The 288,358-nt window shown below is 41.5% G+C and overlaps 3 protein-coding genes and 1 long non-coding RNA gene across 8 annotated transcripts; 3 read left to right on the forward strand and 1 right to left on the reverse strand.

The window, feature by feature from the left end:
• The first annotated feature begins 10,610 nt into the window (after positions 1-10,610).
• On the forward strand, positions 10,611-212,196 carry LOC119653475 (LIM domain-binding protein 2). Of its 5 annotated transcripts, none has more exons than XM_038058093.1 (10): positions 10,611-10,746; positions 21,363-22,044; positions 73,151-73,171; positions 174,536-174,617; positions 174,701-174,803; positions 191,434-191,606; positions 191,718-191,930; positions 203,046-203,178; positions 203,406-203,536; positions 210,947-212,196. In XM_038058093.1, exons 1-10 carry the CDS (start codon positions 10,740-10,742, stop codon positions 211,241-211,243), a joined length of 1,842 nt encoding a protein of 613 aa, XP_037914021.1. In that variant the 5' UTR covers positions 10,611-10,739; the 3' UTR covers positions 211,244-212,196. The 5 variants fall into 5 exon arrangements, with proteins under 5 accessions (XP_037914021.1, XP_037914022.1, XP_037914023.1 ...); XM_038058094.1 differs by having other exon boundaries at positions 203,406-203,533; XM_038058095.1 differs by having other exon boundaries at positions 203,046-203,169.
• Positions 212,197-218,004: 5,808 nt separating this feature from the next.
• On the forward strand, positions 218,005-219,398 carry LOC119653476. Its single transcript, XR_005249702.1, has 2 exons — positions 218,005-218,409; positions 218,479-219,398. It is a non-coding gene; the product is annotated as an uncharacterized LOC119653476 (long non-coding RNA).
• Positions 219,399-223,942: 4,544 nt separating this feature from the next.
• Positions 223,943-236,359, forward strand: LOC119654816 (probable ATP-dependent RNA helicase DDX56). Its single transcript, XM_038060375.1, has 7 exons — positions 223,943-224,102; positions 224,158-224,667; positions 232,198-232,436; positions 232,672-232,771; positions 235,463-235,681; positions 235,770-235,870; positions 235,932-236,359. The coding sequence occupies exons 1-7, from the start codon at positions 224,031-224,033 to the stop codon at positions 236,332-236,334; spliced, it is 1,644 nt and encodes a 547-aa protein (XP_037916303.1). The 5' UTR covers positions 223,943-224,030; the 3' UTR covers positions 236,335-236,359.
• A 6,768-nt stretch (positions 236,360-243,127) lies between these two features.
• Positions 243,128-244,107, reverse strand: LOC119654367 (protein DPCD). Its single transcript, XM_038059712.1, has 2 exons — positions 243,330-244,107; positions 243,128-243,271 (listed from the first exon to the last, which is right to left on the reverse strand). Exons 1-2 carry the CDS (start codon positions 243,831-243,833, stop codon positions 243,158-243,160), a joined length of 618 nt encoding a protein of 205 aa, XP_037915640.1. The 5' UTR covers positions 243,834-244,107; the 3' UTR covers positions 243,128-243,157.
• Positions 244,108-288,358: the final 44,251 nt, after the last annotated feature.

Raw genomic sequence — 288,358 nt, forward strand, 5'->3', positions numbered from 1 at the left:
GGATATTCCCTCTCTCCTTGATTAACTCACAGTTCATTTATGCGTTCTCCTCGTGAAAGAAACGCTATTTCAGTTTGTTACGTTTTTATAAGGGCAGCATTAACCTCGATCCGGGGACTATCCGAATTCCTTTTCGATTTCCGCGACGAATCTCGACTGCCAAGAGGTAACATTGCCCTTGCCAGTGACCTTTCAAGCTTCGACCTCTTACGAAAAGGATCCGGTGTGGACCTCATTTCCATTTCACTATTATCTGCTATAGTATTATAGGTCAAAGTAGTCAAGTTTGGAACTACTGAGATACTGCGGTCACTGGATATCGATGACGCTCGCTTGCCTACTCCCAAAAACCGTCAGTATTGGATTTCCGAAGCGCTACACGGGTAAAAAAATCCTTCCATATTCGGTTTGATTTCGGGTATCCTTCCCATCATCATCAACGGCGCGACAATCGGTATCCGGTCTAGGCCTACCTTAGTAAGGAACTCCAAACACCTCGGTTTTGTACCGAGGTCCACCGGCTACGGAATCGTCCATCGAACACGGCAAGAGTTCGCAATTTTTCTTGCTAAGAATCCAGGTCTCCGAAGAATACATAAGGACTAGCAAGATCATAGTCTCGTACATTACAGCTTTGACCCTTTGGTGAGACGTTTCGAATAAAACAGTTTTTGTAAGCTGAAATAGCCTGTGTTGGCAGACAGCAACCGTACACGGATTTCATCGTTATAACTGTTATCGGCTGTGATTTTGGACCCTAGAGAGGAGAAATTTTCAACGATCTCAAAGTTGTGGTCTACTGTCTTGATTGTTTTAGTTGGACCAGTGCGATTCGATGTTGTTCGTTCTTTGTTCTTTGGTGCTGACGTTGCCACCATGTACTTCGTCTTGTCTTCATTAATGTGCAGCCCAAGATCTCGCGCCTCTTGCTCGATCTGGATGAAGGTAGACTGTACATTTCAGGTTCTTCCTATGATGTCAATTTCGTCAGCGTAGGCATTGACATCTGCATCGTGGATCACTTTCTTCAGGGCCAGGCTAAAGAGGACACATGATAGGACATTCCCTTGTCTTGGACCGTTGTTGTTGTTGAATGGTCTCGAGAATGATCCTACTGCTTTTATCTGGCCTCGAACGTGTTATCAATTTCGTGAGGATAACGGATTCTTTCATGTCGTGTACAGTTTTACCCTGGCTATGCTGTCATAGGCGGCCTTGAAGTCGATGAAAAGATGGTGTAACTGATGTCCATATTTCAACAGTTTTTCCATCGTTTGTTGCAGGCATTGATTCGCTGTCCCACACCTTGAGCATCAGTTGATGAACCAATTGGTGTAGTTGATCGCATCCATATTTAATTCCATCGGTTCCTGGCGACTTATGATTTTTAAGCCGATGAATTGCACGAACTGTTTCTTCCATGCTTGGTGGTAGCAGTATTTACATGTCATCTTGTCAGTTGGTGGGACCTCCAACTCGCCTATATTTTGGTTGTTGAGCAGTTCATCTAAATACTCAACCCATCGATCCAATATGCCCATTCTGTCAGAAATCAGATTTCCCTCTTTGTCTCGGCAGGATGAGCACCGATGTATATAAGGCTTCATCTTACTGACTTGTTCGTAAAACTTCCGTGCATGAGGTGGTTGCTCCCTGTACTTTTCGAGTTTACAGATCTATTGGTTCTCCCAGGCTTCTTTTTTAAGTCTGTGAAGTCGCTTCTTCGCTCGACGGAGTTCGTGATAAGTCTCTACGCGTGCCCCCGTTTTCTGAGAATGCAACATTACTCGGCATGCAACATTCGTCTGTTGCGTTGCTAGCTTACATTCATTGTCAAACCAGCTGTTCCGACTTTTCTTGCGGCTGGGGCCAAGTATGTTCGTGGCCGTATGAATGATAAAGTTCTTCAGTGAAGATCATTTGTTGATGCTTAATCTCTAAAACATCTGTTAGCTGTGATTATTGCGGGATCCATTTTCCCCTTATAGTTATTGCGGAGGGCTGTGTTGTGAATGGCTCTCACCTGATTTTCAGAGGGGATTGTAGGCGGTGTTGTAATTCAAGCCCGGAGCACTGTGCCAACGAGATAGTGGTCCGAGTCTATATTGACCCCCCTATATAATCTGACATTCATCACATCAAGGCTGAGAGGTGGCGGCGTTCAATCAGCACGTGGTTGAAGGTGGTCCCGTCTCGAAAGGCCCACGTATGTTTGTGGATCGCTCTCCACACAAACCAGGTACTTCCAACAACCGTTTCCTGTGACACTGCTAATTGAATAATCCACATTCCGTTATCATTGGTATCCTTATGTAAGCTATGGGAGCTGACGTATCGCCTGAATAAGGGCTCCGTCCATACTTGACTGTTAAAATTTCCAAGTATAATTTTGATATCATACTTGGGACAGACTGCAAGGGTCCACTCAACTGCGTAGTAGAAGGTATCCTTCTCCGACGCCCCTACAAAGGAGACGTAGGGGCGTGAATGTTAATGAGGCTTATATTTCTAAATTTGGCTCGCAAACGCAGAGTGCATAGGCTTCCGCGTAGGTTTTCAAAGCCGATAACAGCAGGTTTCATTTTTTGGTTAACTAGGAAACCTACTCTGAGCACATGGTTTAGTGGATGGTCGCTATAATATATGGTGTACTGGCTCTTCTCCAGGAAACCGGTTCTTGTCCAGCGCATCTTTTGCGGCGTAGGGTATCGGCTAGCTGTTGAATAGCAGTCGGTCTGTACAGGGAGCGCATGTTCCATGAGAGAATGCGCAAATCGTTGTTCTGTTTTCGTCGTTGTAAAATCCATCCTGTCCGAGGCTCCTTCTGTGGCTTCGTAACGTTGGTTTCCCGTGTAGGATTGCCCTACTCCTATGTAAAGCTTGACCCTTAAAAATCGGTCAACAAATGCAACTCAGGCCATGTTCCTGGTGCTTACGTAACGTAGTGCTAAAGCTTCAGCCTTCAGATAGTCAACGATTTCTACACTGGAACCAGGATTCGAACCTGAGTCACGAAGTCAAGCCTGCAAAGCTGTCGCTCCAACTATCTCGCCCATTTGACTGGCTTTAATTTTAGCGACGTAATGCCAACATTTACCCTTTGCAAATCAACGAAAATTTAAATTGAGTCGTTTCTTTGTGAAACGGTACAGCACAGAGAAGGCTTCTTGAAAATTTCAATAAGTTTGTCTCGAGACGTTGCCGACTTCTTTGGTAGTGCCCCGTCTACGCTGCGACTCCCGAGACATGCAACCGTGCCATCACCCGAAGATAAATCGTTGAAATCATTCCGGTACGTTCCTCATATAAATCTCGACTCACCCTTCCCGTTCACGTGAAATTCCTCAATTTTCGCCAAACTATATCTCAACGTTCGCAGCGACTAGGCAATTTCCCGATCGCACATTGAACGGAAAATATGAGCCCCGTCCGGCCGAAAGCTACAGGTGTGCAAGTGCACGAAGCGACGCCAGGCAGCGTAGCTGGCAGGGTTCCGAGAAAGCTCCCCCAGCCCAGCGGACCCGCTTCCAGGACTCTCGCACATTCTGCCGCGTCGACATAATTTAATGATGGCCAGCTCGCAGTCTGGAGCCTCTCGCCGCTTCCAGCCTTGAGATGCAGTCGCACTGCGTAAATACCTTTTGCACCTTGCCCGAATTCCAAGGTGGCCGCGTGGAGCCCGATCCCGCACCGAGCCGGGCGGCTAGCGCGCTCCCGTCGCCGAATGCCAGCCTGAAATTCCCAGCAATCAGGCAACACTTAATTTTAATGTTTTCCCATATCTCCTTGTCGCACATAAAAAATCGGTTTCGGTTTTTTTCTGCCTTTTCTCGTCTTTTTTCTTCGCCGTGTGATTCTTTTTTGCTGCTTCGTTATGTGCTCTCGAGCTGTACATAAGATGAACGTATTTTTTATGCCCGTCGCTCGTTTTGCTTTTATTTCAGTCTGCCCGCTCGCCTCCGCGTCCCGTTCCCCACAAGCGGCCATGTACGAATTTATTGCTCTACGCTGATCGCTATGTACTCGCAGCTCCTATTTACCTACGTAGTAGGGAGCTTATCTACATAAGGGAGAATTCGAGTAAATCCGTGACGCACACATGCACCGCGGCTATATACGACCAGTGGTTGTCACCCCGGCCTAGTTCTACAGTCGACATGAATAGTTGCGGAACACTAGTTTTGTGCCGTCAAAGTTGACCTTCCAATTAGGAGCGTAAATCACAGGTTGCAATAGGTTTTTCTGTGCAACCTCGTTATATTGCCTTTGACATTGTTTTTAGATGTTTCCTATTGCAATTACGAGTATGCAAGCAATCAACAGTAGAAGGATTACAGCCGTGTTTCAATATACAAGCCAAAATCAAAATTATGAAACATAAGAAAATTTCAATAAGAATTGTTTCTTATTCTATGGAATTTTTACTTCTACTTTTCTTCACATAGCATAATACAAGTCGAATTATGGTGTCGTAGAATAAAGCTCCACCACTTGGACATTTGGTAAGCTAATTGTTCTATCCTGTCCCCGTTGGTCAATCGTACACATCCATGACCGTAATCGGAATCCAAACCTGTGTATCTGCAGAGATAAAAATCTTGACCCAAAAGGGGAACTTTTCCCTGAGAGTGGAAGATGATCGTTAGGATTCCAAAGAAAGGCGTTTTGAATGTGCGTGTTCTCTGGCGTTGTAAAGATAATAGCTAAAATAATCCTGGAACACACCATAGAACATCTCGAAAGCTTGATCGACAGCTGGTTTGCTCTTCGGATTTTCCTCCATTGACCACATTAACATCCTGTGGATCATTTTCGAAGAGTGCGCCGACTTTCGCTGCATCTGCTCTATCCAGGAGGGTCATTCCAGAGAAACTAGTAGCCATTATCAGAGCGACATAGAGTGCTGTGAAAAATTATACTCAAACACATATTTTCATATTTCTAGTAGAAAAAAAACACTTTTTTATTGGGTTTGTCCAGAAATATTATCTACCCATATTAACTCAAGGAAAAGGTTTTTTCCCGAATTGTTTTTATTGGAGATATGTGAGATGTGTTGTTGAAAAAGTTATTTTTGTTCGCGGATTAAAGGAGTCCTAAGTCCGAATCAAATTGATCTCGGATCGGATCAATTGGGAAGAAATTTTCTTCCACATTTTTGGTCGAGTTAAACACCCAAAAATTCGAAAAAGTGGCTGACGGTCTCGTCCAGGGTCGAAGCAATTCATCCGTCGCTGCCTCACCTTTCCCCTGGGAACGGCGTGATTAAGAGTGGCTACGGGTGGTAATTCAGATGCAAACTAGGCCGAAGCGAAATCATTTTTGTTTGAGGATTGAAGGAGTCCTATGTGCGTATCCAGTTTATTTCGGACCCGACCAATTGGGATGAAACTTTCTTCCATCTTCTGCCTTGGACGAAACCGAATTTTTGGGGTATTTAGCTCAAAAAAGGGGTCCGCGGATTTTCTTTTTAATTTTCCTGTGAAAAAGGTATAAACTCAAATATTTTTCCCAGAAGCTATTTATTTAGTAGAAAACGCTTTTTCCGTTATTTTTTATAATTTCGAGTAATCTTCACGGTAAACTTTAAAATCATGTTTAGTGAAATCTCTGGTGTGTTTCTCCATGCTTCTATGATTCTTTCCCTAAGTTCATTTACATTTTCAATTTCTGCCTATTCTCTATCATAACTGTGCGGCTAAAATGCTCTATATATTGTCAAAGGAGTTTTATTCCGCATTCTTCAAACCATGCAATTGTTATTCAAGATTTATGAACATGAGTTTTATTTTGTTGAAAAATAATATGCGGGTCCTCTTTTATTGTAATAAATGGAAAAAGATCTTCGTCTAACATATTCTAACACTGTAGTGCATCGATTCTATCAGAAATCAAGGCTGTATCCGTTTCAAGTGTTCGGTAAAAGCTGCTCAAACGATAACTACACCGCATTATTCTCCATTCTTGTCTCAAACCATGCCAGTGGTACTCGAGTCCATCCGCGTTGAATTTCTTTTCGTTACTTTAAATTACATGGGACCATACTTGGACTTGCACGGCTCTAAGTCACTTTTTGAGAGTTTTTTGGTTATGGATTTTCAGTATTTCAAGTATTCGGAGGATACAGCGCACTTCCTGACAAGACTGAATCGTAATCCCAATTAAAATGACACATTATTTGTGATGAACAGGCGCCCATTCTCAGTTCGTTTCACTATCGGAGAAATTTTTACCACACCTTACGAACGGCTTATCACTCTTTCTCTTCTTTGTCTCTGTGTTATTCACTTAATTTCTCTTATGATCTGTTTTCCAATATCCGTTGTTTTCCACGGGGCATAATAGAAACTTTCAATAAACCCAATGTATAATTGTATTATCACTGCACCACGCTTTGCTGGTTTCTTCACTTGACAGCATTATCGAACAGGGCCCCGAACAGCAATATGGTAAATAAACCCTTCCTTTAAAATGGCGTAAGGTGGAAATATATCTGAGAAGAACGGTAACATCTTTCCTCAAACGTCTAGACTACGCTAATAACATCCGTCTGCTTTCTCACCAGGTCATAGACCTTAGCCAAATGACTTTGGATTTGGAAAGAGACGCCAATAGAGTTGTACTGAAGATAAACACCAATAAAACTAAGGTTCTCAGTCTGACGGATCATCGCACTCTTCCTATCTGTATTAGTAGGCTGAGCATCAAAGGCGTCGATCAATTCATATAGCTTGGAAGCGAGGTTCTGCGGGTGAACTGAATGTTTCCAGACGCTTTAATAGCGCTAGATTCGTTTTCGGCCTTGTCTAAAATTTGAAAATGCAATTACCCAAACACCAGGATCAAGTTGAGACTATTCCGCGCCCGTGTTCGTTCTGTGTTGCTATATGGGAGTAAAACGTGGAAGGTGAACCCTACTGTTAGTCAAAAGCTGTCAAAAAAGTCTTCGTGGGTACTTGTCTGTGACGTACCTTTGGAGTACGCTGCTCTGATAGTGTTTTGAACGAAGAACTTAGTCGACTTAGTCGAGACCAGTTACCCGTGGGGGACTGTAGGTCATTTCAGGTAACTGCGGATAATGGTATGTAGGTATTTTTGACGGCCTACACCCTACCAAGGGGTAAATGGCAACTATATATTTTATTTATGCTAAAATGTTGAAAATTAGCTAAGATAATTCACTTCATATGTGTTTCGGACCCCACCTCCGTTTTCCCTAGTTGTATATTTTGCATATATGGTGTGATTGTATCTTTAGGAATTTCGCGTCACGTCCACAGAAAAATCGATGCCTGGATATATAAATTATTCGATTTTTTCGGTGGTCCCACCACTAATACAGATGGACTGGGATTGCACGTTAGACTAAAAACCTCGGTTTTATTGGAATTTTTTTTTTTCTTGTCCTTATGCTTCCTTCAAGTCCAGTTCCAATAAAGGAAATCGTATCCCCTCTGCCTCGCTCCTCAGAATTTTTTGATGGTAACTCTAACTTGCTTACAATTTTTATGATAGTTTGGCCAGTTACACGCTTACATTTGATTACAGTTCCGTAGCCTGTTACCGTTCTTATTTATGGACTTTGTCAATTTGCGGTGTCCCTGAAAATATATCCGTAACAGTTCTCCGAGACCTACTTTTTTTTTAAAAAATAAAAACTAGGGATCGATCACTGAAATTCGACAAGGTAGTGCGTTATGAATGTAGCGATTCGTCGTGAGATTATTTGAGGTTGGGAAGCCTCAAATAAACGGATGCTCTATTCATTTAAATAGTCCTTAAAAATAGAATTGAACCACTTCATTTCAGAAAACAAGTACATCATAACGCATGTCAAAAGCCTCACCTCTACCGCAATCATCTTATACAGTTGAAATTGTAGTACTTCATGAAAGATTCGCCTCCACACGACGAGAAAACAATCCGCAAGTAACTATAGATCACCAACTTTTTTTTCTTAAAGTTGCTTACCCATGAGATAACTGATTGTCGACAAAGGACCCCGGCCATAGGGTGTGATAGTCAAATGAGAAGACAATAATTGCAAATAATTACATGGGAATGTGATCGTAAGAGAACGGTAAATTGGATAATGAAATGTGAAACGTGTATGGAATTTGCCTGATTATGATTTCTGATACAAGTGATCCTTCCAATCATTGATGAAAGTTCAATTTTTTTGTGCATAATACCCTCATATTTACCATCGAGTCAATTGTTTCGCTTCTCTTGGGTCTCAGTTGCTATTTGTATGGCTACAATCTTTTTCCATTGTATTGTGTTAAACTTTCATGGACGAAATGGCGGATCAATATTTCGAGACGTCTAACATTAATATGTACTCGACTTGTTTAAAGTTTAATCCAATTGCCTGACCTGTTTGTATTAATGTATCCAATGTGTTTTGCAACATGTTTGCTGTGTATTGTAGCATTGAATTGGGGATGGGCTATAAGCATCGTGTTCGATTGATGTAGAACATCTTCTGCAAGAATTAGGTTTTTTTTTAAACAACAAATGAAATGATGTCATGTTTAAAGTCGGCCCATTTTCCAATCTATCTAAATAGTAACTCAGGAATCGGCGGTAATTTTACGATTTTCATCGTAAAAGCGTAAATTCGACAGTTAAACTAACCCTGCCACGTTATATTCTCACAGCTTCTCGGCCTTTCTAGTCAGTCGAATACAAACTTGAAACAATTAACGTCAGGAAATATATGGTGGCGAAAAATCTGGCAAAGAAAATCGGAAAATTCGCAGATCGATGAACGACAGAGATACAAATTAGCAAATTTATAGAAAGAGACTTCTCTCCCACATCGTTTTCGAAGAGAAAGGCCATTTAGCCCTTCCGCTTTGGTTCAAATTAAAAATATTTACTGAGGAATGTTAGAATGAATTTTGCCGATTTTTTCTCTTCCGAGTGCCAGCCAAATTTGCAACTTTTTTTAATTGACCTGGACTTCCTATTTTGAACTAGTCCCGTTTCCAGTACGCATCACTGTTCACATTATTGCCCTCTCTACATTGCAGTCCGGTCCCCGTCATCGTCTTCTATGTGGCATCGTTTCCACTCATCACTGTGTGCGTGCACTCACCGCTCATTATATACTAGCGGCGTGTGCGTATATGCAATAGCAACCACTACAGCCTTTCATCACGTCCGCACACCAGCTCAAGTCGTCAAGCATCAGCCAAACTCGCTGCCGTCGTATGGCAGCGCCACCACACACAACACAATTTGACATGGCGTCGAGTTCGTGTCAGCTTTCGTTCGAGTTCGAGTCCGATTGCGAGTCGATGGCAACGGCGTTTTTGCATTTTTCCGAGCGTTTTTATCGCGTCTAATCCGAGGGAAATTATCTGCAGATCGAGCTGCGACGATTAATTACTCGCGATCTGTCGTGCTCGCGTCGCTTTTTGTTGTGTCCGCGCGCTCGTTTGTAAACGAAACGAAAACGCCGCGCGACTTTTTTCTCGCTGTTTGTCGCGCCAGCGGCGAAAGTGTCCGAAACGACGGCTGTCGGCAAGAGTTGGCTACGCTGCGTTTGACGTTTGTATCCTTTTCGGGTGCGTGGTCCTGGCGGTGTTCCTCTGGCGCATTTGACCGAGACGGGCCGTCAATTTGCTGCGACTGAGGTGGGCAAGAGTGAATTGTGACATCGCCGCCTGTGCCGCGGTCGGCCGTAAACAAAATCCAACCCCGCAAAGTGTTTGACAGTGTCCCGTGTGCGCCCGCAAGAGTGCTCGAGTGTGTGACCAATCGTCCTGTTTCTGGACAGGAGGTTCCGTGGTTCGCAGGAGGCTACTGAGAAGCTTCAAACCCAAGTGGCCCGCGAGTGGGCTTCCGTGCGGAGTGTGTCCACGACCCAGTCGCCGACCAGATCCTCGAGACGCGAAACAGTTTTGAAAACGCATTTCCCGCAGCAGTGAAACATGTGATTCCCCCACCACGTAGCTCGTCTGTGAAAGTGCGGTGCAAAGTGTCACGAGTGAGTTCACGCGGTTGCGCATCCTCTGACATAAAGGTGTCCCGACAGTTCCTTGCGACACGGTCGCTCGCGAGATTTGAAGATTTCCCAAGTGAAACAGAAACTGGCAGTCGCGAACGGCCCCAGTGCAGTACCCCGAGTGCCGTGACGGAACCCTCGACATGCGACCCTGCTACGAGTCCTTGCCTGCACCCCTCATACGCGCCTACCTGCGACATTCTCCTCAAACGCCACGAAAATGCAGGGATTAGAGGGTTGACTGCTCATCGTACATTTCCAGCCTCGAGTCCTAGACGGCAGTTCTCCGATTTTGACGTCGCCACCGCACCGTGCAATGAGAAAATCGCATGTAAACTGTCGCTACTCCTTGATCCGAGGGGGAAATCCGGAAAATCGATAAGGACGACCAAAACTTATGGAACAACACGCGAACTCGGAAATTTTGAAACTGTTGGAAAATTGATTCCGCTCCGTGACGAGCTCAGTTCGTGGAGATCCATCTCGTGCGCGCCATAGCATTCGAAACGCAGAAAAGGAGACAAGACCCCGACGACGAGCGCCCGGTGACTCGTGCTATCCTTGCTGGCAGGTGGTTTCCACAGATCCGACCTGAGAGCGCTAATTAGCTGGGCTAGTGGTACTCAAGGAAAAGCCAGTATAGAACGCGGGCTGTGAGCCGGTATCGGGAAAACTTGGGAGCGAGGCAGATAAAACGTTTTACTCAGTTTCAGGAAATATTGTCGGAATGCTAGGTGGGTCCCAGTACAATTTGTGGCGTGTCCACTTCAGTTTTTATTTATTATGTTTGGCTGCGAGCTACAGGTGTCGGTAGCGGTGGTGTTATTACTCTCGTGATGTATTTTTAGGTTCAACGCGAAGGTATTTGAATGGGCAATTGTTTGTTTCACTTCACGCGTCCTTAGAGTTTGTGAACTGGGTAAAGTTTGGCATTCTCTGAGATCTAATCAGCCTTAAAATTTTTATAAACAAATATTGGAAATGTTGATTGCCTTGAACTAAAAATCACAATAATACAGAATACTGATTAAGATATATGTTGTTGATAACTGTTCCGAGTTGTGCTTTCGCGAAAGGTCCATGCTCCCTCTGTCCTCGTTAATATTTACGATTGGGTCGCACTGCACCTTTCAATTCTGGTTCTGGAGTGCACGATACTCATAGATCCGACTCATTCTCACGCAACGATTGCTCGTTAGCTTCTCCAATGTCTTTCATTCGGAATTGTCTATATTTTGACAGTAGAGTGTGTTGGAAGTCTGCGTGTACCAATTTTTGTTTTGTCTTTATCGACCGCCAAGTCAATCTCGAGATCCCTGAAAATATGGCTCTGTTATTTCCAGATGGAAAAATTTCAATTTTCCAATAACTTGCCAATAAGATTTTATTTTTTTATTTATTTATGTTTGTGATCGACATATCAACGAACATCTTAAATCTAAAATTTACGGCAATATCGTCCGTCCTGTCGCTCTCTATGGTTCTGAGTGTTGGCCAACTATAAAAGACAATGAACGACGTCTTGCGGTAGTGGAGACGAAGATGTTGCATTGGACTGGTGGCGTGACACGTTTTGATCACATCCGAAATGAGGATATCCACGATCGTTACGGGGCTGCACCGATCATGGAAAAGTTGCGAGAGAGGCGTCTTCGATAGTATGGTCATGTAATTCGTGCTAACGACAATTCACTTGTCAAGATTGGTCTGAACATCGAAGTCGATGGTAAACGACTAAAAGGCAGGCTGAAACAACGATGGCTTGATACGCTGCATGGGGAGGCTTTTAGGCCTCAAGATTGCACCCAGATCAGGCATTCAATCGAGCCAAATGGCGAAACCGATCACAACGAGCCGACCCCGCTTGTGAACGGGAAAAAGGCTGAAGAAAAAGAAGAAGACTTATATCAGAGCAACATTCTGCCTGAAATTTATTGTTGATGTTTGATTCATTGGCCTAAACTCGAAGAACAAATTTTATTAACCTTCTTCTAAGCTGCCTACATATCTTCATCACCATTCGGTCTAGGCCTTACTAAAGAACTCTAGATATCCCGGTTTTGTACCGTGGTTCACCAATTTCACCGCTGTCTGGTGTCTTGGCCTACGCCATCATAGATTTGCCCTTATAGACTTTCCGGGCTGGATCATCCATACGGATTAAGTGACCCTCCCACCGGTACCTGTTGAGCCGGATTTTATCTTCATGTAGGGGTAATTTTCCGGCTAAGAGTTCGCAGTTTTTCTTGCTAAGAGCCTATGTTTCCGAGAAATACACGAGGACTGGCAAGATCACAGTCTTGGACAGTAAGAGCTTTGACCCTATGGTTAGACGTTTCGAGCGGAACAGCTTTTGTAACCTGAAATAGGCTCTGTTGGCTGGCAACAACCATGCGCGGATTTCATCGTCATATCTGTTATCAGTCTCAAAGTTGTAGTCTCCTATCTTTATAGTTCTCATTTGATTCGTGCTGACGTTGCAACCATCTATTTCGTCTTGCCTCCATTAATGTGCAGCCCAAGTTTTCGCGCCTACTCAGCCTAGATGATGGTAGATAGTACTCCCAACATTTTGTGACAATTTTAAGTACATATGATTTCGTTAAAAATTGTATGCTGTCAGATTTTCACAGTTAGGCTTATGTCAGTCACGTCCAGTAATATTTGCACTAGTGCATCGTTTTTCCGGTTTCTGCTGTTTCTGAATGGAATGGATCGATAAAGAAGGACACGATTGGCCATCAAAGCGATCAATGTTCGAATTCGACGAAACTGGCAGTATAAACAAACAAGACGGAAAACCGGAAGCTGGATGTCTCAGGCATAAAGGTTTTGTGTGAGAAATTCCCCATTTGCATATATCTCCAATATTTCTTGATACATCTATGTATTTACAAACTCCAACTCCGCCGATCATATGAGTTTTGGATTACGATAAATTCACGTGAAAACACAATTGTGACCTTCTATAACTTTGTTAATAACAGTTGGATTTTTATCAAACTTTCCAAAATTATGCATTACGTTATTATTTATAATAATAATAATCGTTGTCGCAACAATTTATATTCGAGCAGGGCTTTGAAGTACTGTAGAACACTTCATTCAATACCGTAATGGTACACCACGCATCTAATTATTCTCTTTTTCGACAAAAAAAATTCGCCCTAGAGGAGTCATTTAATAAGCAGAATGAAAAAGTTTTTTCGTGATCGTCCTACTAGCACCAAGAGTTCAACGCTATTCGCTATCGTACCACAGTTATGGTTTGGTCATGTGTTTGCTATGACGGTATCACCAACATCCATTTCGGCGAAAAAGGAGTGAATACATCGGCGGCTGCTAAACCTTAGGCATTTCAACAGGATAATGCGCCGCCGCACAAAGCTCGCTCAACTCAAACCTGGCTCGGAAACAATTCTGTAGACAATTGGCCTTCTGATAGTCCAGATCTCAATCGGGCTACAAATTATGATCAGGTCTAGAGGGAATGTTGTTCCCAAAGAGATACATAAATATCGAGTCGCTAAAAAAAGCACTAAAACGAGCAGTGGAAAATTTTCCTATGTACATAGTGCGTACCGATAAGCAAATGGCCAATCACCTCCTACCCAATTTGAGTAATGTTCTTCATCGTTTTATTTTTTAGTATATTGACAATAAATACTATTATTAAAGTTTTAAAACATTCTGTCGTTCCGCTTTTATACTAGTACTAGGCTTATCTCGGGTAGTTCTTCCCATGTCAATATCGTCAGCGTAGGCCAGTAGTTGGGTGGACTTGAAAAGGAAAGTGCTTTTCGCATTGATCTCAGTATGGCGAATCACTTTTTCCAGGGCCAGGTTAGAGAGGATGTATGGTGTCGAGAGTGATCCTGCTGCTTTTATTTGGCATCGCACATTGGTCAGGGTCTGATTAGGCTAGTCAGTTTTATCAATTTGGTCGGAATATCGAATTCTTTCATGGCTGTTTTTCATCGCCTGCCGCAGGAAGAAAATCTGACCTGTTGTCCATTTGTTTGGAGTGAGGCCCTTTTGTTATGAACCGATGATGCTCCTGGCAGCGTTTGGTTTTAAGTCGATGAATTGCACGGACTGTTTCTTCCATGGTTCCCCGGGGGCAGCATTTGGCCGTCGTCTTTAATTGGTGGAACCTCCAAGTCGCCGATATTTTTGAGCATGAGGTGTATAAGGCTTCTTTTAATAAAATTTATGCGGCTGGTCTGGTTACACTCTGTATTTCTCGAGTTCACAGACTTGTTGGTTCGTCTAGGCTTTTTTTTTTCTACACAGCTTGGTGGAAAATATAGTCAGAAAACCTTTTTAAAATTTACTTGAATGAAGCAGGCTTAATTACAATCGGCAGGAATGACTTGCCGAGAACTGAGTGATTTGAATTTCTCGGATGCTCTTCCGCCTTCTATAGGCTTGACAACTGCCTGACTCTCAAGGATAATGAGCGGTACCTCGTGGTGGAGGACATCAATTGTGGAAAAATTGTGAGGACATGTAATACGCTCGCTCATTTATCAAGATTGTTCAGAATATCGAAGTCGATGGAAAATTATGGAAAGGTCGACCGAAACAACGATAGTTTGATACGCTAGGTAGTCGTTGGAGAGCCTCTTGATTCCATTCAGCTTCATGACCGACCGAAATAGTGCAATCGATCAAACGAGCCGCCTCCGTTTTTGAACGGACCAAAGGCTAAAGGAGAAGAAGATATCTATATAAAATGGGTACAATGGGGCTGCTAAAGGCCTGGATTGATTCTTATTAGTAGCGGAGCCAAGTTGTCTCTGAGCTTACGATTTGATTCCTTTCGTTTTTGATATTCCACATAGATAGTATATTTTATGTAATATGAAAGAAGGCGGGACCATTAGTATAGCGAAGTGAAGAGTTTCTCTGTACTGAATTAATTTGGTATGGATGGTACCTTGTCATCGAAGTAGGAACCAATAGTCAACATGAACGCATCTTTCTTATGCAGAGTTAATTTTTAAAGTGCTTACTATAAGGAACCATGAATATCCTTAAAAATTTTGTGGTTGAAATATTTCTGTTTTTTTAAAGACTGAGGACTCTTAAGTCCGCATCTATTTGATGCTGGACCGGACTATATGGAGAGCACAACCAGGGAAGAGGTAACTTATTAGACGTTGCATCATCTCGGGGCAGCGTACTAAATCAGAAAAAGGATCGTTTAACACCTGCGAAATCCTTCTGACTCGCTGCTAGGGCACAGGTGAGGCAGTGTATGATGAATTGACTCTGTCCTGAACGAAACCGTTAGCCGCTTAGCCTTTTATTTTTGTAGTTGTTTTTACTATACCCTGCTTCTCTCAGACCTTTACCGCCCTCTTCAAAAGTGTCTTTATCTGTGGCATGGATCACGTCATATGTCATATGATCTGGTTGGCTACGGAAACGGTGAATTTAATAAACTAATCGCTGGGTGTGGGGATGAACCTTATCACTTGCGCAACATTAAAATTCATTGAAAATGCAGCACAGTCTTACTGAAAATGAAACGGGGAAAAATATTAGATATACCGGAAAATTCTGTTCTTATCATTAGGCGCATATTAGGATCTTTTTTAAGGATTTGTGTAACACAAAACCTTATTAAAATCGGTTTACTTACTGTCTGTCACACGTATTTTTCTCGGAAACCGTTGTAGCGATTGTCAGTAAAGTAAAGGAGAGAACTGTGGATGCTCACGCATACAGTGTATTACATCATTTTAGGTCGAACTTAAGGGGGGCCTCCATATATGCACAAGCGGTTGTAAATTTTTTTTCATCAAATATAGTCAGGTGGGGTATCAAATGAAAGGCCTCGATTAGTACTTTTCGATGCCGATCTTAGTCTTGCCATCTGGTGGAAAAGTGGGGAATGTGGGGGCCGAAATTGATCATTCCTTTCACGGACCCATTCTCAGAAACTGCCCTACCAAAAAATCTACCTATATTTTTCAAGAACGGTTACTCTTATTGAAATTTTGTGGAAAGGTGGAGACTGTAACTTGCATGCAGAAAGGGGGTGTAAAATTCTTTTTCACGGCATATAGCCATCTTGAGTATTAAATGAAAGTTCTTGATTAGTACTTTTCTAAGCTGGCCTCCTTTTTATACATGTGATTCAACATAGAGAAGTGCGGGACTGGAAAGAGATAATTTTTGTCACGGATCCGATCTCACTCTGAAAAAATTACAAAACTGCCACTATACGGTGACTAGGCCTCCAAATACGCTCCATGACGATATCTGTTGAAAGTTAATAATAGTATCTTACTATATTTATTATTATCAAAATTTTCAGAAATTGCTCGGAAACCCTCTTTAAGTTTATCCTATAATCATTGAGTTTCGCAGTAGTATAGGTTATACTATAGAACATGATACCCGGAGTTTGGTGGAAATCGCACTATTACTAACAAAGTTATACTAGCTTAAGGTCATCTCGTTCTCGTGTAAGTTAATCGGAATCTAAGACTTTGAATGTCGGTAATATACTAAAGCGAATAGTCTGCCAAACTAAGTGCATAAACGTTACGAGTTGGAAACAAATGGGGCAAATATACAATCAAATATTTTTACATAGAAACTACACAAAACCGAATGCATCGAGGTTCTGTTTTTCGACTTATTTTATAAATAGTTGACATCAATATTTATAATATTTAAGAGAACCTAAACAATTAACTGAATCTATGATTTACTGCACCTAATCAGTTTGGTATCAGCCAATTGACATGTGGTCAAATTGATAAATTTTTAAAAAAAAATTTTGTCACTTTGGTTCATTAGTCCACCATTAATTGCCAAATCTCTGTAGCTCCTGAAGATATTCAAAAGACAGCAATTTACACACCTTTCGGACTTTTCGATGCGGATGCCCTTCGACCTTCGCAATGCGGCGCAAACCTTCCACAGATTCATCCACTCTGTATTACGAAACTGGGACTTCTTTTTCGCCTAATTAGATGGCATTCTGGTCGCCACCGTGTCCGAGCATTTGGCACATCTTGATTCCGTTTTCCAACACCTCCTTGACGGTGGCCTAATTCTTAACGTTGAGAAGTGCAGACTTCGCCAGCAGTAATTTCTAGACTATTACATCACCTCTGACGATATACAATCCAACACAGACAAGGTGCAAGCGATCACGAGCTCCCCGATGCTATAGACGGGCAAAAACCTTAGATTATTCTTAGGTATGCTGAGGTAATTTGTGCAAAAACAGGAACAATTTTTGTGATTTTTTTTGACGACGAAATTAAAATCGATGAAAATCCATGGCATTCGAAGAATATTCTATAAAATTTTCATGACAAAGTATTAAAAAATAAGACAATGGCAGCAATTATTCAGAAGTGTCTTGGAAAACGTAGAATTGCGGTGCTCCTTATAACTTGGTGCTGGATCATCTGAAATCAAAAAGTCAAAGTTTTTCCAATTTTTCGCTTTTTGGGAACAGTTTAAAGTCAAAAACGGAATTTTAAGCAAAAAAATGTACTAACTTATTATTGCAAAATAAAAGAAAATTTACAAATTCGAAAAAAACTCCGCAGTGTTACCTTGTAAATTACGTACAGAAATAGTGTTCAAAATTTTAAAAGATTCGGTGAACTAATTTTGAATTTATGAGGGACACCGACTTTGAAGTTTTGAACACTAAAAAAATTGGAATAAATCGTACATAAGCTTATGGTCTTATCTCACACTGAATCATCGATGCCGTGATGTCTAAAGCACCGTCTTGCGCCTGTCTACGAGAAACCTGCCTTATTTAGTCTCTTTTTCAGCTCCCGCCCTTGCTCGGTTTATCACGCCCATTCATGGGCGCTTGGTATCCTACTGATTCTCACGTCTTGCATGAAGGTTAGTAAAACAAAGAATCTTCATTGAAGATACATGTCACATAAGCTGCAATCTCAATGATGACAGAGGTTCCATTTAAGTACTTTGGTCAGATTTTCCCAATATGTTGGTTTGAACTTTCATTGTTATTCTGCGTAAAACCTCAGACACCACGCTCCAGCAGGGTATCTTTCCTCAGATCTTCATAGATAGGCTTGATGGCATCCAAAATATTCTTTGGAAGAGCAGTATACGTGTGTTTGGACGAATCCAATGTATTATCAGCTGCAACATTTGCCATTCAAATCAGGAGCCCGCGCTGGGCCACGTATGAGGCTTTGCTTAAATCGCTGTATCTTCGTTACTTTTAGTCCGATTCATCTCAAAATTTTCTCACAATATTCTTGAAAGGTTCTCTATAAAACGCAAAAAGAAGTTTATAAACTTTGGGATTGGGCGACCTAATGTTTTGTTGAGAGTTTATGGACCCAGTACAGTACTAGTGCAACAGCTAAGCGCTGATTCCAACGAATCCTTTCTGGTTATATGAACGTCGAAGATAAGGCCACTCGTCGAAAATGTAGATAAAATAATGGGCATCGTCTAGTCGGAATGCCATGTATATTGCATTGCCCAGGGATTAAAGATTTGCCAGGAAACCGTTTGAAATCATTTACATCAGGCTGGTCTCAAGAAGCTCGATGCACAAGAAAGTTTTTCTGTGTGTTTGGTTTAATCACCACTATGAGCTGCTTCCACCTGCCCAATCCACACAAATGTGATCTCTGGTGTCGACAACTGATTACACTGAAGGGCGGCCAGAATGGGAAGGCTTTCCCGTCATATAGGCCAGACAGTATTTGAAAAACCCTTAAGCGCTTAAGGAGCTGAAACTTGTAAAAATTAACTGGTCAAAGCTTTTTATTAATAGGGGCGAACACTTCTGAATGGGGACATGGAGTAAACGTCTATAAAGCATTTGAGGGACAAACGTAAAGGGTCTGTCCCAGAAGTTCCCGGTATTATTTCTACAAAAATCGTTTATTCAATATAAGTTTACAAATTAATCAGAGCTTTTCAAAGCAATGTCCTTCTGATTCGATACACCAATTGCCAACACATCATCCAATCGTTGAAGGCGTCAACTGAAATCTTCAGTATGGTGGTTACAACTAATTTACCGCCCCGGTGTCCCATGCCGACTTTCTTTCAAACTTCTTTTAATCCTTGGAAACAAGAAGAAGATCGGGGCTGTATGGCGGCGTAGCGTTGTATCCATTTTGGCCAACAACTCGGAGACATTAAGCGCAGTGTGGTTATTGTAAATTTCTCTAGTTGTATCACATGAAAGTTTGCTCATTTTCGTCGCTCCGTCGACATAGGCTTTTCCAAGTAATTCGAGCTTCTCTGGCCCGTTATTTCCTGTTTCACAAAAAAATTGATCCATATTTTCCTTGACGAGAGAGCAGTAGGTACCTCTTTGCGAGGCGTAACTCTGCCTCAATAACTGCTCGCAGACGACTGGCACCGTTCTTATTTCGAAGCTTAGATCTCTCATCAACTTTTCCGCCATTATTTACAACAGTTTCACCCCGCTTGAGTACGTGATAAACCAAGCATTGCAAACTACAAAGAAAATTCCGAGAAGTTTTGAGACAGACCCTGTTTTTACAGTGTATTATCACAGCATTGTCTTTGACCAGACGAAACACTAGTTACTTGCTCGTTAAGGTATTTAGCAACCTTCATTTCAGGTGATCAGCTACATATTCCAACTTTCAACGGGGACTGCAGTGAAGCAGTGAAACGAATTCCTTCCTACAAGGTACAAAATTATACTTGAAAATTGCAACAAAAAGGTAAAGAAAGGGAAGGAGCTCGCATTCAGTTCAAACGTAGGTAGATTGGTAGATTTTATCTTGGTGCAGCACGTGATATTTTGCATCAGCATATATCGCTCTGATAATACATAGTTATTGGTTTCCCCGGAATGCCCCTCCACCGTAAAGTAAGCCAGATACACTCCCTGTTTATATTATCGAGACCTTTCTCAAAATCGATGAAGAGCAGGTGAAGCGAAGATCTAAATTCCGAAACTGTTCCAAAATGATCCAAAATGTGGTTAATGCAGGAGGATGGGGAGCGGAGAACATCCGACTCTCTGTTAATCAAGATTTCGAGGTGTTGTTTGATGCGTTTTAGAATTACTTTAGCTATTATCTTTGCGACGCCAGAGTGTACGCAAATATTCCTCTAACGATCATCCTATTCTTCCACTCTCTGGGAAAGGTCTCGAACTTCTGAGATACGAGTGTAGGTACCAGATCTGTAACTACAAATACAGCGATTAATAACTCTGCGGGGAGACCGTCGAGCCCAGCTTTACTCTGTTTGAGTGCATTGATGCGCGAAATGATTTCTCTTCTGGTTGGAGGAAGAGTTCGTATTCGAATGTGACACTGACTAGCCATTTGATCCATAAGAGGCGGAACCTCGTTGTATGTGATGCGATTAAGAACCATGGTGTACTCCGCTGTCTTTTCCCGTCTGACTAGCATTGTAACAGATTCCTTTCTGTCAGAACGTACACTACGTTAAATTGCCTGGGGTTTCATTCGAGCGCGTCACGCTCATTATCGCTCGCAGCGGCCAATAGAGCCTTCAATCCCTTCCATGATTGATTGATTCGTAGGATTTCGCAGCCGGCCAGACCTGGCGCCTCTTACTCGATCAGTAAGGGGGGTGGGGGGTGGTCGCAGCTCCTAAATCTACTGCTGATCGCATCTGATCTGATTGCTCGTGCGGTGTCGGTCGATTGAAACCCAACTTATGGCAAACTATGTGCTCGAACAATGTGCCACCAATGAGGAGGCAGTGGAATCGAGAAACTTCCCACCATTATCGTTACGGTCGTCAAGACCGTATTTCCCCATCACATTACATCAGAAACCGGCTTCCAGGTTAAGAAAACGCGCCTTACGGTAGCTATCAGAAACAATCCGAATTCGCGTCTGCTAACACTTGGCTTTCCAGAGTGCGAAAGGACATTGCCATTAGTGTAGCAAGAGGAAGAGGAGTATTATTGTGTATTCTTAAGCCCCAATTCTTACAGGGCAAAAAAGAATCAACATCTCGCCAAAAAATGAAGGAGTTCTTGATAACACAACAATTGATGGCGATACCTTTACAGAAATTCTGCGATTTTCTTAAGTACACCCATGGCAGGCAGAAGGTACACTCTCGAACTTATCGCTGCTTGAGTGCTATCAAGTGGATCCTGTTAACATGTTTTATTATATAACCAAATAAGGGACGTCCAAATGTCATTCATAATATGGCTTAATTCAGTTAGTGAGAAGGGAAACCTTTGTATTGTTTGCGATTCTACTATTTTTCGATTGGTAGGGCAGTGCTGACGTTAATTAATTTGAAATAATTCATATGAATAAAAAATAACTAATTTTAATTTATTTATTTTTTGCAGGTGTAGGGCGTCGTGCTGCAGGGCCGCCATTGAGTCTACCATCCACACTGGAGGACACAACGGCCGGGTGGAAAGGTGGACCAACAGGTGGTCCCGATAATCAATCAGTAGGTGGCGGAGGTGGGAGTGGACCGGGTAACGGACCAGGAGGTGGAGGAGGAAATGGCGGCTTTACACCATCCGGACCCGGTTCATTTGGCAATTCAGTACCGGTTTTTCAACAAGCGGGGCAAGGTTCACCAGCTAGTGGTAATCAATCGGTAGGATATCAAGGAGGGCCCACACCTGGGTCCAACACACCTCAATATACAGCATCACCCGCCCCATCAGGTTCATCGACGCCAGGACCTGGGCCACCGCAAAATGTCAGTGGAGCCGGCTTCCCACCGCCACCTAATTCAGCGGGTCCGCCATATAATGGACCAGGACCAGGACCCGGTGGGCCATTTGGATCACCATCTGCCGGCAATGCACCGTTTGGCCGCCCGGGTAGTTCGGGACCTGCGTTTCCTGGTGGACCACATTTTGCATCGCCCGGTGGACCGGGCGGTTTTGGTGGCCCACAGTTCGGTATGCCACCTGGTTCACCGTTTGGTCATGGACCCGGTGGACATCCTATGGGCCCTATGGGTCCCGCACATATGATGGGAGGACCACAACCTGTGGACCGAATGGATCAAGGGTGAGTAAATTTTATTTTTTTTTCTAATAATTGTGAGTAAACACTTAGGTAGGCTTTAAGATCTCTCAACTTTCTTCAACCAGTTTCTTAATCTAGTCAGGATACCTTGGTATCTTTGTCCACTACTTCAAGAATACTTGCATGATCGTTATTATTTTCCGTCTCAAAAAATTATCTACGATTTTCGTCTACATCAAATATTGAAAACTCATATCTTCTATATTTTTAGATTTTACATTTGGCAATCGCACAAAATCTCATTCATTCAGAAAAAAGTTAATAAATCGTCATTGAAACTATTTGTTTCTTCCTATTTAGCGGTGGATTTGCAATAAACTCGCAACTCTGCCGATTTTCAATCTGAATTCTGGGTGTAAGCAGGAATAGGCGAGTTTCGTGAAAACGTGCGTTTATTTCTATGTCTGACGGTTATTTTTATGGTTCCTATCTTCTGTCTATGAAATATCGAAGCCATACGAGATGATCGCCATCACCATCGCAGGCGATATTTGATTGGAGAATTTTCATTTGCCTTTTCTCGAAGATTTCACTTGGAAAATTTGCTTTATAGAGATCATATGCCTGGCATTAAAAATTATTTTTAGTGTTAAATATTCGATTTGGAATGAGAATCTGATTATTGGGTATTTTGCAACTATAACTGAATTAGATTGGCTTGGCAACAATCATTTCTATTCTATTTGTGAATATTTTATTTAAAATTCTTAAAACGGTGGAGGTGGTTATATAATGAAGAATCAATCTTGAAACATTTTACGCGATGCCGTGATAAGTTCGATCCTGTGACATTTGCCGTTTCTCAAAATGGAATGGGGCCATGTTACAAATTAAGGTCCTGTTGCTTTTTCGTTAGTACGAGGAGCATTCCGGTTTTGAATGCTTAAAAAAGGGCTCAGAGCAATCTGCCTGCAATGACACTTGGGTTTTAGGCAGTAACTAAAGCTTAGATTATGGGTAGATACTGTACAGCCTGCGATCAGGCAAAGTGACTTCTTTGCTCTAATTTACTTCAGGACCCTTAAAGGACATGTATACAATATGTTATGGTCCTGGAAGCCTATTAGAATAAAATATTTCGCTATCACAGAGGAGGGAAAGATCACCATATTCTGCTATTCCACTTCACTCAAATCGCAAATGTACAAGTCCCGAAAGTTTTGCGGTAAATTGATAACTCAAAGCTGCAACTAAATATTTTTCCGCTATCGGAATCGAAGTTAAGAATCGAATCGTACAAATACAACAAATTTGTATCCCTTTTTATCACAAACAGTGGGTTAGTTGGTGTGTTTTACTTAATAGTAGTCATACGGCTTCTAAATTGTTCTCCATTTACTCCCTGAGTTGACGGAGTTCCTCGAATATTTAGACTAATAGTGACGGCGTAATTAACATAAGGGCTACGTTTGTGTGTCGTGAGACTTGTCGATCCTAAGCACTCTGCCGCGAAGCGCGAAGGGCTAGTGTATTGGCAACTGATATTGATTGATGTTTTCAACATTTTCGAAACATAACATGGGTTTCAATCCCACAACACTCAGATAGAAGTGTAGTGCTCTACCGGTTGAGCTAGCATTAGAGGACAGGAGGTACTCATGCGGTACTCATCCGCTCCTCCTCCGTTGGTATGTTTCGAGCTTTGCTAAACTAAAATTGGCGCAAGAATTCCCAAAACTGTTCTCCTTTCCCACTGGTGAAAGAAATTCTTTGACTAGAATGCCACCTAGAATGTGTAAAATGGTTCCAAACTACTTTTCTGAGGATAGGGAATGGTTGAAGTGCCCAACGGCTTTCCTTTGCATCTTCTACGTAAAAAAAAACCATGTGGGAATGCGGGAACAACATATCAAGGGTTACAACAGCAGCATTTATGCAACAGGGACATGGTAGGAGACTTGATTATGTTTTTGAAGACAGTTATGATTATGACACCGCTTACAGGATGATCAGTATAACAGGGATTATCCGCCACCAGAATGTTTGCCACAACCCTCCAATTGCATTACAAGGATCGCGCATAACGTATGCATGCATGGGGAAGCAGGGCTAGATGCTGATGCTTGAATTGGAGTCCGATATTTCTGGCGTGGAAAGTTTGATGAATTTAACTCAACAGGTTGTTATGCACTCATGCACATAACTTAGACATCTATCAATGGAGTGGTACTCAGGTTCCACAAATAGAAATGTCTTCTTTTGGTAATGCCCTTAATCATCCGTTCAATGCCCTTTTAGACAATTGGCATTTCCTTGAGCTGAATAGTACGGAGGATAGTTACCACGTCTTTCGATAGTTACCACATTATCTAGCCAATTGGCTAAGACATTCCTTAACACGTTCTTTGTGAGTACCGTGTATGATATGACGAACTTTTGTGGATACAGGACTCTTTCTTCTGAGTAGGCATTTGTATTTTATCCTCACGTGGTAGGGACTTGGAACAAGGCAGCTATCCGTGAGTTTTTTTTATTTAATCTAAAGTAATAGATGGTAGGTAGGTAGGTATCAGTGGTCGCTCCGAGGAGCCCAATTAGCGCTTTGGTGCGCCGTTTTGATGCCACAAACTCCTAAGACCGTGACTGTTGTTATAGGAACAGGGAAGCGGAGTCCAGCTGGCTCGGATCCTCAGAGCCAGCCCGTAGCATTCACGAAGGAAAGCAGCTCTCCGACCCTGTAACTAGAAATCTCACTGAGGTCCCCAAAGAATGGTTTACCCAGTGTCCGCAGCCTGACTCGAGCCAGAGCCGGGCAATCGCAGAGAAAGTGCATGAGGGTTTCCCTTCCTTCTCCGCAGCTTCGGCAATGCGAGTTGTAGGGTAAGCCGAGCCTAGCGGCATGGTCCCCTATGGGCCAGTGCCCCGTGCAGACCGCCGTAATCTTGAATGCATTTACACGCGTCTGGCACAGGAGCTCTCGTGATCGGGCTATGTTATAAGCGGGCCAAATTCTCCTTGATTTGGCACAGCTTGTAAGCCTTCGCCATCTCAGGCCCGCGGCTGCTAGGTAGTGCGAGTAGACTCGGCCCCCGACAGCCGCCAGCGGAACACCGACTGTGTTCCCCGAGGGACTGCCAAGAGCAGAGCCTTGCCTGGCCAATCCGTCAGCCCGCTCATTCCCTTCTATGTTCCTATGCCCGGGAACCCAGAGGAGAGTGATCTTGAGCGTGCCGCCCAGATGGTTGAGCGTGTCTCTGCACTGCCCCACCAACCGGGAAGATGTCGTGGTTGAGTACAAGGCCTTGATGGCCGCTTGGTTGTCGGTCAGAATGACTATGTTACGCTTGGGACTCGAATCACGCTCCAGCCATCGACAGACTTCCAATATCGCCAGTACTTCCGCCTGGAATACACTGGCGAAACCTGGGAGACCATACGACTTGGATACACCGTGTGTATTCGAGAAAACCCCCGCGCCGACTCCATAGGCCATCTTTGATCCGTCTGTAAAGAATACCGTGTCATAGTCTTGCAACACGCCGCCGGTCTTCCACTTTGCCCTGGTTGGAAGGTCCACAGCAAAGTTTCTCGTGAAGTTCAGCTTGCGTGTGACATAGTCCGTGGGGGATGCCCAGATTTCTCGAGGTATTTCATCTAGAATGTTGCTGTGGCCATAGGACTTCGCTGCCCAGCATCCGGACTCACGCAGTCTTACGGCACTGCACGCTGCAACATATTTGATGTGGAGGTCAAGGGGGAGGAGATGCAGGAGTACATTGAGAGCATCTGCCGGGCAAGACTGCAGAGCCCCCGTAGCACCTGCACACGCGGTTCTTTGAATCCTATTAAGCTTCGTTCTATTGTATTTCTTCTTCAAAGCCTGCCACCATACAATAGATCCGTACGTCAGGATCGGACGCACTACAGCGGTGTACATCCAGAGAACCATCCTCGGCTGGAGACCCCATTTCCTGGCAAAGGTTCTCTTACAGGCATAGAAGGCTATACAGGCCTTCTTAACCCTCAGTTCTATGTTCAACCTCCAATTTAGCTTAGGATCCAGGATTACACCCAAATACTTCACATTAGAGGAAAGAACCAATCTTTGTTCATTCAGCCGTGGTAGATGGAATTCAGGTATCCTTGTCTTGGTGGTGAATAGCATCAGTTGCGTTTTGGTTGGGTTTATGCTGAGTCCGCATCTTGCGGCCCACAGGCACACCTTTCGCAACGCTCCTTCCATAATGTCGCTCATAATGGACAGAAACATCCCAGATACTAGTATCACCAAGTCGTCGGCATACGCCACCACCTTCACCCCGCTGCTGTCTAATGTACGTAAAATTTTGTCCATTACTATTAACCAGAGCACCGGTGAGATAGCACCACCCTGGGGCGTGCCTCTGTTCACAGCTCTGGTCAAGTGGTTGCCTCCCAGATCGGATTGGATTATCCTGGTACTCAGCATGGATATAATCCAATGCGTGAGATACCCCTCCAATCCAATACCGTCAAGGCTTCCTTGATGGCGTTGGTACTGACGTTGTTGAAGGCTCCTTCTATATCCAAGAAGGCAGCAAGGGTATACTGCTTGTACTGCAGCGACCGCTCAACCGTGCCAATTACCTCGTGGAGGGCGGTTTCTGTGGATTTTCCTTTGAGGTAGGCATGCTGGGACTTAGAGAAAGGCGTTCTCTCCATAATCGTCCTTAAGTGAATGTCCAGGACGCGTTCTAGGGTCTTCAGCACGAAAGAGGTCAGGCTGATTGGTCGAAAGTCCTTCGCGGACTCATGACCGCGCCTGCCCGCTTTCGGTATGAAAACCACCCGTGCGCGCCTCCAGGACTGCGGTACGTATCCTAAAGTGATGCAGCTCCGGTAAATCTCAGCAAGCCACGGCACAACCCTTTCCTGCTGCTTCTGTAGCATGACTGGCATTATGCCATCTGGGCCCGGAGATTTGTATGCGGAGAAGCTGTTTATAGCCCAGCCGATCCTATCCCCGGTAATTACCGATTTGATAGTCTCGCACAGCTGGGGTTGCCGCAAACCCTCCAAGCGAGATTCTGACTCACAGTCCTCCTCGCTGGAGGGAAAGTGCGTTTGCACCAGCAGCTCCAAGGTTTCACTAGAAGATTCCGTCCAGGAGCCTTCCGACTTTTTAAGGAAGGATGGACTCTTATGTTCCTTGGACAGAATCTTATTGAGCCTCGCGGATTCACTAGTGCTTTCAATGTTCTGACAATAGTCTAGCCAAGACCGCCTCTTGGCGGTCCTGATGGCCGACTTGTACTTCTTTAGGCAGTCCTTGTATGGCTGCCAGTATTTTTGCCTGTAGCAGATGTTGAAGATTTCTCTGGTCAACTTCCTGAGACTAGAGAGATCTTCGTTCCACCACGGTGGCAGGGTCTTTTTGCTGTACTTAGCAGGGCACGAGACTTTGAAGGCGGTATCAAAAGCCTTCTCCAGAGCCCCGACCTTTGACTCCAGTTCGTCTGTCGTGCCAATCCTACCAATTTGCGCACCGGAGAGTTTGTTCTTAATTACCTGACCAAACTTTCTCCAGTCGATCCTCCTGGGGTCTCTAAAGGGCTTGGAGACCTCTGCGGCGAGTTCTAGACTGAAGAGTATCCAACTGTGGTCAGAGAAGGATCTCTGGTCAGACACTCTCCAGTCCTCCACCCTAAGAATCCCGTTGTCGGTTATTAGGGTGATATCAAGGACCTCTTCCCAACCGTGACAGTTCTCCGAGCAGGGGAAATGAAAGGTTGGTGTACTGCCCCTGTTACACACCGATAAATTTGAAGTAATAATAAAATCAAAGAATGACTCACCCCTTTCGTTGATTTCAGAGCTGCCCCAAAGCGTATGCCTTGCATTTGCGTCGCAGCCTATCAGCAGGTTGGCTTTCTTTGGTGTTATGGTGTTCATCAGATGTTGTAGTTCTTGTGGCGGAGCTGATCGGTCGTGAGCCATGTACGCCGAGGAAATATACACGTTCTCTGCCCCCACCTGCTCCAGCTTGACCACAACTAGGTCACTGGAACTCAGGTCCGGGCACAGAAAAGCGTGCAGACTCTTCCTCGCAAGAATACATGCTCTAGGTTTAGCCTGATCAGCATCTCCTGTGCTGTGGAATAGATTAAAATATTTGTTTTGGAGCCCTTTGATGGTTCGGTCGCTTCCGACCCAGGGCTCCTGTATTAATGCGATGTCGATGTCTTCCTCTAAGAGGAAGACGAGCAGATTAGCCGAGGCACACTTCGAGTGCTGCAGATTTATCTGCGTTACCCTCAGCATGATCTGCTTGCGTGGGGGGTTCGACAGCCCCCGTCGGACCGTCGATCGTCATCTCCTCCAACAGCTCGTTGGCGGCGTCGATTGGGTCAAGGTCGTCGTCCGGTTTTGCAGAGCGGAACACTTTTACTTTGGCATTCCTGACTCCGAACCACACTTTGTAATCGGCCTTTTTCAGTGCCTCCAGGCACTCCTCGTTTATGCGGAGTAGTACGGGCTGGATGTTTATCTGAGGTTCCTCCTCCTTTATAACAACCCAGTCGTCCATGGGAATCCCGGGGTTGTGAAGGCGCAGGAAATGGACCAGCTTGTCCTTCTCCATGCGGATCTTCGGCAACCAAATGCGAGCGACCGGTCTCCTGGGAATCTCGTCGTAAGGGATAGTCTTGAGTTTAACCCCCTCCCAAGCGTCGCTGATCTTAGCGACGCACGAGCCGAGAAAGTCCTTAGAGAACTGGTCCATGCAAGCTATTACGTGGAACCCACGGACCACATGAGATGAATCAAAGTGGGGAGTGAGTCCCGGGTGTTTGCCTCCGATTTCCACGAGATGTTCATAGACCATGCCCGACAGCCTAGCCTCAACACTGGTCCACACCTCCAGCGTTAGTTTGCCGCTAGCAGAATTGCCATCCGCCAGCGCCACCCATAAGTGACTCCTGGCCACATCGCTGAAGGTCTTCGCAGTACGTGGCCCGCCGGCTGACGGTTGCTGAACAGTTTCCTTCGTATGTTGCTTGGCGTCTGCGCTCTTGCCCACTCTACTCCGCTTTTTATCTTGTTCGACCTCGTCTTGAGATCGGTTGCGTTTTAGAGCGATGGGCTTCGCCTTCTGTTCGTCAGCCCGGCGTTTGCTGTTGTATTCATCAACAATCGCCTGGTATTTAGCGAGGTCTTTTTCATCCCGCTCGTCGACAGTACCGGCCTCCTTATTCTTGGCAATCTTGCCGAGAATATGCATGGCCTTCTGGTACTGACTCTTGAGCAGGACACCCGTGGACCTTCGCTTCTTAGCCGGTTTCCGGCGATTCTTGTCGGTTTTCGTTTTCGAGGGATCCCCCGACGCTGAGGGCTTCGGGTCAGGAGTACTATGTCTGGTATTCGCTATACCCAGCCTGACGGCAGTGGATTCCAGGCTAGAAGCCACTAGTCCGTCTGACGCCTCGCTCCGGGAGGTCCCTGCGGTTGGTTTCAGCATAACGGTGCTACGGCTGGCACCGAGTGTACTGCTCTCGACGGCCACTGTCTCCTGGCTGGAGGCCAGCAGCTCGTCCTCCGATGATGCGCCTGGCATCATCGCCTCCTCTTCTATCGTCGTTTTGGTTTTTTTATTATTAATTGAGTCCATGTCTTGGTCCCACGAGTAGTCCGGGAAGAATGTCCACCCTGGCTGGCCCGGCCACCAGGGTAAGGGTCTTATTTGAAACTGAAGGTGCCCAAGTTATTCAGAGTTCGCATACTAAAGACCAAGCTCCCCATTGGCCACGCAGCCCTCGGCCTATGCTGTTCCACCTTGGCTTGGGGTCCTATTAGCACCTTCTCCGATGCAGGGAGGACGATCCCCGGGCTGTTACTTCAGTCCATCCCCCCGCCAGATCTACTTGCCCCTAACACATGACCAGCAGACAAGCAGATCCTCGTCAGTTGGATGAGCCTACTCCCAGCCCGGCCCTACACACTCTTAGCCCGCCCGAAGACGGTTTCCAGCGGCCACCACGCGGAGGTCGTGTGAGGACTTGCCTAATTACGCAACTTTAACCCGAAGCATAATCAGACCAGGCCGCCAAAGTAATAGATATTTGATAATACATTCATATCAACAGAAAACGAAGCCGCTACAAAGAAGGGGTACGCCTATCTTCGCCAGCAGTCAGCGTGTTAATAAAACAAAAGAGAGCGCGATTGCTGCTTCGTGGGCTGAAACCAGTCTAGTACGACTTGATATCGAAGGAGGATTATCCGCGCAACTTATCTCTGCAAGTCTGCAATTTAAGGGTCTAAATTTCAGATTTGTTATGGCTGGTAAACTGGGATTGTATAGTTGGAACATACTTGAAAATACGAAAACAGTTTGGATAAGCACTGAGTTTGCTGTCACGGTTGCGGCCTACCCAAGGCATATAATCACTAGAGCCAAAAAATCGCATTCCAGAGCATATGACCCTGGGGATATTACGGGTACATCTTTTGCGGTAATTTCGTAAGTTACTGTAGTGAAACCTTGGGCTTAACCTCATTATTATTAGGGAAGCTGGCGGCCTTCGCTTCGACTGCGACGTTATGAGGTTGCAAGAGAATGAGTCTTTGGGATTGCAAAAAACGCGGGGCGAAAACCAAACTGTTTGACACTTCAATATTACTTGGTGGGTAGAGTGTCAGCTGACATCAAGTTTTGTGATCGGAATCAAGTTCCCTATCTTTCCATCACTAATTCAAAACTCGTGCTTTAGTGGTAATTTTTTTGCAACCCCTATTGAATTTTATTTATATTAATGGAAAATGGTGAAAATATGACATTGTTATTATAGACTGCATAGTCAATAATCATTGGCAGTTTGTGCCTACCGAGGCTCTCACACTTTGTCAAGAAGTCTAACCTCCGGGATTCACCAACTTTTGGATTTTGGCTTTTGGATTTTTCTTGAAGATGCAAATAGTCCACTATTATTTAACAGAGTTCGCTGTATCCTATCAAATTATTATGGATTACCTTACAATTTAGGTAAACACTGGAACGTTATGATAGCTGGTCTATCTGTTGGTTCCACACTGTTGTCTATCCTTCATAAAAAGTGAACTCCGAGCATACCTCATTTTTGTCACTTAATTGTTATAAAGGGGTTGCAACCTCTAAATTTTCCTTGGTGTCCCGTTCAGTTCTTATAATGGCAAGTTATGTTAAGCAGTTTTCATTATCAGTAAGTGATGTTTATCTCGTGGCCTGGGTGATTGTCTAAAGAGGATGGTACAATGGACTGGCTAAAGTATTGCGCACTGGAGTTATGGTTCCGTTAAAAAAAAACATTGAGAGTGACGACACACTAGTTTTTCCATTTTGTATGGTTGACCATTCGATGGTCAGGGAGAATCAATACTGCTGTGTGTCACTTGATCGCTATAGTATTGCCCTGGTTTAATTTTGCGGTGCGTTAATAAGAAGTATCTAAATGCTTTGTTAGATCAGTCCCAAAGATAATAGTGATCATTCCCTTTTGCGTTGGATTTGTGATCTTACATTTGGTCTCTGAGTTTAGTTGGGTTTAACAAGGCAATGGCTACAGTTCTGCACATAGTCCCCTATGTGTGGCGTAGTTCTTTAGTAGCAACCGTTGTTGCCAGCTTTTGGTAATATATTTCAGCTCCTTCCAAGACTTCCCACGAAATTTTCACTTTTCCCTTCTATTTTCCACTACCCAGCGCCATGTAGTTCTAAACCGTCTCACTTTAGACAATTTGCGATGAGGAGTTCCGCTACATTAAATAGTCATCCGTGGAATTATGACTCCCTCATAAAATATATGGTGCTTTTTCTTTCCAATAAATACATTGAGAGGTGTTTGTTCAATAGATTAGAAAGTGGAAACCATTGTGGTTGGCTATGAAGAAATAAGGTCCAGTGATCTTACCAACGTGTAAACCGCACCAAAGGGTGGTGACAGTGGTCCAATTCCTGTGACTGACAACGAATTGATAAATTTGGATTTTCTGCGACACTTTTGTCTACAGCAGCGATATTCTCCTCAGTATGCACATTTCTTCGACGTGTTGAGGTCATTCCATTCTCTAGAGAGTATGTCGTATGAAATCTATCAACAATTTGACGGATTGCTTACTCAAATTGGCGATCAAATCTTTATAATTTGGTAGTGTTGTTCAAGCGTTAACCTGGTGATATACCAGAGTATACTGATCAGTAAAGTCAAAAAGTGAGCACAATATGACAGTTAGTTTGAAAGTTAATCCTTTCGTAATTTCTATCGGGCTTTAAAAAAACACCTTATACAATTATGCTCTTCTATCATTTTTGGGAACTGTCCCCTGCCTTTCGGCATAACGTGTTTAAAAACGCCATTAGTCCACTTCATCGTTGATATTTACCAGATTGTCCATTTTTGTCGGCCGTACGGTCACGGTTCACTATCCCCTTAATCGAGCTTTATCGAACTTCATTATAATGAGCTGCTTCAACAGCCATGACAGACTTTTTCTATCTCATGTTATGAAGGCTTTTTTAGGGTTTTGCGTAAAACATCCCGAGGTATTTAAATCGCTCAGTTCTGGGCATTGCCGCTGACAGTGATTGTGTCTGTTTCATAGGGATCGGTCGTCAAAAATTTAGTTTTATTCAGATTCAATCTGAGACCGTGTTGCATGAGGCAATCATTCCATTTTTGGACAAGTTGCTCGACATCATTTTTGCTATTAGATGCTAGGAAAACGTCATCTACATAAAGCATTGTATAGGGCGCTGGACGTTGGATCCTTGGTGAACACCAACAGAGACACGAAACGGTTTTGATACACCGACCACACTTCGAACTTTACTTTTCGGGTCGTGGTAGAGCAATTGAACTCAGCGCACGAGTTCTTCTGTCACTAAGTGTTGTCGTAGAGCGTACCAGATGACTTCGTGTGGCACACGGTCAAAAGGTTTCTCCAGGTCCAGAAATGCAATGTAAAAGAGGGTGATGCTTCTCACGGTGTTCTCCATGAGTAACCGCGCAGCATGTATTGCGTCAGTAGCTTCACAGTTCTTGACAAATCCGGCTTGATTCAAGGTTATTTCAAAGATTTTGCGACACGGTTGTTAAGAATACGTTCAAAAATCTTTGTGGTATAGGAAAGTAACCGGATCGGACGGTAATTTCAACATTCTGCTGGACTACCTTTCTTTTTCCATATTAGAACTGTGGTACTCTCTTGCCAGTCAGATGGTCTTCCTTCCTGAATAACCCGATTAAAGAATTTACTGAGCCGCAGTGTTGGGGCCCAGCTCTTTGCTTTCCAGAGCTCAGATGCAATGTCGTCAGGTCCTGTTGCTTTCTCCGATTTCATTCGTTTTATTGCCTCCTCGACTTCAATTGCGCTGACAGGTGGAACTGCGGGAAATGTCGGCAATGATTGTGGAAGTGGAGGATGAGCAAACTCTTCAGTTGAAATCTCGAAGTATTCTCGTTATCTATTCGTCACGGCTCGACGGTTGATAAGCAAAGTACCGTTCTTGTCGTTAACGCAACAGAAGTGTTCGATATCCTGTGTACGTTCGTTACGGCTTTTGCGAAGTCGATACAGATCTTTCTCGCCATCCCGAGTATCCAGATTTTTGTAATGGCCCGCTCGGGTGACAGCGACTGCTTTCTTTGCTTCCCGGTTGGCATTCTTATAAATTTGCTAATTGGCCAGCGTTTTATTGCCGAGAAATTTGTGGTAGGTGGCTTTATTCGTAGGACGGCCATCAACGGTCGATGTTGCGGTGCGATGGTCTTATAGGGAACGGCTTTGCAATCAGTGGCGGTGGCAAAATGTCGGCGTCTTATGAGAATATAGTCGATTTGCGTTTAAATGTTCCCACTATAAAATGTAGGAAGATAAGACAATCATTTGATGAGCCATGTATTCATAAGTACAAGGTCTTGGGTGTCCGCAAAATCGATTATATGCTCGCCACCCGCATGACCATGAAGGTCGTCGGCAATGATGAAGTAGTTGTCAGCAGGCACGTGACATGTTTTTCATAGAGAAGTTGCCAGAAGGCATCTTTCTCGGCATCAGGTCGACTTGTCTGTGGTGCGTAGGCGGTGAAGAAGTGAATAGTGTGCTCAGCTGATATAATGGTGAGCTTCATCAGTCGATCATCAAATCGTTCGACTTCTTTAATGGCATCACGGAAACCCTCCGAGATGGCAATGCCACCACTGTAATGAGTGTGTGGGCTACCAAAATAGAGAAGTTTATAGCCATTTTTACCGCGTTCGCAGCTTTTGGCACCAGATTATCGGGTTTCTTGCAGAGCGTAGATATCAATGCGCCTGTTCCGAAGGGTTCTTGCGAGTTCCTCGATCTTTCCCGTTAGGGTGTCAACATTTAGCGTGAAGACACGTATTTGTTTTGTTCGGAAAAGCTTACTTACGTCCTGACGCCGTCTATGCGTCAAGAACCCTTGCTCATTTCTCGACAGGACCGGGGCTCTTCCTGCCACGGCGACTGAGGTCGACGCCCTAGCATTTTTCTGAGGTCTTTTACTCGATCCGATCAGCTTGTTTCTAACGATAGCTTGTTTCTAACGATAGCTTGTTTCTAACGATATTGGATGCATTTTCTTGGTCGGCCTGTCGCGGGACCTGTAACCAAGAGAGATCAGGTAGGATTTGGCATAGTGAAATAACTCCCAACTATACTTTATTTATCTCTTTCACTGATCTTAGCATTTTATTTCTGTTTTTTTTTTACTGAGGATAGTACAAAATACGTTGCCTCAAACTCTTCTCCTATGACTGGGTTTGGGACCAGCATACTATGGCACGCATGGCGGAATTCAACTGATAACAACTATAATGATGAAATCCGCGTACGGTTGTTGGCTGCCAACAGATCCTTTTTCGGTTTAGAAAAACTGTTCCGCTTCAAACGTCTCACCATAGGGCCAAAGCTCTTACTGTACAAGACCATAATCTTGCCAGTCTTTATGTATTCCTCGGAGACCTGGGTTTTTAGAGGATAAAATCTATGAACGATACCGCGGTTGTCTGGTTGTGGATCAAATCTGGCTTTTGGGGATATCGAATTTGTGGTCCTTGGCACAAAACCGGGATGTCTGAATTTCCTTACTAAGGCAGGGCTAGGTTCCTTACTAAGGCGTCATTGATGATGATGATGGGAGATTATAATAAGATCCGTTTAAGGATTTCCACGGCTATCATATAGTACGTCGTCTAGCCAACTCGTTGGAACATCTCTTAACGGGAGTCAAGATTTTAGGATCAGCAGGTCCTTCATTTTGCGGCTGGCGGAGGTGAGCAAGGAGCTTATTTAGAAAGTCCTCAATCTTAAGATTCTGTTTTTAGATTAATTTTGGTATTCTGGCGTTGTCCACAAGTAGAGTTTATGTGAAGACGGTTTGGTTCTGCTTTGACTGCGGTCTACCTAACATACGTAGAGTTTAGTATTTAAAAATGTTGATTTCCAAAGCTCAGGTCCAATCATCGGAGTGGTTCTGTTTCAGACGCAAAAAATTACTTTTATCTTCTAAAGAGAAGTAAACGACAATGAGGTTTTGATTTGCCACGAGTCACATGTCGTAGTCTGTGTTGGCATGGTGTGCATTTGCTAGGGCAAAATACCATATGATCGACAACTTGCGTGGATTGCAAACTGGGGTAATTGGAGGTGTTCCTGCGCATAAGCAGAGAGTGAAGGGCAGGGCCGTTGAGGAATGCCATATAATCCTAAAATGGAATAGTAAAAATAAAGTAATAGCACACTTAGAGTTCGTTTCTAAGAGTTACAAAAGGATTAAAGCCGCAATATTCGGATAGCAATTCTCCAAATCATGATCGTTCTATTGAAAAATTCATCCTGATGAAAGCCCACACAAACCATTGTGCGGCACATTTACCAAGTTTTAGCTTCTGACTCATAGTTTCTTCGTTGTCCTGGCTTTCTGACTACAAAATATCTCTATTTCGTTTTCAATACCACATTTTTGTTGCTTACCTATAGAAACCTTTTCAATTCCTACCTCCATTCAGGTACTTCATGAGTTCTAAGAAAAAGAAATTTCGAAAATCCTTATTACCGCAAAGAAACAGGTCATCAGAAACGAGTCAATGATTTCGCCGCTGATTATCTTTTCTTGGAAAGGAAGTTGGAATGGTATTGTATCTTGGACCCATTATTCCCAGCTCATCAGTAGGAAAGCGTAAAATTCTTTTATTGACTTCGATATAAAACTGACCCCATCGATTGCAAAAATCACCGCGCTCCTGTCGAGTTTGCTACTAAAGTGCCCTTTTCGGCTCCTCTGGCAAGTACACCTTACTTGCTGCCGTTTTTTCATCGTTTTCCGGTCCCTTTGTATTTTTCTGTTGAAACGTTCGTTATTTTCATTCATCTCAAACTACATCTTGTTCTCACTTTGTTCGCATTCGCTGCCGCCATTTTCCTTGGTATGTTTTAAGCCAGGAATTTTATTGATCCTTTCAAGTACGGGAACCAGTAGAATCTAATGTTGGCGTACACTACGCCAAAGAAATGTTTTGATGTTCATTTGCCATTGTTTCTGGATGAATTAACGATGCATTGATTTATCTCTACATTAGCCTGAAATAAATTGCCAAACATTTTCACTTAGTGCATCTTGCCGTACTACTGCCGGCTTGTCCCACGTTACCGTACCTGCCCTGCACTGACCTAAACTGCGTAAAATTGACTCCAGGTAGAAATTTACTTGTGACACATATTGTAAATACAAAAAGGATAAAGGACGAGGGTGAGCGGAGTGGATATATAATAAAAGTGAACATGAAAAATAGAACGAATACCAGGAAGAAAAAATTCACCCCAGGGTTATGATGAAGAGGAAAATCGACTGGAATATACTCGTATTCCTAGGCATGTATGTACCTATTGTCGTCCTTGGGGTAATATATCGTATATGTACACGCCAAGTATTTATGGCATGCTTCCTATTTCATGCAATTGTGTTCGAAATGATAGATATGACATGTAGTAACGTTTCATGACTTATTACCACCGTCGTCACTATCTACATACGAACCTTCTTGATAAACCGATAATAATATCCATATGGCAAGAAAATTGACTATTTGGATGGAAAAGTGTTAATAACATTTGAAGGCGTCCAGCATTTTTTTGGTATGAAGTTGGGCCAGTTCAGCGAGTTTCGATCAATAGTAATTAAATAAATGGTTATGAGTAACTGAGATAGTCAAATTGAGTCAAACCAACCCAAAACTACGCCGCCTAATGTGGAAGAATTTCAGTTATGCGATTCAGGTATCCAAGCAACAATATCAGTAGATTCAACTGCTATCAGAACTGATAAAGGGGTATTTCGATAGCCTGCTGGTTGCGGTGCTTCTACCGAATAATGTTTGGAAGGTATGTTCCCAGCAAACTACTTAAGTGGGTATTTGGTTTCGCGATAATAAGGTCTCTTACCAAGCGCAACACAAAGAACTGAATAATATTTTTTGTAACTACAAAATATACAAAAATTCAAGCAAATATTGCGAAGAATACTGTAGTTGAGGTAGTTTTCGCCCAACAACACCGGAAGTTTCATGCCATAATATGTCTTCTGATGAGGACCCTGGACTATTTCCTTCCTGGGAAGTTTTCCCAGTAAAGTTCCCTCCTTTATTTTCCTTTCTTTTTTAGTGTAATGGTCATGAACTCCCTCCCGATTTGACAAAAGGTTTTTGGTCTGTGGGGCGGAGTTTCGGCTGCGCCTCTGGTCAGTTCGTCGCTACTTCATCCAGAGTATCCAAGTTTTATAGTGTGAGTCGGGCTAATTTAATTTATCAAGCCACACTAATCTAGAGTTCACCTGGTTGGACCTAACTGCCTTTATCCTAATACTCTGACCCCTTTGGTTTCTTTGGAGGTAAAGTAGGCACACCTATCTATAATGTATATTTCAACCGGATAGGTAGTGGTATACTTACCAATTGGTTCGCGATACATTTTCCTTGAATTAATGAGCCCTGCGCCCAGTTCCTCTGCTGAGAAGGATCTGTTAGTGTATCATGTAATGATTTGTTGGTCTAAGCTGTAGCTCTTCCACTATGCTCTATTGCTCCATCGTATTTCAAGTTTGTTGTCGAAATGAAACCTCATTGTCATGATATCAGTAATTCGGGATATCGATTAGAAAGAAGATCCTTTTTCGATTTAGGCAACTCTCCGCTTCATTATTACCCGCGGACTTTTTGAAGATCACGCTCCTTGCATGATGAAGACGAGACAATTCTAGAAAAACCTCAAAAGATATGTTTGGAGATGTCTACCCAGATCAGATCATCATTGCTTTCCGACATTTGCACCCGAAGTGCCTCTATCAGTAGTTTTTAGTCTAGTGTAATTTTTAAATATTTGACCTTTGGCTCCAATGTGACTTCCGTCCCACGAAGTAAATGACTCCCAAGTGATCAAGCTTCTGCTTCCTAATGAATGGTACAATGAGGGCCTTGTATGGACTGATGCGCAGCGCCGCCCTATTGCATCAGCTATTTGTAAGTCACAATCCTAAATGGATTCAGTTATCAGTTACCTAGGATGTCCCTATATTTTCACTACAAATTAATACATACGATATCATCAGCGTAGCCCTGAACCCTTATCCCATTATTTGTTAGCCTTCACAGAATGTCGTAAACTACTATACTCCATATTAATGATGGCACCCTATAGGTAGCCTAGCGTTGTGTTCATGACAATAGAATTGGTACCTATTGGTTTTTCCACTTTCTTGTTCAAGACTTCCTTGCGGTTTAAAGCACGATAGAACTCCCGAAAAAGAGTTCTAAAGAGCAGGTGCATCTCTTCTCCCCCATTCTTGGCAGATGTTCCATTTTGCTTTTTAAGACAGCCATAGGATATTGCCTTATCCTTGTATGGACTAGATGTTTATTTGGTTTGTTCAATCTATTAATAATATCTCCTGAAGCTGTTTTGTTTTTGTTGTTTGATCGCGATGCTGTATCTCGGCCAATCCTCGGCTTATCTCGACTGGCTGAAGAGTTTTCGGAACTCCATTCTCATTCTGGCTAGGTTCTGACTCCATCAAAGTACGCCCCGGGCAGTTGGCTTTATATGTGCCAATGATGACGCGGTTGAAGTCTACACCACCGTCACAGTTCATTCCTGATATCATCGCGTACGTCTAGATGAGCCATGTTGTTGTCCAGCTGTCTTATTTTGAGAACACCCATAGAATTACTTCCTTGGACGTCGAAACTTATTATTTCGGTGAGCACACATAAAGAGCTCCTCCGACACCCTCCAATTCTTCACTGTGTTCGTAAGAGTATTCCCTAAGTTAAATTATATTTAGGAATTCTTTCTTGGTGTTAATAATCGTTAGCGCAACAATCCATGTTGGATCAGGGCCTTGAAGTGTGTTAGAGCACTTCATTCAAGACCGTAACGGTGCACTATGAGGCAATGTGGTCAGCATTGCGCTCGCCCGAGATTATTACCCTGATTTGACTCAGGTACTCATTCACAGCTGAGTCGACTGGTATCCGACGTCAAATCACGATACAAATTCCACTGCCACCAGTGAGATTTGAACCGCGACCTTCCGTACGACAGCCTTGCGCTCTAACCACTCAGCTATCCGGTGTTGGTCACGAATATTGTCATTGTATACTTCTAACCTATTGCTAAGGATAAATTCAGAAATGTACTTTGATTGGTGTTCCTGTTTCCCCAGATCTTCTTGTGTGCGTTAGTATCACAGCCCAGGGGAGTGGTAGTGCATCCCTTTAGCAATAGATCACCAGACGACTTGTTTCGGTGCGATCCGGTTGTCGTTTCCTGGAAAGTAATCGGATTCCATGGTTGTCTCTTGAGTTTTTCCAATGGAATTTGGCCGACGACGATGTCTCCAATCAGAAACTTTTTGATTTGAATTTAATATTGATACAATAATTATAATAATCGTTGGCATGATATTCCTAGCATTATGGACGCCCGTGATTATTACCTTGATTTGACTCGGTGTTTTTTCATCTTCCTTCGGTACATCGAGGGTTCTTGGACCAACGCTATTCCAATGTCATTCCTGAAAGTTGCCTTGCAATTATTGCAGATTTAGCTTTTGCATGGTAGAAGTTTACCGGGGTTATCTTAGTACTGTTCGTTGGCTCTATTAATGCTTGGAGCTGTCATCTTGCTCAGATAATACACTTCCCTGTGGCTCGTTGATCGCATTGAGTCTTACGAGGTCTGGCTCTACATCTTCCAGCCTTTTTTCTTTTTGTTTGGTTCTGCTTCTATAACCTCCGCCTGATGTGTCCTTGGAAGCATCCTTCTTTGGTTTCTACTTTTGCACATACAGCCAGGTATTATCGAATTTATAGTCAATACGGGGCTTATTGATTTCGATTGTGCATAATCGTGAGAAGTTTGCCCTTACGCTCAGTTTTGCTTTTGAATACTATTCATTACCATGTGTGTAGACTCTCACTCAGGGCGACTAAGAGGCTATGAAGCTGCTCCTTCTTCGTCACCGCAGTTTTAGAAAGGTAGACTGTCCCCATATGTGCTGTTGGTATATCGATATATCGACACATCTGCTTCTTTCCAGTCTGGTAATTTATGGGATCTTAACCCATTCCGTCGTGTATTCCATCACGGAGTCTACCAGTATCAGGCCGGGTCGAACACGTATGCCGGTGAACACATGCTTGGCATTCTATCTCTTACATATCTGCCGACAATAACGTCTTTATTGATTCCCTGCTCGTTCGAAGTATTTGTTCTCGAAAATGATTTAGGTAGAATGATCAGGTGAATGCTCGTTACCGTGCTAGCATAACTAAAGCTGGGTCTCCTGGCTCCTTCCTTCGTCACTGAACTATCCAAAGTTTCCTTTTTCTTGAATTAGGATTTGTGTTCATTGAGACCATTCCCCTCTTGTGAGCTGATGCCTTATATTGACGACAGGTATCAGGCCCCATTTCTCCTCTAGCATTTGTCTCATTTGTTTTCGGGGTTGACTCACTTGGATTGAGTTTCCCGGTCTTTCGGAATGGAGTCAAGATCATTTTATCCCGGCCCCGATCGTACCATTGTGAAACCAGACCCTTCGGGAGCCAATGCGTGGCATTTAGCTGGTTTGATATGTGAGAGATACGAGTTTTGTGATCGCAAATAGTAGGACGTTTTCTATCTCAACCGAGACTGTAGTCATATTTCACCTGTTCATAATCCTAAAAGTTCTGGGACCTATAATACTTCATTGCTTATAAGTACCACACTGTTTCTATTTCATGATATCACTGTGCAAGTGATATGCCTAAAATAGCGAGGCAATCGCCAGGGCTTCAACGAGAACGGGCAATTAGAAGGCTCATGCATTTGCCATAGCTATTGCACCGCAGTTCAACTTATATTTCATTGGTCATCTCTTTCAATGAGGTAGAGAGACTCTCGAAAAGTCGACACTAACAATATCATATTAAACACTGAAAATGATATGAATGCAAGGTTTACTATCTGTAGATGTAGAAAGTTATCCCAAAGAATAAATCACGTGTTGCGCTTATTCGTCCGACATTTGCTTTCCTTTCTTGACTTTAATCAGGATGGACCCAGCAGCTTATTGAGGTCATTTATCTTTTCAATCATTTGCATGCTCCTACACATACTGCATCATTTTTCTTCATTGATTATTCAGCGCATGTTTCTACCCTTTATCTTTGAAATTGTTTCAATAGATTGGGGTATGTTTCGATTTCAAGGTTTATTACTTCATAAAGTATCAATCATTAATGAGCAAATATTCGGCTTAAGTGTCAGCTGGTCTTCCCAGTACTCCTGGATATCCAACTAACCTAGCAACGATTTCAAGAACTCATGCGTTTTTCCCACTGTTTGGCTGAGAAGCACATGTTATACTTCGATAATTTTACTTTCAATTGTTCTCTGTAATCAGAATTGGTAGAATTGGTTTTCCCGGTCTAACGACCACATCCTTCAGAAAATTTTAACACTTGCCTACTTTCTGTCTACTTCGATCGAGCCATTCCACCGTTTATGAAGTGTCTCTGTTGTTTGCCGTGTGTTTCATAGTGCTCCTAGGAATTTTATCTTCTGTCATTCGGTTCCCATCGCCACTCCAATTCAGCTTCCATAATTTGATCCAAATCTGCAGAGCTAGTCCGTCGCATACTTTGTATAACTTATGATTGTACCTATTCTCTAGTATGTGTTTTCCTTAATTTAATTTGATTATTCCTCGGGTGCCCTTAGATATTTCTCTGATGGCTTGATCCAGGCCCTTGTTGAAGAGCATGGGGCGAGATCATCTCTCCATTTCGGATGTAAGTCTGAGTTCTGATTGTCTTTAAAATTCGAACACTATTTGATAAAAAGAGACTTTGGCACAAAGTCGGGTTGTATGTAGTTCCTTCCCATCATTTTTCACACTACTTCGTCATCCTCTCTTTGAATTGCGACCATGATCTTCTAGCGTCATTTGGGAGCTTTTAAGGATTTGTTTCACAGGCGATATATAGTACTTAGGAGTATGAAGTAGTAGTCTGAACCGTAGTTTTGCCTGGGGATGGTCCGTTAAAAATGTTTATTGGTATGGCCATTCGATCATATATGTTAGGACTTGTAGTGTTTGGAGTGAATGTAGAGTCAACTAACTGTTGGCAGTTGCGTAGATATCGACCGTGCTGCACGAAGTGCAATATTGGTCAGATATTTATCGGCATCTCGGTAGTATGCCTGCTTTTGGAACACTCAATCTTCAAAACAGGACTGATGATGATGAAGCTCATTGGTAGAAACTGAAACTTTTTGAAGGTCTGTTGACTATACTTCTTTTACACAGAGAGTGGAAATTCTGATAAATTGACCTATGATCGGTATAATTTTATGCGCAGGGTAGGAATCCAATTTATAAGTAGGCATGGTACTAGCCGTGAAAATGGTAGAACTCATATGTTTGGCGTCGCCCTTCTAGGAAGGCTACATTTGTGGACAACATAAGTACGCTTTGTAGCGTTTTGCAATGGTCTGCGGTTGAAATTATAATTTAGGCCGGCTTTTTTATAGCTGTGATGATAACGAAGGTCATACCAAACGGCAATCACAATGATTTGCCCGTAGTTAGGGAAGCGACTTCTTGGATATAAACTGTATAACATCGATTCTACGACGCACTTTTTTCAATTTTCGAGCTTCAAAAAGTGGGGTGCGTCTTAGATTCGATGGCGTCTTAGAATCGAAGTTATACGGTAATAATTCATGTTCCTAAATGGATTGTAGTTGTGAGATCCAACAGGAATCCTCGAATTGGATAGAGTATTATTTGTATAAATTTGCTCAGAGCTCACTTAGGGTTTGATGTGAAAGCTAGAAATCGGGACGGAATTCTAAGCCAACTGTCACTGTTGACAACCGGACCGGGTCTGCGAGATTATTCCATCTCATCAACGACTGTTTAGCAGTATTCTACGCAGTAAATCGCCACTAAAACAATGTGAGATACTTTTTGACCCGCAAAAAAATAAGTGATGCACTTTCGAGCGTAAAAAAAACAAAATGCTTTATTAAAACGACTGCCGATCGTTACGACCGTCGAAGAAACCTGGAACCGAACCAAGAACACGGTCGACAAAGCAGTTTGCGCAACTCTCGACATCATCAAGCTTGATGGGTGTTTCAGTGACCATTGGCATTTGGCCCTAAAAGGCAATATTTTAATGAAGAAAGAGTGCCTGCATCACAAATTCGGCGACCGACAAGCCGGACCAATAGACAAATCTATAAAATTGTCTAAGGTAAAGTTAAGAAAGTGATCGTTTTAACCCGAGTATCTAATTCTAAGCAGCTCTTCCATTTGTAACAGAAGTTGATGCCAGCACACGCAGAATTTGGGACACTTCTGCTGGGTTAATGACCAGAATCCGAACTTGCTTATCTATTGGTAACCCTATACAGCAATTCCACAGAAGTTGAGTTGATTACAAAAGAATGAAGTCAGGAAACGGAGCATTGATCGCTTGTCATTTGGTAGGAACTGTGGTCTTAATGATAATTTGAATGATCTACACTCCGTAGGAAATATTTGTATCAAAACATGCGCAGCTTCCTTGACGTTCAAGGCCCTTTGTCACTCCATCCACCATTCTATGCGAATCGTACTTTCCTAGTCTCTTATAATAAAGTCGATCAAGAAGACGGACTTGAAATAACTGCCTCATACAGCACCGTTTTGTCTGGATCGGAAGAAAACAGAGGTTTTTGACGGCCGACTTCAGGCGGGAGCGCTGTTAGCGATAGTAACCTACCTACAAATACGGCCTCTTAGTGGCTTGGATTGACGTTTTCAGAAGTAGACGAAGTAACATTCCACAAATGTCGTCTTTTGCGATCGATGCACGAACGAAGGTTTTAAAATTAAAACTTTCTGTACCGTTGTTTGCCTTGTCGCTTACCATGGTAGACTCATGTTATAACCTCCCTTCGGGACGTGGTCGATGATCTGAGTTGCGCCGGATCATTTTTAATGGCGGCTCAATGCTCATGAATATTTTCAGAGGGATTATTAAAGGCAGTTCTGTCCAGCAGAATAGCTCTCCTACTGCTGAACGACAGTTGAGCAATATAAGTGGTTGGTGTTGAACTTGAGGGAGTAGCATCTCTCCGACCCTAGCAGAAGCAGCGAACGCAACACAAAGCGAAAGCTATCATTAGATCATAGTCTTTCATGGCAAACTTTAATGCTCGATCAGTGTACTATCAATGATGAAACAATGGAAGCTCAGATCTCTTGCTATTATCGTTACGATCGTCACCAATTTTGGTGTTCAGCTTACCGATCAAAATCACAATGTGGCTTCTAGGAAACATCTCGTGGTGTTACTCATAGACAGTCTCCTCCTCTATATCGGAAGTATTTGTTGCGGCGTAACACTAATTTTGAAATGTTCCTCATTTGGGACTGGAATCTTAGAGTTATTATCCTGTCCGCAACCAGCTCCAAGTGATGAGGGCGTCGACTTTACACTAGCTTCTGCTTGCTGCACGAGGGAGAGTCTCCAAAGTCCTACCACCTATTCACACTTAGCCCCCGAATATTCAGCTTGTAACAGTGGACCGTTTGTTCAAGTTGAAGATAAAGATCAGTCTGAGAGCCTTCGACACCGTTATCCAAAGTACAACCATCAAAATTCCATTCGTGTACTAGACGATAGCTAAAGGTCGTTACCGGTAGGCACGTCCATATCCGAATCATAGATAACGTTTTTAAAGGAAAAAAAATTCGAAATCTGCAGTTTGCCTACAAATTGGTATCCGTTTTAGTCGCAAATAGGGAATACTTTGAGTGAATTCTTAATCCCCACCTCAAAGAAGAACCACTATCTCAAATGGGTAAAGATGCAGTTGTCCACCTCCATTCTCAAGCAGGCGTGGGACCGTTCTGGGAGGTGTAGGTCCAAAGGATGCCTAGGGTGAGACGGGATGAAATAAAGTTCTGCCTACTAGGAGAACTTGGAAGTGATAAATTCTCTGACAGAACATATAGAACATAAGTTGATGAAAGGAAAAGATCAAAAAGGCAATTGGCCGAACTTTTATTGAAAAAATATTGGGTACGGTATTCACAAATGTTCTAGTAATTTTTCAAAGATCTACATTTTCTGGACAAAACTCTGATAAAGATATCAAGATCTGTCGAAGTACGCCATATAATAACTTCCATGTAACAATACTAACAACCAAAAAGTCACAGTATCACATCCAATCTGTATCCACCAGAAAAATCTAAATTCAAATCAAAATTCATAAATATATCATAAATTATGCACTATATTATTTGAGTGTCACACAAGCAAATTTGATATGGAGTGCCAACAGGCCATAAATCTTGGCTCTCAATCTTCCTCAGGCGGAGGCAGTCCCGGTGGCCACGCTATTCTGCATAAAAGATAAGCTGCCTCCAAACGACCAAGAATAAAATTACAACGTCACGTCGGAAAGCCATTCAATCATTCGGAAGCTTTCCAAACATACCAAATTGACCATTGCCACGCCTCCAAGTTTCTTATGGTTCCCACGGGGCCGGATGGAATGTCACTTGATTCAGGCGAGCGTAGAAAAAAACGAATTAGCCGCAACTGTTAATTTTTTAATCGGTTGATATACGACACCGAAAGTACCAGACCTACTAATGACGACAGCGAAACCTGCGCTGCAGCATGGATTCAGTATTGGATTCCGATCAATTGGCAGGTCCGAATTAGCAATTAAATTTGCATTTTTGATTTCAAAACAAGAAGAGATTAAGTGTGGGAAAAAAGAGTGGATAGGAAATGGGAGTCATAAATAGTGAATAAATTGTCTTATTTGATGACTTGTTTGTAAACATCTACGCTATAATTAGAGAAGGAACAGTTGGTTTAGAGGTGCGAAGTGAGATTTTACCATGGGTCGGAATTAGTGTCCAGATTGGAATGAGGTAATTGATATTGTGTTCCAATCTGCAATTTTAATAAGGCCATCATTCTTCTGGAAAGTGGACGTCAAAGGAATAGTGGCTCAAATTGTAGACAGTGAGACTATTATGGATTCAACTTTTTGTAACCTTATTGAAGCGAGTTTGGATGCCTTGCCTTAATCACACATGGAGTGTTGAATTGATCTGAAATTAGTAAAAAAGTGCAGATTATTAAAGGTCACGAAGAAAACGTTGAGGACCTCAATACATAATTGTTTGAGATGAGATTTCTATGCCTGTGAAAATCCAGTGATCGTTCCCAATTCCCATTTATTTTTCGTAACAAAAATGGCGACCTACGATGAAGTAGCTCCCAGATTATGACGACGCCAATTCTCCATAAGTACCGGGTTCGAAATGACCTACGAAGAGCTTGAGGCAAAGCGAACGTAAGTGCGGAGGTTTGTACTGGGCTTCTCCTAATGAACTTGGATTCTCCTTTCGGTTGAAACATTGTAACATTCCATTGATCATGATTAGGGTCAATAGAATGTGGATTCCTGCCTGGGATTGGCTGGAAAACAAATTTTTGATCCTACCTCGGTAAGTAGAAGTTGAGATTGGGTTTTACTCATATGGATTGCCTTGTTGAAAAGGCACAGTTTTGTGTTCGGCTCATTTTTTCCAAAGCAGCTCCACATTTTCGTAGATTTCATTGGTATCCAGTTGGCGCCATTTTGGAGTAACTCGTTAAGGATATACTACAAAATGACACCAAATATTACCAATGACAGTATTTGGGAGTGTTTCAGATAGGAATTCCTCTTCATTAGCTCATCGATCCTATAATACTCCTACTATGTTATTTGATATCTTGAAGCCAAGGGAGGTTTATCCTTTGCAGTACGCATAATTTCATTTCGTTCATCAGAGTCCTGCCAGCCTAGTGATCGTAGCAGCAGATTTGAGGGCCTTGATAATCTTTTGAATGTCAGTTAAAACGTTTTTATATACATACCAAATGGTCTTCCAGACTACTGGTGTTTCTATTTCAGGGTCACTGTACTGAGGTGACCTAATGCTTTGACCTTGCTAGCGTTTTAAGGTTATCAAATCTATTTATAATTTAGATGAATGTCCTAGCAGATTGAGTATACTCCGCATTTATTCCAACTCCGTACAATACGTTCACATTAGTCTGCCACTCCCCATTCTTTTTGATATTGGATCCAAGATATTGATATAAATATAAGCATTATCTGTCTCACATTTTGATTACCACAATCTAGTAGCGTTGTGGGATACGAAGCATATAATAAGACACACTAAAAGGAAAGACAGGGCTTATGCTTGGCTACATGCCCGTTGCTCCAAGAAAAGGGATCATCCTGTGGTATCTTGCTTTTCGTAATGAAAAATAATTTAATTTAAACTCGGATTCTACCTGGAAAACTAAAATACTTATAGGCTCCGAGCATGAGGTGTTCACTTGACTATTAAAGACTTGGGATGTGACTGACACCTTTCGATTCACACTTGTGAAGATTGGTAAAGAATCAGTAAATTCCGTCCAAATATGAATTCAGACGAGGTTGCCCGCATACAATGTCCTTCGTTGAGGGTGTAAACTATGAGGTCATCGATATATTGGAGACTCCTAGAGAGTTTATGGTTAGGAACCGTTTTGGAAATGTCCGCTGTGAAGAACGAGAAAAGGGTTGTTGAACTCTCACTTACATTGCCAGACGGAGTCAAAAGCTTTCCCAATGCCCAATGTCTTCCGATGAACCTCGAGAAAGGTATCGGTTTTGAGGACCAAGAGGACGTGTTGAAGCGAATGACCTGTTCATTATCACCAGTGCTCGACGATAAGTTCGATGGCCCGTCGGAAGATTTTGGCTGAAATTGAGAGGATGGAGATAGGTTTGTTCCTATCAAAAAGAAAATCATTTTCTTTTTTTTTTTTTTTTTTTTTTTGGAATAGAAGTAATTTGAACACACTTCAAGGGAAGGAGGCGTTCAGCATGTAATAATTAAAGAGGACAAGAAGGGATTGGTTTCCATGCATTTTGGACTGGTCGATTTTTTGTTTTTAATCTATTAATGAACCTTTCGATCGTTCGGAGCTTGATGGAGTTAGTTGGTGAGATAGAGCTTGTAAACCTGGTTGGGAAAAGTGAGTGCTAGAACAGGCTGGATAAGTAGGTTATTTGGGAATATGATGGTATGGATTTAAGGGAGGGGATTGATACATTGACTTCGGCTCCGAAGATTTGGCCACACTTGTGGAGTGGTGGTCTTTGAGAAAGTGGTTAGCAAATACATTCCTTTTTCAGGAGGAGAATTGTACTGATGCAAGATGTATATGCGGTTACCAGCTTTGCCAAGACGCGTGGAGTTTACGCAGTTCTCTATAGGTATATGGGTTGACTTCTATATTGGACAATAGGTTGCGGAGGTGGTTAGCATACAAGTTGGGGATTCTATCATAAAGAGAAGTATCGAGGTCAGGGACACTAGTTATCACTATGAAATATGTAAATTTTTTTCATAGGTGGCAGGTTAATGCAAAAATCTATCACAAAATGCAATATCGAGCATGTTTGCCAGATGGTATACTTTTACGTGGTTTGAATCAGACTGTGCGAGAGTCCCAAGATATCTGGGGATGTTGTGACGTACTAAGGTATAATACTGGTAGCTGACAATGTTATTGGAACCACAAACACGCTTTCGACATGCCCAATTTCTTTGATATCCCGAACCTGTGGCTCATATTTTACTTCCTTCTTCGCGTATTCCCGCTCAATAATAATAAAAATCGTTGGCGCAACAATCCATATTGGATCAAGGCCTTGAAATGTCTTAGAGCACTTCACTCAAGACGGTAATCGTACACTACAGTATAATATAGAAGGCATTGTGGTCAGCATTGCGTTCGCCCGAGATTCGCTCAATATTGCTAACATATCTCGAGAAATGGTAACATGAACAACATACGCGGGTGATAGTGGGTCAAACGCACATACACGCCATCGTTCGTTGAGAGACACTTGCGCTCCTCTTGCGTTGTTCTGCGCTATGCTTTCATGCTTCATGCTTTCATTTTTAGTGTCCTTTATTGTGTGACCACCACTGTATATGGACTTTTCGGCTGACAATTATACCTTCATCTTCACCGATACCCTTTAACATTCTTGTTTCACTTTATACTCGATTCAGCCGGGCAATGGGACACCCAAGCTTGATAACAGGTTACAGATCATTAAATTAAAAATAATTTGTCTTATTGCTGGTATTTATTTGACGTCGTTGGGAAACTTCCAATCAACGTCTCTTTCGATCCTTGGGGGACAAACATACCTAATGAATGAATGATATCCCAAGTCCTGCATTTTATGTTGAGTTTTTCAGCAAACTTCCAGGGAGTTATGAGAGTTAGCTAGTGTTCCTACCTGAGATTTCTGACTGCCTCGGTGTTAGCATTGATCATTCTCATTTGTGGACGATATGGATTCATGGCATTAGCCAGTTGTAAGGAGCTCGTCCGACGGCCACGACGCATATTGTCTTAGTTGACTGGTGGACCAGCTCATTGCTCGTCCTGGCTAGGGTTGTGAAGTGGGTGTCAAATATCGCTCCGCCACATATTCACAACGGAGCATTGTTCTCTCATTGTGTTCTTCAACGATTCTATCTATCGGTCAATACAGCTGTCACGCAAATATCGTCATATGTAATGTCCAAGTTCGTCCACGTTTTTAACCTCGAGCTGGTACAGCTCCTCCAATGGCTCATTCCTTTACAAAGGCACAGCTTTACAATGTAAGCTGAACATTGTAGTGCTCTATCGAATTACTTTGGCCGAAGAATAATGTTTACAATTTTTTTTCTTCCATAGAGGAAGACGTTTAGTGATTGATGGATCGATGCTAAGGCTTGACTTTCAGCTATTTTTCGATGCGCTCGGTGCAGATTTGCAGATGCTGTGACATTTTTCGTACACTTTTGTCGTGGGACGCTTTCGTGACGTCGCGCAGACAGCACTTACTTCAACTCAGTGTGGAAATTAGTTCCGCACAATTATAACTTCAACCAAAGGAACGAGTGGCCATCACTTTGCTTTACATTTGAATTTTTTCAACTTTGGCGTGTTCCAGTGCCACCGAGAAATTCTGGGTGCTCGTTTGTGTAACAAAGTTTCGCCGTTAAAGACAATTACGAAAATTCCTCGCCTTTTTTCTGGGTAGTCTTCAAAGCATCCGCGGGTAAATGTTCCGGCAAAATCTTGTCAATCATAAGTCTTACTAACGTTATGCCGAATTTTCGCCTGAAGTTAAAAACTGACTGAAACGCTATTTGTCGAAGGCGTCTGTGCACCCGTCCTTGAACTCTCTGGCTCATTTTCGCATATTTTTTAGACCCATATATTATGGCCCGTAGACTTCGCGTAACTGACAATAAAATAAAGTGGAAGTAGTTCTCTTGGCACTCGGGTACTACTGGTAGGAGAAATGAGCCGGAGTTCCATCGTCAAGACCGCGAATTGCAGCAAGTTCTGGTTGACGAAGGGGTATCAAATTGCACAACAGTTCGTACGAAAAGACAGAGACATTTTACGGACACGTATCGTACATGACATCCCTGAGCTGAAATTCAAGAGCTCAGGTAAATTGCAGTCCTTTCCCGTCGTCCTTGCCTGTTGAATGCTGCTCTGAATATTACCCCTGCGAAATGCAAGTTTGTTTTTAGTGACCACATCTAAGTTTGCATCGTGCGAACCGTCCACCAGCCATCAAAGAGCTTAGGTTCTCACGTTCTGCAAAGAGATTTTACAATTTCTTTTGATAGAAACTTGAATGAGGTGATTTGGAAGCTTTACTTCGTGAAGACTTATATATGTCATAATTACGCATTGTGTTGCAACTATTTCGAAACGTTGAAAGCTATTAGAAATGATTTAAAAGCCGGGCACTGGGAACTATACGAGTTGAATTCGAGAGCTGTCAAGAGCTGGCCAATCTGTTCTGTCTTCATATCCTCTGTACTGACCCACACAGAGGGAACAGAGCGGTTCGATCTTTGAATAAACACTGCATCCGGAATTCATTAGGTCAACCGAAGTATCGGTTGCCGAGGTTGTAAAACCTAAGGCTTCCCATTTGTGGCCTGATGAAGTATAATATTTGAAAATATTCCAGGTTTGATCAGCAACAATATTATCTATGATTGTATGGAATAAAAATAAAACTAGATAGCTTTCTCCTACTACAATAGGTAATAAGGTAAGCTTAAGTACTGAGGACGAGAGTAAGTAGCTCTCGAAATACGTATTTACTAACTATTAAAATATGTTGTAGTAGGAGAAAGCTACCTAGTTTTATTTTCATTTAGAAGAACTACAAGCATCGGAACGATAACTATTGTATGGAATTTATTGAACATTGCGATTAATTCGTTACAGGCAATATGAATGCTTTTGCTGAGAAAGTAGAAAAAAGGGGTGAAGGCTTTGGCATTTAGAATTCCGCAAACAGGGTATTTCTGGAAGAGCAGAGCTAGAGCAAAAACGACGTGAGTTGAGGTGAGATCAAGACATGGCCTCGGGAAGACGGCGGTGAAGGATTCTATCTTCTTCTTGAGGTATTTAGGCATAAAAATCGTTGGGAAAGCATAGTTCAGAACAGGTTTTACTGTCCCTCTATATGGTTTGAGGGGCTCTCTCAGCTGGTAACCGCAGTTTTCATTTTCGTCGCGTTGTTTTGACTTTGTTAGTTTTGAAGTCAACATGGCCTTTTACTGCTGGTGAAGCCCAAATCGTTCTCCCTAAGAAAGTAATGCATTTTTTTGTTCAAGAAGGACGCTGTTTTTGTTTAGTCTAAATACATCTGTGTAACCCTGGAGAAGGCGATGGTGCAATATTTTTCAAGATTAAGTTACAGTCTGGATCTGCTATATTGGTTAGTGAAGAGACATGCCTATTGGTGCAGGATGTCTTGAGCTTCCTCCTTAGAAAGTTTTACTTTGTTGGAACATTTTTCATGGAGGGCGGATGTGCAGATGTTGAAAAGCAGGACTCAGAACATACGCTTGAGGCAGGCCATTGTTTGTCGAACTCTGATGATCGCACATAGATAGTTTCCTGTTACACATGATCCTCCAATATCATGGGATGATGTCAGGGAGGAGATTCATGTCGGATATCATGTTCATCAAGAGAGACAGATTCACCCGCTTATAAACCTTACCGAGGAGGACTTGATTCTTCCCGATGGAGATTTGTAGAAAAAGCTGGGTAAGGCAGGAGGTGATAGACCTGTGCTTCCGTTCGAAAGTGGTCATTTATTTTAAGGAACCTTTGTCATTTAAACATTTCAAAGACTTCTTCACAAACCCGAATTTTGGGTTTTTTTAATCCGTGAATCATGAGCCTCAGGATCACCTTTACCACCATTCAGTGCGTGCATAGTTGAACTAAGTTTTGATTCAGTCTTTTTTAAATGATGCATTAGTTTTGACAAAAAATACAACTAGAATTCATTTTCTTTTGAAATTTATCGTTTAAATTTCATTACCGTTTACCGTTTAAATTTCATATTGATTTTAAATATGTAAAGAAGTGCTAATCAAAAATGTCCACCCTAAAAAATGAACAGTTATTAAGTCTTCTGTGACCCCGAATTCAAACAACCAAAGAGAACACTTTTAGTTCGAAGTGAGAAAGCATATGACCGAGGCTCAGAAATAACTTCAAAAAAAGTTAGATAGTAGGGGTTCATGTGGCTACGCCACTTGCTTCAATCTAACTTTCAGTTGTTACTAGCTCAGTCTGATAACTCCGACCAGTTATTTAGGTCAGTCTTTCATTTCTTTAAAGTACTTAATGTATTTTATGCCAAAATCTCACTTAGTGGGTGGCGAAACTCTGAAACGGTCAAAAATTCAAACGAAATATTTGCCAGCAGTTAGGGTTCAAGTAACTAGTATTGCTTTATGCTGGTATTATTTATATTTTATAATTTGCGGGATTTCTAATATGTCTATCTTTTCTTTTCAGGTAAGTTCATCAGGGTTATTTATATAACCGAGAGCTATTGGTCATTGTGAGTCGTTCTTTTCTTTCTCTTTACCATATAAGACTAAATAAGCTGATCAGTTGTCACTCATTTCTTTACGTACGTAATTACAAATGTTAAAAGGAATCAACAATCAATCCATTTCCGTCATTCTCCAGAATTTAAACAGCGGAAAAATTATGATTGTTAACATTCTACGCAAATTCAATATTTTCTGAATCACTTTCTCTCTTTTTTCTCCAGAAAATTAAATTTGAAAGTGAAAAAGTTACGGGAAAGCGCTGGGTGGACAAAATTTGTTTGAGCTCCAGTAATAAGACATTTATTTCACCATATACAGTGACTCACAATTCCGATCCAATGTTCCCATTTATGAAATAAATGAACAAAATTTCTTTTTTTTCGTTTCAATTCGGTTTGGTATGGTGTGAACTAAGTTTCTACAAATATCTAGGTCAATTTATTCCACTCTGTGACAGCACGAGCATAAATTCCCTGGATGGTCAGAATAGAGTGCTATTTTCGGTTTTAGCTGTTGCCAAAGGTTAGGCAGTTGAGTAACTCAAAGGACTGATTTTGTATCTACGTTTCCGTCGCCCTAGCGGAATGCTTCAGATCATTCTCGTGTTCGAATATAATGTGCGAAGCACTTTTTCTCCATTTTCAAAGACTCTTCAAAGACACCTTAATTTAAAATAGCAATGTAGCTCTGCGCTGTTATTCTTCCCCATTGTCACATTATTCCCACCGAACGTAACAGTTTCCTTAATTATGTGTGGTCTCAATTTTTCTAGCGCACTGCCCCGTGTCCGATCCCAACCTATTTGTTTTTGAAAACACCACCCTATCCCAATATTTCCGATGGCGTTCGGTCAACATCGTCTTTTAAGATTTTGTGTGAAACAAAACCTTATTAGAATCGAGACGGTGTCTATCTGTCCGTCTGTCTGTCTGTCACACCCGATTTATTCGGAAACCGCTAGACCGATTGTCATGAAAATTGGTGGGAGTGTGTAATCTGCTGTTCCCTTGGGGCCACTTTGTGTTAAGTTTAAGGGGGAAGGGTGCAATTTTTTTTTTACAGAATGTAGCCATGTGGGGTATCAAATGAAAGATCTCAATTACTACATTTGGAAACTGGTTCAATATCTGATTTCGGGTAAAATATAGGGGAGTGAGGGCCCAAAATATGGCCCTCAAAAAGTGTAACAGGTTTCGTTCTCAGAACCTATCCAACCGAAAAATCTGGAAAAAATCACAGTGGTGCATCTCTACGAAATCTAGGCCTCAAAATATATCCGGTTGCGATATCTGCACAAATAAAGCTAATAATAGTATATTTCCACATTTTAGACAATTGCCAAGAATGTTGCGCCGTTTTGGTTGCACCAAGCTTCCTATAAAACATCATTCGCTCAGTGATTCCATTAAGATCCATTATCATTAATCCGAAATGAAGCTCTGCCTTTGGTTCCCGCTGAGGTGTGCGAAGCCATAAGAAGCTGTGCGATATCTATTGTTACGATAAGATACTGCCACATGCTCGCGGCAACTCGCAACCATATACTCGAAAACACTTGGGCGCACACCAATGTACTGCATAACATAGACGACAATAACACCAGCCTTTATGCGTGGAATTTGACTCGCGCAACTGCTGTCGCAGTCGAACGTTTGTAAGACTTTTCCATCTCCATAAAATTTCAAAGAATGTGCTGGGAGTTGAGTCTCCTATGATAGTCTTCTTGGTGTGACCTATCTATTGCCACTTCCGCCCTCTGATCACATTACCAACGGTAATTGGTCCGTACGCCAACCGAGTCCTTTATTCGAAATTGGATCAGATGATACGTCACAGACAAGTGTTGATGAAAGCTTGCAGGTTTTAAAAAGCAGTGGAGGTCACTTTCCATGCACTAATCTCTTCTAGTTACACAAAAGGAACATTAACACAAAACAGTCTTAACTTGGTCTTGAGATTACTGCATTTCCAGATTTTAGACTTGGTAGCCAAGTTTGATCTAGCGCTGTTAATTCGTCGAGTGACATACAGCCGGAAGCCAAAGCCATTTGGCCGAGGTCCATGTCCCGGAGAGAGAATAAACAAATGCGATGAAGGTCGTCGAGGTGCTTGAGGAAAGATCCCTCGGCCCATTAAATTTGTCCTATCTCATATGGACAAGGCAACATGAAAATGTGACCGATAACAAGAAAAAATATTAGGACCTTAACTTAATTTTAAATTGATGCGGCACCAATATCAGCTGCTGCTTATGTCAATTTTAACCTGAGACATTTTCCATCCGCCCCTTCAGAATCAACATGTAAATATTGGCTCTGACGTTTTAGAGGTGTAAATTTTGACCTGGATGACAAATGACGGCGGTTTAAAGTCGACCAATTGGAAGCATGGTTGAAGGAGAGTTCAGCTCAAACGCAGGAGCACTCGATGTTACCGAGGGAGCTATCAACAAACGTTTACATGCCATAGGAAAGATTCGATAGGGAGGAAAATGGCTGCCATATGAATTGACCGAAATTGTCGTTACAAGCTGTTTCAGCATCGCACTTTCTCTCAAGGCAGAAAAAAGAGACCAATCGTCACTGGGTTTATTACGACAATCGTAAGCGTGAAAAATCGTGGGTAAATCCCGAATAGCCGTCAACATCGGCATCGAAACCCAACATTCATGGGCATAAGATACTGCACTATATTTTTTGGGGCAAGGAAGGGCCTTGATCTATGAGCCTCTGAAACCGAATGAAACAGTCACTGCCGACCGTTACAAACAATTGGAAGTATTTGAACCAGAATCTGATGCAAAACGTCCAACAATAGTATTCCATCGGCGAGAAGTGATTTTGCTGTATAATAATGCTCGGCTAGATGTTGCGAAAGCTGCTAAGGAAACCCTATTATAGTTTAAGTGGGAAGTTCTCCCTCATCCAGCGGTCCTCTTTTGACTACCATCCGGTCGTTGCAACACACACTTCCGCAAAGTAGAAGAAGTGCAAAAAAAGATCGATGATACAATCGCTGCGAAATCGCAGCCTTTCTATCGCGAGGGTATAAGTAAATTGTCAAACAAATTGGAAAATGTGCCATTAGCGAGGGAAAATATTTTGTTTTTTATAACCATTTAATCAATCTTTCAAATACATATATTTTTGCAGACAAATCGTTTAAAATTAAGTTATAGTCCTAATAACAACGGTGACAAGATGCAACCCTCGCGGACTTCGCTCTGGACCTCACATTCATCTAAGCTCCTATCACTATACAGCACGGACATTTCGCGGCATTATATCGCTCAGATATGTAATAGCTATTCGTTTCTCCGAAATGCCAATGCTGCGTAGAGCACGCCAGATAAAGTCCCTGTTCACGCTGTCGAAAGCCTTCTCGAAATCAATGAAGAGCAGTTGAAGCGAATATCTAACCTCCACTCACCGTTCTAAAGTGATCCGGAGAGTGTTGTGCAGAAAGATTCTGACGGAAACTAGGCTACTCTTTGTCGATCAAGCTTTTTTGGTGTTCCTTGATGCGTTTCAGGATGAATTTAGCTATTATCTTTACGACGGGAGGGAGCACGCAAATATCAATCCAATTGTCGTACACAAAACTCTTTACTGCATTGCTGTCCCAGATGATTTCTCTTTTACTTGGGGGAACAGTTCGTATTCGCATGTTACGGTGATAAATCATTTCATCTACAAGAGGCAGAACTTCACTGGATGTGATACGGTTAAGAACAGTGATGAAGTATTGGTTCCGCCCCTTTAGTTGCTCTTCATTGTGAATAATGAGTCGATCGTTAGCGTCCTTCATAGGACTATCGAAAAATTTGCGACCACATCCATGATGTGGTATACTTCTGAAATCATTGAATTCTGTGGCATTTTTCGCTGTCTTGACCTCGGTTGGTGCATCACACTTTTATAGTGTTAATTAGTTTATGTTAACCTGGACCGGAATCTTGCAGTCAGAAGTCTGTCGAAAACCGGTCTCAAGATCAAGATGGCACGCCTTGCGGTGGTTATCAGCTATCACTTGCTTTCCAGAGTACAAAATCACATTGCCTTAAATGGAAGAATAGTACTCTTTAGAGTTCCACCATCATACTTCACTTAAACCCAGAATGTTATTCAGTTTGTATCCTTGCTGGCCCATATAATTCGTTCCCTTTTAGTCGCTTTTTATGACAAGCAGGGAAGACTTTGAGTGTGTTTTTAAGTCCAAATGTACAGGGCGCGATTCTATATTTGGATCTAGCCGGTTGAAATACTTCGTCTTTTTGGACGATGGCGTAAATGTCATCCATATATCTCTTCCAAAATTGTTGTATCAGGCCAGTTGAAGTAACCTCCGCTTCCAATTTGACCATGAGGATTTCACAGATGATCGAAGACAGGGTCTTGGTCATCGGGGCTGGTTTTACCTGCTTATAATATTGGCCACCAAAAATGAAGTAATTTTTTAACCAGCTTCATATATTGTTTGATGTAATCAATACTCCTCTAAAGCGGTCGCTTCTCGGACTGGGATACTTGGAAAAGTCTTGACGTCAAAAGATACCGAGACTTCGTTTTTCTCGAAAATGCCAATCAACTGAAGAGCCTGTGAGAACTGGCTTGAGTTCTTGACTTTAGTCTTAAACTGTTTTTCTATAATCTGGAATTCCTTCACCAACCATTTTGTTATTTGATGCGTTGGTGTCATTTTCGCAGAAACGATTTCCATCATCTTGTCTAGTTTAAGTATCTTGGAGAGGCGTCTGTTGTTTCGTAAAATTGATTGGCATTTCTAGATACAAAACTTCCGTCCATCGTCTTCGTCAATTATGTTGGAGGATGGTCTTGAGTTTTCTGTAAGGTCCGCTCCCCAGCTTCTGCTTCATCCTGTTTCCCTAGTCCTCTTTTTCCAATATAACTAGTGCATTCCCTTATTATAGTTTGATGTAGTAAACTGATTTCTCTCTGAGCTTCTTAATTATTTTCCTCTTCCGTGTGTTCTTGGTGTTCCTGGTCTAGTCAATGTTATTTTCTTTGATGGCGTTCCAATGGTGCGTTTTTTTCTGTAATGGTTCGCAATGTCGGAGAGTATGCGTTAATTAATAATAACAATCGTTGGTGCAACAATCCATATTGGATCAGGGCTTTGAAGTGTGTCAGAGCACTTCATTCAAGATCGTCACGGTACACTACAGTACACTGTAGGAGGCAATGTGGTCAGCATTGCGCTCGCCCGAGATTATTACCCTGATTTGACTCAGGTACTCATTCACAGCTGAGTCGACTGGTATCCGACATCCAGTCACGATAATAATTCCCTCTTGCTACCAGTAAGATCTGAGCCGCGACCTTCCGCTAAGATAGCCTAGCGCTCTAACCACTTGGGCCACATGCGTTAATTCCCGCTTCTAAATTGATAATGAGTAGTGGAAAGTTTGCTCGCCCTCGGATGGCAAAGCACAGTCCGTTGTTTAGGAGTTTCATTTATTGCTCTATGGAATAGAGCTCTATGACCCTGATCTCTTACCACCTCCATATATGATATATTTTGTTAATAGTTCCTTACCCCTTAGGTGTCGATTCAACTGTTTCCTTATGGGAGATGAGTCTGTGAATTTTTGGTTTATCTTCAAACAGAATCTGCTCCCCTCCTTCCTTTCCGCTGCAAAACTGGTTTATTATTTCCAAAAGTTTGTACAACATGACATTGCAAAAATGGTTGTTTTCATTACTCATTCTCAACTAACTTTGCGATGTCGCTAATAAAGTGTAAATTAACGCTCGTGACACTCACAAGACAGCTGAGATTACCTCTTCCAAACGACAGGTAGCATGAATGCATTTGAATCGTGATTGGCCTCTATGAAGAAACTCTGCACTTATCCAGTATCTTCGAATCAACACCATTTTTTCAAGTTCAGACGAACGCCCACGATTTACTTGATATTGCAAGATGCCATTAACATAATTATCATTCATTTTCACCTGGGCAACATCAAAACATCAATTCAGATTCATATCCATCTAAAACGATTGCGAGTATCAATATTTCCTCCTGAGAAAATCAATTCTGACACAAACAAATAATTTATTTGGTTGATTATCGTCTTAATACCTTTTGTTGAAGTGATTGATTATGAAACGGAATCGATTATGTTCTCCATATCTAGTAGTAACTGTTTTTCTTTTCAATCGCGCTCCTGTAATATATTCAACAGGAGTGTGTTCCCAGATTAGCGATAAGATACGTTTTCAGTCATCACCGTCATACGAATCGTTTGGAAAATTATGATTTTTTCTCACAGTAATAATTTGTACCGTTCATATCTTATCGGAACATTTTACATTTTTGATTGGGCTCCAAACAGGTTTTTTTATTTATCAGAGAATGTGCATTTCGGGTTATCGGGGGGATCTACAGGATGGAATTTTTATTTAATTGTTTTGTGACGAATTTCCAGAAGATTTTTAGGTCGATGAGTAAATGTTGATGGTTTTTTAATCAAATAAAGTTTTCGCTGTATAGGTTTTCGGTAAATATAGCCGAACTTTCAAGTTGTAATTAATCTGAAGTGGAAATATCTCTCCGAAATTATTTTTAGGGTAGTTGATGTCAACTGTCGGTTATTGGAAAAATACGAGAGTCTTTTCACTATTGTCGGTAGTGAATGTGGACATTTCAAGTGTCTAGTTCTGATAATGTTGCGATGGTAACTTTGTTAAGAGTAGTACGATTTCCAATAAACTTGGTAGTATCATGCTATATATTATTCTTGCAACTTCATGATCCTAAGGTGAATTTAAGGGGTTCTCAGCCAATTTCTACAAAATATAGTAATATTTTATTATAATTTTTGTAAGTTGAAAAATGAGAACTAGGTTTTTTCCTTATTCTGTAAATATTTTTATTTTTTCCTCGCATACGATCGTTTCGGAGACCACGTGCCTCCTTCTTCAGTACTAGTACCTAATTAGGTAGGATAAAGAAAAAACCTAGTTCTCATTTTTCAACTTATATACCAACTGTAAAAAAAAACATGGACACTAATTTCAACTTATAATTTTTATTTAAATAGATTTCGGTATTGACGGTATTTTGAGAGCTAGAGACCGCAACTTTTTTCACGGTTTTCGGTTAGGTTGTTTCTGAGAATGAGTTCGTAAAAGAAATGTTATTTTTCCAGTCCCTGCAATCTCTCCATTTATGTGTCAGAACTCATTGGACTGGTTTTTCTCCTCCATGGGTACATCGCACTTAAGGGGGTCATCCCGTGTGAAGGCCGTTTTTTTTTTGTCTTTTTTTGAAAAAATATTTTGAAGGACTGGATAAAGATAGAAACGTGATTTTTTCATGATTTTATGTGATTTTATGTTTATTGATATCTCTAGTATATCTGATTTTCCGCTTGATATCGTAGCTAGTTTTCGGAATACGTCTCAATTTATGCACCCAGAGAAAAAAAACCTAAATAATAATAATAATCGTTGGCGCAACAATCCATGTTGGATCAGGGCCTTGAAGGGTGTTAGAGCACTTCTTTCAAGACCGTAACGGTACACTAGGAGGCAATGTGATCAGCATTGCGCTCGCCCGAGATTATTACCCTGATTTGACTCAGGTACTCATTCACAGCTGAGTCGACTGGTGTCCGACGTCAAATCACGATACAAATTCCACTGCCACCAGCGAGATTTGAACCGCGACCTTCCGTACGACAGCCTTGCGCTCTAACCACTCAGCTATCCGGACACGCAAAAAAAAAACCTAAACGGCATTTTAATGTGGACAATATTCTACGGTCCGCAAACTAGGATAATTAGAAAATATTAAAAGGTAAATTTTTGGTTTATAAACTTAATTTTTTGGATTTTGATGTTTTTTACGACTTTTTTTATGAATAAAAAAAAAACGACCCGTCCGATTGCAATTATCCTAGTTTGCGGACCGTAGAAATATGTATTAAAGAAGTCGTGAAAATTTCAAAGAATTTAGTTGGATAGATTTTGAGCTATGGTGGCAGCCGATTTTCAAGATGCAGTTTCGAGAAAAACGCATTTGAAAATTTAAATATGATTATCAATAGTAAAATTTTAACTCACCATTAATCTGCTATACCTGGTCCATAGAGAGCACCCTCCGTTTCTTCAAAAAAATCTTGTAAGGCCGATTGCTGCTCTCTGGTTTCAATTCTGGCTATTTAAGCGAGGTCAGTCAATCGTCGTTCGGACCGCCAAATTCGCGCTTCATTACGGCGGTCGGCATAAACCTGACATATGTGACCAACTTGACATCCCATTGTTACTAGGATTTTGAGGATGCCATTGAATCCTTCATTGAAAATATTACAGCCAGAAAAGTGGCTACTTCTACGGCCTTGACCCCAGAATGAAGGTGTTTAGGAGCGAAAGTCCAGATCAATGCATTTAATGATTCATTGTTATTCCGGGTCTCTGCTCCTAAACATCTGTTCAACAGATCATCTCGTGGCAAATCTTCGTAGATTGGTTTGATGACTGTTTGAACTTCTTCAGTCAAATGTGCCTTCTCGTGGTGGAAACTATCCAGTTCTCCTTTAGCTTCTGCTTTGCGCCATTTTCACCAACTGCCCTCGCCTGCTGGACAATTTTAATACTGAGGATTTTCGTCTGTAGAACATGAAAGTTGCCCAAATTTCTTGCTTCATTCCTTCTATCGAATTTGCGTGTCGACGAATAGCTAGCCCAAAAAATGTAGTGAGGTCGTTAATAACCTCATCAGTAAGTTTCCCAGCCCCTTTCCCACCAATGTGATTCTTCTTTGCAATTCTAAGCCGCGTTCCCATTCTTTTCTCGACATGTCCTACACATTCCTTTCTTACCACTACGTATATTTTATTATTTGCAGAAATTTGCAGAAATACCGGAGAAAACTCCAGCAAAATCCAATATACAATATACAAAACTTGTCGCAATAGGAACATCCATGTTCATGCTTGTTAAAAGTTTCTTTGCTGATGTTGATGCGAAGTCCTTTTTCTTCTCTGATAAGTATCGATTCCCATGAAATACTCGTTTTCTAGTGAGGGCATGACGTTGAACGTTAAAGCGATCTCCCTTCGTACGATCCATTTAAAAAAATCACTGAACACATAAACAGCACAATACTTACAACAAAATATAACTGAGTATAGCTTGAAAGCCTTTCAGTGCTCACTCTAGACTGGATTATCCTTTTTATTTCAAACAGCAAATAAGTTTAGACAATTGATTGGTTTTCCATATTTTACCTATGATCGAATTTATAAGGCTCAGGTAAAAAACTAACAGGTAAAAAAAAGATTCGATGCTCTTTCTCATCGAGTATTCTAGTCGATTTCTCCAATCCGACACGCGGGATGACCCCCTTAATGTACCAGACGTTAAAGAATTCCATTCTGATAAGGGTATGATGGCCGAAATGATTGGAAATCAGTTTCTCAATCTCGTGCTCTGGGTCAGAATTCTGGTTTTATATCCTTTTTTCACTCCTTTGTGAAGTGTAGGGCATCCACATAGTTTCAGTCTTCAATGAGTCTGTGCAAGTGATAAGCCTCCAGCAGCGAGGCAGTGTAAAGGTGAACATCCATGATCAACAGGACTCAAGGTAACGGCGCACTCGTCGAATTTTGGTTGCATCTTTGTTATTGACTTCAATTAGCTTTACACCCTATACAAGAACGACATAAGACAGCTGAATATAATATTTTACTCGGTCCAAAAACTTAAATTTTCCAGCTTATTCGTAGAGCCCAATTAGGTTAGGGTACACCAAGACTACAAGGGTACCTAATATTTAAAGAGCAATAAGTCTTAAACCGTTGCACTTATATCGTTTCTTTTATTTTAAGATTTTTAAAGTTTCTGAATGATCAAAATCTCGGTGGTTTTCTATTAATTCAGAAATATTTAAAGAATGGTACGTATCATTCGTGAGGTGCGGAAGTAAAAAAAAGTCGCACCACACCGTCTAGTCCCTGATGTGGGTAAGATGGGGTACCCCCAAAGGGGCAATTCTTCTACTGTTGTTTTTAGTATTCACGAGTGAAGGTTACTTCGTTATTCTCATCATCAACACCAATCACATTAGAATACAAATAAAAATCACTGTAGTACAAGTAGAGGGTATTTCAGTGTCAGTTTCGCTGTCATTATTTAATGGTCTGAAATTGTCAGCATTTTCATCTTTTTTATGACTTTTAATTTTTAAGGTTTTGTGTTTTTCGGAGACTGTTACAGCTATTGACACCAAATTTGATGGAAAGGTGGGAACTGTGAACACTCACGCATACAGTGAGTTACATCCTTTTACGTCGAATTTATACATGCAAAAGGATGGTGTAAATTTTTTTTAACCAAATATAGTCGTGTGGGGTATCAAATGAAAGGTCTCGATTAGTACTCTCCGAAGCTGGACTTGGTCTTGAAATTTGCTGGAAAGGTGGGAAGTGCGGGGGCGAAAGTGATCATCAACGAACCCATTCTCAGAAACTACGAGACCGAAAAATCTGCCACTATCTGGCGCTTAGGCTCCGAAATAAACTTCATACCGATATCCTTTCAAATAAAGTTAATAGTATTTTACTATAGGTTTCAATAATTGGCTGCAAGCGCCCCCTTAACTTCATCCTAGTACCACGCAGTAATGTAAGCTATAACATAGAGCATGATCCTAGCAAGTTTGGTAGAAATCGCACTATTACCAACAAAGTCATAATTGAAGACTTTGAATATCAATATCACCCGAAAGTGGATACTCTCACATGATATATGAATGTATTACATGCTACGTATTAATGGATCAAATGCAAGAAGTACACAAAACCTTTCATACCTGAAGCGTCCAACTTCCGGTTTCCCGCCTTGTTTATCGTTTATTTCATTTATTTTTTGTAGGATGACCCAACAGCTGCTTTTCCTCCTCCTCCTTAGAACTAGGAATTTGAGGCAAAAGGAATGAATAAGCGAAATAAGTTTTAGAGAGGAGGGTGTGTGGGCCGTGAGAAAAATGGACACTATACATTGTCGATTAGTTCTGCTGAGGTATTCATATGGTTGTCAGCTTTCTATATTCCTGTGGTCAGGAGTATTGTTAGTTATTTTCTACAGAATGGTTATGACGATAGCATTTAATATGTGAAGCAAGCTGCTGTACACTGCCATACATTGTATTGCTTGGTGAGGGACTATAATCGCGGATAATCCGTGGCTGTCAATTGGTTCAGCTCCTCTCACAAACTGAAGCAATATTTTGTCTCATTCCTCCTGTAATAGTATATGGTATCTGATAAAGGAGAGAAACAATTTTGTCCTTAAGGTTGAGTGTGAAACACTCAATTTCCTTAGGTCCTAGGTGAATAAAATGGCGGAAGACGACAAAGAGAACTACCTTGAGGGGGTCATTGCGTGTGAAGGTCCTTTTTTCGCTCTTTTAGATTTTTTTTTATGAAGAACTGGATAAAGGTATAAATACGAATTTTTCACTTTATATTTATTATTATGCACATGAGTATGCGTACTAATTTTTCCAGCCTGTAGCAAAGTTCATTATTGAAATACAGAGCAACTTATACACCTATCTCCAAAAAAGGTGCATTTTAACGTGCGGACTTAATCACGGTCCGCAAACTAGGATTATTAAAAAATATTGAAAGCTGAATTTTTGGTTGTTAAACTTTTTTTTTGTAAATTTTGGTTTTTTTTCAAGGCTTCTCTAATTAATAAAAAAAAATATATCGTATGAATCGTAATTATCCTAGTTTGCAAGACCCTATTATGTTCTGAATAAGTCATGAAAATTCCAAAGAATTTCGTTGGATATATTTGGGCTATGGTGGCAGCAAATTTACAACACAGTTTCGACAAAAACCCATTTAAAAAGTAGAATACGATTTTTAACCATAAAATCTTAACCGACCATTAATCTGCTATACCTAGTTCATAAACCTTAGGTTTCTTCAAGAAACACATGTAAAGTCTTGGCTTCAATTCTTATGGTTTTAGCAAAGTCATTCTAACGTCCTTCGGACCGATATATACGCACTTTATTACGACGATCGACATAAATCTGGAATGTAACGTTTTACCTATTTAACACTCTAATTTCCGAACGACTCCGAATATAAAATCAGTTTGCCCATATATTCTACACTATATCTAGATACAATTGTTGCAAAAAAATCAATTCCTCAGATTCGACACGTGGGATGACCCCCTTAAACACAAACTTTATCCTAGGATGTTTGCAACTGAGTAATGTTTGATCATCTTAGGAAGAGGGCGAGAAATATGCTGCTGCCCTTTGATTGATTGAAAAACTGTTAAGTGGAAAGACGAAGGCGGTCGAACTGTGCCTAAACACAAAATTTGTTGCTTCCTGCTAACTAATTTGTATTGCCAGTTTCGGCCAAGTTAATGTAATTTTTTGTCGAAATTCCGATTTTAGATAATAATGTTGGTCACTATTTGGGGTTTGTAAGCATATAAATTGAGCTAAGATTAAAAAATAGTTATTCCTTTTTAACATCAACATATTCGATGACGTCGATCAGACCTGAATCTGCAAGAGACTCATCTGAAGTGGCCTTTGTCAAAAAGCCTCACCGAAGGTTATCTGGTTGGTATCAGATAATCTCTGGGAGATGGTCCTTTGAGAGCATATGTTCCAGGAGAATTTCCGGGGGATATTTTCTTGGCTCGATTATTTGCGTTTGGCCCCTTTGTGGGTGTTTCATGATGATTGCGGCTCTGCCCATATTGCGGGCAGAGTTCTTTGTGGGTACAAGCGTGAACTTGCGCTGTGCAACTCGACCACATAGTTGCGGTAGAGGTGTTAAATAGGCCTCACATCCACTGGTATGAATAATGAGAACCTGTATTCAGTACAAACCACAATGTACTGTTGTGCCAATCGCGATGGGGCTTTGATTGTGGTCTACAAATCAACCCGTGTCCAGGACACTTATCATCGACCCCATCTTTGAAAGCCTATTTCAGCTTACAAAAACTGTTTCGCTCGAAACGTCACACCATAGGGTCAAAGCCCTTACTGCACAAGACTATGATCCGGAGCCTACATAACGACGAAATCTATGAGCGATACCACGACCGTCAGGTTGTGGATAAAATCCGGCTCAACAGGTTGAGGTGGACGGGTCATTTAATCCGTATGGATGAGGATCATTCAGCCCGGAAAGTCTATTCGGAAAATATCTATTGTAGAAAAAGAAGACGAAACAGAACCTGCCTGAAATGGAGCGATGGCGTAGGTCAGGACGCCAGACAGCTTCTAGGGATATCGAATTGGTGGACCTCGGCACAAAACCGGGATGTCTGAACTTCCTTATTAAGGCAGGCTTAGACCGGATACCCTCGTATTATCTGTATGAGGAGTCCTCCTTTCAATTGTTCTGTCAGAATTAGGAGGGCTCACAATTTCGTACAGCGTTCATTAGTTGACTTATGACTGCAATCGTAGTTTTTGCAGCAATAATATCGATCGATATCGTAGTGTTAAAATGTATATCGGCTCAATGTCCTCTTTAATAAAAACTATTAATGTTTATTTTAAATTGAAGTTGCTAAATTTGATAAATATTTGGAGGATAATCGTTCCTACTAATAGGACTTTTGTTAGTATCACTTGATAGGAAATTGCATATTAAGGTAGTATATAAATAAACAATCGAATTAAAAAAAGAGAAACAAGAATACAATTTTTTCCAAATAAATAATTTCTGTGCAAACTCCGGAAGCGGGAAAAAATAAATTTTAATTGTTTAGGATAAGTGAGGGATCCTAAGTCCACAACCACTTGTTGTTGGACCGGACCAAATGGAGAGCAACTTACTCCCACGTCTCTTTGGTCCCCGGATCCCTCGTTTGGGGCATGACACCCCAGCATTACAAAATTATAGGACAAACAGTTTCGTCCAGGGCAAAGGCAACTCGTCAGACGCTGAGACCGTGAGTGGCATTAGATGGAAAACGCTCCTTTATATATTTGGAAAAACACGCCAAGGGTCCAATAGAAACCAATAGTTTGAGCCTGAGTTAGGCTAAAGCTAAATTAATTGTTTAGGATAAGTGAGGGGCAGCGTCTGACGAGTTGCCTCTGCCCTGGACGAAGCCGCTGTCCTATAATTTTTTAATAAATTTTAATTTAGTTGCTCACACCATAAAAAAGGTAGATGCTACCCTAAAAGTTACCGATGAAAAAGCGCAGTTTGTTTCCTGAAGCATTCTGAACCCGCACAGCAACCTGTTGTTAGTGAAAATTTAAGAATCAATCTTCAAAAAGTGCATATCACATCATTGTCTTAATGTCTCTTAAGTTAAAAAAGTGATGGAAAGAAAAACAAACGAAATCAAAAAGCGAATTTAGTTAGCTAGTAAGAGTGTGTGCTAATATGTATAGACTTGTGATGTTATATCGCCAACATCACATATTGGATTTGGCAACCGATATTACCAAACACTATCTATCAATAGAGTGATATTCTCAACGTTTATGACATTCGTAGCGTAAAATTCATGGCATCGTCAAACAGGTAATACTTAACGAGGAATGGACTTCACACAAGAGAAGGAAAAAGCGAACGATTTCCAAATGCTATTGTAAGATATTTTCAAATATAAAGAACAGGGAATCATGATTCTTGCGAACGGGGGTGTTTTGTAAATTGCATTAAATCACAGTGATGTTAACGTGGTGTTTTCTGATTACCACACAAAAACCCAAAACCATTGAAGTCAGCCAAGAGAACGGGAGCCATACCACTAACAGATTCGCAAGCGAAATCGGTATCGGCCCTCGACAACCACCACTTGTACTAGAATAAACCGTGAGGTGCATTGAACGATACATTACAATATCACTCGTTAATATTTGGTGATGGCTTGTGATTTGATATCACAGGCACGGACATCATAAAGCACTTCATATCACAAGAGTAACATCTTCATTACTTCTCTCTCGGGTGATAATACAAAGAGGCTGTAATGTCACCTGATATTTGATGTTTGCATCTCGCTCGGTGATGATAATGTGATATTACATTTCGTTATTATATCAATTAGTTCAAACTCCACTAATCTGGTCGATTATTTCAAATGGACGACTATCGGCTAATCCGACATCGTAAGACCACTTTCTTTTTGGGTTTGATTTGTACTTGCACCTTAATATACCTAAATCATTATTAAACACAAATTATGTAAAACATTAAGGTGTTGCAATATAAAGATAATGTCATTTGCATTCTGCTTTCATTGGATATTTTTACCTATGTTTCTACTAAATGGGGCGCATTTTTTGGTGATTACTCGCAGAAACATCATTGCAATGGAAAGCATCATCGCAAAGTCCGAAATTCTATGTTTTTAACTCCTAGGATGATCATTATAGTGGAAAGCATCAATCCAATGTGAATGAGGCGATAATTGGCTACGAAATGCTAAGCTCACCAAGAGTGGAAATGTGTATGGTATATGTGATTGCATCGCCCATAATTTCAAATCTGATAAAAGAAATCCATGACCCTTTCCCCTTCGTTTCAACTTCACACTAGAACAATTGTAAACGATAAATTATCAACCCCCCGGCGACATTGACCTACCACAAAATTTCGTCTTATTTTCGCAGAAGAGACCGCCAGGTCCATTATATACACATATCAGAAAGTTAAAACTTTTTCTCCCTGCGCCATTTAATCGATACGACCCGGAATATATCGAAATTGGGTGCGAAAAGTTGTTTGTCACGAGCTATCGACCGCCTGTATACTAATATATGAATGAGCACACATGTGTATATCCTTGTCGATTTCGGGAGAAAAACTCCAAAAAATCTTTAGCCAGGAAACTTGCTCGTGGAGAAGATTCAACAACAAGTTGTATCAGCAATATGTCAATAAACGATTATAATCCTGCTGATTTTTACTTTAAAGTACTTTGCAGATGGCTCTTTCGGGATAGGGTTCAACTGACGGCATTGATATGCTTTGAATATGTGCAACTGCGGTGGAGGATTGTGGGATCATAAGTTGGTAAATTGGTGACTGGAAAGTTGTGAAAGAAAGAGCAATTTCAACTTTAGCCTTTTCATGGAAGGATCGACTGTAGGGATGTATCTCAATTAGATGGCTTCGTCTGTTCGCGCTTTTGTATACAAATGGACTTGAGTTGCGGATTATGTATGGCTTATTCTGGGGACTTTGGTGGTCAAGAGTAATATTCTACGAACAAACTTTTAATATAGAACTTAACAATGAATTCAAACATAGACATGGTAGGACTGATCATCTTTGTGATTTTATTAGGAAAATTTATGTGAGTATGTGGGAGTGATCTCAATCGTTACAGCTTCAATTTGAACCACTTTTTGACATATGCAACTGTTGCCATGTTGCCTATCGTCTTCAAATAGGTGAAACTAGTAATTTCAATTTTAAATACCTAACCGAATAGGTGCTAACTCATATAATTATTTAGGTGAATATAACACCATTATCATTGAATGTTTCCTTCAATAGATTGCGGTGTGCTACGTACGTTGCTCCTTGAAAATAAAGATTTTGCCTCTGGCCGACATGTTTGAAGAAGTATGGAACAATTATCCTAGAATCTATAAAGTACTCTTGGTAGGGACTCTGTACATGTCACGGGATGTCAATAATTTTTTTTTTTATATATTAAAAAAGTTTCAATTTTGCTTGCTTATACGGCCATTCAACCAAATATCGCCTAAATCATTGAATAACATTTTGCGCTGTGGCCATTCCATTTTGAATTCTGGCAGTCCCATTTTCGGCTCATTTACTTAATCAATAGCACTTATAGTGCAATGGCAAAATAATCTGAGCACAAATCGCTTGGTATTGCCAGTTTGAAAAACAAACCAGAAATATATCGTACGAGGTGGTCTGTCAACAAAGTTGCGATGCGATGACTTCGCACGTCTTTAACAGAATCCTTATTTTTCCGTCTCAGAGGGCAACGATACACCGGCTTCCTTTTTTTGGATCACACGGATTTGGCGTTGATGGTTTTAATGACGCATGATGCCTTTGATATTGTCGTTCAATCGAGAAATCCATAGGAGCTAAATCTGAGGAATAGATCGATTATTCCAGCATAATGATTTGATTTTTCGACAAAAACTGTTCAATTCCGTAATTGTTGTGATGAACAATCCAACCTTTGCTCATCCGCTCTTCCCTTCTCCTACTCCTACTACTCCCAGGAATGAAGTTAATAAAGGAAACCCCCAACCAATTGAAGTGATACCATCGACATTTAACTTAAGTTTTTCTTCAAAGCTGTGTGAACTCTTTCGCAGTTTAAGCTAATGCTGCTGGTGATATCTAGCAACGTTTGTCTCGCGTTTTAATCTTCGTCGCACCAGTGGCTAAGGACACCGTTTTTGGTCGATCGCTTTGTACGAGATGGATTTATAGACATGGCAGATTGTGTGGCGTATCTCTCGAATTATCACTTGACAAAGTAAAAAATTCTCCGGAACGTTTTTGGTGACTTTATGTAGCTGGTTTTCATCACTTCTTCATTCTGCTTTATTTTTATCCTTTCATGAATAAGTTCTTTTTGAGACATCGTGTACGGGCTCACATTATTTCCAGGTAACTAAGCCCGCTTCTTCCACTTTGTCTAGGTAATAGTTTAGAGACCAACGCGGCCTGCCAGTAAGATACATACATATCTCCTGAGCTGAAATGTAGTGACTGTACCAATTCCATTTCTGAGTTTTCCGTAAAGACTCCTGAATCCGATTCTTCTTTTTTGATCCGTTGGTGAATATCATTATTATGCCCCTAATTCCATCTCGCCTTTCCCCTCTTGTGGCGATTACCGCAGAGAATGTAATCTCAGAGACTAACCGAAGCATCATATGATCTGCAGTCATAAGAGCCACGGTACCAAATGAACTTATGACGTATGATTGCTTCACTTTACAAGCGCCAATAGTGTTTGCGTCGTTAATTTCTTTCAGGTTGATCCCTAATTGAATGGGGCGTAGATTTGAAATAACTGTGAGTGCCTCGGATATCGTATATTTCATTACTACACCTAGTCTCAGCAACTATAGAAAAGTTCCCATTACATGGAGCACCAACAAGGGAGAACGAACCCCTCCATTCCCTTGCTTCAATAGATTTCTCTTCGGCCATAATATGGATGCTTCTTCATCTTTCACTCTTTGAAGGACCCATCTGTTATACCGCCTTGCCGCATTATCCATCAATGTTCCGAAAGCAAATTTTTCCTCATCGCTATAAGCTACGATAGCGACGGGGTTATTTTCATGGATATACTTTTTGAAGGTTTTTTTTTTTAAAAAAAAAACCCTATTAAAATCGGTTGATTGTTTGTATATCTGTCACACATACTGTTCTCAGAAACGGTTGTACCGGGTGACGCGAAATTTGGTGCAAAACTTGGAACTGTGAACGTTCACGCATGTAGTAACACCGTTCTATATCGAGTTTAAGGGAGGGTCGCCGTATATGCAAAGGAGGGTGTAATTTTTTTTCCGCCAAGTGTGGGGTATCACAAGAAAGGCCTCCATTAATGCTTTCCGAAGTTAGTATCAGTTTTGACATTGCGGGGATTAGAAAGTGATCATTCACTGATTTATTCTCAGAAACTACTTAACTGGCAAATTTGAAAAAAAAACCATGAAGTGCATCCTGTACGGTGTTTAGGCGTATAATATATATCTCTATATCAATATACCTATGCTCAAATAAAGTTAATAGTATAATAAAATGTTTTTGGGAAGTTGACTGGAAACCCTCTTATCTTTATCCAAAAGTCAAAAAACCAAGCTTGGTTAAAATCTTACTATTACTGAGTTATAGGAGCCCAAAATTGTCTCTTTTGTGTAAATCTACTGTAATCCAAAACATTGAATAACACTGAATACTTTTCCATGTCAGATGTTTCGAAAGTCTTTTTCAATAGTGGAGTGTTTATGGGTAGGAGCTATGCTCTGCTATTATACCTTTAAGTTGCCGGTAGGATTTTACTCCTCCGTCATCTCGACCATTGTAATTTAGTATACATTCGTATGGGCCTGTTGCTAAAGCATTTTTTCAAATCAGTTTACTGCCAGAGTCAGAAGTTCAGTTAGTAGTTTGCGCCAGCTTCTTGTTATCAAGATCCCTTCCAAAATTTGTATTTCAGGGGCAATTCAAATAATTTGTTCTTCCCTCTTGTTTGCGCTCTTTAGTAGACTAAGGATATATTTGATATATAATTCCTGATAGTGCTACGCATGGTGAACTGTGTTTAACAGAGTTGATAACTAGAAAAAATGTTTCTCATTTTGAGAAGACATTTGTTACGATCAAACATAACGCGCAGATTGTAATCCATATCTTGGAATTCTAGTCAACTCAATTTTGGTAAATCAAATCTAGTCCATTCGTCATCCAAATATTAGACCATAAGTCACTTATAGTTCAATTAGACAACTAAGTAAATACTTCTCTACCTTTTCAAATCAAATTAACACTGTTTCAACGTATTTCAGCGAAAGCAACTGGACGACAAGGTAAATAGAAATTTTTCTGAGATATTCTTTTCTACTTTCCATAAATGCTTTTCTAATCTATCCAGGTAAAAGAATGAGAGGTCACAAAACCCTGAAAAAGAAAATTTGCGGCCTGCTATTCTCCTCCTAAGTCGTCAGTGTGTTTTCCGTTTTTTATCCATGCATAATTGTCAGGATAGCCAGGACATACGTAAACTAAATGGATACTCACTTTCTGAAAGTTAAGTGGCTATTCCTTTGTTTATTGTGGAATGGTCCAATGAGACTTAACGCTCTGTCGTCTTTGGTAAGAGATCCCTTGGTTATTTGAGGTTTTACAAATTTAGATGCAGAGACGCAAGCTTTTAAACCGGCCCGATATAGTCAATCAATATAAACCTTCAGAGACATCTGCAGAAGTTGTTCAGCTTAACACGTACTGTAGAAATTTGGTTAAATATGGTTCAGGTTATTTCCAAAAGATGTCTAAAGCTCATCCTTGAAGCAGTATATCACTCAGGTATTTATCGTGGCTGCTTTTATACATACTGCTCCATTGACATCAACTATAGTGACTGGTTTGATGTCCTCAAGCTAATCAAGGAACTTAGTGTCTTCTACGATAAGCTTTTTGAAGAATTAATGTAATTTTTTACAAGCTGATCGCCACCTTGATTTTAAGAAGGCTTTACTTCTAAAAGCTTGGGTTCTTCGATTCCACCATCTAATTCGCAGAATTTGTACAGGTGTAGATATTTTTATCGATCGAATCTTCTTATTGCTTTTAGGATTTCCTACTGTGCTTTATTATTTGGTTCTTAGCTTGTTAGGTGTACCAGAACAGTCAATGCGTGATCAACCCACTCTGATTTTTACAGCTTCATACGCCTGGAGACATCAAATTTGCTGAATATTTCGTAAAACTCATGTTGACGCTAATGTCACCTTTCCATTGCACTTCTTTCCGGAGAATTTTCTTTCTTAAGGCTTTGCTTAAAGGCGCTCATTATTGTCTCAGTCAAATTCCGCTTGAATAGACTAATATTCGATGGATTTGAGTATTCAACTTCCAATATATTCCCAGCTCTAGTTTGACTAGAAAGCCAGTCAATTGTCAGTCCCTAAGGCCCAAAGATCTTCACCAACTGTATTGCTGGTAAGACACTAATTGTTTGTTTTAATATTTAAAAGCATAACTTCCGCTTGATAATCTATTGGGAGTTTGCATAAGTTTTTTCGTTTTTTTTTAAGTCAAACTTCGTTTCCTTCGTGATCTATTACATACTGCTAAGGAACTGGTAGCAATCAAATCCCCTTTTTGTAAAACGTAGATAACTTGAATGAGAATGAATCCGTAGGCTCGGTTTTTAGAGCACCTTTGTTAGAAAACTTTTTTCCTTTCAAATTATTAATTAGGTACGGGGTTGGACTAACCTGCTGCTAGAATAACTCTGCAATTTTTCTTTGGGGGAGAGCAGCAATGTAAAGCTTGTCATTTTCAGGTGTGAAACACAGCTGTTTATGCGGGCTATGTTACCTGTTTCTTGACAGATAACTTGTTGGATCCTAGAAATCAAATTTCAATCACATAATCTAGGGATTGGATTCTTCTTCCTATAGTGGTATGGTGTACGTTGAACCTCTCTGCTAGTTCGGCAAATTATTTTATTTTTCTTCTCAAATACCACTGACAATTCGTCGTTTTCAAGACTTGGGGAAAACCAATAACATTGTGACTAGTAGTTCCATTCTGTTGAGATCATGATCCCGAATAGGCTATTCCTGAATCTTCAACTTCAGAAGTAAAAAAAAACCTTCTAAGTTGGCTTTTGATGCTTCAACTCCAGCAACAACAGTTTTGTTGATCTACAAAGCCATGAAAATAGGCTCTGCTCAATAAAAGCATATTTTTGAAATTGGAAAATCAAACATTTCTTGAGCAAATGCCAATTTTGCTCTGAAATCTTGCTCTTTTAATTCCTACATTAATTGTATCTTAAACATAGTAGTTTAAAATTCAAATTTAGAATTCTTTGTAAGTGGATGATTTTTTCGCTGTGCACATTGTCTTCAGTCCTTGATGTTCTGTTTCTTTAAAAGGTTTGGTAAAAATTTTAATCACATTTGTAATCGTAGGTTTACGAATTCATTGTAATCCGTATTTTGAGCAAAACAGTGATTGTTGTAATGTGAGAACGATCGCTTTCAAAAAACGTAGGTGTGTCCATGAGATGGAAAAGGGACGTAATTCCTAAGCACCCACTCGACCAGCCAGAAATAATATCACCGTATTAAATATGGCTCAAGTTGGATGATTTTTTCATCTATCGAAGGCTCCTTGTTGCAAATAATAGCATCCTTTTTTGTTTTACTTTAATTTACTGAAAACCCGTGCTTGAGGCACCAACTGTCAATAAAATTAACGATGGCGAGATTTTGATTAACAAGTAGCACATAAACGTCATCTACATAAGCTTAGGCTTGTATTAGTAAGATTTTGCAGTTCACTAAACCATGAGTCGATCAGCATACTCCACAGAAATGCCAATGAATATGGTCTTTGGGGACAGCCTTTCGTTACTACTATGATTAAGTAGCGATTAACACTTACTTCATCATACAGTAAGCTTTGCATTAGCACAGCGATGATCCACTTAGCTAAGGTATCAACTACACAATGCTCTCTGGCAGCATGACACAATTTTTAGGATGTCAGAATGTCCATGTCTTTCGGAGCTGCGTCCTCCATCTTGGAAAGCAAGTTAAGAAGGTTAGGTCACTGGTCAGGTCACTGAACACTTCAAACGATGTTAGCACTTTTTCCCGAATGTAACGGTTAGCGGGTCTCCCAATACAGTTAGTCATCTTTCCTAGGCTACCCTAATCTTCTACCAATAGACAGGAGATGTTTCCTAGAAGTCCGTCTAGATTCTCTATACCTTCCTTTATCATCGTTGGATGCTGTATAACCTCTTTCAGCATCGCTTAGCAGATGCCCTCAATGCCAGATGCTTCGACATTCTCAAAGGATATTATAGAAGCTCTTGTCTTTTACGGGTAATTAATTAATTTCGCAGTGTTCCAGTTTCTTTTGCAAGAGTTTCAACAGAGCCTGTACTGTCTCAACTTTGGAGTTTTAGAAAATATAATACGGGTTTCTGAGAAAGTCCTACTTGGCCGACTCCCTTCCCCGTTTAAGATCCCTGCTCACTGAAGTCTCTCTCTCGCCTTTCAGCTCTCGATTCTACCGTTGCGGGTAATAGGCAAGCCTCTTCAAAACACTCCTATAGTGTGCGATTCAGAGCTTAAAAATGAGCTTTAATCGCCATGGGAGGCTATAGTCACTTAAGAAACTGCACTTTGTATCGAAGAAGCCCATTGAATTTTGCTCAATCCATTTATCTTAAATTCTATCTTTGTGTTAGAGTCTGTTCGCCCGTAACAGTCAAACTAATTTCCAAGTACAGTGGTCTAACAGTAACAATTCGTTTGGTTTCCGCCACGTCTTTGGTGTGCAAATATTTTTTTGTGATTTGTGGAATGTTTATTCCATTAACGAAATGGGCGGGCACGTTTTCCGATTCAGAGTAAACGTAACGAGGTAGCTTTTGCTCTTATTCGCCCGAATTCTCCAAGCCATTAGGCACTGTTCAACTTTTTGTAAATATAATTTAATTTGGAGAGGAGGCATACTTAGGGTTTTTATGAGAGCTAAGGATCGTCTTGTCGTCTGCGGATGTAGATATAATCAGATTATCGTCAACCAGCAGATCGGAAACATACATCAGATACAATAATGGTCCTAGTACGGTTCCTTGGAACACCTGATGATGATCTTTGGACGTAAAGCTTTTGTATTTTAATGGGAGCGACCAACCCTTGAGATAGGACTTCAAGATGGCATACATATTTGCTGGGAGAATTTTTTTGTAAAATAGCCCGTTGTACCGCACTCTGCCGCAAGCATTGGCAATTGAGAAAGGGGGCGGAACAAGATTTTTTCTACTGAGAGCTTGTTTTATTGCCGAAACGATATGGTGAAACTGTTCTGTTGTGCCATGGTTTTCTCGGAATTCGAATTGTTCGTGGAGATTATATTCGCGATGGAGATGGCAATACAAGAGGCACCATCCTTTTCAAGTCCACCCAACTACTGGCCTATGCTGACGATATTGAAATTATGGGAAGAACAACCCGAGATGTACAGTCTACCTTCATCCAGATCGGCGCGAGATCTCGGACTGGACATTAATGAAAGCAAGACGAAGTTTTTGACTGGGTTGGGTGTAAAAGCACTTCGGGCTCAGCCATCATTTCCTAGGCGCAAGGCTGGTGAATGTTGTTTCGTTCATTTCAGACTTCTACAAGTTTTCAAAAGAGAATAACAATGATCAGTGTTTGCTGCCGAAGTTAGACTTCTGAGGTTATTTTGCATACTCTGTTGGTTTTTATCGCGCAAAGCTTTTTGTAGGCCTTTTGTTACCTCTGATAGTTTTTAACTTTGGACGACGATGTGTATCCTATGCACGTCTCAAATTTCGATCATCTCTAGGATACGCGCTGACAACTTGTATCGGTTGACTACGCTTCAATTTAGTGTTGTGAAAAGTCATGCAGTTAGGTACAGGGCGCTGGTGAAATGGGTAATTCATTGTCTTGCTTCATATTCAGAGCTATTTCGTTGGCTAAGTGGGAACATAGTTTTCCAAATATTTCAACCAGGCAGTCGATTTTTTTGTCAGAGCTTCCGCTTTCCCTGAAACGCTGTCCGAACATGTTTACGATAACACGAGGGTGATCGGATGAGAGTATTGTAAGATGACGGCAAATAGGCTTTGAGTATAGATTTATTTCAGGATAGTTGCTTCTAACAATTTCGACGTCAGGTGACAGGTCTTCATTGTAGAAGAGCTTAGCTCCATTAACTGATTTGATATCAAAGATTTTGTTAGATCGAATTCATTGTTCTTCCAACGGAGAGATAGGGCAATTCTGCAGCTTTTTTAGCCTTGTTGCCAGGAGCAAGGAAAAGGATTTGATAAACTGTAAGTTGATTTGATCAACCGCGACGAGTTTGAAGCCTGCGGTTTTGGTAGTGCAGCAGAGTGCATGTCCTCATTCACAATGGGTCTCGTTTTTTACGCAAAGCTGTGTTCAGTTTAACGTCTTCTCTGGTTCGCGATCGGTGGTCATCACAGATTTGATTCCACTAAATTACGTTGAACGAGTTCTTTTCACGTCGCTAGCTTGTCTAATTCCCGTCTCTTCTAGTGAAGTTTTGGGAGAAAATTGTAACAGCTAGGATTTGGCCTGCATTCTCGTCACAGTGTGAATCCTCATACGAGGTTTTGCCAATGTATGCTCTATACCCCACGCGTAGATGCATTGTGGAAAATCGCACTAATATTTTAATTTGCTCTAATCTGTTTGAGTCAATGGTTATTACCGTTCTTTATTATCCAAATAAAAATATATCTCCTTTCCTGATATGATTGCCAGGGCCAGGTTAAAGAGGACGCATAATAGGGCATCCCCTTGTCGTAGACCGTTGTTGATGTCGAATGGCGTTGAGAATGATCCTGCTGCTTTTATCTGGCCTCGCACATTGGTCGGGGTCAGTCTAGTCAGTCCTATCAATTTCGTCGGGATACAGAATTCTCCCATGGTCGTGTACAGTTTTACCCTGGCTATGCTATCATAGGCGGCTTTAAATTCGATGAATAGATGGTGCAACTGGTGTTCTATTCCAACAGTTTTTCCATCGCTTGCCGCAGAGAGAAAATCTGATCTGTTGCTGATTTGCCTGGAGTGAAGCCTCTTTGGTATGGGCCAATGATGTTCTGGGCGTGATCCGGCCTAGCAAGATAGCGGAGAATATCTTATAGATGGTACTCAGCAACGTGATACCTCTATAATTGCTGCACTGCGTGGTATCTTCGATTTTATGTATGAGACAGATAATGCCTTGTTGTCAATCGTCAGGCATTGATTCCGCTGTCCCATACCTTGAACACAAGTTGATGAATCACTTGGTGTAACTGGTCGCCTCCATATTTAACCAATTCGGCTGTAATTCCATCGGTTCCTGACGACTCGTGATTTTTAAGCTGATGAACTGCATGAAATGTTTCTTCTATACTTGGTGGTGGCAGTATTTGTCCGTCGTCTTCTGTTGACGGGACCTCCAACTCGCCGATGTTCTGGTTGTTCAGTAGCTCATCAAAGTACTCAACCCATCGCTCCAATATGCCGATTCTGTCGGAAATCAGATTTCCCTTTTTGTCTCGGCAGGATGAGCATCGAGGTGTATAAGGCTTCATTCTGTTGACTTGTTGATAAAACTTGCGCGTCTGGTACAGTTGCTCCCTGTACTTTTCTAGTTCACAGACTTGGTTGGTTGGTTCTCCCAGGCTTCCTTTTTCCATCTGTGAAGTCGCTTCTCCGGTCGACAGAGTTCGTGATAAATCTCTGCGCGTGCCCGCGTTCTTTTAGAATGCAACATTACTTGGTATGCGGCATTGTTCCGTTCCGTTGTTAGCTTACATTCATCGCCAAACTAGCCGTTCCGACTCCTTTTGCGGCTAGGGCCAAGTACGTTTGTGGCCGCATTTATGATAACGTTCTTCAGGTGGGTGTGAAGATCATTTGTTGATGCTTCATCTCCAGGACCTCTGTTGACTGCGGCTATTACGGCATCTGTTTCCCTCTTATAGGTATCGTGGAGGGCTGTGTTGTGGATGGCTTCAGTGTTAACTCTCACCTGATTATCAGAGGGGATTCTGGGTGGTATTGTTATTCGAGCTCGGAGCACCATGCCTATATGTTCTGACATTCATCAAGGCTGAGAAGGGTGGCGTTCGATCAACACGTGGTCGATTTGGTTGGAAGTGGTCCCGTCTGGAGAGGGCCATGTATGTTTGTGAACCGCTTTCCGTTCAAACCAGGTATTTCCAACAACCATTTCATGTGACACTGCTAATTGAATAATCCGCAACGTTATAATTTGTATTTTGGTGTGAGCTATTGGGGCCATTATAATATATGGTGTAGCGGCTCTTCTCCAGGAAACCGGTCCTTGTCCAACGCATCTCCTGTAATGCTGTTACATCAGCCCTATATTGGGGACAGGGTATCGGCTAACTGGTCAGCAGCTTCATTTCTGTACAGGGAGCGCACGTTCCATGAGAAAATGCGCAAATCGTTATTCCTTTGTCGTTGCCGGGTTCGTCGTTGTGTAATCCGTCCAGTCCGAGGCTTCTATTGTGGCTTCGTAACAATTTGTTTTCCATGTAGGGTTGTCAGCCCTACCCAACCCTCAACCTGGAGGACCAGTTGGTACAATTTGTCCCATTTTTAGGCACGGGAGACTCGCTCTCATCCTTCTCCGTTTGCAGCTTTTCGTTAAGAAAGAGCTCCCAGCGGTCACCACGTGGAGGTGGAGGTAGGGTTTGGTAGTAGAGCTGTTGGTGTTGGTTGAGTGGGCATTTCCCGGGTTTTATGCTCCATCGTGGGTACCAATCCACGTTTCGCCCTGGGACCTATACTAACCTTTGACCACCCTCACTCAGTGAGATCTTACACTAAAAAAATGAACAAATGGTTCCCGAAATGCGGTATATGTTATTAAAATAAAAATTTTAGTCTAATACAGAATAACTTTCTATTATAATTTGATTTTTTTTTCTCTATTCCGCTTCGATTCTTCTTCGCTACATCATTCCAGGGCGGCCCATTGTCAACCACTCTGGATAGGTGGTACCGCTCGTATAGGCAGCCAATAATGGAATTATCTTCTTTTCTTAATATGTGACTTAACCATGACTTAACCATGACCTCTCACAATTTCTAGGTAGGTGAAAACTTTTCTATTTTCAACATGCGTTACAACGTTGTGACGTTCATTTTGGTGATGCTCGATGCCTCCTTTTACTCCGTCTTTTTTCCTAGTGTCTTTCAGTTCTAAGAGCGTACTAATCCGTTATTGTTTCCAACCAAATAACTTCAAGGTGCTGTATTTCCTATATTCATTTTTCCTTTTTCGGTTATACTTCAAAAGCTGTCATCTGATTTTGGGTGGTATTCATTCATCTGATTTTGGGTGGTATTGTTTCTAGTATTCTGCCAACAAATTTAAATTTAAGACCAGAAGAAAGTGGAATCAGTAACACTCATGTCTAAATCCATAGATTCCACTTGTATTCCCTGAAAAACAGGTTTGAATTGTTTTTAATTTCTACCAGAAAACCCGATTCCCTGCTAACTAGAATCCCATGGCCATCCATATTTCAATGTTTTCATTTTCTCCAAGTTTATAACGTTTTGTCAAGATGATATCTATCTGCTGACACACTCTTAATTTACAACTCAAAATTTGAATTTGAAAAGATCACTTTTGCTACACTTTGCGGCCATCAGTAAACTGGAGTCTCCTCTTCTTTCACGCGCCGAAGATTCGGTAGCACGTCATCAAGTTTTCGCACTTTCAAAGAGTTTTGAATAGAAAACACGTTTTCTACTTGGACGAAATCACCGATGTTCAGTGACAATGACTTCTTGCCTTACATGCGCGCAGCAGCCAATTTCTTTGGGGCATTTTCTTATTTCTTATTTTTCTTCTGAATGGTAGATCGATGGAGCGGCGACCGGATGGATAGATAGTTGGATGAATTGTTTAGGTTGCCGCCAAATTGAAATTTTTCTGGTCAAAGCAGAGGAGAGTTCGTGTACCACAGTCAAGTAATGTTGGACCTCTCGCGTATATTGGTTTTCTCCTATTTTCGCTGGGACTATGTAATAAGCTGCACATACTCGTAGCTTGGCATCTACATATCTATATATTATGTATGGGATACATATGAGTAAGTGGCAACTCACGAAGATGGATGGACAATCTAGCTATAATTTTTGATTATGCTGCTTGGTAGCGTTTAAGCGAAGAGTCTTGGGTATGACGAGCTACACCAAGAAAAGTATCGAACCTGACCACAAGAAAGAATAGAGGAGGCTGCTGTATCTAGCGATAACATTGCATTGAGGAAGGCTCTTCTTAAGGCATAATAATGGTCATCGCAGGGATTAAGAAAAGGATGATGCAAATGTGGAAACAGCCCCGAAGAAACATACTCTAAAGTGGTTTCCTCTTTAGAAGATAGTTCTCCATACTATAGTAGTAAATTACTTGGGCATTTTGAAATTCAGGAAGATGCGAAAGTGATGAGATTAGTCCGTCTTTTGTCTTTTACAGACAAAGAAAAAATAGATAAAAAACAATGAATGTCCTTATAACTCTCTTTTGCGCTCCACATAATACATAGCGGTTTGTTATGACTCGCCATGTCCAATGGTGAAACGTTTCCTCAAGAGTAAAGCATAAGATGGAAACTAGTAAATAGAGTGGTGTAAGCTACAATTCAGGTGTATACCATCATTGATCATGTACCGTTCCATTTAGTTTGGATAGAAGCCAGTGTACAGTCCACTGCTGACGTCTCCTATTCTAAGAAGAATGTATATATTGAAAGTAGATATGATGCAATAGTTATTGTATTTTCCTAGCCAAATGACGTTGCGAAACATATAACAATACAAATTATAAGAAAAGTAATGGAAAAGGTGGTATAGATGTAATTCGATAAAGTAAATTTTCGAAATTCGGCGCTTTCTTAATTTAAAAGAACCTTAAATGCTTAAATTCGAGTAACCATCGTTCACAGTTACCTGAAATGCCCTTCAGTACCCTCCAAAACTTCCCAAGACGTTTGCACTCCTCCTCAAGTTTTCTGCACCAAGTTCTGTTGGGGGCGACTTACCCGTCGGCCATCTTGGGAGAGTGAGTTCTACTGCAAGGCGTATCCAGCAATGAAATTATCGCTCTCCTTAATGTGTGACTTATCCACTGCCACTTCCGCCTTCCGATTGCATCGCCTACGGCTGCCAGGCTTCTACGCCGACAAGTCGTTTGTTTGAAATAGTAACAGCCCAGATCTTTGCTTTGGACTTTCCATGTGCTACTCCCATATAGCAACACAGAAACTAGCACAAACCAGTCTCAACTTGATCTTGGTGTAACTGCATTTCAAAATTCCAGAAAAGGCAACGAAAGCGGTATTTGTCTTCAATTCAATTCTACTTGTCTCTCTTTCCAAATCTAGAGCCATTTGTCCAAGGTTCACGACCCGATGAGAGAGCAAACAAAAGTCGTCAGCGTAGCCAAGGTATTTGAGGGAAGATTTCCTGGTCCCTTAATCTCCTCCGAATAGGGTAGTATGAAGAACATCATCGATAACAACAAGAAATAATATCGATGATAAGATGCAACCCTGATGAAGTTCGCTTTGGACATCAAATTGACGTCCCTCACACAAAAAGCTTTAAAACCATATGCAACTCCTTTCGTGATGCGAAATCATTGCAATCTGTGGCAGCTTCCGTTTCTCTGGCCATTGCAATAATCAATTCCATTTTGTTATGGCACTATGGCGCTACACACACACGTCCCAGATTCCACACGGTATCGGATCCCGAGCGTACCCTTTTTAGTTCTCTAGTGATGCGGATATTTTAATTATTATGTGCGGCACCTTGTGCTTCCTTGAGCAGCTCAATAATAAATTTATTTCTGTTACGCGCACGCTGTAGATTTCACACGCTATCGGAGTTCGAGCTCATCACGCTCGCCCACACTCACAGCGGTCAATAATCCTTCAATTCCTTCCAAAATTGCTCATTGCTCATCGATGGATTACTGGGCATCTACCGCCCGATCAACATGATGGGGTACTAGCTCTTGACGCCTGTGAGAAATGGAGGAAGCAACGCCCAGCGAAGGCAAGCGACCAATAGATGGTGACCCTTTTCGAGACCAATGTTAGTGCCTCTCTTGCTATACACATCCAAAAGACAACTCCTAAATCTTGGTCGCAAGGTGATCAATCTGATTGCTCTCCTTCCTGAAAGGGAGAAAGCCCGTCGAGAATGATAAACACGCTGGTCACCCGTCAACATCTAGAGTTGACGAAAATGTGCCGGAAGTCAAAGAAATTCTGGGCTTCGTTTGATTAGTGCAGAAATCATCACGTAAGTTATTTCCAAACTTCAATAGACATTAGAAAAAAAACTCAAATATTTTTTCTCTCTGACAAGATTACCGGAGTTACCTGTCGTTGCCAACCCGACCTAGAAACGCAACATTCCGAATGACACGCAATCCATTCTTGTTCGAAAAATTCCCGGATGAGCACGCCCAGTTCATTTGGCTTTTTTTGATTATCGTTCATAAGGTTTTTTCACTTCCTAGTACAGTTTTTCATGAAAGTGCGCGGTCTGTTGACACACGGCGTCTGATCAGACACCGTTATTTGGCAGAAACTCTATTAAAACAATGGGCCACCGCCATGTTGTACAGGAAGGCTCAATATAGCGTTGTTGCATTGCCTCACCCCCTACAGTTCAGGGTCTACATAATATTATTATTTTTATGAAGAGGCAGCGATTCGACACCGTGGAAGGCGCCCAAGCTATAGCAAGAGTGCTCGATAGCATTTCGGCAAATGATTTCCAGAAGCCGTCTGACACCTGTCAAACATGTTGTACCCGGTGTGTCAAAGCGCAAGAATTCTATTTTGAAAGTAATAAGGTAAGGTGTAACTAATTTTTTATACAATCAGTTCTACTGCTACTATCTATCGCATCGTGTATTTAGATGCATTTGTGCATGGACCAATGGAGTCCGTGCTGTGAAAAGGATCATTACGGAATTAGAAGGAAATTTTCAAGTTCTTGTTGAAGAAGGTGTTAAAGTCGTTTAGATATTTGTTGATCATAGCCTATGTACTAAAGCTCCTCAGGTAGTGTAAGCATCTCTGATAGGTATAAGCTTAATAGGTTCGACAGTTTCAGTCTTTCAGAGCGGCAATATGGGTTTCGGCGAGCCCGTTCTACGGTCGATGCAGTAGCAAAGGTCGTGGAATTGGCTCGAAATGCAATGGCCAAGGGCAAATGCTGTGCTCTGGTGACGCTGGACGTCAAAAATGCTTTTAACTCAGCCAACTGGGGCTGGATTAAGGGCGCTTTGGCCAAACTGGGTGTTCCTAGCTACTTGGCTCGGCTCATCGAGAGTTACTTTTTGGACAGACTTCTTTGGTACGAGACGGACGACGGGTCGAAGAAGTACATTGTGACAGCAGGTGTGCCTCAAGGTTCTGTATTGGGACCGCTGCTGTGGAACATAATGTACGACGGAGTGCTTGGCCTTCGCGTGCCGGAGGAGACAACGCTGATTGGTTTTGCGGACGACTTGGCGGTAGTTGCAATTGCAAAGCATCCCGAGGACGTGGAGCTTTATGCAAATGAAGCCATTCATACCATCAAGTCATGGTTACGAATGGCCAAGCTGGATCTGGCGGACGAAAAGACGGAGGCGGTCCTCATTACCAACCGTAGGAAGAACAACACGGTTACCATCCAGGTTGGTAATCGTGAGGTCGTCTCAAAATCGGTTGTCAAATACCTGGGGGTGATGATCGATGCCAAGCTGAGTTTCGAGGGACACTTGGATTATGCGCGAGAGAAGGCAGCAAATGCCAGCTCATCCCTTGCAAGGATGATGCCTAACGTGGGAGGGCCGAAGTATAGTCGCAGGCTACTCATCGCGGGAGTGGTGAGGTCGATCCTGCTATACGCGGCCCCTGTCTGGGCGGGAGCGTTGAACCACGCTGTCAACCGGAGGAAGATACGTTCGGCATACCGGCCAATTGCGCTAAGGGTGTGCAGCGCATTTAGGACGGCGTCGACGGAGGCAGTGTGTGTTATCGCAGGAATGATCCCTATAGATCTTCTAGCGAGCGAGGCACACTGGCTCTACGAAAAACGGAAGGCAAATCTAGCCGAGGTGAATGCGGATTTCCGAAAAGCCGTCAGGAGAGAGTTGTGTGGCAAGTGGCAACAACGATGGGATAACTCCGACAAGGGCAGGTGGACCCATACATTGATCCCGTGTATCGAGAAATGGGTCAACCGAAAGCACGGAGAATTGAATTACCACCTAACACAGTTCCTTACGGGACACGGTGGCTATAGGAAGTACTTGCATCGCTTCGAGTTGGACGAGTCTCCCAACTGTCCTGAATGCGGTGCTACACTCGAGAACCCGGAGCATAACGATGTTCCATTGTCTCAGATTTCTGCAGCAGAAAAGGAGGTTGAACAGCATCTTAGGGGCGGACATCGAGCCCTCCAACCTGGTGGAGGAGATGTTGAAGTCGGAGGAAAACTGGATGGCGGTAAATGAGGCAGTAGCCGTGGTGCAGACAAAACTCCTGGAGTTGGATCGAGCTCGGAAGGCGGCGCGACGGAGACGTGACATGGACGAGCTGGTATAGCGAACCAGAGCCTCCCCCGCGAAGTAATTCTTCACGGTGGTCCCGCGGGGAGGGGCGGAAGAGTGGGGGTGGTTTTAGTGGGTGTGAATCCCACACACTGCTGCAACCTGGCGCAGCAGCGTCTTTCTAAGATTTCCACCTCCATCCATAAAGAAAAAAAATAGGTTCGACAGTAACGCTCGCTCTTGAGGGACATCCTGTTTAATCTGATGAAGCTTGTAAGGACTGTTGGCCATTTCATTATTTGCTTAGGGACCAAGCTGACCAGCTGATAAAATCAAGAAGTTATTTGTGATTATCTGTATCAAAAGCTGTTAACACATCATGCACTATCAAAATTCTTCATAGGCAAAGGTAAGATTGGTTGGTTGGCCATTGGGAATTTGGGATGTTATACCACCCAAAGTATCCGGTGGAGTAGCCCTTGTTAGATACTCATAGCTGATGTTTCGAATTTTTTGGGCAATCTCCTTCTAGATTCCATCAGAATGAATTGAAGCGCCTGGTCTGCTGTTAAGTTGCGAATCTTTCTCTATATTTTGTGCTTGCGTTTGTCAAGTGTCAGGCGTTAATTGAACTGATTTTAAATAACAGTTGCATTTTTTGGAACCCGTGGATTGATACGTGATTGTAGTTGCGCAGGTGTGCATGCCATTTGGATCTTCAATGTTTAAACGGTTAAAGCCCATTATTCTTAGGTTGTCTAAAATGCAGATGTTCTGCACTCTCCAAACTGGTGGAAATTTGTGCTTATAAAATGTATTTTGCAACTAGCTTTAATGTGATGACGGCATGACGCACTTCAGTGGATATTGGTCATATTTCGAAATTGATTAGATACAGGCTATGTTGTATTCGGATAGCTCAGTGGTTAGAGCAACAAGCTGTCATACGCAAGGTCGCGGTTCAAATCTCACTGATGGCAGTAAGATTTATATCGTGACTTGACGTCGGATACCAGTTGACTCACCTGTGAATGAGTACTTGAGTTAAATCAGGGTAATAATCACGGGCGAGCGCAATGGTTGACCATATTGTCTCCTAAAGGGTACTGTAATAATTTAGTGTACCGTTACGATGTTGGATGAAGTGCTCTAACACACTTTAAGGCCCTCATCCAATTGGGTAGTCGCGCCAACGATTATTATTATTATGTTTGTATGACGCTGGCCTGGGTTTCACGCTATAGCCCACAGTGCTGTTCTGTTATCAACGTAGGATCTCTATTAGCGTTAAAAATTCGGTGTTTTCGGAGTACGTGGTGTTACCAAAAAGCTAAAATAACGGCGAAAAGATATCTCGTATGGCTGCAATCAGGACCCTATGTCCGTCCAGTAAAGTCTCAATTGATGCTACATCGAAGGTTTATATTGGGTATATTAGTATCATTGAACTTGTTTGAGACACTTCCGAGCTTGTAGGCGGGGTAGAGGGCAACACAGGTTTTTGCACGGTAGCTGAAGTGACCGTTCGTTGCCCACCATTTTTACCAAAGCCTATGTTGATTGAGGTCGAAACAATTTCTAAGAGGGTATCATTTGTCATAGCAATTGCACTCACTAACATGGCGGAATTTATCAGTAAGTTGCAGCGCAAACACACAAAATTGATAGCAATTGTATTTAAAAATATTACTTCGACATATTTGCCCTGGCATTGAAAGAGGGGGTTTGTCAGCACTTAGCCCTTTGGTACGATTGCCAGCAGGAACATACACATCAAAGGACTACGTTTTTCTGTTTTGAATAACAATAATGATATTGTAATATTATATTTTATTATTTTACAATGTATAATTCTGTTATTCTAATCATATTTTTTCCTTTTCTTTTCAGGTGAGTTCCCTAGAACTGTTTTTGTATTACAGACTAGAAAATGGTATTAAGTAGTTCGGAATCTCGTGAGTATACTTTTATAAATTTTCTAGTCTTAATGATCTTTTTAGCTTCGAAAGATAATCTGGATGCATCCGATCATTATTAAAGACTTATTTAACCAGATTATAAAGCGTAGATCAAAGATGTATAAGTTTTACGCAACCTATTATACCGCAAGAGTTGTAAAAGGCACTCTATGATAGTCGAAGTGTCAGTTTCACAATCTCGACCATGGTCGTGACTGACACGATGATAAACACAATGCTGAACTCACTAAAAGATCGGGTGGTGATTACGGTTGCTCTTTTCAAAAAAGTACCCAGAGCTAGCTTGTTTTGCTTTGAATTGGCTCCACAGGTAGTTTTCTCTTGAGGTTTTTATTCTAATTAGACCCGCCGTCTGACATCACCCTTCTTTTACCCATTTGATTCTAAAGACAAATTGTTGGTTTGAGCTCGTTCATCCTTGCAATAACTAGAGTACCTGCAAGGACTAAATCTTAGGTACTGTTTCTTCTGAAGAGTAGTTTTTTGGTGGTTTTGTTAGATTATTTAAGTGAAAAAATAAATCGGTAGACGCTGTCTGGCCAGGCATTGCCTATTGAGCAAAAGGGCCCTGGTTTTGTATGATATAATGCTGTCATGATTCCAAAAATCACAATGGTTGAGGGATTACAGACCAGTCTCTCGATCTTGTTGCCCTGGGTTCGAACCCCAGTCGTCACGAAAGTTTTCTGTCGTCTTGTCTTCCTGCCGTGAGTTTACCAGTTAAACAGCGTTAAATATGATAATTATACCCACGGATAGTCTCATTGCAAATAGAGGGGAAGAACAAAAACAACAAGAAAGAGGGTGAATTGGCGCCCTATACTCCACGAAAGTCTGGATGGTAGAGGAACCTATTATTGCAGGCAGACCTTCATCTTCGAATAATGTAACGGAGCATTTAACAAAAAATAGTGTAACTGATTACGTCAATATTCCCTTTTACCCACTTGAATTGGCCTGTGACAAAGTGGTGTCCTTTGACTTAGTGCTCAGATCCTTGTAATGACTTTAGTGAGTTGGTAGTGGTCAAAAGATCATCCTGGTTGGCTGGAGACGACCAAAAGAGGGCAGCCATCTCAAAAAACCTAAAAAAAGCGAAACCGAAGTGTTCCGTCGATATGTGCACGTTCGCCTCTTTGCTAGCCAGGGAGGAATTTAAAGCACATATTATTCTACAAAACTTCACGTGTTCTTATACCGATGCTTTGATACACAAAGGGAACCCAAATAATGATCGGAATATCAGTTAAAACCGAGTGCTGCGAGAGAGAAGATCTACTACGGATTGTATCCTCAAACGTATCCAGATGGTATGCGCTGCAATGAATTGAGTTTTACCCGTGATCCTGTCCAAAGGCTATTCTTGTTTTCAGATAGAGGTCGCCAACGTTTCAAAATCTTCCTGAAAATTCTGTGGCACTATTCACATTTGGTCGTGGATTTTGGTTGACTCTATTAAAATTCTTGCGGCTTCTTCTAATTGATCATGTTTTGAAGGCCATTGTGGACGCCTGATATCCAAAGGTAAAGTACTTTTCACTCTGCGGCCATACATGCAATTGCTAAGTAGCAAGCAATGATCACGGCAAATATTCTTAATTATTAAATGCTTGTTTCGGCCTTAAAGCACTAAAATAGTTGCAAAACAATTTTCAAGAACTCTTTGAACTGAATTAGCCATTTCGGAACAACAGTCTCCAATCTATATCCAACAATGCCACCCAAACACGCACCAACCTTCAGCGGCCGATCGATCTCAAACGGGTTTCCGACTGGACAGCGATTCAGCTAGATCACAGCATACGCATGCGCAATGTTTCGCTTTAGTCAAAAACAAGCGTTAGGATTGCACCTCTTAATAAGCAGAATTATTTAAAACTATTTCGAAATGTCAGAAAGTTTTTATACTACTCTTGAAATATTGGAATTTAGAGTTTTATGGGAAGTTAAAAGGTGGCTTTTGTAGAAAAAAAAACTGTTAAAATGAAGAATAAATTTAATCGTTTTGGTATTATTATTTTAAAATGAATAAATGTCGGGATGGCGAATAGGGAATTGGAAGGAAGGTTAATGGAAGTGCTGATGGGAGTTAAGCAGGCAAAATGAAAATATATTTCGTACAAGGAAATGAATCTCGCATCAGCTCGTGACCAAACACAGGAAATGATACGGGTGCTGAAAAGCCACGGACACTAAATTCAATAAGCCGAATCGTAAAATGAAGAACTGCGATTTTAAGATTTTGTGTAAAATCGACTCACTGTCTGTCCGTCTGTTTGCTGTCACACGCACTTTTCTCCAAAACGGCTAAACCGATCCGAATGAAATTTAGTGGACATATGGGAACTATGAAATCCCACGCATACTGTGAGTGACATAAATTTACGCGCAGTTCAAAGGGCGGCTGCATGTAAAGGGGGATGTCAAAATTTTTTCATCAAATATACTCATGTGAGGTGTCAAATGAAAGGACTCAATTAGTAATTTCCAAATCCGATATTAGTTTTGACGTGAATTACAAAGTGCGCGAGTAAGAAGTCAAAATGTACATATTTAAAGTGAGTCAAGACTCATTTTCGGAAACTACCCAACCCAAAAATTTGAAAAAATCAGGCTGATGAACTTTCATGAAATTTAGACCTGAAAATATATCCCATTCCAATATCTACTCAAATAAACTTATTAATAGTATATTACCGACATTTAGAAATTGGCTGGAAAACCCCCCTTAAATTTATCCTAGGACTACGCGCACCAGCATAGAGTACAATATTTCGTATACACCTGCCAAATTTCATGGAAATGTGGTCATGAACGCCAAAGTTATAGTAGTTCAAACTTAGCAATTTCGCGAGGCTGAAGTCATAATTAACGAGAATAATTGACATTCGAGTGAAATATCAAAATTATATTCATTCCTCAGCCCTTCCTAAGGTTTTGTGTAAAACAAAACCTTATTAAAATCGGTTTACTGTCTGTCACGCTCATTTTTCTCGGAGACGGTTGTAGCGGTCCACACAAAATTTGGTGGAAGGGTGGGAAGTGTGAACGCTCACGCATACAGTGAGTTACATAATTCTACGTTGAATTAAAGGAGCAAAAGCGGGTGTAAATTTTTTTTTCATTAAATATAGTAGTGTGTGCTATCAAATGAAAGGTTAGTACTTTACAATGCCGAGCTTAGTTTTGACATTTGTTCGAAAAGTCGAGAGTGCGAGTGTCGAAAGTGATCATTTTTGTAACGGACCCATTCTTAGAAACTATCCAACTGAAAAAAATCAGCAGGCTCCTTTTTAACTGTGTACACAAGAAACTGTTATGCAATCATCGCTCCTCACATAGGGAAACACAAAACCTTTTATATCTGAAGCGTCAAATTTCCTTCTTCCCGCCTTGTTTTTTTTTTTAAAAGTTTCTTTTTTAACAGCAAAAGTAACACTTGATCCTATTCTCAAAATTTTTATGTATGCAGGTAGCTGTGATTTGAAACGTTTGCCTAAATCAAACTTTATTCAAATCGGTTTATTTTCTGCTTGCTTGTCACCCGCACATTTCTCAGAAATTCGAATTCTCCGCACCACATTTAGCCATAAACGTAAGTCATGTTGATATTGGAAAGTTTAGTGCAAATCCTACTATATCTAACAAACTTACAGCGGGAAACCGTGCCTTTCGTTTAAATTTGATGTAAATTGATTGACTAAAGATTGTCAGTATGCTGAAATAGCACAGTCGGAGACTCATAGTTAAACATATAAAAACCACAAAATCTCTTCTACCTGAGCACTTAGCTTCTGACTTCCCAACTTATTCAGTTCATTGTTTTGTCCATTGGGACATCCTTTTTATTCTGTCCATCCTTGCCTATTATTTCCCATAGTTAAGCCACATCTATCCCGCATTTCACATCCTAGGAGTGAAGTTCCGTTTTCAGCAGAATTGAAAAACACTTTTCATTCAAATCTGCTGAAAGATCGCACGCAAGCTTTATATCGAGGAAGGATGCATTTCTTAAAGTTAATTATCTCAAGAAACTGTCAAGATAATTTCGCTTCTTCCGTGATGACTTCTTAGAATGGATCATTCTGAACGTTCTCAAAAAGCAAGCATCCACGCTTGCTTCATTTTTCCCCTCTAAATATTCTACTTTCGAACATTTTCCATGAAATTCTGTTTTGCAATCTCTGCTTCATGTGACCCCAATAGTGTTCCCGGGTCTGAATCAGAGGGAAAATTGTTGAATTTTTGATAAGCAGTGCACTGTCACAAGGGAAACTATTACAGCTTATCATTAGGTAGATGAACGCATCGTCTGAGGCCCAAAACCCACCTGTTGATAAATCTAACTCGTTCGAGCCACATACAGGCCTACATACATGAACCGTCTCTTCCGGTGCGAATCTATCGCTTTTTCTTCTCCAAACAAGCGATTAGAAGACACACATTCACCGAGTGTACCGTCGAATCGCCCACTATCTTATCTGCATTTGTTGTGTGTCATAAAGCGAAAAATCGTTGATTCTCAGAAAGCGCTCTAATAGCCGATCTGAGTGCGATAAGACCTCGGTGCCGTGGCTAAATTTAGCATCTATTGCGGTCGAGTAATGTACATACATTATCATAAAGGTAGAAAAAAATCACTTCAGTCTATGGTGTATTTGCTTTTTCTACAGTTTTTATTGGGGTGCACTTGGGAATGTATGTGCTCGGTGCCAGGTTTTGATTCAATCACGGCCCACGTTTGCATAAATTAGTGCCATTTTATCATGGCCGGGAAAGCTCTACAAAACGTTTTTTCAGATAAAACTAGGCCTAAATTGGGCCCAATTTTACGCAATGGGCAAGTGATTTTCTATTGATCTAAGCAAATTCCACTGCCTCCAATGGAGCTGCCCCGACCTGTGTAGACTACGTTGTTCATCCTTAGAAAAATTTCCATATGAACGTTTTTCAGGTAGATCGTTATTTCTCTTCAGAATTCCGAGGTCCAAAAACATTTCAATGACCTACCTTTCACACAATCCTACTCCTCTGGACCGCATCCTCGGCGGAGATGATGCAGGAAAAAAGGTAAAAGGCGGACTAATCTAACGTCTCAGATTTTTCTTAAATGTGTACATAACCCGCGGAGAATGGACCAGCATCCCCCCGCGTGCTACTATCATCCGCGCACTCTACATGAGTTGACCGCCAAAAAATCTATATGACCCCAAAAATTTTGTTGTTATACCTTTAGGTTCAAAATGAAGTTGCTTCCATCACAAGACCATCCACGATTCTCTTCATTATGTTTTCAGCTTCTATTCAGCGTATGTGAAGGCATTACTCGGTTTCATAGAACCTGATCTCATGTAGGAGAGGTGACGAAAGGAGTGGAGAGATTGGGTTCTGTAACTATCATCAATCGTACTGTTTTTTCTTGTTTTCTTTTTTTTGTTATGCGATGACCGGAATGAAGGTAACGCAAGACTGCTTCAACACATAGAGGAGAAGTGCTCAATTTAGAACGGACCAAATCTTGAGGCTTTCTGAAGACTCTAGGGCATGATCGCTTGTACCGTTCAATGACATCGTGTCCATTATTTTGGGCACTCTAGTTTTTTGGGTAGTTACCGAATCCATGCCCAGCCACGTTTCAGTAGCGCATTGTATTTATGGACCGCTAATTTGTAGACTAGGAATTATCTCGTTCAGTCTTTGTACTGCAGAAAGAGTAAGACGTCTCTTACGATTAGAAATTCCTTTTTGTACTCGTCGATGAGTAAGAAGGGGACCTGCTTGCTTTTTTTGTAATGAAGGTAACCTTTTTAGCCAAGTATATTGTATATGTACTCGATAGCGCGAATTTCTATTTTTAGATTGCCGAAAACCTGCAAAATTACCATCAGATATTGCCTTCAGATTCATTCAAAAGGAAATAGTGAAATAATGAACTCAAATTTGTATTCATCATTTGAATCTTTCTGTTCTTTCTTCAATTTTTTATCATCTCCCAGGCAATTCTTGCATAAACAGAAATATTTCATAGTTTTGAAATCCGTCGGCGGGACTTACTCAGTAGCAGTGATCTATCTATTCTGGTAGTTTGACACGATTAATCGATTGTTTTGATGTCAAAGGGGATGTTCAACTTGTTGTGGAAATCTTTCAGATGCTAACAGTGTAAATTCCTTAGGATATTTCCATAATCAGAAGTGTCAGAAACGGAGTCAACTCATATGGGTACGTAGTTTCTATCAATGGCGAAAAATGACCAGATTATGATCATCATCTGTAAGTTTTGATTGACTCTTGGGAAATGCGAACGCGGTCTATTTAGGCCTTCTTTTTTGAAGTTTTCTGTCTGTCTCAAGTAAGTTTTATTCGAACATGAAAATACTTTTGCCGAAGGTCAAACTGAGACATGATGCAGGAAACATAGTCAAAGCCCCAGAATCATTTTATATTTGCAAAGAATAACAAACTTTGATAGCAGCCGTACCTGTTGTTGAAATTCTAATTGGTGTTCACTAGATGTCTCTGTGTTCCAAACTTCGAAATAAAATATTTCCATTCAAATGTGGCACCAACACAAATGGAACGACAAAATATCGAAGACTCTTGTTGCTAATCTGTTATTGACAACCACCTGGTTTTGGACTTGTAACATGTTGGAAATGTATATCCGCATACATCATCATCATCATCAACGGCGCAACAATCGGTATCCGGTCTAGGCCTGCCTTAATAAGGAACTCCAGACATCCCGGTTTTGCGCCGAGGTCCACCAATTCGATATCCCTAAAAGCTGTCTGGCGTCCTGGCCTACGCCATCGCTCCATCTTAGGCAGGGTCTGCCTCGTCTTCTTTTTCTACCATAGATATTGCCCTTATAGACTTTCCGGGTGGGATCATCCTCATCCATACGGATTAAGTGACACGCCCACCGTAACCTACTTAGCCGCATTTTATCCACAACTTGACCGTCATGGTATCCCTCATCGTCCATCCTCATGTAGGAGGCCAAAAATTCTTCGGAGGATTCTTCTCTCGAACGTGGCCAAGAGTTCGCAATTTTTCTTGCTAAGAACCCAAGTTTCCGAGGAATACATGAGTACTGGCAAGATCATTGTCTTGTACAGTAAGACCTTTGACTCTATGGTGAGACGTTTCGAGCGGAACAGTTTTTGTAAGCTGAAATAGGCTCTATTGGTTGCCAACAACCGTGCGCGGATTTCATCATCGTAGTTGTTATCGGTTGTGATTTTCGACCCTAGATAGGAGAAATTGTCAACGGTCTTAAAGTTGTATTCTCCTATCTTTATTCTTCATGTTAGACATGTTAGATGTTGGTTGGTTTTCGGTGCTGACGTTGCGACCATATATTTTGTTTTGCCTTCATTGATGTGCAGCCCAAGATCTCGCGCCGCCTGCTCGATCTGGATGAAGGCAGTTTGTACGTCTCGGGTGGTTCTTAACATGATGTCGATATCGTCAGCATAGGCCAGTAGTTGGGTGGACTTGAAGAGGATCGTACCTCTTGGATTTACCTCAGCATCACGGATCACTTTCTCGAGGGCCAGGTTAAAGAGGACGCATGATAGGGCATCCCCTTGTTGTAGACCGTTGTTGATGTCGAATGGTCTTGAGAGTGATCTTGCTGCTTTTATCTGGCGTCGCACATTGGTCAGGGTCAGCCTAGTCAGTCTTATCAATTTCGTCGGTATACCGAATTCTCTCATGGCCGTGTACAGTTTTGTCCTGGCTATGCTATCATATGCGGCTTTGAAGTCAATGAATAGATGGTGCAACTGTTGTCCATATTCCGACAGTTTTTCCATCGCTTGCCGCAGAGAGAATATCTGATCTGTTGCAGATATGCCTGGAGTGAAGCTTCTTTGGTATGGGCCAATGATGTTCTGAGCGTATGGGGCTATCCAGCCTAGCAAGATAGAGGAGAATGTCTTATATATGGTACTCAGCAACGTAATACCTCTATAATTGCTGCACTGCGTCCATCGATCCAATATGGTCATTCTGTCGGAAATCAGAACCCTTTGTGTAAGCAGGATGGGCATCGAGGTGTATAAGGCATCATCCTGCTGACTTGTTGGTCAAACTTCCACGCCTGGTGCGGTTGCTCCATGTACTTTTCTAGTTCACAGACTTGTTGGTTTTCCCTGGCTTCCTTTTTCCGTCTGTGGAGTCGCTTCTCCGCCGGAGTTCGTGATAAATCTCTGCGCATGCCCGCGTTCTTTGAAAATGCAATATTACTCGGTATGATGCATTCTTCCGTTCCGTAGCTAGCTTACATTCATCGTCAAACCAACCGTTCTGACTTTTTTGCGGCTGGGGCCAAGTATCTTTGTGGCCGTATCAATGATAACGTTCCTCAGGTGGTTGTGGAAATCACTTATTGATGCTTCATCTCCAGGACCTCTTTTAACTGCGGTTATTGCGGCATCCATTTCCCTCTTATAGGTGTTGCGGAGGGCTGTCTTGTGGATGACTTCAGTATTCACTCTCACCTAATGGTATGTATGATTTTGATATCATACTTGGGACAGGCTTCGAGGGTCCGCTCAATTGCCTCGTAGAAGGTATCCTTCTCTGAATCTGCAGTCTCCTCTGTAGGGGCGTGAACGTTTCTGAGGCTTATAGAGAGTGCATAGCCTTTCGCTTATATTTTCAAAGCAGGTAACAGCAGGTTTCATTTTTTGGCTGACTAAGAAACCTACTCCGAGCACATGGTTTACTGGATGGCCGCTATAATATATGGTGTAGCGACTCTTCTCAAGGAAACCGGTCCCTGTCTATCGCATCTCTTGCAACGCTGTTACATCAGCCTTATATTTGGACAGGGTATTGGCTAGCTGCTCAGCAGTATTCGACCTGTACCGGGAGCGAACGTTTCATGAGAAAATGCGCAAATCGTTAATCCGTTCTCGTTGCCGGAATCGTCGTTGTAAGATCAGATGTTTGCAGCCCTACCCAACCCCCAACCTGGGGAACCAGTTGGTACATTTTGTCCTGTTTTTAGGCGTGGGAGACTCGCCTTCATTCTTCTCCGCCTGCAGTTTTTCATAAAGAAAGAACTCCCAGCGATCACCCGTGGAGGTGGATGTAGGGTTTGGTAGTAGAGCTGTTGGTGTTGGTTCAGCAGGTGTTTCCCAGGTTTTATGCTCCATCGTGGATACCAATCAACGTTTCGTATTGGGACCTATGCTATCCTTTGACCGTCATCTAGTTCGGACTTAAAATCATACTCTGGTTTTACAACATTACACAGCTAGCGATTGGTCTAAGTGTGTTCTGCGTAGTTTCTAGGAATTAAATTAGTTGAAATGATTAGACGGTCCTTCTTTTTCGCTACTATTTATTTTAACATGCATATACCGATATTTCGAGAATCACTTATTCCCTTCTTTGGTGCTACACGTCTCACCGATTTGTGCTCCACCCGAGCTGCACCAACAGCTGTTGAGGTTCATACCTTTGCATAATCTCTAGTTTCATACTTCCTCTCTAACCCATGATTGACACTGATATGATGTTATATTAAGCGTGATGTCAGCCATTCTCTCATAGATCGATAGAAGAACAAAAGAAACCCTAATCTTGGTGAAAGAATTTTCCAAGGCTTTGGTATCTTCAGTAGGGACAGAGAGGATTTGAAGACATTTGAGAAAGACAAGAAGCTGTAAGCTATAAGTTACTTTGAACAAGCAGTCACTGACAACAAAAGGTGTTTCAAGAAAATCTTATCTCCACAAATTCAAAATTGATATGTTATACAACCAGACACAAGCACTCGACACTAAACAATTAATAGAGATATTTCGAATCAAACTTGGGGCTATCACCTCGATGGCAACTATATAAAACCATGATTCAGAAAATGTGTAATGAACAAAGGAATTTGTACTCGATTTGTATGTGGTGCTACCCGTTACAGTTGGAGCACATCAGCATAAAAAATCTGATGTTTGGTGCTTCCATATGTGAGGCACTCACGTAGAAAATGGATGCACACCTGTAATCTCTATTCTGAACATAGGTCCAGCTAGCGAATTATGTCCGTTAAGAACGCCCAATGCAAGTCTCCCTGCTTTTCGATAGGATAAACTTTGTCAATATGGAAGCTTGCTCCTAATTTTTTCTAGTAACATTAGCCAATGTTATTGACACGTCAATTGCTGGTTTCTGTTTGGACATGGGGAAATTGAACCCTCTTTTGCTAAGCGTCTGAGATTTCATTTCCCTCTACAACAAAGTCATCATATGCCGTGGGTAGTGTTCAATCAGCTTCTACATTCCTGAATGATTTTTGAAGTGACCATAGGACTGCTGAACGCCCTCAATGCAGCTTGACTATCGCTAAAGATTGCGATGCGCCTGCCTTTTAATCGCTCGTCAATCACCCAGGTCATCTGAAAGTTCACTTCTGAATCAGTTGAGTTTTTGAACCATCGGTGTAGCAAATCTCAGTATATCCTGCCACGAATTCTTCTGGTTCATCCCAGTTTTTTTCTTTTCTATCTATTTTCTATCAAACAGATTTATGGTATCCGAGAATCAAAAGGTATTGCGAAAACTGAGGGAATTAGACGCAAGTCTCCAGTTGTGTATTGTAAACTAAAAGGGCACAGGCCGTAGCTCACTTTGGATCGTTCACCATTCAGGTCCGGCCTGGATCAATGTAGAGTTTTATCTACAACTAAGTACACGGAAGTTCCCAGCGACGCATGCTACGGTGCTATTTAGATCGATCATGTAGGCAGGGTTAACACTTTTCTTCCTCACACGTCATTTACTAGAGATGGGTTACAATCGAAAATTTGTAGGATCGTTAGGTACACGTAAAATGGAGAAAAACGGCTCGGATAACACTCCTGTGTATGAGGCAGCTTTTGGGAGTATCCCTGAAATTGCACACTACAAATATGGAAAATCGAAGCCCATATTTTCGGTATTTTTGGCTCTCTTGAAATCATCCATCTCAGCTGCCTATGCTGAAGATGACGATGATGTGAACTTTTTGAAATTACTATAAACCTCTATGTGAGCCATAATGCGTTATTGTCAGTTTCCAGAAAAACGCTTCAGCTTCGTAAATATACAAGCTCAGAACAGAAGAACAGGAAAAGTGCGATAACTGATTTGAAAAGAGCCTGGGTTGGTTAATGTTTATTTTCAGTCTGACTCTACCTCCTCCTCCAAATCTAAAGCCAGTTGGCCAAAATTCATGACTCGAAACGATGCGGTCTACCCCTCCACATCCTCCAGCCAAGATAACATGAAGAAAGTCATCGATAACCAGAAGAAAAAGTATCAATGACAAAATGCAATTCTGGTGCACTTCGCTCGATACAAGAAGTGATATTTTTACCATTTCTGATAATAGGTATCAATTTGCCTGAGGAGAGTATACCAAATACACTTCCCATTGTCGAAGGCTATCTCAAAATCAATGAAGAGCAGAGTCCTGAGGTAGAAAATGTGACGATGAAGGCTGCAGAAATCTGTAAAAGTTCCACCGTAATTACAACGGTCACCAAGACAAGTTCTTCCTGAACTGTGTGCAATTGCTCATATCATCTTCCTTAGTATCGGACATTTTTGTTGGTATGTAGCACTGGGTAGTTGCGCTGTTTTTCAATCTTGAGGGGAGTCAAAATCCGGTTTGTTCGACATTCGATTCGTCTATCGACACTAGGCTTTTCAGAAATACAAATCCAAAGTGCCGCAAGACATTTCGCTTATGCGCAGAATGTCCAGCCGATATCGCCAGACTTCTCGCTCAAGTTGCAGAAAGTGAGCATTCTGGTGGCTCTCGATGCCGTTGGCTCGGTGCATATGGGCATTTCAAAAACCATTTTTATGCTCTTCCGTTTTGCGGCAAGCCATTTCGACTTATGAGCGGCAATCAATCGACGCTTTGTTTGCGTTATTTTTCGCTCCTTTTCTTCTTTGCATTTCTACATCTGTCTAAACAATTTTCTGCTGATCTCGCTCCAAATAGACCTGCCTTGGGGCTGGGGATGTAAATCAAATTTATGTTTCTACCTATGAAATGAATCTATGAAAAATACAGTTCGCACTTCGATTGAAATCCGCCTGCGCAGAGTCAACTAAAAAGGATAGTACGGGTACCCCCTGAAGGATACTACGGCAAATCTTCTAAATAGAAAAGAGAAGAAAGGGAAAATCGTTATCCATACTCCGCTGTTAAAAAATATAATACCAAGCCGACAGTTGAGCAACATCAGGATCTGTTTCTATCCCTTCCATAAGGCTTAGGACCAGAATTTTGGGAAGTGGTCGCAACTGAGGTTGAGAAGTGGGAAGTAATCGCAACAGAGATCTCAATGAAGGTTAACGTGGCTGTAGTAGACAATATTCCTTAGGATAGATCCGCAGATAAGGAGCATTTCAGCTTGATGTTCAAACTGAATCATAAAGAGTCCCACAGTGCTCAGTCACAGTACTCTTTCCTGAAAAAAATTGAATTTTCGAAACCAAACCTTTAATGGTCTTTTCTACCACGAGTCTGTGCGCGAAGGATGAAGCATACATTAGCAGGCATTTTGCTCGTATCGGCAGACGAGCTACAAGTGAAATCCTAGTTGTTAGAACTTTCTCCAGGGCCTTCAACTAAACAAGCGGAAGACTGGAGGCTTGAATGGAGTTTGATATTTACTTCTTCTTCAGCCTCCTGTTCAGATAAGGGTTTGGCCCGTTTTGATCGATTGCAATATGCTCCCTCATATGCCTGAACTAGATGGAGTCGAGAGGCTCTCAAGTACACACTACACTATCTTGCGCATTAAGCCAACGTTGTTTCGACCGGCCTTTTGGTAATTTTCTTTCGACTTCGATGTTCAAACCAATCTTGGTGAGTGAGCGTTAATCAGTCCGAATTATACAAGTACATACCATCGAAGCTGCCTCTTTCGCAATATCTCTATGATCCCTGCAATCCCATATCGATCGGGGTTTTTCTGATTGCGGATGTATAGCGTGTTAAGCCATCGATCCAACGCAACATTTTCGTATCCATTACCGCGCAGCGTCATTCATTGTCCTTGTTAATTTACCAACACTCAACCTTAGAGGGCAAGCGACGTTGCGATATATTTTCGATTTGAGACGTTCCTTAATGCGCCATTTCAACCAGGTTCCGCTAATGCACAAACAGGAAATAGACTGTATATATATGCAAGCAATTGAAGGACAGAGAAATCGTAATCTTTCGCCATAGTTAAGGGCGTCAGTCACTCCCTTGATTAGAACTCACAATCGGTAGCACATTGGCAAATGTTTGTTTCAATAATTGGAAACGGGCTTCGCATAAAGAAAAGTGGGTGAATTCGTTAATTTGTTACAGAATGATACAAGTTCATTCTGAAACTAGGCAATGGAATCGGTGGAATAGTCCCTATGGATGCGCCCGCCAACAAACTAAATCATATAAGGATACCCGCCCCCAACGGAGTCCTACCGAGATTTCTGATATTCCGCTGGGTACAATGGTTCACTTTGGTCTCAGTGTTCAGGAGTCAGGTCTCTCCTGCTTTCGAAGCTTTTCAATTAAACATGGAAACAAGTGAAAGTCGCCAGACGCCAGATCTAGAGTGATCTATCAGAGAATAAGAATTTGCTTCGTCTTTTTTTTTTCTTATCTGCTCTTCGTAGTAGGTGCTGATTAAAGCTGCTTTCCTTTTTAGTTTATCAGTCATGATGATCCTTTGCGGATGTCATAACTTTCTCTAGAGAGCTCAATTTCTCGATGTTGGTATGCTTGTTGCTTCCAAGTTATCAACGGTTACTTCATCATCAACGGCGCAACAATCGGTATCCGGTCTAGGACTGCCTTAATAAGGAACTCCAGACATCAAGGTTTTGCGCCGAGGTCCACCAATTCGATACCCCTACGCCATCGCTCCATCTCAGGCAGGGTCTGTCTTGTCTTCTTTTTCTACCATAGATATTGCCCTTATATACTTTCCGGGCTGGATCATCCTCATCCATACGGATTAAGTGACCCGTCTACCGTAACCTATTGAGCCGGATTTTATCCACAACCAGACGGTCATGTTATCGCTCATAGATTTCGTCGTTATGTAGGCTACGAAATCGTCCATCCTCATGTAGGGCGCCAAAAATTCTTCGGAGGATTCCTCTCTGCAACGCGGGAAAGAGTTCGCAATTTCCCAAGTCTACGAGGAATACATGAGGACTGGCAAGATCATTGTCTTGTACAGTAAGAGCTTACTTGGTGGATCCAATTGTCATTCATACTCACAATCCGCGGAAATATTAGTCTAGGTTAGGCTAGAACATCTCAAAATTTGCTTTTGAAAGTCAAGTTTTTTCTTTTGTTCGTACTTCTTCATGCGAAGTTCATATCAGACCGCTGTGATTTCGACTAAATGCCTGATGGTTTTGGTGTTCTCTGTAGGGGACGTAAATGAACGATTTTCGCGGTTTGCGACGTTTGTGAATATTCTGATCAACTTAAACTATGGGGACCAGCGTGACAACTGTGATATTAGAAGGAACGCAGTCGTTTCATGTTTCCACCAAGCGCACGTGTGTTTCTTGGCCAGATTTTTTTCAGCGCCTTTCTTTCTATTATTATGTTTTCTCTCTGATTACTGGTGTTTTAATCAGTGTAGCTGATAGAAATGATGATCGATTTTCAATTTTGAGTTTCATCTCTTTTAAGGAAGTGTGGGTAAATTTTTTTTTGTATTTTTAGGGGCTCCTCTTGTATTTATTTACCATAGCTTTTGAATCTATAAAAATCTGGAGCCATCGGAAGAAGGTAAGCTTTCATTTGAAGACTTCGTAATCTTCCAGAAGACACTGACATAACCATTGATTGGAATATCCCTGAGAGAAATATGCGAACATTAGAACAGAATTCAAATTTCATGAGAATGGGTCCTGCCAACAATGATATAGGTGCCCAGCATAATTTTTGCAACCTTTCCATCTTTTCGACCTCTGTCAGGCTTTGCTACAATTCCTACCCACATCTTGTAAGTGCATTCAAGGCTTCATCTTCGTCTATTTGTCTACGTTTCCTCCAAGTTCATTGGTATACAATAACTCAGGAGTTTGCCCTGTATACTCTGTACATACTCGGTAAATAGATGGCTAAGTATATTTAATTAAACACAGTCGTATATTTTCAACATTGCCGCTCAAGATTCATCGTGATATTTGACAAAATCAGAATAGCAAACAGTATAACGAATATATATTTGATTCAGTGGTGGAGGATGGGTTGGCAACTGGCTTTTCAGGAAGTAGAGACTGAGGGAAATTCTTCGATATTTCTGTACGGGGGGAGCAGAGATAGCTAGGAATGCCAAATAGGCACACCATCGTTCCCAGCTCTGGTACTGTTTTCGTTGTCATTGATTTTCCATTTTCATTTGTGTATGACTGTATTTTGTCCTCCGTGGGTTTGCTTCGTAGAACATCGGTACTCGGTGACTATGTCGTACACCGCATCTCTCCCACATCCCTCACGCGGCTTTTCCGCAAAGCTCAGAAACCAGTCAGGCCGTCATTCGCCCTCCTGCTGCCGTCGTGTTGCCTCAGCTATTGTTAAGTTGTGATGAGAGCCAGGGCCGAACTATGCGGTGTTGTATAGATAGCGCTACAGTGCCATCCATCCACTATTATCCACCACACCCGTTCGTCCTTTCGTCCATTCAAAACGTCGGTCGCGTCACCTTCCTGTTCCCCGTTTCTGTTGTTGCCTCGTCCTATTCATTCCGGCGCTGTACCGCAACAGAAGAATTTTGTGTCCTTATGAAACAACGCGATGACGCCCGGGAGAATGACGGCACAAGGAAGGGTAGGGTACATTCTTTTCGCTGAGAAGGGAATTATAGGGGTGGAAAAATCTTCCATACTTCCGATGATGTTTCTTTTTCTATTTGCTCCTTGCAACCACCAGCCACCTTGGCAAATAACAGTCACCCCACTGCCCACATATAAAATTATTTACACACGAAAGAATCGCTAGCGAACGAGAGGAAGGAAGGTGATAATGGTGGCAGGACGGGGGTATGTTGAGAACGTTACATTTCACTCTGGCCTTGGGCTTGTTAAGGACGAAGGAGGATATCTTGCATTGGCTTGGGATTTTTTTTGTGTATAGTGACGTTTCGATGATTTTTTCTACAACATCTTATAATAATTGAACTAATTTCATGGCAGGTACATTGGATGAGAGGCTTTTGTCGCGAGAGTATAATCAATACAGCTTGAAACTTTTTTCAGGGATTCTTGAGTGGATTTCTCAAAATATTTTTCTTAAACTAGTGCCAAATTTCTTGGGACCTATAAATCAGCGCTTAGGTAGGGATTATGCAAGGATGTGAAGGATGGTATCTATAACCTAAACATTCATCCATATCTTCCGCCTATATTGATTCAGAAATTACCCAAAAATAAATATTTTCTCATGGAATTTCCCCCTGTTCTTTATAATTCTGACTCTGCTCTCAAAATTTTCCTATGAGGCGGAGAGTTCGGCAATATACGTTTAAATTGAAAAACGTACTTCATTAAATTATACCTTTTATTAATATTGTATTTGTCATTCAGTATATTCTTTCTCACTCGCAATATTTCTGTCTGCTTGTCCCACGTAATTTCTTTAGAAATGTCAATGAACTTGTTGAGAGCACTCGTATAGAAGCATGTAGTACCTGGAATTATTTTTACGCTTCCTTTGAGATGGTTCCTCACGCATACTGAGGTTGATATCTTGCCCTAATATAGTCATGCATGGTACCGAATGGAAGGTCGCGAATCATACTTTCTTAAATTTGTTTGAAGCAGGAGGATGAGCGGTCGATGAATATCTCTGATAATCTTGTAGCTTTCTGTCCAAAAATTATCAAACTCAAATTGGATGATAATAAGTCTACATCACATCGGGTGAGGTGAAGTTATTGACAGTGTATGTTGAGACTGTGAAAGTCAATTTCCTAAAGTGTTTATTTTTTGTTTATTGAGGGAGTTCTAAATTCGTATCCAATTAATAATGGGCCGCATTAGTTAAGGAGAAAGTGTCCTCGGAACTTAGGTACATGGTCTACGGATTTATCCAGGTCATAGGCAAATTAACAGACGCTGATTCACCTTTGTTCTGGGAGTAGCGTGATAGCTACTTATTGCCAGTTTATGGTTGCTTCCAGAGAAGATATGGTTATAATAATAATTCATCTTTACTTCCCTTTAACTTTAGAAGCAAGTAGTAACCTAGGTTAGGTTAGCTTCAACTACTTAAGCCTTTTATTATGCCAGTTGTATTACCGCATAAAACTGCCTATATAAAAGCCTCCTGCCTGCGGCGTTCGCCGGTGTGTGATCCCGGCACTTTTGTCGTAAATATTGTTGTGCTGTCAATAAAAAGGCATTGATTTCTGCCTGGCTTCACCGCTATCTGTATATATCCCGTCCCATATATGTTGGTTTTAATCTGCAGTTTAATTTCTTTGACAAGAATCTACGTCAGTTTTGAATTCGCCTCAAGTTCGTTAATCTCTTCGCAAAAACGTTTCCATGATGATCATTTAGCCGGTCATACTATATCCACTTTTCCAGAACCTTTTTGTATAGATTCCAAACCAACACCGAACTGAGATTTTAGAGTTTGCTATTGTCGTTTTCCTTTGTTTTTCCAAATCTGAATTCCACCATACCTTCCAAAAAAGCCGCTTTGTCAAGGGCCACCGTAGGCTGTATTGAAGGAAATGGCCTCATTGCCAAAGTTGAGGGTCAGGTCAGCATTCTATTTTCGTGTTGATATTAGATCTTTCACAATAAATATATTTTGCGTTAACATCGCAGCCTATCATTACTCCTACGCTCTCTTATGAATGTTCAACTGGGAACTTCGTCCTCGTTTTAGGCGAGGTAGGTAGAGAACCTTAGAATCTTCTTATTTCTCTTCTTGATTCTTCAGTCTCTTTCCTGTCCCGAAGCGAGGTCAGCTCGTCTTCATCAGTTGCGCCATTTTGCTCTGTTAAAGGCCTAATCGCGACTGCATGCCTTTCAAATCATCATCCAGTGCATCAAGCCACCATCGACTTGGATTTTCAGACCAATCTTGGCAAGTGAATTCTCGTTAGCACGAATCGCAACCCCATACCATTGGAGAAGCCTCTCTCGCAATTTCATCACGATCTGTGGGGTTGCATACGATCGCAGATAACCTTATTTCGAACGTGATCGTAGAGTGTTACGGCACTAGTCAAACGTAACATCTTCATCTCAGTTACCACGAGACGCCGTTCATTGTCTTCTATAGTCAGCCAATATTCAGATCCATAGAAGGGCGACACTGCGGTAAATTTTAGATTCGAAACATGCGATACGTCGATTATAAAGTTGTAGAAGGAAACTTCATCCTAGTTCTGCTAATGCGTGAAACAATTTCATAACGCAGTTCACCATTGGTTGATAGCATTGATCCGTGATATTCAAATCGCTCAGATCTTTGCAGATCATTGCCACTGACAGTGGAGGTGCCTGTTTCATTAGAATCGGTGGTCAAAAATTCAGTTTTATTGAGATTCAGTCTGAGAGATTTTTGAACAAGTTGCTTTGATATGAGCATCTGCATAAAGCAGTTTATAGAGCGCTGGAAATTGGATGTCCCGTGTGATAATATCCATAACAAAAACAAATAGGAGTGGTAAGAGGGCGCCACCTTGTTGAACATCGACAGAGACATCCAGTGGTTTTGGTATAACTGCTACACTTCAAACTTGTTGGATTGTGGTGGAGCAATTGAACCCGTCGTACGAGTTTTTTAGTAACACCTAGTACCAGAGAGCCGCAGAATACATCAGATGAATTTGTGTGGCACACGGTCTCTCAGTTGATAAACCGCTTACCTGGCTTTGTGACCTCGAGGGCTGCATAGGCGGCTTTGTGGGTCGTATTTTTAACTTGGTTCCACGATTTTTCGACATTCGTAACGGTTGATAATCTTCTTTTTTTTTCTCACGAAATCGGCACCATTTAATGCACCGCGGGCCAGTGCGCTCCTTACGCTTTTTTATCGGTAGCTTGATTCGCAAGACGGTAATAAAAGGCCGATTTTGAGGTGCGATGGTCTCAAAGAGAACGGAACGAGAAATGTCGGCGTCTTATGAGAATATATATGTAGTCGATTTGTGCTTTACTGTTCCCACTATAATATGTAGGAAGATGACAATGGTTTGATAGATCATGTAAAAAAAGTACAAGGTCGTGAGTGTTCGCAAAATCGATTATACGCCCGCCACTTTGATTGCGAACTCCAAACCCTTTTCCTCCATGTCACTTGTTCCCGTTTGCCTTATCGTCCACATGCCCATTAAAATGCAATGACGATTTAGTCACATTACGGTACATTACGGGAAGTTGCCAGAATTTGTCTTTCGTGGCATCAGGAGGACCTATCTCTGGGGCGTATATGGTGATGAAGTGGCTATTGCGATCAGCTCATCAGCTATCAAATCGTTCAACTTCTTCAGGGGCACCACGGAAACCCTTAGAGATGGCAGGTCAGCACCATATTGAGTGTATGGGTTACCGAAACGGAGAAGTTAATAGCCATTTTTATCGCGTTTATGTTCTATGTCTCAGCTTCTGTGACCACACCGTGGAGTTTCTTGTAGAGCGCAAATATCAATTTGTCTTTTCCAAAGGGCTCTTATAAGTTCCTTCGTCTTTCCAATGAAAATGCCATTATTTCGCATGCATACACGTATTTGTTTTGCTCGTATGAATTTACTTGCGGCCTGATGCCGCCCATACGTTAAGAATCCTTGCTGATTTCTCGACATGAACAGGGCCCGTCCTTTCGTGTCGACTGAGGTGGACACCTTGGTATTTCTTCGAGGTTTTGTCTAACTTACCGAAGAATTCCTTGTACAGATAAAAAAAGTTAAGACTGTTGAAATTTACACAGGAAATTACAAATGGACTGCGTTTGGCGGAGAAGTACGTAAGGCAACAAAATCATCAGAGCAAGAGGACGAATAAAAGATGGGTTCGGCACGAAATTGGGGCTTGATAGCAATGAATATGCCTCCGTAAGGCGCCCCAACCAAAGCTGCGCGGTAGATATCATAATGAAAGACAAAGTATTCTTCAAGGAGCTCAGAATCAAGATTTTATTATCCGGCAAGTTCCGGAGATATAGATGATGTAGTACTAGGAAACTAAGGCAGATAAATTGTAATGCAACAGCTTGGTTCTTAGACCTCTCACAAAGGAAGAATGGGCGAAGATTTCGATGTTATGGGGATACGTCACCTTGAAGGCAGATATCATAAAGCCAAGGGTGCCATCCTTCGTTAACTACATTTACAAGAGAGACTCGGGATGTGAACTGGTTTTGTTTCGACCATACACTGGTCGCCTTCATTATAACCTGGCCGATAAACCGCCGTTGTCAGGTATTTGACAGATCTTTGCGTCGTGAAATGGCAATGGATTCTTGTCTGATTTTAATCAGTTAAGAGAAATATCGAATTGGAAAGTTTGGACCTAGGAGACGTTTCTACATTTCTAGTGTCCACTCTCGGCATCCACTGTCTTAGGATTTCCTGGTGCTCTCAGCCCTCATCAATAATATTCCAAAAAAACTAACACGGAATTGGACATGTCAAAATGCTGAAGACGGTGTCGTGTTAATGTCGCTTGTTGTTCAAACGATCAGTTTCCGTCTGAAAATGTTGAATAAGTCTCTTTATTAAGTTAACCAATCAGGATAATTTGGTTATTGGAATTTACAGAACCTTATCAGTAAGTGTTGGATCTTCATCAAAAGATTCAAGAGCAGGTTTGAAAACTGAAGATGATATAACTGCCACAAGCTGCTAGTTCGTTTCTGTCCGGTTTGAGTAGACCCAAGCTGCATTTCTTTGATTTAGATCTGATAATGTAGTTATTGTGTTTCGACAATAGTTTGGATTCGGCAAAATCGTCCGATTGGTGCTCGTACACAAAAAGTGAACGAGGTCGCATACTGTGTTTTGAATACGTATGGTTACCATTGTTCCTTCAATGCGGCATAACGCGAGAATCACATCTATCTGTATTGTTGTCGGTTTCTAGAGATTTGGTTCAACTCCCTCTAGGTATACTCCTCCTTAGCACGTGCCTCTAAGATAACACACTAACTACTGTAGGATAGTGGATTCCATTGCATGCTGTAGTCAGCAATGTAGTTGTGGCCTTTCAACTCTCACTTTTTCCTTGTGATCAACGTGTCCACGGGTGCCTGACCCGTACACCGGCGTAGTTCTTTGTCTAAGATTGTGTCGGGTAAGAGGTATCCCAATGATATATTGGAGTGTTAACGAAAACTTTTGGGTAACAGGGGCGTTGATTTTCCATGTTGATGTACACAGGACGTACTTTGGCGTGAAACAACCTCAATTTGATGATTTGATTAGACCAAACAGTGAAAGCAGATCTAGCACTGTTAATTCTTTAAGTATTAGGTTGTTGCAAATGAAATGTCGGATTTTTCAATGAAGTGAAGTTAGTTATGATTTTAATGTTTAAAACTGCCGCAAGGTGACTCTGGTGGTATGGGATAATTGAGTATAAATAGTCGTTCGTTCGATCAAGGAGTCATTTCAGTTTCAATCGTCATTGAAGTTCCAAGTAAAACTCAAAGAAAAAAGCATGGAAGGGAGTCAAAAACGTCTACTTTTTCTATATGAATTTAAACTTGGTCACAACGCAGCGGAGGCAACCAGAAACATTTGCAGAGCATTTGGAGCTGACGCAGCAAACGAACGAACGACACAGCGGTGGTTCGAAAAATTCCGATCAGGCGACATGACCCTCCAAAGTGAACCTCGTGGACACCCAGGACCATCGATCGACAACGACGAGTTGCGTTTGATAGGGGAATCTGATCCCCGATCATCGATTCGTGACATTGCAGAGAAAATAGGCGTACACTATTCGACAGTATCTCGGCACTTACAACAGCTTGGAAAGGTGAAGAAGCTTGATAAGTGGGTTCCGCATGAACTGAACGAACAAAACATGGCGCTGCGAATGGAAATATCCAGTTCTCTACTCAACCGCAACAGGAACAATCCCTTTTTGCGCAGAATAGTGACATGCGATGAAAAGTGGATATTGTACGACAACCGTCGCAGATCAGCGCAATGGCTAGATGCCGATCAGCCTCCACAACACATGCCAAAACCGAGCCTTCACCCGAAGAAGGTAATGGTAACTGTTTGGTGGTCTGCATCTGGAATTATTCATTATTCGTTTTTGGAGCGTGGTGAAACAATTAATGCAGAGAAATATTGTGCCCAACTTGATGAAATGCACGAGAAATTACGTGTTCAGCGGCCTAGATTGGTCAACAGAGATGGAGTGATATTGCTCCATGATAACGCCCGACCTCATGTTTCCAGAATGACGGTCCAAAAATTAAATGAATTACGATATGAGACTCTTCCTCATCCACCATATTCATCCGACCTCTCGCCAACCGACTACCACTTTTTTAAGCATTTGGATCACTTTTTGGCGGGGAAACAATTCAGCAATGAAGTAGCTGTCAAAAGTGCCTTTGAAGAATTTCTTAGCTCTAGAAACCCAGACTTTAACGAAACTGGAATAAATGCCCTTGTATCTCGTTGGGAGAAGTGCTGCTGGTTCTTATTTTGACTAATAAAATTAACTTTCATAAAAGTTATAGTTTTTTGAAATTTTACTCAAATATCCGACATTTCATTTGCAACAACCTAATAATATCGAGTTTTGTGCTACCATCAGTAGAAACAATGTCATGAGGATAGACGAATTAATCAGTGCGTTTAATACTCTGCCTATTACTGCAGCTGGAAAGCTTGAAATGACTCGTCAGACTGTGAATGTTGGTTTTAGAGGAATTTGATGACTCTGTTCTCCATGACTGAGAGCGCCTGTAAGAACAAACAAGTACCTTCAGCGTAATCGACGTGTTTAAGGAAAAATGAGATGGCCCGTCAAACACCATCGATATAGTTAGATCCTCCAACCAAGGCAGTATTAAGGATGTTATCGATAACGAGACGAAATAATACCGAAGGCAAAATCTAGGGTTGTGGGATTGCGGTTTGGATATCAAATTCCTTCGAAATTTTACCTCGATGGCACATGACCTTGTGCGCAATCAAAATCAAAATCTTGATAGTAATTATTAGTTTCTCCGGAATGCCTCTCCACCCCGGATAAACTCTCTGTTTACCCTGACGAAAGTCTTCTCGAAATCGATAAAAAGGAAATGGAACGATGATCTGAACTCCGCACCCTGCTACCCAATGATCTGCGGTGTAGTCGGTGCATGATCCAAAACAGAATCCAGTGGGCTCTCTATAGATAATTTTTTCAAAGTGTCCTTTCATCATCATCATCATCATCATCAATGGCGCAACAACCGGTATCCGGTCTAGGCCTGCCTTAATAAGGAACTCCAGACATCCCGGTTTTGTGCCGAGGTCCAACAGTTCGATATCCCTAAAAGCTGTCTACTACGCCATCGCTCCATCTCAGACAGTCCTTTTATAATTTCCAGAATTATTTTTAGTTCTTACCTTTACAGTGGGAACACGCAAGTAAATCTCGCTCCCACTCTTTCATTGATCTTAGCATTTTATTTTTTAACTGAAGATGATAACATTCCTGCAAATCTTTTTCTTTCTCTTGTCTAGACTTAGGGCCAGGATGTTATGTAAATAATATGGTGAAATTCATTTCATTTGTATCAAAAGAACAGTAGTGCAAGAATCCTATCATCTTATCAGGCTTAGATGGTAATCAAACCCACTCAACCGATGCATATGTTCGACATTCGCGTCGATACGAAAGGTCCTTCACCTTTACGCTTATCATTACCTACCGATTCACACTAGCATGTACATATGTCTTCATATAGTCCTTATATTAGTATACATGCTTATAACCCCTATCGAAGAACTTTATAGTCATCTGTTTGAGATTGAAGATGCCTTGATGCCACCCCAGTGATAGTGTCGGTTTTGACAGGCACGCGACTCTTAAACCACTTCTATTGCTTTCTCTAAAATCGCAAGCTCTACTTCAGGTATTGACTCCAGTCCGAATGCTAACATTTGGAATTCGGGTTTTATTTTGATATTGAGACTTCATCCAGTCGCAGAGTTCGTAATTTTTCTTACTAAGAACCCGAGTCCCCGAGGAATACATGAGGGCTGGCAAGATCATTGTGCTATACAGCTTGGACCCTACGGTGAGACGTTTCCAGTGAAACAATATTTGTAAGCCGAAATAGGCTCTGTTGGCACCCAACCACCGTATGCGGATTTCAGCGTCATAGCTCTTATCGATTGTGATTTTCGACCCTAGATGGGGCATCCATTTGTCTTAGACTGTTGTTGTTGATGTTGAGTGGTCTCGAGAGTGATCCTGCGGGTGCCTCTCGCATTCGCATTTACATTTAAAAGGGATGCATGGTAAGACATTCATTTTTCTTAGACTGTTGTTGATGGTGAGCGGTCATAAGAGTGATCCCGCTGCTTTTATCTGGCCTCGAACATTGGTCAAGGTCAGCCTAGTGAGTCTTATCAATTTGGTTGACACCGAATTGAGTTTCAGTTTATAAATCGCTTGGTGTAGTTGGTTGTCTCCTTATTTAACCAGATCGATTGCAATTCCATTGGCTCCTGGCGGCATATTATTTTTAAGCCGATGTATTGTACGGACTGCTTCTTCCATGCTTGGTGGTGGCAGCATTTGCCTGTCGTCTTCAATTGACTGAACCTCCAATTTGGCGATATTTTGATTGTTGAGCAGTTCGTCAAAGTATTCAACCCTACGGTCGGAAATCAGATTTCTTTCTTTGTCTCGGCAGAAAGAGCATCGAGGCGGATATGGCTTCATCCTGCTGACTTGTTGCTAAAATTGGTTCTCCCAGACTTCCTTTGCCAGAGGGGATTCGAAGTAGTGTTGTTATTCAAGCTCGAATACCATGCCAATGAGACAGTGATCTAAGTCTACATTTCCTTTTTCGTGAGACTCTCTATAATAAAATTTCCAATTGTCGGGCTTTTGTGAAGACGACGCACAGGAAGAGTATAGGTTAATTTGTACTATCCTCGGCATTGCCTTCGTAGTAGCGTTTCAGTCGGAATATCGATTTTGTCTTTTAACGTTTTTTTAGTGATGCCGATTGAATATAAGTTGCTGCCCAGTTTTGAGAGGCGGCGAATAAGAAATTAAAGCGTTTCTAATGCCAAAGGTATTTCATAGCTCCCTTTTCCAATGCATCCTATCACTTTGCATTTATTAAGGATAAAAATGGCAGGCGGTTTTTTTTATCATGCGATTGTTGAGTAGCGCGTGCCTACCCCTACTCCTGATTTTGGCGATGCATGTGAAAATCTTTCATAAAACGAGTTAAAACAGGAGCCCCTCCTATTTCAATGCACTTTTAAAGATATATTCGGTGATCACTTCCGACTTCCGGTTTTAGTACCATTGCCAAACCTGTTCCTTCTGTTTGCTTGATCGATCTCCTTCCTTTAGTTCATTCTTCTGTCGATTCCACTTGGCTCTAAAATATGGTATACAATCAAGCGAAGGTTTCGTCAAACAGATGAGCCTATTTTCGGCCTGGTCCAACACATTTTGAGTCCGTCAAGAGACAGTTGCCTGCTGCGAACTGCAAACGCTTGGCTGCATTCAAGAAAAGAATCCTCCGAAGAATTTTTGGCCCCCTACATGAGGATGGACGATTCCGTAGGCTACATAACAATGAAATATATGAGCGATACCACGACCGTCTGGTTGTGGATGAAATCCGGCTCAACACGTTGTGATTTCCGGGTCACCTAAACCGGATGGATGAGGATCATCCAACCCGGAAAGTCTATAAAGGCAATATCTATGGTAGAAAAAGAAGACGAGGCAGACCCTGTCTGAGATGGAGCGATGGTGTAGGTCAGAACGCCAGACAGCTTTTAGGGATATCGAATTGGTGGGCTTTGGCGCAAAACCGGGATGTCTCGAGTTCCTCATTAAGGCAGGCCTAGACCGGATATCATGTTTGTGACAGTATTAATGCTAACGTTCTTCAGGTGTTTGTGAAGATCATTTGTTGATATTTCATCTCCAGGACATCTCTTAGCTGCGGTTATTGTGTTGTGAATGGCTTCAATATTCACTTTGACTTGATTGTCAGAAGGGATTCACTTCTATTATGCCGTCAGTTAACAAACCAAACAACCTCAGCTTGATTTTGGTTTTAAAGAGAGGTCATCGTCATCCCGTCATCCCTTAATAAGAATGGTTCAGTGCCAAAGCTTTTGGATTCATGATTCGGTGGAAATGTCAGTCGTGAATTCGCATGGTTGACCTACTTTCGCACACTATTTCCTTTTTTCAGTATGGTATAATCCTCCCAAATTTTTAGAAAGGATTCCCTGGATACATGACAAAATTTCGATTTAAATTGCCAATAGGAAGGACAAGAATGCCTTCGCATTCGCTTTAATTCATTTCAAAGACAGGGGGATGGAAGAGGCAACAATACTTCATTAAAATCTATCAAGTTACTTCTTACTTTTGACATGCAAGTTTGATTATATTTTGGGGACAGTTAATGAGCATTCTGGAAAGAATCAAGATTACTCTCGAACATGTTCTTGTGGAAGCCACTTCGCAAACAAACTCCAGATAAAATATTGTTGCCAAATCCGTCTGAATTTAGGTTTACTATCTCAATCTTCTTTCACGTCCAACTTTCGCGCCATTTCCAAACTGGTTCGCGAGATCCACATAGAACAATAAAAGCTGAACAGGTGAGAGATGTAAAGAAGATACGATGACACACTTGACGACGAGACACACATTGTACGATGTTTGTACTCATACAGAGGCTGATCTTGGAAGGGTCAAGCAGGAACGAAATCTTGCGACCAGGCAGCAAAAATGATTTATAGACGTTGGTCCAGTTTTGCATAGGCTTCGCACTTTGCCATATAATCCCGGGGTAGTCCATAGCATGGTGGCTTCCACAGCCAACTGGACACTTGTAGTTTGAGTATAACTGCAACCTGGGTCGCATTCTGCGTTCGTGCAACAACGTTACTGCTTCCACTCATTCTCCATACAATGGCTGGTAAGAAGGTGCGCAGTTTTATGACCGAACGTAACGTTTTTTTTCCTTAGTTTTTAATGGACGACAGACAAATTACACGACCTCAAGTCCGTTCATAAATTTTACGAGTAATGAATCTTCGCTTGAAACAGAGAATGGGGAAAAGGCATTTCAGTGATTGGAAGTGGCTGATTACGCGGGGAGATGTTTTTTGGACCCAATGTCAGACGCTTGAAATACGACGACATTAAAAATTCACGACGCTTTTTGAGGCATCTTATCACTGGCACTGGCATTTAAATTTGTAGTATCAACGCGAATGTGATAAGCCTGCTAAAGGCACACGCTGCGAGGGTACTTTACTCTTACTTAGAAATTAATTGAATAATAGTAATTAGTGTTATTTGTCATTTATGGTTAATTATAGTGAGATCAGTACTAGTTGGATGCTAGTGGAAAGGTGAACTAGAAGTCTTTATGGAAGAAATACGGCTTAATAGAGGAAACAGTAAATTATATCGAAAACTTACATGTTTTTACAACTTCGATTATTTCTACCAAGACTTTAACTGCTCTTCCTTAACATTTTACGATTTCACATAAAGCATACCCTGAAAATCGCTGTCCGTAAATATTGTATCTCTAGGTTTGCTCTATAAAGAAATCCCCCTCAAGATTTTTTGAAGTATATACCGAGGCCGACGTTCAGGAAATTATTATACTTCAGCTCCTTTCATCCCAGGCCAATAAGAAACAACCGTAGAAATGAATTTCTAAGCAGGTTGTAAATTTGAAAGCGAAAAGGAACACGTATTGTATGTCCAAGCCTTAATATTGAAGGAAAATGTAGTCGAAGGTCCAAATGCGCAAATAGTTAATCAACGTCAACTATAAGATACAATACTATTGGGCATTATTCAGTTTACAAACCCTCAAAATGCACTTTCTTGACAATTTTCAATTGCTTCCCCCGAGTCAACATAATTGGTTGCCCCTTTATGTTGGGCTCCACTTTTTCAGTAATCGCGGTCTCAAGATGTCTTCCGCACTATCTCAAAAAATGTCTGGATTACAATGGGGTTTCTCCGCATGCAAGTTAGTGTCTTCCTAACTTCGTAGACGAAAACCACACCAATAGTATGGTGGGCATATGAATTCTTAGGGATTTTTGAAGGAATATTTTAACTTTCCGTGAAGCACAAAGAATTAGTCAGATAAAGTGCCTAGTTTGCCTCATAGCGATTGAGAGTAGGTCACTAAGCTTCCTGGCTCATTACCCTTCAGTTGAAGTTACAGTATTGTCTTCTCAGTACTTGTTCTTGAATATCAACTATAACTGTTTACCGAAATTAGGTTTCCTACAACACTGAAAATAAACGTAACTTTTAGTCTCATAGATAAGGTGCATTGGATCGTGATTCCTAGTCCGCTAAGTTCAATGATCACGTCTGCCAGTTCCTTACACCTAATAATGAAGTACCGATCTGGGGTCAAACTATCGAATACCATTTTGGCTTTTTTAATTCACCCATTCATTGAACATGATCAGTTCATTGGAATTTTTGCAATTTTACCTCGAAGTTTAGCCCATCATGATTGCTTTTGTGAGACGAATCAGTTTTATTATGAGGCCAAACTGGAATATAATATCGTACAGTATGTTCAGATCGATATTGTCGTATGGTCGTTTGAAACGAACAAATATTTGGTAGACATCGATTTTGAACTCGCAGCACTTCTCGACCACTTGTTTCACGGTGAAGAGTTGACGTATTGTTAAGTGTCCGCTGACTTTTTCTGCGCATGGTTTGAGCCTATTTCTCAGGATTTTGATGAATGCTTTGGTCGAACACGAAGGTCCTAGAAGTTTATAGTGACCATCTGCAGTGTAGGCATAATCTCACAGTTCTCTTTGGACTCAGATTGATTTGGAGACCACAATCAGAGCCCTGCCGTGATTGACGCAGCATTTATACCAGTAGATGCGAGGTCTATTTAACACCTCTGCTGAAATTAAATGATACGGTGACCGAGTTGTGCAACACAATTCCAAGCTTGAGCCCACAAGGAGCTCAGCTCGCGCGTACAACCACCATGAAACTCCCACAAGGGCGCCAACCGCAAAGAAAAGGGCAGATTCTCCCTGTTCCCATTTCACCAGATAACCTCCCGTGAGGCTTCGTAGTAAGAGCCACTTCAAATGAGTCCCTTGCAGAATCGGGTCAGGGTCTCTTCGACTGCTTAGGGACGGTACTGTAGATCGAACAAAGAAATGATATGCCCCTTTAATTGTCACATGCCAATTTGTCTCCTCTTTAAACTTTTTTAAGCACATGAAAAGTGAACGTCACTGTTACTCGAAAGCTCCAAGTTACCATCATTTCACTGTGCTCTGAAATACTTAATGACAATGGTAAAGTTCGCCGGGGTATGGGCCATGCACCCGTAGACTTATTGATAAGAACACGGATGTGTCAGTTGAGTTCATGCTGTCAGGAAGGACGACAACTTCATTGTGAGCTATGCAACGGAACCCACTATCCTAGGATGATCGGTGAAAAGGTCGCTCTAGGGTTATGTACAAAAAAGTTTCTCCTTACATTTTACAGTCAGGATGCTGCTATTTTCAAATTATTAAAAACACAAAATGAACTGAACCAGTCCTTAAGGTGCTGACGTCTATTATAAAAACATACAGTGATCTCTGCAGTTACCTCATCGAGCTTTACCTGTCTCGTGGACTTAATCCCACGGTCTTCTTAAGACACGGATTGATTTTGTGACCACAATCAGAGCCCCGCCGCAGCAAGCTACGATGGGACCAGTCTATACCGAGTGCATGGTTCAGCATTCATACTGGGGGATGCAAGACCTACCAAAGTCTCTACCGAACTAAGGAGTACGGCACCCGTGTTGAAACGCAACACTACGCTGAGACCCGAAGGTTTTTGTTTGCTTGAATGCAACCACAACCCTCATGAAGCTCCCACTAGGGGGCCAACCGCAAACAACCGAACAGAACGCACAGGGCCTATCCCGGTTCCCATGGTACCACTATACCCCTGGTAAGGTTTCGTGACTTGCCACTTGAGATGAGTCTCCGTGTAGGCTCGGGTCTGATCGCCCTAATTAGGCCTACTGCAACACGGCCGGCAAGCCAATTGGATACAGCGTTTCCCGGTGCTACCACTATGGAGGTTGTTCTCGGCCACTTGGTTTTGGTTCAGCCGACAGGGTTGCCGCCCAGTCTTTCTCCTCGCCACTTCTGAGCACCAGTGATCTCTGCAAGTGGTATTGAATGTATCTTCTACTGCAATTAAATATTCAGGACTGGAAGAAATGCTGAAAGAAACTTTGGTTTAATCTTCCCCCGCCGTTATAACTTTGTAGTAGATTGTTGATGGCAAAGGTGTTTCCTCTCTCCATTTTATTCGTTGCTCATGCCACCCTGCTGAAATCGTTGCCGTGGATTTCGACGAAGCCGACGTAGCCATGCTTCTGTTCATCGTAATTCTTAAAATTCGAACCGTGGAACGGTCAGCGATTTCGGCGTTGTGCTATCCCTGACTGGAACTTGACTTACTACCAAGTGAGAAATTTGCTGTGTATTATTCGTATCGAATCTTAAATTCCTCCTACTCATTTTGTGGGTGTGCATTTTATCCCTGTCAGCTGTCATGAGAGCTTCCTCAGAGAGTAACCTACAAGATCACAAGTTCTTACACTTTTCTCACCTACCTAATTAATTTTTAATTACTAATTAATAAATTTGCTGCATATCGAGTAATGTAGCATTCTCAAAGAACGCGGTGAGCGGAGAAGCGACTTCACAGACGGAAAAAGGAAGCCTGGGAGAGCCGAGAGCCAACAGGTCTATGAACTGGAAAAGTACAGGGAGTAACCGCACCAGGTACGCAAGTTTTACCAACAAGTCAGCAGGATGAAGCGTTACACATCTCGATGCTCATCCTGTCGAAGCAAAGAGGGAGATCTGACTTCCGACGGAATGGGCAGATTGGAGCCATGGGCTGAGTACTTTGATAAAGTACTGAACAACCAGACCATCGGCGAGTAAGAGGTCCCGCCAATTGAAGACTAGGTCGGATAGCTCCATACGCCCAGAACATCATTGGCCCATACCAAAGAGGCTTCACTCTAGGCAAATCAGCAACAAAACAGATTTTCTCTTTGCGGCAAACGATGAAAAGACTGTTGGAATATGGACATCAGTTGCACCATCTTTTCATTGAATTTAAACCCGCTTATGATAGCATAGCCAAGGTAAAACTACACGCCATGAGAGAATTTTAACTCTCTGACTGCCAAGTTTCATGCCCTCTGTCCAAAATAGTATTGCTAGGGTTCAGCCCCATTTCTTTCCTGTCATGCGCCTGCAAATGATGAAAGCTTTTGTATTTTATATGCATTTATTACTTGGGTCTCCCAGAGTAGATTTTAGTCTAGAGTAATTCTCTCGGTTTCCTGTTTAATTAGTAATAGGTTATCTAGCTACCCTTTCAAGCAAATGGTACTATGACAGCCTTGACAAGGCTGATGCTCAGCCCTACTCCTCTGCACCAATTACTAATAATTTTCAGTCCCAGTTAGGTTCTATGACATAGAGGGTTCCTATATTTAATCATAAAGATTAACACTACATCATCAGCGTAACATTGAGCCCTTATTCTGGTGTTAGCTCTTCAAAGAGTTGGTTCCCTACTATACTCCACATTAACGGCGATAATGTCCTACCCTATGGACAACCTGAATTTTATTTATGACAAAAAAATTGGATCCCAACATTTTAGCACCTTTCAGCATTTTGCCCATCCAAAAACGTTCTCTTCTATTTAGGTAGTGAAAGTATTAGGGCATGGCTGGAGCTAGCAACACATTTCCGACCCTGTCAGCATCATCATAATTTTTTTCTAGTTCTTTTGAATAATATTTTATTGTTGGAATGCTGTGGATTGAAATACTAAATTTTCTTTTTCTTTCTTACAGGTAAGATGAAATTACAATTTCGAAAAACTTCGATAACAGTAAGTAATTACAAGTCACAGATATTCATTCAAGCGAAAATTTAATCGAGCCTGGAAATTCGCTCAATTTTACCAAGAGCTTTTCTGAGCCGCGTGATATATTTATGGATCACTACTTGCGACCTTGAATGCATAGCATGTGAACCACCAGATGAATTATCAAATTATGAAATGGTTGTCTGTGATAAGTTGTGCTTCATATTCAGTAATGAAAAAAAAATAAAAATAAAGGCGACCTGGCAGATTTTCGACTGACTGGTAAAATAAGGGGGGAAAATAGTGAAAACTTCAGATATTTTCGCCTGATTTTTTGTATAGTGCTAATTGAAGTTACAATGAACTATAATATTTTTAAAAATAATGTTCCATATTCGAAAACAATAAAGGGAAGTTTCAAAGAACGAATCATTGCATCTTCTGCTCAACGTTCCTGCATCATCTGTGGTGGGGAACTTAGTTCGAACTTTCTAGTTTAACTTGTCTAATGTGTAGATCCTGTAATGCTAATCAATGGGAAATAATTATCCTATGTCGACAACATCCACCATCGAACTGTCTGTGTTTTTGTTCGCACACCTGGAAGGAAGGAGTTATAAGTTGATAATTTTGGAAAACGGTTTCTTGGACTTTACTTTTACCTATGCTTGAAACGGTCAGCACATCTTAGTCATATTATGCACATTAGAAGGAGCAGATTTGGAAGGTATTGTTGAATTTACCGGTAAATAGGATTTCCAGATATCATTGAGCTGCTTCTGTCCGGCGACGTTGAAGCTCTTCCGAAACTCTGTGTTTTAAGGTTTTGTGTAAAAAAGCGATTCATTGTCTGTCTGCCACACGTAGTGTGGTTTCGGCTATGTGCAGCCAATGTGAGGAGGATGGGGAGGCGGCCCGGTACTTTTTATGCAGCTGCCCGGCACTCTCGGATCTCAGACGAAGACACGTTGACAAGGTTTTCTTCAATATAGAATTTGCACACTCTCTGCCTCTGGAGAATGTTCTCAGCTTCGCTAAAGCCTGCGAATACCGTAGGTGGGAAGCCATTGAATAGGCGATTTACGGGGATAATACAATGGGCCTAACAATGACCTGAGTGTTCGGAGCTGCGGCTCTCCCCAGTAAACTAAACTAAACTTGGTTGCAAATAAAGTTAGTAATGATATATTAGCATAGTTCCATAAGTGTATTTTTTTAGAAAGTACGTGGGAACGCCCCTTAGGTTTATCCTAGAATCACCAAGTTTTGCATTAATAAAGGCTATGCTATAGAGAATAATACCAAGTTTGGTGGAATTCGCAAACTCAGCTTTCGAATCAATGAATGTGGCACTAAGTTGGAAGATACAACCCCATCATCGTCACTTGGAATGTACATCAACCGCAAACACTCTGCAGCTTCATTGAGGAGTACCTGTAATTCGGCTAAAAATAGGTTTCTAAGAAAGAAGGCTTTTCTGGTTCAAATATCTTTAAATGAACTCCCATCTTGGCGATTTGCTAATCAATTTGAAAAGGTATTGATCCCCTTAAAGCCTACCAAAGGTCATATTCAACTAGGGCGCCCAAATCTGAATTATTTTTTAAAACCTATTGACTCATCAGCATCAGTAATTTTAAATGGTGTAAGACAGTAGTTCAATGCTTCACGATTCAGACTCCTAGAAATAACTATTCGTACTTGAGAGAATGTGTACGATAGGTATACTTACCTTCATCAGTTCTACATGTTTCGTTACTATAGTTTAAGATGGGTCAAATGAAAATTGTATATATTATTTTCCTATGTACACTTGCTGAGGTTTTGTGTAAAGTCTACCACTGGCTCCTGCCATACGATAATGTGGAATTCTTTCTCACTAAAGCCACTTCCTTCTTCTTTCCTTACACCGAGACTGCCCTTACGATCGCGGAGTGAGATTAGTTACTAACTAAAGCTCGTGTTGATATTAGTTATTTTCCTTTGAAGGTCTGGCACCTCTCAGCAATTATTTCGCATGTCGGATAATATGTGGAATCGGTATGTCCGAAGCGATACTATGCGCGATATCCTCCGTGTCCGCTTAAGAATTAGATTAGGTCGTCGCTAACTTATCTATGTCGTCATTTAATTCACTTTGGAACGTCTGGGACAATTTTATAGGTCCAACGTCTCTTTGATGAATTGCTCCATCTCTTTTCCATTCCAAAATAGGGTCTCGTTCACCAAGTTGTCGATGTGGTCCATGCTTGGGAGTTACTCAAGTGTTAAATCCGTAAAACGGTCTTTAAAACTTTTGTAAAAATAAAACTACGAGGCACGTCCAGAAAGTAAGTGTACTCTATTTATGGAGTCTTCAGAAAATTATTTAATTATTTAAGAAACAAAAAATTTTTCAACATAGTCGCTATCCATGTCGATATAGGTAGTCAAGCAAGCAGCATCAATTTTTTGATGTCTCCTTGAAAAAAATTGTCACCAGCTCGTTCACTCACTTCTCCACTTTCCCCTTCACTTCTTTGTTCGTTGGGAACTTTTTCCACCCATAAGGACTTCGAGGAAAAAGCGTGGATGATAATCTGAATGCATGAAGTCAAGGGAATGTAAGAGTGGCTCAGAACATTCTATCCAACCGAGTCCAGGAGGCAGACTCCCTTTTTCCTCTTTTTATTCTGAATCTCCTTTTTCAATTTTTCAAAGGTTTCACAGTATCTTGTCGCGTTTATGGTCTCCCGCTTAACAAGATATTCAATCGAAATTATGATTTTATGGACGAAAATACAAATGCTATAATTAAGGTTTTGAAACTTTTTGATGGAGGTTGAAAAGTCGTAACGCTTCAGTTGAGACTGTATTTTGGTTTGAAAAGTTTAAGGTGTGTAGTGGGTAACCCCAATAAACAGTTGTAACCTCATTAAAAGTGTCAACTGGAGTTTTCTCCATTTTTCATTTATTTTTCGCAAAAGATGATCCTGTGTTAAGAGCTTTCAACATAATAACCTCGAATTGATCTCATTTCGAAAGGGAGAAATCAAGCTATACGGCAGCATTTCCTATGGCCCTGAGAGCCCCAGTGCACGCACTTTCTGGACGTGCCTTTTTTTTACTCTGTGCTGCCCGCGATTCTGAAAAATATGTTTTGAAAAAAGCCTTTAATAATAATTTCTATTGTATGAAAACCGTTCGAAGAACACTTCGAAACATGCTAATCGAATCAAAAATATCTATTTTATCAAGATAATATAGGATTGGGGAAAAAGAAATGTCGTATTTTGTCAATAGATGGCAACAGTTAAATATATCTTGTGTTGTACTTATCGCATCGGGTCATACTAGACGGCGATTTGAAGATGACAATTTGTGCTAAAAGTTTCTCTTTGAGAGTGTTGTGATCGTACGTTTGAGTCTCAAGTTCTACTTGGTCAATGATGGAGTCCACCAAGCTAGAAATTCGTCATATTTTACGTTTTTACTACCTGAGAGATAAAAATGCAACGAAGGCTGCCGAAAAAATTTGTGAAGCTTATGGGCCTGATACTGTAACGATTCGCACAGCACAACATTGGTTCGATCGATTTCATGCTGGTGTAGGGGATGTCGAAGATACATCCCGTACTGGTAGGCCAATCGTCGTAGAAACCGATAAAATCGTCGAAATCATCCAAGTAGACCAGCATGTGAGCATTCACTCGATTGGCCAGAAACTGGGTATAGACCATAAAACCGTTTGGAACAATTTGCAGAAGATTGGATTCCAAAAAAAGCTAGATGTTTGGGTTGCACACGAGTTGACGGAAAAAAAAATATCTCTTGGACCGAATCAACGCCTGGGATGCACTGCTGAAACGGAACGAATTCGACCCATTTTTGAAGCGGATGGTGACTGGTGATGAAAAGTGGATCACGTACGAAAATCTCATGCGAACAAGATCGTGGTCGAAGCGCGGCGAGCCGGACCAAACCATCGCCAAGCCCGGATTGACGGCCAGGAAGGTTTTGCTTTGTGTTTGGTGGGATTGGAAGGGAGTCATCCATTATGAGCTGTTCAACTATGGCCAGACCCTAAACTCGGTTCTCTATTGTGAGCAACTCGATCGTTTGAAGTAGGCGATTGACCAGAAGCGGCCAGGATTGGTCAATAGGAATGGTGTTTTATTCCACCAGGACAACGCTTGGCCTCACACATCTTTGATGACCCCTCAGAAGCTACGGGAGCTCGGATGGGATGTCCTATCGCATCCGCCGTATAGTCCGGACCTGGCACCAAGTGATTACCATCTCTTCCGGTCCATGGAAAACGCTCTTGGTGCTACTATTATACTAAGTTGGCCTCAAAAGAGGCTTGCGAAAACTGTCTGTCTGAGCTTTTTGCAAATAAGGAGAGGGGTTTTATAAGTGTGGGATAATGGAGTTGTCTTCTAAATGGTAACAAGTTTGCGAACAAAACGACGCATATTTGACTTAAATCGGATAATTCTAAGTATGCTAAAAAAAGCGTTAAAATTCGATCACAAATACGACATTGCTTTTCCCCAACCCAATACCGTTGAATTCCTAATTAATGCAAGCATATGATTCAAATCCGTATGATTTATATTTGAACAATCTGATGGCTTTACCACAGTGACTGACGAAAACAACTTTTTGATTAGGGCTGGGCTTGTAGAGCTGGTGCTAGTCAAGAATTGGAATTTGTACATGTTAAAAACTCATCATAACAGAAGGCTCCAGAATTGCCCAGTCTTCACAAGACGTAACTTAAATAATTTTGCCAAACCACGGCAGTGTCTTCGAACTGAGTCTACATTCAGAGTAAAACATCTGTAAAATGATTGGGAGTTGTTCTGTTGAGGAACGTTTCTCCGAATTTCTACTAGTCGGAAAGAGGGAGATTGATCTATTTATTCCTAGACTAAATCTACGGAATAGTAACTTTACTATCGCTAGCTAGATGGTTAATTACACTTTTTTTTGTATTTGTTGAAAGACTCAAATGGACCTTCAGCATTAACATTTGCTTCAGATTTTCCTAGTCGTTCAACAGAACCCCTAATTGGAGGACTTTATGAAACGAGGGTCATTCAATGGTGGATTTATAAACTGATGGTATCGCTAATACGAATCTGGACTATCTATCTAAAATGAGGACATGACGACATAGCAGGTCAAAGGTAATGTGAAGATATTCAGGTTTTCCAATCGGAATATCATATCCCTGGATAAGAATACTAAGCAAATGTGTCTATATGAAAGTATCCCTACCTATGCGAATTGAGTGAAAAGATGTAAGACAGTCTATTCTATGATTTAAGTAAAACCTTTCCCAAATAACAGAAGTAAACGACTCGTGGAGCGAATTTTAGGAGATGAGATCTTAACTATTGTTAGGAGTCCTTTTGTTAGAACGGATTTTGAAGCAATCAGGCATGTTATATAACCTACTGGGAAAAGAATAGTTCACGGTCTCAAAGCTGGTTTCTATATTTGAACAAAAACATCAGCCCATCCACGATTATTTAAAATTTCCAACAACTGCACCTCCAGAACACCAAGTGCATGAGCCCGCCTCACATTTGATGCACCTGAAAGCACAAAAACCTAATCTTCTACCGAGTATCAGTGGAATTGTGTTTATTACTCTCCTTGGCCAGAGCAAATCATATAAACTTTAAATAAAGTTTCTTGGCACATTAAAAATAGAAAAGCAAAAACAAGGCAAAATCTATCCATCAGATGTCAATCACGACAATGCATATGTGTGGGTGGGTGTTGCCCCCCGATGTAAAGCAAAACATGAAGAAATAAAAAAAAACAAAATTATTCCCATTACATGTCCGCAAAAAAGGCACAGAATAGCGCAAAAAAAGAAAGCATGGACGAGCAAGAGGCAGAGAAAAAAGAATGTCTCGCTCGCAGACCCCAACTCCGCCGAGACTCCACCGAGAAAACCAGCAAAAAGTGTATTTTGTTTAAAAAACGACCAAATCGGCAGCCTCTCGAGGAGAATCCAAAAAAGTCACTGCGCTGCCTCGGCCAGAGTATCGAACAAACCGCGTGCAACTTCCACATGTTAAAGGTCGATGTACATACGTTTCGTATGTGAACGAGTGGCGCGCAGCCCCATGTTGCTCCATGCTCCCGCGCTCAGCACCGAGAAGGTACATAGGCTCCCCATTCCTATACTCGGAATCATTTACTTGTTGGCAGCGTTGCCAATAGTATGCAATTGGGAAATTGTTATTTCGTTTGGTTTTGGAACGTAAACTTCCTAGACGAAGTGGAACTGAAAATTCTGCTGCATCTCTGGTCAAAGTCGAGAGGAAGGCTAGGTTAAATTGGTACATTATCCACTGCAATTCAAGGAACTATCTAGGGAGGATCTGCTTTGATGTGCTTTACCAATTCCGTGAATTCAGGTCTGTTCAGAAATATAATCAGCCTCATTAGGTAATTGAAGTGCTAATTGGCACAAAGTTCATTCATTCATTTAAATGAGACTGAGGAAAAGTACGATGATATCATGAATTAATCCTGTCGAAGGTCTATAACACGTTTCCAAATACATTAACTGACCAACTGTTCAGTGCCTAAGAGTATAGTAACTTTCTTTTCAGAATGAATACTGCATGATTCAAGCACCGTAGAATTGAATGGAAGTTTTAGATGAAAGGATCCATCGAGTTCCTCTGCTCATATCTTTATTCTGGTCATAGATGCTTACAAATGAGTCGATGTCTTTGGCATATAATTTTTTGTGACAGAAGTTATGTTCGTTTCACTCCCAAAATGCCAACATAGATCCCACAGTGATCAGCTCTACAAATTTAAGGATCTTTTCTTTCCAAATTTTCCAAATTACCGAATGGTTGTCACCATTAATTGTGATCCGTAGTTTGATTGTATTTTCGACTCAAAATTGTTTTGCCATCTGTTCTTTTATGAATGTGTTAATGTGGAAATGGTTGGTTATTTCACGATTTCTACTAATCTTTAAGTCAATGAAGGCAATAGCTTTTGTTCCTGAATCATATTTCCTTGTAAACATTTTTGTCCCCGATTTCCAACTAGTATTTTGATGCTATTGGGAGGGGCTAGACAAATAGTCGGTCTACACTATCCTGAAAATCGTCTTTGATTTTGCTTTGTTTATGAATCACACTCAATCCTTCGTTAGCGGGTTTGGAAACGATAATGTTTAGCTTAAATTTGGTGGATTCTTCTTCATAGAAATGCTGTAGAAGAGAAAGTCAAAAGGGGAGCCGGAGAAAAGGTTTTTTCTGGGGTTTCCACAAGGGTTTCTGCTATGAAAATTTTGTTGTTTTATTGTCGATTTTTACACTTTTTCCTCCAGGATTACTTTATTAAAAAATTCTCTTCCCTTGTTTTTACTTTCTGGGCCATATTTTATGGCTCAATCTTGTTTAAATGTCTATTTGGCATTGCAAAATGGTGAACCCACGGAGATAGTTTCTGGTTAACTTTGGACGCTTTATCTACGAAAATAGGGGTTGTATAGGTGCAAAGAGAAAGCCAGACTCTTCCTTTTTTTGATTGCATGCCTAATTTATGGTAAAAAGCGATTTTTGGAATTTTACATTTTTGTTTTCATTCTTAAAAATTTGAATGTTTGAAGCTCGAAAAATGCGTTGAGGCAATTCGTTAAATTAATGTTTAACAGTTTACTTTCTTCCCCACCCGGAACAGGCCAAGCTCTTGGAATCGCCGAGTTCTGCATCCAATACTTTCAATTTTAGAACCCCGAGCAAACGTTCTTCCTGACAAACTAACTCCAGATTTGCAGAATGCTTTCTCGACATCTTTAAAAAAAACAATCGGAAAAAAACATACTTTTTCAGATGATTACAGCGAATCCTAAAAAAATCAATTGAGTACAGTATGATTGCTTTGGGAATTCTTAGGAATTGGAAAGAATTAGCTTTAAGTGAAGACAAATGTTAATTTGTTGAGAGAGAGTTTGAATGAATTCTGTTCACAGTTTTCTTCATTGAAAACAGGGCACAGCAGTTTGCAGCCTAAAAGGCGTCATTGGTTGTAGTCCATTTATAGGCCTCATATGCAGCATGGTTTAGTTACCATATTGAGTGATCAGTTGAAAGTGCGAAAGCCATCAGTAGTTTGGATGAATCATGGTCACACCGAAATCCAACAAAAAGGAATCATCAGTTGAATCAGTAGGTTTCTGGGATACCGAAAAAATTAACAAATATATGTCAGCTAACTAGCGATGGAGAAACAGTTGGAATACGGACATCAGTTGCACCATCTTTTCATCGACTTCAAAGCCGCCTAGACAGCATAGCCAGGGTAAAACTGTACACGGCCATGAGAGAATTCGGTATCGATATCGGTAAATTAATAAGACTGACTAGGCTAGCCCTGACTAATGTGCGAGGCCAGATAAAAACAGCAGGATAACTCTCGAGATCATACAACATCAACAACGGCCTAAGACAAAGGGATGCCCTATCATGCGTCCTCTTCAACCTGGCCCTGGAGAAAGTGAATTGTGGTGCAGACGTAAATGCGAGAGGCATCATCGTCTTCAAGTCCACACAACTACTGGCTTACGCTGACGATAATGACATTATGGGAAGAACAAACCGAGATGTACAGTTTACCTTCATCAAGATCAAGTAGGCGGCTCGAGATTTCGGACTGCACATGAATGAAGGCAAGACGAAGTACATGGTGGCAACGTCAGTGCCAAATACTAACGAACGGACATTGAATCGCACTGGTCAAACAAAAACAATAAAGATAGGAGACTGCAATTTTGAGACAGTTGAAAATTTCTCCCATCTAGGGCCGAACATCTCAACCCATAACAGCTATGATGATGAAATCCGCGCACGGTTATTGGCAGCCAACAGAGCCTATTTCAGCTTACAGAAACTGTTTCGCCCGAAACGTCCCACCAAAGCTCTTACTGTACAAGACTTGATCTTGCTAGTCCTTATGTATTCCTCGGAAACCTGAGTTCTTAGCAAAAAAAAATTCTTGGCCGCGTTCGAGAGAAGAATCCTCTGAAGAATTTTTGGCCCCCTACATGAGGACCGACGATTCTGTAGCCTACATAACGACGAAATCTATGAATTATACCACGACCGTCTGGTTGTGGATAAAATCATTCTGATTCACGCCAATATCTCTGTGCTGCTGTGTGGGAGAAGCAACATGTGGATTGTAACCGAAACTCCATGCATTCATAAACGTATATCTGGGTCATAAAACAATGGAAGAAGTGTGTAATCTTCTCAGAAAGTGATGAGGGAGTTGTAGCACGTTCTCAGAAACTGATAGCGCAGGTGAGGTAGATGAACTATTCCCCACATATCATGTATATTAAATAGATGGGACAAACATTTGAAGAAAAACCAACCGCACTTTTTTTCCACCAAGATAATGCATAGCTGTTGTACCCATTGCTAAATTTTCAGGTAACTGTTTTCTATTTGCAAATTTGAAAACTGTTAGTCGGAAAGAGATTTGGGTGTAAAGATCAAATCAGTCCTCAAACAAATCAACCTTCGGGCATTGATATATGTATATTTCTGCATCCTTCGTGATCTTCCAAGGAAGAACTCTTTCGCATCTTGTCATTCATCGGTGTTTGAGATTCAGGTTTTTAGCAGTTCAGCACTAATATTTTATGTGTACCCCAATATCTGCCATATTATTTGTTCCAAGTGTCCCATTGTCAATATAATAAAATAATTAAATATATAAGTAATATATCTGTAATGACGCACATCCTCGGCCAACTTCAGTTTGAGCTCTAACTTGCCTCGTTTTTGTTCTGGGAGCATTGGTATACTGGGCTGAACTATCACCTAGGGAAGCTAGGGATATCTACGGACACTGCCTGCAGGTTCTGGGAGGAGGAGGACGAAACCTCTATGCACGTCCTGGGGCAGTGTCCGGCACTTGTGCAAAGTAGGTCGATACATCTGGGAGAACACTTAATACCAGATGCAAAGCTGAAACTTCTGGAAGTGGGGAACATACTAAAGTTCCTAACGGTTACAGGCCTGCTCGAGATACTATGATCCACAGGTACACTATAACCAGTAAAAGGGGCACAATAGTTCTTCAAGGACGCGGTGTGACTTTCCCTTAACAGAATAATAATAATTGGTATACTGTGTATCGTATTGCCAAATTTCTTTCTATTCATAAATATAATACTGTTGGGAAATGCAGGAAGGACAGAATCCCGAATTAATAAAAAAGGAATAAGCAATTTCCGGCTACGACTTACGGTCTCTCTGCTGTCAGGTCGCGGTAAGGCAGCGGTTAACGAGTCGCTTTGAGCAAGACTATTGTTCATTTCTGTAAAAATGTATGTATTTCAACGAGGAGAGAGAACAAAAGCATTTTTTCTTGTTGATGTGATCCACCATAATCTCCATTCTGGATTAGGACTCTCTCAGAATGGTGGATTGCATCAACAAGAAAAAAGTACTTTGGTTCTGCTAGAAAAGTTAATTGCGTTGAGCCGATTTTTCTGAACCAAGATAGTGCAGCTCTACAGGCGTGATGCACATTTGCCTATTTTTATCCAGTTCTAGGAAGTAGTGAGGAGGAAGAAAGTCTTTTTCACCTCTGCTCCTCGACATCACTCTAAAGCCCGCCATCCGCGTTCGATCTGTCAGTTTTGATTGTTGAGGCGGCCGATGGTCAAATGAAAAATGATTCGGTCAACCGGCCAGACATGTTTGTTTAGGCTGGGAGCGACAATTTCATGTATGTCTAGGCTGCGAGCGAGAATTTTATGTTAAATGTTCACGCACAAAAATGTCTCAAATTTGCACCTTAAGGGCCTTCCACGTCCACAGTTGAGTTGGGAACTAATGATGCCGCTGGGTTGGCCAGTACGTGGAAGGTCTTTTCAGTTCAACAGACGGCGGAACTCTTCTGGCATAATTAACAGGTTGAATTGAACGTAGATGGCGGGCTTAGAAAACTCCTCTGTCTTCATTTTTTGTGTCCGAAGGTTCTCAGTGATTGGTAGTAATTCGATTCGATTTTGTATCTTACCCATTTCAATTATTTGAGTACCTTTTGTTTCCATATAGCATGCGGCTTGCAAACATTTCTGTCGCCCTCTGATATAGAATCTATCTCACTCGGTTCCTTGGTGGCCTTCGCGGAATGTGTCCAATTCTCCTTGAACTATTTGTTATTTTTTCACATCTGATAATTAGCAAGGATATACTGTTGTCAATAAACATCTCTTGGCCTAAGCCTGTTTCAAGGGGCACACACAATCCTCATCATTATCATATTCGTCAGTAATGACTAATATTTTTTCATGGAAGTTTGGGAAAATTACTACGTTAGAGATGAGCCAGAGATGTTCATTGTGACACGTTCATTTTCTCTCAAAATGAATATTTTCAGTACTGACTCTGACTAAACAATTGCTCTTTTCGTTTTACTCTAAAGATATTTTAAGCAACCGTGCTCTATTAGAATGCGAACCTTGTTAGGATTTTTGTATCACTTTTGCGCTCCCTAATTGCCTCATGGAGATTCTAGCCTTGGGTCAGAGGTTTAAAATACTTTTCTTGCTTAAGTAAATATAAATATCTTTTTTAGAAGAGTTCTGGCAATGGCTATGACACTAAAAGCCGGCTTTAGCCTCCCAATTATTAAGATTAGCCCTTTGGCGCGCACATAGGGATCATTTCATTCTGTCGAGTGGGTCATACACTAAATCTTTTACGATCCAAAGTTTTTGGATCAAAACTATTAGATCTGCCCTTGACTAAACGTTCTACCTTTCACTAAATACTATTTGATCAGAATTCCGGATGTAAATCTACTGCTACTGTGATTCATCAGATATATTGTCAAACGCAGTGACTTCTGTCATATCAATCACGTACCCCTTGCCATCTGATATTTTATAAAATCAAAAATCTCGAAGCCCAAAGTTTTATAGGGAATCCGTCTTCATTTTTGGTATTTTTGAGCCTTTGTCGCTGGATTAACAGTTCTCAGAGGTAATCCGAGCGTGGATGGCTAAGGAAACTATATAATTGGTTCCTTTTAATTCAAAGTAAAAGGAGAAAGCTGGTCAGAAGTACTTGGTCAAAGTCAATTCGCGATGGGTCTTCATGCCATCAAACTTTTGATTCACTACGCTCTGATAAATAAGATTTGTCATTGATTCTACAAGCTCCTATTAAAGAGAGTCTCAAGGAAGAAGAAGGAAAGCGGTATGACGAATATCGTTTGAAAGATGTCATTCACATTTTGAGCATTTGAGTGGGTTTTATGTTTTCAATATTGACATTTCTGAATGGCAAATTTTCCCTTAAGACTCGTGCAAGATGAGCAGTTACTCCGTATGATGCAATTTTATGGTCAAAATCTTTATTATTAGCTTCTGTAGAAACAACAGGCAACGTAGCAGGCTGTCATGCTCAGTTGACGGTCTTTTTTAACCCCTAAAGAGCTAGTGGAGCTTTGATTGACTTAGATAAATCTTTTTGGCGGATTTTTAGGATTTTATATGCAACAAAACCTTATTCAAGTCGTATTACTGTCCATCACACGTGTTTTGTTCTTGAAATAATAACTATCACCAAATAGTTGTATATCTGCTGTAGTGAACCGCTCCCATGAGCTGGAAATATAAAATGTATTTTGGCCTTGAAAGACACTCTCGGGTAAAAGACTGACAGTGACAATGAAATCATACTAAGGTCGCCGGTTGGATAACGCAGGGGCGGCTAGAAAAAACCTCTGCTGGAGGCTGATGAATTACGGAAGTGGAAGAAAGATCGATGAATCAGGAAAGGCGTAAGTCTTCTTCTGTTTGGCAGCAAAATCTAAGGGAGGGAACGTACTTTTCCTTATTTTCATCTCAAGTACTTCTTTTTCATTTTCGTCCTCTTTTGAATGATGGAGAGTTTTTTTTAAATTCTATGTCCTGACTGTTTATCTCCACAGGAATAAGTATGCAGTTGCCGACCTAGTTTTTTATGCATGTGGGGAGATTCACATAAAACATATTAGCAAAGCAAACTGTGCAAAGTGCTCTTCGTTGATTCAGAACATTTTCCTGCACCAAGGAAGATACAAACCTCGAACTTTTGCTTTGATTCACGTACTAGCGAAGTCGCATTTATGCCAGGTATTCCGTCAATGCTATCCCTTATCTAGGGAAATTTTCACTATCCTTAGAGACATTGGTACACTGGAAGAGATACTTCCACATTATTTGGCCAATGAAGCCATGTAGGACCCGATAGCAACGCAGGTGTCTATATAATAAAAGGATCATTTTTGAAACGTTTTATGGGTACTAAATTCCTTGTTTTCTCACTTCTGCCTTTCCGAGGATATTAACAATCACTTAAAATCTGGAACATATAATATTAGCCAGGCCGTCCCTAAGATCTTTAAGGAAGCAAGTGGTAGTTGCAAGAACTCGTATCCTTCCCTTCAGTCATGTAAATAATGTAGTAGGCTCATGACCTTTTCGCAGTAAACAATCCACTGAACATCAGACCATTCAAACTCGAAGTGTTGTTACTTCCTTGTTAGAGTCCATCTTTACCAGGTTAACCACTGAGTGGTTAATAGCTACTTAGAGCTTAATTGCATGCTTCAAGTATCAAGATACTGCATTTAGCTATCATTTTCTCAAATTCGTCCAGACCCCTCGGCAAACAATTAGCCATTTGAAGAGTGTCTGACTGTGGCAACGCTGCTCAGATATTGAAAAGTTTTGACAATATTCGAAGGAGATAGAAAAGTGCACGTGCACACGCCGGGCCGGGGTATGCCACCCGAAATATATAGCCCAGCTCCCTACTGACTGGAGAGAGACGGAAGACTCCAGTGCACTCACACACAGCCGGTCTATTATGATTATTATTATTATTTTAACCCTCCTGCTGCCGCCGTTGCGCGTAGACCTTTCCAAGTGGACTGCTGCTCCCCATTCGCGCTGCCGATAAAACCGGTTCCCCGTTCCCAGTGATTACACAAACGCTGCCGAGGTACATAGTACTCTCGTACGTTTTCCTTGCAACATACACAAACATTTCTGCCGACGTGTTTACACTGCCGAGTTGTGTACACAGTTCTTAAAGACATAAAGTAGCTTTAAGCCCATGGGGGTGGGTGGGTAGCGGAGGAACGGCTCCAAACGGGCGATTTGAGAGAATCCGCTCCACTCTGCCAGCTCGTGTGGATCATTGTGTGGTACATTATGTACCGGGCGAATAAATATACGCACTTGAATGGGATTTTCTCGTCTATAATGTTTTACATAACTACCTTCATTTTTTCCATGGATGTAAATAAGCGAGGCTGGAGCCCCACGTCTACTTGCACAGATAGTGGAGCGCAGGGAGGCTCCAAATTGCCGGCAATCGTACATGGCTACATAGTCCTAGATGTGTGTACATGCATCTCATTTCGTGACGCACAGGGTGACATGTTGGGCCTCAAGATTTTTACGACTTCTCGGGAAGCATACCATCACTCGCAGTTAGTTGCTAGCTTTCCTTGCTTTTATGTAGCAATAGGGACCTGTGTGTTGGTTCTGAATGTGTGATTTGACCAAGGCAGAAATACACATGACCGGCACACGTACGGCCTTTAAGGTCAGCATTATGTTTTATTTATGCGAGTTGGCTCTGAACGAGCGAAACACGTAAAACTTAGATAGGCTAAGTCCCTTGCTCCCGCTCAGCGGGAATGGTCTGGACTGACACTTGCTAAGAGGTTGCGTTTTTTGAATCGACATCACTTTTACGGATAGGAAACGATGTGTGATTGCTTGAAAGATTTTATTGTCAGTGTTTCTTCGAATATGAAATGATTTGTGTATGTTATCGTCGGCAGGACATGTCGATAGGAGTGGATTGTATCGAAGATGAAACGCTGGGATTTGGGGTTATATTATTGTCGCGAATATAACAACCTGTCTTGTTGCATATTTAGATTTCCAACTGTCTTACTAGCACCCCTCACCCCTTTGGGTGTCCTTTTCTTTATAGTTAAGATTGTGTTTACTCCAGTTTTTTTCAAAATTTTTGTAGTTGTTCAGGTAATCATTGAGACTTCAAAGTTTTTCCTCTTATATATTACTAACATTTTCAGAGGAAAATGTCTACAATATGTAAATTGATAACGAAATGGGAGATGCCTTATACAGGATTTGAAGCTTTCTATTTCGGGGGTAGGAGGCTTGCAGAAGCTCAATCAGGGCTACCAGGATACCGATGAAGCTGTTTGGTATCCTGTCTCTGCATAACAACTGCTAAGTAGATGCGTAGCTGTGGAAACATCTATACATTCCGTTCCTTAGTTTCTTACTCACGTAAGATTATTCACTGAAATTTATATTTTTTTCCATAGGTGGAATGAAGTGATAGAGCAATTTTTTTAAGGGTGAATAGCGATTGGATTATATGAAAATAATAGTATACTAGCCTTCATGAATAAATCCACATTCGGATGCCCGTTAATTAATAATAATAATAAGGACAAGCAACTAGAGGCCAAAGAAACCTCTTCAGTTGCTATATCGATTATGCCAAGGCTTTTGATAGCGTTCCGCATACCTGGCTACTCGACATCCTACATCTGTATCGCATTGATCCGAAACTAATACAGTTTTTGGCGACAGTCATGGAAGGGTGGCATACCACCTTATCAGTCCGTACATCTGACGGTGCTAATACCTCAGAGCCCATCCGTATACGGAGGGGCATCTTCCAGGGGGATTCATTGAGTCCTCTTTGGTTTTGTATGGCACTGAACCCCCTTTCATGGCTACTGAATGATGCTAGAGGTCATGGTTTTGCAATAAAATATGGCCTACGTGCTAAGTGCGAACTGACACACTTGATGTACCTAGATGACATCAAGCTGTATGCTGGTACTGACAACCATCTTAGAAGTCTGTTGAGAATAATAGACATGTTCAGCCGTGATATTCGGATGGAGTTTGGATTAGACAAATGTCGAATCCAAGCCATCCGCAAAGGTCATCACGAGCCGCATGCCGGACATAGCATTGGTGACCTCCACATCGAAGCTATGACCGAGACAGACTTCTACAAGTACCTAGGAATTCTGCAAGGAACCCATGCTCGAGTTGGTGATCTGAAGGAAACTCTGCTGTCCGAATTCCTGCGACGTGTAAAGCTGGTGCTGAAATCGCATCTCTCGGGGAAGAATAAAATAAGCGCGTTGAATGTATTCGCTATCCCTTCACTGGCTTATGCATTCGGAATATTGCCGTGGACGAAGACCGACCTGGAAAACGTCCAGCGGCGGATACGGACAACTATGTCCAAATTCCGAATGCATCACCCAAAGTCTGCCGTGGAGCGGATGAACCTGCCTCGTGACATCGGAGGTAGGGGCGTGGTTGACGTGGCGGCACAACATCATCGCCAAGTCGACTCGCTGCGCGCTTATTTTTACAGCAAAGAGCAGGCGAGTCCCTTGCATGCGGCTGTCTGTAAGGCAGACTGTGGACTGACTCCACTTAACTTGAAGGATCGATCTTTCAATCCTCTGAGTGGGGTGAAGTCGGACCAAGAGCGGATCGAGGAATTGAAGTCGAAGGCAATGCACGGTAAACACGTGAATTGTCTTTGGCAGCCATTTGTCGATTTGCATCTGTCGAACAGATGGCTGTGTGCTGGGGAGCTCTTTACTGAGACGGAGGGGTTCATGTGTGCCATTCAGGATGGCGTGGTCGCCACCCGAGCTTATAAAAAGCTCATCATGAAAGAACGGGTGGAGAACGACCAGTGCAGAATGTGTGGTTCGGCGTTAGAGACGTTGGACCATCTCATTTCTGGCTGTACTGTTATGGCACCGGTGCAGTACATCACCAGGCATAATGCTGTATGTAAGGTTATCCATCAAAACCTTGCATACAAGCATGGGCTGATCACGGGGACATGTCCGGTTTACCGATACGAGCCGCAAGCAGTACTTGATAGTTCTGCTTACAGCATGTATTGGGACCGGCAAGTTCTGATTGATCGCCATACCGCACACAACAAGCCTGACGTACTGCTAGTTGACAAGACAGGTCGCTCCGCGTATATTATTGATGTTGCTATCCCCCATAATAGCAACATTGAACGGAAATACGTGGAGAAGAAGGTGAACTATGAGCCATTGGCTCGGGAAATCAAAGAAATTTGGCGTCTCGAGCGGGTGGTTATAGTTCCCATAATATTGTCAGCTACAGGTATTGTACCTAAATCCCTCACGGCTTCCCTTGATGTCCTGGGACTTTCGCACAGTCTGGTTCAAACCATGCAGAAGTACACCATTCTGCATACGTGCTCGATGTTGCGGGGAGTACTCGACGGATTCTCCCACTGACCTACCACCGTCCACCACCACCAGTGCCCCTTTAGTTTTTAAGTAGGTAGGATCGTCCGAGCCTAAATGCTTGGCACTTAGTGCTAGTATTAGGTAAAATCCGGCATCTGCCGAGATTGTGATAACTCGGAAATAATAATAATCGTTAGCGCAACAATCCATGTTGGATCAGGGCCTTGAAGTGTGTTAGAGCACTTCATTCAAGACCGTAACGGTACACTAGGAGGCAATGTGGTCAGCATCGCGCTCGCCCGAGATTATTATCCTGATTTGATTCAGGTACTCATTCACAGCTGAGTCGACTGGTGTCCGACGTCAAATCACGATACAAATCCCACTGCCACCAGCGAGATTTGAACCGCGACCTTCCGTACGACAGCCTTGCGCTCTAACCACTCAGCTATCCGTTAATTAGAGAAGTTTAAAAAACGCATTTTTGTTAGAATACGCAAAAGAAGAAATGATTATAAAATTCCATCGTTAACATTTTCCAAGAGTGCTTTAAGGTTTTGTATAAAATAAAACCTTATTAAAGTCGATCGACTGTCTGTCTGTCTGTCTATCACACGCAGATTTCTCCAAAACGGCTACACCTTTTCAAACCAAATTTGGTGAACTAATAGAAACTGTGAAATCCGACGCATAAAGTTTTAAGGCTGCTCTCTATACATGCAAAGGGGTAGGTAATTTTTTTTCCACCGAATATAGTCATATTGGATATTAGATGAAAGGTCTCGGTTAGTACTTTTCTATATTGGTATCAGTAAATTGCAAAATGCGCGAGTAAGGAGCTAAAATGTGCACACCTTAAGGGGGTCATCCCGTGTGTCGGATCCGCGGGATCGATTTTTTTAGTATTAAGTGTATCTAAATATAGTGTAGAATATATGGAAAAGTGATTTTTTGATATTCGGAGTCTTTCGGAAATTATAGTCTTAAACACGTAATAAGTCACATGCCAGATTTATGACGATCGCCGTAAAAAAGCACTTATTTATCGGTCCGAATGACTTCGTTAAAAGGACAAGAATTGAAGCTAAGGCTGTACATGTGTTTCTTGAAGCAATCTATGGTTTCTGGACTAGCTATAGCAGATTAATGATCAATTAAGATTTTATGGCTAAAAATCACTTTCTACTTTTTAAATGCTTTTTCACGAAACTGCATATTGAAAATCGGCTGCCACCATAACTCAAAAACTATCCAACGGAATTCTTTGAAATTTTCACGACTTATTGAGAGCATATTTCTACGGTCCACAAACTAGGATAATTGCAATTCATTCAGTAGTTTTTTTTTTATTTTTATTATATTGGCTTCTTTACCTTAAAAAAAGACCAAAATTCACAAAAAAAGTTTAACAAGCCACCAAAAATTTCACTTTTAATATTTTTTAATAATAGTTGGCGGACTGTAGTTAAGTCCGCACGTTAAAATGCCGTTTACTTTTTTTTCTTTAAGATGATCGTAGCGCTCTCTAGCGTGGCAGCAGAAAAACACCTTTTTTGGTGGTGGGTGTATAAATTGTTCTGTTTTCCAATAATGAATTATGCTAAAGGGGCGGAAAAAATTATTACGCATGCTCAAGAGAAATTCGTATTTGTACCTTTATCCAGTTCTCCACAAAAGGTTTCTAAAAAAAGCGAAAAAAAACGGTCTTCACACGGGATGACACCCTTAAGTGGAACATTACACGTTTTCCGAAACTACCCAACCCAGAAATCTCAAAAAATTCAAGGTGTTGCGCTTGTATGAAATCTCGGCCTCAAAATATTCTTTCCGATATCTTACACTTAGCAATAGCATATTACCAAATTTTTGAAATTAACTGATAGAATAAGTTAATTCCTGGACAGTACCGCGCATAATACTGCAAAGTTTCGTGAAAATCCGACTATTAGTATCAAAATTAAAGCAACTTAGTAATTTCGCGTGAATTTACTTAAGCCATACAAATAAGATGCTGGCGTCATAGTTAACGAGGATAATTGACATTCGAGTGGAATATTAAAGTTATGAAGAATTTCTCTCCAGCCCGTTTAGTACTTGTTGCACCTGGATTTCTTCAGATTTACTAATAATGTTGAATCCTAGTGTAAAACGACTACTATCAAATAGTCCTTTCCAAATCAAATTATTTGTATAAATGGCTTTTTAAAAAATATTGCCATTGAATTTGTAGCTTTGTATATCATGCACTCATCAATCCTCACAAAGGGAAAGACAAAACTTTTTATACCTGAAGCGTTTAGTTTTCGGGTTCCGAGTGGTTCCACTCCCACAACTTTTCAGGTAATGGTAATTAGAAATTTACGGGTATCATTAGAGAGAGAAAATGTCAAACCCGGAAGATTAGCAATCTTTCTTAGGGGAAAACCACATTACAAGGCTTTTTTCGTATACCTCTTTGAGATTTATTTTAGTGAGAAGAATTAATTGGAATAATTCAAACAATTTTAAAATTTTTGCCGAAAATAAAAAAGTTACGCGACATTATTCCGTTGTAGGTCGTGACTAGAATTCTCCAACTGCGGGATGGATAACGACTCGACTTTTTAAGGTTTTGTTTAAACACAAAACCTTATTAAAATCGGTTTACTGTCTGTCTGTCTGTCTGTCTGTCTGTCTGTCTGTCTGTCTGTCTGTCTGTCTGTCTGTCTGTCTGTCTGTCTGTCTGTCTGTCTGTCTGTCTGTCTGTCTGTCTGTCTGTCTGTCTGTCTGTCTGTCTGTCTGTCTGTCTGTCTGTCTGTCTGTCTGTCTGTCTGTCTGTCTGTCTGTCTGTCTGTCTGTCTGTCTGTCTGTCTGTCTGTCTGTCTGTCTGTCTGTCTGTCTGTCTGTCTGTCTGTCTGTCTGTCTGTCTGTCTGTCTGTCTGTCTGTCTGTCTGTCTGTCTGTCTGTCTGTCTGTCTGTCTGTCTGTCTGTCTGTCTGTCTGTCTGTCTGTCTGTCTGTCTGTCTGTCTGTCTGTCTGTCTGTCTGTCTGTCTGTCTGTCTGTCTGTCTGTCTGTCTGTCTGTCTGTCTGTCTGTCTGTCTGTCTGTCTGTCTGTCTGTCTGTCTGTCTGTCTGTCTGTCTGTCTGTCTGTCTGTCTGTCTGTCTGTCTGTCTGTCTGTCTGTCTGTCTGTCTGTCTGTCTGTCTGTCTGTCTGTCTGTCTGTCTGTCTGTCTGTCTGTCTGTCTGTCTGTCTGTCTGTCTGTCTGTCTGTCTGTCTGTCTGTCTGTCTGTCTGTCTGTCTGTCTGTCTGTCTGTCTGTCTGTCTGTCTGTCTGTCTGTCTGTCTGTCTGTCTGTCTGTCTGTCTGTCTGTCTGTCTGTCTGTCTGTCTGTCTGTCTGTCTGTCTGTCTGTCTGTCTGTCTGTCTGTCTGTCTGTCTGTCTGTCTGTCTGTCTGTCTGTCTGTCTGTCTGTCTGTCTGTCTGTCTGTCTGTCTGTCTGTCTGTCTGTCTGTCTGTCTGTCTGTCTGTCTGTCTGTCTGTCTGTCTGTCTGTCTGTCTGTCTGTCTGTCTGTCTGTCTGTCTGTCTGTCTGTCTGTCTGTCTGTCTGTCTGTCTGTCTGTCTGTCTGTCTGTCTGTCTGTCTGTCTGTCTGTCTGTCTGTCTGTCTGTCTGTCTGTCTGTCTGTCTGTCTGTCTGTCTGTCTGTCTGTCTGTCTGTCTGTCTGTCTGTCTGTCTGTCTGTCTGTCTGTCTGTCTGTCTGTCTGTCTGTCTGTCTGTCTGTCTGTCTGTCTGTCTGTCTGTCTGTCTGTCTGTCTGTCTGTCTGTCTGTCTGTCTGTCTGTCTGTCTGTCTGTCTGTCTGTCTGTCTGTCTGTCTGTCTGTCTGTCTGTCTGTCTGTCTGTCTGTCTGTCTGTCTGTCTGTCTGTCTGTCTGTCTGTCTGTCTGTCTGTCTGTCTGTCTGTCTGTCTGTCTGTCTGTCTGTCTGTCTGTCTGTCTGTCTGTCTGTCTGTCTGTCTGTCTGTCTGTCTGTCTGTCTGTCTGTCTGTCTGTCTGTCTGTCTGTCTGTCTGTCTGTCTGTCTGTCTGTCTGTCTGTCTGTCTGTCTGTCTGTCTGTCTGTCTGTCTGTCTGTCTGTCTGTCTGTCTGTCTGTCTGTCTGTCTGTCTGTCTGTCTGTCTGTCTGTCTGTCTGTCTGTCTGTCTGTCTGTCTGTCTGTCTGTCTGTCTGTCTGTCTGTCTGTCTGTCTGTCTGTCTGTCTGTCTGTCTGTCTGTCTGTCTGTCTGTCTGTCTGTCTGTCTGTCTGTCTGTCTGTCTGTCTGTCTGTCTGTCTGTCTGTCTGTCTGTCTGTCTGTCTGTCTGTCTGTCTGTCTGTCTGTCTGTCTGTCTGTCTGTCTGTCTGTCTGTCTGTCTGTCTGTCTGTCTGTCTGTCTGTCTGTCTGTCTGTCTGTCTGTCTGTCTGTCTGTCTGTCTGTCTGTCTGTCTGTCTGTCTGTCTGTCTGTCTGTCTTTTTTTTTTTTTTTTTTTTTTTTTTTTTGTTGAGGAGGTGGAAATCTTCAAAAAGACACTGGTCTGGACACACCAGCGTGTGGGATTTTTACCCACTAAAACCACCCCCGACTCCCTCCCTGCCCCGCGGAACCACCATAAGGTATTACATCACGGGGCGGAGTCAGCTCACTCTAGCTTTGTCACCTTTCTTCTATACGCGGCGCACGTGACCGCGTTTTTCTCCTCTCCTCTGCTTTTCGCAGTTTATTTTGGATAGATGTGATCATAGAGTTTACCGCATCCCAATTCTCTTGATGTGCTAGCATTTTCGGCACCAGATTTTCTGGTACCAGCACCTCCCCTAGAGTCTCCTCTAGATTCCTCCTTTCTTCCACAAATCTCGGACAGTGGAAGAATACATGCTCTGGGTCCTCTGGGACTCCATTGCAATTTGGACAATCGGGTGAGGTCTCCAATTTAAACCTGTGAAGGTATTGGAGATATCCTCCGTGCCCCGTGAGAAACTGGGTGAGATTATAATTAATCTCACCGTGTCGTCTCTCCAACCACTCCTTGATGGCAGGAATGAGCCTGTGCGTCCACCGGCCCTTTCCCGAGCGTTCCCACCGCTCTTGCCATCTATTTATGGATCTCTCCCTTTCAGTCTTCCTCGTCCGCGATGAGGTTGGCTTTGCATTGTATATGTTCGCCATCTCATCTGCCAAGATGTCAATCGGCATCATTCCAGAGATGGCGAATGCTGCATCATCTGAGACAGTCCTGAAGGCAGAGCATACCCTCAGGGCTGTCCTCCTGTAGACTGAACTCAGCTTGGTAGCGTTCCCTGACATCCACAACGCCTCCCTCCAAACTGGGGTTGCATAGAGCATGATCGAGGTCACCACCCTGGCTATAAGCAACCTAGAGGTATGCCGTGGCCCTCCAATGTTCGGCATCATCCTTGCCAGGGCCATACTTGCAGTGGATGATTTGTCGCAAACATACCGCACATGTTGCTTATAGCTAAGCTTCCTGTCTATCACCACCCCCAAGTATTTGATGGTCGGCTTGGAAGTGACGATATGATTCCCGATTCTAATACAGGCGTAATCTCTCTTCCGGCGCTTAGTGATGAGGACCGCTTCCGTTTTTTCCTCCGCAAGCGTCAGACCAGAGCTCTTTAGCCAACTTTTAATAGCACCGATTGCCTCGCTTGAGTATAACTCAGCATCTTCAAGATGCTTTGCGACAACAACCAGCGCTATGTCGTCAGCGTAACCCACCACTGTGGCTTCGCCCGGAAGGGGAAGATTAAATACATCGTTGTACATGATGTTCCACAGTAGTGGGCCCAATACGGAGCCCTGCGGGACACCCGCGGAAACAACGTACTCCTGGGGTCCGTCATCGGTGTCATACCAGAGCCTCCTTTCAGTTAAATAACTATCGACGATAGCAGCGAGATAGGCGGGAATACCAACCTTCGCTAAAGATTTCCGTATTAGATTCCAATTGGCCGAATTGAATGCATTTTTCACATCCAGGGTTACTACCACGCAATATTTGCTGGTACTACCCTTTCCGTGAATTGCATCTTCGGCCAAGCCAGTAACCAATTTGATGGCATCAATGGTTGATCTGGCTTTACGGAACCCATACTGCCGATCCGAAAGGCCGCCTTGGCTCTCAACAACCGGGAGTAATCTATTGTAGATTACCCGCTCTAGCATTTTCCCCACCGTGTCCAGGAGACATATGGGTCGATATGACGACGGTTCACCTGGAGGTTTACCTGGTTTAGGCAGAAGTACCAACTTCTGCCGCTTCCATGCCATTGGAAATATCCCCTCGGACATGCACGCTTCGAACAACTCAGCGAACATGTCCGGTCTGGATTTCACGGCAAGCTTAAGAGCCTTATTCGGTACTCCGTCCAGGCCCGGCGCTTTGTTGTCTCCTATTCTACCGCAGATATCCAACAGTTCGTCTCTGGTGACTGGCGGAATTGCCGCCACATTCAGAGGTGGTTGGAATGTGTCGGTGCTCTCCTCTTGCTGGGGGAATAACCCCTGGATGATTTTTAGCAAGAGGGTGGGGCACGTGATCTGCGGAGATGAACGGCCTCTGAATCGTCCCATCACGATTCTGTAGGCATTCCCCCACGGGTTTATGTTCGCTTCTGAGCAGAGCTCCTTAAAGCACTCCCTCTTGCTTCGCTGGATGGCGAGCTTGAGGATTTTGCGGGCTGCCTTATAGGCGCGCTCCTTTTGTCCCTGTTCGACTCTACCTACCGCCCTCTGAGCCACTCTTCTGGCTCGGTGGCAGGCTGATCGAAGGCCGGTCAGTTCATCATTCCACCAGTAGTTTGGTCTTCTACTGGGGAATGAACACCTTCTAGGCATGGACGCGTCACACGCTTTGGCAATGCATTGAGCCAGATGGACGGCTCTTTCCGTAGAGGTGCCTGCTTTATCAGGCTGATCTAACCACACCTCTATGAAGGTCTCCTCATCCAAAGATTTTGCGGACCAGCCTGAAATCTTTCTCGATTTCGGGCATGATAGCTCTTTGGCCTGCGGCTCGACACATGTCTCAAAGAAGATTGCCTGGTGATCGCTGTGGGTGTAGCGTTCACTGACGCACCAGGACATACCACGCGCCAGCGAAGGGCTGACAAAGGTCAGGTCTACAACCGAGCCTGACCCCCCTTTCTGGAAGGTGTTTACAGCACCTTCGTTGGCCAGAACTATGTCCATCTGCGCAAAAGCTTCTAATAAACTGCGCCCCCTAGCATTTGATTCCCTACTACCCCACTCTAGGGCCCAAGCATTGAAATCACCAGCAATCACCTTTGGACTACGTCCCCTCGCGTCGAGAACAAGATTATCAAGCATTTGCTCGAATTCAGACAGTGTCAAACTTGGCGGGGCGTAGCAGCTGTATACATATACACCGCTTATTTTCGCCCACACGAAGCCACTGCCTGCTTGACTTGCAGTACATTGTATGGCCTGTCGACCGCAAGCCCATATCGCCGCTCCCCCAGTCGAATCTTTGACCCATATGCCACCGTGACGGTGTCTATACGGTTCGCTTATGATGGCGATTTCCATCTCAGATTCAAACGTGGCCTGCTCAAGTAAATCCTGAGCGACCCTGCAATGATTGAGGTTTATTTGGATAAACCTCATTTTCTCATTGCAGTGAGCGCCTTCCTAAATTCCGGACATTTACCACTTCCGGCAATATGCCGGTTATCTTGTCCCTCTTTTACCTCGCACAATAGGCATTTGGGGTCCCTATTGCACTCTCTGGCAATATGACCTTTCTCCCCACACCTTCTGCATCGATCGGATCGATCAATGCTGCTGGTGCATGCCTTCGCGAAGTGCCCAAACATAAGGCATTTAAAGCACCTCTTCAGTGAAATTTGTTCCCTTAAACGGCAAACAACCCATCCAATCCGAACCCTTCCGGCAGCCAACAACATCTGTGCCGCCTCCGCTGGTACTCGTATTGTGGCCGTTTGAGTACCACCATAGGCTTTTCGCAAGCCCACAACTGACTCCTCGGTGAGTTCTTTCAACTTGAATTGCTCCTTCAGAGCAATACAAATTTCTTCTTTCGATGTTACCTCATCGAGATCCTTGCACTGAATATAGATCTCATGTTTTTGGGCACGCACTGCGGCATTCTCCCCAAGTGAGTTTTTCACTTGAGTGCGAAAGTCATCAGTTTTGCCCACGCTGGATCTTTTCAGCTCGAACATGAGATCCCCTTTCTGGGTTCTTCGGATTCGGTTTACATTTCCGCTCAGATCTTTCAGGTCGGGATCCGCTTTGACCTTTTTGAGTATTTCCGCGTAGGACAAATTGCCCTTACTGGAGATAACAATTACATCTGGACGAGTTCGCACTTTTGCTTTTCGTTCCGCTTTTTTGTTGGTAACTTTAGTCCATCCATCGTTTTCGCTGGTCTTGGGCTTCGCAACGCTGGTCGAGTTTCCTAGATTCGCTGTACGGTTTCCTCCTTCTGGCCTGTTGGTGTTGGTTTTCAGGATGTCCTGTCCTCCTTTTTTCCTCTTAGGCGCCTGCTGATTATTTACAGGATCCCCCTCTTTTTCACGTACTCGCTTATTTCGCTGGAATTGGATGGTAGTACGGTTAGGCGTCACTTGGGTCGCTTGTGATACTGTTGGCACAGCGGGGTTCGGCGTGTCCTTATTATTCTTTTCCTCCTGTGATCTATTGTAGAGCACTCTAATAGCCCTCACCATATTCTTTATGGCTTGGTGCACGTTGTGCTTGTCTGTCTGTCTGTCTGTCTGTCTGTCTGTCTGTCTGTCTGTCTGTCTGTCTGTCTGTCTGTCTGTCTGTCTGTCTGTCTGTCTGTCTGTCTGTCTGTCTGTCTGTCTGTCTGTCTGTCTGTCTGTCTGTCTGTCTGTCTGTCTGTCTGTCTGTCTGTCTGTCTGTCTGTCTGTCTGTCTGTCTGTCTGTCTGTCTGTCTGTCTGTCTGTCTGTCTGTCTGTCTGTCTGTCTGTCTGTCTGTCTGTCTGTCTGTCTGTCTGTCTGTCTGTCTGTCTGTCTGTCTGTCTGTCTGTCTGTCTGTCTGTCTGTCTGTCTGTCTGTCTGTCTGTCTGTCTGTCTGTCTGTCTGTCTGTCTGTCTGTCTGTCTGTCTGTCTGTCTGTCTGTCTGTCTGTCTGTCTGTCTGTCTGTCTGTCTGTCTGTCTGTCTGTCTGTCTGTCTGTCTGTCTGTCTGTCTGTCTGTCTGTCTGTCTGTCTGTCTGTCTGTCTGTCTGTCTGTCTGTCTGTCTGTCTGTCTGTCTGTCTGTCTGTCTGTCTGTCTGTCTGTCTGTCTGTCTTTTTTTTTTTTTTTTTTTTTTTCGGCGTTGGAAGGTGGAAAGGTTCAAAACCTACTGCTGGCTCCTGCCACGCAGTTATGTGAGACTTCTACTCACTAAAACCACCTCCTTCTCATTCCACTCTCCCCACGGAACTCCTATCAAGTATTGCATCGCGGGGCTGGATCAGCTTTTAACTGCGGCTCATTATGGTTCTCTCCCTTCCTTGTTTTCGTCGTAGTTCTTCCTGCCTAAGCTGTTGGTGGATAGCTTGCAGTTCCCTTACAACCTGGTTCCAGGCATCCGTTGACTCCAGCATAAACTCCACAATGTTTTCGGGTGTTAAACGCCTGTCTGCGATCGCTTCCATTCTTGTTCGGTGCGCGGTGAACCTGGGGCAATCAAATATGACATGCTCCGCATTCTCAGCCACGTTACCACATCTTGGGCAGCATGGTGATTCGTCGTGACCAAATCGATGTATCAGGTTGTCCACAAAGTTTTCGCACAAATCAAAGACAGAATTCAGCAGATAAGTTTATAAAAACCTTTAATTATTTAATCTAATATATAATTGCCTCCATTAGATACGACTTCCCTCCATCTATCGGGCAACTTCAAAATCCCCCCTCTATAAAACTCTTCCCCCTTCCCCTCAAAGTACGTGCGAAGTGCACTTTGGAGGTCAGCTTCAGAAGTCATTTTTTTACCATCCAGAAAATGTTGGAGGGACCTGAACAAATGGTAATCAGAAGGAGCAAGGTCGGGACTATACGCAGGATGACTCAAAACTTCCCAGCCAAGCTCACTCAATTTTCGCTGAGTAGTTAAAGATGTATGCGGCCGGGCGTTATCATGATGAAAGACAATATTTCGCCTGTTGACCAATGCTGGTCGTTTCGAACGTAGCTGGGTGTTTAATCTGTCGAGCTGCTCGCAGTACTTATCGGCGGTAATGGTCTCGTTTGGTCCCAAAAGCTCGTAGTGTATGGGGCCACGAACGTCCCACCATATACTGAGCATTCGCTTCTGCTGATGAATAGACGGCTTTGCTACCGATGGACCCGGTTGATCTCGATGAGTGTAGGCTCGTTTCTTCGCTACGTTTTCGTACACAATCCATTTCTCATCGCCAGTTACCAATCGATTCAAAAAAGGGTCGTTTTCGTTCCGTAAAAGGTTAGCGGAGCAAATTCTCACTCTATCGGCCAGATTTCGCTCAGTCAGTTCGTGCGGTACCCACTTTGTGCTCTTCAAAACATATCCAAGACGCGTAATGGCTACTGCTACTCCTGATTTTGATACACCGAGATCCTCTGCAAGCACACGTGTCGAAAGAAAAGGATTCGCTTCCAGTTTTTTGCGCAGGATATCGTCGTCAATCGTATAGGGTCTTCCTGAGCGAGGTTCATCTTCAAGTGTCAGGTCTCCGCTGTAGAATTTTTCGAACCAATCGTAAACTGTCCTGCGCTTTACCTTTCCTTCACCGAATACCTTCGACAAATTTTCAATCGCCTTCGGCACCTTCGTCCCCATTTGAAACTCGTACAAAATGCAATGACGAAAATGTACTTTGTCGAATTCCATGTTTATCCTTGAATATCCTTCACAACACTGATCCTTCAAGGATAATTTACCATGCATTTTATAGTTAGGACTCTGAGCTTTCCATTGGGATATCACATGTTGTACCTGCTGTTTTGGTTTGTCTGCTAATTGCTTTTTAATTGTCACATTAATATTTGTGCGAAAACTTTGTGGACAACCTGATAAATAGGCACGATAACCTCCATGTCCACTCAAGAATTGTGTTAACTCGTGGCTTAATTCCCCATGGTTTCGTTCAAACCATCTCCGAATATCCGGAATGGTGCGGCATGTCCAACGACCAGTTTGGGACTCGTCCCATCGCTGTTGCCACCGTTCGATAGATTCCCACCGTGCCAGCTGCCGTCGAAATGCGCTAGACTCTCCAGCTGCATACGTTTTGTCGTAGAGTCGCCGACTTTCCTTAGCCAAGATGTCTATGGGGAGCATCCCTGCTAGTACATATGTCGCTTCTCCTGATGTTGTCCGATATGCACTGTTGTCTGTCTGTCTGTCTGTCTGTCTGTCTGTCTGTCTGTCTGTCCGTCACACGCATTTTTCTCGGAGACGGTTGCAGCGATTGACACCAAATTTGGTGGAAAGCTGGGAACTGTGAACGCTCACGCATACAGTGAATTACATCCTTTAATGACGAATTTAAGGGGGGGTCCCCATACATACTCTCGGTTAGTACTTTTCGAAGACGGTCTTAGTTTTGACATTTGTTGAAAAGGTGGGGAGGGCGGGGGGCTGAAAGTGACCATTCCTTTACGGGGGCCATTCTCAGAAACTACCCAACCGAAAAATCTGAAAAAAATCAAGAGGCTGCCACTATATGGTGCCTGGGCTCCGAAATACCTTCCACACTGATATCTGCACAAATAAAGTTAATAATAGTATATTACTATAATTTTTAGTAATTCGCTACAATACCCCCCTTAAGTTCATGCTAGGACCACGAAATTTCGTAACAATATAGGATATAACATGGAGCATGATCTTTCCAGGTTTAGTGGAAATCGCACTATTACTAACAAAGTTATAATACGTCAAAGTTGTCGCTTCTTTGCAAATTCAAGACTATGAATGTCAATATTATTCGAAAATGGATATTCTCACATAATATATACATATATTACGTGCTACGTACTAAGAAATACACAAAACCTTTCCTACCTGAAGCGTCCAGCTTCCGGTTTCCCGACTTGTTTTTATCTGAAACCGAGAAGGTTTTCATTTTACATTACTAACTTATTTTCTGAAAATATGGGCTTAAATGCAGTTGAAAATAGTCAACTTTAAAAATTTTGCTTGTGTTCATAATTTTGTAAAGAATCATGCTTCCAAATTTCATAATAATCGGTTTATTACTTTTTAAGTTAGATTTCCAGATTTGCATCCACTTAATGATGGACCGGATCAGTGAAAGGGAGATTATTTTTATTTATTTACTTTTCTTTGGCCCACGGATCCCTTGTTTTGGGTGATAGAAAGTGGTTGCCAGGTATAGTTCACTCCTTTATGAAATGAAGCAACTTGTCCTAAACACTGAATTGTCTGATTAAATTTATTTCTAACTAACGGTTTTTCCTCCAGTACTTAATTGTTTCCGTTGCTTTCAAACATCACACTTTGTTCATCACTAAAAATTTATTGCATGAACTGGTAAACTTCATTATAAAATTCCGACGACATCACCATTTCTCTCTGCTCTTATCATCCCACTTGTCACTATACTCGTAAACAAACAGTTTTGAAATGGGAAACTCTCAATGCTTTCCTTTGACTTTGGTAACTATCAAACTATGAAAATAAGTACCCCCGCGGTACTTTTCTGCATTACTAAATCTGAGTTAATATGTTCCAAATTCACTCCTTTGTGGAATATAAAACAACGGCGCCTTCTTTATTTTTTTCTGACCACTTTATTTATCATCATCATCACATTTAATGATGTGCATTAAATAGTCTTTATCTACAGTAGACAGATATGCACAAGGACAGACCCAAACATCTATGACGACCGGGACTCGAATGCAGGGCAACGCGATCGAGAAATTGACTCTAAACCAACTTGCGCGGTCAAATTTGAGTATTTTTCTCTTCTTTATTGTAGTAGTAGTCATAGTTGATAAAAATCAAGTTCTCGTATGCTACTGAAGCAAGGCTGAATGCCTTCCAATGATGCTGCCTTCACAACTAATTTTCCTTTGAGCTTTTCATACCGTTCGCTATCAATGCTCCAATAGCCTTTTCTACAAAGGAAATCCTAGTTGTTACCATTTAATTTGATGAGTTGAGATTCTCCAAACATCGTTTCCGCTTTGGTTTACCCAGTCGAGCTGAAAGCCGATAGTTGAAGTTTACCTAAAGACAATAAGCTCGCAGGCGTTTTCCCAAAATAAATTTGCCCGAAGGAGGGTTTTTACCCATAGTAAAGGCGTTATCCGCAGCAGGTGGCTTCACTTAATGCCGTATATCAGCGGTGTTGACAATAGTTCTGCTTGGCCTCGTCAATTTAGGGCTGGTTGCCAATCTAAAAACAATGAGATTGGTTCTCTTTTGGATTTGTACTGGAACCTAAAAAATATTCAGGTTGCGACATTGTCACAGTATTGAATTTCGGAAGCTGCAGAGCTGTCCATTTAGCCGTTGCAAAGTTTGAAAAGGATCATCTTCAGGATTGTAGAGATGGCAAATTAAGAAGAGTAGGTTAAGGATCGAGTAAATCGCTTTTGAACAAATTCCATTGCAATTGCAATCACAATTCTGGTAAGGCCACCACATTAGGAAAGCTTTTTTTTAGAGAGGCCTTCATTTAATGGTCGCCCACCTCCGTTTGCATGTTGCGGCTGCATCTGCCAGCAGCAACATTTACGATGTGCGATTTCCGCAATCTAGCTATTATCCAGAAATTTCTAGGATACATAGACGGCAAGAATCACGAAAGAGTTTACAGTAGGCCCTACATTTTTCGATAAGAAAGACGTGAGAGACGTCGAAATGGAAGGAATATTTCATGATATTTTATCTCTACTGGATCAAATTGTATCCAGTAAAGTTCCACCTCTCATGGATGAAATGTCTCCGTCACCTACGGATACAGAATGCTCATCTGTGCTACCGGCGCGTCTAAAGGCTTTCGACCTCTACATAGCCGCTACTATGGCTTATTCGGAAGAGCTGCGAACCTAGTGTCGTTTTAGTGCGACAATTGGAGGGGTACCTGAACTCTACTCCGAGCAAAATGGTTTACAGGCACCACCTGTAATATTCCTAGGGTGTAGCAGGGTCATGTTTAGACTACTATGTACCCTATAACTACCGTTTTATAACCAAGAGAAACATTACGATGTTTGCATTAGCGAAGCCAAATAAACGAACATATACGAATCGGGGATTCATCTGTCAAGATTTCATTCATTTTCGAAAAGTACCCTCTATGCCGTACACTTTGCTTCTTCACCGCGTACACTCTTATGAGTAAAAATATTACCTGCTTTGTGCAGTCAAAAATATATGAATCCTTCTTTAATTCATCTAATAATTTTGATACATCTGCCAATGTTACTTTTCATTTGAAATTAGGTTAAGTCAAGAGAGTTAACCAAAGTATCCAGGAGTTAGATGGCAATGTTGTGCTTTCATAAGACTTGATAATAATACATTGTTTTCACGGTTTAAATAGATTGGCAAAACCGAAAATTGCTCTAATATAATTCCTCTTCTCCTTGAAGAAGATCATTACCCATAGAATTCAAAAGTAACGGGGACTATATCATTTGACAGGCGTCACTCTTCATTTCGCGCGGTCGAATGTCAGGAAGCGCGGCTTGTCTCTCCATCGCTTCCAGCAGTTTACAATTACCTGCTTTTAGTAGCCTCCCCGCTTAATAAGTAGGTCCTGGTGACGAATATACTCATCCTATTGTAATACAATAAAGGAATATGAAGAATGAAAATTTCAATGGTGCCCCGGATTTACAGATTCAGTGGTATCCGTGCTGTCATGCTTAGATCCACGAGTACATACAGTGTCTATGAAGGTCTGGTTTTTCAACTGGATAAACTTGGAAAATTGACCTCCAATCCAATATAGCTAAAAGGGGTGGTGAGAAGTTTTTATATGAAACTTCTAAACATGAAGGTTATTGGCCTTATTTTGTCACAAATAGATACCAAGGCAGTCTTCCTAACAATTTCAAATAAGTCGGGACCCCGGAAGCTGGATACTTCAGGTATGAAATGTTTTGTGTTTTTTTTTTATAAAAACATTTGAGTCGACATTTGTCCTATTAGAATCTAACACGTAATATATGCATCTAAGCATGAGAATATTCACTTTCGTATGATACTGACATTCAAAGTCTTGAATTTACATAGAAACGACAACTTTGATCTATTATAACTTTGTTAGTAATAGTGCGATTTTCACCAAACTTGGTAAGATGATGCTCTATATTATAGCCTACATTGCTGCTTCGTGATTCTAGGTGGAACTACATACAAAACCTTAAAAACGATGATTAGACCATTATAAACATGGCTCTCTCTCTCCGTATCATACACCTGAACAATGTCAAAGAATGCGGCCGAGCAGTACTTCCTATCTCCAAAAGTAGAGCTTATCTCGAACGGTAACCGAACGTTCCGTGTTCTTTTCTGAATCCAGATTGGTGAAGATGAATAATTTCGTTTTACTCCTCGTGTTGTAGCTTGGATAGTTTTGAAAGCGAGGAAATCAGCTTTGTTGGTTTATGGAATGTAGACTATCTTCCTTTGAGATCATCGTTACTTGCGATAATTTCCTGTTTCTGGGAAAGTCGTGAAGAGGCTGTCAGATGATTGCAGATTTTGACAATTCATGGACTATTTTGCCTGTAACTAGGTCGATATCCTTTTCTAAGAGGGTAATTCATAGTTGGAAATGTTGTTAGATTTTTAAGGAAGCTTTTGGGTTCTTATGTTTGTCTTTTTCCAGTGCTTTTTTGTAGCACTTTTCTGGCTGCTACCAGATTCTTTTTCGAATCCAGTTATTTAGCTCTTGTTTCTTCTTTATGAGGTCGTCAATCCTTGGAAAATTTTGAAAATCTGTGACTGGACACCGAGCCTTCTATGTGACAAACATCTCAATGATCTCTCAATGAAATGGCTAGTGATCATAAAATTCGGATATGCAGATCCTCCTGCATCGACCACACAACAGCCTCTAGATAGATCATTTTGGAGCAGTGTATGGAGTTTAGATTTTCATCGATTTCGAAAAAGCTTTCGATAGTGTGACAGGGATGAATTTGGAGTGCTCTATGCAGGAGGGAAACTAATATCTATAATCAAAGCGATATATAATGGCACAGAATGTTACTTGCTGCACCGTAGTCAAATGTCAGAGGACTTTGTGGTCCAAAGCGGAGTACTCTACGCACTTTGTCAGCGATATTATATCTTCTTGTTATCGGTGACATACTTCATGCGGCCTTGTCCGGAAGACGTGGGGGAGTTTAATGGAGCATGAAATCTTTCCTCAAAAACTTTGACTACGCTGATGACATTTGTTTGTTATTCTTTGATTATCTTATTAATCGTCTAAGCAACGTCAAGAAATGTGCTTTAACAGTACTTTGTATGTTTCAAAATACAATTTATTCTGACATAATCGACATATTTTTCCGTGAGTGGAAGCAGTGTTGTTATAGCTTGAATAGTAACATTTTTTAACAGCTTTCATACCGATAGCTGGCTTTAGATGGCTTAGTTTTTTTTTTTTCCTTCTGAATTGTCGTTATTTACGATGATTTCTTCTGCGAAGGTAACTAAGTGGTAGAGCACTAATAAATAAGTGGTCAGTTGAAAGATGACAAATCTTAACAGTCCCTGGATCACTTTCCTCGTAAAAAAGTCAACACAGGAATCTTTGTAAGGACGGCCGGGTCTTGCAAGAATCTTAATAACTTCGTAATAAATTGATTGATCTACTATCTGTGGGTTGGGTTTGAGAAACGTCTCTCAAATGATGAGCTAAAATTGAGAATGATAGAGAAAATCCAATTATGTGGAGAAACGAGGCTCGGGGTGAAAATGATGCTCGTCTGGGAGAAAAACACAATTATCCCTTTCTTTCATTGAAATTTCTATTTCGACCCCCAGAAAACTTCGGGCCCGGGGAAATCCCCCCTTTCTATTTCCCTCTCGTCAAGCCTGCTTATCGGCATTACTTTTCGCTAAGCAGCAGTCGGAGGATCTGATTAGTGACTCGCACTGGACTGGCCCATCAGTTTTTTTCCCCGCTCTTCAAAGGAAATAATTGATGGTTCTTCTTCGAATTTGATGAGGAAATCGTTGTCACACACGCATCAGCTCTCGTTTCCTCCTTATGGATTCTTTTTAAACACTTGGAGGATAGGAGTATATAGGACAGCGGATTCACCTTATGTCCAAGAAACGAATGGCCTGTGTACTAAACCGAAGCTTGCTCCTCAAATTAGGCGGTCCGCTATTGAGTAGACGGCAAGTTCAGGATCACTCATCCCTAAACAAAAACTATTTAAATCGATAAAGTCTTCTATGCGTCATTGCTGCCAGTTTCAAAGTGCTTCAACTCCCACTAGGACTTCCCGAGAAATTCGCATTGCTCTATTGTTCTGCATCTGTGGCTCAAAGGGACACACATGGGGCTCCTGGGATAATTTCATTTTCTATTGATACCTGTATTCTCTTTTTAGTCAATATAGCCACTTTGTTTTTTTTTTGGCACAAGACTGAATCCATAGGCAGTCCTCATTCATTTAACTGCCACATTAAAATTCCAAGTCTGTTTCACGACTGTTTGATAGTCCGTACGACAACAAGTGCCGCAACATCGTTTGCAAAACCAAACCAACTAACGATGATTTCTTATCGCAGACCCGGCCCCAAAGTGAGTCCTTGTGCTTCTTTGGATCCATAGCGTCACAGAGGATGGTTTTTCAGATAATCCTTTACTGTCCGACACATGCAGAATTATGAATTATAAAAATATGAAATTAAACGTATTTCTAATATCGAGTTCCACGAGGAGCATTACTAGCAACCGCTTCAGTTCGGTGAACCGCATCCACGACTTCCATGACTGCATCCACTACTTGAATGACATCATCCACTGGAGATATCCTTGCTATGAAACCGAATCGTCTTGAGGACAGGTCTCCGAAAGCAAATGTTTTTTGGTCGAGTCTACTCCTGATGAGCTTTTCGAGCAGCTTCCCAACTGTTTCAAGCCCACAGAGCACTCGGCATCCAGACGACAGTTTAAGGTCTCCTCTGCCGATCAGGGCGAGCCTTACAATCTTCCGGTGACAAGGGAAAACATCTATTAGCCTTCGGCGCCTTTCACGTTGTTGACATCAATCCGTACGGAATGCATAGGGAATAATATTGGTATTAGGCAGTACATCTGTTCGACATTGAAGGCGTAGGGGTTCTCGCGGGCCCCGATTTTTCGCGTTAACAGTTTATTATCAAATCCACATCAATCCCCATTTATCTGATCGGCTGCCAGCAGCGAGTTTGGCTTTACCTTTGACTCTAGGGAGTCTCCCTTTAACTAGCTTGCGGTGGAGCTTTTGACACTTGTGGCGGCATTTTATGTTGAACTTCGGCTTCCTATATATGTGAAAGGGGGTGTAATTTTTTATCACAGAATACAGTTGATTAGTACTTTTTGGAACTGATGATATTTTTTATACTGGGTGAAAGATAGGAGAGTGAGGGCCCAAAATGTGTGCTCTAAAAAGTGTAATGTGTACCCAATCGAAAAATCTGAAATCTATATCTGCTTAAAGAAAGTAATTAAAAGCATATTGCCATATTTTAGGAATTTACCACTTACCATCCTTAAGTTCATGCTAGACGCTCGAAACCGTTACTGGCAATAATATAATACACAATTTTGGAAAATTTGAAAAAAATCCAACTATTATTAACAAAGTTATGGAAGTTCGAAATTGTGCATTTCACGTGAATTTATCGCATTCTAAGGCGAGTATGACGTCATTATCATGTAAAGTGACCTCATATGAACGGGGGAATTGGAATTTGGAGACATATTAAGGAATATTTAAAACTTTTAAGTATGTAGGAATGGAAAAACGTGCATATGAAATCTCCCACATAAGATGAACACAAAACCTTTATACCGGAAACGTCCAGTTTCCTGATGGATCTCGTAACTGAAAAGTGATCGGAGTGGAGCGTAGGCATTTCGAAGGATGGTACTCGGTCGCCTATATATGGGCTAGGATGTATCTATCAACTGAAGTCAAAGAATAATTCCGGAGTTCATTGTGAATTCACCTGTTTTCCCTTAAACAGGAAGGAAATTCGATGGAATGTTTATCCACGTGCTTACCCAAGAGCCAATATCATTTCGATTCTATTCCTGGAAAAGTGATGTCATACGTGTAACTCGCTCTTCATTTCCCAATCCAAACCGTTGTCCTATGAAAATTTCAGGAGTTTATACCAAAGCCAACCAAAAATTATACAATGTCCCCGGGTATCTGCCTTTCAGTGTCAGCTTTTGTGCTCTCCACTGACTTTGAATAGTTGGGAAAAAGATTTCAATCGAACTTTTTTTGTTAGTTGCAATGCTTCCTTCATGCCCTTTTCTGCTTCCCGCCCACACCTTCTGCCCCCGAAATCAGTGGTAAGAGAAGAACATGAGAAAAAATTGTAAATCCACCTTGCCTGGTGGTAATTTAACCACTTCGCAACCCTTAAAGTTTATTTAAAAGAAGCCTAGGGAGACTTCCTGGTTGCAAGTGTGAGAGTACTTTTCCTAGTCATTACGCCGGGTAGGTACGAAGGGAGCTTTATGTTACTCACTTGGATTGGTGTGGGCTTTCTCGTGGCTGTTTGTGGGCCAAGGATGTTCTTCTGAACATCCGCTGGCAGTGGTCATGCGCAGACTTGGAAACCCCGATTTTACCTATACGTACGGAGGAGGTGAGGTGTACTTGTCTGCGTTCACGTGATATAACTGCAACACGTTTTGTTTGAATTATGTTCACACACATACACGTTGCACAATATTCATTATGCACTTGAGGGGGAGGCAATTGTACCACATCATATCCTTGCGGGTGGCAGTAGGCCGACGATGAGGAAACATAGGTTGGTTGGTTCTTATAGCGCTGCCAAGGAAACGCACACATGACAGTGTGTAAATGCTGAGCTAATGAAGAATGGGATTCTTTGCCATTGTGGGTGTATTCGATGATTGGTCTAATGTTTCTTCTTATCCCCGATAAATGGTCGAATGACGAACTTATTCGGGGGTGGGTAGGGGTTACTGGTGAATCTTTCTTGTAGCGGGGGCCCGGAGGAGGGAGGTTGCTACGGTTAGATGTGGTGATGAGAGTGATTTTGATCTAAAGATGAGCTTGTTCTGCTCTGCGGATGAATCCTAGCGAATAGGAGGGTGAGGGGGTAGACAGTGGTGTAGAGTAAATACCGCCGTGTGTATCTTTGACGATGTAACATGGATTTAGGCTTTGCTATGGTGGTAACATCGGGTGGTTTGGATATCCAGTGTGGGTTTTATTGCTAGTTCCTTCTTTCGGCTCTTGGAACTATTTGTCGTTTCAACGTTTGTGTGTGCACAAAATTTAATTTTAAAGAGTATTACTGAAATTGCTATCTTAAAGCTAATTTATGAGTTTGGGAAGAGACGTTTGTTTCATGCCTTTAAGTGTATTTTCGTCAAATGAGTGTAGGAAACTGGGAAACAGAAAAAACTGCTTTGATTTAGTGGTTGAATTGGATTAGGATTTCTTGGGAGTATATTCACTTCTTTCTTCCCTAAACTGACCTATCTACGAATTTCGCTTTGTATCAAGCATTCTTATTCCTGCAGGTCTGAATCACCAATCACATATGCAGATACATACTTTCGTTTCCAGTTCATTGAATATACATTTTTCATTTTTGTTCCGATTTCATTCTTCCAATAAGGATTCTTACAGTCTCTCGCTTCGGTACTATCTTAACTAGTATTTTTAAGTTCATTCGTTGAGTATTGACTGGAAAAGTAACTTCAGGGCGTCAACGGTGCTTTTTAAAAAATAAGTTTCGTAAATGAGTGATCTGTAAGTAGCGAATTAAAACAACATTATAAGTCGCGCTCAACTGACAGACACTTGAGTTGTTTAGCTTTCTTTGAAAACATTAAAGGATAATCGTGTGCCACCAACAAATTCTTCATTTACCCAGTCACGTGTATTTTTCTCAGAGGCCGTCTAATATTTAGCACTTTTTGCCGCATCCTGGACGAGAAACCCATCTCAAAACTTGATTGTTTTGTATTCGCCAGGTCGGCATAGATGTTTTTCAGAAGCTCAATATGATGGTGAGCAAACTGATATTTAACATGATAATGCATATGTCGAGCTCTGGGTAAAAGTTCGAGCGCAATTTTGGCGTGCAAAAGCCACTTAAAGCGCTAGGCTATCGTAATGGAAGGTCGCAGGACGATTGACAGGGGATTTGTATAGTGGCTGGATATCGAAAACCAGTCGACCCAGTTGTGAAGGAATATCTGAGTCAAATTAGAGTAATAATTAGGCGAACGCAATGCAGACAACATTGCCTCCTAATGTACCGTTACGGTCTAAATGAATTGCTCTAACACACTTCAAGGTCCAGATCTCGAGACATTTCCACCTTCAGTGATGATGGGACTACTCTCATTTTCTCTTGGGCGTCCAACTATATATTTCGCGGTACTGAGGCTATTCTAGCTTCCTTGGAAAACCAACTAATCAAAATTTCCAAATCCTATATGATCTCCAACATATTCTTCCATATTCCGAGGCAAATCATTCGCCCTGATCCAATATGGGTTGTTGCACCAACGATTAGAAATCATTCGCCCTGCGTTGAATTCTGGTCCTTAATATTATATGCCGACTTCAATGCTAATCGATCGGCGATCAGGGATCCTTCACTAACACGCATTCTAATATTAATTTTCCCCATTTGAATCTTGACATCTTTGCCCAACAACAAGGTAATCACCAATTTAATTTGGATTACTTCCTCATTGCCAGTGACAATACTATTGTTCCCAACCCAAATATTCATCATTTTCTTGAAAAGTGCCTCTGTCATTGGTCACCACGATGCTATCATCCTCAATGTCCAATCCCTCCAATGCCCTCCAAAGCGCCTGGTTTCCTGAGGGCAAAGTGACAACTAATGAACTGATGTCCTAAATGCAAACTCGATTTAATTCAGTTTTCCTCCAACGGTACTGTATCTAACGATACTTTGGATCGGCCAGTTTCGTAATTGACAACCTGGACAGTTCCATTTCAGAAAGGCAGAGAGTAAAAGTGGAGCATTGGGAAGGCCGGTTAAGTCATTTTATTGTATTATAATTTTTTTGGTCACTTGAATTTTGAAGTCCATCCGTAAATCCATAATGTCGGCAAGCTACCCACAATTTTGTACTAGTTAGTACAGGTCGGTAAGCACTTCCGAACAACTATTTCACCTTAATTTTATTATTTTCTCATCTATCCTTACTTCGATCCCCGAAAAATAAGATAATCTAATGGAGTCATCCTTTTCATTCTATGGTTAGAACTGAAGCCATTTCATCCTTCATTTTTTTTAACTCGTGAAAGCCCCGTTAACTCACAGAGTGCTAGACTCCTGTTCTGAGGCAGGCTACTGGACACTTTCGGAGTCAACATTAAGCTGGAGTTTTTTTCTCGGAAGCGGAACGCGAGGGCGGAATGGCCGTGCTTGCGGTACCTTTGGGTATTGAAGGCACCAGCCCACATTCCAGAATCATAAAGAAGGATCGACTAAATCGTGTTCATTAGCATTGACAATGGTCATTAACCGGCGGATCAAAAACACTTCATGTCTGCTTGAAGTCATCTTTAAGTATATCATAATGCCGAGGTTTTTCACCACCGGCTTGAACACGACCGCAGTCTTACCTACTCGTATAGAAAATACTGTAGGAATCCTCGTTTTGGTCAGAGCAACGACGTTTTTTCCAGAGCTAAGTAGAATTCATCATCCAACTATGTACTCGCCTTATCTCCATTCCAAGCTTCCTATTAACTAGTGCCAGCATTGTCTGCATAATCAACCAAGTGTAATTCAACAAATCCAGACCAAAAATAGATTTCCGCATCTCGACGTTAGAAAGAAGTGTTCTAGGATTTTCCAACGTCTCAAGTATGTGGAACTACCTTGCAACATTCAAAGCGTTCCTCACATTCAATGTTGCGAAGAGCACGACTCTTTGACTGTTTAGACCACTTCTTCAATTATATTTAATGTAAATCGATGCGCTCTAGAATCATACTGTTTTGTTAACAGGTCTGCCACAAATCTTCCGTTGGCGAGTTTCTCGAGAAGTTTCCCGCTGTGTTAACATACCGAGAAAAGTATACACTGATGAGAATTCAAGGTACCCTTTGCTTATTAGCCTCTCCAGTTTTGAGAATGCGCTGAATAATAAGTTATACCTAAGCACAAGCAGCATTTCGCTGAGGATACCATCCGGCTCTAGCGCTCTTTTGTCTTTCACAGACTAGACCGCTTCTTTCGCTAATAGGATGGATTACAAAAAGTGCCTTCATGACTTCTTCAACATTAATTACTTCCATGAAAGGGGTAATCGATGAGCTTCTAGTTTCTGGGTGTCGAGCTTACACTAATAGGTCCTTATTAATGTTGTTGACTAGCTCCTACCAACAGCATACTTTCTGGCTATTGTTTAGATAGCGGAGAATATTCAGGGTTTTGTTTTCTGTGGAGCTCAATTTAACTTTTCGCGTATTGTGCAATCCGTCGAAATATGAAGGACTTTCTTTATAACCTGGCAGTTTCAGTTCCCATCAAACAGTGTCAGCTTCTCTTGACGTATATCCAGGACGCTGTAGCAAAGGGGGATGCCGACGTGCTAAAAATATTTAGTCACTTATAGGAAGTGGGATATATTTGTTATCGTCATAAACCTTTATGTGGGATATATTTCATTAACCACACCTACGTGTCATCGCTCAAGGTTTCTGACAGTCTGTTTCAGTTGTTTCGGCGAGCTCTATGACTCGGTGAGAAAGCAAGATATCGCCAGTGTAGACCAGGTGTTTGAGGAAAGGGAATCCTCCCACGTGCTACAGTTGAAGCAGTATGGGGAACGTCACTAGCATCGGGTGGAAAAGAATCTGTGACTAAATGTAATCCCGGTAGTGAAATTCACCCGAAGTTTTACCTCGATGTAGTACAAGACTTTTGTTTCACCATATTTGGCGTTGTATGGAGTACTCCAGGTAATTGTATTGTCAACAGTCTCCGCGAAATTGATGAAAAGCCGTTAGAGCTCAGATCTAAATTGCGTAATTCGCAAGGTGCTAATATGCCGAATGTAGAAGAATGCAAAGCGAAAACAGCCTAACTCCGTCGATAAATCTTTTGAGGTGTGCTTTAATGCATTCCAGGGTTATTTTAGTCACAATTATCATGGCAGAAGGAAACAGCCTCTCCAGCTATCAAACTCAAGACGAGTATCCTTTGGATTTTTTACGATTCTTCGACTCGCCAGGAAAGATCTCAAGTGCATGAGAATTGCAGATAAGTGAAAGTAGTAATTTTACAGAAATTGCAGGGGTTACAATGAGCAGTTCCGCACGGAGATTGCCAAATTTGTCTGCCTCATTTTATTTTAATGCATGCATGAGGCGATTCATTTCTATTTACAACAGCGATCCATTCCCACAAGTAACGGTGACCAGCAATTGAAGAACTCTCTTAAAACTTAAAAACTGCTCATGATTGTGATTGAGAAGCTTACAATGAACGCCGTTGGCGGGAGTATCGACAGACTTTTGACCACTAACAAGTTCTTTCGTTTTATGGTTTTTAGTAACGAAATCGCTACGCTGAACTTCACTGGATTTTTCAGGGAATCGATTCCCAAGCGTGTCAGTTCGTTTCCACCCACCACAATCATTAGTGCTTTCGCTCTTTACACGATGTGTTATGACCCTTCTATGGAACATGCCCGAGAACATACTTACGCAAACACAGAAAGCGGTTTAGTAGTCATCAATATTCTCCAAGGAAGTGTTTAAAGTAAATGGCCTTCCATTTTCATTCCCTTAATTTGGGGCAAAACACCTTTTATACCCTTCTAACTGGTGTTTCCTTGTTGCACCCTTTTTCCTCCAATAAAATTTCACCACTGAAATCTGCAAAAAAACTTCGTCTAAAACTTCTGCCAAAAAAAATTCTGCTTTCCGGAAATTATTCTGATTGGAGTCATTTCAAAGCTCTACGGTCCTCGCATTGAAGTCGGATTAGTGAGCGGAAGTTGCAGGCTTGCTTAATTTTCGCAACTCCTGCAAAATTGTCCAGACATTTTCCGCTTTTATCAAGTTCACTGGGTTCACTGTTAACTCGCTTCAATTATGGTGTTTCTTACAGTATCATTACTTCTCGGTGTACTACCACTTTTCCTCCTTTCTACCCCCTTCCCTAGTCGAATCAATCCTGTTCCTTGCTCTTTTTTCCCCTAATTTGTAACAACAGTATCAACGAGCATAATTTTGCCGTTCTTTGGAAAGAAGAATTAATTATTTCCATACAAAAAGTGGCGATAATACTCGCCGAGAATTACTATCCTATTTAGCTTTTCTCTCTCTCTGCCGAGATAATCCCTGAGAGATATAGGCTGATTGTCCGTTCAAGTTGACCATATTAAAGCGTATGTTGCACTCTACATAGTAAAAACAGCCTTGTCCGTCCCCTGCTACCAACATACTAGGCTTTTCAAATCTGATGGCTAAATGCCTAAATTTTTGGCCTGAAGTGCAGGTATTGTATTTTGGATTTCTTAGAAACCATCAACTCTATGGGTTACGGGTAACATTTCCCTGTCATTTATTGTGTGGCTCACGTCCTACCGTACTGACTGATCCTACAGCATTTATTTTGATGGATGCATATCAAGTTTTTTTACCCGTTAAACCCAGGATCCATTCTGAGCTCCAAATTATTTCTCTTCTACAACTATCTTCGCCCTCTTCTAACTCGTGGTTGTTTGTTTTACACAGATGACGTTAACCCCTTGCCTTTGTAAAGTCATAAATTTAGATATTACGATTCATTGCTGCTCTGTTGATAAACTCTGACACCTAACACCAATATGTGCCACTTGATAAGTTGCACGCTTAAATTCTTACTCACTTCTTTTTCCTACTACTCTCTTGGCGAACATTTTCTTTCCTTATTTAACTCAACAGACAATCAACGCCTCGATGTGATCAGTCGTGCGTCCAGAATATCCTCTATATTTTGTTTCTACTAAACCATTGCTCCCCGACCTGCTCTGCCTATCGCATTTGTATCTGTCTTGTCATCCACTTCCTCTTCAAAAAAGCTTTCTCCTTGTGGGCGCTTATCATTTGCACTTTCTTGATATTCTTCATACAATAACAAAGAACCTTTTCCAATATATGTATACCCCCTGATGGACTGCTAAGTCTCTATTGACATCAGCTACCGTGACACATGACCTTCTACAGCTTGGTCCCTTAAATTCGTTTTCCTATAATAGGTTTAAGCACAGGCTACCTTTTTACTTTCTCTTTCTTCTGAGGTCAATATCTAGTTGAATTTGCTCTGTTTATTGCCCACTTTCGATGAATAATTAAATATATATGCCCTGCGATTATTAAAATAATTTTTGCATTTCCAAACGACAGCTGGATCATTAAAAACTGTCGGCCCTGAACTTGAGTGTCAAAACAGTCTGATCGACAAAGGTATCAAATGATGATCTCTTCCGAGGCTCAAATCGATTGCTACATATGATTAGGGTAGATTTGATTCGTTATACATTAAAAGACAGTTAAAATCCAACTACCCTTACGACAATCTCTGTATTCGAAGAATATGCCACCAATGACTTGGTGGAAGTTTGGTCGAGTTTGGTTATCATATTTCTAAGAAAAATATTATCAGAGTCCATATTAGTTGTTTAGATCATCCATTACGATCACAATGTCACTTTTTGGAAGGCTCTTTTAGGCTGCTTTCAATTTCTCACAGAAAGCCTTCTTCCCTCTGCTTTGGAAGTTTTCGTTGGCGCTTAGTTGATTTTACTTGGCACAATTATTCTACCGGATAATCATCTAGACAAAGATGAGCTCCCTAGAACAAGGAGTAATTCGCTGAGTTAGAAGTTTATGATTTATGTCGGTGGACCCGGACGATAGTGTAAATTTACTCCCATAGAGTAGGGTCGCGGCTTTTCGCTGGCAAAAGGTTGATAGATAGATTTGAAATTTCCATTAATATGCTAGAAATTAACCGAAGCAAAACAGGGTATTTTGCAGCATTAATATTATCAATATAGAAATTTGTATCTGTAACGCATAATGGCAACTCTGTGTATAATATGTGTTTCGTTCCTCGTCCTTTTTACTTACTAGTCCTGGCTACCGTGTCGTGGGGAAAAACATTTCCCAGTGATATCATAAGGCTTTTTCGGGCACCTGGTGTTCGACATGCTACTAAGAATATTTCCCCAAGAACTGTTCAATGTTCCTTTACTGCCTGCTATATAACACTATACCGGGATAATGCAGTAAATATTCCCCAGATTATTTAGTCTGCTGAGATCAAGGAAAAAGATAAGATAGAAGATGAAGTTGGAGTTACTCCACTATGCTAAATTCTAGCTGATCTCTCTTGTTGACAGGTCCGGTAACAGGCCGAGAAGTTCAGAGCCTCGGAGAAATGCTAGGGCATTCACTACGCCTGACGCGTCAGAACCAGCCCCGGTTTTGTCAAGAAATGGGCAAACGCATGGACGGCGTAAGGCCCAAGCAAAAGAAATAGTCCATATTAGCATGTTGATTTCAATGGCCCTATGGTTTTCCGAGGTAATCTGAGGCAGTTTTTGACAGTACCTCGGTCCTGTGAAAGGAAAATCGATGACCTGATATCAGTTTGTGTTCCGCTAGAGCTAATTCTATGCAGCGGTTTTGCTTTACATTGCCTTTGTGCTCCTTAATCTGTTGTTGTATCTTGCAACCGGTCTCCTTTATGTAGACTTCGACATCGCATCTGAGCTCTGCAAAACGAAGAGCTGGGACCCAACACTATGGCTTACAGAATTCTTCAATCAGGTTATTGAGGCAAGTAGAACACCACCTGATTGGCAAGAAAGCACGGCCGTTTCAATATGGGAAAGAAAAAGCAGTCCAGCAGAATGTTCAAATTAGTGTCCGATCCGGTTTCTGTTCCATACCATGAAGATTTTTGAACGCATTTTTGATAACCGTATTCGCGACATTGTTTAAATAACCTTTAATCAAACCATTGTTGAGAAATACAAAACTACTGACGAACTTCTCAAATACCAAATTATTACAGTATCGTCCGCTCTGTCGCCCTCTGTGAGTTTGAGTGTTAGCTGCCTTAAAGGGTAATGCACGGCGCCTCGCTGTAATGGAGACGAAGATGTTGCGTTGGATGAGTGGCGTAACATGCCATGATCACATCCGAAATGAAGATAACCGCGATCGATATGGGGTTTCATCGAACGTGGAAAAATTGCAAGAGAAGCGTCTTCGATGTTTGGCTGCGTAATTCGCGCTAACGATAATGTACTTACCAAACTTGGTCTGAACGACCAAAAGGCCGGCCGAAACAACGGTGGCTTAATGATTTGAAAGCATCTCAATTGCATCCAGATCAGGCCTCTTATTGAATAACATTGCGCAACCGATCGCAACGGGCTTGAACGGAACAAAGGCTGACGATGAAGAAGAAAAAGAAGCATAAGTATGACTCAAAATTTGGAAGTATCTAGCCCAAAATTTATTCGCTTTACGACAGGCAGCAAATACCGAGGGTGTTATAACTGAGTTGTTTGAACTCTCGAATATCAGTTTGATCGTTTCTGTTCGCCTTTGTGTTATCCTGCTGCTATAGGCTTATTCCTTACAACAGCATTAGCTATAATGACAATGAAACTGAAACATAGGCCATTGAAACCAAGATGGAGAAAAACAATAGAACAAAGGAACTTTTTGGATACCTTGTGCTCCACAAAGGAGTGTGCAGGAAGCATACAAGAAGTGAATATTTTGAATGAATACTCAACGGTCAAGTCACAGAAAAGGTAATATCTCTGTAGTTATAATTAACAAGCAAAAAAATTTACTCGCCTATTCTCTGAAAGGTGGTCTAATTAAATTGCCCTGATTTTTCAGTCACTTTCAGTCATCGGCGTTTCTATCATGAAGTGTTTGCTAGGCTCTCTCTTCATTGAAACTTCTTAAAGTTTCCCTTGAAAGTTCCACTTTTAATGTTTACGGGTGTGGCAATCCTCTATTTAAACCGGCAAGTACATCACCCACCATCATTTAATACCTTCTGTCTGAGTAAACACAGAAAATGTTCAATTGGTATACCTTAGGTTCGACAATTGACTATTATGCTCGGAATTTATCTTATCTTCATCAAACTTTTGTAAGCTACTGCTAAGTTTCCATTGACATAGCAATGCTAGTAAGGCCATAACCCAATGACCAATTAGCCTTTCTTGTAAAGCTCTTATAAACGGATCCTATTTTCATCGAAAAAAATTTTTTTGTAGAGGGCGATTATTGCTTATTCGGTGAAGACAATGAAGGAAGCATAGGGATTTTGTGAACCAGTGGCTATCTTTGGGGAATCCTTTAGGTGCTTTTCTCACCTGTCTAGGAAAACGATCTTTTCCATTTTTCTGATATGCAAATTCATCCTAAGGGTATCCACAAGCCAGTGTTTTTAACACCGAGCGTAGTATACTGTCAAGTAATGAAGACTTAAAAGTGTTCCCTGTGGGAGTTCCCTAGGATGTCGGCCCTTGAAAATAATTCAAATACATTTCATCATTGAATTTCAGCAATCAAATCCACCGAAGCGAAATCAAAATCCTCAAAATTGATATTTATTCAATGTACTTTGAAGAATATGAATTTCATTCAATTTTTTCAATTTACCATTTTCCAATGAAAGCTCCAAAAATACATACAACAAAAAAAAATATTTGAGATTACCTAAGTTATCACTTGTTACCTAAGTCATAAACAAACTTTCTCTAAAAAAGTGTAACTTCTGAACTGCACTGTATCCTTTCCTCTCGTCCGGCTCCTGCCGACCATTTTTCATCTGCAAAAGGCTTTTCAGTGTGTTTTTATGCGTTTTGTGTTACTCCCCGAACACTCATAACGACCCCGATTCAACCCGACCCTTGTCGTATCCACCGCCCACTGTACAACCTGCTGAATTGCTAGCATCCCTTCGTAGCTTGTACATAAGCATTTAGTAGGTGGTTTGTTGAAACGTGCTCTTAGCAGGAGGAGGGGTTGTCCTGCTGCTTCTCTCTGTCTCTCTTTTACCCTTAACTTGCTCGTGGCTGCTCTCGTTCTGTGTGTGTTATATTTGCAATTCTCCCGAATAAAGTTGGGCACACATTAAAGTTGAGCTCTTGCTTAAAATATTCTACCCTGTGGGAGGAAGGTGGTCGGAGAGATTCGGATGAGGGTTGGTTTTTGTGGTGAGAGCGGCCGGTGGCCTGGTGAGGCTCATATTAAAGTATCTCCTTAAAGTTTTGTCTGTGTCTATTTTTGGCTTTTTCGCTTGGACGTGATATGGGTTTTTTACGTTTAGATTATATTTAATTTCTTTATTTTTTATCTTAACTTTACAACTTTGGATCTCATATTGAGCGTTGTTTCTAGTCCTATTGGAAGAAAGTATCTTAGGCGTGAGATTATGTCAGGTATCGTCAATAGGGGACGATAGTTTGGGAAGTGGGTATTAATTAGGGCAGCGCAAGGAGGAGGTTTTAGTTACCACTTTAGAACTGTCATTAGGTAGAAGTTATTCCAGAATCTTGAATAATTGGGTTAAGAAGTTACAGTAGAGTGGAAACTGTATGCAATATGCAAGCATGGTGGTCTACTTGTAAGGACGACAAGGGGTTTTTGATGACGCTGCAATATTGGAGATGTGTATTTTTGGATCGACAATCAGATTATGTTGTACACTTAGTAAGATGTCTTCTTTTAAGAGTGAAAGAAAAATGTCAGGGATAGTTTCCATTCAGTCATTGTAAAATGCATTGAAGCTACGAGTATATAGTTCCATGATTCGTCGATGTATTAATGTGTCATCAGGCAAAGACAAAGTTACCTACATAAACAGCCGGGATGCAAACGAAAATTCTTTGAATATAGAGGAGATATGATAGGAAAAATACTAGGATTGTTCATTTTTCTTAAAAAGGCATACCAATTTTGTTCTTCCTGAAAAATTCATAAAATTCATGATCAAGACGCATGAGCCGAAATAAGTGATCTGGCGATACACTGCTTAGCTTCCCGATAATTTTCCTTTCGGTTTTTCAATCGTATGGAAAAAAATCATGATTGACCAGGCCATTGAAATCGAAGGAAAAACCGCCAGAAAGAGCTTCATAGTACGAATATAGCCATACGTTCGTCACTTGATTTGAACATTTAAATAAGTTGTCGATCGATATTGACTAAGCAATTCTTGAGCGATGACTATGTAACGTTCTTTTTAGTTCAAATTTCAGAAAAATTCGGAAGAAACTTTGTTGCTATACGTTTCATGCACAAAACATTGGAAAATATTTCGCATGAATCAGATGATAAGACGGTATAATTAGTCCCTCCTCTGATAATGAATCAACGATTTTCCAGAATCACTAACTTGACCTGGTTCACAGCGTTGACTGTTGATGTATTGGGGAGTTCGGGCAAATCGAGAGCGTTAACAACTAGGTGTCCTTGTTTGAAGCTTTTCCATCACTGATAGACTGTTTTATTCATATCGTTTGTAGATTCGTCACAGTTTTCAAGAAAAAATTTGATAAATTATTTGATCATCTAGATACCTCACGGTTTGGATGGGATTAAATAATAGCGATTCTTTTTATAAATAAGGCATGTGCTCGAAAAATTTTGACAATACAACATCGATGTCCCTCCACTGCCAAAAGTGTTGGTTGTACTATAGTTCGGTTAGTAAAACCTACAATCTGTAACGACTACCAAACAAACATCCCAACTGAACCAATAAAAAGCTTCTCATCGGCATCATTACTTAAGTAAGGAGAGGACTTTCTTTAATTTCCGGAAAAGTGATACTAGAGATACACTACTAACAAAATCCTAGCAATTGGCACATAGAGGAAGTGAATATTTTTGTTTGACCATGCATTACACGAAAAAGGTATTGTAGAAGTTAGAGGCAACAGCAAGTGAAATGAGTCGAGGAATTGGAGGGAGAATAGAATAGGAGTGGACCAACGATTCCAAAAGAAAATACATGACCTAAACCTTGAAAACTGCTTTTGTTATGGTGAATAAAGCAATTGGGAAGTCCAATTTTGAACAAGTGAACCAATTCGTGTGCTGAGGAACCCTACTCTCAAAAGTCGAAAATGGAAAATATGAAATTGAACATCCTGAGTGCCGAAGACGACCAAGAGAGGGGAGCCATTCCACAAACCTAAGAAGATGACGAAATCGGCCGTGAAGATCCGCCCGTAAATATTGAAGCTCCATCGAAGTGTTCCGTCGACACATGTTTGCGTGCCTCTGTAATAGCCAGGTTCGCAAATGTTAGGGCGGTCCTTTGAGCGCTTCAATTCCCCATGTGCCATCATAAAAAAATTCTCGTGTCCTTCGCCGATGCGTCGGAATGCACCGGATCCTGAAAAACCAACAAATTCGAAGGGTTTCGCACGTCACTACCGAAAGAGTAACAGGCAAGCTAAAACTGAAAGATGAAACTAAATTAAATATGATACTAGACGTATGTCTTAACACAGGTAACGGAAAACATATTAATGCTTTTGAAAGGTAAATCATTCGGAAGATTTTTGGAGGGAGACAGAAAGTGAATTCTTAGCAAATTATTAAATTGTACCAATTAATCCGGAAAATCATACTGTTTACTGTTTTTTTAAAGATAATTTATTCATATAAAGCGTACAGTTTAATCAAATTGTATTGATCCTTTTTGTTCGATACCCCTTTACGATCTTTTGACAATCGCTAATAGAATAACCTCCCTTTAAAGGCGAATGGTGTGGTGGATGAGGCGACAAACCCCAACCAAGCTTCAACAGCCTTTGGGGGCTGACCAAACTGATGTTTGATCTTGCGTTGTTGTCAGTGACGGGGTCTGGACGCTTTTCTTTGCACCATTCAATACTTCCGGCAGTGCATGTTCTTATTATTCGTTTGATTCCTTGGTAAGAGCTCGAAATTCTTTTGAAATCCAACCACAATGGCAGCAAGAACTTCTGGTGAATGTTAGCTTTCGATGTCGATCCAATGTGTTTGCATTGGACGTTATCGTAGGAAGCATATCTCAACTGGTATGATTCTGCACCATATGGGTTATGTACTAAACATTAGGAACGCGAAAATCAAGCTTGCTTACGGGTGAGCCAGCGAGCGCCTCCCATTTCGTAGAGGGAGTTAGGCTCGTCTTTCGCAGCCTTCATTGGACTTCCTGGACGAGAAAAATCGTTCACATCAAAGTCACCAGTACGGAATTTCAGAAACCAGCGCTGACGTTTTGTTAAACCATCATCATCGTAAACTTTACCGAAATTTTGACAAATTTCTTTTTACTCTTTATTGTACAGACAGATGTGTCACCTTTTTATAAGTTGAAGCAAATGGCGCATCTTTTTTAAAAATAAACAAATTTTATCTGCTAGTAAAATACAACATGACTTTCCGGATTATCCAGAACCAGTACGGCCTCTAGCCAAATTACGAATATTGCAATGGGATAGCGACATTGAGGGAATGTATTAGAGAAGGAGACCCAAACGAGTGCTAATGGGTAGAGCCACTAGTAAACGACTAAAAAGGAAAATAAAAAATGTTTAGAGGACTCAGTTGATTCAAATTGCTTATCGCTTCTGAATTCTTCTAACTAAAGAACGTGGTGCTTAGATCAGATAATTGAAAGTTTAGCATCAGGGGAATCAAGTGTTGATTTGAGCCGCTTCCTTTCGTATGTCATGATACATTTTATTACAACGAATTCATCTCCCTTCAAGGAATTTCCCCTTTTTAAGCCTGTTGCAGTCCTGAAACTCTGTGTAAGCTCCACTTTGATTTCGGACTTGGGAGTTTATTTTCGTCGAGATTCGTCTGAATCAGTCAATCTGTCCAACGAATGCGTTATTTGCGGTGATCTTCACGAAATGTCCAAATACACTCTAAGCACAGTGGATTCCACTACCAAGCAATATAACTGCTTCAATAATCATACAACAAACTTTTAAGGGTGGCCCAGTTCATGTTGAAACTACATATGCATACATTTCTACAATGGCAGGGTTCGGGAAAAACCGAATCGTAATTTGCCGGCCTAAAGCATTGGATTTTCAACACTCATCCGTTTTTTAACAGATCTTGTCTTACGGCGACGCCCTAAATAATGAAGCCTGCACAACTTTTACTATTTATCTACAAACTTCGAATTAATGATGATTTAGCTTTGTGCAAGCATGAATCATTTCGCAATTTCTGTGCAGAATACGATACAAAAAATCATGCGAAAATAGATGCTTATTCTCCTTCGAATGTGAGTAGATCCACCAGCAAAAATTGGCCAAATTGAACGTGTACCGGCCTCTAGATTTTGTTGTACGGGGTTCAAATCCTATTTGATCATGAATGTTTCTGTTCAGTTCTGTTTTGTTTCGCTCTTGTTGGCCTATAACTTAACACATCATTAAGGGTGTGTTCTCATATGACGACCGCTTTTTGAACGTTTTTTTTTGGAATTTTACTGTGTGAAAAGTATTTAATATTGTTCAATGCGGTTTTTTAAAAGTTTTATTAACACTTGGAGTACAAAAGATAGTAATATTTTGTTAAACAAAGTTTCTCCGACTGAGCACTGCACCCTTGCGAAGTAAGGCCTTCCAAAAAAACGGTGTATCGATGGTTTGCATAAAATGGTAACTACGGTTGATCTGTAACAGAAGGAGAGATTTTTTTTCAATCTATAGTGTTGTGATTATTGTCTGACTATTTTATAAAAATCTATTATAACAACTTTTAAAATGGCGGACTCAAGAAGAAAATAATTTGTTTAGTCATTTTCCGATTTAAAAATATTGGCCAAACGTTTATCATTCTTAATAGGGGACTAAGTTACAGTCGGATATTACTATTCATTTTTAAAAAAGCTGATTCAAATCGGCTTATTAGTTCTTTAGAAATAGTGCGATCCAGTTTGGAAAACGTGGTTTTGAGATAAACTCATTCAAAGTTTTAAGTTCGCGGAAACCCTCTTTAAAACCCCTTTTTTCGGATACAGCAAAAACCTCCTGGTATCTTATTTGTAGATATCTAGAGTTAATAAAAAACTAAAAAAAAATTGTTTTTTAAAGCGTCAAATGAGAACATGATGGTGCAATGCATGAATTGCAACCCAAGACAGAATGACAATACAAAAAAACTCCACCCAGGACTGGACAAGAAATATGTATTATATCGAAGATCCTACCTAACTGATGAATACAATTTTAATATACTGGGCTCTACATTTCATGACACCAAACATCTTGGTGGTAACGGGCACAGAAATACTGGACTCAATCAAAGTGTTGACAGGTTTAGTCCGACCGAATGGAGAATGTCACTTGCACTTTCGGCAATATGTTGTCATCCGAGGATCACTGTTTCCTCGGAGCAACCCCTTGGTAATATTCACAATTCATCACATCCGAAGAGAAAGATTTGTTAGCCGCAATAATAATAAATAGAAATAATAAAAAATCTGATTTTTGCTGTAACAAAAAACATTAAACGGTATCAACATAAGTTTGTCGACTTAAGTTTCGCTGCGTCCTAGAAGAACTACATATTGCGCCTCCTTAATGGTTACAATATACAGATTTGTAGTGTATCGATCAAGCCTATGACCGATAGGAATTTTAATATGTTCCCTACTTTCAAGTATTTCAACTTGCCATCTGTATTAAGTATTCTTTCATATGTCAACCTACTTTGTACAAGTGTCGGATTTGCAAATTTTACTATTGTTTGTCATTCGCCTGAGATCATTACTCTGACTTAGCCGACTGATATCCCACTTCCAGTGAAAATAAAGATAAAGGAGAAAGTCAATCAAAATCCTTGTACAACTTATACGATCTAAACTGGCAACTAAGTGTCCTGAGTGACTTAAAATTCCACTTGTATTTGGGAGGCTCTTCTTAAACTCAACGCAAGAATATGTCATTCCCTTCATGCGTGTTTAATTATATTCTCAATATCCTGTGATAGAGTGTTCAAAGTTCTTCCATTCATCAATTGAAACAGTATAGACAACCATGAAATATGTGACCTATTCACAGCCACTTTTTCCATGTATTTTTCTATCCATACTATTATATATTGAATTGAAAAGCTGTGAACTCTGGTGGTGATGCTTACAAGAATTTGGTTAGTCCTGAAGTTTGTATGCAGTGTTATGTACACTGCATATGATTATTAAAAAATTATATAAAAGTTTTTCAGATTTCAAGAGATAATCCATTTATTTCTATTCTTTCCATTGCAGGCCTAGGAGACATACATCATATTTTAGCCAAACAGAGCACAGGGTTTTTGAATTAAATAAACGGTTACAGCAAAGGACCGAGGTTAGTAGTGTCTATGATTTCAACATTTATATTTTCTGGTATCTTCTTTTGGTAAATATTCTAAAAATTGTAAATTGTTTCAGGAAAGTGATAATTGTTGGTGGGATTCATTTGCCACGGAATTTTTTGAAGACGATGCTACCTTAACGCTTTCATTTTGTTTAGAAGATGGACCTAAGCGATATAGTAAGTATAAATAATTTGAAAGATAAACGTACATAATATAAATATATCAAATGTTAAGAATATTTTTGTTTAAAAAAAGGGTTCAATAAATATGCGAATTAAAGTGGACGATTATATGAACTAGGTACTTAGTTGACATTCTCTTGGAATTGTATCATGTTTTTTTCTTGTCGACGATGCAAATTGCTACACAAATAAAGCAAGTTCATATTAAATTTTTGATGAAGCTTGATAAAAGGTATTAAGTACTAGAAAAGGCGCACTTTTCAGCAAGTTTACCATTTTGTTGACGGTCCTGAAGACTGCAACAATGATGTCCTCATGAAAGAATCATTATTATTATCTACGAGTTTGATATCAAGATAAAATCGCAGATCGAAAGGTAGCAAGCAAGGCGACACATTGCGGACAAAAAATTATCAAAAGGCCTCTGGTGCTATTGTCACAAATTTGTACCTCAAGGAAGCTGCTCTCAGCACCGAGGTTATGGAACGTCTGATGAGTTGCCTCTTCCTTGGTCGAAATCTTCAGTTGTCTTTTTTAAAAAGTTGGGTGTTTGGCTCCATGGACCAAAAAAAAAAAGTGAGAAAACGTTTCTCACCGAGTGTTCTTGTCCGTCATTAAGTGGATGCATATTCAGTATTCTCCCAATCTTTAATCGAAAAAGCGGAATAAGGTTGATATACAAAGAATTTTATAATCAATTCGAGTTATATCCTTGTATTGGGAGAAGTGGTATATCTCTTGTCTCCTGCGTTACCTCCGGAGATGAACTAACAAAGCTTCCTGGAAACTTTTATTGATGGAACCTTCTTACATAATTTAAAACAAGTCGAAAACCGAAAGCTGGACGCTTCAGGTATGAAAGGTTTTGTGTGTTTCTTCTGGAAGTATATTTGAGTGCCGAACTATTCCATTCATACGTAGCCCGTAATATGTATGCATGCTATGTCAGACTACTCATTTTATTGTAATATCGATATTCAGTGTTTTGAATTGCAGTAAATTTACAAGGAAGAGAACATTTTGAAAAACTGTAATAATACGGTCTTTACCAAATTTGGAGATATCATGCTTCATAATGTTGTCTATATTACTACTATATATCTACTGTACCATTGTTCATATTATGACTGTAGAATAAACTTAAGATGTTTCCTGGCCAATTTTCCCAAAACATAGTAATATATTATTAATTTAATTTGTATGTGGTATATCGGTATCAACGGTATTTTGAAGCCTGAGCACCAATCATTTTATTCAGATTTTTCTGTTGGGTAGTTTCTGAAAATGGATCCGTGAAAGAAGTGGTCAACTATACCTCCTGCACTCTCGGCCTTTCAAACAAATGTCAAAACTGAGACCAGGTTCGAAAGGTACTAAAAAGTTTCCCTCGCGACACAGTTCCCGATTTTCGGGCAATATGCTTTAAGTTTCGCTAGGGATTCTCAATAAGCATACACCCCTGCTAAACTGCTAGATCAGATAATTCTAGAGTGACTTGCTCCGTACACCAATGAGGAGGCCGTGGTGGTCTATGTACTTGAAATCTTGGTCTTACTGATAGTAATCTTCAATTTGATTTTCCTTACCTTATTCCTTAATGTAAAGCCATTTAACCAAGCTCTACGGCTCGGTGAGGAAAAGAACAGAACTCGTCGAAGGGTTTCAAGATATTACAGCTAAAGTTTTGCGGTTTTGGTAGCATGAAAAATCTTACCGATCAAACGAAATAATACTTGGATCTCACTGGTGGCATAGGAGTTTATATCCTAGGACTGGATGTTGAGCACTAGTCAACTTAGTTGTACCCAAGTGAAACCAGGATAATAATCTCTGCTCGTCTACCGTTACTGCCTAGAAATCAAATTCTCTAGCAATTATCAAGGTTTGGCTTCAAATTAAACTCCTGCGTCATTGATTATTTTAAAAAAAATGTTATTAGTGATAGGATTGAGAATGGTGATTACGCTTTGAATGTCGGCCACCTCTTATATTTCATATCCACGCAATACGTAGCATCTATCATCTGATAGATAGGTCCATTCATGTATCCTTTCCAGAACTCCAGAACAGGTGTTCCTGATATTTCCTTTCAGCCATCGCTTGAAGGTGAAGGCCGGTAATATAATATTCGTTTCTATTTGAATATAATCCTCAAATATTTTTATCCATCACCTAGGAATCATTAGTTTTAACTTACAATCTCATTCACAAGTGGTGCCTGGCACAAAAGTCATGCAGAATTATTATATCGGCGTCGGAATCATGTCGTTCAAATACATACGTTATATAGGTATAACCTGATACGATTTGATACATGCCATGGAAGGTGAACCGACGTCTATAAGGATAATCTTTTCCTCTAAATTTGGCTCTTACGACGCAATGAAAGTATAGACAATCGACAATTGTCGACAATGTAAAGGCGGCGCACTTTTATAAACATATATTTTTTCCAATTATATTTTTTTATTGTAAAAATTGACTGACTAACGACAAACAAACTTCTCCAGCAATATGTTACAGTAGTATGACATCACCCACGTTGGATTCATCACCTAGCTCGGGAATATTTTCCGGAAAATATATATTCTTACAGCAATGGGATATCGTCGGATTCGTTGTTAAGCAGGTGGTCATTTCTTTGATTAAATTTCGCATCTACAGTAACAATTCCCGTGTCTAAAAAATCTGAGTAACCTGGCAGCATTGTTTCTTAAGGTACACAAAAGCAGGTTGTATCGTAGCGCTTTATTCTGTCAGTTTAAGAAAACACATGCCCCTCTTTAATGGCTTAAATACTGGCTACTTTTCTTAAAAACTAAGCAACATTATTTGTTTACTAATATCGAACATAATAAAATTTTTTATTCGCCCAAGACCAGAGATGAGATTCTTGATGCAGTTAATAAAGTTAAGGTAGAAAAATTAGCGCTGCATTTTTTGGCAATCTGGGAGCTATCTCAACATCAACTGAAGTTGATATTGTTCCCTACTAATGTTGTCTCTGTGCTGATGTATGGGATGGATGGATCGTCAGTGTTGCTCGCAAATTCCAAGCCTTCATCGATAGTTGCCTAGATCGTGTTATCAGGGTACTCTGGGTCGCCACAATTTCGAAAGAAGAACGTACGGGGAACGTACGTGTTTCGGAAGTGGCAGTAGATAGGTCATACCTAAAGATATGGTCGTTCAGTGGGTCGCTCTAAAACTACATGGCGCAGAATAATGAAGGAAAAATCAAATTTCTCAGGAAGTTCATTTCAGCAAACAAGCTGCAAGCTAGCGCATATGTGTGGTTAATGCGCTGGGTCCTATATTTACTCGGAACGTACCCGGCGTTAATTAGCAAACGAAAAAAAGGAATGTTTCAGATGCATATTAAATGCTTATTGCCTTCCCTCTATCTGCTCCCGTATAGTATCGAGGAGTTTTGGCGTCTCTATAGTCTTTATCAGTCGGATTGGGCTTGCTTATTGGACCCCTCAATTGAGGGTGGACTTGCTACGGTTATCCCTTGATTTTCATTGATTATTATATCAATTCTCATCTTGGTGCGATGACAAATCTTCAATTCTCTTCCAATATCAAGAGCAAATATTTTGCCTTTCATGGAGCAATTACAGAGACAGGTATCAGGGAAATACAAAACAAAAAACACTTCACGGAAGAGATAAAGGATTTGCCTCTGGTTCTATTGAAAATATTTACAAGTACGAAGACTGTTCAGAAAGTCATAGTAACGGCCGAGGAGAGGGAAATTGGGTTAGGTAAAAGAAAACCTTATTAAAATCGATTCAGTGCCTATCTATGTGTTACACGTACTTTTCTCCAAAACGATCTGAACGAAATTTGGTGGACATATGGGAACTATAAAATCCCACGCTACAGTGACAAATTTACGTACAGTTTAAAGGGAGGCCATACATGTAAAGAGGGGTGTACAATTTTTTTCACCGGATATAGTCATGTGCGATATCAAATGGAAGGTCTCTATTAGTACTTTCCCAAATTGGTATCCGTTTTCACGTGAATTGTAAAGTGCGCGAGTAAGAAGTGAAAATGTACACACTTAAAGTGAGACAGGATTGAAAATCTGAAAAAATCAGAAAAGTGCACTCGTATGAAATCAGGGCCTCAAAATATTCTCACTCCGATATTTGCTCAATTAAACTTACTAATAGTCTATTACCAACTTTTAGAAATTAGACTGAAAAATGGTACTACATTTTGCACATACCTATGCCAAGTTTCATGGAAATCCGGCTAGTAGTGTAAAACTTATAGCAGTTCAAATTTATCAATTTCATACAAATTTAGTGCAGCTAACGCCATGCAAATAAGATGCTGACGTTACAATCAGACGAGAATAATTGACATATGGGTGAAATATTAAAGCCCGTTTATGAAAAATCTACTTCTCTTCAGCCTTCACATTTGTTAATAATATTGAACTCCTAGTGTGAAGCGTATGAGGTTGACTGCTATCATGCTATGCCCCGAGAAAAATGCGAGCGATGGACAGACAGTAAACCAATTTTAATAAGTTAGTTAAATAGCAGCAAAAACGAGTGTTTGTCCGAAGGACTTAAAAATTTTAACAAAATGGCTTACAGTCCAAGTTAATGTTTCGATTTTTCATGTCGTTTTTGCGTTATAAAACGACTATTTTCTATTGAAAAATATCGAAAGACTAAACACTGCATTTTTATGCATTGAATAAGCCTTCCAAGTGCCAAATAGATTGAGTCAGTATGACATTTTCAGAAAAACACACTTAAGGGGGTCATCCCGTGTGTCGGATCCGCGGAAATTCGGTGATAAGCCACATGCCATCTTTCTCGGTTGCCCAATGTTCCGCTAATTTTGTTTTTGACCTCGACCTTGAACTAAAAATTCAACGTCGGCTGGGGCAATGGCAAAAGCTGCCCTGAGCTTTTCCACAATTTGTATGCCTTGAACCGACCTCATTAGACCAACAAAATCAATTTACATTCGCATGGATTTCACTCTAGCCAAAACCAAATGTTGGGAATGCCTTTAATAATATGCAGCATATGCAGCCTTCGATGAAGGCAACAACAAAAAACATAATGGTCGATTCAGAATATTAGAAATATTGATATGTTAAAATTTAGAAATGTTTAAATAGATTTTAGGGTTTTGGGGGTGGTTAAAATGCGATAGAGTTTTGTAGGCAAAAATGTTAAATGAAAATGAAATGAAAATGGTCATTTGGAATTTTCCATTGAATGAGTGTCGAGATGGCAAATAGCGAACTGCAAGCAAAATAACGAAGATTTTGAGGTTGGAGTTAAGTAGGCGAAAGGGAAATATGCTGCAAAAAAAAAGAATCTGTCAACGAACTGAATGATGTGGATGCTAAGAGGCTATTTTCAAATTTGTACTTTTAGTTCGCTTCAACCTATGAAGGGGAGATAATGAAATTTTACATCCTATAATAACGTGAAAGCTGCTTCGTTTTAATATGATATTGGAGTTGATCTGGATGCTGCAATTCTTGTTCCGCAGTAATGACAATTATAATGCAGGAGACAAATAACCAGGGAATCCGAACAACAAAATCTCCAGAATGATTATGTTTGGGTTCAACATAGTAAGGGATGTTAAATTCCAATAAACGATGTAAAAATGTGCGGCATTAAAACTTCAATTCGCCAATAATATCAATCACGACTCGTTGACAAATTGAAAGGAAATGACACTGAGTAACGTAAGTACGGATGCTGGCAGCAAAGTCCTACGGCCACAACAACATCCTAGATGAAGTACCTCGTGAAATCTGGGCATTCCCCACGGACTATGCCACACGCAAGCCGAACTTCACGTGAAACTTTGCTGTGGACTTTCCAACCACGGCAAAGTGGAAGAACGGCGGCGTTTTGCAAGGTTATGACATAGTATTCTTTACGGACAGATTAAAGATGGCCTGCGGAGTCGGCGCGGGGGTTTTCTCGAATACACACAGTGTATCCAAGTCGTATGCTTTCCCAGGTTTCGTCAGTGTATTCCAGGCAGAAGTACTTGCGATATTGGAAGTCTGTCGATGGCTGGAGCGAGATCCGAGCCCGAAGCGTAACATAACCATTCTGACCGACAGCCGAGCGGTCATCAAGGCATTGTACTTAGCGACCACATCTTCCAGGCTGATGGGGCAGTACAGAGACGTCCTGAACCGTCTGGGTGGCACGCTCAAGGTCACTCTCCTCTGGGTTCCTGGGCATAGGAACATAGAGGGGAATGAGCGGGCTGACGGATTGGCCAGGCGAGGCTCTGCTCTTGGCAGTCCTTCGGCGAATTCAGTCGGTGTTCCGCTGGGGGCTGTCGGGTGCCGAGTCTACTCGCACTACCTAGCAGCCGCGGGGCTAAGACGGCGAAGGCTTACGAGCTGTGCCAAGTCAAAGAGAATTTGGCCCGCTTATAACATAGCCCGATCACGAGAGCTCCTGTGCCAGACGCGTGCAAATGCATTCAAGATTACGGCGGTCTGCACGGGGCACTCGCCCATAGGGGACCATGCGGCTAGGCTCGGCATACCCTACAACTCGCATTGCCGAAGCTGCGGAGAAGGAAGGGAAACCCTCATGCACTTTCTCTGCGATTGCCCAGCTCTGGCTAGAGTCAGGCTGCGGACACTGGGTAAACCATTCTTTGGAGACCTCAGAGAGATTTCTAGCTGCAGGGTCGGAGAGCTGCTTTCCTTCGTGAATGCTACGGGTTGGCTCTAAAAATCGGAGCCGGCTGCTCCCATAACAACAGTCACGGTCTTAGGAGTTTGTGGCATCAAAACGACGCACCAAAGCGCTAATTGGGCTCCTCGGAGCGGCCACTGATACCTACCTACCTACCTTAGTGATCACGCTTTATGAGGTGGATTTTTAATTTCTAGTGGGACAAAAGTGCACTTGATTGCTTGGAAGGGAATGTAATGTTAATTGCTTTAGAAAGTTCCAGTGGAGAACTCGAAGTCCTGTAAGATTACCTGGGACACTATCGTCAACTAATTTTCAACGATCATATTATCCTTGGAAAGGCTCGCTCGCGTTGCTTGGAAACTGTTCTCACTTTCTCCTCAATTCCAAATTTGGATAACATTCTTTGACCTTTTCAGACGTCTCAGATTGAGCTTCTCGAATCAGTTAACAAACGCTAAAAGTCTTCTTGTTAAATTCAAATTCCCAATCTGAGTCCAGGAGTCCAATAGAAGTCACTTAACAATCGCTTTCAGAAATACTTTTTCTCAAGAAATTTTAATCATTCCACTTGCTAGAATAGACTGTACTTCATGCCACGCACGTTAGGGAATGTATCATTGCCGTTAGCATCATTCCACTTGTATTTTCGTTTGTTGAGTGGAAAGTCATTAACAGAGAACTCGGTAAATTTATAATGCATGTCAATTAAACTAGATCATAACCAATCTTGAACGGCTTTTACCTCCAACGTTGCATTTTACCATCATCGCTCCGGCAGAAGTGAATGTTAGCTGTCACCATGGGCCTTCGCCGGTGGCTACAGAAAAGATGGGAGTTTGGGCCTCAACTCTAGGCTATGTACGTACGTTACAGCTTCCAAAAAACCACAAACACACAAATCCCAGTTAATCTTCATTAGGTGGATTCCAGCGAACAAAATCAATTCTGTTGGCCGCATAGTTTACATCATTTTTACGTTCTCTTTAGTCGATGGTAGGCATATGGAAAGTATGTGATGTAATTTTTCGAACACATGTACTCACATTGCAGTATGGCCAACCAGGAAGAAAGTCTAGCAAACCGAGCGAGATTTCGATTCTGCCACGGAGAGAAAGATAAATAACCGAAAACTACCTAAGATTGAAATCTTGAAAGCCTTCCTGCTAGTAAAACCTGCAAGAGGACCATGAAATGTGAAGAAGCGGACAATTTGCAATCACCAGCGATGGAAGAAAGAATAATAGAAACCAAAAAACGGCTTGAGATTAGTTGGAGAGAATAACTTTCCCGAATGACTGTATTTTTTTTCTACCTGATTTTAGAGGCTCGCCGAAGAACAACCAGGTGAAAAGCATCATAGGAAAGGCAGGCAAGGTATGTTGAGCGGTGGTGCGCGGACAGGCGCCTGTTGCTCTGCTGACGATGATTGGTGATAAAAGAACGGTAACCTGCTCGAAATGAATGTACTGAACGCTAGGTATGAAGGCTGAATGCCCGTCCAAATGTAATAGTGAAAAAATAACAGAAAAATCTCAAGAAAAAGTTGGTGGCTAACGAAGAAACCGAAGAAATGTCGATGGTCGATACGGACGTCGAGAAGAGCTGAAGAAATCGTGCATTGAACGGAGCCTCGGATTGTATGTATGCGTAATGAAAATAGAAATAACTGGACACTAATTTCGAGATAGGGTCACAGAGAGATGTGTAATCGACAAGATTTGATCCGTTCACAAAATATTTTGTCATGCATTCAAGCAATGAACCCATTGTTCGAAAAGAAGCTATTGAATTAACGTGTCTTTCTGCGGCCAAAAGCTTGAAAAGGTGTCTCATTCTAATGGAAGGCTTTACCGTTGCTTTCGAGAGTTGTCTTAATTTGATTAAGTTTTCAAATCTATGTTTAGAGGTTAATGGCAACTAAATAACTAGTTGCATAACATGCATTCACATATACCATTTTCTTGATGAGTCACTAGTAAAATGCTAGCAGGTTACAAACTTGATTTACTAAGAATCATTCACTGAATGTCAATGCCTTCATCACATGTCATAGCATCCGCATAGTTGGTATGTTGTCCTGAGATATTTCCAAGGATATGCTTTCGGTCTTCATAAACTGATAGTATCGTTTATTTCAAACTATTTCGGCAAGTCGCTTTCAGAAGGTACTGGAAATTTCTCAGCAAGTTATTTATAAAGGCTGCTGAAATCAATGCACTATTAAAATATGGGTTGTCTCGTTAGGAATTGGAATTAATAATTTCCTCGGCCCCTGTGAGAAAGGATATTTGATTTTACTCCCACTGCTGTTGATCAGATCAAACTAGATGAACTCTTGATTAGTATGAGAATGCCATGTTAAGGGGGTCATCCCATGTGAAGGCCGTTTTTCTTGCCTTTTTTTGAAAAATTATTCTGGAGGACTGGATGAAGATAGAAACGTGATTTTTTCAACGTATATTTATTGATATCTCTAGTATATGAGATAAATTTTTCAGATTGATATCATAGCTAGTTTTCGGAATACGTGTCAATTTATGCACCCATCTCCAAAAAAGGTGTTTTTCTGCTGCCACGCTGGAGGGCGCTGCCTTCATCTGAGGGAAAAAAACTAAACGGCATTTTAATGTGGACAATATTCCACGGTCCGCAAACTAGGATAATTAGAAAATATTAAAAGGTATATTTTTGGTGCCCTTTTAAACTTAATTTTTTGGATTTTGGTGTTTTTTTACGGCCTTTTTTATGAATAAAAAAAACGGCCCGTCCGATTGCAATTATCCTAGTTTACGGACCGTAGAAATATGTATTAAAGAAGTCGTGAAAATTTCAAGGAATTTGGTTGGATAGATTTTGAGCTATGGTGGCAGCCGATTTTCAAGATGCAGTTTCGAGAAAAACGCATTTGAAAATTGAAATGTGATTATCAACAGTAAAATTTTAACTCACCATTAATCTGCTATACCTGGTCCATAGAGAGCACCCTCCGTTTCTTAAAAAAAGGCTTGTAAGGCCGATTGTTGCTCTCTGGTTTCAATTCTGGCTCTTTTAGCGAGGTCAGTCGATGGTCGTTCGGACCGCCAAATTCGCGCTTCATTACGGCGGTCGGCACAAACCTGACATATGTGACCCACTTGACATCCCATTGTCACTAGGATTTTGAGACTGCCATTGAATTCTTCATTGAAAATAATTACAGCCAGAAAAGTGGCTATTTCTACGACCTTGACCCCAAAATGAAGGTGTTTAGGAGCGAAAGTCCAGATCAATGCATTTAACGACTCATTGTTATTCTAGGTCTCTGCTCCTAAACATCTGTTCAAGAGATCATCTCGTGGCAAATCTTCGTAGATTGGCTTGATGACTCTTTAAACCTCTTTAGTCAAAGGTGCCTTCTCGTGGTGGAAACTATCCAGTTCTCCTTTAGTTTCCGCTTTGCCCAAATTTCTTGCTTCATTCCACCTATCGAATTTGCATATCGACGAATACTAGCCCAAAAAATGTAGTGAGGTCGTTAATAACCTTATCAGTAAGTTTTCCAGCCCCTTTTCCACCAATGCCTTTGTGATTCTTCTTTTCATTTCTAAGCCGCGTTCCCATTATTTTCTCGACATGTCCTACGCATTCCTTTTTTACTAGCACGTATATTTTATTATTTGCAGAAATTTGCAGAAATACCGGAGAAAACTCCAGCAAAATCCAATATACAAAACTTGTTGCAATTGGAACATCCATGTTCATGCTTACTAAAAGTTTCTTTGCTGATGTTGATGCGAAGTCCTTTTTCTTCTCTGATAAGTATCGATTCCCATGAAATCCTCGTTTTTTAGTGCGAGCATGACGTTGAACGTTAAAGCGATCTCCCTTCGTACGATCCATTTGAAAACTCACGTCACTGAACACACAAACACCACAATACTATAACTGAGTATAGCTTGAAAGCCTTTCAGTGCTCATTCTAGACTGGATTATCCTTTTTATTACAAACAGCAAATAAGTTTAGACAATTGATTGGTTTTCCATCTTTTTATATTTATACCTGTTATCGAATTTATAAGGCTCAGGTAAAAAACTAACAGGTACAAAAAGATTCGATGCTCTTTCTCATCGAGTCCTCTAGCCGCGGCTGCAAACTCCTTACCTGTTTAACACTGTAATTTCTGAACGACTCGGAATATCGGAAAATCCCTTTGCCCACATATTCTCCACTATATATAGACACAATTAATGCAAAAAAAATCGATTTCTCCAACCCGACACACGGGATGACCCCCTTAAACTAAATATGCTCAGCTCGTGTAATAGGATCAGGATAGTCTGGGTTTCAGCCTTTATTGAATTAGTAGAAGGAAAGGAGGTAGCAGGAGGAGCTGAAACGCTGCTCTATGGACCAGAATATTTTTGTGGAATCGGGAAGAGAGGGGTTTATTCTGATGATATTCAGAAAGGAAGAGGAACAGCTAAGGAAACTATACTGGGTGAAGTTACCAGAAATGCAACAGTAGAGCCAATGTGTTTACAGGATTGTTTGTTCCTTGCCAAAAACGAATTCTTGGGATCATACTGGGTATACTCATAAAGTAAAAAAAAATACACTTAGAAAAATTTCTGATACAAGACACAAGGCTTAAACATAGAACTGGTCGATAAACAATAGTTAATAGGTAGAAAATAACCATCAAAGGGACACAGTAGTTTTTCAGGGCGCAGTGCAATCTCCTTTGATACCATCATTATTCATATTTGGTACGTTATTGATATTTTAATTTCATTTTGGAAAATAAAATTGCTTTTAATTCAGGGAATATACACTTGAAAATATTCTTTTTAAAAATAAAGGTAGAAAAACCTGGGTCAAGCTGTCAACGTATTTGAAATAAAAAGAGAAAAATATTGATTAAATTTCAAAAAATCATAGATATAAATAAAAATGTAAATTGTTTACTTACTTGGTATTTGGTTTGATATCCTTTTTGTGAAATTATAACCGAATATCGTCGTTGCATAGAGACCACACGTTTTTTGCATGCATTCTTCGGGATCTGCTTTCACTCCTACTCGATGGCGGCCCAAAATTGTCGCACAGTGGTTCATTCCAGTGTCATCAACTCACCGCTTAACAATTGCCCATAAATTTTCTATTATATTTAAACCCGGGCTTTGTGCAGACCATTCCATGGTTGAAATTGCCTCATTCTTGAACTCTGGCTGTACAAATCGCGACTTATGATATGGCGCGTTGCCTTGCAGGAAAATTGTCTTTGAATAAACTAGCAACGGGAGGTTTTCCAGAAATGGTAGAATATGCTCTGACAGCAAATTCCGGTAGGCTAAACCTTTAAATTTCCCCTTGACCTTGACAATAAACTCGGCTCCATGCTTATTGAAACAACTTCATATCATAACATTAGCCCCACCAGATTTCACCGCCTTCCTGGTGCACATAGAGTCCAAATCCTTATTGAGAGGACGTCCCATATACGTTCTGCTATCAGGACCGTATAAGTTGAACTTTGGTTCGTCATTGCACAAAATGATTTTGCCGAACGAAAACTGAAATTGCCAGATATAGCTGACTCTTTAAACATATCGAAAGGCAGTGTGTTTACTATTGTACATGAACATTAATCTATGAAGAATGTGTTTCCAAAATGGGGGCCGCGCGTCCTGATACTGGATCAAAAGCGACAATGTGTTATTGATGCAGAGTGTTGTTTAGAGCTATTTAAATATAATGAGAAGGATTTCTTGCATCGGTATCTAACAATGGACGAAACCTGAATCCACAATTACACACCAGAATCGAATAGGTAATCAAATGAGTTGAGAAAAGTCGGTGAAATTTGTCCAAAGAGAAGTAAGGTTTTGGCCTCGGTATTTTGGGACGCTGGCGGTATCATATTCAACCTGTATCTTGAAAAAGATAAAACCACCAACAGCGATTATTGCATAGCATTATGACCCCATATGGAGAAGAAAAAAGTGCTTTTCGATCAAGACAATACCACAGGTCATTGAAAACTATCGTCAATTTGCATGTTGAGTGTCTACGTCTTTGACCACTTCCAACATGATCCAGTAATGTAGAAACCGATTGAATTCTTATTTTTAGATTCAATGCGGTGGAATACTTTGGGTGTCTGCTCACTATGGTGTAGAGGAAAATGAAATCTCGGTTGTCGTAACAAAAGAGGGTTCAACTACCTGATCATTCCGGGACTGCAATCAGTAATTGAAGTATCAGTAGCATTGGCTAAAGCTACTATCAAAAACTAAGAAGAACCTTCCCATGTCATTATGGGATCCTGTGTTGAGGAACATTTTCTGTGTGAGTGTCCTGCCTATGGATGCAACAAACATAATTTTTAATGCTTTGTTAAAAACAAAACCATATTAAAATTGGATTACTGTTTGTCTGTCTATCACACGCATTTTCCTCAGAAACTGTTGTATCGACACCAAATTTGGTGGGAAGGTGGGAACTAGGAATGCCCATGCAGTGAGTTACATCGTCCTATGTGGAACTTAAAAGGGGTCCCCATATAGGGAAAAGAGGGGTGTAAATTCTTTTTTCATCGAATATTATAGTCATGTGTAGTACTTTCCAAATCAAGTCTTAGTTTTGAAGCCGATTGCAAAACGGGGAGTAAGGGGGTCATAAAAGATCACTTGAATTAAGGAGCATTCTTAGAAACTACCCACCAGAAAGTCATAAAATTACGATTGGTTGCGAGTTTGAACAATAAGAACGATAAATTTGAATGTCAATTAGTTGAAACAGAATAAATTGGATTTTTAGGGTAAGAGAAAGAATAAAATATCCTGGAAGAAGTGGAAGAGGCACGTAACGAACATTTAGATAAACTTGCCTGGTGTTCAAAGACCAAGACCGAGGGTATTTGGAGAAAAGCATTTGGGAAGCAAAATCGGTCCTAATAATAAGGGGACTTGTTCTTCTTCAGTCTCTGCCTCCTTCGGTATGGGGCCAACACGTCTGCATTAGATTCGCCGTAGATCTAGCTTAGTTTGCGTAGTGCCAAGAAGTGTATTATTTACTTCGTCAAGCCATCGCTGCCTCTGTCGATCATTGAGCAATTTTCCGTTGTTTAGCCAATTTTGTGACGATTCAGCCTCCATGTCGCATGTCTCGTGAAGCTTCTTTTCCGGACAATTCTCGCAAATTCCTGTCTTGTCAGTAAGCGGACAGACACTAGGTATGTAAATGCGGATTTCCTGCTTTAGATGAATTGACTTACATTCAAATGTAGTCCTAATCGAAATGAAACTCCAAATCCGGATCACAATAACAAAGGCTAATAACTGAAAATAATGGGAGTATAGTAATTCTATTCTATTTGCATCTAAGCGGATTCAATATAATGTACTTCCAATTTCAATTATTATTACTGGGGTGAGAACACTGAGAAAATTTCTAAAATATGGTAATATGCTATTATTAATTTTATTTTAGCAAGTATCGCAATGAGATGTATTTTGAGGCCTAGAGTTTAGGTGCACCATTATGAATTTTCCCAGATTTTTTGGTTGGGTAGGCTCTTAGAAGGAGACCTGTTTTACTTTTCGTGGCATACATTTTGAGCCTTATCTACGCGTCTTTCAATATTAGAAATAACATCAGTTCCGAAAAGTAGTAATGAAGCGCATTGATTGACACATGACATGACATGACCACATGACCATATTCTATTAAAAAAATGTACACCTCCCTTTTGCATGTCGAGAGGTTTTGTTTCACACAAAACCTTATAAAGAGTTGGGACTTGGGGTTTTCGAAAGCTATGCTGGAAGTTTGTTGACTGTAGCTTTGAAAAAAATAGGATGGAAAAATACCTTTTGGTAAACACGCTGATAACTTACACGGAAAAATCTTGTTTACCGAGCAAGGAAAATTTAACAAACAAAATGATTACGTGTATGCACATTCATTTAAGGAAGGATCCAGTTTTCTGTAATGGTTTAGTGGGGTGTCTCCTACAAACTTGCATTTCTGCGAACAAGTGAGCAAAACATAGGCTAAAGTTTACCATGAAACCATTTTGTACGCTGTTGTAAAACCATTGCACCATTCCATGTTCCAAAACTAGTGGTTAACTTTCCAGAAAGACTGTTCCGGTTTATATAACTAAAACGACACAAACCTAATTGCAAAGCAATTTACTAGCATTCATTTCTTCTGAAAAGGGGCCCTCTTGGCAGCCCTGATTTGAACCTGCTGGATTACAAATTGAGGACAGTTTTAGAGGACATGATTTGCCACAAAAAATACGGTGAAGATTATTGTCTGTAATTCCAAAAGACTCGTAGCTATGTTGTTTTATTCTATTTTGCTTATTACAAGAGGATATGACTTCTCAAGCATCAAATTTACTTAATGCTTGTTGAGGGATTTCTATGATGGACGCATGGTCGTCTTTCCAGTTGAATCGTTAGCTATTTTCCGTTTCATCTTAAAGCGAATCGAGGGTAGATTTACGGTAGCTTCGAATACCGCAGAAGGTGTAGTTCTCATCGTTCCAGTAATTCTTAGGTAACCGAGCATTTATATTTCTGCTAACAGCTTCCTGCTGTCAGCAATGCTCTGCTTCGGCCACAAGCATATGGATAATAATATGAATCGTTGACACAGACAATGCATGCGTGCATCAAAATGATCCTTTATTATGGATGTCCAGTCAACCATTATGAGGAAAGTCTGCAGCTCTTACACGTCGCAGTGCTGCAGCATCAAAGCAAGGCTTTCGCCCATAACGGTTCTGCAACTAGATCTCAAATCCGTTATTTTGTTGTTGTTTTCCTTGAATGGGTGATGAAGGTCCTGGAAGTTTAATGTGAGTACCTGCCATGCAGTCATAATTTCACGGTCCTTTTGGCAAATGGATTGTTTTGGGGATCTCATCAGCCCCGCCGTGACTAGCACCGCGGTTCAGCAATCAAACCAGTGAATGCGAGGTCTATCTTACATCCCTGCCGCAGCTAAGGGGTACGGCACCCGGAGTTGTACAGCTCCTCCCGCGATATGGGCACAATTGCAACTACCATAAAACTCCTACAAGGGGAAAAACTGCAAAAAAACCGGGCCAAGAGCACATCCTCCAGGAATTCTCTTGAAGGATATGTTTTCAGTTGGCCATCCTGGTTCCCATGGTGCCAGATAACCTCCGATGAGGCTTCGTGGTAAAAGTCACTTCAGAAAAATCAGACTTCCGTTTGATCGCCCTTCTGGGGTAGGTGTCGATGATACTTCAAAATGAGTGATGAAGAACAGTCACCGCTTTCTAGGGCAAGCATCGTGTAGCAGAGCGCCTTCATAACTAAACTCACCCTTTAGTAGGTTTGTTGGTGTCTATCACTATATATCCTAGGGATCATCCACTATTTCTACCTGAATTGAAGAAAGGAAACGCTGTTGATAAATTTCCTTGTCCAAATAGATTTATTTTGACCGATAACAGCTTGATAGTCGCTTAATATGGAGCGATTTGTCTGTGTTTTTTATGCACATCAAATCGAGTCACTTATCAGGGCCATGGTTTGATTGACATCCAATTTCTTATGCTTCCAAAGCTACTGTCAGAAATCATCTTATGCTTTTTGCTCTGAGGAGATAGAAATTCAAATACATATATTGAAGTTTACAAATGGAATATTACAAAATCAAAAGCGCTCTTGGTGAGGTGACGGCAACACCTGAGGAGCTTTTGCCATCCTTTTATTTAGGGCTGTCCGTATTCAGTTTATACCCTGGTTTTTTCCCGATCTTCGATAGTTGGTTTACTTATTGTTTGTAATTTTCTAAAAGAATTGCGATTGAATATATGAGGTTATGCCTCCTTTTGAATAAGACTTAAGATAACACTTACTAAATTCCTGACCTTTCTCTTATATTTCAGCAATAGGAAGGACGCTAATACCTCGATACTTTCGAAGTATATACGAGGGTGGAGTAATCGAATTGTATTTTCATTTAAAACACACTAAGGAATCTTTTCATAATACATCAATTACATTAGACTGTGAACAATGTACAATGGTGACGCATCACGGGAAACCTATGTTTACTAAAGTAAGTGAAATATTAAAGGAAATATCAAAACGCATAAAATGCAATTTGTTTCACTTTATACCATATAATTACCTAACTTGTAAACGTTTTATTTTCTATCTTTTTTCACAGGTTTGTACAGAAGGCCGACTAATATTAGAATTTATGTATGATGATTACATGAGAATAAAATCGTGGCATATGAGTGTGAGAACACATCGGGAACTTATACCTAGAAATGTTGTTGGAATGCATTCCTCACAGCCTGATCCTACGATACTCGAACAAATTTCAAAAAACATTACACGTCAGGGGATCACAAATTCAACGCTTAATTATCTACGCGTGAGTGGTGATATATTGATTCCAAACAAAAAATAATACTAAATTGACAATAATATTGTAAATAACTTGGGTGATATATTTTCCTATGGATTCTCCTTTTCGGTTGACAATTTATTTTTTGTTTGGTTAATATTTTTGTTAATTGTAGATTTCTATGATTAGTTAAGTTTCCATTTTCATCAGTTGGATTTTGTTCTTTACCCAAAATTTTGAAAATCACTTTCCTTAATACCTGAGCGTTAAAAAGCGCCAGTGTGTCATTCCTAACCACAATTTGATTATTCAATGGCTTTATCTTTATGCTATCGCGTTAAGAAACCTCGGCGACGAATAACGAGGACAAATCCATACATTTCCATTTGCGTCAAAGCATTTCCTGGTTGTACGCCTTTGATTACTTTTATTGAGCATCCTCTTTTGTTTGGTTTAAGATAGGAACAGTCTTTCAGAATCAAAGGAAGAGTCTCGAGGCGATACCGTATGAGAAGACTTCAATATATCCTATTTAATGACAATAACATCTCATCTCTGAAATGATTTGGATGTGGAACAAAGTTCGCCAAAGACGCCTACGCCCCATTTTTTACGATTTTTAGGGATACTTTTCATCTTTCCTCACGGTGTTGTGATAAGTTTGGACTTTTTTACAGTTGTGTGTCATATCATACTAAAATGATTCATGTCGCATGGGTAGAAATGTTGGCTCAATTTCTTAACGTGACCAGAATTGACATTCTTTTGTACGATGTCATTCTTGGGAGTTGGATCAGCGTTAGAATAATATGTTGGTTTGCAAGAGGAAGGACACGATTTTGGTTAATATTATTAATAAAATTGTGTAATTTGAAAAAATATACATTTAGGAAAAAGTTGTTAATGATAACATCGCGAGACCTATTCTAGTTTTTCATGTCTCTTCATATTATATGTTTTGAAATATTCACGACTCCTTATTTGAGTTATTAAGATGGGCCTTATCAAATTGATTTGTATACTAATCCTATAAAAACTGCTTTATTTCTTTATTCTAATTGGGAACCTGGTTAACTACTCATCAGTCCAAAAATGCTTCTAAAAATCCATCACAGCAATTTATTATCCCTTCCTTCCAATTCCTTAATTCTTATTTGCGCTTCGCGAAAACCTCCTTACCTGACAAGAGTTTGGTATATTTAAATTCGGGTGCTTGTACTTCCGGCTTAATTTCAATTATCTTAGATTTTAATACTGGATCCAACGACCAAGCAATGGTCTTGAAAGTTAGGAGGCATATTAACAACCCGGCTGCATGCGCTAGCAGCCATTGCTGGGCTCTACCTCGCGTTTGACGCGAACAAGGAACATGAGATGAGACGAGGTGGAGGCTGAATCTTGGGTGATGCTGTTCCTCCAGCAGTAGTTTTCTTCTTTCGGAAGAAAATGATCAAGCTGATGCAAAGCCCGATGGATATTGTCCTTGGCAGATGTTTTCGACCTTGCCTGCCGCACAACTCCCTTGGGATGTTTCTCTACTTCAAATTTTCATGAGGTGCAGCCTTTGGAATTGCCACTTTTCGGTATTTCTTGTAGTTTCAAGCTTTGTTAGACTTGTTGAACGGATTGTAAAATTTGGTTTAGAAAAATATGTACATTTCAATTTCAATGACTTCACAATTCAACAAACTATAGTCTTCGATACACTCCACAAGTTGTCCATTGTCAAGCCATACATATGACTGTTATCACCTGCTGCTCTGCATTTCCTTGATGCTGTCTTATAACATCTTTCATGTTTTCAGATTTTCAGTTTACGCCTTGGCATTTGAGATTTCCGGTTTAAGCCTTGGCACCATAACTTTGGAAATATCCTGACTAGTATCCTCTTTCTGTTTTCCGCATGACCTCCTTTTACAGTTTCTGTACCTCTCGAATGGTCTTTTACTGTCACTTTGGAATTTTCTGTTTGGGCTAGTGTTGTTTTTAAATAAAACAAGTCAGGAAACCGGAAACTTGACGCTTCAGGTATAAAAGGTTTTGTGTTTTCCTATGTGAGGAGCATAACGTAGTTCTCCATTGGCTGATAGCATTGACCGGAGATATTTAAATATCGAATTGACGGACCGCGGCGCAAAACCGGAATGTCTGGAGTTCCTTATTAAGGCAGGCCTAGACCGGATACCGGTTGTTGTGCCGTTGATGATGATAATGAGATATTTAAATCGCTCAGTTCTGAGCAGGTTACTACCATTGTCAGAACTCAGCGATTTAAATATCTCGAGTCAATGTTATCGGCCAATGGAGAACTACGTAATGAATAGGATGAATTTAAGGGGCTTCAGTAAATTTCTAAAAGTTAGTAATATACTATTAGTAAGTTAATTTGATCAGATATCGGAATGGGACATATTTTAAGGCCGAGGCACCATGATGTCCTGGTGTCCTGTCTCACTTTAAGTGCGTACATTTTGACTCTTTACTCACGCACTTTGCAATTCACTTCAAAACTAATGTTTCGGAAAGTACAATTCGAGACCTTTCATTTCATACCCTACACGACTATATCCGGTGAAAAAAATGTTTTACCGTTTCATGTGCCCCCCCTTTGCGTATATGGGGAGACCCCCTTTAAACTCCACCTAAATTTAAGCCACTCCCTGAATGCGTGGGATTTCATAGTTCCCATCTGTCCGCCAAATTTCGTTCGGATCGGTTTAGCCGTTTTCGAGAAAAGTGCGTGTGACAGACAGGCAGACAGACATTGAATCGATTTTAATAAGGTTTTATTTTACACAAAAGGGCTTCCCTTCTTTTAATAGAATTTTGGATTGGTTCTCTACTTTACGGAAGACCATTCTCATATTGATTTTCTGCTTTTGAGATTATTCTTAAAACAGCTCTTGTTCCTACTCATGAATGGCATTATAGAGTGATCCTTGATGAATTTATCGTTTTGCTTGCTAAAATTACCTTTGGATTCTCCTACGAGGTATTGTTTTGAACATTTACATTAGCTCTTTTAGTCCTGTTGAATACATCCGACTCAAACTTTTAGTAATTCCATTTTATTATAAAATATTATTAACGTAGGTAGGTAGGTAGGTATCAGTGGCCGCTCCGAGGAGCCCAATTAGCGCTTTGGTGCGCCGTTTTGATGCCACAAACTCCTAAGACCGTGACTGTTGTTATAGGAACAGGGAAGCGGAGTCCAGCTGGCTCGGATCCTCAGAGCCAGCCCGTAGCATTCACGAAGGAAAGCAGCTCTCCGACCCTGTAACTAGAAATCTCACTGAGGTCCCCAAAGAATGGTTTACCCAGTGTCCGCAGCCTGACTCGAGCCAGAGCCGGGCAATCGCAGAGAAAGTGCATGAGGGTTTCCCTTCCTTCTCCGCAGCTTCGGCAATGCGAGTTGTAGGGTAAGCCGAGCCTAGCGGCATGGTCCCCTATGGGCCAGTGCCCCGTGCAGACCGCCGTAATCTTGAATGCATTTGCACGCGTCTGGCACAGGAGCTCTCGTGATCGGGCTATGTTATAAGCGGGCCAAATTCTCCTTGATTTGGCACAGCTTGTAAGCCTTCGCCATCTCAGGCCCGCGGCTGCTAGGTAGTGCGAGTAGACTCGGCCCCCGACAGCCGCCAGCGGAACACCGACTGTGTTCCCCGAGGGACTGCCAAGAGCAGAGCCTTGCCTGGCCAATCCGTCAGCCCGCTCATTCCCTTCTATGTTCCTATGCCCGGGAACCCAGAGGAGAGTGATCTTGAGCGTGCCGCCCAGATGGTTGAGCGTGTCTCTGCACTGCCCCACCAACCGGGAAGATGTCGTCGTTGAGTACAAGGCCTTGATGGCCGCTTGGCTGTCGGTCAGAATGGCTATGTTACGCTTGGGACTCGAATCACGCTCCAGCCATCGACAGACTTCCAATATCGCCAGTACTTCCGCCTGGAATACACTGGCGAAACCTGGGAGACCATACGACTTGGATACACCGTGTGTATTCGAGAAAACCCCCGCGCCGACTCCATAGGCCATCTTTGATCCGTCCGTAAAGAATACCGTGTCATAGTCTTGCAACACGCCGCCGGTCTTCCACTTTGCCCTGGTTGGAAGGTCCACAGCAAAGTTTCTCGTGAAGTTCAGCTTGCGTCTGACATAGTCCGTGGGGGATGCCCAGATTTCTCGAGGTATTTCATCTAGAATGTTGCTGTGGCCATAGGACTTCGCTGCCCAGCATCCGGACTCACGCAGTCTTACGGCACTGCACGCTGCAACATATTTGATGTGGAGGTCAAGGGGGAGGAGATGCAGGAGTACATTGAGAGCATCTGCCGGGCAAGACTGCAGAGCCCCCGTAGCACCTGCACACGCGGTTCTTTGAATCCTATTAAGCTTCGTTCTATTGTATTTCTTCTTTAAAGCCTGCCACCATACAATAGATCCGTACGTCAGGATCGGACGCACTACAGCGGTGTACATCCAGAGAACCATCCTCGGCTGGAGACCCCATTTCCTGGCAAAGGTTCTCTTACAGGCATAGAAGGCTATACAGGCCTTCTTAACCCTCAGTTCTATGTTCAACCTCCAATTTAGCTTAGGATCCAGGATTACACCCAAATACTTCACATTAGAGGAAAGAACCAATCTTTGTTCATTCAGCCGTGGTAGATGGAATTCAGGTATCCTTGTCTTGGTGGTGAATAGCATCAGTTGCGTTTTGGTTGGGTTTATGCTGAGTCCGCATCTTGCGGCCCACAGGCACACCTTTCGCAACGCTCCTTCCATAATGTCGCTCATAATGGACAGAAACATCCCAGATACTAGTATCACCAAGTCGTCGGCATACGCCACCACCTTCACCCCGCTGCTGTCTAATGTACGTAAAATTTTGTCCATTACTATTAACCAGAGCACCGGTGAGATAGCACCACCCTGGGGCGTGCCTCTGTTCACAGCTCTGGTCAAGTGGTTGCCTCCCAGATCGGATTGGATTATCCTGGTACTCAGCATGGATATAATCCAATGCGTGAGATACCCCTCCAATCCAATACCGGTCAAGGCTTCCTTGATGGCGTTGGTACTGACGTTGTTGAAGGCTCCTTCTATATCCAAGAAGGCAGCAAGGGTATACTGCTTGTACTGCAGCGACCGCTCAACCGTGCCAATTACCTCGTGGAGGGCGGTTTCTGTGGATTTTCCTTTGAGGTAGGCATGCTGGGACTTAGAGAAAGGCGTTCTCTCCATAATCGTCCTTAAGTGAATGTCCAGGACGCGTTCTAGGGTCTTCAGCACGAAAGAGGTCAGGCTGATTGGTCGAAAGTCCTTCGCGGACTCATGACCGCGCCTGCCCGCTTTCGGTATGAAAACCACCCGTGCGCGCCTCCAGGACTGCGGTACGTATCCTAAAGTGATGCAGCTCCGGTAAATCTCAACAAGCCACGGCACAACCCTTTCCTGCTGCTTCTGTAGCATGACTGGCATTATGCCATCTGGGCCCGGAGATTTGTATGCGGAGAAGCTGTTTATAGCCCAGCCGATCCTATCCCCGGTAATTACCGATTTGATAGTCTCGCACAGCTGGGGTTGCCGCAAACCCTCCAAGCGAGATTCTGACTCACAGTCCTCCTCGCTGGAGGGAAAGTGCGTTTGCACCAGCAGCTCCAAGGTTTCACTAGAAGATTCCGTCCAGGAGCCTTCCGACTTTTTAAGGAAGGATGGACTCTTATGTTCCTTGGACAGAATCTTATTGAGCCTCGCGGATTCACTAGTGCTTTCAATGTTCTGACAATAGTCTAGCCAAGACCGCCTCTTGGCGGTCCTGATGGCCGACTTGTACTTCTTTAGGCAGTCCTTGTATGGCTGCCAGTATTTTTGCCTGTAGCAGATGTTGAAGATTTCTCTGGTCAACTTCCTGAGACTAGAGAGATCTTCGTTCCACCACGGTGGCAGGGTCTTTTTGCTGTACTTAGCAGGGCACGAGACTTTGAAGGCGGTATCAAAAGCCTTCTCCAGAGCCCCGACCTTTGACTCCAGTTCGTCTGTCGTGCCAATCCTACCAATTTGCGCACCGGAGAGTTTGTTCTTAATTACCTGACCAAACTTTCTCCAGTCGATCCTCCTGGGGTCTCTAAAGGGCTTGGAGACCTCTGCGGCGAGATCTAGACTGAAGAGTATCCAACTGTGGTCAGAGAAGGATCTCTGGTCAGACACTCTCCAGTCCTCCACCCTAAGAATCCCGTTGTCGGTTATTAGGGTGATATCAAGGACCTCTTCCCAACCGTCACAGTTCTCCGAGCAGGGGAAATGAAAGGTTGGTGTACTGCCCCTGTTACACACCGATAAATTTGAAGTAATAATAAAATCAAAGAATGACTCACCCCTTTCGTTGATTTCAGAGCTGCCCCAAAGCGTATGCCTTGCATTTGCGTCGCAGCCTATCAGCAGGTTGGCTTTCTTTGGTGTTATGGTGTTCATCAGATGTTGTAGTTCTTGTGGCGGAGCTGATCGGTCGTGAGCCATGTACGCCGAGGAAATATACACGTTCTCTGCCCCCACCTGCTCCAGCTTGACCACAACTAGGTCACTGGAACTCAGGTCCGGGCACAGAAAAGCGTGCAGACTCTTCCTCGCAAGAATACATGCTCTAGGTTTAGCCTGATCAGCGTCTCCTGTGCTGTGGAATAGATTAAAATATTTGTTTTGGAGCCCTTTGATGGTTCGGTCGCTTCCGACCCAGGGCTCCTGTATTAATGCGATGTCGATGTCTTCCTCTAAGAGGAAGACGAGCAGATTAGCCGAGGCACACTTCGAGTGCTGCAGATTTATCTGCGTTACCCTCAGCATGATCTGCTTGCGTGGGGGGTTCGACAGCCCCCGTCGGACCGTCGATCGTCATCTCCTCCAACAGCTCGTTGGCGGCGTCGATTGGGTCAAGGTCGTCGTCCGGTTTTGCAGAGCGGAACACTTTTACTTTGGCATTCCTGACTCCGAACCACACTTTGTAATCGGCCTTTTTCAGTGCCTCCAGGCACTCCTCGTTTATGCGGAGTAGTACGGGCTGGCTGTTTATCTGAGGTTCCTCCTCCTTTATAACAACCCAGTCGTCCATGGGAATCCCGGGGTTGTGAAGGCGCAGGAAATGGACCAGCTTGTCCTTCTCCATGCGAATCTTCGGCAACCAAATGCGAGCGACCGGTCTCCTGGGAATCTCGTCGTAAGGGATAGTCTTGAGCTTAACGCCCTCCCAAGCGTCGCTGATCTTAGCGACGCACGAGCCGAGAAAGTCCTTAGAGAACTGGTCCATGCAAGCTATTACGTGGAACCCACGGACCACATGAGATGAATCAAAGTGGGGAGTGAGTCCCGGGTGTTTGCCTCCGATTTCCACGAGATGTTCATAGACCATGCCCGACAGCCTAGCCTCAACACTGGTCCACACCTCCAGCGTTAGTTTGCCGTTAGCAGAATTGCCATCCGCCAGCGCCACCCATAAGTGACTCCTGGCCACATCGCTGAAGGTCTTCGCAGTACGTGGCCCGCCGGCTGACGGTTGCTGAACAATTTCCTTCGTATGTTGCTTGGCGTCTGCGCTCTTGCCCACTCTACTCCGCTTTTTATCTTGTTCGACCTCGTCTTGAGATCGGTTGCGTTTTAGAGGGATGGGCTTCGCCTTCTGTTCGTCAGCCCGGCGTTTGCTGTTGTATTCATCAACAATCGCCTGGTATTTAGCGAGGTCTTTTTCATCCCGCTCGTCGACAGTACCGGCCTCCTTATTCTTGGCAATCTTGCCGAGAATATGCATGGCCTTCTGGTACTGACTCTTGAGCAGGACACCCGTGGACCTTCGCTTCTTAGCCGGTTTCCGGCGATTCTTGTCGGTTTTCGTTTTCGAGGGATCCCCCGACGCTGAGGGCTTCGGGTCAGGAGTACTATGTCTGGTACTCGCTACACCCAGCCTGACGGCAGTGGATTCCAGGCTAGAAGCCACTAGTCCGTCTGACGCCTCGCTCCGGGAGGTCCCTGCGGTTGGTTTCAGCATAACGGTGCTACGGCTGGCACCGAGTGTACTGCTCTCGACGGCCACTGTCTCCTGGCTGGAGGCCAGCAGCTCGTCCTCCGATGATGCGCCTGGCATCATCGCCTCCTCTTCTATCGTCGTTTTGGTTTTTTTATTATTAATTGAGTCCATGTCTTGGTCCCACGAGTAGTCCGGGAAGAATGTCCACCCTGGTTGGCCCGGCCACCAGGGTAAGGGTCTTATTTGAAACTGAAGGTGACCAAGTTATTCAAAGTTCGCATACTAAAGACCAAGCTCCCCATTGGCCACGCAGCCCTCGGCGTATGCTGTTCCACCTTGGCTTGGGGTCCTATTAGCACCTTCTCCGATGCAGGGAGGACGATCCCCGGGCTGTTACTTCAGTCCATCCCCCCGCCAGATCTACTTGCCCCTAACACATGACCAGCAGACAAGCAGATCCTCGTCAGTTGGATGAGCCTACTCCCAGCCCGGCTACACACTCTTGGCCCGCCCGAAGACGGTTTCCAGCGGCCACCACGCGGAGGTCGTGTGAGGACTTGCCTAATTACGCAACTTTAACCTGAAGCATAATCAGACCAGGCCGCCATTATTATTATTAATTATTAATGTACTCATGTAAATGCAAGGATTGAATTTGAGAAGAAACTTTGAGAACATACACATATCGCACATCCAGAATCAAATTCATCTTTCTTGCTTCTGGTTTAACCTAACGATGCTTTTTATTTTTGCATTTAATACCGGTGATAATAATAATCCGGTAGAGGGAAGTTACATTGCTTCCTAGAAAAACTATTGTGCCTTTTTACTGGTTATAATATGCCTATTAACTATAGTATGTCATAATAGAGTCGGGAACCAACACGAATTTTATAACTTTCCCTACTACCAAGGTTTTCAACCTGACGATATCTGGTTTAAAATGTTCTCCCAGATGCCTCAACCTACTTTGTACAATTTCCGGCCACTGTCCCAAATCATATGTGGAGGTTTTGTTATTCTCCTCACAAAATCTGTAGTGTTCATAGACATCCCTAACTTCCCCAGATAATAATCTATCCTGCAGTGACCAGTGAGTAATTCTACTATGATCCTGAGACTCCTCTTCGTCAGGTTTAAATAATCTTCCCAGCGCTTGGCTTCGTATGTCCCCAGGAACGGTCTGAACTGTTCCATTTTTGATTCCAGAGCAGGATCTAGTCCATGTAGCGGCGTCCCTGCTCCTTTTCTGGCTAGCTACTCCGTTGTCTCATTGCTTTCTAACCCAATGTCGCCTGTTAACCAAAGTATCCAGACCTTATTGTTCGAGCCGAGCATGTTCAGTCTGTTAAAACCTTCCTATACCAGCCCATAATAGTCTTTTGACTGTCGGTTAGAATAGCAATGTTCGTCCGCCTATAGTTTCTTTCTAGGTTGAAGGAGGTATATTTATCTACTGCTTAATACCGGCAGCTGATCCTTCGAGGCCAACGTCCAAGGTCTGAGTATCTCAACTTATAGTAATTTCGCTGAACTGGTGAAACCCATATACCATACACATGTTGCTGAAACTCTTAAAAAGATATTATGCATCAATTCACGCACTTTCAATGTCGATTCGGAACTACATATAGGCTCTACGGTTTTTTGTTAGCGGATAAATTGAGTTAAAACCCCACACTTTTCTTAGTGTTATCCTTTGCGCATATTGCCGGGAAATCGGCGAAATAAAAATCAATTCCATGAAATATTTTCGATTTTAGTTCCATTTGTTTGCTCACAAATAGGAATGCATATTTATATCATTCACCTCTACTCATTATCATATATCATATATATCAATCTGAGGTGTCAGCTTTGTTAGCAAATTGACTCTAATGTTGTATCATATGCCCAATGATGAAAGCATCGCGGCTCCTTCATATGCGTTCTAATCTCTATCACGTTTTGCTTTGACTAATTTATCCGCTAATCTGCACCTCTGCGGAGTTTTGCATTTGTGTTTAGTATATTCAAGGGGTTCATTTCTACCTAGAGTATTAGTCTCTTCTTTCCTAATATCATTATTCTTTATTTCGTTGTTAATTAGACAATGATTCAGTTTAATTGTGATCACAATTAACGTTGCGCGATATATAGATAAGACTGCAGCAGCGGAAGTGGATGGTGCGATTTCAATCAGCATGCTGAAGGTAAAATGAGGTATTTGCGACTAACGCAACGTCGAACTCGATACCGGTGTCGACAGGAACAATATTTTCTAGGCAAAAAGAATAGTGTCTCATTTTCGATATTCTACCCATCAATACAAAATGAAAGAGTGCATTGATTAGCCATATTCTATGTCTTGCTTCTTGCTGCAACTGGTGGAAATATCAGATGCATTACAATGTCGTGGGGTACATCATGTATTCTTGAAGAACAGTGATTTTTTCCTGGTCGATATCATCCGAAGTACTTTCGCTGCATCGTTTAAGTGTCCACTGAGATGACAAAAAATACGTTACTACTATTCCTTTTGCACCGATGTGCAGTTAGATTCATGCACCAACAAATTAGGAGCTGTTTCCGATACTATGTAATTGTGTTCATTCTTGCTAGCGTTGCACAGTTTCGTCAGTTGTCCAGTATTTCTAGATTTCGTTTCTAAATCTCATCTTACGCCAGTCGAATAACTCCACCACAAGCAGTTTTCGCAACATAATGAATTTGAGGTTTACCCTTGTTATTTATCAATCGCCTCTACTCGTATTTTCTTCAATATTTTGAAAGAGTACCAAGTATTACAGAATGCAGCTGAACCGTTTTCGCGACATTTATTCTATGTATCAGGTGTCATGAATTGGATTTTAGGTCCTATCTCTTTGGCCCTTTGACTTCTCAGTTCGATAAAATTCAGGGAAATGGTATCAATACAAATTGCAGTGACACTATTGGCCATTTTTATACCACACACACACAAACAAATTGCATTTTCAAAATTTTGGGTAAAATGTGTTCTTAAAATGTTTTTATTTTTATCTAATTACTGCGCTACAATCTTGTTCCTATTAGGGAGCGGTTTCAACATTTTATTTGGAACCTAACGAAAGAAAGGTTGCTAAGGAATCAAATGTTTTTCATTTCAGTTGTGTGTAATATTAGAACCAATGCAAGAGTTAATGTCAAGGCATAAAGCCTACGCCCTTAGTCCTCGCGATTGTTTAAAAACAACATTATTCCAAAAGTGGCAGAGAATGGTTGCTCCGCCGGGTAAGAGAGGTATTTTATAGATTTTTTTTATCTAACTAACACTACCTGGACAAGATAACATTATAAGTGTATGTAAACGATATCTTATAAAAAAAGCACTGAAAGAATAAACAAGATTGAATTTCATGATTGTTGTTTGTTTATTCTTTCATGCTTTATTTTTTTGTCTAAATTGTGATAGTTTTTGTATGTACTTATCAGATATGTTGAAAATACTAATTTGAAATTATTTTTAGACGCACAAAGACCAGCAAATAAACGACGGAAAAGAAAAGGATCAAATTCCGGAGGACCTGCAAATAATGCCCCACCAGTGCCAAGTAAAAAACGTTCACCAGGACCAAATTTTTCCTTAGCGTCGCAGGTAGTAGTCTTTTATGTCCAGTTTGAAAAAAGATCTTTTTGTGGAAGAATCTGTTGCCTTTACGTGTAGTTATTTGTGAAAATTCTCAAAGGAATTCATTTTTAACAAAAAATTTCACTTTATTCATGAATATTTACCACTATGATGTCAAACTGGTCAGTTCTGGAACATAATTTCTGAGAGGCAATGTGCTTAAACGAACAAAAAGAATTTGGGAATACACATGCAAAATGGACATTATACTATGTCAATGTAATGGTATGCAAGCAGCGTAAATATATAAATTAATTGACACGTGTTTGGTACGAATTTCCTATAATAATCGTAATCGTGTCTAATTAAGTAAAATAGATTCATCATAGTCCGCTATTGATCTGTGGATATCTATAACAGCTTCTTAGAAGTTAGCAAGAAAGCAAAGTAGCCTTCGTTCCTAGAGTATGGTTTGTTAACAAAAGCTGGAATATATTGGGTCCTGTACAACATGTAGTTGGAACTCTTTATTCTAAGTAATACATATTTCCTTTGATGCAAGCCATAATGTTCTATAACAATACATCAAAAGAAGATATTTTTCGTCTGCTTTGATGAGAATCTCATTTTCATCGATGAATTTCATCATTGCACTATATTGTGCCTCTCCACTGCACACTCCTATGTACAGTATGTAGGTTTTATGACGTCAAATAGAACTGTTGAAGTCAGAATTGATGTTGAAGGAATGATAAAGACTGCAAGAACGGAATCAAATAAAGCCACTCAGAATTATCAGTTTGGAAAAAATATACCCCATCACCTCATTTCCGCTGTGTCGTATGCGAACGAAACATGGTTAATATGTGACGAATAAATATTGCCGATGTTAAATTGTTGAATTGCTAATGGAAATGGAAAAGGAAAGGGAATGCTAATTCGGTTATTTCTTTCACTGAATGTGTTCTCTTCTCCAACACTAATCAACCATTAGTCATCTAGTGAAGCTGGACTTATGGTAAAGCAGAAAATCCAATGAAGTGTGGCTAGTGGACGGACGCAATCCAGTTTCTTTGGAGTAAGGTTTAAATTGTGAGGTTCATTTCAATGTGAGTTAACATTTTTTAAACTTTAACTCCAATCTTAATTGATAATATACGATTGCGTTTGAATTTTGTGTCACTATTATTCAAATTCAAATTAAGAAGCAAAGATATAGCAAAGTATTCAACGTGCTCAAGGTTCGAATCCCGCTTGCAAATCCATTTTTTGTGGTCTGTGAATCTTTCAGAAAGGTACGTTTTATTGCCGTTCAGGTAAAAATTTCACAATTTGCTGTATAGCTTGTTACCATTACCACCGAAACGTATAGTAACTTGAAGAATTGTACATTCACGCATCAATTTCCCACTTTCCTGTTAAAAACTGATTGATTACTTGAAAAGTAACAAGCAACAAACATTAAACTGGATGCCTTCAGGTAGATAAGATTCCAACTGGTCCGCCTTGTGAGAATTCGATTTTTAAACCATTATATCTAATAAATAAGCGCTCCGAATTGCTACTCTTAACCGATATGGTAATTTGGCAAGTGTCATTTTATAATGCGGGGAGTCTATTGCAAACTAAATTCTTGAAAATGCCTTGAGCTGAATATTTAAAATAAACAGTCTGTTATTAACCTAACTGGAGCTTTTGAGTAAAGTTATATAACTAAAATAAAAAACTCAAAAGATTCAAAAAGGTGCTTTATTTATCGCAGATATGAATATTTCGGCGACTACTTGCCATCTTTTTCAAATTAAAACACTTCTTTCAACCAAACCAATAATATTTCCATTGAACACTACCATTTCTTATAGCAACTAAAGAGAAAAATAACAGAAGTGTCGCTAAATTTGATCATTACATCGACCAACATCAGACAAAACCAGGTGAACATCTTAATAGTTGCGATGTGCAAAAAAGGGCTGGAATGCAACTGATTCATTATTTAGAAACCCTTATGCATTGTTGATGAAATAATCGTAAAGAGAGATACCATTTTCGATACGACTATGCATGCTTTTTAGCGTAACAATGATCAGTCGCACTCACTTTCCTTCTTAGTGAATCTCGATGTCTATAAAATTTTCCGTATTGCTTTGTGTACTGCATATATCTGGTGAATAAAGTTTGTACGGTTGTCCGAAGCCCCTATATGGGGCGTAGCAATTCTCAGCAATATGCTTCAGCCTCCACGATTCTCCGAGAAGTTTACACTCTCCCTCCACTGTTCTACGCTACGTCGCTCTAGGGCGGCCTAAGCGTCTGTCATCCTGGGAAAGGGAGGTTCCATTGCCTAGCATGACTTGTCATAGTTTTGTCGCCCTTCTTTAATGCGTGAGCTATCCATTTCCGCTTTCTAGGTAACATGGCCATGTCGTTTGTCTGGTGGCCCGTGCGGCGACCAAGTTCTTCATTATTTATTATCTTAGACGTGTCCGGATAGCTGAGTGGTTAGACCACAAGGCTGTCGTACGGAAGATCGCGGTACAAATCTGACTGGTGGCAGTGGGATTTGTATCGTGATTTGATGTCGGATACCAGTCGATTCAGCTGTGAATGAGTACCTGAGTCAAATCAGGGTGATAATCTCGGGCGAGTGCAATGCTGACCACATTGCCTCCTAGTGTACAGTTACGGTCTTGAATGAAGTGCTCTAACACACTTCAAGGCCCTGATCCAACATGGATTGTTGCGCCAACGATTATTATTATTATTAGGCCAGAATACCCCGGTGACAAGATTCAGATTTGAATTGAATTGAGTAAGGGTGGCAGTCACTTTCCATGCACTAGTCCCATATAGCAGCAGAAGGACCATTGACGCGGAACAACCTCAACTTAATGTTAGCGTTCAGATAGTTGTATTTCTAAATTTTTGACGAAATAGGCAGATTTAGCGCTATTAGTATGACAAGTGATCTTAGGTGCAATGCTGCCACAGGCAGACACAGGCTGAGAACTTTGATTCTTATCTTAAGTCTGATTCTACCTGCCTCCTCCAAATCAGAGCCATTTGGCCAAGATCCATGACTCGGTGAGAGAGCAAGCAGATTTTATGAGCGTAATCGTTTGACATGAGATGATATTGTCCATTTAAACCATCTACGTCCTCCAGCCAAGGCAGCATCAAGAACGTCACCGATAACAAAAAGAGAAACTATTCCTGGCGAACTTCGAGATGCAATCCTGGCAAACTTCGAGATGCAATGCTGGCAAACTTCAAGTTCCTCTGGGATGTTACCTCGATGCAGCACGTAACATTTTCGACCGTCTTATATCGCTCTAATAGAAGCTATTAATTTCTCCGGAATGTCCCTCCTATGTAGAGGATTCTAAATACACTCCCTGTCGCGCTATCGAAATCTTTCTCGAAATTGATGAAGAGTAGGTAAAGTGGTAGACCAGTAGCTTACTCCAAACTACAATTTTATTTTATTATGCATATATATTTCGGGAGCAACTTACTCCCTTCATCTATCAATTTTAGACTTAACTACAAATAGAAGACAATATCTAACTTCTCAGGTAAAGTGGTGATCTAAACTCCGCACATTACTCCAGAAGGATCCAAAGTGGAAACTATTCTGCTCTCTGTCGATCAAGCTTCCAAGGTGTTCTTTGATCCGTTCCAGGGTGATTTCAACTAATATCTTTACGATAGAGGGAAGCACGCAAATACCTCTCCGTTTGTTGCACTCAAAATTTATGCTCTTAACCGTCTCAGATTTCCAGTATCTACAAATGAAACGAAGTAACAACTCTGCAGGATCTACACGGAAAAGTTCCGCAGTGAGACAAGTGGTAGTTAAGGACCACCTGCAAGCCCTTTCGTGAAGCTATATTCGGAAGCGAAATCGTTGCTATTTGCTACAGCTTCTCCTTCACCCACTATCGCAATGATGGAATTCCTTATTTCGAACTTCTCCGAATTTTCCACGGTAACGCATCTCGTAGCCAACAACAAAGCTCTAGCCCCTTACGTTTATTGTTTCGGCATTGCGTTTCCGCAGTTGGTCAGATCTTGTAACGTTCTTACGGAAAGTGGCCGACAACTTCATCTGAACACTTCTGATGGCGTTTTATCAATATTCTCGGGCAGATTGTTTGAGTTTGTACCGTTTATGAGAGTCTCTTTCAAGGCCGATATCAGCATCGATGCCTTTTAAGTGTGAATTTGCATTTTGAACATAAGTGAAGGAATCGGATGTCTTCACTTAAACCTACCAACGTATTTTTGTATTTTAACAGTTTGGTTAAATGTCGTCATAGGCATGGTCGCCATAATATTTTAATTACATTAATTACGTTAACTCTCTAAGGCTTGGTTTCGGTGAGAACCAAGGATATTGCCGGGTATCTCATTTGCCATTTCTCTGAGCAGCTTCGATTGTATGTATGTTGCCCGTATCGGAATATAATTTGTTACCCTCTGGTTCCCGTAAGATCGCCAAGCTCTCTTGCACATCTAGCTTTCTGCCTTTGTCGCATTCCTTAATGGCATACGTCGTACCGTGTCTTGTCGTGTCCCTCCTCTATGGCTCGTGTTTTAATTTGTCGGTTTTGAGGAATGCTAGCCTAGTTTTGATTTGGTGTATCCTACTGGATGGCATCATGTCGATATTCAACCATTTTATTGGTCTTTTAAGTTTCGACGAAACCGCAGAGTGTGTGATCCATATTCTTCTATTCAGTTCCATACTGCTGACGAAGGATTTCAGCGTGCGCACTTGGAGTTCCGCCTTTTAAATGCCGATGGTTGGAAGCCGTTCTTGACTCCAATGTCGAAGATGTATCTCTTTTCCTTTATAAATTTTTCTGCACAGAGGGGCACGGGGAACAATATGTGGATCATTGCATTGAAAGGAGCCATTTTATGTAGGTAGGAGTGGTTGGAATTTTCTGGAACCGTTCGTTGGTCGTGTAGGCTTTCTATAAATGACAAAAAAGATATCTTTTCCCCTTAAATGACTTCTAAATCTAGAAACGGGAGTTCTCCATAGTCCATTGTAAATTGTAAATTTCGAAGTACCTTGTTCAGACCCTCGAGCATCTCCTGTACTTTATCTTGGTAAATGGTAAATGGATGGTAAAATGACTCCTGTAATTTTACAAGATTTTAGGGAGCAAGCGTTGGATCTCAAAAAGAGTGACAGGGGGTTCTCAACTACCACATCTCTGATTGCTTTGTATAATTTTCCTCTAAAAGTCAATTAGCTCTCTGTCATTTCATATTTTCACCGGGGTGCTTGAAAGGGCTCTACGTATAATGAAACTAGTCGTCCATCCGGTGTCGTGAACTCCTTTAGTTTTCTGATTAGGTTCTCTTTATTCCTGATGGTTAGTCCCTCTAGTTCCTTCAACCTATCCATCAGCTAGTTGGTGATCTTTGGGTGGGCGGTCTTCCCTTAATTCAAAATATCCCAATGTCCCCACTATCACTACCGCATTCTCTTTTTCCACTTTTAAATAAACGGCGGCGTGGAGAAGTATTTTCCAGAAAGTCGAGCTTTACAGAATTCTTGCTTGAGTTTGAGGAAGCAGCCCTCGGTGTCGTTGTCGAGGAGCGTGCTTACATTCCAGAAACTAATCATTAGCCATTTTTCGCTAGCCAAAGATCGTAGCCGTGGTGTAAGTCTCTATTCAAGTCTTATAGATGTTTCCATTGCAATAAAATTTCTATCCTTTTTAATTGCCTTTTACGACGAATAGGGAATGACGGTATTCTTAACCTCAACTCACAGGGCGCAGATCATGTTGCACGTGAAAAAATAGTTAGTTTCTAGAATCCATCTGATTTTAGTTTTGAAGTGTTTTCAAGTCGGAAAACAGGTTAAATTTTGAACTGAATGCCAGGTCAAGGCATAAAAATATAATTCGATCGACAATAAAAAGCATGAACTGGGCCAATCTGAATTTCTGAATTTGACGACGAGCGTATCTTGTTACTTCGATAATTTCTTGAAGAGTAGCCGAAGTTGAATACGGAATGAGAAATATTTAATTCTATCATAAAGTTTTTGTTTGAATTGTATCTTAGAGATCTTGAGGATGGCGATTTCAAACGACTTTTTCTCCAAGAGTAGCAGTCTGAATCACATTTCCTTCCTTTACATATCAAAATTGAGGTCGGGAGTGTATCTTGTCTTTGAGTCACATCACATCTATACCTTTATTCTACATTTGATCGATTTCATGGGCTATATTGCGTCATTCTAGATTTGTTTTATGCTATTTATCGGTAGATTGAAAGGGACTCTCACCAGGAGTAACTGCCAATGGGTGTTATAGACGTTGTACGATTTCGGTGATGTATTAATCCGTGGCAGCATCGTTACTTTCACGTCAATAATAAAAGGCAATTTTCCGACAAACAACTTTTAATTTTTAATAGCTCAATTACCCATAGATAGATTCTTGTTTCAATAGTCCTTCAGGGATGGCAAATGGTTGCAGTGCATAATCAATGAAGTCGATCGGAGAATAAGTGATTTCCGAAAGTCGATGTGTTCTTAAAACACGCATATTGTAATAGGAAGAACAATTCTAGTTTGGAGGATAATTCATCTATGAAGAAATGCTAATTCCTCCTCAATAGTCTCGTGAACATTACTTGTTTCGATTACCATTTTCCAGAGTTTATTAATGTTCTTTTGCGAGATATTCTATATATCTTAGGTTTCCCTGATAATCTTCTTTCTCAAATTATCAAAGTGCTAGCTTGGTGCACCCTTTGATAATTGTGATTGCCCAGAATCTCAGTCAGATCGTATGTGGAAGCGGCCTATCAATTTGGATTGTTCCGGCGGCCGGAGTTCGATTGAAGTCGATCAGGCAAACCGGTACGTGTGTGGATTAATGCGCATGATCGATGAAAAATATTTTTTATAAATGCTCAAACACAAAAATATCTCAAATTTCCGTCTCAACACCTTTCACAGCCAGAGTTGAACTGTTATTGCCATCCGACTTGTTGGTACATGTATGGTGGTTTCAGTCCAACGGGTGGCCGGATGGACTGTGGAGTGTTCAGGCGTAACAGACAGGCCTGTCGGCTTAACTTTCTTCTTTTGGAATACTTATTATCCCTTTGAAAAGCCCAAGACTATAAATTACGTTCATGGTCAATTTCACATGCAGCAGTTTAATCTCTTATTTGAGATAGCCTTGTCATACTTCTGGTGTAAAAATGAGATTCTCACCCTCACAAATTTCGGTTGATAGGCTTCCTTCAGCAGTCGGATATAAAAATTCACTATCATAATCGTGTTCAACTAAGACAGGATGCCTAAACATAATTGTAATGTTGACGTTGCTCGGTGGCCACAGCATCAACATTACACGCCTCTTCTTTCCAGAATCATATTATTGATCTCTTTTTTCTCAATCTTTACAGGATGTGATGGTAGTGGGTGAACCGTCGTTAATGGGCGGCGAGTTTGGAGATGAGGACGAGCGACTGATAACACGATTGGAAAACACACAATACGATGCGACAAATTCGCTTGATCATGAGAATCATGCAGGCTTCGGTCATGCTGACTCGCCCCTCACGGGACCGAATTCATGGAATGTGGATAGAAGCGGCGGTCCAGGCGGGCCTGGAGGTCCTGGTGGAGGAGGTGGCGGACCACAAGGAAATACCCCGTCCAATCAGGATACCGATAAGAAAAGTCCGGCCGTGTCACAGTGACGGATGTTAAACTAATTATTTTTAAGTTTTGTTTTAAAGGAGATGCGGATCGATTTTTAGCCATTTTTACATTGTTTTAAACGGAAGGGTTAACAATTCTCATGATGTGTTGGGGCTCATTCTAGCGACACTGATATCGCGAACTATGGAACAGTTCACAAGATTCAGAGACAAACAATGTTTTTTTCGAAATACTTAAGGTCGATGATTCGGTGGCGTAGAGCGGACAACAGTGAACTTTCGAAGTTTTTTGATACCATAAACGACTGCAACGGGCTAATTTTTATCATGCAATATTGAATTGATAACTTTAAGGGAAGCAAAACTGAAGTGGCTGTCTTCGCGCACCAATGACTTAAATCCAGAGCAACATTCACCCTACTATAATGAAAGTGATCAAGGTTTTTGAAAGCACGCGTGACTTTAATGAACATGTTTAATAAAAGACATTTTTGAAAGAATAATTCAAGAGTGAGATAAAAAACTAAATTGAAATTGAACTGCTACGATTGACGGGAGAGACATACACAAAACAGTGAAAGAAGCAGAAACCAACCAACCAATTTTATTATTAAAAAGTAATGGATAAAAGATAAACTATAGGTGGAATTTCTATCTATTAATTTTAATAAACATTAAATAGGAGCTAAGGAATGATTGACGTAATAAAGTGAAGTGAACGTGGATGCAATTGTAAATCTATATATAAATATGAAAAATAAATATTATATAATATATATAAATATAATTGTACATTTTAAGTTTTTAGTGTAGCTAAATGAAACAAAAGAGGAAATCTAAAAAACTTGATTTTTTTGAATATAAGCGAGTGTGAGCGTATGAAAGTTATATTTGAATAATTATTTGAAAAATGATTTAAAAAACAACAAAAAATAACTTAACAAAACAAAAAATACAAAAGATGATAAATAAACAGCGCCAAAAATTCCATATTGGTTGTATTGTTATTCGTAACCTTGTACCCTTATCGTTTTATGGAGTTATTTAGTAAGTACCAACTAAACATGATTATGCCGCATTATCTACACGATTTCGCTACACAGCCAAATGATAGGTATGCCGTCAATCGTTCGCGAAGCTTAGCACAATTAGCGCTGTGATATCTCGTCTTGATGCCACGAATTCCAAGACAATGGCCACTATAAGGGAAAGGAGTCTGATCTGTCCGGCTTTGAATCTTCGAGGCGTTTGTGGAGTTCACGGAGCTCTCTCTTTACAGGAGGTTCTTTCTTGGACGTCGCCAAGGAAAGGTTTACCTAGTAACTGTTGTTTGGCAATCGCGAAGGAAGTGAATGTGGGTTTCGCCTTCCCCACCGTAATTTCGGCAGTACGTGTTATAAGTTTGGTGATATAGTTTTTTATTGACCAGCACCTGGGCAGATTGTTGCGGTTCTGTAAGCGTTGGCGCATAGCTAACTCGCAGGTTCTTGGGACCGGCCTTTGTTGTCATGAGAAGACAGCAACAAGGAGCGTGTCTACTGACGATGACACGGCAGGTTTCTCTAGACTTCGCTGACGATGGGGCCAAACGACAACGGCAAAATATTGTTTGGTATATTTGCCAGGTGTATATATTGAATATGCTATTATTAAGCTAGTCTGGTTTAAGCAAGCGTGTGTGTTTACCTCAGTCAAAAGGCATACAAATGGCTGTGAAAGAAAAGACAGACAAATGTGTTAGACAAATAATATTCTCTCTCAGACAATTTCTGTCTCAGACAAATGTCTATGCCTCTCAGGCACCCTAATGCCTGCGTCTGCTTTAAAACAAAGTCTGTATCACAAGTATGTCATGTCGTCGTAAAAGGGGCTTCAAAACTGCCATTGATTCATCAAAAGACTCGTCAACCGGACCCTAAATCAAAATCAGACAGTTGATGCATGGTTAACAATACAAAGTATTTAGATACGTACATTAAGAACCGAGTGATTTAAAAACCTAAACGACGTGGCCGGGAAAAACAGTCTCTCATCCATTCCTCTGCTCTCCGAGTTATTTATTTGTTATTGTCATTGACTTTTCACACTCGGTATTTTGTTGTTTACTAATTCGATAGCATGTGGTCCCAAGAATCATTCTTCCAAACTTCAGGTCAAACTGGTAACATTTTAAAAAAAAAAATTGTTTGAAATTTCATGAAAGTCACTAAATAACAATAAAACAAAACACCATATTTTTCATATGAAGTGTGTTAACACTTTTTTATGAGTCCACTTTTTTCCGGATATTTTTTGAGATTGCTCGGCCAAAATTGAAATTATGAATGCGTTTATCTCGAAACCATGTTTTTCGAAATTTCTCATGTTTCTCAGAAACTAATGGATCAATTTCAATAGTTTTTTTATCAAAACGACCGTAATACTCTTCATTATGACCCTAACTAAGATTTTCGAGATTCCTTGGAATCAGGTCATTTTTTCCATGTTTTAGGTAAGAGGAATGAGGACGATTTTGAAATTTATTTTTTTAAAAGCTGACAAAATTCCTTTTTTCAATCGATCCGGTTAGTTCTAATTCGAGCCAGAACTATATGTGCTCTGAATTCTTCTTCTTCGGGTTGATGGTTTGGTCTAAAACGCGGGAAATGTTGGATAAAGTCTTAAAAAAATGTCGATTTCCACATCAAATACAAACCTGTGTACAACAACGACAATAAGCAGATACATTTTTTCTTTTGATTTCTGATTTATTTCTGAGAAATCACAATTTTAAAAGCACTGCCCATTGCGGTCTGGTGTGACAAGTGCCCTCAAGAGGAGAAACCAAATAAGAAACCCTTTTTCACGTACTTTTTGAGATTTTTTTAGTGGGGAGAATGACAATGGAATCTTGATAATGCGTACATGGATAATTCGTATTCCCGGCTAATTCATACAAATTTGCCCGTCCCCTTTATTTTGCACCCCCGATAATTTGTAGTTCCAATTTTTCGGATCAAATCGTGAGTCCCTCGACGATACGCATTATCGGGATTGTGCTGTATTTGGAATTCAATTAAATTTTGACATTACATGAATCATATTCCGAACAAAATTGACGCCAAAAATAAAAGAGTCACACGGCATTAATCCGTTGAAGGTTCTAACTAGAGTTCTCTTACTTCGGAACGTGTAGCGACTCCATTTTCAAGCTTTTAATTTTACAACACTAACTTATTTTTTAAGAATATGAACTTTTGGGTGAGAACTTTCGCAAATGTGTAAAACGCTTTTTTTGAGAGAAACGCGTTTGAAAAATCCTCTTTCGGATATGAAAACATTTACCACTCTTAATTGCGAACAAAATATAGTTACAACAAATAGAAGAGCGCTCGTACAAGGAACTGAGGCCAAGGAAAGTAAGTAAATACATTATTTACGTAACCCTACAAGATTTCGTACACACGTAAAGTGGTGGTGGAACCCGAGCCTGTGTCCGATAACCGCTCGGTTCTACGCCTATAAAATCTAAAGAACCCTGGATTTCGTTTTGAAATTTTTGCAGCGTATTCTGCTAAGCTAGCGATCTATGCAATAAAAAACAGTTTCACATTTAACTGCAAATTCCAATCAAGTGCCCGTTAATAGAATTTTCGAACTACAAGCATGCGGAAAAATCAAATCAAAATCTAATGAACGCGCGTTTTACTGTTGTAAGGAAAAAAATCGTGGCTTATTTGATTATATTCTCTTTCTCTTTCTTCTCGGTTCAGCTACCGCGTTCCCCAGTTTTGAAACCTTAGAACCCAATTGGATTTTGATTGTTAGCCGTTTCTGTTATCATTCGTTTAGGAGCATCTCTACCTCTCTACCATCTCTACCTGCCCAACTTATTTCAATTTTTACACAAAATTTTAATAAAATGATTCAGTGTCTGTCCATCTCTCTGCCCGTCTGTCTGTTGTTTGAACGAAACTTATCGTGCCACATGATTTTGTGTTAAGTTTAAGGGGCTCTCCATACATGCGAAAGGAGGGTGCACATGTTTTTTTCTCAAAATATTGTCAGGTTATGAAATTAAAGGGTCTAATAAGTGGTCTAACTGTTAATGTCTGCTGAAGAATAAGGGGTTGTAGTTCAAAATATGTACTCCAGGAAGTGTAACAAGTTCTTTTCTCGGAAGCTATTCAACAAAAAATCTGAAAAAATGAAAAATCTAGGTATCAAAACATACCATTGCGATCTACTTAAATAAAGTTAAAAGTGTTCTCTCTCTGCTTTCTTGCACATCCCTGTATATCAAAATTGACACTCACCACCTCCCACCTTCTATTTGAAGCGGAGCATTCCCTTTCAAACTATAAAACTGCGCGTAAATCTTTTAATTTTAAGTTCCGCAAAGCCAACTTCGACGGTTTCAATTCAGCCTTAGGGCCAATCAACTGAAGCTCTTGGCACCTTTTATAATATTCTGTCCGATCTCTCCTCCTGCTATGTAGCTTCTTCTCCTACTTGTCTTCGTTGCAATCCCACTTGGTTCGCAATGGAGATCCTTAATAACATCCGCCTTAAAATGTCGACCTTGCTCTTTTCAAGGCTATGCGCTCCACTGTGCAGTCGATGATTAAAAAAGCGCATAAAAGATATTTGTTGAGCATCGAGGCAGCGCTTGCCACGGTTTTTTGGTTCCACACTCGCTATTCCCGTAACCCCATTAAATCTTTCCCTTCTTGCATCAGTTTCGCTGACTCCACTGCCGACTGCCAAGAACAACCCTGACTTCTCCTTTGTGTTTACTCCCCCATCCACCGTGGCCTCTACGCCTCTTCTTGATGCTGTGTGCTCAGAATCTCTTGCCAATTCTCTTTTCACGGCTTCCTTAGTCGAGTCCTTCACTGGTCATCTTGACACCAATGTCGGGCCTCATAATCTCTTCCTTGTTAATTGTAAACAACACATTCCCCTCCCTTTGTGTATAATCTTCTATCAAATTTTCGGAGGATGCTACTTTCCTCATCTTTGGAAAGAGGCCCTTATCATCTCTATTCTCAAGAGCGGAGACCCTTCACTAGCTGTGAACTGCCGTCTCATCTCTCGTCTCTCCTCTTGCTCCAAAATCTTCGAGACACGTCAAAGAATGGAAATACGGTCACCTCATTGTGAAAGAACAACATAGTTTCGTGAAACATCGATTACTGTCTCAAACCTTCTGGTCTTTACCAACTTCGTTGCTAAATGCCTTAGTTCACGATAGCAGATGCAAGTTATTTATATTGATTTCGCCAAAGTGTTTGATACCGTTTACCAGAATATTCTCCTCTCCAAACTCTCAACTTTCTCTACTCAACTTCCCCGTTCAGTCATCTCTTGGCTTTTATCATACCTCTCATACGGTTCTTGCAGACTTTCTTTTCATAGATACTTCCCGTTTGTTTTCTCCTTCCTGGTATTGTATAAGACAGGACTATGCTCGACTGCAAGGAGCACCTTGGATATTTTGGTCCGCTGGCACTCGGTTAACATGTTAGCAAATGCCACTTTCTGTGCCATTCACAGAACACCCTTTTCCTACTCTTTTGGCGGACAACCGCTACACTACTCTGACTTTATTTCAATCCAGCCCTTCTTAACACTTCTGAACTCCCTTGTCAGAAACATCCTTGAATATTGGTGTAGAGTCTGGTCCCCTTTCCGCAACCGTGACTGTCACTCAGACCCCCTTTTTCAGAAAGAACCTCCGCAATATGGACTGCCCGCCACGAATCCGCATCCTCAATCTTTCTTCCCTGCAGCAACACCGCATCTTCCTTGTTATGTGTACCCTTTTAAAACTCTTGATTTGCCTGTTAGACTGCCCTGTCAACTCTAATATTATCTTTCGTATCGCCTCTCGTAGTATATATAGTGCGGACATATTTGAAGTCTACTTCTACTTTCACTCCCCGGTCCCGAGACTATGCTGGTTCTACAACGCTCTAAAACTTGGACATTTTGGCTGCGTCTCCTTCCTTAGTTTTAAGCGTAAGTTAAGTTACTTATTTGCATCTCCCTCTGCGAACAATATGTATAATAACTAAGAATTTACTTCCTATGCATTCACCATCTGAAGTCAGCGGCTCCTAAGTAGTGCGAGTAGATTCCGCTCCTGACAGTCACCATTGGGACGCAGACTGTGCCCACCGAGGGACTGCCAAGAACAAAGGTCCACCTAGTCAATCCGCTTATTCTAGTCTTATGTTCCTAGAATCGGGAACCCAGTTGAGGGTGATTGAGCGTGCCGCCCACACTATTCAACGCGTCTCTGCACTGCCTCACCAGTCTTGAAGATGTCACCACTAAGTCTGAAGCTATCGGTTAGAATGGTTATGTGTTGTTGCAATACACTGGCGAATCCTGGGAAAATGTATTGCTCGGCTACGCTGTGTGCATCCGAGAGAACCCCCGCACCAACTTCACACATCACGTGCAATCCATCAGTGAAGAATACTGTGTGATAATCTTGCAGCACGTCTCCGGTTCTCCATACTGTTTTGGTTGGAAAGTCCACGACAAAGTAACTCGTAACGCTCGACTTACGTGTGGCGTATTCCGTTAGGAATGCTCAAAGTTCCCGAGGTACTTCGTCTAAGATGTTAGTATGCTAACCTTGATCATTTGCACATTTTTTCGACGGGCATGTTAGTTTTATTATTTAGGGTGATACGAAACGGTTCTCTTGGTGGTTTATGGGTGCTGAATCTAGGGGTCAGATTTGACTTGATAGTTGTATTGGCAAGCTATAGGGCATTGGAACTTGTATTTAAACGGTAACTATCCTCTCAATATGAGCAAACATTCACGAGACTAGAGGCTGCACCGTTTTCTAGGAGAACGTGGTCTATTTGAGTGAAAGTTTGTGCAACGGGTGATGCTCGCGTTCTCTTATTAATGTTACGGCACAAGGATTATAACTAGCATAATAAGATTTTCGTTGAGATGGGAGTGTCTGGCTTAGTGTTAGATGACTAACCAGTCGTAACGAAAGGTCGCTGGACATAGATTATTTTATAATTTTTGCATTCATCCTGCATGAAAACTATCAAAAAATCACCATATCTCTTTTAAAATAGGCTTTTGTTGTTGAATTAAGCGCCGCCAAAACCTTGACGAGGACCGTTGGATTGCAGTTGCAATTGTGCATAATTAATGCAACCAAACGATGAAAAAACAAAAAGATACAGCTAACCGTATGACCAGACCGAACTTTTAATTTAATATTTTTTTGTAAATAATTAAATTTATTGTAACTATTTCAGTTTCGCTTCATCTCCTAAGTCCAAGTAGAAATGCTACAGATGAAGATTTCCAACTGTCACAGAAACGGACAAGATCCTATTTCCTTATCGCGGAAGACTTACAACTTAATTAGGGATTTGGCTTACATATGCCGCAACGTACTTGAAATCCGTCAATGAGAATTGAATATGACTGTCTATATTGGACCTACGTCGTGAAATTTTCCCCTCCAAGAGTTTCGTTAAACTTCCATTAAACATAGAAAATTCGGTAACAATCGAATTCAGTATAGGAAATGTCAAACAGATGTCATAGAAAATGTCATTCGAAATTTGTTTTTGCGGAGCAAGTGAGAAGTGAGATGCTGGAAACATAAAACCGAAATGTCAACTATTGAAACGAGTCAACGCGATTATGGGCAAGAATCAGTTTTGGCTGATCTCTAATTTACCTTCGTTAAAATTGTGACATTATGATATGACCATTATAGTTCCAACTTAAAGCAGAGCTCTTTGCCACACAGCCCGACTTCTGAAAACCTATTTGCAGGAAGGAGAAAATGTCCGTTTGTTGGATTGACCAGGTAATATTCTGACATGAACCCAATTGAAAACGTTTAAGAATTGATGGAAAGAGAAGCTGCTGAAGATGTCATCATAACCAAAGTACAACCTTTGAACCAATTGTCCAAGTGGAAAATCCTCATCCACAAATATGGCGAAATCTCCAATCAACAACATACCGCGTGGACTTGAAGCTCTTATAGTAGAAAAGGGTAGCTCAGTGAAATAATAAAAATGTATATCAGTCTATTGTAATTTATTTTATGATAATGTAACTAAATATTGTTTAAAGGAAGGTCAACCTTCATAATAAATTACATTTGAAATTTTGATTAAATTTAATGTGATTAAATATATGGAACATTGCTAACATTGAATCACGAATTTGCATAAAATTCACAGAGAGTGCATTCGAAATTATTCATATGATGTGACATACTTTAGCATAGAGTTAAAGTACATTGCCGCATACTCAGAGTTTGGATATTCATAATGGTTTGGAGTTGAAATTTTTTAGGGCTTTATGTAAAAGAAAAGCTTATTAAAATCGGTTTACTGTTTGTCTTTTGTTTCGGAAGTGGAAATCTTCCTTCGCCCATCCATTGTATTCGCAACCGCGCCTTTCTTGCCTCCTCTGCCTCTCTCAACCCGAATGAATTGTGAATCCGCCTTACCATGTCGTTCATTGCATTCCAGTTCTCCTGACACGCAAGCATTTTCCCAATGATATTTTCCGGTGCTACTGTTCTTCCCAATCCCTCCTCTAGACTCTTTCTTTCCTCAGCGAATCTAGGACAATGGAAGAAAACATGCTCCGGGTCTTCCGGAATACCGTCGCAGCTGGGACAGTTGGGTGAGCTGTCCAGTTTAAACCTATAGAGGTATTTACGGTAACCGCCATATCCTGTGAGAAACTGCGTGAGATAATAGTTTATCTCACCATGCGTTCTCTGGGTCCACACCTTGATATTGGGAATCAATCTGTGGGTCCATCCACCCTTTTTCGCCCGTTCTCACCGTTGCTGCTATCTGTTTAGCGATTCTTCCATTCCGCCGTTTTTCACATGTTACTGCATAGGCTGCTTCGTTCGAGATGGTTCTGTAACCACAGCACACTATTAAGGTGGTCTTTCTATAAACCGTACTGATCAGTGGTTTCTTTACGCCGCTTCGTGATAAGCACCACTTTTATTTTATCCTCCGCAAGTTCAAAATCTGCATCTTTCAGACACCTGTTCATAGAAACGATTCCTTCAGATAAATATAATTCCACATCCGCCAGATCTTTTGCAACACCGATCACCGCTATGTCATCGGCGTAACCCACTATTGTAGTTTCACTAGTCACTGGGACTGACATCATTATAGATGATGTTCAACAATAGCGGTCCCAGAAAAGAGCCCTATGGAACACCCGCGAAGACAATGTATTCTTTGATTCCATTATCTGTGTCTTACCAGAGCCTTCTATGTGTTAAATAGTTGCCGATTAGCGCAGTTAAATAACTGCGTACACCAACCCCCACTAATGGCAGATTTGAACGCATTTTGCACCTCAAGGGTAATCACACCACAATACTTGCTAGTGCAACCCCTTCCGTGCATCACATTTTCAGCTAAGCCAATGACCAGTTTGATGGCGTCGACCGTTGGTCGGTTCACCAGGAGGCTTGCCAGATTTAGGCAGCGACACTAAACTTGTGTTTTTCATATCTCGGGAAAGATCCCATTTGCCAAGCATTCTTCAAACGAATATGTGTGGCCTCGACTTAACGGCCAGCCTAAGGGCTTTGTTTGGTATGCCATTAACGCCCGGCGCTTTGTTGTCTCCCAGCCTACCGCAAATCTTCAGTACTTATTTTGCCATTACTGAGGGTGTTACGACTGTTGTCTGTCATACACATTTTCCTCGGAAACGGTTATAGCGATTGCCACCAAATTTGATGGAACGGTGGGAACTGTGAACGTTCACGCACACAGTGCTACATCATTCTATGTCGAATGTAAGGAGGGGTCCCCATACATGCAAAAGGGGAGTGTCGATGTTCTTTTAACCAAATATAGTCATGGGGGGTATCAAATAAAAGGTCTCGGTTAGTACTTTCCGAAACCGGTCTTAGTTTGGCCATTTGTTGGAAAGGTGGGGAGTGCGGAGGGTCGTAAGTGATCATTTTCCGTTCTTAGAAGCTACCCACCCGAAAAATCCGAAAACAGATCAGGAGGTTACCACTATATGGTCCGCATGTTTACTTCTGGCCTCCACTTTCTGAAGACTCTCCATAATTTTGTGTGGAGATCATCATTCAATTAGGAGGCCCATAAGATCCTTCGACACTAGCGTTGCAGCTTTAGGAAGGAATATTTTCATTATGTATGCCCCTGGTAAATTATCCCCAGCACGTGTCTGTTCTTTCCCAAACTGACAGTTTAGGGATTATAGCCCTAAACCATTCCGCAGTGCCCTTGGTCGAGCAGTCCACCAGTATATGACCTGGTTGAAATCCCAGTGAACACAAGCTTCGCATTCCATCCTTTGCACATCTGCCTGACGATAATGTTTTCTGCTCCTCAAGAGTGAGTATTTGCTACGAAAACGGCAGTCGAATGCACTTGCACTGCTGCATAGCTAAAGGTGTGCTTCCTGACTCCTGCCTTCACACCTGATCTACCCGGGATATTCACCCATCTTGGGTTTTTTGAGGGCATTCCCCTCATGTGGGCTGATGGCCGCTGCTCCGCGCTTGATGACTCAGGTCTGTCCTGAGCTTCTTTTGGTTTTTCTTCAGATAACACAGGTACCATTTAGCACCTGCGCCACTGAGGCCTGTCTCCGTCCTGATATCTGATATATTAACGCCAGACGTGCTTTTACTTGTTCTTATTTCTTTAACAGTGGTTTGTAGTCCTTACAGTAAACCAATATTGTCCTTGGCTTGACAAACCAACTTCTCCCTTTTTGGGTGTAATCACTTCAGTGTTTCGGAGGTGTACCTTCGCCTGGTGGGCCAGTTTTTGTGTGGTTAGGGGTCTCGTTTGGCAGTTTTTAGTTTTTTTATGGGGGTTAGGAGGTCCGCTGTGCCATAGCCCCCCGTAACACGGCAAGGTCAAACTTACTTACTGAGGCGACCAGGCATCAATGATATTCCGTTCGAATACAGTCAGTGACCCCCGACTGCAAACTATCCAATCGGCACGGTTCTCATTACACCTGGATTGGGGGAGCTGTTTTTCGACTAGTCAGTCTAGGTCCGTAGGGTTTTATTAACAGTAGGGTCATCTCATATATGGTGTGGCTATCATCACTCCCTACCGGTCTTGGTAGGCGAGAAGCTTGGCTCCTAGAGAGGCACTTATCACTCTCGAAGAGGGGCATATCACCTTCAGAGAAAGTCAGGTTGGCTCCCAGAGATTTAAATTCCGCGTCAGTCTATACTGCAGTTCACTGCTTGACTTGAAAAAGTTGTGTCGCGCTACAGGTAGAGGAAGTCTTAGCAAAAAGCCACCACTTTGCCTCATTTAACGCATGTCCATTCAGTGCGGCTAACTATTCCATTATCGAAGAGCATAAGGGAAAACCCGTGATAGTTATAATCCACGAAATTGTATTTCACACGATGCGCCGCGTGATTTCATCATTCGAGTACCCTCATATGTGTGATATCACTCTCGATCGAATCTAGCTCTAAATCAGCTGCGCTGGCTCGCGTGATTTTTGTCATTCATTCAGGTCATGTCTAGAGTATTACGTAGCTTAGGTGAAATCTTTATTTAAATAAAAATTTATTAGTAATTTTCAGAATATCAGCACATTACAACTCGAGTTTTAATTACAAGGATTTCAGACACGTCAACCCCCGGAAATTAATACACAATTTGTTTGGCTTAAAATGTTTTATGTAATGACATTTTGTTATAAAGTGTGTTGTAAAAAATATATTTATGTCTAAAAGTACAATTCCACCTCAGCTGTGCGTCATTAAGTCGTCGTAAGCAGCCGGCGCCAGCTGGGCAGGTAACATTTATTATGATGCTCACAATCGTGTTTACTTTAGGACAATAAAGCACAAAAACGAATAAATACATGCCGCACTGGACTATCCACTCCACTCCCCGACGTCACGAACTCTCCCGTGGTTTGCACACATAAGGAAACACCTTTTCTAGATAAATATTAAACTATATTTTATCAAAACGTTTTCAAACTTTGACTCAACATCAAACAATGCTGCACTGTCACCAAATATCGTAGTTGCTGCAGACATCCTCAGTCTGCTTGTCTGATTAAGTATATAAGTTTCCCTAAAACAACATTAGTACCCCGGCGATTGCCAACTTTATCATGTCCTGACGAAATTTCGATCGTTTTCTGCGCTGCTCCTCCATGCAATACGCGAGAAATTCGGCTGAAAATATTTGTAACGTTAGAAGTCTCCGACAAGGTCGAAGTGGAAACTCGGTCAGCGCAATGCTTACCGTATAAGATTTGATGAAGAATTTGCTCAATATTGTAGGTAGGAACCGGTATGTCGTTCTCGATCAGCCTGTCTATTTTCTTGCACATTTTTTTCCAAAATTTAGTCGAACTGAAGTAATAGAACCGTCCAAAAAATATTTGATACGCAAACTGTCACCGACAGTCAATAATAGAGTGAAGTTGGTTAAGTTCTTGGCAGATGCACTGTTCACTTAACCCTGCAGTTACAGAGCACCACTATACTTTTTATCTTGAGTAGGAAGCTAGTATTCGAATAGTAATTATCCACGCGACTAAAATTAGATGCAACATGATTCGTCTGGCAACTTTCTGTTTTTCTTCTTCCGTTGGTATAATTTACTGTTACTGTTACTGTTACTGAATCTTATAAGTTCGGTTAAAGTTTGCGGCGTATGAAGTCGCTTTTGGTCGCAGGTTTGACAAGCACTGTTAGAACCGTCAAGAGCATGTGGTTTGTGTTTGGTGTTTCTTTTGGTCCGTGGATTGTTTTGCGGTGTGGCGATATATAGGGAAAATGTCTGATAACGAGGATGAGAAGAAAGTTCTGAATTTCCATCAAATGGAAATCGATGACCGAATACTGAAGGTATACAATACTATTGTTAGTAAGTGGTTTCCAGTAATATCACGATAAATTCCAGGCAATTGCAAAACTTGGTTGGATCACGCCGACATTAATTCAAGAGAAAGCAATCCCATTACTCCTTGAAGGTAAAGACGTCCTTCTGCGGGCACGGACAGGATCTGGTAAAACCGCAGCATTCTCTATTCCGGTGATTCAGAAAATACTCAACTCAAAAGTGCACGCAACAGAACAATTGGTGAGCGCTCTCATATTGGCGCCATCGAAGGAGCTGTGTCAGCAAATCAAAACAGTCGTAGTAGATTTGACGGAGAAATGTGGGAAGATAATTCGTTGCGTAGATATATCCGCGGATGTGGAACAATCGGCGCAGAAACACATGCTTTCAGAGCGGCCAGATATAGTGGTTTCGACACCGGCAAGGATCTTAATTCACCTGAAGTCGGGAGATGTGAACTTGAAGAAAGGATTGGAAACTTTGGTGATTGATGAAGCTGATTTGATTTTCTCTTTCGGATTTGAGAATGATTTAAAGGAAATCTTGCGTTATATGCCACCAATTTATCAGGTAAGTTAAATCATATTTCTCCACAATTTACCTTGTATGCAACGAATTCAAATGGAAGACTAAGGCAAGTCTTCATATTCATTCTTCGGTATAGGCACGCATCGCATGCAGATGGTTACATAGGGGCCAGTGGCCAGCTATCAGGCTCATCAATGTCCCCGTTTTGTTTTTATTTAATTTCAAGATTTTGCCCATTTTTTTTTGCCGTCCATTCTGGAGCATGAATTGGCTATGGCTGTAATCCACCGCTATTCCCTATAGATGGACTTGTTATTCAATTTTCCGCGCTCTGTGAGTTGGGACATAGGAATAACTGAAAGTCTTTCCTCCTGTAGTAAGTAGGCGACAAAAAGGGATAGAAGTTTGTGGGCTACCAATGGTACCAAAACGTCAACAACGCCTCCGATAGGGACTAACTTCACAACTACGAACTTTGGCAATTGAAAACCAACTATGATAAGTTTCTGGAATATGACAATGGCATTTCCAACCCGAGCGAAAATTCCCAAAATATAAGTTGGACATTCTGGGCCTAAGCGAAATAATATGCGCCTTTATGCCCTAGAAAGCAGTGTTATCATATTCGATTGCGATGTAGGGTTGCTTCTGACGGTTACCACAAGACGCACTCTGTTGACCTGGAAGTCGGTTTCTGATAAACTTCTGACTGCAAGATTTCGGTCCAGGTCAAGAAGCATCACAATTGTACAGTGCTATGCACCAACGGAGAGTACTGATATAGTGGAGAAGGATTCTTGCTACTAACAATTGCACGCAGTTTAGGAGAGGCTTTCCAAAGTTGGCATTGTGATGATGGATGATCTGAATGCCAACATGTACTCTGACAATACCTAGCCCGGATATCTGTTTGAGGAGCACGTTCTTGACGACCCTAACGATAATGGTCGGAGGTTTGTGGATTTCTGCAGCTTCTATCGCCTCCTCATTCGAATTGGTGGCACATTGTTCGAGCGCAGGCCTACCATAAGGTCAGTTGGGTTTCAGGTGAACGACATTATACGAGCGATCAGATTGACCACTTTGCGATCAGTAGTAGATTTAGGAGCTGTCTCCTGGATGTGTGGCGCTGATGTCGACCTCGAAAGGGATCACCATCTGATGGTCGTTTACAATCGCTTGCGTATTGTGGTTCAACATAGACCTGCTGTATTATCGAGCTGTCGCTGGAGAGTGTGAGAGTTGATCGGATGGCAGATGCACTGAGTAAGCCGACTAAGAATATCGATGAGGATTGGGCCAGCATTAAAAATGCTCTTTTCTCGGGTTCTACGCTAGTCGCCGACCAAGTCCGGTAGGGGCGTCATGAGATCTGATCCACTGCGGAATCGTGAAAGCTGATATAAGGTAGCGAAGAGCTCTGATATCATGCGAAATACCGGGAAGTTCAGCATAGTGTGCGCGGTGACAAAAGGGAATTTGCTATTGCGCTGGTCAGAAAAGCAGAAGACGCTACAAAACGCAACGATTTCAGAAGTGTGTGAATTTGGTCGCAAATCTTTCGATGATCCTGTGAGGAACGTTAACGGTCGACTCATACACGACCGCGAGCAGCTGAAGAGGTGGAAAGAACACTTCAAACGTTTCCCAGAAAGTGACGTGGATTGTCTTTAAGATGCCAAAGAAGGGAACCTGTTTTGAGTGTAATAATTGGAGAGTATTTGCTCGCTCACCTCCGTGGTAAATATATAGCTAGAATAACCCTGGACCGCATGAAACTACAACGTGAAAATTTGATCGCCAGAGAACAGGCTGGTTTCCGTTTCGGAGCCCCCTGTATTGTCAAATCAATTTTGAAACAGTGTGTGGAGTTTAGATCTTCGCTTCACCTACTCTTCATTGATTACGAGGAGGCTTTTGACAGTCTGAACAGAAAGTGTATCTGTTGTGCTCTACGCAGGAAGGAAATTCCGGCGAAGCCAATGGGAAATTTCACTGGTGGCAGTGGGATTTTATATCGTGATTTTACGTCGGATACTAATCGACTCAGTTGTGAATGAGCAACTGAGTCAAATCAGGATAATAATCTCAGGCGGGTGCAATGCATATTGTCATAGATATCATTTCTTCTTCGTATCAGTGACGTCCTTGACGCTGACATGTCCCGTAGACGTGGCGGATTTCAAATTACCATGACATCTTTCCTCAAATACCACAAATGCGCAGATAAAATCTGTTTGCTCTCACCGGTTCATGGGCCTTGGTCAAATGGCTCTGGATCTGAAACGAGAGGCAAATCGAGTCGAACTGAGGATAAACACCAACAAAACCAAGGTTCTCAGCCCGACGGGTCATCACAATGTCCATATCTGCATTGATGGGCAGAGCATCGAAAATATCGATCAATTTGTATACTTAGAAAACGTGTTTCTGCTGATGGTAGCACCGAGAGACTGTTATGTGCTAATGTTCTTTCTCTGTTACTATTTGGGAGTTGTACATGGAAAGTGATCCCCACTGTCACTCAAAGGCTCTACCTGTTTGCGTCGTATCATCGGAGTACGCTGACCTGGTGGTTGGCGCACAAGCCTGGCGCCCGTATGCAATGTGATCAGAAGACGGAAGTAGCAATGGATAGGTCACACACTAAGAAATGGCGACTATTGCAATACTGACTACGCCATGCAGTGGAATTCACCCTTTCAAGATGGCCGGAGACTGAGGCGACCAAAGGCACTTGGCGTAGAACAGTAGAGAAAGAATGCGGACGTCTCGGGAAGCCGTGGGAGAACTGAAGCAAAATTCAGTAACCGTGAACGATGGCGTATAAGTGTGGTTGACGCGCTAAATCCGACGAGGGGGTAAATGGCAACCATATAACCATTATGATTTTTATTTTATTATTTTATTATTACTTTATTATAACATCATTTCTAGGGCTTCTCCTGGGGGCAACCTCTACACATATAGATTGTCTCCCTACATAAGTGCGCTTGAGCAAATCTATTATACTTTCTACTTGCGATCGTACTGGCTACACCATGCCTTCTGGCGGTTGATATTATAGACTCAAAAGAGTTATTTTCGAAATATATGGTTGCCATGTGGGGCGAAGCGTGTCAACCATAACTACCGACATCGTTATCGGTCCCTAACGATGTGCCGATGTTTGTCCGGATAGCCGAGTTGTTAGAGCACAAGGCTATAATACGGAAGGTCGCGGTTAAAATTTAACTGGTGGCAGTGGAATTTGAATCGTGATTTGACGTCGGATATCAGTCGACTTAGCTGTGAATGACTACCTGAGTGAAATTAGGGTAATAATCTCGGGCGAGCGCAATGCTGACCACATTGCCTCCTACAGTGTACTGTAGTGTATCGTTTCGGTCTTGAATGAAGTGCTCTAATACACTTCAAGGCCCTGATCCAATTGGATTGTTGCGCCAACGATTATTATTATTAAAGATGTGCCCAATATCCTCCCATGACTTACTGTGAAGCTTTCCTTTCCTCCACTGTTCTGTACCATGTATATTTGCATACTGCCACTTACATCTTCTAATCAACACGCGCAATAGTGCATTGGCGGTCTAAAAGACTAGAGTACCCCAGATAACCCGACGTAGACATGAGTTGATGAAAGCTTGGAGGTTCTGAAAAACAGTGGATATCACTTTTTATATGCTACTCTCATATAAGAACACAGAAAGAACATTAGCACGGAGCAGTCTCCACTCTATGTTGGTGCTGAAATAACTGTATTTCCATATTTTGGACGAAACAGTGAAAGCTGATTCAGCGTTGTTTTTGCGACCGGCAACATCAAGTTCGTCTGTCGTCTGCAGAAACAACCCTTCCGAGGTATCATATATAAATTGACGCTTTGTTGCTCTGCAAGACGATCGCAAATGCGTGCAAGATTACGGCAGTTTGCACAGGGCCATGGTGTATCGGGAACCATGCCGCCAGAAGTGACATATTCTACAATTTGCATTGCCGAAGCTGCGGAGAGGCGAGAGAAACCCTCTGGCGCTTTTTTTTTGTAATTGCCCAATATACGCTAGGGCCAGGCTACGAACACTAAGTGAATAATTCTTTTGGGACTTTCAAGAGAGGTCATAGGGTGGGAGAGCTGTTATTCTTTGTAAATGGTACGGGCTAGCTATAAAGAACCGGGTTGTGTGGATTATGCTTGCCTTGCCCTTCCCACAGCTGTCAGGGTCTTAGGAATTTGGCCTTCTAACGACACTAATTTTGCTCCTCGGAGCGGACACCAATGCCTACCTACCTCTCAATGAATCGGTGAGAGAGCAAGTAAATGTAGTCTGTATAGTCGGAGTGTTTTAGGGTAGGTGGGATGGTTACTTGGAATTTTCACGCCCTCCAGTGAACGTCACCTCAAAACAGGGGTTGGCTTGTGTTGATCGGTTGCCCTATTTTGCTCGGTTATAGGCCTCATTTGTCTTCGATGTTCAGACCAATTTTGGCAATTGGTGATAAGTTGATGAATCACTTACCAAGCTAGGTAACCCCGAGAGTTATATTGTTCGCTTTTTGGATCGTGTTTTCAGTTTGATTCCACAATTCGATAAGTGAGATCATTTTTTCTCTTTACTCACGAAATCGCCATCATTAAATTCACGGCGCGCTAATGTTGCGATGCATGGGTCTTATAGGGAACCGCTTTGCAATCAGCGACGATGGAAAAAAGCCATGCGTTCGCATTCTATGTCGCAGATTTTGCGATGGCACCACCAACTTTTGGAGGTATTCTGGGATTGATTCCTCTTTGTCTTTACATATAAATGTAGTCAAGCAAGGCAATTTTTAGAACATTCAGGGGTACCAGCGAGAAGGAGAGGAAGATTGGCATTCTTCGAAGGAAGATTGACATTCTTTTTACGCGGTATCGTGGCTCACTTATGACATTTGATAATATGACAATGCCTTTTTCATTTCGACAAACAATTTAAAACACGGTGAACGAACAGAGCAAACTGGCATAGCGTGGCCGTGACCTACACTGATGGGCCCATCACAATAGAGAGAGCGAGCGGAGAAGTCATTAATAATAATAATCATTGACGCAACAATAGAATTGGATCCATGCGTTGACGTGTGTTGGAGCACTTCATTCAATATCGTAATGGTACACTTCAAAAGGTACACTATAGGAGGCAATGAATCATAGAAGAATCATAAACTGCAGTAATATACACCATACTATAGAGCATGACTCTACAAAGTTTGGTGGAAATCGCACTATTAGTAACAAAGTTATATTCGAAGGTCGAAGCTGTCATTTTTGTGCAAATTTCTTTCATTCTAAGACTTTGAATGTCTGTCATACTAAAGTGAATGGTCGGATAAACTAAATGCGGGACAAATGACTAGTCAAATATGCTTATATAAGTAATACACAAAACTTTTCATACCTGAAGCGTTAAGCTTCCTGCTTCCTGACTTGTTTCTATATAGATGGACAAATTGCCCCCCATGCACCAATGTATCAACCGATTAATGTAGATGGGAAAAGTGACTTCGCCCCTCTGGCTGAGATTATCTGTCCAGCCGATATTCATCCATTGGTAGAGCTTTCACGGTTTGGTGACTATGGAATAATATTAACAAATGTATGAGGACCTACGATTGTAGTGGAAATATTCTTCTTCAAATTGATTAGCATCTCTTAGATTGCCTGAATTGCATCGTGGAGCTTGCTGATACGATTCTCTGCCCCACTATATAAACAAAAGATAGAGCTTCGGAATAAAGTAGTCCTCATCATTATAAATTAGACCTGGCTGGCCCTCCCCATAATAAGTTCCAAGTCCAACCAATGGAATATTTTGTCTGTAAGAAAACAGTTAATTGGACTGCACTACGATTGCAAAATTTATACAACTGGTTGCCTCTGAGGTGTTTTTCGATAAGACACGTTATCTGAAAGGTTTTTTCAATTCCTTTTGGGTTTATTGGGGTTAAAGGCAAAAGTAGTATCAATTAATCAGTATTAGCTTATCAATTGATATAATAAATGAATTTATAAGCAAAACGATGGTATTGAAAGAAATGCAAGAATTGGTATTGTCACTTTATTTAATTAATTTATTCTGAATATGTCTGGGTAATCGTCGTAAAACTTAAACGTGATCAAATAATTTGCTGCAGAAAGATGACAAATTGGTCATCAGATGATGGAGCTGATATAATTTTCTCTGGCGAAAACAGCAATACCTTAATTGGTTTAGGAGTTATAGTTCCACGTATAAGCAATGGACGATACATGCGTTACGGTCTGGGGAACCAATTACAAGCCGTAGTATTGAAGAAATTATATTGCTGGAAGGCACTGTGAATTAGGTAGCCTATGCAGAAACTATAAAGAAAGAAAGTACACATGAAAAGGGCGAACTTAGTGCAAAGGTTAAAGAGTATTAGAATGCTTCAAGAATTAAGTTTCTATTATAGCCTGCAAACTGACCGGAGCTCAACTCGGTTGAGATATACACCATTATAAATCCAAAAATATTTAAAAATTGAAGGAAATCAGTAAATTTACTTGATACGATGCAGTTTCGACAGAGTTAAGAAAGTTTCAAGGCAACTGCCTTATGCAGAATAAATTCCTGTTCTTACGCTCACTCGTTTTCCTTGAAAGTCCACTGTCACTGTCAATAAACCCAAAACAAATTTAAAATAACGTACTTTATCGAAAAATACCTCAGAACCACCTATTAGCGAAAAAAATTGCCCTAGGCTTTTTTTCTGGCCGCTACTCGCGATAAAACAAATAAGTTGTCGTGGCGGAGGGTTCTAATAGAATTTCTAAAGCTTTATACAAAAATCATTGATCTCAGTTTTTACCGCATTAATGCTTGTTGTAAGTTTCATTCGCACCCGACGGACGTATCAGCCGAACATGCGCTATCCCTTCTTACGGATGATAATCCTTTTAGATTATATCTATGTCGTACGGAAGGTTGCGGTTTAAATCTCACTGGTGGCAGTGTGATTTGTATCGCGACTTGACGTGGGATACCAGTCGACTCAGCTGTGAATTTGTACATAGTCAAATCAGGGTAGTAATACACGCGATTGGCTCCAATAGGACTGTACCATGTAGTCTATCGTTGCGGTCTTAAATAAAGTGCTCTAACACATTTCAAGGCCCTGATCCAACCCGCTGTTGCGCTAACGATTATTAGACATACACAGTTTTCTGCGCTATTACTCCAACACTGGAGTTTACTATTATTACTACCCCAACATTTGATTCCTGTCTTTCATTGTTTTCGGGATTGCCAAGCAGTACTCCATATGAAGGATAAACTTCCTAACATCTTACATCGTTAGTTTTCATCGTTCCCTCCCCTTAGATAATCGATCAAACTAGATCAAATCTAATAACTTCTTCGACTTCCTTTTTTCTGCGTTGTAAATGTAACCTAAATTTAATTTTAGCATTGTTGATCCTTGTTTTATATTATAAATTTCTAGGTAGGTCTATCCTAACATTGCAAACAAATAATTTTATAAAATTGTTCAAAAGATTTTTGTCTATTTTTCCAGGCTATTCTCGCTTCAGCCACTCTTAGTGAGGAAGTCGTTGATTTGAAAAAGTTGGTATTGCACAATCCAGTCACGTTAAAGTTGCAAGAACCAGAACTGGCACCGCAAGGGCAGCTCTCACAATACCACATAGAAGCTGAAGAGAATGATAAAGCAGCCATCCTTTATGCCTTGTTGAAATTGCACTTGATTCGAGGAAAGACGATTATTTTTGTTAATACCGTCGACAGATGCTATAAGTGAGTATCAGCCTATTCAAATTAGTTTCGATTGGAATTATGAGTTTGGCGCTTTTGTGGCGCCAAGTTACCATGATGAAATTCTTATGAAAATGATAAAGCATGGTTTCTTCATGAGGTTCCTTGGCTTTAAATGCTGTTTTGTCTAATCTTCTCACTGAAAATTTCCCTGTAGTATTTTTTGAAAGAGACACGTTTCATATGTGGTTTATTCAATAAATATTTCCTATTATAGGCTTAAACTGTTTTTGGAACAATTTGGTATTCGGTCATGCATTCTTAATTCCGAGCTTCCAGCGAAAATTCGAGTGCATACAGTGACACAATTCAATCAGGTAATATATTTATTATGCTATATTTTTCAAGTTGCGTGTTCTTTGGACATTAAATGGGGTGCAATTATAGGTGTATATATAGTAACTTAAGGACTTAGTTGTGAATGGTAAAAATTATAAAGCACTTTCCAAATACAGACATCAAATTATGGGAGAAGCAGTAAAAATGTTACGTTATTGGCGCACATTCCAGCGAATGCAGTCGGTTAAAGGATCTGTGATTTAGTACTTTGAATTTTCAGACAATAATCGATAATAAATAGTATCGAAACCTGCGCCGCTATTCAGTCGCGTAATTATATATTTGAAAACGAGACTTGCTGTAAGTTTAAATCATTTCGTGAAATATATTCTTTCAACAACGGTCAAATAATTAAATAGAATGAAGAAGCCTGCTACATATCTCCACCGCTATATTCTCTTTTAAGTATAGTAAGAGCGCATTGTGTCTTATCATCATGTACATTGTTTGAGCACAGAACCTGCCATAAGGTCAGCGGGATCTGAGAATATTGCCTCTTGAAATAGATAGTCACCGCCATGCGGATACGAACTGCTCCGCCAAACAGAAGAGAAATCATCTCAGCCTCCAATGCACTTAAACGGACTAAAGCCGCTGGGCTTGACGCACTCCCCACAGAGTTATTCATTCATTATCAGCACCTACGATTTCTGCATATTTGTTACTTTCCACTCATACGGAAATCTTGGGAATCCGGGGTCCTTCACAGATAATGGAAGAAGGGGATAATCATTAAGATTCCAAGGAAAGATTTTGTTAATAAAGTGTTTTCGTGGGCATCGCCTTCTCGACGAAATACAAATTCCAATACCTTGTTTCAGGCTGTTCTTGGTACTGATACTAGATTATTATTTCTATTACTCACACGAGTGATTTGAAAGATGATATCGGGGGAAGGGTAGACGGATTTTAACTTTTTCTGATTCGGAAGTTTCGTGAGATTATGAGTTTTTCGATGTTGCGTACTTATCTCCATAGTATCTGACGTGGAAGGAAAATCATGACCTCGGGTAATATCTGATGATTTGATGTTAATATATTTGAAGCAACACACTTGTGCATCACAGGGCACTCCAAATACACTATCTGTTGGCGCTGTCTTCTCGGAATCGAGATGAAGCAAACATCTAAACTTTGCCAACTGTTCCATCTGTTGTTCCATGTTGATCTGCAGAGTGTTGATGTGGTCAATGTAGGAGAATACAGGACAGGAATTAGCCTGCAATTTCTCGATCAAGCCTTCTAGATTCGACCCGGGATTATTTTTGCGACGGGAAGGAGCACGCAGATACTTCTCTAATTGTCGCATTCAGAACGACTGCTTTTTTCGGAATCTGAATTATGATCCTCTTCTTCCATTCTTTGGGAAACATCTCGGATTCCCAGGATTTCCTTATAACTGGAAGTAGCAAATCTGCAGAAACTGTAAGAGCAGCGGGGAACACAGTGGTTTGACTCCGCTTAAGTGCATTTGGAGAACCAATCCGTATCCGCATGTTACAGTGATTAACCATTTCATTCACAAGAGCTGGAATTTCACAGGATGTGAAACGGTTAAAAACCGTAGTGAGGTGTTCTTTTCACTTCTTCAGCTGCTCATTATCGTAGTCAACCGTTAACGTTCCGTCGAAAAATTTGCGACCACATGCAAGTTCTTCTCTTTTATTACGGAGTATATTACGTTGGAATTTCCGGGATTTCCCACAGTATTGTGGTTCGAACGCGTTACGCCTTCTATCGCTCGCAGCCATCAATGGAACCTGCAGTTCCTTTTCTTCATCGATCCATTTCTATGATTCTGCACGCAGCCAGATCTTGTGACGCCTCTTCTCCATTACATGTCCAAGCATGATTTTATCAAAGCCCATCTGAGGTCACCCATAACGATCAAAATGTCACTTTTAGAAATCCTCTCTTGAAATGGGTGCAATTTTTTATAGAAAATGAACTTTTCCATTATATCGAAAACCTCTGTTGGTCCATAACTTTATACGATTATGATGCCCATTAACCTGGACCGGAATCTTGCAGTCAAGATTCTGTCAGGCTCCCAGGTTAAATAAAGGAGCGTACCTTGTGGCAGCCGTGGGAAACAATCCGACACCGGATTCGCATTTGCTACGACCTGGCTTTCAAAAGAACAAAACCATAGTGTCACAAGCGGAAGAGGAGTACTCTTCAGAGTCCTACCAGTTAGTTTATAAATGTGATAAAAATTATTGCACGTAGAGACGCACGTATTTTCATTTAAAAAACTACAGTCAGACCATTGTATGGCGAAACTTTACTTTCTTATGGGGGAATAAAGGTTTTCTTCCGATTCGTCTCTTGAATTTATCGCTCAGAATAAATCTCGCTGGTATGTTAAGCCTCCGAAAACTACTTGGTAATGCCGTAGACGTGTGTTTTTTTATTCCATCAACCGCTACCACCCAATAATCTCCACTGGTGATTTCCCGACGTGTAGTGACTCGAGAAGCCCACCCTTCGGTTGAAGTCCTACTTGTGGCATTATTTGTGTGGCCTAGAGTTTTTTGTTGCTAATGAGCGATGAGTATATTTATTTAGTTTTTAATGTATAAATGCAGAATTCAGCCATTTGTTTAGTTGCTTCCATTACAATTCAAAATGAAAAAAATATGGACTAAAATATTCAATCAATATTTTAGGGAAAATACGATATAATAATTGCATCGGATGAAAAAGCTTTAGCAAATCCTGACCCCAAAGGCACTACAGTCACATCAAAACGAAAACAGGACAAGGAGTCTGGTGTGGCCCGAGGAATTGACTTTCAATATGTTAACAATGTGGTCAATTTTGACTTCCCACAGGATATTAGTTCCTATATTCACCGAGCGGGTCGGACAGCGCGAGGCAACAATACTGTAAGTAAATAAATTGTAGTTCGTTTGATTATTGTTAAGGCAAGGAATCATTAACTTTATTGTATTGTATTGTGTTGTATCTCTACAGGGAAGTGTGTTATCATATGTAAACTCCAGGGAGAAAAAGTTACTGGAAAAGGTAGAGGACCACCTTCGTGGGGGATATATGACCGACGACGAAGTGATCAGGTTTGGTTACATTTGTATCAAAAGTAGCAACATTTTAAAACTTTTTTGCTTCCCAAACTAGGAATTACAAATTTAAACTAGATGAAGTTGAGGCATTTAGATATCGTGCGAAAGATGCATGGCGCGCTATAACTAGAGTTGCAGTGAAAGAGGCCCGTCTGAAAGAAATCAAGATGGAAATTTTCAATTGTGAAAAACTGAAAGGCTTTTTCGAAAGTAATCCCCGAGATATTGAGGTTTTACGTCACGACAAACAGCTTAGAACTGTGAAAATACAGCCTCACCTAGCTGATGTTCCAGACTATATTGTTCCCAACGCACTCAAACGTACAATAGGAGTCACAACACATGTGAAAAGTAAACGGCAATTTACAAAAACCGCGACTAGGGCGAGGTTTGAATCAAAACAGCAAAATCCCCTGTTGTGTGCTGATGTTGATTATGCGAAGAAACGGCGGAAATAAAGTTGGGAATTATTTTAAAAAAAAATACATTATTTTGATTTGGGAAATGAATTTCGAAACAGGAGTGTTATAATTATTTTAAACGAACGATACCATATTGGCCAGTAGCACTTGGTTCCATTTGGATGAATGATCAGAGGAAACTGTGTAATTAATTTAATTTACATAATAAAATTATTAGCTATCATGTCGGGGAGCCATATGTAGCATGCTCTCTATTAGTGCCAAGGAAACTGATGTTGACAATTCTTGAGACATTCGCTCACACTTTAGAGTAATTTTCATGATCTACCTATTTATCTATATTTCTTGTCTCAAGAAGAGGAGATACGTCCTACTCGGTTATCGCTGCCTGCTTTCAGAATGCTATGCATCGAGTCGAAGCTTGAATTGCTGAATATAAGGATCTATCTACTGAAAAAAATGCAGACACTGTGGAATTATTGCTAACTCTAGTGTCTGCTTTCCTCATTGGCGTTCAGTTTCTGTGGCTTCAGGCACAATTGAATAAGTCGGATTTTATCTGATATATAAATGTCGATTCTAGAAACTCCTTACTTGTTGTTTTGTATATAGGTTTTTTCATCCATCATAACTAAATAAGTTACTTTTTTATTTACCTATTAATTAACAAATTAAATAGAATGTTGGGCGCAAATTGTTAAATTATTTGAGGACGGACTATGGTGACTGTTGTGCCATATATTTTTATCATTATTAATCTCTCTAAAAATCGCAGAGTATATATACTGAGGGGTATGTCGTTTCTGCGAATAGCGTTAGTAACTATTTAGAATTTACATTCGGATTTGCTGTCTCGCTGTTCTTAACGACGTCGGTTTAGAAGCATTAGACACAAAATACATAGCCTGCTTCGATTTTTAATAAGAAAAGGATTAATAATAAAGCTTGTCACCTACAACAACGTTGAGCGTTGTCGATTTAGGATGACAAGCTTGTTCTAAACTTGGGTGCGTAATTCAACCAACCACCGTAACATAGAATCCCAGTCATACCTCATTTTATGTGCTCGCTTGGAAGGCATCCAAACAAGGTTTTGTGTAAAACAAAAGCTTATTATAATCAATTCACTGTCCGTCTGTCACACGCATTTTTCTCCGAAACGGCTAAAGCGATCCAAACGAAATTTGGGGGACAAATGGGAACTATGCAATCCCACGCATGCAGTGACATAAATTTCTGTGGGGTTTTATTTTATTTATATTAAATATTTTTCACCGGATATAGTCATGCGGGGTATCAAATGAAAGGTCTCGATTAGTACTTTTCAAAACTGTTCTGACGTAAAATGTAAATGCGCGGGTCAAAATGTGCACACTTAAAGTGAGATAGGACTCCTTTTCGGAAACTGGAACTTTCTGTATCTGCTTTTGTGAAATTCTTCACATTTGCTAATAATGTTTAACTCCTAGTGTGAAGCGTATGGAATTAGCTATAATTGGTAGAACACCTTGTAGAGCAAATGACTTGTGTAAATAGCTGCTGATGCGGTTGAATTTTAAATTATTATGCAAGTGCAACCGCCACGCATTTAAAGTTCCTCACGTACGGAAACACAAAACCTTTTATACCTGAAGCGTCTAGCTTCCCGTTTCCCGACTTGTTTTAAATACAAGGTGATACAAACGTTGCTAGACCTTCTGTTTTTCGTATAAAATTTAAATGAAAGGGGAAAAGTTAATTTTGACAATCTTGTTATGAAGGAGGGGCCTAGACCGGATACTGGGTGCGCCGTTGATGATGGTGATGTTATGAAGGACAGATATTGGGTTATACAATATTGTAATAAAAAGAAGTGTACATTCATCCGTTTTTCTTGCCCAGTCCAAAGTTCACTTCGCACAGATCCACCGGCGAAACTGTGTCCCTCTCATTCTGGATTCGTTCACTCAACTGCTGCCTATTTTTGGGTCTGGATCCGTAAACACACGCTCCTTTACCCTGGATCAAACATTTTCTTTGGAATTCAAATCGGGACAGTTACCAAGCCAACCTCTACAACCATTCACGTACTATTCATAAATCGCTTCATAAGTTGTCAAGCCATAGGTGGTCTAACTCCAGCCTGCATCAAAGTCGCTTCTTCCGTCTATAAATTACGTATGGTTGCCATTCAGCAGTCAATTACGTTTACGCACCATTGATTATGATTCCCTAAAAAGCGCTTTAAATCCTTTCTGTGCGTCCCGAGACACTTGCGCACTCCTCTATGGCTCTGCACCAGCTGCTCTTGAGGCGATCCACACACACCATTTTCGAAATTATCCTAGGATTTCCATATAAGTCAAAACAGCAGTTCTGCCGAAACTGCAGGGATTGCATTCGTAGTTAGTTGTTCATTACCGTGAATAATGGGTTAACCGCTGACGTCTGTGATTGAGCCTTCGAAAGATTAGCGACCACATCTTAGTCCTTTCGGGACGCGGCATACAGTTTTGAGATCGTTACTGTTTGCAGGAGATTGACCAGCCCAGTAATAAATTTCCGTTTGCCACGGCGCACGCTACTTTGAATTCCGCCAGATTTCTGACGGTAATGCCGGCCGGAAATTCAGACGCAGCATAGTGGGGAACGTGAATTTTTACGAAACAAGGATATGAATGTAACAGCGAATATTCGCACGCAAGGCGACAGTTTGAGAGTGTCTGTGAGCTGCGAAGGGCTGTGTTTATGCCGCAGTTTTTACTAGTGACTACCACCTACAGTAAATATTGACTACTTGATGAATAGACGTAATTCAAAAAATTGTTTGAAGATTGCTTAACGATAGTTTTCACATTTCTCATTACGAAATTCGTCCTTAACGATAAATTCAACCTTATTTTTCCTTTTGCATAATTTTATTTCCAAAAACTTCTAGGTGGTATTGTTGCATTTTTTTTCGGTTTCAATATAGCAATCAGATCTAGAACTTAATAAATTTCATGATATGTACATAATTTAATTGAGCTTTCTTCGTCAATTGAAATTTTATTTATTTTCTTCGCTCTTACAATCCTCACCAACAACCGAAATTTACAGTTTACAGATTATCTTTTTTTATTTAATTAATATTTGCTCATACTTCTATCCATTAGAAGTTATTGTAAATGACTCATACGTATTGTCGCATCTTCCATTCAGCACGTAATCCGTCTGCCAGGGAACATATCCTACCGCTGAATGTAAATTTTCATGAATTCAAAAAACTTTAGATCCACTTCGAGCACTGTTGGATGCAGTGGACGCAATTGGTGACTGATTGGATGCAGTGCAAGCAATTCTTTATCGGTTATGTCGCCTCCAGGTTGCAAAATTGCAGATTTTCTCAAATAGCTATGCAGCACCCAAGACGCTTTAACAATTTTTACTACAATGCTTACTTTACATTCAAGGATATTAAAACAACATTCAACAGTTTGCCTGGCCCGCGAAAATCTATAATTAAACTCTTAACATTAAAGTATTTTTCCGATGTTTTTTTGTCAATATACCGTTAGCAAAGGCGTTTCCATCACTGAATCTTCAAATTGACCCAATATCAATAATTATATCTGTGGATTTACGTCAGTACATGTCTCATGGACTTAATACCACGGTCTTCTTAAGACCACAGTCAGAGCCCACACTGAGTGCATGGTTCAGCATTCATACTAGTGGATGCAAGACCTATCTCAATTCCTACCGAACTATAGAGTAGCACCCGTGTTGAAATGCAATACCACGTTTAAGGCTCGAAGGTCTCTGTTCACTTGAACGTAACCATTCACCATGAAGCTTCCGCTAGGGGTGCAACCCCAACAACGGAGTTGAACGCACATGAAGCAGGAATTTTCTTGAAACATATCAATTCAGGGGCTATTCCAGTTTTCGTGGTACCAGTCTCCCCTTGGTAAGGTTTCGAAACCTATTGCCATTTCAGATCTGATCTGATCGACCTGATTAGGCCTTTGGAACATTCGCCCATTGCATCACGGCCAGCAAGCCAAAGTGATGTGTGTTTTCCTCGGCCAGTTGGTTTTGGTTGGGCGACTGCTTGAGGAAGACGGGGCTTCCTCACCGCCACCTCTGAGCACCCCAGCATCAATAGAGATAAACTGGTAATCTGAATCAACAGCAACAAAATAATGGAGAAAGTATGTTTGTAATTAAAAAATAAAGATCCAGTGTTCGCTGGCTTTCAATTATAATGTGCTTCCCGCCGATTGCTCCGACGCAATGGGGAAATTGCCAGTTTTCTTTAAAGCCATGAGCGATTGCCCCCACTGTTCTTTTTTCGGTTTCAGCATATAAATGCATACAGTTCCAAATGGGATAATCACAATAAGTATAGACATATGAGTGATGTACAGATATATAATTAAGGTTGTAATATATAATATTGAAGGAAGGAGTGGCTCAGGGTCTAAGAAAGCGAACTTGCAAGCCCCTTCCTCAAATCCAACATGCCGGACAAACAATTCTTCTAATTAAATCAATTGCTTGTCGTAGTTAGGCTTCTACGAAAATTCTCACCGAACGACATTCGTTTAGGTTACTTCCATACAGGTTCTGACTCTAAAATAACTTGAGAAAAGTTAATGCATTCAATTTCCATAAAACAGTGAAAAGATCAACACCAGATGGGGTTTCTTCAGCCTTATATGGGGAACAAATTTGGCGGACGAAAGTGACGCGAATTTGTGCAAATATGTAGGGAACGAAAGTGGGTGAAATGAGCGTGAAATGAACACCGAGCATATACACCGCACATACATACATATATACACATATAAATACATACATATGACTGTCTGAAGTAATTAATATTGATATATAAATGATTAAAAAACTAAAACAAAATATTTCCCTGCGAGCTTCCATTTACGTGAGCTCACTTTGTTGTGGTATTGTCGAATTGATATGTTATGATGACGTCATACACGTTTTCACACAAAATTTAAAAGTTACACCGTCTATAACTTTGCTAATGATAGCTGGATTTCCTTCAAGCTTCCGAAAGTCATGCCTTATGTTATCCCTTATACAAGTGCCAAATTTTGCACTTCTGACTGCATGACCTTAAGGGGGGTTTCCGGCTAAATTTCTAAAATATGCTAATGTACTATTATTAACTTTATTTGTGCTGATATCGGAACGGGATGTATTTTGAGGCCTAGATTTCGTTTACACACACCACTGCGATTTTTCGGTTGGATAGGTTCTGAGAACGAGACCTGTTACACTTTTTGGGGTCATATTTTGAGCTTCCACTCCCCTACGTTTCACCGATATCAAATATGGGACCAGTTTCGAAAAACCCCGCTTTGACACCCATTGGCTCGAAATCACCATTCGAACAGCAAAATTGTCAGGCTTTATACTTCGCTACTCCTCTGATTTTCACTCTATCCAACCCTCCTTAGTTCTCTTCAATTTCCTCGTGAGGAATATCCTTGGCTACTGCTCCGTGATCTGACCACCCTCCCGTAACTGTGATTGTCTTACCCTCGGAAATGCGCAACATAAATTCACCCGCTCCCTCTTCTTTAAGAAAAACTTCCCTCGTGTGGACTACTCCTCCCGCCTTCGCTTTCTGAACCTTCCCTTTCTACAACAGCGTAGATCCTATCTGGATCTATGCACATTTTTTTAAACTTTCCTCGGGTCTGATGGACTGCTCCGCCGCTAACGACATCACCTGCCGTCCTGTGTCTTTTAACACACGTAGCGCAGACATTTTCAGCGTGCTCTTCACAGGGCTCGAAGTCTACTTTCATTCCCCGATTCCTAGGCTTTGCCGAAATTACAATGCACAACAGCTTAGTCCTTTTAACTTCTCTACTTTAAGTAGTTTTAAGCATAGGATAAGATTATTGCTTTCTCCTCCTCCTGAAGACAATAAGTAATTGGAGTTTACTCTGTTTGTTGTCCGTTAAATTAAATAAAACAAATAAATACTAATTGAGCCCTTGGATTTGATACCCCACATGGCCACATTCAGTGAAAGAAAATTTTGCACCTTCCATTCCTCCTTAAGCTGAACACAAAATCGCGCCACTTAGTATATGTAAATGGAACGACAGACCACACCCTCTCAGCAATTTTCGTTACGATCGGTCCAGTCCAGACATCGACTTGATTCTAATAAGGATTTGTTTCACACAAACACTTTTCGGGACCTTTCTACCACATATGATTGCGACCATTTTTTCAACATCCTAATTAGATTCGGAACTTGACAAAGATTCTAAATATGCAGCAATTGCCCACACATCGATTCAGCGTAATGCACGCAGTCGTTTTAAAAACATGCCCCAATCTTTGCTCTACTTGGGCGCAGACAACTTGCGCCCCGCCTGATGGAGTTTAACCCCGGTGTGACACCCTACGGGAATAAAATTCTAGAAAATATGCTTATCACTATTTTCTCAACTATTCAGGGCATTTGCCGTCCGATCAGCAGTTACTTTCTGAGGACGTAGCTCTTCAAACCTGCGAGAAGTGACATACGCAACAGGTAAGCGACCATCACATCCCTGATCCCTTTCGAAGCCGATACGTGCGGGCCCAAGAATCCTCCCCTCGTCTTGTCAGGCATAGCGAGCATTAAGCAAAATTTCATACTCGTCATAGAATTGAGTAAATGTCAATTTCTAGAAGAATTTCCTGCGATCGGTACCCATTTAGAAGATTAAGAAGAGAAAAAAAATCCAAAGAAATACTCAATAAGAACCTACTCACAAAGTTAGCAAACGAAAACCTGCTGGCATTTTAGTTCATGGGTTTCCCATAGAAATGAAAAGCTAAAAAATCGAGTTTAATTAATTATTTTGAAACAAATTTATTTTCTAAGCAAATCATTCAATAAATCATCCATGTCAGTTTCTGTTTCCACCTCCTGAAGCTCCCGTAATACCGCAACCTCCATTTCACAAAGGATATCAGGTTTCTTGTACTGAAATTCGGGTGGACTTTTATAAGAGGCAACTGCTTCAGAATTTGTTCCGACTTACCGTGATTATGAGTGTGTTGTATTGATGGTGGATAGAAATGCTCCCTTGATTCACCTTAGCACCGCAGCGATCCAGCTCCGGAATGGGGATGTTCTTGAAATACTTCTTATTCGAGGTTCGCACTGTGATGTTATTGGTGTCCGGGTTGGCCGTTACTGAGTAAGTTTCAATGGGGTAAGGTAGGTTACGGATTCGCCACTCAATATTCTTCTTAGTTATTCGTTTGGTAAGAACTGGCTGTTCGCTGCTTTCCCTTACAACGAAATTATTACTCTCTGCGGGATTCTTGATCGGCTCGCCAAGCTCCAGTTCCCACTGGGGTTCACCCATAAGTTCGCGTTTCCGCTTCCAAGCTCGGCGAAGTACAACGCCAGTTTCCATGCTATATTCCTCCGCCATCTCATTGCCGTCTGGGAAAGTGTAGTGAATTTTTCTCACTTTTCCAGAAATCATTGATGTTTTCTCGGCATTGCGGATTAAAGTCAACCAGTTTGCGTAGGACATTGTAGCTGATAGGACAACGACAAGGGAATAAAACACCGCCTAGCAATGGTTGATAGTTTTGTCAATATTTTGCACGTGAAATGGTGAATTGTCAACGGTTGTGGATTTATAAAAACCGTAGCAGGAACTCCGCATTAGAACATTTGTATGTATTATTTTAATTTATTATCGAATTTGTCTATAAAACTGTAAAATATTTTAGGAAAGTCGTCATACAAACTGGTGGAGGTTATGTTTACGTTTGCTGTTTACTTCATCTGACAACTGTACAGTGTCGTAGAAAATTCTACAGAAAATATTCGGAGTGCGGTTCGGATCAGTTTCCTTTCGTGCCTCAAAAAAATATTGGTTAGGGCGGCCGTTTTTTTTTTGCTTTCGGATTGCAGAGAAATGGACGAAAGTAAGTGGAGACAGGATATTTTATATTTACAGTGAAATCTCTTTCAGTTGCCAGGAAAAAATGCTCAACAGAGAGATTTCGACTTACGGGACTATTCTAGTGTTAAAAACTTGTTACTCCAATTTTTTTTCTTTTAAGGGGGTCATCCCGTGTGTCGGATCCGCGGAGTCGATTGTTTCCTTTGGCATCAATTGCATCTAGATATAGTGTAGAATATGTCGGTAAAGTGATTTTGTGATATTCGGAAATTACAATGTTAAACAGGTAAAATGTCATCTTCAAATTATGTGGAAAAACGAGGCTCGGGTGAAAATTATATGATCTGGGATTATGCGGGTCCCCTATTGCCCCCTTTTTGCATTAAAATTTCTATTCTAGGGCCCTAAGAAAACTCCGGGGCCCGGGGGAAATCGTCCCCTTTCCACCCCCTTTAGCCAGGCCGGCAGTGTGTGTATGCTGTCGGAGGCCAGCTGAAACGATAAAAGTTAATAACTTTTCTCCGCTAGAATTGAATTTGCTACTTCCCAAGTAATATATTGTGCGTTCACATTAAAAAGAATTATGATAAAAGTTCAATACCACTCGACGCATACATTATCAGATCCCTTAATTCTTGCTTCTGAGGAGGAATTAGGGTAGGTACACAAAGGCGCCTATAATGTTTTTCCTCTTACTATTAACCTAGCATTGTAAGACGGTCGCACATAATTGCCTCAGCATGGTTATAAATAAATTTAATGTAAGGATACAGGCGCTCGATCTTGTGGATGTGAAGATCTTAACTCTCCTTACATTTTGTTATGAAAATATGAATGCACCGTACAATTGTTACGAGTAAAATGTACTACAGCAATGATCCGTGCAGTGGCAAATTATGATTCCGAACCAATAGTTTGTAATTTAGGAATCAACATTAAGTCAGGTAAGAAATTAGCCACGTAAGCGTTTTAAAATTGTGTATAAGGGTGAGGATTTGTGAATAAAATTCATCCTTGCTTTGCTTGGAGGGTACGTATCCACCCCAGCAGTGCGAGCCCTGCTTCTCTGTATATAAATCTCCGTGTCCAGATGGCATAATGCCAGTCATGATACAGAAGCAGCACACGATTATGGAGAGAACGCCTTTCTCTAAGTTCCAACATGCCTACCTCAAAGGCAAATCTACAGAAGCTGCTCTCCACGAGGTATTTAGCACCGTTGAGCGGTTACTCCAGTACACTCTAGCTGCTTTCTTGGATATAGAGGGAGCATTCAACAATTTTATTACCAACGCCAGTAACTAGGGCAGCGGGGAAGACCGGCGGCGTGTTGCAAGGTAATGACCCAGTATTTTTCACCGACGGATCGAAGATGGTCTGTGGAGTCGGTGCGGGGTATTCTAGAATGTATACACTGCATCCGATAGTTTATTTGTGTGTGGCAGGATCCGAGCCTCAAGCGTAACATTCTGACCATCTCAAATATACGCAGTGTGTACAGTGTGTATCCCGCTGGAAACTGTCAAGAACGAAGTATATTCGCACTATTTAGCAGCTGCGGACATCAGGTGGCCGGTCTACACTGGCCTATAGTGGACCATGTCGCCAGACTCGCATACCCTACAATTCGCCGGAGAAGAGGGAGAAACCGGCAGGCACTTTCTTTGCGATTGAACAGCTTTAGTTAGAGTCAGGCTACGAACACTAAGTAAACCACTCTTTGGGTACCTAAGACGGTTTTGCGATCGCAGGGTGGAAGAGCTGCTTTCCTTCGTGAATGGTACGGGCTGGCTCTTAAGATCTGAGCCGGTTGGACTCTGCCACCTTGCTCTCACAACAGAAGTCACGGTGTTACCTACCCCCGTTCTTTATCCAACTGAGCTACAACAGCTTCCTTGCTGTTAAAAAGGAACGAATAAAAGAGAAAAGGGTTCTTACCTTGATTGATCAGGCTAGTTCTACACCGTCTAGGCTGCTCTAAGCAATAAATTGTGCTTATCCAAATGCGGCTAAAACAAATCCCATTATAATATAATACGTATATATATTCATATAATAATAATAAGTCCGCCCTAGCCGGTCTCAAGCCCGGTTGTGAAAGAAGGAGGGATGAATAGCTTCAGTTTGAATGGCTGTACGCCACCGCAGCGTCTCAGGGGGTAGGTGAGGAAAGTGCAAGAACTTTGCAGTCTTGTAGATTACTCACAGAGGAAGCTATCCCCACAACTGGCAGCTAGGTTTAAAAGCAGCTGTTTCGCCACAATCTGTGGCGACCACTTCGGCAGGTTCGCGTAGGAAGCGGATGAAATGGACTGAAGAAACGACCCTTTTCATCAGCCGCTCCTACTACGAAATAACGGCGGGGGCGGGTACAACATCTTACCACCCCTTGTTGCACCAGATATTCGTCGAACGTTTCCCGCAATACGCGCACGTGACTGCGCAGCGAGTCGCAGACCAGTACCGCTTTATACCTCGGAGCGAGACAATCCCGGCCATCATTGGGGAGCGTGTTCGACTTAAGATCACCACGGAAATTGGTGACCCAGAGTCGATGAGGCGGCGGCATCAACAACACCACGCCGCACTGCAGACAACAGTTTCAGTATTCGCAGAAACACTCTTATCCACCGTCAAGCTGAGGTTTCTGCTGAGGTTCAGGACGAATTCCAAAGAGCGTGTATAGAATTCTCGGAAATGGATCCTTTGCATAGACCAGGTATTCCCAGGCTCTATGCATCTCCAGCAACTCGACTGCGTGCTGATATATCTCTGCTTCAACTACAATCACTTGTGGTGCAGTTACGACTGTCAGATTGCACGGTCAGAAGATTCGCTTTCGGTTACGACGATATGGCGAAAGTCACTCCAGATTTGTCCAGAATGCAACATACTTGAGGAACCAGCGGAGGTTTTTAAGATCTCTTAACGAATCTCAACAGAGCGTCCAGATAGTGCAGTTTTCTGTAACGGAAGCGAAAGAGTATTGGGGTGGACTTTGGAGGTTACCCGCCCAGCATGCTGAGTGGATCAACGCCGAAGACACCCGCTATGCTAATACGCCTGGCATGAATTTTGCGGTTGTTGCCGAAGAGGAAGTTCGAGTAGCCATAAACAGCTCGAAGAACTGGAGGGGCCCAGGTCTTGATCGGGTGGAGGATTTCTTGTATAAGAAATTTACCAGCGAACACAGTCGGTTGGCACACAGCATAAACCAGGTCATGAGTCGGCCGGGGGAATTTCCACTCTTCCTCACTGTGGGGATTACCTACCTTATCCCTAAGAAGGACACAGTACAGGATCCCGCAGACACAAGACCGATCACTTGCTTACCAAACCTCTGCAAATTCATAACTTCCATTTTTAGTGGGAGGGTCAATGTACACCTTGGGGCCAATATCATTCTTTCCGAGGAGCAGAAGGGCTGCCGAGTTGAGTCAAGGGGTTGCAAAGAGCAACCCATTATTGACTCGGTAGTTGTAGGACAAGCAACTAGAGGCAAAAGAAACCTTTTTAGTTGCTATATCGATTATGCCAAGGCTTTTGATAGCCGCATACCTGACTAATCGATGTCCTATATCTGTATCGCATTGATCCGCAACTAACAAAGTTTTTGGCGACAGTCATGGAAGGGTGGCATACCACCTTATCAGTACGTACATCTGAGGGTGCTAATACCTCAGAGCTCATCCGTATACGGAGGTGCATCTTCCAGGGGGATTCGTTGAGTCCCCTTTGGTGTTGCATGGCTGTGAACCCCCTTTCTTGGCTACTGAATGATGCTAGAGGGCATGGTTTTGCAATAAAGTATGGCCTTCGTGCTAAGTGCGAACTGACACACTTGATGTACTTAGATGACATCAAGCTGAATGCTGGTACTGACGTCCATCTTAGAAGTCTGTTGCGAATATTAGAAACGTTCAGTCGTGATATTTGGATGGAATTTGGATAAGACAAACGTCGAATCCAAGCCATCCGCAAAGGTCATTACGAGTCGCATGTCAGACATAGCATTGGTGACCTCCACATCGAAGCTATGATCGAGACAGACTTTTTCAAGTACCTAGGAATTCTCCAAGGAACCCATGCTCGAGTTGGTAATCTGAAGGATGCTCTGCGACGTGTAAAGCTGGTGCTGAAATCGCATCTCTCGGGGAAGAATAAAATAAAAATAGCGCTTCGAATGTGTTCGCTATCCCTTCACTGACTTATGCATTCGGAATATTGCCGTGGACGAAGACCGATCTGGAAAACGTCCAGCGGCGGATACGGACAACTATGTCCAAATTCCGAATGCATCACCCAAAGTCTGCCGTGGAGCGCATAAACCTGCCTCTCGACATCGGAGGTAGGGGCGTGGTTGACGTGGCGGCACAACATCATCGCCAAGTCGACTCGCTGCGCACTCATTTTTACAGCAAAGAGCAGGGGAGTCCCTTGCATGCGTCTGTCTGTAAGGTAGACTGTGGGCTAGCTCCACTTAACTTGAAGGATCGATCTTTCAATTTTCCGAGTGGGGTACCAAGTCTGACCAAGAGCGGATCGATGAATGGAAGTCGAAAGCAATGCACGGTAAACACGTGAATTGTCTTTGCCAGCCTTTTGTCGGTTTGCATTTGTCGAGCAGATGGCTGTGTGCTGCGGAGCTCTTTGCTGAGATGGAGGGGTTAATGTGTGCATTCAGGACGGCGAGTTCGCCACCCCAGCTTATAAAAACTTCATCATGAACGACCGGGTGGAGAACGACCAGTGCAGAATGTGTGGGTTCGGCGTTAGATACGTTGAACCACCTCATTTCTGGCTGTACTGTTATGGCACCGGTGCAATACATCACCAGACATAATGCTGTATGTAAGGTTATCCATCAAAACCTTGCATAGAAGCATGGGCTGATCACAGAAACATGTCCGGTCTATCGATATGAGCTGCAAGCAGCGCTTGATAGTCCTGGTTACAGCATGTATTGGGACCGGCAAGTTCTGACTGATCGCCATACTACACATAACAAGCCTGACATAGTTAGTTGACAAGACGGGTCGCTCCGCGTATATTATTGATGTTGCTATACCCCATAACAGCAACATCGAACGGAAATTCGTGGGGAAGAAGATGAACCAATGACCACTGGTTCGAGAAATCAAAGAAATTAGGCATCTCGAGCGGGTGGTTGTAGTTCCCATAATATTGTCAGCTACAGGTATTGTGCCTAAATCCCTCACGGCTTCCCTTGATGTCCTGGGAATTTCGCGCAGTTTGGTTCAAACCATGGAGAAGTACACCATTCTGCATACGTTCTCGATGTTGCGGGGAGTTCTCGACGGATTCTCCCATTGACCTACCACCGGCCACTACCACCAGCGTCCCTTTAGTTTTCAAGTAGGTAGGATTGTCCGAGCCTAAATGCTTGGCACTTAGTGCTAGTATTAGGTAAAATCCGGAGTCTGCCGAGATTGTGATAACTCGGAATTAATAATCGCTGGCGCAACAATCCAAATGGATCAGGGCCTTGAAGTGTGTTAGAGCACTTCTTTCAAGACCGTTATGGTGCACTACAGTACACTGTAGGAGCAAATGTGGTCAGCATGGCGCTCGCCCGAGATTATTACCCTGATTTGATTCAGGTACTCATGCACAGCTAAGTCGACGTCAAATCACGATGAAAATCCCACTGCAACCAGTGAGATTTGAACTGTTACCTTCCGTACGACAGCCTTGTGCTCTAACTATTCAGCTATCCGGGTACGTCGTAAAAATCGGCGCTGATCAAAAAATCGAATACTCCTGATGTAATTCCTACTGGAGTTACCAGCTTGTCCTCACTTTCCACCGAGGGTTCTGTTCCCTTGCGTCCGATTTGCTGGGAGTCTTCCATGCGCGGCGTTCGATCCACCTGGATCCATTTCCACATACCGGTACATTGTATACCAGAGATGTCTACATCACCAACTTCACTTTCTTTCACTTTTTCTGGTAGAAGCATAAGGGAAAATTTAGCTTGTAGTCCCTCTGTGGCTGAAGTTCCCTTTTGTCTTGTATTCTTCTTCCGTTTTCCAAAAGATTTAGACAAAAAAGCCATGAACAGATTGGCCGTAGTCGGGTTTCTAGTTTCTCCCATTATGAGAGTGGCTGTACTCTCTTTTTTAGTAGACCATGCCATAGGCACTAAATACAGGGTTTCTATTGAAGTGTTGTTTTTCCACAAATTTCTCCGTGATGGAGCATGAATCTGACGAGGGATCTAAAATTCGCACCTCGGTCATGACTTGATTACTCAAAGTTGTGAGTGGATTCAAAGTCTACATCTTCCCACTTGAAGAGCACAAATCCTTAGCTTCAACACTATCAATTATTTCAGACTACTCCATCACGTCAAGGTGGTGAACGAGGGGACATTCGAGCCTTGCTTTATGGTACTTATCATAGTTCTTGAATCAACCTAAATTGTATAACTCAGACAAAAAATAATTAAATTAGAAATAACAAACCACTCCAAAAGATTAAGCGAGTGCCATATATTACCCAAAGGAGTAAACAGGAAATGGGAAAGTCATATAACTTTCGCCGTTTGGAGGAATAATTCAAGTCAAGGTTAATTGCTCTGATCAATTTGATTACAATATATCCTTATATCGCTCCACAGATACTCATATACACAGCACGTGCGGAATATCCAAGTAGACACGTGTTATTATCATCCATTTGTTCCTACGAAAGTCAGAATCTTTTAGCAGCTCTAATATGTGTAGCGAGTGATATATTGCAAATTATTCGCAACTCTCGCCCATCCTCTTTTCCCTTCTCCAATTGTTTTCTTAGGATGTTTGCGACATGGTCTGTGACATTATGACAAAAATATACGCAGAATTGACGCATTCATGACACAACACACTCAACTTTTATTATATCGATTGGATGAATCAGAATATGTACATAACTTTGATAGTTCAGGAGCGGAGCAGGTCTGCATTGGCATCCTGCAGAATAAGAATTCTAGCGAGAGTCTTAGCCAACGCGGCAGTGGGTTGTATTCTCTTCCATTGCTCCTCCCAACAATGCCTGATTGTTATAGTTTTGACTGCGATTGTTGGCAATCGTGTAATTGCTACGGCAAATGCCCTTGTCGTCCTGAAGTGTTGGTAATACATGTATAGGGAACAGCTTTGGGGACTCTCCTTGTTCTTGTTATCGTTCCATTATGGAATTTGCATATAATTTTCATACTGTTCTTCCAACCCCTAATTATGTTTAATGTATACATCTAAAATGCCCCAAAGAAGTTATTTAATACTTTCTTCGAAGGATTCTAGTATGCAAACATGTGTGGTTATGTGTTAATTAGACTTTCATTTTATGATTTTATCAACCCAAAGTGAATGCCATTTCAACCATAAATTATTGGAGGACATGAGGAGGCCACAATAGATTAGCAGAATGAACCCTTAAATCAAATTCGGTTATTGCAATGGATGGAAACCGTTCGCAAATGCGGTTGAAGAGATTTGACTATTGCTTATCCGAAGATTGGCCATTGGTAACGTGAAGTTACAATGTCAAACACCGGCTTAATAGCCCAGACCACCCAGAACACAAATTCGGATGAAGTTTATTAAAGATATGTACATATGCTAGAAATCCGCCCAGATAAAGTGAACTTTGAGCAAAATTTATACACGTTCATATGTAGATATTATAGATCTTTCACTTATAGTGTAATTTGAAATTGATCAACCTCGACAAAGATGGCCTGGTATAATAAATAAATAATAATAACAGATTGAACTCCGCCGTAGCCGATCCCAAGCCTGGTTGTCAAAGAAGGGGATGAAATAACTTCAGTCTGAATGGCTGTAGGTCACCGCAGCGTTTCAAAGGGTAGGTGGGGGAATGCAGGAGCTTTGAGGAAGCTATCACCATACCTGGCAGTTAGGTTTAAAATGCGAAATCCATTAAATGGGGAGAAGTGTGTACGCAACGTCCGGTATGGATAACCGGCGGGATTCGTGTGACTTGATGACATCAAGTGGATGTGGACTTAGGATCCCTCACTATCCTAAACAATAACTTAGCTTTAGCCTAGCTTAGGCTCAAACTATTGCCGGTTTCACTTGGATATAATTCGCACCCTTGGCGTGTTTTTGCGAATATATAAAGGAGCGTTTTCCATCTGTTGCCACTTACGGTCACGCTGCTCCCAGGGGAGAGTTGAGGCAGGTCTGATTAGTTGCCTCTGCCCTGGACGAAACCGTTAGTCCCTCTTTTTGTGGTAGAGATGCTTAGCCGTGATATTCGGATTGAATTCGGTTTAAACAAATGTTGAATCCAAGGCATCCTCAAATGTCATATCGTGCCGCACGTGGGGCATGGCATCGGTGACCTCACATCTGTGGAGGCGCTGCAGTGTGGAGTTGATTAACGAGGATTCGTGTGAGCTCCGCACCACAGTTAGATACTAGACAGCTACCACACTCCCCCTTGCCCCTCAAGGGGGGAAATCAGTGCGAGTACGCACGATTTCAAATTGTTTTGCTCTTGAGCATGAGCGAGATGTAACGAAAATCTGATCAGCTGTGTGTGACATACTGCCCGGACTTGCCAATGGATTGGTGAGATTGGCAAGTTTTTGCTTATGTATAAGTGAATACGTGAAACAACCTTTTGCTAGATGGGTGAGCAAGCCGTAGTACCAGAATAGCAAAAGCTCACCGATCTCTCTCTTACCAATACGATTTGAGGAAGATTATGCCTTTTCCTTGTTTAGCGTCTCTGATGCGTACAGATAAGCTTCTGCAAGCACATTCGCAAGTGGGGTCATTTTAGTAAGGGTACTGCCTATAGTAGATCTACTGTGCTCCGCACGAGAGTAGCGTAATTCACTACGAAGCGAAACCCACCCGCTTGCGTGGCTCGCCTACCTGTTGGTAGCGGGTTGATAGTCACGAGGCCGACAGAGCAACTGTGGGGGAATTAGTCTGTGATGACAAGTAAAACAAGTCGGGAAATCGGAAGCTGGACGCTGCAGGTACGAAAGGTTTTGTGTATTTCTTATATAAAGACATTTGAGTGTGCATTTGTCCCATTAGTACGTAGCACATAATATATGCACATATTATGTGAGAGTATCCACTTTCGGGTGATATTGACATACATAGTCGTGGATTTGCAAAGAAGCAACAACTTTGACTTATTGTAACTCTGTTAGTAATGATGCGATTTCCACCAAACTTGGTAAGATCATGCTCGTCGTGCTAAGGGGGGTTTTGCAGCTAATTACCAAAAATTATAGTAAAATATTATTATTAACTTTATTTGAACAGATATCGGTATGGAAGGTATTTCGGAGTCCACGCACCATATAGTGCTAGCCTCCTGATTTTTTTCAGATGTTTCGGTTGGGTGGTTTCTGAGAATAGGTCTGTTAAAGGAATGCCCACTTTCGATCCCCTGCACTCCCCACCTCTCCAACAAATGTCAAAAACAAACCACATGACTATATTTGGTGGCAAAAAAATTTACATCTCTCTTTTGCATGTATGGGGACCTCCTCTTAAATTCAACGTAAAATGTAAGTAAGATGTAAATCACTGTATGCGTTCACGGTTCCCATCTTTCCACCAAATTTGGTGTCAATCGTTGCAACAGTCTCCGAGAAAAATGCGTGTGACAGACAGACAGACAGTAAATCGATTTTAATAATTCGTTCTTGAAGGAAAAAAATTATTGAAATGTTTGAGCACGTTTTTTCCGCTATTGTACATTATGGGCTTCGTACAAATGGAATAGTCCTGCGCTCAAATAAACTTACATATGACTTGTTTTGTTTTTCACCAATTAAAACCCAGTGTTTTTATCTATATGTCCCAGTGAGTCAAACCGATTAGACTGTGATTATCTCCGTTTTTATTAAAAAGAAAATCATAAGCAAAAATCACTTTGAAAAAATCTGAAATTTTGTTTTTTGTTATTTTTTAAATGTTAGGAATAAATATGCAAAATTTCATTAATTTTTCCTTCAATTTTGCAAAGAGGGGAAACACAAACTTTTCCAAATTCGAAATTTGAAATAAACGAAAAAATTATAGATTCCACTCTAAGATGTTCCCATTGATCTTCCCACTGTACCGCTCACTTAGTTTTTTGGAGTTCTCACATTACACTCGTGTCAACTTAACGTAGTGACATGTTTTCCTTTAGTTTTTCTACTTGCTACAGAAAAGTGGGGCGGAACCTCCAAAGGAAGATACATTACAGCATCCACTGCTGAATTAGTAACCAAAATTAGGTAACTGACTTTCCTCATCTCGTGTTTATGTTCTGCTTCTTGCGTATGGCCTTAAAAATTATTTTCGTTCATTCAGTTTTATTTCATGGAATAACGCCTTACTTCAGGTAAATTATGAGCTCAAGACAACAAATTGTAGCTAAAGGAAGAGGAATGCACTTTCTTTCGTGATGTTATGTAATAGCTCCCAGTAGCTTTTATGTCCGCAAAGTTGAGGTCGTACCTTGCCCTCAAGGAGCTTTCTATCATGACAAGCATTATATATTTATTGAGCAACAGATGGTCTCAACACAACATTTCCCACCACAATTAACGATATAGGGCCTAGAACGTCTCCACTGTCTGGTCTATAGAATTTTATGGTGGAAATAAAAGGATTGCGTGTTACAATATATTGCAGGAATAGCAGACTTGCTCGTCGTGTAAATGTGGGATATAGAAATATCAAAAGGGTCAAGGTTTAGTAGTGGCCTTCCTAGCTAACCATCAGTGCAGGGAACGATTTTACGGGCATTTAACAATGGCACAACGGCCTACACATTCCAAGAAAATTTTCAGAATTTGTCGACTCAACTTTCTGCTTTCGTGGAATTTTTATCACCAAAAATTCCCAGAAGGCAAAAGTAAACAATTTTGTGCCACTTCAGATAATTGCCAGACGAATAAAAGCTAGCCCAACTACATTCGCAAACATTTTTATTCGGAAAGGATAACAAGCGAATGTACGAATTCTGTAACGACATAATTTTGCTTTTACGCGGAAATTTATGAATTTATGTATGACATTGTTACCACCAGCAATGTGGCAAACTTCCCCCTATAGCTTGTTAATAGAGCGAATCCTAATTAGTTGACCCAGAAACTTCAAAGGACGACATGGAAATCCTATTGCCGATACATGTACGTACCTTTATCCTGAATGTACCATGCATGAATGTATTTCCTACAATTATTTAACCATTACAACCTATTCCTTTTCCTAAGTGCGCTTACCGAAGTCCCATTTTCACGACTTCGCTCTCTTTTCATGTGTTTATCCTTGACCTAAAATTTTAACTATTTCCTCCCACTCCCAACAAATTACACCTGGAGCTTTGCTCACTAGAAAGTGTAGAACGAAACAATAGTCCTGGAACGGGCGGAACGTAATTACATGTTGCACAAACTTTGCTCTACGGATCGATACAAAGCAAAATGCCTTACAATTGTTTATGCTTGGTAGATGAGGTTCTGCAAACAATCCCATTCCGAGAATCAGAAGTTCGATTCCGAAAATAGCAGGCACGAACGGATTGAGGGTGTGGGCTTTGCAGGTTTATGACATCGTTCAGCTCCTTTTGATGTTCGTGCAAATAAACGTGCAGAAGGCATGTACAAGGTAAATGCATAACCATGAAAATACGAAAACGGAAATGACACGGAGCGTGGTTGCAGGTGAAGACTAAACATCGTGGGAGTACTCTGGAAGGACTTGAAGCAGAACTTCATAGAGGAGTACTAAAAAACTATCAGGACGACATAAAAATGCTGTCCCAATTCGGAATTGAAATAAGAACGGAAGACGAACACCATATTACTGGAAAAGTTGACTTGCCGACTGCGAAGTCATTTTATTGATAACTTTCTAATGGTTCGGACCCGCAATTGCCCATATAACAAGGACGAAACAGATTTTTTATTACGGAACTTGACATTTGGGAATTTTAAAGTTGACTTTTCAATTCCCTTGGAATTCAAGGTTCCTTTTCAGGTTTCTTAAACAAGAATAAGAAAGCTAAAGCTTGTATAATTCGATATACGGTTGGTCCCAGTGTTTTTTGATGAAATTTGGTCGGATGGTGTGTAATTAAAAGGACTAGATTTTTTCCCATTTCAATGATTAATCTCAAGTCGACATTAAATTTATAAACAAGTAATAAACTCCTTTGTATTAAAAAGCTCGTGAATCTCTACCTGATCTCTATTAGTGACAGGTTGTACGACAGACAAAAAAAAAAAACATATTAAATGACGTTCATAAAAAAAAACATATTAAATGACGTTGCTGAGCTAGCCTAAGCCATATAAATCCGTGCCTTCATGGTAAAAATTGGCGGTTCTGTCTTATGAGAGCACTTCAATATCGTTTGTTGATTGTTTTCTTATAAATCAATCAATTTCTTATAAATCAAATCTCACACAATCCACAAAGCCCTATGCAATCATCGGGGTTACCAAACCTTTTTTTGAAGAAGTGGAAATCTTTAAAGGACACAGACCTGGACACTCCAGTGTGCCATATTTTTTATTCACTCACGACTCCCCTCTATGCCTCATGGAACCACCAACCACGGGTCGGAGTTAGTTGACTTTAGTTAGATTCCCTTTCTTCTATGCGCGAACCTTTTTTGAGTGGTCCTATCACAGTGGATCTCTTCCTTTCGGCTTTTTTCACTTGAGTCTGCCAAAAATTGAACCAAGAATATTAAATCCATCATTGTATATGATGTTCCACAGTAGTGAGTCCAGTGTGGAGTCCTGTGGTACGCCTGCGGAGACAACGTACCCCTTGGGTTCATCATCTATGCCTGTCTGTCCGTCTGCCTGTCTATCTGTCTGTCACACCCGATTTATTCGAAAACGGCTGGACCGATTATCACAAAAATTGGTGAGAGTGTGTGGTATGTTGTTCCTTTTACATACAGTAAGTGGCGCCATTTTGTGAGAGATTACAAAAAAAGAATGTGGCCATGTGGCGTATTAAATGAAAGGCCTCAATTAGTAGTTTTCGAAACTGGTGCCACGTTTGATATCGGGTGAAACATAGGGAGCGAGGACTCAAAAGTATAACAGGTCTCGTTCCCTATCGAACCAATAAATCTGAAAAAAAATACAGTGGTGTATCTAAACGAAATCTAGGCTTTAAAATACAACCCGTTCCGATATCAGCAAAATTTAGTTAATAATAGTATATTAGCCTTTTTTAGAAATTTAACCGGGAACCCCCATTAAGTTCATGCTAGAACTACAAATTTTGGCATTTGCATAAAGGATAACATAACTTGGGAAGTTTGAAGGAAATCCAACTATTATTAACAAAGTTTTAGAAGGTGGAACTTTTACTTTTTATATGAATTCTAAAACGTGTATGCCGTCATCATAACATATCAATTCGTCAATACCACAACAAAGTGAGCCCGCGTGAATGGGAGGTCGCAGGGAAACATTTCGTTTTAGTTTTTTAATCATTTATATATCAATATCAATTACTCCAGAGAGACATATGTATGAATTTATATGTATATATAAATGAAGCATTAGGGTAGTGCCTAATTCAGATAAATATATTTGTACATTGAACAATACACGTACTTTATGTACGTATGTATACTTTTATCCACGAAGTAAAGCGGAAATATGTGTACGATGAATATATATACGTGCATGTATAAGTATAGTATGCTAGTCAATAGGCAATGTTTGTTTGTTTAGGGTGAGCATAATATGTACGTATATCTTGTAGTTTGTAAAAGATATGAAGGAATATTTTAAGTTGTTAGTCATATTCGAATGGAAAAATGTGCGCAGAAAGTTTCTGAAATAAGAACACAAAACCTTTATACCCAAAGCGCCAGCTTCCTCATGTTAGATCTGAACTTCATTGCAAACGTAACTACCTTATTTGGTATGCGGTACAGGTCTGAGAGTTTATTGTTATCTATTCTATTATGCAAAAAGTAAAAAGATTTTGTAGAAGAAACGGGTTGGATTTTCTTTTTATAGCTACAGAGCTTGACTAAAACCCTCAAAACGCAAGTTTTATTAATTGTCATCTATTCTACCGCAGATCTTCAGCTGCTCGTCCCTATTGACTGCCGCAATTGTTTTCTTTGATATTTACAATTTTCGTTCGATATTTACAGAAAACTCACCAGTACCGATATAAAATGGCAGTCTTTGAAGTGATGATCCATCGCCTCCTAGCAATTCTACTTGCAGCTGAAGACTTCGAGAGAGAGGAACATTATATCGTCGGTACCATAAGGAAGAATGCGTATAGCAGCACCACTATCGAAACGATGAGTGGGAAACACGCCCAAAGACTAGATCGGACCTCACTACATTATATCGCCAACAATCGACATCAGCCTCATCACCCCACGAGGAACAAGCGTCATCTTTTGAAACGCATATTTAAAACGTTCAACATACAAAGGACCGAAAAAGTATCGCTGAGATGAGCGGTATTTATAAAATCGTATATCGGACAGACAAAAAGGTTAGTAACCACTAGATTTGGAGAACATATGAAGAAGACGGAAGTGGCTATTAGGAATTCTCGAAAACCACAAAATTTTGCATAGATAAAAGAGGAATATCCTCTAAAAAAATCCCCCACTTTACTTAGCTTAGGCTTAGAATGTTCGCTGGGATTTTCGCGCAAACCGTGGAAAGCGAGTATTCTGAGGGCTCCCAGGCCGTTATCGGGGAGTATGCGCATATTCCCCAAACCAACCAACGACCTTTTCGATGGTGTCGTAGCTATTGAATCAGTCCGCATTGGTGGCAAAGCAATTTCAAAATACGTAGGTTGCTAGCCCACAAATTTCTATCCCTTTTAGTCGTACTTTATAATAAGCGGGCCAACGGATTGCTGCAAGACATCTTTAGGTCCTTAAACTTACGGTATGCTGCTTTGTTGTATACCAACGGAAATACAAGAGTTCGTTTTTACAAGATGGTTATTTTGGCTATTTAAATAACACCTTATGTGATGGCAATACCACAATTATCGGAAAAATCATAAGAAATCAATAGAGTGACATGGAAATTCTTCAGTATCCTGCTTATTTGCTTGATTGTGGGAACGAAGTAGTAGCAGTACATTCTGAAGGCCAATCCCTGATGTCAAGTAAGATATGGGGATGATAGCAGCATGTGATTTTAACGGCCATTATACCTGTTAGGTGAGTCCTAATAAACTATCAGAATATGAACATAGTAGTAATAAAACTTCAGATCAGCGTGGTCTGGTAAATGAATCCACTTTCGTTACTGCAGCCGGAGCCGTCGATATCACGGTAAAATTCCTTGCACCAGCAGCTTTCGTTCGTGCGGCTTCATTTTCCAATCTGTGAATGACCGACTGGGCAACATACAAACTTGTATTGAGCCCCAAGTTAAGCGTGCTTTCGTGGAAGTGCCCCTAATAATCATTTTTGACATAATACAAACTTTCTAAGGAAGCTCCTCTCTCAGGCAAGATAGAGGAGATCAGTAAGAAGATGAGTATATTTTCATCGGACTTTGAATACAAATTGAACTGAATACTGGAAATGATACGAGAGTAGTTTTTCTGCAAGCATTTACAGATGATCTGATCATCAGCAATTTTACTGACATCGTATGTGATCGCATCAGACCAACTTTGTAGATGATCCACAGTTCGTGCCTCTATAATGAACTTAAGCTTACCCGTTAGGGCAACTGAACTAGTTATATTTATTAGGAGCGTGACATGAGCTGGTTAAACGCTGTCTATTGTATCTAGGTCGAGAACACCATAGTCCTATAGATAGTTTCGGTTTTGTAGAACTATGATAGGTAGGGCTCTTATCACTCTGGATGTACACCATCATCACCATCAACGGCGCAACAACCGGTATCCGGTCTAGGCCTTCCTTAGTAAGGAACTCCAGACACGCCAGTTTTGCGCCGAGGTCCGCCAATTCGATGTTCCTAAAAGCTGTTTGGCGTCCTGACATACGCCATCGTTTCATATTACCATCTCATATTGCCCTTATAGACTTTCCGAGTTGTATCACTCTCATCCATACGGATTAGGTGACCGGCCCACCGCAATCTCTTGAGTCGGATTTTATCCACAACCAGACGGTCGTGGCATCACTCATGGATTTCGCCGTTATCTAAGCTACGCAATCGTCCACCCTCATGTAGGGGGCCAAAAATGGTTCGAAGAATTTTTCTCTCGGACGCGGCCGAAGAGTATATAACGATTGGTAAGATCATAGTCTTATGCAGTAAGAGTTTTTACCCGATGGTGAGACATTTCGAGCGAAACAGTTTTTGTAAGCTGAAATAGGCTTTGTTGGCAGCCAACAACCGTGCGTGGATTTCAACGTCACAGCTATCATCGGTTGTGATGTTCGACCCTAGATAGAAGAAATTTTCCACGGTCTTAAAGTTGTAGTCTCCTATCTTTATTGCTTTCGTTTGATCAGCGCGATTCGATGTTGTTGCCGCTGACGTTGCCACCATGTACTTTATCTTGACTTCCTTAATGTGCAGCCCGAGATCTCGTACCGCCTGCTCGGTCTGGATGATGGTAGACTGTACATTTCGGGTTGTTCTTCCCATAATGTCAATATCGCCAGCGGATGGTGCCTCTTGCATTGACGCCACTTTTTCCAAGGCCAGTTTAAAGAGGATGCATGTTGAATGGTCTCGGGAGTGATCTTGCTGCTTTTATCTGGTCTTGCATATTGGTCAGGGTCAACCTAATCAATTTCGTTGGGATATCGAATTCTCTTCATAATACAGCATATTTTGATGTGCAACATTTGTCGATCGAGGCTAAACTTCGCGGTCCTGAGCATTACTAGCTCAGGTGAAACAGAAAGCATTTTACCGTGCTCGTTACGCGTTGAAAAGGGGATAATTGTACGGCCTCTTCACTTTCAAATCTCTTGGTGGCTTTGCCGCGGCAGAGCAAATTTTCACTTTTACCTTTGAGAATAGATCACCCTTAGTGTGTGTTACCATTCTTTACCAGCAACCACCTCACTTGCCTTCTCTGCCTTGCGCCTGTAGATGACTTTACGTTTCTTCGTAGGAAAAGTAACATGGAATCGCTAACATCATCATTACGGCCGATCTGTAGACAGTGGGATAGGCAGACGCCACCCGCAAAGTTCCACGTCTCTGTATTTACGCAAGTCCTTTGCGGTACCGTAGAGCAGAATGGACAGCGTTGCACTGATAAGAAGCCGTCTCCTGCCAGATGTTGGCCTTTTTGTTGATTTTGACTCTATTACCAACGCCGATCGATATTCGATGCAACGTCGGGATTCATTTTTAGTCAGGATGACTACTTCGATTTTTTCCAGCGCAAGGCTGAAATTGTGAGTAGCCATCCATCCGTTTATCCGTCGCTTTAATATGCTAAATCTGCTTTACCCCCGTTCAACAGAGCATCCGGCAACAAGTGCGGCAACATCATCTACATAACCGACAAGGCGCGACTTTTCTGGCGTGTGGAGTCTTCAGCGGACAATCATAGGAGCGTGGTAGTCCTGCCTTCGGAAGAATCCCTGTGCTACCCCCAACGTGGTCGACATTCCCCTCTGAGCCACTAGTGTCTCATAGAGTAGAGAGTGGTATATCAGATAATCCTTCAATATTCGTAAGAGGTAGCCCGGCACATAGAATGAACTTTCTAGTATGCCGAGCGTGTCTTTCCATTAAGGACATTACGTATAACGAGGAGCACTACCCGTCAAGATGGGCGGCTGTATGCTTCAGTTCGATAATCCAGATCCACGACCTCTATAATAATATCCATCGTGAATCTTCCTACTCTTAAACTGAATTGTTTTGGAGATAAGTCCCACCCTTACTGCAGCGAGATTTCTCCTGATGAGCTTTTCCGTACCCATGTCAAGCGTATAGAGTGATCGATATACAGACGACAGCTTAAGGTCTCTTTCCCTTTGCCAATCAACGCAAGTCTCGCAAGCTTCAGCGAACTTCCATCAATATATAGAAAGCGATGTCCGATACCGTCCCAACCCAGATGGCAACAGTATCTGAAAGGTCGAGATACCAAGAAGCTGGGTCCTTGTCCCTTGTCATCCCAATTCCACTCTAAAAACCGGACACCAACCACCTTAACCCCGCAGCATATACAACTCACTCACCAGATAACACACGATCCCTGCAGAGAAAGTGACTCTCGTTTTCGTTGCAGGTATTCGTTTTGGGACCTTTCTGGCCGCATCTGGGGCATACTGCCTTCCTATCAAATGCCCAGCAGATTCCATACATGTGCCCTATAATTTAACAAAAAATTCATATCTTACATTCTTCCCAGCCAGTTCTGATTTACACGCTGTTAAAAAATTTCTTCGCGTATTGCTCGGCAACTATCCCGGAAGCGAGTTTTTTGGCCTCGAGTATTCGCAGAGGTATAACTATCCGGGCAACGGTTACATCTGGGCATTCATCACTGATGGAGTGGTGATACGTATCCACTCACGCTTGATGGAACTTTTATGTAAGGCAAAGATTTCCAGAGGGTATGTGAATTCTAGGCTAAAAACCCGCACCTTCTCTCGCAGCTGCTCCTTGACCGCCTCCCAGGGCGTACTTTTGTTTGTTGTCTTTGGACAAAGACATTCGAACGAACAGTCTTCGTTTTCTGTGTGGAGAATAGTTCTGTTCCGCTGTCTTTGGTCTTAATCTTACAGCGAATCTTGTTGGGGACTTCCGCAAAGGTCTTGCCATACAGGTTCCTCTTTTTGCTTTTTCCCCATTTCGCTCTGTAACGGGCTATCTACTCTCTCTTTGGTGGATACGGTGCTCTAAACGGGAAGTGCTGCTGTTTCTGGTTTTATTGCTGTCCATGTTTGTCTGTAGAAGAAAATGCGATACACGAGTTCCTCCAGGTCCCTTAGTTCGTTTTTCACGGCATCGTTGACGTTTTTCTGAAGGAAGCTTGCAGACTGCATACGCTTCACACCTGCCCCAAAGACAGCCAACTGCGCTCCTACTCGACTTATATCCAAAGCCATCTGCTCAGTTTCAGCGATTTCCTCTGCGTCTTCTTTCGGACCAGGAGCACTGCAGGTTACTGCGGTTACCGTCCCCATATCAGTTGGCACATTATATTGCAAGATTTCCTTTGTATCCTGTTGTGTGTGGTCTCTCCTTGGATATTTCAGTTCTTGATGCCTTCTGGGCGCAGCGACGATTGAATCATCTTTTCAGTTTTATAAATTTTATTCTTTATGGAAATGGTACCCGCACATCGTGCGCAAATAGTCGGGAATGGATGTTCCCTTTGGAACAAAGTTCCCACCTCAGGATCAGGGGCGTCGCGGTTTACTAACACTGGTTTAATATACATTACCCAACCCGAAGGGACTGGCCTACTCGCGGTTCGCTCTTCAACGAGAAAATGTGTTAAAGTCTAAGAAGCGGGTATAATGCCAGGAGCCAGAACTACTTGCTCGGGCGCTTTGAGGATGCCACTCCCCCAGGAGGATGACTGTGGTAGAACTGGCATGGTCGCACCAGTACTAAATGACAACACCATACCAAGTATAGAACTGCCATAAGATGTTGCTTAAAGTCGGTAAATTGGAGGGAACGCTCTTGATGTGATTATCATATCAATAGATAATGGTAATGAGAAGGCTAATAGATAGATAGACCGCTGTTAAATTGGAGTCACAAGGATTTACGCAGTCCAATGACGAACTTTGAACGAGCAAATTTGTAAACGATCTTAGGGGGGTTAGAGTGAAATTGTTAATGTCCTCTAAGAAGGGTAACATGAAAAACCTGGCAAAATTTCAAGTTAACACTGCCCCTTCATGCTTAGGATGAAATAACTCCGAAAAGTTTTCTCAATAAGAAATCTATAGCTTTCTGCATTAAGGATTTAAAAGCCTGTGAGCGTCGTAGGTAGGAGATCTGAATAGATACGTTAGCAGATTGTACAATGAGCTTGACTCAGGTGGTCTGATTCCTGGGTGATGCGGTCCCCACCTCCCACTTTCTCAACCTGACCTAACCTAATATATCACTCTATGCTAGATAAAAATAATTACTGGCGCGAGTGCGATGCATTTCATTTATTTTTATCGTTTCGCTCTAGGTACTCATCAATATCCCTCAATGCAATCTGAAAAATATAGCTTACTGTAAATCTACCCGTATAAGGGCCTGATTAGTCGCTAAGGTAATTAGTGATTAGGTAGTATCTACCCAGATGAACAAGTTTAAATTTCTCATTCCCGCTGCACTCAGAAACTTCTTCATATTGGAGCTAACTGCAACGCCATCAGTACCAATGCAGTATTCTGGCTCCTTTGCCGATATGCCCTGACCACATTCGTTTCAGTGGAAATTGGATGACTGCAACCAAAAGTACGCATTAATATATTTTTTGCCCTCTACAATATTTCTATGGTGTCGAAATAAAAGCCTTGAGCGTGCAGCCAAGACAAGGGAAAGTTATATCGATAATGTATGTTTTACGCCATCCGATTGGAATTCTTGCGCCCCAACTCGCTCCCCATGGCCAGTACTTCCTTCAGGGTGGGTGGTGTCTATGGTTGCGGCTTGCGATTATTGTGCGGCTAACTCTTATCGATTTACGGGGGATAGTAAAAGCTCGAGCAGCCGACACTTGCCCATGCCTCCCTATGGTGCACTGCAGTATGGGGCAGTCGACTTCACCTGGGGCTGGCGGGTTGCAGACATCTGTTGAATGGAGACCAGACATTTGTTGCTTTTCCCATGCCCAGTCGCGCTATCGTCTTCGGCATTCCGGCAAAAAATGCAACACTTTGCGCGGTATAACTTCCTTAGGCCAGTCTCGGCCCCGGACCCGTTCGCAGCACCAACTGACTAGCGCCTATTGTCATAAGCACTTTAGCCGCATCTTTGCTGCATTGCGATTTCTTTGTCGTTTGTGCCATCGATTTGTTTTGCATGCTCGTTGCGGGTGGCCAACAGGCAGACGTAATGCTGCGGCGAAATAGTGCAATTGCTCTAGAATGGGGATGTAAACTTTGGGGACAGGGAGTCATGCAACTGTCATCAATTGAAGCCTTGTTTTTTATAAATAGCGCTAATGATGGGGAAGGGATGGTTTGTTTGGCGGCTTTGTGGGTAACTGCATTTTAGCAAACATTTCAGCATGGATTATGATCAAAAATAGAAAAAATAAACCCAATACTGTATCTAATTTTAGCCTGGAGATTTCAGAAAGCCATTGTCTGGATGTTTGCTATCCTTTACGCAATTATCTTAACCACAACATGAATCGGAGAACATCTCTCTAGTCAAATTTGGTGATGACCTGGAATTCCAAACGTTTACCAGATCATGTATTGTGTTCATGCGGTTACCTTACGAACTAACCAAAAGTGTATCCCACACGTAGCTTAGAGGTTGAAGTGTTCGAAAATTAAATCCAAGAAGTTTTTACTTAAGAAGAGCTGGGCATTTAACGTGTTGAGTGGATCTTGGGATAAACTTATGTAATGGAAAGATTTCGGTATCCTGGTTGATAAAATATCTACAAAAAGTATCTGTGTCATTTGAAAGATATGATTTTCACTACATTAAATTATCCAAAGTTCGCTTATTGTTTTTTTCACAACTAGTCACGAATTTTTTTCTCTGAATATAGACTTGTCGAAAAAACTACAATAAGCACAATTAGTATAGTTTTGACGCTGCTTGCAAAGTAGGGGTCGAAGAAAGTAAAAAGTGAGGGAGGGGCTCATTCTCAGAAACATACCAACTGAAAAGCTAAACAAAATGATGCTGATGCCCATACATAAAATTTAGACTTTAAAATGTATCTTTCTTTACTCTTCTATTCAGATAGTATTGGCGGTTGGAGGAGGTTTATTGTTAGCATCGATTGTGCCAGTTTCCTCGGTCATAAGCCTTGGATGGAGTCGAGGAGCTCTCAAATGACCGCCTAGCTTATCAAGCCACTATTTTTGGTTAGCCTTTTGGTCGTTTCGAATCGACTTCGATGCTCAGACCAATTTATGTAGCTACTGATTTCTCGTCAGCGCGAATTAGATATTCATACTATTAAAAACGCTTCTCTTGCGATTTTTCCATCGATTGCGGGTGCCCTCATTTCGAATGTGATCATGGGATGTTATGCCACATTGTTCTTCCCACTATCGCAATCATTGTCCTTGGAAGAACCATACAGAGCGGCAGCGTGGACGCCACCGCGATAAATTTGGCTCTAGGCAGATCGCTGGCATTGAAAGTGATAGTCATTGGAGCCGGTTGTCAAAATTCATGTTTTGTTCAAATTCAGTATCAGATCGTGTATGCGTATGAAGCAAACCCACTTTTGGACAAGTTACTCAACATCAGCTTTGTTATGAATAGTGCTGCCGGAGTACTTTTGTATGAGCTTTCCTAGATTCAAGCGTTGTTGTATTTTGTGTCGTACCCATGTACATTTATCGTGGAATGTGCTTACCATTTTTTCGACGCGACGGTCTAGTTGTATTTGGACCTTGAAATGTGTCAGAGCACTTCTTTTAAGACCATAAGGGTACACTTCATGCCTACGGTAAACTGTATTAGGCACCCACCCATGATTATTACGCTGATTTGACTTAGGTACTAGGTTCATACCTTAGTTGACTGCACCCATGATTATTACGCTGATTTGGCTCAGGTACTAGGTTCATACCTTAGTCGAGTGGTACCCGAAATCCAGTTACGATCCAAACTCCTCTGCCCTCAGTGAGATTTGAATCGCGACTTTCCGTTGTGACCGCCTAGCAATACAATGAAATAATCATCGTTGGCGTAACCATCTAATTGGATCAAGGCCTTGAAGTGTGTTAGAGCACTTCATGCAAGGCCGTAACGGTACACTACAGGATTACAGTATCCTATAGCAGGCAATATGGTCAGCATTGTGCTCATCATCATTATGCACGGTGCAACAACCGGTACCTAGTCTAGACCCCCCGCTAGGCGGCAGGGTCTGCCTCGTCTTCTTTTTCTAGTATAGATATTGCCCTTATAAACTTTCTGGGGTGGATCATCCTCATCCATACGGATTAGATGACCCGCCCACCGGAACTTGTTAAGCCGAATTTTATCCACAACCAAACAGTCGTGGTATCGCTCATGGATGTTATAATTATAATGGCTTCGGAGGATTCTTCTCTCTAACACGGCTAAGAGCTTGCAATTTTTTTGCTAAGAATCCAGGTTTCCGTGGAAAGCATAAGGATTAGCAAGATCATAGTCTTGTTCTTACTGTACAAGGCTTTGACCCTATAGTGAGACGTTTTGAGCGAAACAGTTGTTGTAAGCTGAAATAGGCAGCCAACAATCATGCGCGGATTTCATCGTCATAGCTGTTATCGGTTGTGATTTTCGACCCTAGATAGGAGAAATTTTCAATGGTCTCAAAGTTATAGTCTCCTATCTTTATTGTTTTCATTTGACCGTTGCGATTCGATGTTGTTAGTTCTTTGGTTTTTGGCGCTCACGCTGCTGCTTTTTAAAATGGGGCCAAATTACAAATGTGCTTATGCCTACATGTAAGGTATTGCAGTGCGTTGTTTAATGTCCCATTATATGTAGACTGATAAGTGACTAGTGTGGGCGCTGTTTTATGAGATGATCTGGATTTGTTGGAAGGTATATTCTAGGGATGGCAAGGGAAGAATTGAATCCTCTTTTGCTAAGTCAACTGAAATTTCCATGTGCAGCACAGTGACCAGGTACTCAATCGGTTTTTACATTTCTGAATGATTTTTGAGGTGATCAAAGGATCGTTCAACGCTTTCAATGCAGTTTTACTGTGAGTGCAGATTGCGATACGCCTATCTTTCAATCACTCGTCATCCAGGTTGCTGGCCTCAAAATTGTATACACTCCATCGTGAAAGACTGTTGCATATTTTTCCAAGGAAAAAGCACACTTCTGTTTCCCTTCGAAAGGTTGGCTACTGCTCCAAAACAGGAATTTTACTCATTTCTCAAAATATTTATTCCAGGGCTCGGTGCCTTCCCGCCTGCCGATTTTCCATAGACCTAAATGAATTAGTCTCGAGCAGTGCTTTGAATAAATATATCCAAATTGAGTAATTCATATAAAACTACGCCAGATAATACCCGTACATATATTATAGTTCGACTAACAGCTAACACAGTCCCGTCAGCCGGCTTGGGCTTGTACTGGCAGGTTTTGGTGTTCACATGGCAGTAAGTCGATCAACATACTCCATAAAAATGGAGATAGCACACCTGCTTGCTGCAGCCTTCAGCTTCTGTTCAAGAGGCGATTTACCCTTCAACACACCGCAATCTCTGTGTTAACGCTGCGTAAATCAACTGAAACTATCACCGACACCATGCCCTCTGGCGGCGTCATAGTTTCTGGAAGTGGGCACAATCAAAACCCTCTTCAATATAAATGAACATCCTTATCGCGTTTTCCCCTTTCAGAGTTGTACCCTGTATCTTTGAGGCCAAGAAACGAAGAACAGATTCACAGGGATTTCTACACTGGTACGACGCTGATTTTCATTAGGTAGTGCGACCTTAGAGCCTTCCGGCAAATATGACGCTTAGCCAGGAAAAGCTGGAGATATTTCGGCGAGAATGAAATATTTCTTAGAAGTTGCTCTAGGTGCTCTATACCCTCCTTTAGCATTGCTGAAAGATGCCATCTTACAACGCTTTCGCATTGAAAAATTTGAAGAAATCAACAGTTCCCCTCCTCCAAATTCAGTCACCTGCTTTCCTGGATGGTATACCTTCGAGATAGTTTGTAGGGTCTCAATTCTGGATTTTGTAAAAGTTCCATCCGGTTTCCTTTCCATTAAAGGACTCCTTGACATACAGCCTTGAATTTTTTTTCCACGTTCCAGTTTCTCACAATATATTCTAGAGAGTTTCTGTTTCGTACTTCTTACGAGTTTCTTAAAATTTAGCCGACATTCATTCTTATATCTTTTACAAGTTCGATGCAGAAGTCGTCTGATTGTTTCACAGTTCTTGATTTGAGCAGGCAACTATTTTATGGCATTTGCATCGGAAGATAGGACAAACCAAGTTTCAAAGTGGACTTCTACCGCTCTTTGACGTATGTCCAATTCCGCCTTCATATTGGAGTCTGTTTTCCGGCAATAGCCAGAGCAAATTTCAAGTAACTGTCAGACAGTAAGATATCGTTTAGTAGCCGCCAGTTTAATTAACTTTAAGATTTTATAAATACAAATTGTTTGGTCAATTAATTCACTTCTCCATGGGCCGACGAATGTTGGGACACACGCCACATTTGCAGCACTGAGACCAGCTGAGGTAACAAAATCAAATAGCTTCTTTCCTCCAGAACTGTATTTGCTACCTCCCAACAAAAATGTTGAGCATTTGGTTCGCAACCTATTGTGCGTTGAATGCCACTTGACTCCATGTACATGAATCATAGAATTGGTTCACAGAGGCAATTATCACGTTTTTCTTCTTATCATTAATCTGATATTGTAAGATGAGTGCAGGTAACGAAACGCGATAACGGTGGATCCTTCATCCACAATAACGAGCAGTTGAGGGGCTGGAAAGAACACTTCAGCACGGTTCTTAACCGTATCATATTCGGAGAAGTTGCCCTCCAGGTGGATGAAATGACTACTTCCTTTACCATACACATGCCGACTGTTCCTCCAAGCAGAAGAGAAATCATTTTGGCAACCAAAGCACTCCAACAAAGTAAAATCGGTCAGTTTCTTCAGATCTCCTTCCAGAAGGAGTAGGAGCTGAAGGGAATGATCGTTAAAATTCCAAAGAAGGGCACCCGTTTTGAGTATGATAGTTGGAAAGGGTACTGCCTGCTGTCTCCAAGAGCAGCGCAGAAGAGTAGAGAAGGAGTGCGGGCACCTCGGGCAGTCGTCGGGGGGAGTTGAAGCGCATTTCAAGTAGTCGCAAACGATGACGCGTAGATGTGGTTGACGTGCAATACCCCACCAAGCAGCAAATAGCAACCATATATGTATTCATTACTTTCTTCCTCAGGAAGCTAGAAAAGGCACTTTTTAAATGATGAAATCTCATACACCCTTTTCAGGGTTAGTCGCGTACTCTCCAATCTTTGTTGAAGAAGCATCGACTTCAATAGCTTTGGCTGCCGACCTGACTGCTCATTCCCCTCAACTTTTTTTTTTGGGAGTAGGGTAGGTGAATGCGTTTACGCTCAGAGTGTTGGACTCCCGCAACAGCACGCTGGCGGACTTCCAACTAAACACCTCCCTGTCATCAGAGAACTAGCTTGGAACCGTTTGACACATTACTTCGGACGAGCCCTTCCGCTCTCCCGCCTTTGGAAGCCTTCAAGTCAGGGAATTCCTTTCATCAACGGGAGGGGAGGGAAGGGAGGAAATTGTTGTTAGTTCAGGGAACCCCTTATCGCCCGATCCTTCCGCCATTCAGAACACGCAATCAGGAGATCGCGCCTTCCCAATCCTGTGCAGCTAAGATTGAAAACCTCCATGCCCACTTGAAAGTTGGGTAAGGATGTGAAGCCCATTTTGTGACCACAATCAGAGCCCCGCTGAGACAAGCAACAACGGTACCAGTCTATACCAAGTGCATGGCTTAGCATTCATACTGGTGGATGCAAGAATTACCTAAATCTCCATCGAACTATGGAGTACGGCACCCGTGTTGATACGCAACACCACGTCGAGGCCCGAAGGTCTCTTCTCGCTTGAGCACAACCACAACCACCATGAAACTCCTACTAGGGGGGCCAACCGCAAATAACCGAGCTGTGCTCACATACAACAGGAGTTCACCCGAAGTATATGAGTCCAGGGGCTTTCCCGGTTCCCATGGTACCAGTATACCCCTGGTAAGGTTTCGTGACCAATTTGCCACTTCAGATGAGTCCCCGTGCAGATTCGGGTCTGATCGCCCTGATTAGGCCTTTGGAGCATTCGCCTACTGAATCACGGCCGACAAACCAAAGTGATTACAGCGTCTCCCGGTGCCACCACTATGGAGGTTCTCCTCGGCCACTTGGTTTTGGTTTGGTCGATAGGGTTGCCGCCCCATCTTTCTCGCCGTCACCTCTGAGCACCAGGTAAGGAAGTAATCAATCTCACCGTGCGTTCTGTTCAACCACGGGTCTAATTTGTCGATGAGCCGCGCAGTCCATCTGCCCCTTGGCTCATTTTGCCAAGAAAGTTGCCACGCGGTAAGCGTGCGTTGACGTTCTTCACGGGCAACCACCTCTCTTAAGTTTTCGTCCTTATGGCGGTAGATAGCTTTGCGCTCCTTGGCAAGGAGCGCAACGGGGATCACTCCCGCGATCACCATCACAACCAGTTCGGAGACGGTGTGATAAGCAGACGCCACTCGCAAAGCTGCCCACCTCCGCACTTGAGAAAGGCGTTTACGATGCACCTCCTTGTCAAGGGCATCAGCCCATACCTTCGCACTATAGAGCAGAACCGACTGCGTTGCTTCCATAAGGAGACGTCTCCTAGTTGATATAGGGCCCCCGACGTTCGCTATTAGCCGACTCAAAGCTGTAACTCTAACTGCAGCCCTGTCCGCTGCTGCTTTGATTTGCTCGAAGAAGCTTATCTTCGAGTCGAGCATTAAACCAAGGTATTTACCGTTGGTTTTGATTCTATAGTCAACTCGCCGATCGATATGGGACGCAGGGTCGGGATTCTCTTTCTGATCAAGATGATTGCTTCGGTTTTTTGCAGCGCAAGACTGAAACCGTGAGCAGTCATCCATCCACTACCCGTCCCAAGTCTGCTTTGCGCCTGTTAAAAGTGCGTCTGCATAACGGACTAGTCGCAACTCTTCGGGCATATCGAGTCTGAGCAGACTATCGTGGGAAGCGTTCCAGAAGTCTGGCCCTAGGATGGATTCCTGTGCTACTCCCGACGTGATTTCCATCCTTCTTTGGCCCTCTAGCGTCTCATAAAGCAGGGAGCGCTCTTACAGATAATCCCTCAATATCCGCAAGAGACAGCTTCGCACGTGAAATGAGTTTTCTAGTGTGCCTAGCATATCTATCCATCTTATGGAATTGAAGGCATTTCTGACATCAAGCGTTATGAGGAACACTATCCGTCGAGATCGGAGGCTATGTGCCTTGGCTCGATGAACCGTATCTATGACCTCCATGACAGCATCCACTGTAGATCTCCCTGTTCTGAACCCGAACTGCCTTCCAGATAAGTCCCCGGCCGCTCGGATCGCTTCAGCGAGTCTACCCCTGATGAGCTTCTCGAGCACTTTTCCGGCCGTGTCAAGCATACACAGCGGTCGGTATGCAGACGGGAACTCCGGGTTTCCTTTACCTTTACTGATCAATGCGAGTCTGGCCACTTTCCAGCGACGAGGAAAAATGCCTTCCTTCAAGCAGGCGTTGAACACTTCAAGCAGCAATTCTGGCCGTTGGCGGAACACCAGTTTGTAAACTTCCGCCGGGATGTCATCAGGACCTGGCGCCTTCCTGTTTTTCATAAGGAGAACCGCTTCTTCGAACTCTCTCATTGTGAAAAGGGGGCAATCCTCGACGCTTTCCGCGCTATTTACATCAACCCGTACAGGATGTCTAGGGAACAATGCCCGCACAATGCGGTCCATCTGGTCGGTACTCAGTATGAAGGGCTTCCGCGGAGCCCCGATTTTCCGAGTGACAAGCTTATAGCCAAGTCCCCACGGGTCCTCATTCACCTCGTTAACAAGGTTCTGCCAGCCGCGAGCTTTGCTTTTATTCATAGCGCTGCGGAGTCTCGTTTTTGCTGATCGATATTGTGCTTTTATGGCACATGCCTCCTCGTTGGCGTCCAAACGTTGTGCCAAACGGCGGAGCTTATGACACTCCTTCCGTAGGTCAGCAATTTCTGCCGTCCACCAGTACATAGAGGGCCTGGGGCCCCTCCGGCGCATGGAATCCTCACAGACCGGCGTTATCATGTTCATCACTGAATTTAAGACCGGGTCAGCTGCGACACTACCACCTCCCGGAGTGCCCCCCAGCGCGGCCTTACCTGCTCCAAGCGCTTCGACGAACTTCCCGATGCGTTGGTGCTCGCTGGCAAGTAGCGTCAACCGGTCCCCTCAACCTTGGCACAGCCCAAAGGTTAGTCCGGTTTGCCCGGAGGTCACAATTTGAATGAACGGAAAATCTGAATCGAGACTCAGGTTCTTCATTGATGAGTTCAGGGTTGCTTCGACACTCAGGGTTGGATCATCATATGTGTTAGTTCTGTATTTCATATTATAGTTGGTCGCCATACCATTGATTGGTCTGAAGTCTGTAATATTACAAGCCAAATTCATTTCGACAGCAAAAGCTTCTCGCGTTTCTTCGGCTTTTAAAAATAGTTTCCTTTGAATAGTCAAATACCTCACCGCCTAATAATTTCGTTTCCTGGACCACCATCTACTTTTCGACCTCCCCCCCCCACTTTTTAAACGATTTTTATTTCTTATTTGCACTTTCAAGAAAGAAGCTAGACACATGATGCAAGCTTTTTTCATTTCCATTTTCTCTTCCATGTTCATGAGCCAGGACGGTTGAACACAACAGAAAGGGAGCCTTGGTACTATTTATGTTAGAGGCAGCGTTGGTTTCTTCCGCGTGTTCTGATATAGTGCTTTGCCGAAAAGTGCAAGGAGGTAGCGAGTCGTCTAAATAAAAAATTCAAGGTATTATAAAACCACAGTGGAAATTTCTCTTCTTTATGAGCTCACCTGAACTCCAGCTTCAAAATATGCGGACAACATGCTAAGCAATCATCGATCGGGGAAAAATTGCTAGAGAGGCTTCTTCGATGGTATGGTCATGTAATTCAATAATGAGAATTCAGATTGGTCTAAACATCGAAGTCAATGGGAAATGACCAAAAGGCCGGCCGAAATAATAATAGTTTGATATTATATAGAGATAAAGGGAAAAGTTAACTAAATTGGAGAAGGTCCTTTTGATAAGACAGTTTTGCCGCACATCGGAAGAAACACTTAATAACTCCTGAAATTTAATGAGCTATTGTCAGTGTCTCATATGAAAAGAAGGTGAAATGCATTAATTCGTATGAAAAAAAACCGCGGAGCATACCAGACTTAATTACATGAGAAAGAATGATTCTAGTCGATCAAAGTCCTGAGAATGGGCATATGAACATTATTAAACAGCGACTCCATTGAGTAGTCCAAAATTGTACGTTTTAGTTTACAATTAGGCAATAGAGAAAGTATATTTATTGCACCTGTCTAATTACCTGGCGCACTTTTTTGTTAATAATGCAGTTGCACTTTAGATATTATATCGGAAATGTTGTTGAAATTGATATTGCATAAAATATTTAGTATCTTATCAGCAGACACTTGGAAAGTCACCATGATGCTGCCTGGGAACAAGGTTACTTAATAGTTGGCAATCTAATTGCTTGGACGATCAGGGGAATGAAACATGTTAGTTGTTAATGAAGTCTGCTTCGGCAACTACTTAATTATTTTTTAGATACTTTTTCTATTTGTGGTCTCCTTTCAATGTAATGAGCCAGTCGGTCGCCAGTCAGACAACAAATTACCCACTTCCAACATGGAGTGATTAATCGGTGTACTTTAATATAGAAAAAGGATGTTAAAGTAAAATGTTGATAGTCATTCAAATTCACTCTGCATACTACCGCTTGGATACTGTGCTAACCACCCCCCTTTTAGCTTCGATGGATTACCACGCAAAGTATGTCGCTTCCTAGTGTAGGGTAGATCTGCTTACACACTCCCAGGCCAACTTGTTAATTGTTAGGAACAACAAAACCCAAAAACTCAATGCATCTTTTCTGTTTACACACCCGCATGGGAGTCAAGCTGCTAAGTCAGAAGCCATGTCGTCCTTTTCTTGGCCTCAGTGACCATTACGTTCCCAACAGCTTTTCACTATATAATCGGCTTAAGTGGACTTGAACACTATGTAGTAAATATGGTGTATTTCACTTAAAGTGTATATCCCTATATTGTGCGAATGCTCTTAAGCTTTTCATGTAACACTTCGGTACCAAGCCAGAAATAATCGATAAAGATGAGCAGGCATAATTCTTAAACTCCACGTCCGTATCGCAGGTGGACATCAGGAATTCATGGGAATGACGAGGAAAGTTCACTGAATGTAGCGCAATCGAATGCTTTTAGTGTGGCTGTTACCACCTTATCTGCAGAACGAGCATGTTATTAGTCCATTGGGTATGGTTGTAAATAATCGGCGTCGGTCTATCAGATGAAAGTACATGTAATCAAATGATTACAATCCAATTTTAAATTGAAATTATGATGTGGGTATCGGGAAGCTTTATGGTCTTTTTGGTAGCATGGGATACAGAATGATTGTTTTTTTTTTGTCCAGATTAATGTCGCATATCAATGACAACCTCATCTGGTAAAAATATATAGGAGGGTTTAATGTCTTGAAGGAATATACAAAGTTTCAGATAGTACTTAACATACGTGACCTGTACACATAGGTAGATCATATTGTACATATAATCTGGGAATTGTCGACAACTTTGTTTACTGGACAATACTATTATCAACGATTCATAACAAGATTGAGGCAAAGTTGTGTTCAAGGCGTTATTTAACCCCTTCGGGCTGTGATTTTTATTCTTGATATAAGAGGCGTGTATTCAGCATAGGTTGAATTAAGAAAATGTAATTCCAAGCACTCGGAAAACATTGAGTCTATTTTTCCCCTGGCACGTCTTCCCAAACGGTTTCCTATCTGCGTTGCTCGCAAGTTTTTGTGATGCTAAGTACATAAAGGTGAATTCTTCGTTGAAGTTGTTTTTGCTTTGTATCCGCAAATTTACATATACACCTAGCGGAAAAACTCTGCGGAAAACCGGGAGCTGGACGCTTCAGGTATGAAAGATTTTGTGTGTTCCTTTTATAAAGACATTTGAGTGTGCATTTGTCCCATTTGTACGTAGCACGTAATATATGCATATATTATGTGAGAATTTGACATTTAAAATTTTGAATTTGATTTTCGGCAAACTTAGTAGGATCATGCTCTATATTATGGCCTATATTGCTGCAATTTTGTGGGGCTAAGATAAACTTAAGGGGTGGTTTGCAGCCAAATAGTAAAAATTATAGTATATTAACTTTGATTTAATAGATATCGGTATGGAGGGTATTTCTGAGCCTAGGTACCATATAGCGACAGCGTCGTAATTTTTTTCAGATATTTCGGTTGGTTAGTTTCTGATTATAGGTCCGTTGAAGAAATGATCACTTTCGACCCCCCTGCACTCCCCACCTTTCCAACAAATGTCAAAATTAAGATTGGCAAGTACTAATTCATTTGATATCCCACATGACTATATTTGGTGAAAAAAAGTGTATACCCCCCTTTTGCATGTATGGGGACGATGCACAATTACGTAGCATACTGTATGCGTGAGTGCTCACAGTTGCCACCTTTCTACCAAATTTGGTATGAATAATTATAGATAGACAGACAGACAGATGAGTAGTATACCGTCACCGCAGGAGTACCACAGGGCTCAGTGTTGGGTCCTCTCCTGTAAAACGTGATGTACAATGGGACACTTATCCTTCCCGTGCCAAAGGAGGCCACGATAATCGAGTTCTCAGATGATCTAGCTGTGGTAGACGTTGAAGTGTATGCTAACGAAACCATTAGCGCCATAAAAGCGTCGCTGGCAGCAGCTTGTCCTTGTGGAACAGAAAACGGAGGCGGCCTTGATTACCAACCGTAGGAAGAGGAATACAGTTAATATTCGTGTTGGGGGCCCAAGGTACAGTCACAGATTATTTGTAGCCAGAATGGTTTACTGCACACTATTATACGCGGCATCCGTTTGGTAGGATGCACTAGCATGTGAGAGTAATCGGAGGAGGGTAAACATGACTTACCGCTTAGTGGCGTGGAGCGCCTTCAGAACAATATCAGGCGACGCAACGTGTGTTATTGCGAGAATTATCCCAATAGACATTCTCGTAAGTGAGACACGCTGCGTGCAAGAGAAAAGGAAAATGAATCGACCTGAAAAGGACGCAGACGCTGGAAAGCTGCGGTGGGATGACTCGCAGAGGGATCGCTGGACCCACACTGTGATTCCCCGTATTGAGAAGTTGATAAAGCGACGACACGGCGAGATTAACAACGATCTGATGCAATTCCTGTCAGTACATAGTGGTTACACGAAATATCTGCACGAATTCAGGCTGGATGATTCTCCCTTTTGTCTTGAATGTGGTTGTATACCTGAAGACGCAAAGCATGTTATGTTCCACTGTCCACGATTTTACTCAGAGAGGAGGAGCCTGGAAGACTCCCTGAAAATCAACATAAGCCCGCAGAGCATCGTCAGGAAATGCTGAAGTCGGAGGGAAACTGGTGTTCGGTGAACTCGACAATCAAAAGTATACAGGAGGAACTTGGAAAAGCGGAGCGTGCAAGGAGTGTACGAAGAACGTAAGGTGTGGTCGCTAAAAGCGCAGTATACACAAAACCTTAAAAAGCCTTGCCTTTGCTAAGCAGAACATAAATGAGCCCAAATCGTTCTGGAAAGATGTTTGGTTTTAAAAAGAAAGCAAATTTTGCATTTTCAGAATAATAGGACGAAAAATTGTACGGAAGAAATCAGGGACAGCATTCCAAAAAGAAAATTTACTTTCAACAGTGGTGGAGAGATAATGGTTTGGGGTTTATGTGGCTAACATACATGGCATAAACTAGCTGATCTTAATATTTTCAGGAATTATTTGGAGCAAAGTGCGCGAAATCTGGGCTTAGGATTATTATTTTCAACATGATAATGATCCCAAGCATACAGCCCAAGTTGTGAGGCTTTGGTGACTGGATAATGCCCCAAAACAGCTTCATACACCTCCGCAACCTCCAGGCCGTAATTCTGCTGTATATTTTTGGGGCTTACTCGAGAGAAGGATTCGTTGATACAATATAACCAGCATATAATTTTACTACTTATTCCTTTTTAAACAACAGAAAAATATTCCTATAATAGCAACTAAGATCAAAATGAAAATAATTTCTACTTTTGTTTCAAACAAATAAAAAAAAGTCAACGGGAAGAAGAATGAGTCCTCAAATAAATAGCTGTCGAAAAACGAAATTCAAAAAACTTAAGTTTTAATTAATTTAATTAATAGTTCGTTGCTGTAGAAATTTACAATTTCCACTTGCGATTTTTCGATTGGTTAAGCCCGCCATTCACGTTCAGTTCGGCCTGCTAGTTACATTGAAAGAGAACGAAATGCAGCAGGCCACCAGTTGAACTGTAAATACCATCCTTGTACCGGCAAGAGGCAACTAATGATGTTGGACTCTGAACGTGTAGGTCTTTGAGACGCCAATTTGAGATATTTTTGTGTGTGATCATTCATCAAAAAGGTTCATTGGTGATAAAGAAGCCCATAAAATTCTCCCTCACACCCTAAGTAAACATGAAATCTCGTTCACATCCTAAACAAATATGTCTACCCGATTGGCCGAATAATTTTTCGTTCGATCACCCTGAACAGTCAAAACTGAAAACCGGACAAATCCGGACTCTACAGGCGTACCTGAAAGGCCGGACTGAATTTGAATGACGCGCTTTTAAGGACTTGACAGTTATGTTCTGCCCCCTGTAGTTCCTTTGGAGATTAAAGGAAGCACATCTGTCTGTGGCGTATATTTCCGCCTGGAATATACTAGTGTACCTGCCCATTGGCTCAAAGTACATTTTCCTTTGACCAATGACACCAAGTAATCAGTTGCTGGTTTGAGCCGTACCTACTTCAGCGTCAAGGATCACTTTTTCCAGACCAAAGTTATGCATCCTTTATCTTGATAGTTGAAGGTAATTGAGTTGGTTTTTGTGGATTCGCACATTTGTCTGAATCAGGCTAGTCAGCTTATTTGTTTTGCGGCTATGCTATCATAGGTCGGCTCGAAGTCGTTGAAAGGATGGCGCAATTAATGCCCATATTCCAAAATCTTTTCCTTCATTGGCGCAAAGAGAAAATTTTATTTGTTGCTTATTTGCCGGAAATGAAACCTCTTTGGTATGGGCGCATAATTGTGGGGAATATTTTATATATGGTACTCAGTAACGCAGTGCCTCTATGATTGTCCTGAGTGATACCCCTTTTTTATGTACGGGGTAGATAATATCTCGATTCTAATCATCAAGCATTGATTCGCTGTTCAATACCTTGAGCATATGTTGGTGAATTTATGGTGTAGTTGGTCACCTTCATATTTAATCAGTTTGGCTGTAATTTCATCGGCACCTGTCGACTTATGATTCTTTAGCCAATGAATTGCACGGACCGGTTCTTCCATGCTTGTTGCAGCGTTTGTCCGGCGTCTTCAGTTCGAGACACCCCCAATTCGCTGATATCCTGTTGTACAATTGGTCAAAATACTCAGCCCATTGCAGTATGCTCATCGGATCGAAAAACAGATTTCCCTCTTTATCTCGACAGGTGCGATTGCTCCCTGTAGTTTTCGAGTTTACAAACCTGTCACTTCTCTTAGCCTTCTTTCTGTCTGTGAAGTCGCTTTCGTGCTAAATTTCTGCACATGCTCGCATTCCTTGGGATTGCCCGGTATGCAGTGTTCTTTCGTTCCGTTGTTAGTATACAACCATCGTCGGACCAGTCGTTTTAACTTGTTTACTGACGCTCTTCAGTGGTTATGAGAGCCATTTATTGACGCTTCATCTCCAGACCTCTATTAGCTGCTGTTATTGCGGTATCGATATCCCCCTCATAGGTGGTACGAAGGACTTTATTATAGGTGGCTTCAGTTCTCACCGTCACTTGATTGTCAGAATGGAATTTCTATTCAAGCTCGGAGCACCATGTCAACGAGATAGTGATCCGAGTCTATATTGGTCTTTCTATAAGTTCTAATATTCATCAAGAAGAATTCAATTTACACGTGGTCCACTTAGTTGGTTGTGGGAAAAAACCAACATTTATGTGTAGATCATTTTCCGCCTTGGCTTGTGAATTACTTTCAACGAACTACCACTATGAGTGACACTGCAAGTTGAATAATTTGGAGTCCGTTGTCAATAGTAATTTTATGGGAGCCGACATATCACTGTCCCTACCATTGGCTGTTAAAATCTGATTTTGACGTCATACCTGGGGTAGATATCCTTCTCCGACCCTGGACGTCAATAATCTTAATTTTTCGATATCTGAATTGCAAGCAAAGAGTGCATTGCCATTCACTTCTAAGCCAATAAGAGCAGATAGACCAATAGTTTTCTCCAAACTACAATTTTTATTTTACAGTGTAGATATATATTTCTGGAGCAACTTACCCCCTTCATCAGTACAAAGCTACTGTAAAATAAAAATTGTAATTTGGAGTAAGCTATGTAAGAGTATGTCTATCAATTTTAGGCTTGACTATAAATAGAAGACAGTATCTAACCTCCCCCCAATAAGAGCAGGTTTCTCATATTTTGATAGACTAAAAAGCCTACTTCGAATACATAATTTACGTTTTTTCGTATAGACTGGAGGTTTTGTACTGCCTACTGGAGTCTAAACTACCCTTTGACGGTGTGAATAATCTGCCTTGCTTAATATATATATACTAACCACTTTGCTCAAATGGTACTATTGAGTACCCAAATAGTTTTACATAAAAAATCCACAAAATCTTTCATTCCTCAAGTGTCGAGTTTGCCCTTTCCGATTTCTTACTTTTTCATTACGTCTGAACCAAGTTTCATCGGTTGTTTGCCCCCGATGCAAGTTCAGATAAGTCGGATTTAAGAGGGGTAATTTGTAATGTCCGGATAGGTGAGTGGTTAGAGCGCAAGGCTGTCGTACGGAAGGTCGCGGTTCAAATCTCACTGGTGGCAGTGGAATTTGTATCGTGATTTGACGTCGGATACCAGTCAACTCAGCTGTGAATGAGTACCTGAGTCAAATCAGGGTAATAATCTCGGGCGAGTGCAATGCTGACCACATTGCCTCCTAGTGTACCGTTGCGGTCTTGAATGAAGTGCTCTAACACACTTCAAGACCCTGATCCAACATGGATTGTTGCGCCAACGATTATTATTATTTCCGAGTTATCACAATCTTGGCAGATGCCGGATTTTACCTAATACTAGCACTAAGTGCCAAGCATTTAGGCTCGGACGATCCTACCTACTTAAAAACTAAAGGGGCACTGGTGGTGGTGGCCGGTGGTAGGTCAGTGGGAGAATCCGTCGAGTACTCCCCGCAACATCGAGCACGTATGCAGAATGGTGTACTTCTGCATGGTTTGAACCAGACTGTGCGAAAGTCCCAGGACATCAAGGGAAGCCGTCAGGGATTTAGGTACAATACCTGTAGCTGACAATATTATGGGAACTATAACCGAGGCGCCAAATTTCTTTGATTTCCCGAGCCAATGGCTCATAGTTCACCTTCTTCTCCACGTATTTCCGTTTAATGTTGCTATTATGGGGGATAGCAACATCAATAATATACGCGGAGCGACCCGTCTTGTCAACTAACAGTACGTCAGGCTTGTTGTGTGCGGTATAGCGATCAGTCAGAACTTGCCGGTCCCAATACATGTTGTAAGCATAACTATCAAGTACTGCTTGCTTGTATGCAAGGTTTTGATGGATAACCTTACATACAGCATTATGGCTGGTGATGTACTGCACCGGTGCCATAACAGTACAGCCAGAGATGAGATGGTCCAACGTCTATAACGCCGAACCACACATTCTGCACTGGTCGTTCTCCACCCGTTCTTTCATGATGAGCTTTTTATAAGCTCGGATGGCGACCACGCCATCCTGAATGGCACACATGAACCCCTCCGTCTCAGCAAAGAGCTCCCCAGCACACAGCCATCTGTTCGACAAATGCAAATCGACAAATGGCTGCCAAAGACAATTCACGTGTTTACCGTGCATTGCCTTCGACTTCCATTCCTCGATCCGCTCCTGGTCGAAAGATCGATCCTTCAAGTTAAGTGGAATCAGTCCACAGTCTGCCTTACAGACAGCCGCATGCAAGGGGCTCGCCTGCTCTTTACTGTAAAAATAAGCACGCAGCGAGTCGACTTGGCGATGATGTTGTGCCGCCACGTCAACCACGCCCCACCTCCGATGTCACGAGGCAGGTTCATCCGCTCCACGGCAGACTTTGGGTGATGCATTCGGAATTTGGACATAGTTGTCCGTATCCGCCGCTGGACGTTTTCCAGGTCGGTCTTCGTCCACAGCAATATTCCGAATGCATAAGCCAGTGAAGGGATAGCGAATACATTCAACGCGCTTATTTTATTCTTCCCCGAGAGATGCGATTTCAGCACCAGCTTTACACGTCGCAGAAATTTGGACAGCAGAGCTTCCTTCAGATCACCAACTTGAGCATGGGTTCCTTGCAGAATTCCTAGGTACTTGTAGAAGTCTGTCTCGGTCATAGCTTCGATGTGGAGGTCACCAATGCTATGTCCGGCATGCGGCTCGTGATGACCTTTGGATGGCTTGGATTCGACATTTGTCTAATCCAAACTCCATCCGAATATCACGGCTGAACATGTCTATTATTCGTAACAGACTTCTAAGATGGTTGTCAGTACTAGCATACAGCTTGATGTCATCTAGGTACATCAAGTGTGTCAGTTCGCACTTAGCACGTAGGCCATATTTTATTGCAAAACCATGCCCTCTAGCATCATTCAGTAGCCATGAAAGAGGGTTCAGTGCCATACAAAACCAAAGAGGACTCAATGAATCCCCCTGGAAGATGCCCCTCCGTATACGGATGGGCTCTGAGGTATTAACACCCTCAGATGTACGCACCGATAAGGTGGTATGCCACCCTTCCATGACTGTCGCCAAAAACTTAATTAGTTTCGGATCAATGCGATACAGATGTAGGATATCGATTAGCCAGGTATGCGGAACGCTATCAAAAGCCTTGGCATAATCGATATAGGAACTGAAGAGGTTTCTTTGACCTCTAGTTGCTTGTCCTACAACTACCATGTCGATAATGAGTTGCTCTTTGCAACCCTTTGACCCAACTCGGCAGCCCTTCTGCTCCTCGGACAGAATGTTGTTGGTCTCGAGGTGCGCATTGATCCTTCCACTAATAATGGACGTGATGAATTTGTAGAGGGTTGGTAAGCAAGTGATCGGTCTTGTGTCTGCGGGGTCCTGCACCGTATCCTTCTTAGGGATAAGGTAGATGATCCCCGCAGTGAGGAAAGGTGGAAATTCCTCCGGCCGACTCATGACCTCATTTATACTGCGTGCCAACCGACTGTGTACGCTGGTAAATTTCTTATACCAGAAATTCTGCACCCGATCCAGACCTGGGCCCCTCCAGTTCTTCGAGATGTTTATGGCTCGTCGAACTTCCTCTTCGGTAACATCCGCGAAATTCATGCCAGGTGTATTGGCATGGCGGGTGCCTTCGGCGGTGATCCACTCAGCATGCTCAGCATACTGGGCAGGTAACCCACAAAGTCCACCTCTCTCTCTCTCTCACTCTTTCGCTTCCGTCACCGAGAACTGTATTGTCTGGCCGCTCTGTTGGGATTCGTTGAGAGATCTGAAAAAGCTCCGCTGGTTCCTCGCGTATGTTGCATTCTGGACACGTCTGGAATAACTTTCGCCATACCGTCGTAACCGACTGCATATGACAGAAAGTTTCTGTTTTACTGTGTCCAGAATTTCAACTACGGGTGTCTCACAGGGGATGGCATAGTTATTGTTATTATAATTTTTAATAATGACGTAAGAGAGACGAAATTAATAAGACTGACTAGGCTGACCCTGACCAATGTGCGAGGCCAGATGAAAGCAGCAGGATCACTCTCAAGACCATTCGACATCAACAACGGTCTACGACAAGGGGATGCGCTATCATGCATCCTCTTTAACCTGGCCCTCGAGAAAGTGATCCGTGATGCTGATGTAAATGCAAGAGGTACGATCCTCTTCAAGTCCACCCAACTACTGGCCTATGCTCACGATATCGACATCATGGGAAGAACCACCCGAGACGTACAAACTGCCTTCATCCAGATCGAGCAGGCGGCGTGAGATCTTGGGCTGCACATCAATGAAGGCAAGACAAAATATATGGTGGCAACGTCAGCACCGAAGACGAATCAACCAACAACATCAAACCACACTGGTCAAACACAAACACGAAGAAGAATGAGGATAGGAGAATACAACTTTGAGACCGTTGACAATTTCTCCTATCTAGGGTCGAAAATCACAACCGATAACAACCTATTTCAGCTTACAAAGACTGTTCCGCTCGAAACGTCTCACCATAGGGTCAAAGCTCTTACTGTACAAGACTATGATCTTGCCAGTCCTCATGTATTCCTCGGAAACTTGGGTTCTTAGCAAGAAAAATTGCGAACTCTTGGCCGCGTTCGAGAGAAGAATCCTCCGAAGAATTTTTGGTCCCCTACATGAGGATGAACGATTCCATAGCCTACACAATAACGAAATCTATGAGCGATACCATGATCGTCCGGTTGTGGATAAAATCCGGCTCAATAGGTTACGGTGGGCGGGTCACTTAATCCGTATGGATGAGGATGATCCCGCCCGGAAAGTCTATAAGGGCAATATCTATGGTAGAAAAAGAAGACGAGGCAGACCCTGCCTAAGATGGAGCGATGGCGTAGGTCAGGACGCCAGACAGCTTTTAGGGATATCGAATTGGTGGACCTCGGCGCAAAACCGGGATGCCTGGAGTTGCTTATTAAGGCAGGCCTAGACCGGATACCGGTTGTTGCGCCGTTGATGATAATGATGACGTAAGAGGGACTGAATACTAAAGACCCTGACCCAACTTCCCGCGTTCGCGAGCCGCAACGGTAAAAATTGGCCACTTTTCCGGTCATTCGATAGCCCTGCCTTGGGGTAAAAAAGAGCCATCTTGACTCATTTTGAGTATCCACAGATTATAGATGAACAAAATCAGACCACTTAAGGTTGGAAACGATGTAATTTAAAATTTCACATAAAAATAAGGTAGACGCACAAATTGACCAAAAATATAGCGCAAATCCAGGGGTGCGGATGGTTCGCATGACCCATCTAAAGCACATCTTGAAGCTCGAGATCCTGCTAATCGCTGTTAGTGCTAGTATCGCAATTGCCATAAGAGCTAAATATCAAATACGGAAGCAAACTGCGGTCGTAGGATGCAATTGCAGATAATTTGCAGTCGTTTTGTATCAGAGCGATAATAGTACATGAAAAACAGCTTTTATCTTCATGGTAACACCTCATCCCTTGAATGGAAACCCTAAACTTATTCCAAAAGTATTGATATACCATTACCTATCACTCCAATGAAAAATTGCTACCCATGAAATGAAAAGAAATTTATCCATTTTGCTCGGCACCCAACTGAAATTTCACTCCTATAAATTTCATGTGCTCTAATAAAAATGGCTGGAACTGGAGACGCATTGCAGTAGATAAATACGTTCGTTTCAATTTAACACTAGCTCCCAATGAGGTGGTCGTCATTGCGCGCTGATATATGTCCGTGCATATATCAAGAATAACACTCCATAAATACGTGGGTAATTTGAAAACGGTTTCACAAGACATAAACCCACCTTTGTTGTTCGTTCCGAACTTGTACGGCTGCAGTTTTATGTCACAGGATTGATATTATAATTCTGTGGGCACTCATATGTATGAACGTATACTGCACCAAGTCATGTAAATTAGTAAGGAGGTGGAGAGTAGCTTGAAAAATACTCACGTTTTCTGAAAGCTATACACATGCCATTCACTCGCAAACGTGAGTGTAAAATAACCATAACAAGGCTTCATTATCCCCGGGAGAGTTGGCCCTCAACCCTGTGCATACGAAAGCGTCCACCTCGACCCCGTTCCTTTTATCATCCATTCATATGCCTGTAGCACTTCTTTATTGTCAGTGTTCTTTGGGGTATTTACGGTTAGACGAGGGTATATTACCTAAACTACGGTAACCTTGCGAACTTCAGACATACCACCATTGTACGAATACACTTGTAAGAAATAATATTTGTAGCGTTGCTTATGCAGAATATGCGATGCATTAATCGATGGTGGGTTTGTCTGTCGAAGGGAGGCAGCTTCCGACCATGACAATCTCCGCACCCCGACCTCCTGATTATTAGCATTATCTCAGCAACAAGTACTTAAGGGAACGCATGCGCCCGTTGAAGAAATTGGTGCAATCAGGCGAATTTTAACGAAAAGCTCTGGAGCTTCCCCACCCTAATGCGCTTGAGTTACGTGAAATCTTCTTTACTTTCGGATGTAATATGATGATCTTATATGTAAGTATCTGTCGAGATGTCTCGAAACAGATAGACATGATATATAAGAGTTTTCCGATGTTTTTGTTAGATACTCTTGACACCTTCCTGATACCCGAGTAAATTAGCTATCCTCAATGTGAAGAAACTGCTTTGTACAATACCGCTGATATGCGTTCTCTAAATAGATACAGATTTCTGTAGAATATCTATATGCCTTTTTCCTTAGAAGTATTTGCATGCCTACCATTCATGTATTTCCTTTACAACATTTCTGTTTGAGTTAAAAACAGTGAAAATCCTGCAAGAAAATTGTTTTCAATCTAGCTCAAAAGGAGGACCAATTGTCGATATTCTCATCCCTAATGCTTGCAAAGCATAGTTTAAAATTTAAGTCGTTATAGGTAAAAAGGGTCTGTCCATTCTTTAATACACATCTAATGTAAGGTAAATCTATGGTCTATATATAAGCAATTTATTTGACTCGATAGCCTGTCTCAAATCCGTGAAGAAAGCGTCAACTGAATTCCGTTCCCAACTAAATCCATCTCCTTCTGGTTTGTTACCGTGGTACCAAATTTAGTACCCCTTGATGTTAATCAGTACCTCACGATGATTGCAGCTCACCATATCGTAGAGGCTGTAAAATAAACCACTAAGTTGGGCGTGAAATAGAAGAACCCACTCCAGAAGCTGTTAATTCGAAAATAGCGCGACGTTATTCGCAATCCACAGTGAACCCCGTTTAAAAGCACATCGAAATTGGAGGAAGATGTTGCGACATGCACTGAAAGATAGGTTTGTTTTTAGAATATACGCAGAGTACTGTGGACAGCGAAGTTTCATAGTCGTCCTGGCAGAAACAGCCGTTGATATCCGAAAATAATGGAGGAAAAAGCTTACCGTTGTGAAAGAACGTGCTATAAAAATCTAAGACTTTTGTTATTCAATTATGTGCTCTGGCTAAAGTGAATACAACCTATTTAGGTTTGACAGAAAGCAGTATGTCTGCAGGTAAGCCAATACTGAGCTTGAAACTCGCGACATACATGCCACAATCAAACTTGGTGACAGCATTAGTTAAGCAGGTGATTTCGTGTGGAGGCCGTTTTTTGTGTTTTTTTTACGCGCTGAATAAAGATACAAATCATCATCATCATCAACGGCGCAACAACCGGTATCCGGTCTAGGCCTGCCTTAATAAGGAACTCCAGACATCCCGGTTTTGCGCCGAGGTCCACCAATTCGATATCCCTAAAAGCTGTCTGGCGTCCTGACCTACACCATCGCTCCATCTTAGGCAGGGTATGCCTCGTCTTCTTTTTCTACTATAGATATTGCCCTTATAGACTTTCCGGGTGGGATCATCCTCATCCATACGGATTAAGTGACCCGACCATCGTAACCTATTGAAACGGATTTTATCCACAACCGGACGATCATGGTATCGCTCATAGATTTCGTCGTTATGTAGGCTACAGAATCGTCCATCCTCATGTAGGGGGCCAAAAATTCTTCGGAGGATTCTTCTCTCGAACGCGGCCAAGAGTTTGCAATTCTTCTTGCTAAGAACCCAAGTTTCCGAGGAATACATGATGATGATTGTCTTGTACAGTAAGCGCTTTGACCCTATGGTGAGATATTTCGAGCGGAACAGTTTTTGTAAGCTAAAATAGGCTATGTTAGCTGACAAAAACCGTGCGTGGATTTCATCATCATAGCTGTTATCGGTTGTGATTTTCGACCCTAGATAGGAGAA

Source organism: Hermetia illucens, chromosome 4 (assembly GCF_905115235.1).
Source record: "Hermetia illucens chromosome 4, iHerIll2.2.curated.20191125, whole genome shotgun sequence".
Lineage (NCBI taxonomy): Eukaryota > Metazoa > Arthropoda > Insecta > Diptera > Stratiomyidae > Hermetia > Hermetia illucens.

What these genes read in the sequence shown, in the direction of transcription:
- LOC119653475 (XM_038058093.1), top strand. An exon ending in GAAAGCAACTGGACGACAAG is followed by an intron (nt 73,172 to 174,535) that starts GTAAATAGAAAT and finishes TTTCCATTGCAG; the next exon opens with GCCTAGGAGACATACATCAT. An exon ending in GGAAACCTATGTTTACTAAA is followed by an intron (nt 191,607 to 191,717) that starts GTAAGTGAAATA and finishes CTTTTTTCACAG; the next exon opens with GTTTGTACAGAAGGCCGACT.
- LOC119654816 (XM_038060375.1), top strand. Translation starts at nt 224,031, where the DNA reads ATGTCTGATAACGAGGATGAGAAGAAAGTTCTGAATTTCCATCAAATG. An exon ending in TCGATGACCGAATACTGAAG is followed by an intron (nt 224,103 to 224,157) that starts GTATACAATACT and finishes GATAAATTCCAG; the next exon opens with GCAATTGCAAAACTTGGTTG. An exon ending in ATATGCCACCAATTTATCAG is followed by an intron (nt 224,668 to 232,197) that starts GTAAGTTAAATC and finishes CTATTTTTCCAG; the next exon opens with GCTATTCTCGCTTCAGCCAC.
- LOC119654367 (XM_038059712.1), bottom strand. Translation starts at nt 243,833, where the DNA reads ATGTCCTACGCAAACTGGTTGACTTTAATCCGCAATGCCGAGAAAACA. An exon ending in ACAACACACTCATAATCACG is followed by an intron (nt 243,272 to 243,329) that starts GTAAGTCGGAAC and finishes CCCGAATTTCAG; the next exon opens with TACAAGAAACCTGATATCCT.